This window comes from Achroia grisella, unplaced genomic scaffold (genome assembly GCF_030625045.1).
Source record: "Achroia grisella isolate CSIRO2021 unplaced genomic scaffold, CSIRO_AGI_Agris_v1 utg869, whole genome shotgun sequence".
NCBI lineage: Eukaryota > Metazoa > Arthropoda > Insecta > Lepidoptera > Pyralidae > Achroia > Achroia grisella.
This window is the reverse complement of record NW_026713049.1, coordinates 1,395,704-1,684,061: the sequence shown is the minus strand read 5'-3', so window position 1 is coordinate 1,684,061 and position 288,358 is coordinate 1,395,704. Positions and strand designations below refer to the sequence as shown.

The 288,358-nt window shown below is 32.2% G+C and overlaps 12 protein-coding genes across 12 annotated transcripts; 8 read left to right on the top strand and 4 right to left on the bottom strand.

The window, feature by feature from the left end:
- The first annotated feature begins 6,410 nt into the window (after window positions 1–6,410).
- Window positions 6,411–77,573, top strand: LOC131852955 (putative phosphatidate phosphatase). Its single transcript, XM_059203711.1, has 6 exons — window positions 6,411–6,625; window positions 34,273–34,424; window positions 50,402–50,599; window positions 75,967–76,143; window positions 76,699–76,875; window positions 77,261–77,573. Exons 1-6 carry the CDS (start codon window positions 6,526–6,528, stop codon window positions 77,375–77,377), a joined length of 921 nt encoding a protein of 306 aa, XP_059059694.1. The 5' UTR covers window positions 6,411–6,525; the 3' UTR covers window positions 77,378–77,573.
- Window positions 77,574–82,526: 4,953 nt separating this feature from the next.
- LOC131852864 (putative phosphatidate phosphatase) lies at window positions 82,527–114,030 on the top strand. The gene is made up of 6 exons (XM_059203601.1): window positions 82,527–82,760; window positions 86,288–86,439; window positions 87,034–87,231; window positions 112,173–112,334; window positions 112,826–113,002; window positions 113,779–114,030. The coding sequence occupies exons 1-6, from the start codon at window positions 82,700–82,702 to the stop codon at window positions 113,887–113,889; spliced, it is 861 nt and encodes a 286-aa protein (XP_059059584.1). The 5' UTR covers window positions 82,527–82,699; the 3' UTR covers window positions 113,890–114,030.
- An 11,217-nt stretch (window positions 114,031–125,247) lies between these two features.
- On the top strand, window positions 125,248–132,986 carry LOC131852922 (putative phosphatidate phosphatase). The gene is made up of 6 exons (XM_059203672.1): window positions 125,248–125,384; window positions 126,976–127,127; window positions 128,298–128,489; window positions 129,942–130,109; window positions 130,626–130,802; window positions 132,403–132,986. The coding sequence occupies exons 1-6, from the start codon at window positions 125,315–125,317 to the stop codon at window positions 132,499–132,501; spliced, it is 858 nt and encodes a 285-aa protein (XP_059059655.1). The 5' UTR covers window positions 125,248–125,314; the 3' UTR covers window positions 132,502–132,986.
- A 5,803-nt stretch (window positions 132,987–138,789) lies between these two features.
- Window positions 138,790–204,948, top strand: LOC131852840 (hillarin). The gene is made up of 15 exons (XM_059203572.1): window positions 138,790–139,105; window positions 152,772–153,038; window positions 158,496–158,685; window positions 170,761–170,951; window positions 197,362–197,478; window positions 197,930–198,129; window positions 198,980–199,202; window positions 199,770–199,996; window positions 200,328–200,546; window positions 201,009–201,217; window positions 201,890–202,020; window positions 202,475–202,618; window positions 203,157–203,270; window positions 203,931–204,108; window positions 204,557–204,948. The coding sequence occupies exons 2-15, from the start codon at window positions 152,889–152,891 to the stop codon at window positions 204,691–204,693; spliced, it is 2,430 nt and encodes an 809-aa protein (XP_059059555.1). The 5' UTR covers window positions 138,790–139,105; window positions 152,772–152,888; the 3' UTR covers window positions 204,694–204,948.
- Window positions 192,730–194,990, bottom strand: LOC131852841 (probable methylcrotonoyl-CoA carboxylase beta chain, mitochondrial). Its single transcript, XM_059203574.1, has one exon. The coding sequence runs from the start codon at window positions 194,941–194,943 to the stop codon at window positions 193,270–193,272; it is 1,674 nt and encodes a 557-aa protein (XP_059059557.1). The 5' UTR covers window positions 194,944–194,990; the 3' UTR covers window positions 192,730–193,269.
- A 3,467-nt stretch (window positions 204,949–208,415) lies between the features above and the next one.
- On the bottom strand, window positions 208,416–214,892 carry LOC131852918 (dystrophin-related protein 2-like). The gene is made up of 11 exons (XM_059203666.1): window positions 214,746–214,892; window positions 214,523–214,659; window positions 213,789–213,990; window positions 212,941–213,172; window positions 212,133–212,294; window positions 211,521–211,652; window positions 211,016–211,266; window positions 210,377–210,506; window positions 209,735–210,044; window positions 208,971–209,177; window positions 208,416–208,699 (listed from the first exon to the last, which is right to left on the bottom strand). The coding sequence occupies exons 1-11, from the start codon at window positions 214,802–214,804 to the stop codon at window positions 208,578–208,580; spliced, it is 1,944 nt and encodes a 647-aa protein (XP_059059649.1). The 5' UTR covers window positions 214,805–214,892; the 3' UTR covers window positions 208,416–208,577.
- A 614-nt stretch (window positions 214,893–215,506) lies between these two features.
- LOC131852912 (inactive selenide, water dikinase-like protein) lies at window positions 215,507–217,313 on the top strand. Its single transcript, XM_059203661.1, has one exon. The coding sequence runs from the start codon at window positions 215,695–215,697 to the stop codon at window positions 216,901–216,903; it is 1,209 nt and encodes a 402-aa protein (XP_059059644.1). The 5' UTR covers window positions 215,507–215,694; the 3' UTR covers window positions 216,904–217,313.
- A 1,858-nt stretch (window positions 217,314–219,171) lies between these two features.
- Window positions 219,172–221,537, bottom strand: LOC131852903 (DET1- and DDB1-associated protein 1). The gene is made up of 4 exons (XM_059203650.1): window positions 221,375–221,537; window positions 221,134–221,272; window positions 220,805–220,866; window positions 219,172–220,287 (listed from the first exon to the last, which is right to left on the bottom strand). The coding sequence occupies exons 1-4, from the start codon at window positions 221,375–221,377 to the stop codon at window positions 220,186–220,188; spliced, it is 306 nt and encodes a 101-aa protein (XP_059059633.1). The 5' UTR covers window positions 221,378–221,537; the 3' UTR covers window positions 219,172–220,185.
- A 6,674-nt stretch (window positions 221,538–228,211) lies between these two features.
- On the top strand, window positions 228,212–240,330 carry LOC131852898 (uncharacterized). The gene is made up of 13 exons (XM_059203644.1): window positions 228,212–228,345; window positions 228,949–229,275; window positions 229,789–229,942; window positions 230,685–230,845; window positions 231,363–231,483; window positions 232,710–232,831; window positions 233,551–233,665; window positions 234,619–234,801; window positions 235,534–235,783; window positions 237,551–237,763; window positions 238,359–238,498; window positions 239,164–239,397; window positions 239,827–240,330. Exons 1-13 carry the CDS (start codon window positions 228,305–228,307, stop codon window positions 240,214–240,216), a joined length of 2,451 nt encoding a protein of 816 aa, XP_059059627.1. The 5' UTR covers window positions 228,212–228,304; the 3' UTR covers window positions 240,217–240,330.
- A 1,441-nt stretch (window positions 240,331–241,771) lies between these two features.
- Window positions 241,772–268,623, top strand: LOC131852884 (uncharacterized). The gene is made up of 4 exons (XM_059203624.1): window positions 241,772–241,875; window positions 264,054–264,151; window positions 264,525–265,242; window positions 265,612–268,623. The coding sequence occupies exons 1-4, from the start codon at window positions 241,845–241,847 to the stop codon at window positions 268,170–268,172; spliced, it is 3,408 nt and encodes a 1,135-aa protein (XP_059059607.1). The 5' UTR covers window positions 241,772–241,844; the 3' UTR covers window positions 268,173–268,623.
- Window positions 268,624–269,250: 627 nt separating this feature from the next.
- On the bottom strand, window positions 269,251–276,411 carry LOC131852885 (activating signal cointegrator 1). Its single transcript, XM_059203625.1, has 12 exons — window positions 276,048–276,411; window positions 275,633–275,757; window positions 275,165–275,347; window positions 274,340–274,458; window positions 273,784–273,932; window positions 272,953–273,116; window positions 271,742–271,917; window positions 271,277–271,440; window positions 271,062–271,183; window positions 270,633–270,729; window positions 270,120–270,217; window positions 269,251–269,404 (listed from the first exon to the last, which is right to left on the bottom strand). Exons 1-12 carry the CDS (start codon window positions 276,113–276,115, stop codon window positions 269,316–269,318), a joined length of 1,554 nt encoding a protein of 517 aa, XP_059059608.1. The 5' UTR covers window positions 276,116–276,411; the 3' UTR covers window positions 269,251–269,315.
- A 411-nt stretch (window positions 276,412–276,822) lies between these two features.
- LOC131852886 (NADH dehydrogenase [ubiquinone] iron-sulfur protein 5) lies at window positions 276,823–278,062 on the top strand. The gene is made up of 3 exons (XM_059203626.1): window positions 276,823–276,938; window positions 277,155–277,374; window positions 277,898–278,062. Exons 2-3 carry the CDS (start codon window positions 277,162–277,164, stop codon window positions 277,985–277,987), a joined length of 303 nt encoding a protein of 100 aa, XP_059059609.1. The 5' UTR covers window positions 276,823–276,938; window positions 277,155–277,161; the 3' UTR covers window positions 277,988–278,062.
- Window positions 278,063–288,358: the final 10,296 nt, after the last annotated feature.

Sequence of the window (288,358 nt, the reverse complement as noted above, 5' to 3'; positions counted from 1 at the left end):
TCAACAGAACGCGCAAAGGAAACTGTTTACTGAGATATATATGCGAGCCTTTAATCCCCAGCTAAAGTACTTGTGACTATTGAAAAAATCTCATAAAGCGAATTCTAGCACTCCATTCAGGTAGAGACGTCTTGGAATAAAATTCGCGTAAAAAATATTCCTTGATATGCCTTGACAATGCAAGCGGGACTCTAGAAACCCTCGTATATGTTTCCTAGCAAAACATTTACCCCTCGGGCGTTGAGGGAAAAGCTACACGCGGAAGAGAGACAAAACATGACCGCGATAGAGAGAGGAGACGAGATTCACCAATGGGGGCGACGCTTCGTTTGGGCGGGGTTCCCCCAAAGCTAACATGTCAGGGCGTGGCATTAGATCCTATTATTGTCTGGCAAGGCAAATAATATTTTGCACAATGTACACATTGGGTAAAGGGGGGCTGTGGGGGTTGCTAATTTATTCCCAACTTCGGTTACGGGTTGTTTTTCAGCTTTGCGAGCTTGTTATTTAAATTGGAAGGGAGTTATTTGTATGTAGCCGTCTGTAGGCATTGTTCGTTGTAATGAAGGAATTCGTGGTGGTTGTTTGTTGTACGAAATTTTCAGGCGATTGTTCCGAATGGATTTGTTATTGTGTATGTTTGTACGTAGATACCTATCTATATGAGAGTTGAATTTTACTTTTTCAATTCGCCGCTGTTCAATATCAATTGTAATTCTTGGTACATATGATGGAGATATTCAGTGGATTACACATATACAATAGTACCTAAATATAATTTATTCTCGTTCCGATCAGTTGCACGTTACATATAAATTGTTACTTAGCAACATGATTACTTATTTTAAATGTAATGGATTACACTTTTTCTTCTAAAATCAATGAGCCTAATACCTAACATATGGCAGTAATATCAGAGAATCACTAGTGACTTACTTTTGACACTGTATAAATATTATAGCATGAACTCCTAATTATTATTCTGTGCTTTCACTGATAGGTACTAATCGTTTGCATCCTATACTTTATTCGACATGATATAGCACCCCCTCACCGCTGTGAATTATGTAAATAAGTAAGTACCTAATTAGGTAGGTATAAGTAGTACTTACTTTAATGTTCCAATTTCTAAATTAGTAATTAAATGTAATAGGTTCATTCATAGTTTAAGAACTACGCTCTTGTCGTTGGCTCTTGCCAATTTACTTGATACATCATGCTCTTTAAATGTTGATACGACACGACTCAAATTTTGTCTTTAATTTGCTTGATGTCTGTGTCTTGGTCTTCACTTCATCCTCTTTCTTTGGCCTTTTTTCTTTTACCTTGAGGCAGATATTGAATACAATATAAAATAGATGAGGAAAGGACACTTGATACCTACGGTACGATGATTTTATGGGAATTATTATTGAGGGAAAAATAAAATAAAGAGGAGGGAGGAGGAGGGAGGTGAAGTATTTCCTCGTTTCTTACTTTATCTTTCCAGCTAATTCTTTCCATCTTTCTCCAACACCATATTACAAATGTAATAGGTACGTACGTTTAATAAAATAAATACTTAACTTACTAAAATTATATAATTATTTTAACAGATCTAAGTTCAAAATTGAAATATTAAAATATGTATAATTAAAATTTTAAAATTTAGCTTTTTACCATGCAAAATAAAATTGTGGAATTATTTTCCAGTAATAGTATTTTCGGACCAATATGATTTTGAAACCTTCAAGAAAAGAGCTTATTCTTTCTTAAAAGGCCGGGCAACGAATGTAGTTAGGTATAGGTACTAGGTACTTACAATTCCTAAGGTGTTGCGTTTGCTGTTGGGCGGCGGTAATTCCGATGGTCGCGGGTTCGATTCTCGCACGGCACAAACTTTTGTATTTATGAGTATGTTTGTTTGTATCGGTCTGGGTGTTTTCTATGGTATAATATGTATGTATTTACGAAAAAATATATCTATGTATTATTAACAGTCATTTAGAACCCATAATACAAGCTGTAGCTAGCTTAACTTGGGTCTAGATGGCGCTGTGTGAATTGTCCTGAGATTATTATTATAATTAATGTAAAAAAAATGCAGGCCTGTATGCAGGCTGAATATATTAAACATAGTATTCAATATTATAAGACCTTCTTGTAACACTGTACTCAAATAACTGGGAAAAAAATAATAATAACGCACCCTTACTCCTAATGGGGTTAGTAATGTATAATGACTCTTTTGCTAGCAAATTTACCACGTCATGTTGACCTCCCTATGATTTCCTCAGGAGCTCATCCTGATAAATTCCTGGTGATTTTATCACGATGGGCTGACTGACATAACCTCATGTACATCTTATCAACCTCCACCGGTGCCCACGATAAATCGTCAGCGCAAGCAGTGCACGATTCTATTGTCATCCAATAAAAAAAAATGGCAAATTACAAGTTTAGGGTACTATCGGCATGCGTGACATGAAGACGCCTATGGTGCTGTACTTACCTATAGGTATAGGCTACCGTTTCCACTTATCATTCCTGCCATATTATGCAAAAAGCATAGATTCCAATGATTTTCAGTTACCTTTTCTTTTATATTCAGTTTTCTTTTATTATATAGCTTTCATACTAAAACCTAAAGCAAAACTTTGTAAAAATTATGTTATCTGTGGTAAAACTTTTTAGGAAAATTGAGCGAATGGAGGAGTATGAAATATCGTGCACTGAGGTATAGTGCATATATAGAGAAGGAGTGCAAAAGGCAACAAGGGAGAATCGATCCCCGGCTCCTCCAGGGGAATTTACGACGATCCGGCTATATGTAAGTAGTGCTTGTTCTATATCTTTCCACAAAGACTGGCGTGTGTGATCGTTACATAAGCGAGTCTCCCAAAGATTGAGAAAAAGAAAGAGATGAGACGAGATAACAATCTTGTCTCATCTCTTCTCTTCAAAGGGTCACCCAATTGATACAATAGTATAATTATTTAAAATTGTGCATAAAAAATACATTAAATCAGTAAAAAAAAACATAACACACACCATGTACCTACTTGACATACACAAGCATATATATAGGTAGATACTCTTTTGTTTATTGTTAAAGTCTGTGGTTAAATTGAGAATAGATTAATATGGTTTGTCTTTATTATTACTTGTCTATAGGCTTACTGAATGTTAAATTAATTAGGGTCTAATTTCGACCACTGGGCTACCTATATAAAATGTGGGTAGTTTACAGATATGTACTCATGTATACTATGCTATACCTTCTACCTACAATAGGTAGGTATACAATCCATGGCTAAGTAAATGTTTGAATTCGCAAGATAAGCATACGGGGGCGGGTAAACTTACTAAGCTCGTCTTTGTCATATCGATAAGATTGACGTAGGACATATCTTAGCTTATATAAATAAATAGCTGAGCCCGCGACTTCGTCTGCGTGTTATAGTGACCTTGACCAAAAAATGAAAATATATTAAATCTTACCCAAAGAAATAATTTAATCGTTTTAGCTTCAAAAATGACTATTTTCCCTAAAAACTTTCATCCCCTATATTAATTTAGCCCCTTAAGGGTAAAATTTTTAAAAACTTTGAGTGTCATGTATATTTATATTTAAACAATAGCCTAAAACATAAATTACAAACATCCAGCTTTAAAAATGACGATATTTCCATACAATCTTATCATCTCCCCTTTCAATCCCTTGGAACCCTTATTTTGCATTAAAAAGTAGCCTACATCCTTTCTTAAGGTCTAGAGTATCTGTGTACGAAACATTTAAATTGGTCCACTAGCTTTGGCGTGAAAGCGAGACAGACAGACAGAGATACTTCGCATTTATAATATTAGTAAGGAGTAAGGATTGTATAATTGGTTGTGTTACGTGATTTTTTTATGAAATCGTAAGTGCCAAACAAACTGCATTGTCATACCAGAAAACTAAGATAGCATGCTTAGTTATCCTATAATTTCATAGCCTAAGCTAATATACTGGTATATAACTGATGTAATATACCATGTCAGGTTTACCTCCACACGTTTCCCCCTGGAAACAGACTCATAACAAAAATGATCAAGAAACTTGCTTGTTGCCCTTTTAAAAAAATGTGTAGCATTACATTTTTTGCATTAACCTTTTACACTATCTGTGTGATCATAGAATGTGATGTGTAATAGAAAGTAATGGCCTCATTATTAGCTTTATACCCTATCAGGTCGACCTCCACGGGGATCCCCTTGAAAACCACAGCGATAAGTTTAATTCGTAGCCATGGAGTAATTGAAGTCATCGTCATAATCTTCAAAATATCATCATCTTTGACACTGTCAATACTATTACATATAGGATTAGATATAATACTATACGATAAAGAAAAGCACAAATCACAGATAACATAATATTACATAAGTATCATAAGGAACATTTCTACCCTAAAAATAGTCATAATTAACTAACTAAATTCTTTCTCCGCTAGTCCATTCTTAAGCGGAGTCTTAATGCCAACATCAAACTAAGCAAGAGTTAAATAGGCAATAGGAAACCGTAATAAAATATAAAAGTTTATTTTGTTTATGAATGAAATTAAATAATGCTAATTATTTATTTTAGCGACATCTATTACGATTTGATTGTAAATTTATGCTTGCGAGATATTTGGTACGACGCCCTCTATACGCAAGAGCGCGGAATTATTAAAATAAATAATTGAAACTTACACCGCTAGATGGCAGTAAACAAAATGTTAAAATGTTTAAAATTATTCGGACAGATGGCGCTGTTGACAATTTTATGATCAATATTATTAATACGAGGATACAGAAAATAAGTTTTATATTTCGAGCTTTTTTAAATTCAATTTTTTTTTTAATATAATATTTTTTATAAAAAAATATTTGACATGTATAAAAATATTCTAGGTAAGATCTTACAAATCGTTTTCGAATAGTCTTTTAGTTCCTTATGAATAGATTTTTAAGATTTTTTTAACATAATTTTAATACTAATAGCTACTTTCGACTATATAAGATCCTAAATATTTTATACACTTAAAAATTTGCAGTTTCATCAGTTATTTACAATACACACTAAATAAACAATCGGTATTTCATCACACATCAGGTAAAAGAAATTAATTATTACCTACATCATAAGCCGAAAGGTAAATTCACCACAGGTGTCAATTCAAAAGCTACCGAGTACAATCAAAGTGACGACATTCTTTATATAAAAAATACATTAAAAAATAAACCATGGTAATCCAACAGAAATGAAAAATGGTTCTTTTGTTGTTTAACGACATAATTTAAACGCAGCCGACTACTGATTTCGACCGGTTCGGATTGAATAATGTGTCCCTATATATGACAGGAATAAAATTGTGAATTTGTATGTATGCAAATTAAATATCACAGAAAAAGTTAACCGGCAACCAATTACTAATTGAGGTATGTAATAAGTTTTAGTCTATTTCGTAAACTATGGCGCGGCATGATAAATTGCAATAAATGTCAAATTTTGACAATCAGTATCATTAGTTTCAATAAGCCCACTGTAGTCCACTGCTGGACTCGACGTAGGCTTATCTATATACCTACATAATATTTGACACTACTGACAGCAACTTATGCATGTGTGTCGCGCTGTCAGAGAAAAATGTAACCAGATATAGAAATATCGTGCCAGCTCGGTATTAACATGTGTTAGAAATACTACGTAAAATTTTTTATCATTTTTTCTCAACTGAGATCATTTTCCAAATTTACCACAAATTAGAGTTATAATATTATAATAATAAGTGTTTTCAATATTCCTATATAAGATATTTTTATATATAAGAATTATTATTCAAATTTAATAGTTATTAATACCAGAGTAAAATAATAAATAAAAAATAATACTGGTTTTAAAATAAAATTAATGATATATATATATATAATATATTATAGTTTAATATTAGTCAGGCTAAACAATATAATAACAAATTGAATGATATATTATTATATATATATATTTTGTATTTAATTTATCATCAACAAAAGAACACTACGAGAAGTTATAATTGTAAACTTCGAATTATTTTTGAATTTTTTTATACCATATTATGTATATGATAATGATTTGACTTAGAAATTATACATATGTTTTTAAAATTAAATGAAAATACTGACACTATAATTTTTAATTTTATTATTATTATTATGTTTATCGTTTCATATATTATACGTTTTGATATTATATTGCTAACATGATGAAACTAAATTACAGTTTTCTAATCTATTTCATTTATCACTATATATTTTGATTGTATTTAACGATAGTTGAAGTTACAAAACTGGATCAATGTAGCCCGAAAACTTAACGCTGTGTTGGCGACACTGTTCGCTTCTCTAGCTACTAACAGTCTGCGCGCGCATGTTCGTCTTTATTCACGTGTTATGTCAATTCTTAACAGTATTTTACGATTTTGACGTTATTTCGTAACATCGAGCATCTGCTCAAGTGTATTTATATTTTAAATTCTTTCTATAATGGAAAGAAATAATCACCATCACAATATAACAACAATGGACCGTAACTCCAAGTTTATTTTGCGAAAAATCAGTATGGATTTCTTCATTCTTTTTTGCGGTGAGTTATAAATTTTGTTGTTGGCTAAAATTTTATGGTTGTTGCAAATAATTCCTATTTTATTTATACTACCTAATATTTAAGGTTAACAAATATCGTTGTGTGTTATTTTTATCATAGTTAAAACTTGTTGAACATTTAATTCGTCTGATAACCAGAATGACAAATTATCGAAAAAACAACAACTGAATATTTATGGATGTCTACCCACTGACCTAAATGCCTATCTGAAATATAACATACTTTTCTAGTGTATTTTTAGATAAAATTTCCAGATATATAATTTTTCGTCTCATTTAAGGGGACTATATGAGTCTGAACATTGTGTATTAATAATTTACCTATAATTTAGGTTTTATTAAAAATAATGATGTCTAAAAGTTGTAATAAAAACATTATTAATATTATTACATTTAAAATTTTTTAGTTTAATATTATGACAGGAATAGGTAGTTATATTAATTTATGTCTCTTATATTTAAATTATTAAAAAAAAACTAATATTATGATTATTTAAAATAAACAACTTAGGATTATCTTAATAATTACTATGCATATTTATATAGTTAACAGACAGAAATAAATATATAAAAATTGGCTAATAGTGTGGATGTATAAAGAGTATTAATATCTCATAATACTAAAAACTAACTAATTAATTTACTTTTGTACATATTAGTTACTATTTATTTAGTATTCAATTGTTACAGACTGTATCAGATTTTTTTTATATGAAAGATACAAGTGTCATTCTGATAATTTATCTTCATCATCAGGCAGGAGTTGGCCTTCAGCCGTTTCATAAGTCCTTCTGCGGGTTTGGAGTGCCATCTGTGCTCACCCTCTATAGTTTGGTGAAACTACTACTACTACTAGTAATCTATAAGAAAACTTATCTTCAAGTCCAAATTAATTAGAACCATTAAGCCATTATTGTCATGAAAAGTGGTAACAATGTATGGTGTTATACAATGAGTATTCAAATAAACACATTCTGAACAAATTATTCTAGTTATAAAGAAACCTTTCTAATTGTGGTATTTTAGTCATCACCCATTTTTTTTATTGTTAGGGAAAATGTACAAAGTACACAATAAAAAAAAAGGTAACAATGAGAACATTTTATTTTTTTATTAATTATTTTATTATTAAGTAAGTATTTTATTTTATTATTAAGTAACACAAACTTAATTGAACAAGATTTTTTCTTTTGTTCTATCTACTTATATGTCATTTCTATAAAACTTAATTTAAAAAAATCTATATACTATATAAAATAATATAGTTTGTAACTATTATTTTGCTTTTCAATTTTATAGAAGTTACATAAAATATATGGTGAGTCGGAAATGTAAATAAAAGTAATTAAATATTAAATAAAATAATATTAAGCATATCTGTTAATTTGCTTTTCTATTTTATGTATAATTTAATACAAAACCATAACTCAAGTTTAATAAGTAAAACAGTGTTAACTATTTTATATAACAATTATGGGAAACATTTTTCCTCAATGGTATATATATGTACTACACAGTATTTGTATATAAATATTGGAGTATAGATAGATGTGATAGATACGAGTAGTTTAGATACTCATAACCATACATATCTTATCACATATACAATATGTATGGTTATGATTATGACTATATATCTATTAGGCTTGTGTTTTATATTATTACATGTATTATGTACCAATAGTTTTAATTAGAAAATGTGGATGTGGATGGTTATAAGGACAGAGGAAGACCGAAGAGGAGATGGATGGATTGTAAAAAAATATGGTATATCAAGAAAGGAAATAGGTAACAAGATGACTGTGAACAGGGATGAATGGAAGAGAAAAACATATTACCTTAATAGGATATGAACAGCAGATGACAAAAACATTTTACAATAAAAACTAAAAATTTTAAAATGCAGAATAGCTTATAATATCAGTTAAGTAGTTGATTCAGAGGGAATGTTTTTTAATAATGTGTTAATTTATGTTAAGAATAGGGTAATTAAATAAATGTAATAAAATGATCTAAGTATATTTCCCTTCATAGACATAAAAGCATTCTTGATAATAATAAGATTTTAATGTTACTACATGTTGAAGTTAATTTAAAAAAAATGAAATTATTCTGTAGTGAAATGTATGCAAATCTATATATCTATCAGTGTAGATGAAGTATCTATGTTTCTTCATGGCATGAACCTTACGGGAGAGGTGTATTGAATCTAGTGTCATTGTCAATGATAATTGCCATACATTGTATGTTGGAATTAATTATAATTATTTATCATCAATATGTCACTATGAATATTCATCAATATGATTGTTTACTATATATTGAACACCTAACAGTCATATTTATCATAAAGTATTTATTTTATTATAACATTCTATACCTACTTAATATTTACATAAGAAAATACTATCGCAGAAAAATTTTGGATACTCTTTTATGAAGGAAGACTTTGTGAAAAGTAGTCTGTGTAGCTCTATATAAATATATGAGATATTTTAGTCGCCAAGCTACTTAACTGCAGCATTTACCATCAGATGGTCCCTATGCTTGATTTGATTACCATCATAGTTAAAAACTTGCTTTATAAGCTGTGTTTCTTTTTGTAAAGTAATTAGGCTGTAAAATTACAGGGCAAGAGGTATAACATCTCAATTCTCCAGAATGGCAAAACGTGATGAAGTGATGCCGGTATGCAGTATATGTATATAAACGATGGTCACCACTTACCATCATGTGATGTCCCTCCGATCCATCCCCCGTACAATTTAAACGGGGATCGAAATTACGACCGCCTGAGCCGAGTTTCGAACCTCTAGCTGTGCTCTCAGACTAAAGTCGTATCCGTCAGCCGGGAATTGCTCCATAAGTCCTTCCGCGGGTTCGGAGTGCCATCTGCACTCGTCCCCTATCGTCCGGTGAAGCTATAAGGGCCAGCTGCGGCCAAACAGCATTAGAGTAGTCTGAGAAAAAACCATCAGGGGTCGTCAACTTACACACCATTCCAATTACATACCAAATACTGTCCACTTACAACGAAAAATGAGACTATTAAATTATTTGCAATTGTAGTCGCTATAAAAAATGGTGTTTAAAATGTTTGCAAGTAGGTATATTATCTGTAATTAACACTTGCGTGTTGATGTTGCGGCTCCCATGCGCAGTCACAGTGGGTGCATTGATGCACTCGCATGCATTCAGCAATGACCCTGTCCGGTTCACATCCAGAATACTTGGAAATGCTCAATTTGTTATTGTATTGTCAATATTTACTAACGTTGCAAAAGTTATGTTGTATGTTTGTTACCGCTTAAATATTACAGCTCGATCAACCATTGTGATTGAAATGTAGGTACCTAAATCAGTATTTGAGATCGTCAAGGATGTATATATGCTATACATTATCTTATTATGGGTGTGCGTACACTTGTTATAAATAATCGAAATTTGTAATTTACCTTTCACAAACGAACTGCCTTCAATAATTACAGATTCACTATGATATCAACATGAAACTTAAAAATTATAAATAAAATCGTTGTATTTCATTCACTATTAGTGAAGATGTCTCAATGGTGTTCTCTGACTCAATTATATTCACAGAAAATATCTACAAATTGAATTCTCCTTCTTTTGTCAATGAGTTGAGCATATTCAAAATTTACAAAGATACTGCGTAACGGAACACTGAAAAGAAATACATATAATGTTCTACACATCCTTCTTTTTTTAAATCAGATGAAAATCAGATTCGAAACGATGGTACATATCGCGTAAAGCCAGTCGGAAATAATCCCAGCTCCCAACATTGAACATTTTTATCTTGAGAACGCACATAGGCGTACATTCACACCGTATCGTAACAGGAATTATCCCATACATATCAACGGATGTGAGCCGATCGCTCGCGCCCGCCGCAGGACCGGCAGGTAATTGAGCTCGTGTCAAAACATCCGACAACCTGTCCGATTAAGCGTATCCGTTAAGCAGCCCTTTATGCGTCGGTGTGACAGGACGGCGCAGCATGAAATATAAAATTAAATATGTAACGTAAGCCGCCGTGGAATCTGTAATCTTCGTTTCTTTTAGAGCAACCGAAGTGATTGGGATTGGTGTCAAAGTTATTTTCTGTTACCAACGAGTACTGTTAAGTATAAGTAACTTATTATCAAATCTTTATTTCTGGTCGCGGCTTTGTACGGATGCATTATAAATATATGTAGGTTGCAAAGCAAGCCTCTGGCGGCAGAACTACGTGAGATATACGTAGTATGTGCTACGTACAGTTTTATCTGCGTTGGTAGCAGTACCTGTCTCCATGCTTACTACTTGCACTTATTAACAAGAGAACAAAATGTTATGTTTTATTAACACCCTTGTTATATATACTTGCATACATATATATATATAAAAACAAATATTGCAAAACGTTGCACGTTAGCTCCATTCAACAGAAGCTCTTTGAATCACTGTTTAACCAAATTATCAGTGAGTAGCACTTAACTCTTAAGTATTGGTATTTAAGTGCCATAAGCTTTGCTAGTGGACACTTTGGCTTATCTTTATGGCATAAACATGGTACAACAATTAACACAGAATGTTTCAAAGATGATCAAAGATTTGCAAAATAACAGATAGGACGTAGAATATTATTTAATACCGACACCTATATTTTTAACAACGACTAAGATATGATATCTCTTGTAAGATGTAAGATTGAACAGACTTTGGAATGTTTTATCTTTGGAACCCATACATTGCTGGTCCATTGGAATATAATATGATTTAGAACGTAGACAGGTTTTAGGTACTAGACTTTGTACAAAGTTGTTTGCGTTGGTGCTTCTGTCGTGTTTCAATTAACAAGCAGATTGTTTTGTAAGATGTGTTTTGGTTCTGTGGCGAGACTAAGTCCTTATTTTATTTCTTTTAAAATTTGGGTCTTTTGTACAAACTAAACGTACAGCCCAGTCTCGTACAATGGGACTATAATTACGACCTAAAATAATTACTACATTACCTCCCCAGTGAGCAAATTGCACTATCTGAATATTAGATTTAGTCCTCAAAATGGACACTGCATTAATATACCACAATGCAATATATTTTGTAATATTTGTAATGCTTTTGTTGTCTAAACGAGTGATAATTACCACTTTCTACCTTACTGTTTCTATACTTGTAAATGAAAGACAGAATAAATGTCGGAATGATGTCAATATTTATTATATTGACATCATTCCGACAACTGGAAATTCCAATAATGCCATATCGTCAATTTTAACAAATGTAATGGAAAGCATCTCTAAATAATAACTTTTCATTTTAATTGGAATTATGTTAATTTTATATCCATTTTTAATAAGCCACATTAAAAATTACGATATTACAAGTAATGTATTGCATTTTAATAACTTAAATTATATTTCCCATTTTGTCAATTATTTTTATATTCCTGTTAATTTACATAATGGATTATTTCTCTCTAATCTCTTTTATAAATATAACGAAGCCGCCGATTAGTAAGCCAGCGTTCTGTTGGTCATTACAATCTTTGATGAACATTTTTTATTAAATTAACGATTATACATTGTCACATAGTAGCAGTCCGTGTCATTCAGTCGTAATTCACATAGCACTATCTGATCCCAGACTAAGCAGAGGTTGTGTACTAGACAACTATTACAAATACTTAACTTTATTTTGTTTTCGTAAATACGTAAACACATAATTTATAAATATAAAAACACTGAGCCCATACAAATAATAATTCTCAATAATACATTTCGTGTGAGGAAACAAACCCGCGACCATCGGAAGTCGTGCGGTATATTAAAGCGCTAGGCGACCGAGGCCCTAATATATGTATACTAGGCATATTAGGGTAGGCTACATTAATCTCTTCATTATTTTATACTTCTAGTATTTATTAGAATAAATCAATTAGTACAAACATACCTATTCGGTGTTAAAAAAAAAATCACAGTGATCTGAAAGTAGTTCGAGCTAAGAAAAACTGTCAAGAAACTTTTCTCTTTTTAAATGCCATTGTAATAGGTAATATGTAGAACATATTAACTATTAAAGATCAGCGCGGTTGATTACAGAGAGGTAAATAGATACATATAAGTACCTACATTAAACTTTAATGAAAAATTTTTTATTCATAATTGCAATTTGTTTCTAGCATTTTATTATACATTTCTTATCTGTATGTTATAAGTTTTTACATATCTATCTGTTAATAATATCACAAGAAAGCAATAATAGGGAAACATAATATTTGCCCTCTATACACAGTTTCATCTCGTAATCTTTGACGATACAGAATCCTAACATCGTTGGCGGTGGCGGCATCTGTTTTATATTTTAACCAATATTTACATTGCTACTATCAGTTGTTATATCTGCATGTGATATCGCACTGTTTGTGAATATGTCCCCCCGTTACGCTATATCTTGATTATTAATCGTACTCGTATATTGTAGTGGAGCAATATGGACATATAAATGAAGACGAAGATGAAACGACAATTATTGTCGTATTAGTTATACATTTACTTCACAATAAGGAAAATCAATGTTAACAAAAATATGTTAAAACTATTTATCATAATATTACGAGAGGTGAAACTTTGTACCTACTCCATTTTAAGAAAATTAATCAGACGGAATAGTATAAAACTTAGCAACTAAGGTTCTGTAACTTTTGACAATGAAGATTTTTTTTCATAATAATGCATAATAATTACAGTAAATTAGTAATAAAAATATTATACAGTATCATAGCTTTGATACACGTATGGCCAATAAGATTTGGCAGAAATGTTTGTATGCCCAAATGTTCCTTTCCATTAACCGTCACATGCCGCTTCATGTTTAATATTTTTATACCTGCAGTCTTTAAAAAGAATTTAAAAAACGTGGAAGTTTAAAGTTTTAATTAATAATTATGTAGAAGTATGAATATATCTGTAAAAAAAAGTTAAAATGCTGTAAAAAGTTTTGTATCTATCTAATGATGATAAATTGGTGAAGTTCACATATGCATAACTTTGTTGTGGTACACATGTCTCAGAGAGTCATTTAGGCAGAATAATGTTCCTTCTGCGAGCTTTCTTTTTATAATGTTTGACATTTCATGAGTCGGCTTCTTTGAATTCACACGTGGTAAACCAATGTTTGTATCTGCACTATCTGCATCTTATATATTATCAGGTTCTATATCAGCCATACTGGATGTCGCGTCTGATAGACGGACATATAGACCGTATATATTAAATACCTCAGATTATCTTTAAATATAAAAACATCGTTTATATGTAGCGAAGCCTTTATTAATTTATAATAATAGAATGGTGCACCCGCTTGCACTAACATACGCTAGACAGGATTCTCTGAAGGGTGACAGGATGAGGATGAAGTCAGGCCAGTCAGCATTAATTACCAGAAGAAAAAAGTAATATATAATTTACGAGTGATGTAGACTACATGCCGTGTTTTTATATTAAAAAAAATAACCCTACAATAACTGTATACGTGCGATCCCTGGCCGAGTTATTAGTACACCATTTATACTGGAGCCCTGAAAATTTGAAGTTGTGTTTGTTTAAAGTTTATTGGCGTGAAGTGAAACGGGAACGTTGATAATGTTGCTCTTATAACGCTCATAACCTAGTACGCTCGTAAATATAAACCGGTAATTGTTCCAGAAATAGTACAATTGTTTGGCGTAACTATATTGTATCTAGGTGCAATAATTTCTAATTAGTTTCAAGCAAGCATTAACTAAATGTTTTATTGTAAGAAGAAATTTACAACGTCAGGGAGTTGCTTTAATGGAAATTATCTAAAAAAAGTAGTTTTGATCAAATTCCCTAAATTAGGTAGAGATTGAAACAGTTGTTATTGTAAAAGTCTGTACTGTATGTGAAAGTCTGTCTGTCCATCTAGCTGTCTTCATTGATGTTTTTAATGAAATTTTAATGAATACTTTTTCATTTATACTTACTTAAAATAAAATCATGATTTGCAAGAAAATGTATTAAATGTAGTTGCTATGTAACAGAATCTAGGTTATATTTATAGGTATATACATATATACATATTTCAATTTGTAATAGTAAGGGATAGATAAATGCATTGAGAAATTTATAGAAAGCGAACCAAATTACTGGTTGTCATAAGTTACTATCAGTTAAAAGTAAGAGTATTTAGTTCCGGTATTTTAGTTTTAATAGAGTGTAGAATTATGAAATATTCGACAATCCAGAAATTGCCTCATTGTAATTGCGACATAATAATGTAAATAAATCTTATTTTAATGTTATAAACGGGAAAGTTTGTGAGTATGGATGGATGTTTGTTACTTTTTCACGCAAAAACTACTGAACGGATTTTGATGAAACTTTACATTAATATAGCTTATACATCTGAATAACATATAGGCTATAAATTTCATTTATTCAAATAAACTTAATTTAAGCACTTTTGAATAGTCATAACAATTTGTTTTTTATATACCACTCGTTCGGAAAAACACAATAAGAACGAGCAAGAAACTTGTGTGTTGCTCTTTTAAATAATCCTTGTAAGTTTACATTTACAAGTCGAAACGTGTGAATACAAACTACCAACAAGCACTAATTTTTGGGTCAAATATAAATATGCAATAAGATTAAATCAGTCGTAGTGATAAGAGCAGACCAGTCCCTACAAGCAGCACTCGTTTCACGAGTATGACGGATGAGCCAGCCATCACTGCGCTCGACCATATTTTAGGGAGCCCAATGACCCGGCCCACCACGCCGCCACATGTCTGACATTTTAGTGAGCATGACTACTCATTCCACTCGACCACGTCACAGCTACAAAAATTACTATATGGTAAAAATAATGATGCATGCGGCAATCAATACAAAAGCCGCTACGCTATCATATATCAAGAAAGCAGTATGAAAATTAAAATTATAACGTTGTCCGCAAATAAACTTATTCTTGCTATATATTGCTATCATCTATAAATTCATCTATTTTATCTATTCATCTATTTTTGAATAGCCGAAACCCCTCAATAATGTAAAAAATAATGATGCATAATAAATAGAAACAAAAAAAATTACGACTAATGACACATAATATATTCGAATTTGTACACATACCAGAGGCAGGATGGGTTCGTTAGGCATAGCACAGGCTCCGGTGATTTCAATTGAGAGCAATCAGCCGCTTGCAGGGAAACTGCACAAAATTGACTTATGACCACTTTCTATGTGTGCCGGCGCTGTCTTAATTGGTGTAATTGTTTAGTTAGCAGTTTATTGACCGATGTTCATGTACGATCGAAGGATTAGTCAGTAGAAAACTTTATAAAATAAACTAGCTGATGGTATACCTTATGGCGAGCACGATTCCTCGCATGTTAAAAACATTTCTATTAATAAGCATGATTATTTGTATCGGTCTAAGCGTTTTCTATGTACTATATGTATGTATTGACAAAAATGTATCTATATTTTTATAACAGTTGTCTAGTACCCGTAACACAACTTAGCTGGCGCTGCGTGAATTGCGATAGGTTACTATTATGCGACAAAGAATAATCAGTAAATAAGTTAGATATTATATATATATGGGTATATATGCACGAACAGCACCACGAATATCTTTCGTATCCTGAAAATTCACTGCCATATCTCACCCTTCAACCGAAACACAGCATACAAAACAAAGCGGCTAAAATAAATGAGTTGGCACAGTCACAGTCGTTGAATGACTTTATACAATCTACCTAGTAAAAATTAAAATAGAAAATAAATATATAAATTCTGCAGTTCTACCTCATTTTATATTACACGGAGCAAAGCATGTAAAGTACATTACCAACTGGCTTGCCCATAACAAGCTTGTGTTAATCCACCAAAACCATACTTATAGGCTTGGAGCGTATTAACAGTATACTTTTCACTGGCGTTCACTGTAAATTGGTCTTAATATGATGCTATTGGGTGCACGGCACGGAGGAAGCTCAGGTATTACGGCATCCGTACTGTGGTGTAATTGACGGAAGGGTATACTTAAGCCAGTCCTCATTTTATTAGCTGCAGAAGTTAGCGAAATTACCACAGATAGAAAAAATATGTAGATGCCGCAATTGGACTTATTTTGCCTGTTCGATTTGAATTGACTGCTCGATTTCAAATCGAATCAAAATCATTTATTCATGCAGGACATTTTAGGCGCTTTTGAATGTCAATTTTATTGTATTAATATTTTTTAGCTACCGTCCTGTTCAGTATAGGATTGAATTGAGAAGAACTTGCAAGAAACTCAACTGAATTATTTTTTTCTTTATTTTATTTATAAAAGTTTATTTATTTTATTTTCTTAAAATATTTTCATATTTGCCAAAAATGTTGTTATAAATTAAACACTTTCAATCCGACCGTGTAAAGAATGACGTTACTTGTTAAACAATATGTTTTCGGGTGAAAGATTTTGTAATTAAGTATATGTTTTTATATGTAGCTTGTTAATCCATTAACAATAAAATTGATGAATTTAGCATTCATCAATTTTACTGTAATATCCTACAAAAAGATAACCGAATTAACACAAAATGTTTTGCAATTTAAATTCGTCAACGCATAGATTACAAAGTTTTTCAGCATTTATTTAATAACGATTTCTACAGACTTTATTTACAAAATGATATTAATCAAGTATAGAATACACAAAATAAAAATATCTAATTGCTTAAATGACTCGAGGGTGTTGATCAAAACTCATAAATCAACTTCAAACCTTATCTCCCAGTAATGAAATAAAATCCAATACAGCCCGTCCTTCGGGAAGGGGAATAATTAATGCCTTCAAAGATTTATACTTTCTTAATGCTACACCTACGCTATTTGAACTTGTTTTATACAATGCAGGTACATTTAATCACACCGAAATAACGAAGTCTATTTACGACCTTATCGTAAGGAAACACAACTTATTTTTAGAGACATTGTGGTCGGCATACCGCCTTATTAGATGTGGTTTTCAATCTGCAAAATAAATGAATGAACATGAAATACGTTTGCGATTATTCATTCTTGTCGAGAGTGTACGATTTAATTTTAGATAGATATATGCGATATTAATGAAATATAGATCTTTTTCCAATTATGTTACAGTTTATAATTACTCACTTCATTTGCAGATGTGATAATAGTGATAGTCATTTGTTTTATATAGACGTCGATACAACAGTACATATATTGATTACTTAGTTTACTTTAATTTCAATTTTTTGTACACTGTACCAAGATTTTGTAATGTTACTGTTAATTATAGAAACTTTAATATATATATAAATACTTCAATTACTTTTATTCACTGTTTGTTATCACAGTATTCCATTGTGTTCTGGCTGCGGCGTGACAATTAGGAATGTAAGTGGTCTAGTATAAGTTTAATTTCATATTAAAATTGAATATAATTTTTATTATTATACTAACAAAATTAAAAGAACATCCAATAAGATATTGTTTCCTTATATTAATGGGTCATTAGGAAAATTAATACTACCATAAAATGTATTTATTATATATAAATATATTCATTAGTCATATTTAAACTTTCGCGTTCATAATTTAAATATAATTATAATATTATTAATAATATTAATTACCTATCACTTTTGTTTATGAAATAAACATTTAAAACGATCCCATATATCCTAATATACCTATTATAAAAAAAAAAAATTAATAAATACGATGTTATTATTATACAACTTACTGTTACCCGCTATTTCGTATGCATAAACTTTCATCCCTTATTTCACCCCCATCCAGATTATTTCTGACATACTAGATAAACTATGTCCATCTTGTAATATTCTTGTTTAGGTATGAAAATATAACAGATAGACAAACAAAAAAACAGCTATATTTACGCTATTATAATCTTATAATGGATTGTTAAGAAATGACTTCAAATGTATTCATTTTGAACAATGGATGATAGGACGAAAGATATGAATCAAGTGGTATTATCGTAATTATTAATGTTGGAGCCGGGGCAGACACGCCTCCGCCGCCTCCGCGAGATTCAAATGAAAATAAAGTAATTCAATACAATCTGGATGAACAAAATGAAACTAATGTATATATATATACATGTAATTGAATAACGGAGATGGTGCAGTTAGATATAGTGATTCAAATGAAATTTATAATGCATTTAAACGTAATTGTGATAGTGGGCTTTGCATTCCTAAAGATAGAATGAACAAATATTGAAGCAGGAACGTTTATATGTTCTAACCAAATGGTGTCATTTCAAAAATTTGGAACGTTGACAAAGCATCTGGATGGTTAAAGATCAAGCGGGTACAGCATACTTATATTTTTTATTCTATTATCATACATTAAAAGAGTACTAAATGTTTAATAATAATATCTCTTTATTGCGCATACATAAACATAGGACAGTAAGTACAAAAGTATATTTATCTAGTTTATCTCAGTGTGCCAAATAAATCTCATTAATCAAAGTTATATTATGTCAAGAAAATAATCTATGTAGTTGCATATCTGATTAAACAACTCAAGTCTTCGGCAACTGTATTTGGATTTACAATGTATGAGTATCTATCGTTAGCATTACGTTGAATGATTCATTAATTCGCTTGATTGACCAATGTCAATGTCGTGGGAGCATTCAACGTGCTACTTTGTATTCAAGATGTATGACAATAAGTACGGCAAATCAAATTTGAAAACAAAATTCAGAATGAATTTGTACTATGTACTAACTTGAAAACAGAATGTCGAAACGAATAATGAGAAATTAATACGAAGGAAGAATATAAGTATATTCGCAGTTTAGCCTTACCAATTTACACCCGGAACCAAAACAAAGCCTCATTACGGCCAAATGGCAACCAAAATCCAAAACAAACTATTGCAACAGTTTCGTTGCTGCCGTCGCCGACATACAATGTTTGCAGTTTATTACTCAAAACAAAGACGGTGCTTTATGTTTTACTGCTGACTACTAATATTGAGTAGATTTTTTCTGTGAGGTACACAGATTAGACCCTACCTTTTCTCTTGCTTGGTATAGTCTAGAGTTTCCATAAAACAATAGCGACGAGTATTTTCGGAATCTTTCTCCCGCAATCATTCTGGAATTGTAATTTTCATTACAATAATTGTAGCCCTCTTTTTTGGTTTTCAATTTCTCGCGTACTTTCACTAAGATTTTCAGTACGAACAAAATACACTCTATTTTAATAGCTTCTTTTAACAACTGGCCGTAAGAGGAATATAAAGTCAGGGGAAGATTTACGATGGTTTTTATTATGGTGTGAATGGAAATGTTGAATTTGGTCCCGTATATGTTCCGCTATGGTACTTTATGGCATTGGCTCTATAGGACCGTTGCTTTCAGTTCATAAATGTCATTTCATTGTAATTGATAGTTTTTTTATTGTTGTTTAGTTTGTTACATAATTTTGTTTATATTTACAAATACATTCTCGGCTATTTTGAATTTTTTATTAAGATCCTATGAAATATAGTTCATTATATAGAATTAGTCGTCGTCGTTGTGTCTGAATATTGTAACATAGTTTTGGCTTAGTATAAGTGGTAACAGAGGAGTAAATACATCAATAAATTACGAGTTTTAGCTGTCAAGGTCGTTAAATACTTTATAGGCAATTAACTATCGTAAAAAATTTACATCAAATAAGATATAGGCTACAACTATACCAAATGGACTAATTGATAATATGAGATTAAGTTAAGGTTACGTTCGTAATTATGTGTAGTTTACGATAGCTACAATATAAATCAAATAAATAGAATTTTAGATTCAAGCTACTACGAGTATGTTAGTCTTATGAATGAAGCCGTATCTCAAGATATGTTTCGATAAAGATACAAGTCTTGTTCAATTCAATTCAATTCAATGTGTATGATAATACTGTCGTACTACTACATCGAATATAACCTTTATATATAATTTGTTACGTCATGTGAATTTAAAATATTTTCCTTACAAATATGTTCAATAAATTTATGTATGATAAATATAAAATCGAAATATATACTAAATGGTTTTGTAAATTGCATATTATATTTACGACATATTAATAAATATATTTGCAATAAATATTTAGTTATTTTATTTAGTGTTATATTAGTGTCTATTAATTATATTTTTATGAATGATGGCAACCTAATGTAGAAATATAAAAAAATAAGGGGCTGGAGGGAGGAACAAAATATAAATAAAGTAGCGTATTAGTGTTAGGATTTACACAAAACAATAAAATTTACTGAGGAATATGACATCCATTAAAACATATAATTATAGGAATCTTAAAACAAGAACAGCTATCCAATCACTAAGAACCAACCAACACAGAACATCCATTATTTGAAGTAGATTAAAATATAACTCCACTGTCGGCTTTAGTAGCGGATGTACGCTATAAAATTGTGTCGTACAGGCTGCGCAGTGGAGTAACCAACTTTTTTATAAACAAACTTAAATTAAAACTAGAATGCGGAAAAATAGTTAATGTATATTATTTTAATGTAAAATTAAACTCAAGTTTATCAGGTTATGTATAATAACAGCTCATTGTTGTGGTTATGCCAACAGAATCGTCAGTTCTATCGTTAATTGATCAGTGGTCATTACCAAACAATACAAACTATTTTGAAGAATCTGTAAATGTCACCCACCTGCAAAAAATAGAAATAATAAAAAACACATCGCTAAATATGGTACTAGTTCTTAAGTTACGTTTAGAATATTATCGTTGTACATCTTTTAGTTATACTCCTTTTTTTTAATGCATTACGCATTAAAAAAAAAGGACCCAAAATTATTTACATTCCGTTTCACGGGGGTTGTTACCGCCGGAGTTGATGCCGGGGCAAAGAAGCTCGCACCAAGGCTCAGCTTGCACCCTCTCAGGGGAGTGGCGATGATGATGATGAAGTTGATGTTACTTACTATCTACCTGCATTATAACATCAGAAAACTTTTCTGTTACTTGTTACTTCTTTTATTTGTAAATCTATATGAAAATCTCTAAATTCTGTATTATTAGCAAATGAGAAGCCGACTACAGTAACGATGTTAACTAACTCAATTCAACTTGATTCGTTAACAAGTGTCGTCATATACAGACCCCCATTATTCTTTGTAAACCACGTGTTAAAAATTGCGAACCGAAAATAACAGATATGCCATCTCTATCCAAATATCAGAAGCAATTTTGTCGCTCTTGTTATACGAGCCTAAGGAACTCACTATTTATATATAACTTATTATGTATATGTACACACATGCAAACATGAACATTGGAAACAATAGTTTTGGAGGCATGTAAATGTAAATTGTTTAATACTTGCCAAGAACTAAACGCTGGACGTAAATAAATCATACAAGAAACCGACCGGGATTTAAAAGCTAAAAGCAATTCACATTTGTAGGAAACTGTAAGTTGCATGTACCATTGTATTGTTATTGTAATTTATGTAAAAGCTTGTAGCTAAAGCTACCTAAGCTATTGAAAAATACCGTTGCTTATCAGATAATTCTATGTATATAGGACAATAACTTTTTGGAAAGCTTTTTCCGCTTATATAGAGATATTCGACGCAAACATCTTGCTCTTAATATAAACTTAAAACCTGATATATTTCTACTGCTTGTGAATCCGTTTATTTGGGGTAAGAAAAAAATTGTTAATTCTTTTAATCCTTATTCAATACTCTCATAATAAACTTTTAAATAAATTTTTAAATCCTCGCTAAATTTAGCGAGGATTTCAATATGCTCATTTATGTTTACTTAGGACAGAAACTTTACGTACGAAGTAGATATGTTATATTTATTTATTTATACTTAGTTATATTTATTTAAATTCATTCCATATCTCGTAGTTGTTTCTTTTCTTGCATTCTGTTCAAATTCTGAAACAAAATTTATTTATATGTTTGCCAAGGCACTTATTGATTTTAATGTCTACCATTACAATATCTTCAATTCCCATGTAACTCAAAGACTTTAAATTATCATCGTATCGATCATAACCATTTATTTATACCATTCTATTGCCACACAAATATCATTTATGATTGGACTGTTCCCTCCAATATTGTTATTGGACAATTATAACCCCAAAACAAATGCCACACCATCTCGAGTCCCCGAGGTCAATGTGCGATCGACTCCATTAAAATGTCCAGCACAGCACGCTCCCTGAACCAACTTATTACATGTCATCATGAGAATATGTATTGGCTGCATTTATCAGTGGAACTTATTGAGGACATCAATTTATTATAATCATTTGATATGTTTCGAAGATATGTGCTGCAACCATGCAGCGAAGATCGTACTGTTTGTTGGATATGAATAAAATATACTTAAACAACTAAAACATCGTTACCGTAGAATAAAAATTGTAACTACATAGGTATTTTATAATATTTGCCTACTCACATAGTAGTAGACGTGGTACAGTGATCTGTCACAAAAACAAGCTATAAAAAAAACTGGTACAATTTTTCTTTTAGTGCCAAAAAGAATACTGTTACGGTTTATTGATTACATTAGTTTTTGCACAATTTTAAACACTAGGATCATTGGCGTTAGGTACAATATATTTTGTGACTACAGCACACAGCTTGTTTGCCATTTTAAATTACAAATAGGAAGGTGTATTTATTTCTTAACGTAACGTTCATACGGGAAACAGTATTAGGTAAACATTGACATTTGATCTTAAGGTGTTGTTGTGAGGTACAATATGTATAGCATTGAAAATTTTAACAGTAAAAGTATTTTGTATCTTATATATATTTGTATATCTATATATTACAATACAAACTATTGTGTGTACGTTGCTGTTATGTAAGAGTATGACGTTATTGCGGTCATGAACTTCATCTAAATTCTTCACCGCTTGAAGTCATTTGTTATTTTTAAAGCACGTGTTAAAAATAACAAATGATTAGTGTTTATTTCAATTGTTGCTGTTTTAAGAGACTTTATTTCAATTTCTCTAGCGGTTTTGCACATCGCCTTACTTCCGATGATTGCGGGTTCGATTTCTGGATACAAAAAATAAATTAGTATTCATTAGGATTATTTGTATCCGTGTAGGATTCATTCCGAACTGACAATAAATTGTTATTTATTGTAATTGGAATAGCAAACAATCTTATTATTACGTTATCAACACGTGATACCATTGATGTTTTACCATGTCGGAGGACTAAGAATTAACTAAACATGCATCATCTCCCCATCCTGTAATTTCACTGCCTTAGCTCGGTTTAAAGGTGAAACCGAACAACTAGTACAGCTTTTAAAGCAGGCTGCTTGACGACTGAAATAGGTCTGCAGTAAAATAGTGTCTGTAATAGACCTACACGAATAAAAACATTTTGATTTCCTTTGATTTATAATGAAAGGTCAAATTTTAACATCAAAGTATCAAATTACAAATGTCTATTGCTATAAAGATACACAACAGCTGAATGGAACTTGGAAACAGCGCGTCCATTGATGCAGTTATCGTTAATTTTATTTTAACTGAACCCTATACAACATGTAACCTTATTAAATATACTCGCACATTACTCTCTGTAACCGGAGGATTCGATTGTACAATCTTGGTTGCGGTTGAAACAGAAATATGATAAGCTATTGTTTCAGTTTTAATATGTTATGCGATAATTTGAAGTATATGTAACACGAATTACAAAATATATTGACGGCCGTTGTACAGATCATTTGTTGCTTTACCTGAGGATTAAGTTATATCTCTCGGTACCCTGTAATTTCATTGCAATATTTTACCTACTAACCTGAACATTTCAAAGTACCTACGCTGCCAGAGGTAGAATTAGGTGAGGTAGAGAAAAACGCAGCCAGATGACTTTGAGGCATTCCATAAATCACCTCATAGATTAAATGGGGAAGAGGGTTGTCAAAGTAAACGTTTTACCCGCTATGTAGGTATAAAATTTCTTACCGTATATAAATAAACAAATGTAGATATAAACAATACTGTGTACATCTATATGTTTATATATAACAAACAATAGATGAATGAGAAGTATTCGAAAATTATTGATATTTCCTTTAATCTATATATACACTATACTATACTATACATATATATCTATATCTCGCAAGGCCACCGCGTGGGTGGAGCGTCATATTTGGCACACCTAAAACCATAAAATGCAGGACGGACAAAATTGCGTACTTTTATATTTTTCCTGGTCATATCTAATTTAGCTATTATCCTCATTTATCAAAATTGAATTTTAAGATACAGTTATAACTATTATTCTTTGCTAATTTTGCCTTGTGATTTACAAATCATATAATAAGTATTTATTGTTCCACTTTAAAGATAGGTACAGTTCTTAATAATTCTTTATATTAATATCTATATTGTGTTTATGAAAATAATATGCTCATAAAGTTATTACGGCATTGCGAAGATGTTGCAGTTTTTTTATACAACGTAGGTGGCAAACAAGCATATGGCCCATTTTATGGTAAACTGTTACCGTAGCCTATGGACGCCTGAAACACCAAGGGTGTTTTGTCTGCGCTGCGGTGCCTTAAAAGGGTTCTTAACCCTCAATATAGGATATATAGAAATATTTTTCTATATATCCTATATACCCCATGCTATAGTCTCTCGAGAAAACTTCGATGTGATATCATAATTCAGTGCTATTTACTTGATGGTGGGTCTGACACGGTATGGCAGAAACTTGTACGCTGTATTGGTATTTTGTTCTTCATGTTTTATTTGATATGTGGCTACTGATATTTGAACAAGTGACTTGATGTTCTCGTGTGAACAAGTGTGTACAATTCGATGCATGGACTACGCATACGCTCATACATATTATGGTCGTATTAACATAATTCATAAGCTGTCATTCTTTAGATTTCACCTTGTATTAATTTCTCATCTGTGTCTGTCTATACATGTAAAAATCGTGAAACTGTATCAGGCAACTTGTATATTAAATAAACTATTATAATTACAGTTGATAAAGGGACCTACACTACAGGGAAAATAGAATTATTATATTAAATAACTACTTTTACGAGCAAAAGTGTGTACAACTACATAACTTAATTTTACATAACTTATACATGTCTAAAAAATTATAACCAAAATAGTTTCTATGTCGGCCAAAATTAAAAGGCAATCTAATTTTGGGTCTTTAAAACTATGACGTATTATTTTTTGTATTTAGTTTTGGTCGGATACTCATCAGGTGGAGCATTATTTCATTATTGTCTATTAAAAAACACTCATCATAGTAGGTACTATGATGCTATAGCAATTACCCATAGATTTCGCTATTCCCATTCGCATAACTCACGTTTAAATTTCACTGTTATTATTTGCTATCAAATGGACATTAATACTAGTATTTTGTCCTAATCGTCATCGCCATCAGTTTATTCGTTTCGCTTGACTTACGAGAGATGTCAACTCCATTTCCAAGAAGTTATCATTCAATCGTGCACTACTCAGATGTAATTTACGTTTCTGGGTTATCATTAGATGATATGGCACTATGATATGATATGTATCATGTCTTAAATTGGTCGTAACTACTGTTTTCTGCGGGAAAAACCCTGACGCAGATAATTTAGCTTTGTGTTGATTTTATTCGATTGTGTAACGTTTACAATCAAAATTGTGTGCTAATGCTACTGTTTTAAGGTCCTTGGGAGACATTTGCATGCTTGTCATTGAAGTCTGTTTGCCTGGTATCGCACGAGGGTTGCATGCAAATAACTTGTAATGTAAATGCCGAAAAAATATGAATGATAAATATGAATGACAAAACTACCACTTACCACTCGTACGAGAACTTGCAACTAGAAATTCTCCTACTGGAAACCGTTCTTTACTGGGATAAAATTCCAGTATTTATTATGGATTGTAAAATTGTCAAACAAAATATTGCACACAATATATTATACTGGGAAATCATATATTGGGTAGAAGAATTTTTCTATGCTTTGAATAATCACGAACATCCTTAGAACAAGTTCCCCAACCGGCTGTAGTTTTTACATTAGTTGCTGCTTTTGGTACATCGTTGCAAGATCATTGACCTATGATTGGCAATATCTAGTACGATGACCTAATAATGTCTTTAACCGTTTTTACTATAAAATCGCAGCAAATTTTTTGTCAGCCTGCACAAAGCTTCTTTTTGATGTACATACATATATTTTTTAATAACTTTTATTTTTTTTATTCTTCTACTGAATCAGAACGTTATCAGTTTGAATTTGTTTGGTATATTTTTATAATCTAACTCGAATCTATATAAAATCCATATATTTCGACTATTTTTTTATGTAATCGACAGCGTCTATTCCAATATATAATTTTGTCAAAATTTGCTTTTAGTTGTAAATTAGTAATTTATGCCTACTCGGTAAAAGATTCCGCGCTTCAGTGTGTTTTATATTCATATCGCTTTGATGATTTAACATCTTTGCTGCTAAACCACTTTAATAGACTTGTGGTCTATAAACATATTTAATATTACCAATATTTATAGTAGTCATTGATCTACCTTGAAACGAACCGCTGAATGTAGTGTAAACAAGTGAAATGTATGAGTATATGCTGATACTTGAAGTCTGTACTTACTTTAATAATAAAAACAAAGAAATTACTGAAATATATGTTATAGATGTTTTTTTATGTAAACGATAAACATTGCCTATATACATAAAAACTTAGTTATACTACAATACAAATGTTAAGATGGAATCACATTCAGCGTTACCAGTATGTTTTTAACTTTTAAATTATATATAACTAGCTACTCGCCCCGGCTTCGCCCGGGTGTACATGTATTATACATATAAACCTTCCTCTTGAATCACTCTATCTATTTTAAAAAACCGCTTCAAAATCCGTTGTGTAGTTTTGAAGATTTAAGCATACATAGGGACGGACAGACAGCGACAGCGACTTTGTTTTATACTTTGTAACGATACAAACATAATTGTAAACTCTTTTGATACTGATGTAATGCTGAATAAATGCTGAAAAAAATGTCTTTATTATTATTATTATTATAAAAAAATAACACATACAACATGTTATCATGTTCCGCCTCCATTACCCATGCGTTGCCATTCTAGAACTAAGATATCTTGTTGTCTTGCCCTATAATTTCACTGCTCTATCTACTCTTTATTCAAAACAAATCTTAGAGATCTATTATAGCTGCAGCTGAAATAGGTGAGACAAAGACAAACACTTAGACGACTTATTACTAAGCCTAGCTCAGTCAAGATCTAATAAATTTCATGAAATTATATTTTAAACTCTCCACTTTACGATTTTGAATTTGATTCCTCTCAAGCTAGAGTCGACATAGAGTACTTATTAGTATTAGTCGGATCGTAAATGGTTTTTTTTTTAAGAACAAAAAATACTTATTAATGTGTTTATTAAGCGCGACGTAGGCGTCATTTAACCGTGTTGAATCATCTTAAAAGAGATGTGACTCTGGAAATGTGATAGGGGAACGGAGGTCAATGTTAAATGGTCGTATTACCCAGACATATTTGTTGGCCGTAGCACTGTTGGACTGCGGTCAGTCAAGGATTCATTAGATCATATTCAGGTCAATGGTCCAAACGAAACGAAAATAACACTAAAACACATTATGTGTTTTAGTATTATTTTCGTTATCATCTATTAAAAAATAGTTTTTGTTAAGGATAATAATGAAGGGTCGGCTACGCTAACGGTATATGCTGGCGGGGTTCCGGTAGAGTGAAAAAATGAACAGTATTACGTTAGACTATCGTGACAATTTCATTAGAAATTAATCATGATGCTTTTCAAGAGAGGACACGTAGAGATCGTTCTGACCTGTTATATTACTAGTATTGGGTACTAATTACTAATCCTATCGCCCTTAAAATACAATGGCATTAATAATACATTAGGGATTCGTTTATACTCCGTCAAGTTTTAGTTTCTTAGTATTTTAGAATTTGTTCGTTATGTATAAAAATAACACCGCTTTATTTATTTATTTATTTATTTGTTTATGTGTTTATTTATTATAAATAAAAATAAAGCGGTGGTTAGGGCAGAGCCGCACTATTCTGTCTCACTTGCATTCTACAATACGTGGTGGGCGATTGTAATGTATTTTGAAGTACGTCGTCCTAGAAGGCTCTACATGCCATGTCGGTTTTCGGCCTATTTTTTGGGTCTTTAGTATATTTGAGTTGAGGTCCAAGGTATATTCTTATTTATTTATCAGGGCTACTAGACCCATATTATATATACCTTATAGACTAACATACATATGAATTAATATTATGTAACTAATATATTGATATGTTAAAATTGTCCGTGCGGTCACGGCACTGACGACGACAATCTGCAATGGTAGCGCTGTTATACCACACCCCTCGACCAGTAGTCATCTTTCATGCATGTGGGATCCGGACCACAAACGCCTTGAAACTCACGTTGTGACTCGACTCCAACTGCGTCACCCTCAATGTCAGGTTACTCTTGATTCGTATATAATCGACAACGTTAGCTCCTCTTCGCTCCTTAGTGGCGTAAATATAGGCGACGGTTACCACTTACCACCAGGTAGGCCGTTAGCTTGTTTGACAGTCCAAATACATAAAAGTACTAAGTCACCTTACGTCGCATACCACACATGATCCCAGATTACAGTATCTACGCATTATGCAACTGACAGTTCAGTGACCTAATTTGTAGAGGCAAGTTGAACCGCCACTATTCAGCTGAGATGAATCATAGTTTACAACCACACATTCTCACCGTTGAATGAACTTGACGTTGTTTGAACAACTCCGCTTGATCACATTATCATATTGACACTAGTTGTTAACCGCGATTTTGTCTGATTATTTCGTCTCCTTCTAGTTTTATATGTGATAATAGAATCACTATATCCATCTTTGTCTTCACATCTATTATTAAGAAACGATAATTAGTGTCGTATGGTCGATAAAGGAAACCTGGAATTTCTCGTAATATGTAGATAAAACAATTAATATTACAATTAAAAAAATACTACTAACTAGTGCCAGGATGGGAAGCCGAAAGGAACAATAGAAAGAAGTGATAATTTAGAATAGAATTTGGTATTTGAAATATGAAGATTATAATATAGAACATAAACTAAATAAGTGGCCTGTATTCCACAATTAGCAATTTATTTCTGATAAAGTGATAAGTTACCTTTGTTGTTATCAGTCATTATTTCCAGTCTCTGTTGCTACTTAACAGACAGAGATACCCACTTTCAAATTTATAACACTAGCTGTGTTACACACAAATTAGTCTATTTTTTTAAATACAGGATAGCTTCTGTTTGACCTCATGATATAATCAATATTGACGTCGATTTTTATTAATATACATTAAGTCATTTAGTTGTGAAAATGTAACAAACAGATACTCATGTTTTCACATTTATAATATTAATATTATATATAGTGATATTATAATTAATTAAATTTCCTCATAACTACGTGATAAGTTTTGAAGTACGCATGATCTATAAATATCTTGTAAATTGTCTCATTTTTAACTTTTGCACGATTGGTCAACAATGATTTTATGGAATGAGTTCAATGTGTTTTTTTTTCTACTATTGTAACACTGATAGCCGTAGCTGGCCTTTACAACTTCACCGGAAGAGAATAAGGAAGAGTTCAGACAGTATCCCAAATCTGCGGTGGGACTTTTGGAGCAATTGATGACGATCTGACGGATTCACTTTAATCTGAGAGCACCGTTAGGAGTTTGATCCTCGATTACAACGACCTTAGTTCAGGCCGTTGTAATTTCGATCCCCATTTGAATAGGACAGTGGATAGTTGCTACTTAAGTAATACTTTTGACGCGTTTTAATTAAAGAAAAAGTACAAATATTTTTTTATATTTCTTTCACGAGTATAGTGAATCGAATAGATAGCATGATACAACTACTTCGTTCAATAAATCGTAACCACAGTCGACATAAAATACATATTGAGTATTTACATTAATACAAATGTTGAAGGAATCTAATCACGTTATTTGGATATAAAATTTAATCGCGTTTTGTTATCTAATTTGTAACAGCTGTTACGTCACTTAATAAACAGTTTGTACAGGTGTTTGTTACTGAAGTTGGCGCTATGGCGTTTAACCTTGATTTGCTTTCTGATGTCAAACAATGTCTAATGTTAAGGTGCCATCAATAATGACGTCACAAGAATTTCGCGATGTGACAGTTGGTCACATTTATGACACGCCCTCCCATCATTCTACTGTGGCGTCACATATATTGAAATTTTAACTGTTTTTGTTGATAGTTCAAATACTGTGTTTTCATACTTAGATACATTAGACACAAATGTATAATACAATGTTACACTTTGTCAACATGATTTTTTTTTTAACTGTTGGCTTTCATTTTTCTGTACATTAACATAATATTTATCGTTTGACACTTTGAAATTTTTAATTACCTTAAAATATTGTTTTACTTTATCCGTTACAATGGTATAAGAAACTGGTACCCCACCTGAAAATGATCACATTATTATCTAGATTAATTATATATTGGAAGTACCTTAAGAATAAAGAAAGTTTAAGAATCAATATCTAAAAAATGCAAAATTACGCAATACTCGTAATGTTCTGATGACGGCCTATAAAAACATTACGAAAAATACTCTTATCTTGTGATGTAGATTTATATCGCCGGTTATAGCAATCGCCGATGATGAGTCAGTGTATAAGGGCTTTCCTCTTTATAATATGGATGAAGAAGGTAAACACAGGTGTTGCGGAAATGCGGAAGTAGTTAGCCGTCATCATCCATATCAATATGATAGAGTCACCATGTATTACTAATCTATTATCACACGATCTGTATCATTATTATTCCCAACGATGTTTGGATAAGAGAATTCTTCGAAAATACTCGTGTGCCCAATACAATAGCCAACGTTTTCCTTGTTGTTCTTATGTGCGGAAGAAATATTTGAAATTATTTGAAATAGTTCTATAAAATTTAATTGGATTGGATTTTTCTCGCATTTCTCCCACTCACGAACAGTCCACCATACCTATCTCCAGTTGTTACGTATAACATTTAAGAGTTTAATCCCCGAATATTAAGACACTGCTGTAGGGTTGTCAAGTGTTTTTTCACGACCTAGTGTCCCTAAGTCGTGAAAAAACACTTGACAACCCTAAGTAATCAAGAATTTTAAAATGAGGAATTTCTCTATTACGCTCGAAGGCAAGAAATTTCATAGCATTATATAATGCATTTTATTTAAATTTAAATACTTCTCAAGTTCTTCCGTTTTTTGTCACATTAGTTCCCGTAAATCATTAATAAAAACTAAGAAAAATTCTAGTAAACCTCCTTAATAGTAGATACTACAGAATATTTAACTGTATATATTTTGTGCATGAAGCCGTAAGTCTAATAGTCACAGTTCATAATTGTACTATTACTGTAACACTGGTTATTACCCAATCCACTCAACTGTAACGTCCGTAACACGATAATGGTTTGGGTTATAAAACATGTTTGTTATTTTTACCAAGATCAATAGCAAAAGACTCTCCCTAAAATATACAATGAAGTAGCTGCTCTAGAAATGCTAAAGTGTTGTTCGATATATTATAAACATTATTGATATAGTTAAACGGGTCAATTTTATGGTAATTAAGGTATTTACATGGTGTACAGAAGTACAGCAAAGTCAATATCACTCGAACAACAGCTCGAGACCAGGGCTGATACCTATTTGTTCGAAATGTCCAGAGAGGTAAAAATACCTTTATTTACCGTAAAATTATTCGTGTTAAGACCCAATGTTGTATAAATAAAGCGCGGTAAAAGCAAATGTTTTAAAATAACACATAATAATTTTTAATGAATATGGCACTACATATTAATTCATTAATAATGTCGTGATGATACAGCATTGTGCACGGGCTTAAAGTGTTGTTAGAGTACAGTTCTTAATTACATGACATTTTTTAATAGATGATAATGGAATGGTGCATTCTCCTGCGCTAACGGTGTACGCTGCTGTAAACCAGTGGAGAATGATAGGTTAGGATAATGTCAGGTCAGTTACACCCTTTGTGAGTAACACACTAGGAATTAAGCATGGTTTTTCATAGTTTAGTAGAATACGTTGCTATTCAGGGGGGAAATAGTCCCCGTAATTGACATGAAATAGCGCTTATGATAAAATAATATGTAGTCATTACGTAGTATAAAACAAAGTCGCAGTCGTCTGTCCGTCCCTATGTATGCTTAAATCTTTAAAACCACACAACGGATTTTGAAGCGGTTTTTTAAGTAGATAGAGTGATTCTAGAGGAAGGTTTATATATATAATACATGTACACCCGGGCGAAGCCGAGGCGAGTAGCTAGTTAACAATATAGTATTAAGATTACATTCATACTTTCACTTGCATTTATACAACGCTTATAGCGTACTCCCATTTTGGTAACATTGCTCGTTACAGCTCCGCTCCTATTGGTCGTAGCGTGATGTTATAAATAGCCTATAATCTTCCTAGATAAATGGGCTAATCAGCACTTTTTTTTTATTTGAACCTATATTTCCTGAGATTATCACATTTAACAAAATTCTTCAACTTATTAGCATTACCAGCAATTTTATATCTGCGTCGCTCCCTTCTGTACCTGCTGTTTTTTGTCAGTCTCAAACATTGTTTGGACACGGAACAATCCGTGAAACAATAGTTAATTTCGTTTCTTTTCTTTACTCAGTTCTAATTTAAATTCCTATTTGACGAGGCACATTTGATTTTAATCGGTGGCCCTTTTTTAATGAACCTCTAATTATAGATTTGATATATTGACTCGTGTATAGATTACGTAAACGATCCATTTTTTTTATAAAATAACCCTTTTTTATTTTTTCACTGTATATTTTATTCATTTGACACTTGAGACGAGATCTTCTGATTATCATCAAGAACCTTAAACTGTCACACCAAAACATTTGAGTGAATAAATAAAGATGCCTTTTTTCTTCTTGATTCTTAATATTACAAGCAAGTTAATTTGTATGACATTTTATGTCTGACGTGAAATCTGTATCTACATATTATCAGTGTGATGAGGCGAAAGCTGTCTATTTGTGTATAAAGTTATTCTAATGCTGGCCGCAACTACTCTTTACAGCCTAATCTACCGATAGAGGGCGAGTGCAGATGGCGCTCCATACCCGCGGAACGACTTATGGATCGACTAAAGGCCGAATCTTGGACCTATATAACGGATTTGACTTCAGTCTGAGGGCACCGCTAGGGTTTCGAAGCTCAGTTCAGGCCGTCTTAATTTCGAACCCGTTCGAATTGGACGGGGAACGATAGGGTAAATAATAGCGGGCGTCTACAAATGTACACGCAAACAAAGTCGCGGCCACAATAGTCTAAAAAGTGTTTTAAATTAGAAAACAAAGTGTTCAAATATTCTTTATTTCCTTGTTACAGTCGGATTCCTAATCCTTGTGTTCTACTTGTGGGGTTCGCCATACGAGCGGGGGTTTTTCTGCGACGATGAGTCATTGAAGCACCCCTACAGGGACTCAACTGTGACCAACATAATGCTATACATCGTGGGGCTTGGACTACCTATGATTGCTGTAAGTAATTATTAACTTAACTACTCACGTTATATGAACATATGCTTGATACAGTCGGGTGGAGTGACTAAGTCATGTTCTTTTATTTTTATTTTATTACATACTACCTGTCCCGGCAAACGTTGTATTGCCTTAAAATAAAAATAAAAATTTAGGGGTGGACTACCCCTAACATTTAGGGGGATGAAAAATAGATGTTGGCCGATTCTCAGACCTACTCAATACGCTCACAAAATTTCATGAGAATCGGAGGAGTATGGGAACGAAAACTGTGACACGAGAATTTTATATATAAGATTAGACAAACCAGCATCTGGTTCCATCTCTCATAATTATCAACCGGAAGATCAACGTAGTTTTTTTTAAATGTCTTCTGCTAACCATAGTCGCCTATTTCAATCGCCAAACTGCTTGCCATGTTACAGTTATAGGGTGAAAATAGGCAGTGAAATTACAGGATAAGCGCTATGTGTTAGTCATGTTTCTTTCTCTGAAACAGCAATGCTGGTAGCACGTGTATTACAAGATAACGTGATAACCAGTGTTGTTCATGTATATAAGTAACGGTTACAACTTATCATCAGGTAGGTTAGTTTGCACTTACAAGTTCTTGCCACCGAGTAGTAGAACTGACTCTGGCAATGAGGCACAATGCGACATCTAGTTTACTTTATATTAATTCTAGTCTATAATATCATTTATAACAATATCTTCTATTGTATACTATAGGAACTATTATATTCTACAATTATCGTAATCAGTGCCCAAACCCAGATTTTCAATGGGAGTACTAGACGTGTTTATCAAATAAATTAGAATGTAAACATGCTCTCTTTATGTTGTGTTATTGAACGATACTGATAATAAAGCTAACCAAAGTTTCATGTCAGTGACCGAGATCATATTATCAAGTGTGAAGTATTACGTGAAAATTCCAAGTGTTAAATCGGAAACAAATATTGGTGGAGTGGACATCGATTAGTATGTTTGCTGTCCCATAAGTGTCCCGACCCGACCGTGCCACATGTGTTTGCTTTTGTCTACGAACTATAATGTTAGTTTCAAACAGAACGTCATTTCAACTCAAAAGTGTAAAAAGAGTAGTAGTGTATCTTAGTTGTTTTTACTCTGACTTATGGACAAAAAAAACTACGTATCAAATAATGTTTCTAATTGATTCTCCGGTGAAGGAAACCCCGTTAAGAAAACATACAAAAAAATATTCAATAGAGGCCGATAGGCTCGGGCGACAAGCCGTGACGCTCTCTGTGCAGTATACAACGAACTGGAAATTGTCCCTTATCGTGATGGGAATCTCAGGTAAGAGATCCGACATTGCCCATTAAAACAACTCAAACCTTTACGTTCTATTAGTTAGCACCATCAATTTAAATTGACGAAGGATATCTTTAAATCGACAGATGTTCCTCTCTCCCATGAAAGAAACCTTATTGATTCAATTGAATAAATTATCACAAAACCGATAATATATGTACTATTTTAGAGTTATTACTATCCATTTCGTTACTACTATTAATACACAGGTATTGAATCAATGTAGGAAGGTCTGACGTCAAAGAAAACTATTTAAGTACAATAAAATCTGAAGTTGTTGAACTTGATGTACAGGTCTTAATATTTATGCATCGATTAGATAATTGAGCTATTAACTAGCTTCAAAAGGAGGTTAGCAATGAAATTATACCTACATATAATGCACTCGACTTTTCCTTTTCAAACAGAATTACTTAGTAACAACAGATCGAATTAATAATATTACGAACACAGGTCAATTACAACCAATCAATTAAAATCGCGTTCAGGAGAGACTAATAATGTATTGATGTATTCTCGTTTCAATTGTTCAATAAGTTACAACAGTTCAGTAACTACTTATTAGTTTAATTACACCCTTTAGATTTTATATAATTTTTGTTGGAAAGAAAGGTTCAGAAAAAGGATCGCAATTGATCTAATTGATTACAAGCCTATGCCATGAAAATGCGGTTAAAAAGAAAACCCAACATCACTCCTAAAAATTGGGTCAAACCGAGAATAAAATCTTTTTAGAACTGGCAAAGATATCGCGTAACATACAAACAAAAATGCTGTTAAATTAAACTGGATGTCGGGTGAAAAACAACCACGAATAGGTTTGTTTTTGACCGAAAAGTTTCATAACAAACTTGAATATAAATATAATAATATGACTATTCATCCCAGATGGGGTGGTTGATAGTAGATAGGGCAGTCGTAATGCCAGAGGTAACGACCACTAACGTTCTGAATATACAACAACACTTACTTTTCGATAGGTATATTTGAATCCAAAGTTGGCCGTGGCCGAGCTTACCGTTCGCTTTTGGATTATTTTATTTTATTATCGATGTTTTATAAAGTCTCTCAAACTCAGTCAGAAATACAACTAGACACAAAATTTCTTTTTGTATCGACCAGATTTAGGCTTACGAAGTCCAAGTCAAGATTGTGTAATAATAGACAGTATCAAACTTCCAATCTGATTTTAATCATTTTAATTACCTAGTATCAATTTACAGCTGCCGTCAGATGTATAGCGGATACTACCGAACTTACTGTGATCGTTTTCGGATCATTAGATTATCAGAATCGATATTTATTTATATTATTTCTCATGAACATTAAAGCAATTCAATAATGTTAAATTAATATACATATTTGACTGAATCCCGCAGCGCTACTCGCATGGAATATAGCCTATAGTTCATATTACTCGCTGATAATTAAGTATTAATGTAATACGAGTTTTTAATATTAAATAATATTTTTTTAAGTTATTCCATCTATAAATATTGTAAACTAAAACCCACAGTCTATTCGGAATAATCTGAAAAAAATAACTGATTTTCACACTGTTTTGTGCCATCAAAAGAGTGATTTCAGTAAAAGGTTTAGGTGTATAATTCGTAAAAGTTTTATGCAAATTGGATAAAATATCCGTGTGAAACCGAGGCGGGTCTGTTACAATTTTTTTTCTACTCTATAACATACATTTGTTTATATCAACTTTTCAGTTCAAGGGCATCTTAACCTACTTATATAATACTAAATGTCGGCAAATATTTTGCATTTTAATATTCATATTATCCAATTTAATATTCATTACTATACTTTGCGGTAAAGTTGAATACTACGATTACTAGTTTATCTTCAACCTCATTATCATATCATACCAGTTATGCAAAGCTGGTTGATATATGTTTTATTTATCTATCTGTTAATGCTGCTCTTATCATAATTATTTACTACTGGTACTGATCAACAAAGATTTAATCTTTGTTGATCATAAAACTTTCAATATATCTTATACAAAATTAGGTATTTCTTCAACTGAAATCAAAAGAACAAGAAAATATATGTTTAGTTAAATCTTGACCAATTGTACACGAAAATAAAACCAATGAATAAAAAATAAATTATCAAATTAAATTCATAATTGGCAAAGATATCCCATAAAAGACACGAATAGAAATAAATACATGCGAATTAGGTATCAATTTCTTAAGGTAGATTACAAATAGTCTCCAACTCCAGTAGAGATATCATATTTGTGATATATAAATTTAAATTTTAAAATTAATTGTAATATACGTAACTTGAAACGCAGAAATGATGCACGGATGATATTTTCTAAGAAACAAACGCTCTGTGTAGTTACAATAGGTAGTTCTCGAGCTTAAAGAGACTAAGAAACAGTCACAAAAATAAAAACACACTATACTTAATTATAATAGTAATATTCAATATAATAATCATTTCTTTGTATATTACATTTTATTCCACTTATGTACCTGAATAATTTTGATCATCATCCAGTTAGCTAGTTACTTTAGTAGAGAACTAACAAGAAGCTTAACTGGAACATTTCATATTTTCCATTGTACAGTTTTAATATAATTATTGTTGAATTTGTACTTAATTATACTTGATATGTTGCCAATGATTCTATTGACAGTGACACAAAGTCACGCTTTCATGAGAACGATTTCCTATAGAAACGTAATGTACATATAAGATTATCGTACTCATGTCAAGCCCGAAGCGTATCTAACGAGAACTAGTAAACCAACAATTAGACATAATGATTAATACGTATTTATAGTGATAAGAGTAGAAAGTGTACGAGTAACTGGAGCTGTATGACCTTAATTGTCTCGTCATGGTCTTCTTCCTTAGCTATTCTTACCTTTTTCATTTCTTCCTTTACATTTATTGCTCGAAATAACTTTCTTGGACAAGCTATGACAAGTCTGTTATTTAGAATGATTTTTGCCTTAGCTTCGCCTTCTTCTGTTGTATGAGGTCGTTCTTTATTCTATTCATTGAATGCCATTTAATTCATTGATAAACATTTTCCTCTTTAGTGTAATTTCGGTGTCTTTTACTGCTTGTTGTATTGGATTATTGTTATTAATTATATTATTATAGCTACGTTCCTTTTATATATTTTCTAATGACTATTTTCTGTAAAAATAACAACTCGCGTTTACGACTATTATCAAAGATGGACTAGTATAATACCTCATACACACTTCATTAACTGCCGACGTCGTGGTGAACATAACACTTGACATTTAACTGGATATTTTTGAATACATCGTGGTATGAGGTGAACATTTGTTGTGACAAACGTTACATAGGTATTACGGAACATTTGTTAAAAATATAAGTTTATACTTAAGTTTAGTATAAACTTATATTAAATTTTCAAAGTCGACCATATTCGAACGTACATAATCTAATTAAATGGTAGTAGGTAAATACTAGATCTCGATGTGTCAATAAAAATAAATAAATATTTCTTACAATACGAAGATGAACAAAAGTTATTCTATGAAAGTAAGTATATTTATAATTAGATTCAAAATTTAAAGTAGTTTTTAATGTCTGGTATTGACATTATTCAAATACTAATATGAAATAAATTTGAGCAAAATAGATGAAATAAATGAAATAATAAGCAAAATAAAAAATATTAATAAAATAACATTTGCAAAGTCACCTAATGTAACATTTTACAATAACCTTGACCGACACGGTTGTGCCTTCCGCTGGCATTTTGCCTGACATTATTTTTGTATTTTATCGCTTTACTTTTCTTTGAACAAACAATTTAGCATAAGTATACACAAATTGAATGTTTTGACTACTGATGCTGTCAGCAGTGATTACAAATTTTATAATTAGCACTTATCAGCAATAAGAGCTACTTAGTTACGTACCAATATTTCATGATTTTGTTATATTAAGTTAGCATTGATATACATATCTAGTTAGTATTTATAGAGGTAATTATACTTATACTTGGTATATTAATTAAAAACAAAATCAAAATTTTTTATACGCCTAAATAAATGCAAGCATTAAAATAATGTTAGACATTAATATTGTACATGATCAATTAACCCATATATCATTTTGTTCTAGTTTTTATTTATTTTGTGCAATATTATTTCGTTGAAAATGTGCTAAGATTTTTACTAGATATACTTCCTACTGTGCTTCTAACTATAAAAATAATAACCTACGACATTTCAAACAGCGCCATCTACTCAAATTAAACAGAGCGTGTTTTTTGTAAATACATTTATGTTATACATAGAAAACACCTAGACCAATCATATACATGAATTCAAATGTTTGGCACGGACATAATACCATCATTTGATATACATGGTACCCTTCCTCTGGAGAATTAAGATCATGCCTTAGTACCCTCTGATTTCATATATTGCATTCTTCAACCAAAATACATGTTGAATCAAAGCAAGCTGGTTGGCAGCAGAAATAGATGAGATAGAGGTACCCACGTTGATTTCGTACTAATTTTACCTCAGTACAATTCGCTTGCGTGTCATCCGAACATCACTACAGAATTTCCCATTTTTAATTATAATCTTATTTATAATTAATATAAGTGTGAACATATACATTTAAATACTATTTTATCGTGTCACATGAGTCGAAACAATAAACAACTAAATCATCAGTCACAATTGATACATTGCTCCGATAGTGCTATATATAAACATTTTACCTTTAAATATGGTGACCCTGGATCGTAAACAATTCGGAAATACCGCCACGGTATTCTAAATATAGTATCGTCAACATGCGGGCGTACTATCTTCTATTTATGTAAGTGATGGCTTGAATAATTCAATATGCCTGTCTAATAGTGAAATGTTGCGCAAAATATAATCAAGACCATATAGTACTGCGTTATTTATTGACAAATTACATCACGCTATATGGTCCCAGACTAAGCAGAGTTTGTGCTATGGGTAGACGACTACTGAAGGAAAATTTTAAATATATTATTTAAATACATATATAATATACGTACATATAAAACACTCAGACCAAACGAATGAATACGAACTACTGAACATAAATGTTAGTTCCATGTCAAGGATCGAACTCGTGACTATCGGTAATAAAACGGTATGTTACCGCTAGACCACCGAGGCAGTTCAATTGGATCAGATTTGGGAATCGGTACTCGCTTTCCTCGAGACACCAACTTCCCTGTTTATTTTTTAAAGTCATATAGCTAATACAGTATCTGTAGCTATTAATACTATAGGGAAAGAATATTAATGTAAAAAATTTGACATCCATAAGCGGGTAGGATGTCCTACTTATTTTAATAAATGATTTGGTTTAATTTGAATACTTAATGGCATAAAAACTGTCTTCAATAGAGGAGAGGGAATCGTAAAGATAACTATTGCTAGAAATGTATCCTGTTAAATCAACATGCATGTATGCTCTATGGAAACTATGGTACTTAATTCAAATTGTATTTGCCACAATGGGCTAACTAATCTGTCTTGATCCTTTTCCATTCATCCTTTCTTCCCTGACATTGTTCACTGATACTGTATTTTTTTTTGTAAATACATTTATTTCACTCTTCTATCATCATTAAAGTAAATTGTAATCTATTAATTATCAAGACCAAAGAATAAGGAGATGGATTGCTATATGTCAGACCAATTTTATCCACTCTCGTAGCTCTTCTGATACAAAGTATGTTGTCTATCTAATCACTCTACATAGTGTCTGTGTTTATCTGCATACGCTAGATCTCACTCTTGTTAAATGAAGCTTTTCCAATGGAATTTCACTGCAATTAAAATGGCATGCTTTATTGGAGACATGGAAAATAACATAAATTGGAATACCCGTCACAACAATGGTGCGAATCCCGTTAATACTAACATACATTTAAACCTTGTTTACTATCTACTTTAAACGCTTATTGTTTCTACTCTCGTACAAGACAATGGATTGTAACTAGGTGTTGAGTAGGTCATAAATATAAGGGCATACTTGTCTCGCTTGGTGGTGTATAGGTATATGACCTACATGTAAAATTAAATAAAATCACATTTCATTTATACTATATATACTATTCATTTATTTAGACATAAATATATGAATAAAATCACAACATAATCATTTAATAATAATATATTGAATTCCCCATATTTCATTAAGACATATATGCCTTATGTACTTATTCTTCTGTCGTAACAATGATTATATCCTTACTATCAAAGAGTTTTTCCAAAACTAAGCTCAGTCTCACTTAGCTAGTCAACCGCCAAGCAATTTTGTAATCTGTTTTGGACATGTTAGTGAAATTACTAGATATGGAGGCATAACATGTCCGTTTAGTTGCGTTCATATACACATATAGTCGGTGGCTACCGTTTACTATCATCTGGTTGGTCGTTGTTTGTCTTTCAAATTATATAAAAAAGTGTCATGTGTCTTGCATACCCAATATCATATATCCTTCAGGGGTAGCTACGTTTATGTACTTATTAGTAAGACAATATAGTAGTAATTAATGCAAGTTTTAGTATTGTGCAGAGATAGAATCCGTGCCCATGCAAGTATGTGGCAGTGTATTAACTACACCACCGAGATCGTCAAGATCGTAATTTAATACAACAGGTTAAAAAGTAGTCCGTATGATATCATGGTCTTACATCACCTTTCCAGATTGATAAACAAAGTTCCTTGAACTGTAATGAAAATAAGCCAATAAAATCCGAAACTTTGTAGATAAGTTGATATGATAAGAGATGGTTACGAAATGAATCTCCAGGTGCCACTGAAATGTTACACGCAGTACGTGTACATACACATGTACATACATATCTAACACGACCCTAAAATCAAGGGCGATATCGGAGCCGTGGTGGAGAGTCGAAGAGTGACGGAGAATGGCAGAATCCGAAAACTTTATAAAGTATAAGAGTTTTGAAACAAAATCTGACTAACTAATGTCAGTTAAGCTCTACTAAACCTAATTTATTAAAAAAATAAAAACGTATACTTTGGTAACATAATATTATAGATACCTATCATCATCATTGCATTTTCATCTCATTATTTGGGATCGGCGCAGTATATCATCTTCTTCCACTCATACACATTCGCTGTCATAACTAAGATTACTCTCGTATATATTTACTTTAGTAATATATGAAAGTATATTTTAGTAATTTTGTTGGACATTTACTTCAATCCATGTAATTATCTATAGCTTGGATGTATTGATATCTAAAATCATTCAATATATGTGTGTACTTTTTTTATATAAACATGCAATATACTCGTAATATACAAATAAGAGTTGCAATCAAGTTTCTTGTCCAGCTAATGGTAAAAAGCCACCGCAGCGTACGAATTTGCAACATATGATTTAAAAAATCATTCAATATATGAATTATTTTCGGTAATTCGCGAAATTTCTCAGATATTACGTTATATTTGATATTTTTTTATAGACAAAATAACAGTTGCAATGAAGGTCCTTCTCCAGCTGATGGTAGAAGCTACCGCAGCGTACGATGTTTGCAATATTAGATATAAAAAATCATTCAATATAATTATGTATGTATTTTTTTCTGTTATTCTCTACTCTTCTCTTATATTACGTTATTTTTTATATTTTTTATCCAGCTGATGATAAAAAGCCAACGCAGCGCGCGATGTTTGCAATATTTTATATCAAATCGTTCAATTTATGTATGTATTGTTTTCGACAATTCTCTAAATTTCTTTATATTACATTATTTTTGTTTTTTATAAACATTCTAATTTCTGTAGGAATCAAGTTTCTTGTCCAGCTGATGGTGACGGTAAAAACCCACCGCATCGCACGATGTTTACAATATTAGTAGCGTCATTCACGTGTTTTTGACCCCTTGCGTGGTCACGGTCAGTTATGCATATTATTGCTTGTCTGAATCTAAAACGTTCTAAATTAGCAACGTGCGGCTGTAGACTGGAATGTATAATTTGTTTTCAGTTACATGTTTCGTAATCTATTGGATAAATGCATCGTTATTTCTATATATAGTGGGCTATATATTGCTCTATATATTGCTGCTTGGTTAGCTAATATTGCTAATTAATATCGTACAAGTGTAGTTATGTGTTTTATATAATTTTATGAATGTATGTTATTATTTATTAGTTAACATACTTATACTAAATTTGCTCAACTCAACTAAACTAATGGTATAAATTACAGTGTATCGTGTTAATATTTTAAATGTTGAAGGTAACTTATTAACGTACCTACTTGATATGTAAAGAAAACTCTACCATTTTTCTATATAACTGCCAATGGCAAAAATATAAATCTGACGGTTCGGACGGTAAGTAGCAATCATCGACAATGTCACCCTGGAATAAAGTTTATTTATTTATAGATTGGCTTAAAAGTGGTATCTACAATATTGTAAGTTGCCTTTAAAATTGTCCCACACATTAATCTTCACTGGCATGCACCAGCTAGCGTTGTCAATTATATATAGTAGTGCATCTATAACTTATGTTATAGATGCACTACTATATATAATTGGATTTATATCCACACTTAGTCCAATCTTTAAATAAGGCTTCGAATTAAAATCAGCCTTGTAATAGCAAAGATAACCGAATTATAGGTACATGAAGACTAATATTGTTCATCAAAGTGTAGTAGTTACATGAATGGGGGCGGATAAATCTTAAAATATACCGTTACATGCAAAAACTAAGGAATTTATCACATAAATGTAATGGTTCAGAGTTTGCTGTATTAGTAACAAAATCGACTCTTTTTCTTATTATTAGCATAAATTTGTTAGTTAACTCGAAGTATAATTAGCCATAGCTATCTTATTGCTAATCATCGTCATTGGAACAAGTAGATAAACAGATGCAATTAGCACGTCGTTAAGGTGCCTATATTGCACCGGGTAGTCTGTAATTAATTTTAGCGCTGTGCACTTCGCGTGCTAGGTATCGCTTAATAAAGCGTGAAAATATGTAAGTACGTGTTTTATATTAAATATGTAATTCTTTGATAGAATATATAGAGCACTATGCATGCCTTGCATATAGATATAAGTTTTCATTTCATATTTGCTATATGGATGATAATGGAATGGTGCACCTGCCTGCGCTAACGGTTTACGCTGACGGAGTACCAGTGGAGGATGATAATATGAGACCTCATGTTAAATTCGCAACCGAAACACGTCTTACTGCTTGGCGACTGAATTAGGTGATACTGAGATTCACACTTATACATATATACACCTGCTGTATATCGTATACTTATGAAGTAATATATGCAGTCTCTTAATAAAAAATTCGTTTTCAAATTCAATCATGCGACGATGCGCTAAAAAGCAATTGTGGTGTAGTTAATGGTTTAATACCATGCAGAATCGTGTACTCGCTGCTAGTAATGTGCATGACATTGTACTCGCATTTGCATGATATGCTTATCGCTATATGAAAGTTTCATTTCCATCAGTATTATAGACAAATACTTATTTTCACTAGTAATTGGATTCACAATCACTAGTCTTAGGTTTTTTTCTTTTTCCCACAGACGGATCGATCGTGCTCTTATTTATTTGTTATCTATCATTGTATTGTGCTTCTTTTAAGATTTCGAATCTTTGTTTTTTTCGTTTTTTGTTGTTATAGTCTCAGGTTAAGTATTTAAGTTAAAGTTAAATATACAAGTCTACAATTTTACAATATAACTACTTTTTGATTTGAAAACGAAGGCGGTGTGTTATCATTCTAGGGTTGTACTTCTACATTCTAAACATATATTTATTATATATTGTAAATATATGTATATAATATAGTATACATTACACTCAACGAATATAAATACTTTACACTTTTTACGAAAATTCCACGGTTTGAAATTTGTTACAGATAAAATTTTATAGGAAAAGAATTGCAAAAAGCTAATATTTTTATTACAAATACATTATATTAGATAATAAATAACACACTATCTTTTGTTTGACACACACATACATAATAATACCTCATGATAAATCACACAGCACCGTTAAGTAACTTACGAATCAACTAAGTAGGTATATAGAGGGGCCCAAGAACTATCTCAATTAAGTCAGATATAAAACGGAAAAAATGCACAAAGGTTCATTCGTTTAGGAGTTACGACGACATAGACACACACACAAATTTATAACACCCCTCTTTTTGCATCAGGGTTATTAACCTCGTATAAGTCAATTTATTCGCAACAATAATTGTGTTACTAATAATTATCCAATTTCATACCGATTGACATCGAACAATAAAGGTAAGAACGTGATTGCTCGTCCTGTCATTCGAATCAGTGGACCGATCAAATAGATGTATCGATATATAATCGATGCGCATCGTATTAGTGGACATACATCGTAATGAGCGCGCAACAAGAGATCGAATTCTGTCTGATTGTAATATATTCTTCGAACTGGAAGCGGATATAGTATAGAATCTATAGTAAATATATACTTTATGAGTTTGAGCATGTATGGAGGGATGGATGTTTGTTACTCTTTCACGCAAAAACTACTGAACGGATTTTTAATAAAAATTTACAGTAGTATAATTTATAGATTATATTAGACATAGACTATAAATTCTAGACTAGTGAAATCGCGGGTACAGCCAGTAATATTATAAAGAGAGTATTTGCGGGTTTGAATGTTCGGGATGATATCCAGTACTACGTAAATAAAATTAAAAAATAATTATTGCTAAATTCTTTTATTGATGGATATTTTATGTAGCCCATTAATCAATTAAGGCTGTAGGCTATATACCATTATGATTAACAGGAACGGAGCTGCAATGTGAAATAGCGCGGGTCTGATACTATAGAATAAAGAAATTTTAAGTAATCCTAAATACAAAAATACATATAATAAATGTTAGGTAAAAAAAATCTCGATAACATCTACTTTCAGACAAAAAAAATCGCATCATAATGAGACCATTTGTTTAGGAGCTGTGATGCCACGGACAAACACACACTTTCTATTTGCGTGACGGTAAAGAAAGGGTAAAATATCTTAATTTCGATCAAAATACAAACATTACTTATGTATGTATTTAAACAAACATCTTTAGCCTGCGACTTTGCACTCTTATAACTTTTTTATTTGTAAACCGATTTAATAAAAAAATAAAGCTACCATACACACATCAATTATTCATAAAAGCACCCAAGTCGCTTAACCTATTTCTAAAATTTTCACGCATAAATGCATAGACATACAGAAAATTTAAACAATATTGTTTTAGTCCTATTACATTGATAAAGACAATAATGTATCGATTGAAATAATATATATTTATTAATGCAATTTAGGATTTCTAAAACTGAGAACCTCTTACGATCACTTATTCTCTAAATAGAAAACATGAAATAAGTTTATTAGATAGATAAATCACATGTAAGTCACTACCTGATATTAGGCTTGGCGTATTTTTTATAGTTAGTTCAATGATAGAGCACGCTGTATGACCACGTGGTTGTGCAGCACGAATGGTCCTGCTCAAACTGGTAAATACTACATCTCCTTACTCCTTAGAATCACGCGTTAAGTGCTATCGCATTTCGCAAAGTGAACTAGGTACCGCACGCTTATCTTCCTCTCTCCAATCCCTTTCTTAATTCTTTCCCCTTCCCAGCCATCCTTAAAAGGCCGACAACTCAATGGCAATTACCCTAGAGATCTGGGTGCTTATGTGCGGCGATATCACTACAATCAGGTGTGTCGCAAGTTCCATTGCTCCCTGTGCTACAAAAAAAGACTAACCCTATACGTTATGATCGGCAGGATAATTTCTAAACGTATGTTACGACATGTACGGTCTCATGCTATAAAATGCCGTATAGATTTCTTTATTTACCCGGAACTGCGCATCCGTAGTTTTATCCACTATCAACTTTGCTACCCATCAGTTAGGAAAGTGGATCAACAAGTTAAAAAGTTCATAAGGTTAATAAAAATTATCCTTAAAACCATAAAGTAATGATTATGGCTCATTGATACGCTATATACGGTCAGGAACGACTAGTAGTGTCATATTTATAACAAATGTTTCTACTTATTAAAGTCAAACTTTAAACTACCAATAAACAATATATCTGTATAATGTTTCATATTATTTAACAACTTAAAAAAGGAAAAGTAATTAAATTTTTCTTTTTCAGTCCGTATAATTCGCATTCAGATGCGTTATAAATCTCTCAATACAGAAACTTTGCCATAGAAATTACTAGATGGAGCTGCGGTCGAATTAAAACGCGCTATGTTTTCAACTTGACCAAATGTATTATTCTCCAGGCGCTTGAAAATCCTCAAGCCCTAAGGGCTTATCCCACTTCTGATGTTATTTTTGTAACGCCGGTATTATTTTTTTTATGTACCGGTGTGATATAAAATTAAATTGTGTATGCTAGTTGTGAATAATATATATATATGGTGCATCCACGTTAAATGATATATGGTATCGGAAATTCGGAACATGATTGAAGGATAATGACCATGGTCCATGATGACTCATGGATGGACTACAGGATGAATGCACCAGAAATTCATCATGTTTTCTAAGGGACATTATTAACTATGACCTACCAATCAGAGGATTTTATCGAGTCCACCTTTATGCTCGGGAAAGTGGATATTGTGCAGACAACTTTTTACAAAGTCTACTTCTGCTTTAGTATTATATCATTGTGTATTGTTGATACTATTTTAGATTAACATGTCGTTTTTACAATGGCCATAATTCAGAAACTTCACTCGATACAGTTTCGAATGGGTTCTTTTTTAAGCTCCGACACAAAAAGAGATGTTATAAGTTTCACGTTTTTGTACGTCTGTGCGCGGTAGCGTATCTGCTAAACGAATTGACAAATTACGATACGGTGTTTTTATAGGCAAAACAACACATATCCTGAAAATTATCCTCTGGTTAAATACAACCTCATTGATTTGTCAAGATGGTCACTTCTATAGTAATAAATAAAGCTCATAGTAGTCGTAAATAGGGTTCAAGTCATTGGGTTAGGGGTTATTAAGAGGAGGGGATGTTGTCGACAAAAAGTGACACTGTCGGTGTGTATGTTTTTAATTAATTATATTACTTAATAGACGTCCACGGTGGTTTAAGGGTTTGGTACGCTTACTTTCCGATGGTCACGGTATCGATACCCGCTCTATTCAAATATTCATATTCCTAAGTATATTTGTATGTACTATTAGCAGTGGTGTTTGTTGCGTTGGTATTCTGGTATTATGCATATATTTTTCAAATAACATACTTCAATTGTTTATTACAGCAATAGATCTGGTAAACTGTTTAATTTGTAGTAAGTAATATTAGTGACTGCTAATAGCGATCAGTGGAAGAAAGGGACATACTACGCCGACGCCATAATGGAATAATGGCTATGATGAATATTTGTAACGATCATTATATCTTCATAGATCTCTCACAGGATAGGCAGAGTTATTAAAATGCAGTTCTCCTGTCCTCAAAGCCTATAACTTACAGATATATAAGACTAGCCTCGTTCAGATACATACCTGAATGAGACGTCATCCATACACGCCGGTTTCCGGGATTTGAAATGGAGGAGAATGGATTATTTATAGAATTTATAATTTGATAAAACGCATTCACTTATTTGTTCATGCTAAACTTTTTTTCATGAACATTATTTTAATAAGCATTATCGAAAAGTGCATCTCTCTTAAATCGTATGAAGATGAGTAAGACAGACGTAGGTCGCTGACATTGCCACTCGAGATATTCAGGCCGCGTATGACTCGACCCTGCGCCATATCTGCAAGGACATGAATTGCAACATTATAGTGTAATTATTGCACATATAACCTCACGGCCGCTGGTTCACTAACCGAATTCGCGGATTGTCGTTCGAAATTACAAAAAATAAAACTATATAAAAACTGACTGTTTGTTCGCGATTTCATATGCTTGACTTCCTCATGATATTATCTGTCTGTATGCCAGTGTCATTGTTTCCCGGTTAGTGTTTTAGTTGTGTGAAAATATAACGTGAAAATGTAACAAAGAACAAACAAGAACAATTAGGCTATGATATTCAATTTTTACTTCTAGTAATATACAGCCAATAGTGGCTGTTATGAAATATGAAATATGGCTTTTATGAAATAAGTTTTATGAAAGAGTTCGTAAACAAGACGAGTATTTGTACATTAATAGGCACAAATATCAGTCAAATCGTTTTGGATGCAGTTTTCACTGCTGTATCTACTGTACCAAACTTCCCGTAACTTTTAAGTTAACCTGATGTTATCCCGAATACCCTGTCTCTGAAATTTTAGATTTTCGTACACAGGAACATTTAACTTAATAAAATTAGCGAATCACTTATGTACTCAATTCAAACCTCTACTAGATAAAAAATTAAATGAGAAGTGAAATAAATGATTTTCCTACCATTATTTATCAATTGGAAAATATTTTTCCAAATATGGAACCGCAACTACCGTTTAATTGTAAAATCAGTTGCGAGCGAAAGGTCAGCTGATCTGACTAGTGAATTCTTTCTCCAGATGACCCTCACAGAATGGATCAGACTACGCGACTACCGGGGCGGAAGATCAAGGACGGTCCTGGGAAGAGATGTTGCGGCTTGGATTTGGGAAGCGTACAAAGTGATTGGGGTGTTCCTCTTCGGGTGTGCGTGTCAACAGCTCACTACAGACGTCGCCAAGTACACTGTTGGGAGGCTGCGACCGCATTTCTTTGATGTAAGTTATTTTAGATTTATTTACTATAGTTTAGTAGATAATAAAGTGTCTTGCCTGCGAGGACAATATACGCTGGCAGAACTCAAGTAGGATGGGATAATATGACGACAAAGGAAATTGGGTAAGTTAGCTCATTACAACAAATTTACGAGGAAATAAATACGACGGTGCCCACAAGGGGCCAGATGTGGTGCATTACTAGTTGGACTATTTTTTTATGTAACTGGAATGCTAGTTAAGTTGACAGCCTACCTGATGATAAGTGACGACTGTCACGTAGGTACATAAATGGCATCACGTTGACACTTAGTCAGGAATAATGCGCCGTTATACTCTGCAGTTTCGCCACCGTCTCTTATCCTTCAGTTTCCTAATACTGCTTACAATGCCAGTTGCTTGGCAGCTAAAATAGATGCCCGCTCAGATGACTTTGTATAAAGTTTAAATCGACAAAACTATAAACTAGTTACTACCCAGTATAAGCCAATAAAGTTTATATCAACAAAGCAAAACATTTAGTCATCACTATATTTGATAATAGCGTTCACTAAATGCGTATATACAGTAGCATTTTGTTACAGCATTGCAGGTTATTATATTTAATAATAATATACCATTATCTCGACACAAATATTATGCAGTGAATATAATGTCTTTGAACACATTTATTTAGAACAATTTTTTTGTTAACATAATTTATAGTGAGAGGCAGAGGTTTGTTTGTACAAGGGACTAGTGATCGTATAGATGTAATCTCGGCTGGAAACCATTGTCGTCAATTTTTAGAGATTTCGCCACGATAGACTAACTACTAGCCTGACTTCGTACTCTTCCTATCACACCCACACTCCGCGCAAGCTGGTTTACTATTTAAGTAAATGGTGCCAATTTTTCCCTTGCAAATGGAATATTGTAAAGTACCATGGGCGTCATATGACGACGTTTTGTTTGTCGCTTTGTTCTATTTGTAAATAATATTTGCTATTACATTTATGAAAAAATTGGCAGAGCCGTCGTAGGTGATAAAAACGCTGTAGACCTACAATTAAACTAGTAGATCACACTTTCTTATGATCAAAGAACATTATACAACATCTCCCAGCCAGCTAGCCATATTCCTTGAAACCACTGAATTACAGTTCCATTAAATTGCTTAATTAAGCTATATTATTTCATTTCATTCTCTATATAATTCATTCGACCTTAGTTATATCTAATTAGGCCCACTTGAGTCTATTTTAGTCTCTGTACAGTATTACGTTTTTCAAGATCATCTTGCTCCATTTCATTCGCATATGGCGATAATTTACTTGTAATGTTGACTTTTATTGTGATGTGTACAAGTTTCATTGATTTCTATTTTGAGTTCGTGATGGACGTTTTGTATCAGACTGGCTTTTAGCCGCGCATTCTTCCATATGATCTGATGAATTACAAGTAGCCTACTACGTTCTCGTTTTTTAGTATAAAAAAAACTGACTACGAAATCGTATCCAATTTATACGGATACAAAACATTAAAATATTATTATATAATAACATTGTTTGCAAAATAAAAAGTCATAACCGGTTCAAATTTGGCGATGATGTCAAACGAGATCCCGAAAACATAGTTGTTTTGACAAGATTTCTCGTATATTTTAAACTGATTTATAAAATTTTCAATTTTATTTTAGTTACATATGTCATTTATACTTATAAAAAATAACAGATCACATCCGAAAGCGTGCAAGCGAATCTCCATTCTATATTTACTTGAGTTGGTTGTATACGACGTTTTACAGTCTGGGTGGCACCTCGTTGCCTGTATCTGAAAATATACGAAACATGAACTGTGCCGTCCGTTCTGTTACTAATCTCAATTAAATCCATTAGGGGGTGTCTTGTTATTCTATGTTGCCAATGGCAGTCATTAAGACTAACTTAGTGTTTCCATGTGGTAGGTACATACTATATAATTAGATTACTTTCCTTTTCCTCTTACCTGCATACTAGTTACGGAGCAACATCCTAGACTATGACCCACCTACTCTTCTGTCCTTTGTGCCCATCATGCTGCACAAAGCAAGACCTAAAAATGCGACCGAAAGCTAAAGTCGTTACAACTTTATGGGGAAAATAAATTTAGTTACCATTGCACCGTAAGAAGAATACTAGTTGCATTTCGCGGTTAAGCCACCTTGAAATACAGACTACGTTAATCGTGCTAATAGATGAAAAAAGAAGTTTTTGTATAAATTTATTTATTACAAACAAACATAAAAAAAGTATTCTTTCCACTTTCTGTATAAATGGCGAATTCATTGTGTTAAAACTGTTACCATACCATGTCAATCATCATTTTCATATGGCCTTTTATATATTATCAATCACAGGATCTATTACTTAATACTTGCTGTATGTTGTAACCAATGTAGTTCTGTATTAATAACCATGAATAATTTCTCCCAAAGGGTACGCCTCAATATCAAGCCCGTAAGTTCACATTAAGTAGCTGCCAGCATAAATAATGTAGTCACGCTTCGCGTACAAGCTGTCTTATAATTTTGAATCATTATATCAACGGTAGCCACAACATGTGCATCGTTGTGAGCGTCGTCTTCTTCATTAACTATTTAGTTGACAGTTACTTATGCACTTTTTTCTTCATTAATTGAAGTCAAAACTGTTCTGTTGCATTTGAAGGTTACTTTTGTACTTTTTTCTTTATTAATTCAAGCCAAGTTTGCATCGGCTTCTGTACGAACAGTGTTATTTTTACTTTTAAGTTGCATTCGATTCGTGTGTTTACCATTCATGATGTATCACTTCTTAGTAATCAAATGTGATTTTTAATTTGTATTAATCTTTCTGAACACTACATTTTATAGTCTATAATCATATATTCTTTTTATTTTTAGAGTAATATTATGTATAAAATTTAGTCAACTCATTGTTGGATATTTCGTAAATAACGAATATAGTTTATGGACTTATTAACTTTAAATGATTCCGACAGCATCATCAATTTAGACAGTCATTGTCCACTACCAGAATAGAACTTATTTATATCTCGACAGCGCAATCGAATTTGACGCTGCCACTTCTATTTTAGATAAAACTAAAAATATCTTCTTTATAACCACTATCAATCGCCCTGAATTCTTATATTAATAATGCATTGGTCGCTGATGACATTTTGGATACAATAATAAAAACAACTATTAATTACGCACAGATGACAAATAACAAAACAAGTATGTTAAAAAAGTCAATTACAAAAGGCGGTCTTATCGCTATAAGCAATCTCTTAAAGACAACTTGTTACAGAGTATTTACATACAAAGAAAAAGCAGTGGGCGCAAATGGGCATCAATAAGGATAAATACGATTAACTAAATTCTATAGACTATATTAATATTAAAAGGATTTCTATATCAATTCCTTTGATGTATGATGCGAGACGTTTGACTGTTCGCGGAAAAAACATCAGTACTTTTACTTTTACTGTTCTTCGTTTTTACTTTGATTTTCTTTTATTTCTCTTTTGACACTTGTTGTTTACATCTTCAATACTGCTGTCAGTTCTCTGACATTTTATAAAGTGAAGAGTCATTAGGAGAGTTTAATAGCCGTATTTCTTGTATTTATGTTTTGTTTGTCATCGTTATACATGAGAGAAAATGTTCAATTATAAGAATTTTTGGCTTGCTTCATTTTTTTAATCACATATATATTTTTGTAAAATTAATTTGTCATGACAACGCAAATTATAAAAATATATACGAGTATAAGCATTCCTGTTCCCGAATCCCGAGCAGGATGCTCTCGGCGTTTTTTGTGACTTGTCGAAGGCTTTTGATTGCGTAGATCATGAAACACTTTTGTACAAGCTCAAATATTATGGTATTAGAGATAATGACCTAAGTCTAATGAAAACTTATCTAGAGGATAGGGTGCAAACTGTAGATATTGATGGTGTAAAGTCTAAGGGAACTAATATAAAAATGGGCGTTCCTCAAGGTTCAATATTAGGCCCATTTCTCTTTTTAATTTATATAAATGACCTTCCCTACATGGTAGAGAAAGTTGCAGATATAGTGTTATTTGCGGATGATACTTCGTTAGTGTTTAAAATTGGTCGCCAATGTAATCAATTAGACGATGTAAATTATGCTATCTCTGCTATACTAAATTGGTTCACATGTAATAATCTATTATTGAACTCCAACAAAACTAAGTGCATTAAATTCACGCTGCCTAATGTAAAACAAGTAAATACGCAGCTATTGCTTAATGATGAAATAGTAAATTTTGTTAATGATACAGTTTTTTTAGGAATAACAGTGGACTCGAAGTTACAATGGGGGCCCCATATTTCAAAATTAGCCAGTAGACTTAGTTCTGCTGCTTATGCAATTAGAAGGATAAGGCAATTAACAGACGTGGCGACGGCAAAACTTGTGTATTTTAGTTATTTCCATAGCATTATGTCATATGGCATACTGCTATGGGGTAAAGCTGCCGATATAAATACTATATTTATTTTACAAAAGAGAGCCATACGTTCTATTTATGGTATGGGTTCTAGAGAGTCATTACGTCAATGCTTTAAACAATCAAATATCCTCACCGTTGCCTCACAGTACATTTATGAAAATATTATGTATACAAGGAAAAACTTAGATAGTTTCAAGAAACTTAAAGACTGTACAAGTAGAAACTTACGCAATAAAAATAAGCTAATTTTACCTAAATGCCGTCTACACAAAGTTAGTAATTCATTTTATGGTAATTGCGTAAGATTCTATAATAAACTGCCAGAGTCTACGCTAAATCTTACAGAGAGGCAATTCAAATCTTATATTAAACAAATGTTATGTAAAAAAGCCTATTATAAGATAGATGAATTTATAGATGATAGCAATATATAGCAAGAATAAGTTTATTTGCGGACAACGTTATAATTTTAATTTTCATACTGCTTTCTTGATATATGATAGCGTAGCGGCTTTTGTATTGATTGCCGCATGCATCCTTATGTAAAGTGCGAATACTGTAACTACCATATAGTAATTTTTGTAGCTGTGACGTGGTCGTGTGGAATGAGTAGTCATGCTCACTAAAATGTCCAGACATGTGGCGGCGTGGTGGGCCGGGTCAATGGGCTCCCTAAAATATGGTCGAGCGCAGTGATGGCTGGCTCATCCGTCATACTCGTGAACGAGTGCTGCTTGTAGGGACTGGTCTGCTCTTATCACTACGACTGATTTAATCTTATTGCATGATTATATTTGACCCAAAAAATTAGTGCTTGTTGGTAGTTTGTATTCACACGTTTCGACTTGTAAATGTAAACTTACAAGGATTATTTAAAAGAGCAACACACAAGTTTCTTGCTCGTTCTTCTTGTGATGAGACAGCTTTCCGAACGAGTGGTAGATAAAAAACAAATTGTTATGACTATTCAAAAGTGCTTAAATTAAGTTTATTTGAATAAATGATTTTCTATTCTATTCTATTCTATATACATCTTTTTTTTACTATGATGGTCACAAACAAGCTTCGGCCCTTCTGATGGTAAATGGTTACCGTAGCCTGAGTCACCAGGGGTGTCACGTGCGCGTTGCCGACGCTTTAATAACTCTTTTAAAATATCTCCAGTATTTCACAGACTTACTATACCGTCTCTGTATACTTTTAAGGTATATTAATTTGAATTCCAAAGTATTATTCTAATACCTATTGTAAAATGGCCATGTGGTGATAACGTAGTATTTGTTTAAAGATATTTTATTTCAAGTAACAAAAAATATCGGCTTAATATTATTTTTATATCATGTCACGTACCACCTTTTGTTTGCACATTACATCATGCGTAAACGGGTAGCTGTATTGTGTACGCACCGCACGAAGGGTTGATTTTGAAGTGTCTCTCATGCACATTTAATAATAATTATTGTATGTTGTTGTATTAACATAGCCGTGGTATCAGTATCTTCTAATTTGAATTCTATTTCGAACAGCAGTGAATATACTTTTCATTCCATAGTAAGTACCAAACCACGGTCATGTGCCCTTTCATTCGGTATATCTTTTGTGTAATGTTTTGGATTTATTGTTATCATAACACTTCCATATATAGGTTGTTCACTCATCCGTGTTTTCACTCTGTGGAATATAGAGCATTTTCTGTATACCATTCTGAACTTTATTGAAATGCAATTAAATTCATTCGTTTTAAAGCTGTGTGACAAGCCATTTAGTAGCATCGTGTCACGTCGCCTTTATTTATTTTTTATTTAACAAGAATGATTTGCGAAAATATATTAACGCTTACTGTTGTTATAAATACTTAGTCGAGCTAACTTGGACTGATTATCAATATAATACTCTGTGTTCTTTGTAATTAGAAGCTTTTTTCTTTGCTCTAGATAATGTGGAAATGGTCTTTTGAAATCGTAGTAGAGTGACATCATGAAGCTGCTATCAATACTCGCATCAAGTTTTTTACTAAACGAATGCATTGTCATTCCACTTACATACCCAGACCATTACAATTCAACCCGAGGGACTAGTCTAAATTCAGTTACGTACTTGAGATATTAAAATTAAGCCTGTAATGAATATTGTTAAGAAATGACAAATATCTGTCATATTTAACAAACATTGTGTCCGGTACTTTGAAGTTACGTTGGAATAATAAAGTAATGTTTGACCAATTACAAGTGTCAACATAAAATTGTTATGACAAGTCCATTCTTTTTTTAAATAAGAAAATCTTATCTTAACTTTATGACTTAAGAATGTATATTGCCACAATGATTCGAAACTTAAAAGGTTTTGTCTTTTTTTTTGTATCCAGCAATTCGGACTGCCATTAAGCTATTATTAAAGAAATTTTTAAATATGGAATAACTGTAATAAACCCTGGTTCGCATATTAAAATGTTTTATTTGAATATGGAATACCTAGATACATTTTTTACGCCTAAATTTATTCCATGTGAAGCATATAAGAGTATTTTTGGAACGTCGTTTATTACAAAAGTATTTTGGATTTAAAAACACGTAGAACAAATTGTTGGACATGGCAAGATTTACGGTCTTACTTACTTTTACGAGCAGAACTTTAATTTTGGGCGTTCATGTTATTTCTAATAGGAGTCATCATCTGTAATACTGAACGGTAACCACACGCCATAAAATTATAAACAAACTTTAAGAAAAAATAAACTAAATCGTGTAAGTTGCCACTAAAAATTTATAGTGTTTCTAAATGGTTTCCATTCCGTCTTAAATGGTAAATAATCGAGTAGAATGTACTGTTTCTAATTTGTATGTTGTCTACTTATAGCTTAATTAGTTTTACACGTCGTCGTCTGCTTGACAGGATAAATTGTTATTATCCATGTAGAGCGGGCTTTTAACAATCTTTTTTATTTATACGTATTACAAGTTCTAGTGCAGTTAGGTTTGAAGGAACTATAATCAGTGACAAGATATCAATACGCACTATGTTCTACTAAAAACATTGAGAATTAATGTAATTAATTTTTATGTTGTTGGAATGGCAGAAAAGACGGCACATGATGGTAAGTGGTAACCGGCTTATGGATGATAATGGAATGGTACACCCGCCTGCGCTAATACTTTAAACTGGCGGAGCACCAATGGAGGATGATAACATGATCATGAAGTCAAGTTAGTTAGCCCATTTATCACGACGGTTTCCAGGGGAAACCACGTGGAGGTCAAACTGACATGCTACTTTGCTACCAGTGGAGTTATTAGTCCACATTACTAACAATTGCCTTCCTTCTAGCGGCAACAGTCGTCTATATACATGAACGTACACCTAATACATCACGTCATCATTTAGGGTCTGAAAGACACACGTGACACCAGTGTTGTTTCAGGCGTCCATAGGTTATAGTAACCATTTACCATCAGATGGGCCGTATGCTTGTTTGCCACCATCGTATTATAAAAAAAAATTAACTCCCGCGATACCAGTAATGCGTCGCCATTCCTCTAAAATGTAATCTATATAAGTCAAGTTTATAATATTGTAATTTCATTTCATTCAAAAGAGTATTCTGAGCTAAGAGATTTTAATATACATAAAGACAATGAAAGCTTATCAAAACATTACAGAATTAGCGAAGATATTGCATAATATTTCTGTGTACGATAAAAATTTAAATCTAATTAAGAAGTTTATTTGTGATTACAAATACTAATTGTCTTGTTATAGAAACAACTATAGGTAATTTGTACTGCTAACTCGATATTTTTATCAAGTCAAATGTCACACGTCGCCTGATATTATTATTTTGAATATTTCTGTAGATAATGTATAATCATTATATACTAGGCATGTAGCGTTGCTTTAAACTGTAAGGGTCATCCATAAATTGAGCCAAATAAAGGGACAGAGATCGACAAAGTGTGACATAGTGTGACAAAGAAGTTTCCTAAATTTGTCATTCATTTAAAAATCTAATATAATATCTATGCATTAATTAACATACAAACTGACAGACTAAAATATGGAAATAGTTCTGTACCAAATTGCTCCACTCTTTAAACAGAGTACATGTTTATACACACATGGACTCTGTTTAAAGAGTGTTAATTTAGTATATGTAAATTTATTGTATATGCATGTACAATTATAAATAAATAAATACATTTATTTGATTGGTTGAACTATTAATGAAAACAGTTCTAAATTCAGAGTATTCGCCTTCACACTAGGTAGAGAGGAGTCTTACAAATCTCTTGTCACAGAGAACAACTGTGACAAGGAAGGAATCACGATATTCATGTGACGTGCTTTATGGATACCTCCTAAGTGATTAAAATTTATTGCCCAAATAATATGGTAAAGATGGTGACACACAGTTAAAAGCAACATACGGACAGGCGGACAGCTCCACTTTTATATTAATTAGAGATATTTATTACGTGACAGAAGACACGGATGGAACACAGTTGGTCAATGTTATCTTTTTTTTTTAATTAGTGTATGAGAGATAATCGTTGTATTTTAACCGCACGGATAGTCGCAGTATTCAAACATTTGTATTCATGAGTATTTTATATATGTACATTTTTTTCTATATATATTAGGTAGGTATGTAAAATGTATATAAATATTATTATAACTTGTTTAATCCACTTCATTTTGGACTGAAAAGTATAAGTTTTATAGGTCTATTGTATTAGAAATGCAAAATTAATTTTGTAAAAAATTGTGACGATGGTTTTTTTTAGATAAACTGATTGATATAAACTTGATACTGATTTCAAAATTTTGACACTTATCTCTTTATAAGTTATTGTGACTTTTAATAAGTCATTGCTCATTAAAAATCATAATAAAATATATTATAGATACGAAGTTCACCAGTTTATCTAATAATCAATATATTTACAAGATTAAATATATCTGAACCCGGCACGTCGTACCCTAACTATTTTGTTTGTTAAAACTATAAATGAAACACAAAATTTTAATTAAAGTTTATCACAGTACACTATTGAAGACCGCACCAAAATCGACTAAACCATTTCTGAGTTAACATCACAAATATTTGCATTTGTGATGTTAGCTTAGAAATGGTTTAGTCGATTTTGGTGCAAAATATAGTCAAAATTGTTTTTTGGACAATTATTGTTGTTTTGGATTTGATTAAATATAGTTTAGTAAATGGTAGTTTTTCTGATTTATTTCTCAGTTATTTTTTTTCTTATGATAATTTAATGGTGCACCCGCCTGCGCTGACGTTTTACACTGGCAGGGCACCAGTGGAGAATGATAAGATGACCATGAGGTCTAGTCAGTTAGCTCATCGTGGTAAATTTACCGTGAATTTATCACTATGGTTACCAGAGGGAACCGCCTGGTATGATACATTGCAAGCAATGGCATTATTAATCCACATTACTTACAACCCCTTTCCCCCTTATGCATAGATAGTTCACCTACAGCGACGATATTATCTTTGTACCAAAATGTTGTATGGCCCAAGTAATTGACTATCTCGTGATCAACACACAGGGTCGTTGATCTGTCGGATTTATAGCATCGTCGCATTAGCGGTGCGTTCAAACGACCAATTAGTGCTATCTATACAGTGACGATTGGAACGCCATGTGAACGCAGCACTGTTGTAGACCATAAGCAGAAGCGATTAATCGCAGTCAGATAATTGCATTTGTTAGTAAGTTGCAAGTTATTTAGACTTCAAAAGTAACTATTGACGTCTAAATAACTTACAACTTACTACATATAGAATTTCAATGATATATTCAGTATTTATATACTTATTGTAAACAAAACATTCCTTATTTAAAGAATATTTGATTCACATAATGAAGAAAACACTGTAATAACAGAAGCAGAGTGGAACAGAGGTGAGGACCAGGCTAATGTACACCTCAAATTTGTATCTCTATTAATGAAACTATTTATATGCAAGACGACACAATGCAGTCACTCTAGCCGTGACGCAACACCAGTACATTAAAGCCTATTTACTATTAAAATTATAAATCTAAAATTAGAAAAGATATTTACATGTTTGATGTTATCGTTTGTACAGTAACTCTAACTTGTCCAATTCCAAATTGGTGTAGGATAGTAGGTTCGTAACGTAAAATTCATTCATTGATATTTTCATTTAATATTTATAATTACGGTTTTAGAAATCAATATTATAACTAGATAGCTTTCTTGTTTCAACACGATTTTGGTAAAGCATTTTGTCGTCGAAACAAACAAAACAACACAGTGAAAGTCGCTTGCTCTTGTAACTTATAACGAACACTTCGTTAATTGGATTTGTTTTGTAACATGACTTTGTAATTGAATCAAATCGAAAACTAATGTAAGATACGTCACGCGGAGTTATTCCTGATTTATAAATCTGTAGTCCACTAGTGATGGTTTTATTACACGATCCCTATCTCTAAATTGCTTTTGATATTATTCATTCCTCATAATAATTGATAAAGAGAGTTCCTTGTCGCCCATTAATATTCTAAGAAAAATCACTCAATAGCTACTATTACTATACTATACTAACTATTGACCTCTGTTAAATCTATACATATAAATAAAATTGATTGTCTGTTTGTAATATTGAAATAACCGTTTTTTACTACATGCATATGAATATAAATACGTACGTATTTGGTGTATGTACCGTACGTAAATACGGGACATACACCAAAATAACATTTTTTACAATTTTTGTCTGTCTGTTTGTTAATCTCTGAAATGGCTGGACTGGTTTTGACGGGACATTTTTTGGCAGGTAGCTGATGTAATAAGGAGTTAAGTTACTCCTTTTTTTTGTTGGCTACTTTTATTTTAGAAAAAATCTTTTATTTTAAAAAATAATGTTAAATTCGCTAACGAAGTTAACGAAGTCGCGGAAACAGCTAGTATTATAATAAATTTCTAACCTACCATCTTGAAGTATTCATTGAATTAGAATTTGTAACATCACAAGAAAATTTCATATTTATACAGTAATTGGAATACATGGGAAAAAGTAAAATAAAAATTCATTTTACTAAGCATTTTGTTATATTAATTTTGTTTCAAACTTCGTCTATATGGTTACATATATGTATTTTATAGAATTTTGTTGGGAGAAATTATTTTGTTATATCAATTTCTTCACGAAACGTATTATACTCACCATTAACGTTACTTTATCGTTTAAATAGTAATAGGTATCTATAGAATGTATGCATTGTATAATGATTGATCAGTCCAGAAGTCTATCCCCAAACTATTTAATGTATTTCGCACAATACATTGCTGACAGCCGCTTCCTGACCATATCGTAATGCGTGACAACATTTTCATTATCATCCAAAATAATTTATTACTTTCTGCTATTCCCGTTCTATTTCAACACAATCAATTACACGCCAATAACATCTGAATAGTGTACACCCCTCTCTTTCACGCGGTGGCCCCAAAATAACGTCCCGTTTAATTAAAAGTTATGACCCATCGATATTGCCCTCACAAACAAATACAAAAGATGCTCTATGGGTAATAATTCCTTGATTTGTTGTGTGGCACTGGCTTACCTACCAGTTACCAGGATAAGGAGATACGTGAATGTATTTTAATCCTTCAGTGTTACGAATATTGTTGGGATCAATCGTTTCTGGTGAGTGTGTAACAATGGTCCTATCCACATGAATGAATACCGAGTCTATGTGTGTCTCTCTCTTTTGTAAAGAAGTGTCACGGTAGGTTAGGGATTAGCAGGCTCAAGGTGAAATTGTTCAGCGTTGTTTTTTTACCATATATCAATGTAAGATTGTCATTCTGTTTGTTGTATTGTTAAAAGCTTATCTATATCATTTGAGATTACTTTTTTGTGCACAATACCTATTTGAGATAGGCAAAGTGAAGAGAAACGGAATGTTTGCCCATGTGATGATGACGTACAATAAAATACAAGTAAAGAATAGACAAATGTAGTCAGATTAGTAGGCGAATACGTATACGTACCAAGAATTAACCACAATGATTTTTCCAGCTCTTCACAACACCCTTCACCATCGCCAATATATGTAAAGTAATATTGTACATATTGAATGATATGATATATAAGATTGTCTTGAAAATAATAATGTATTCAGTAGTTTAATATGCATATTTAATGGATTTTTATTATTTTAAGGAAATCAAGGGACTTTTATTAGAATTAAACTTTATTACGAGTACTATCGGCGTGGGTTATGGTCCTCATTTATTTCAACCGCGATTTTGCAAAGTTAGTTCAGTGAGAAAAGTTACGATGGCACGACATTTTAGTCCTCAATAATGACAACGTATTTTATGATTGCCGCCTATGGATCTCGTCTGTTCTCATCTCTGGGCTGGAGCACCACAATATTAGTTATTTCCATTTGACCGTATTCTGAAACGAGCAGCTATAATTATTGGTAATCAACGTCTTTGTGACAGACTTGACCCATTGGCTTTGCGGAGAAACATTGCATGTCTGTGTATTTTCTGCCGCATATATCACGCAGTTTGGTTTGAGGAGTTATTCTGAACTCTAAGTACTGAATTTCACCATCGCACTACCCACCAGAAACTAGAATCCTGATCATCCGGATGAGTAGCGGTTCTTCACCGCATATTTTCAAAAAACTATTAAGAAACCATGCACGACCACATTGTGGAATCACCTTCCAGCTATGGTATTTCCGAAACGATGCGATATTGAAACCTTCAAGAAAAGAGCTTATTCCTTCTTAAAAGACCCGCCACGTACTTGCTATTCCCCTTTTGTTGCAAATACTCATGAGCGGCGATTACCATAAGTGAGACGCTGGCTCGTTTATCCCTATGCTATAAAAATGGTGCCATTCACATTATATTTTGATAGGCCACTTACCATCAGACGGGGGCCATCAGCTTGTTTGCCATTTCAGCTAAAAAGAGTCAACATTTCGACTCTGTTCCGAGAACCATAAGCACTCAACTCGACTAAAGGTTATAACAGGATATTCGATCTCACTTAAAGAGTTGGTAATTCGACACCCAATTCAAATTAAAACAAAGCCCTTCCTCTGCAGCTGAGCCATCTTGAGTTATTGTACTTATTGTATAAGCAATGAAAGACAATTGAACTTTATTGAACGCTGACCGGAATATGTTAAATAATTTTAATTGTGTAGTGTGAGTTTTTCAATTGGATCATAATCCGATAATTTAGTGATTAACAAATATATAACATACAACTGTAGGATTATATACAACGTGCGTAAGCGATAACCATTCAACATATATGCTGTAACAAACCTAAGGTTAATACCTTGGTTATTTTTTTAGTTAGAATGCTGATTTTGAATGGTATCATATACATTTACGGTTTTATTAATCTCGGTTAGTCATATAAATAATAGTATAAAATAATAATAACACTGGACACTTCTCATAACAGCATATAGTCCTGGTGCTAAATAACAGAGTGATAGAAATAATTAATTCTTTTGCAATCATACTCCATCGTGCAAGGAATCGAACCCGCGACCATCGGTGTGCAAAACCACTAGACCACCGAGATCGTCAAATATGTTTTAGAACATTTGCTATATTTGTGCTATGTTTACAATCGACCGGTCACACCTACACACACTAATGGCGTATATTAACAACCAGGGTTGCCAACATTAAAACACTTAGTCTCGTACGAGAAAATAAAAATCATATATAATCTTGTACCTTACCACTCAATTATATGCTCAATTATTAATTAAATGCTCTTGTTCTATAGATGGGTGCAATAAAATTTATTTTATAATAAACTAGTTACCCGCCATGCTTCGCATTTAACATTCTCTTGAATTAGTTTAAAAGGATTAATGAACAGACAGCGAAAGCGACTTCATTTCATAAAGATATGTTGCTATTTATGACCCAAACATGTTATTCTTATTACTTTTATGGGTTCAAATAAATTCTTTATTTTCTCTCGTACAAACTTGTACAAAGTTGCAAATGTCCTGGTACGGATGGCCAAAAATCTCATATTTGTACGAGGATCCTCCTACGGTTGGCATCCCTGTTCACGGCTGTCGTTTATGCATTAGTTGACACTGCGTTACTAATTGGGCGTTACGAGGGAAGGCGTTAGGACATCACGCTGTTTACTTTAATTGTTTGCAGTAAAGGATTGAAGAAAGCTAACGGGAGTTAACTTTGTCTATTACCTATTGTAATGGTTAACATAACCGTGAAACAATACCCGGGTCTTAATTATTTAACGTGTTTGTTTTCTAACAATTCTTAATTCGAACCGATTAAATTTGTTTTGTATATTCAGTTGGTTGAAAGGTAAGGCAGTGAAATTATAGGATAAGAGGCATCTGCTTCTTCCTTATTTCATTCATTTGGGATCGGCATAATATATTTTTCTTTATAATCATTACTAGTGATCCAGTCAAGATTGTCGGAAATAATCAGTAAAAAATATCAATTGAATAAATGTTCTACAAATAGCTAATGTTTCTAAATAATCTGTATTATATTCTAAGTTTATGAGGTCAGTCTTCTATTCATCCATGTTCATAGTCTAGTATCTTATTATGTATTCTCTTTCTTGCCTTATCATCTTTCACACAGTCCATCCATATCTTTTTCAAGCTTCCTCTACATTTTTAAACATCCTTATTAATTTGTAATAATTTCTTTAAAATATTCCGTACATTCCTACGCATTACATATCCAAACCATGACAGACAATTAATAACGGTGGATGGTAACCGTCACTTATATACAGAAACAGAATTCTGGACTTCTCATCATATAACGTCCGTATACCACTCAATCGTTGCAGAATAGCAATTGCAGGACAAACAAAGCTGGTTTGGTACTATAACATAAAATTTATGTGTATCCTTGGTGATATACATATTTCTAAAAATATGTCAACCTAAGTATATGGCATCATTTATAGCCCTAAAAAGGTTGTCAAACAATACAGCCAAGCAAATATTGTCTGTCCGATGTTTGTACGTATTCACAGCCATTTCAGGTGCTTACAATGAACAAACATGCTGACAGTTCTACCACCAGTATCGAAATTTGGAGCTAATACACATAACGTGGTTTATAATATATTGAAAGTAGTAAAGCACTACAAGAGGTATTCAATGCTAAAGAATTTCGGGAGACATTTTATTGTAAATATTTTTATAAAATATTATTATTAAATATTTTTTATGTTTATTGTGTATTTAATAAAATACACAATAAACATAAAAATTACTCCGGTGGATCATGTACTAGTTTTTAGTGTCCTCTTAGTTGTAGTGTCCTCGGACGTTCTGAATGTCTTTAAGCAGCGTTCATGGTTTAAATTTTTAAAATTCTGTTTTTTAAATTATATTTTAAGTACTTTAATTTCATTTCACCTATTTTCACCACGTATTAATTTAACTATATTACTGTGTCCTGCCTAAAACTGATCCTGTATTCTTATCTTCAAATCATGGTTGTTTAAATTTGGGATTACTCTATATACAAATGGATACAAATCTGCATTGCACGGCGACGTAACCGCGGCTGTTGGAAGATGAAGCTGTGCGAAACCGCTACACCATCGATATAGTGATCACATTGAAGCTATTCACGACAATGTCGCAAAGTAAGGTAAAATCCCTTTTACTTTGCAACACGAAACCTATTAAGATAGTCCTCAGAACAGGTAAGACCTATTCTGAGGCTTGTTACATACTACATAACTAATATACTATATATGTATATGTGATTGAATACGACTCATTGTTGAATGGAACGTGTTCGTTCGGACAAACAATGACACGTGGTATTCCGAACCAAAACACCGAGATTGTACAGCCAAAATATTATTTTGTTTCTTATTACGGACCTTTTTGGGGCGATCGTGATGCAATGCTACCTACGCCGCGTGATGACTACATAGGATTGTTCAACATTATTATTATTTTGGTACTGAATTCTGACTTCGGAGTGATTTATTTTTACCTATCACATATTTACCGAGATAGAACTTTGTTTTTTTATTGGATGATAATGGAATGATGCACCCGCCTGCGCTAACGGTTTACGCTGGAGGGGCAACAATGGAGGATGATAAGATGAGCATGAAGTCAGGTTCGTTAGACCATCGTGATAAATTCATTAAGAATTTAGCGGGATGGTTTCCAGGGGAACCGCGTGGAGGTCAACCTGACATGCTAGCAATGAGATCATCAATCCACATCACTAACAATCCCCTTTTCCCCAATAGAACTTTGTTAGAAATCGACTAATTGCGTATTACCTCATTTTCATCTATTTCAGCAGCCAACAAGAAGCTTGCTCTATGAGATGTGTTTCAGTTAAATGAGATCATCAATCCACATCACTGATAGAAGAAATCGGCTAATTGGGTATTACCTCATTTTCATCTATTTCAGAAAAGAAGCTTTACAAAATAAAGATTGATAAAAGGCAGTGAAATTACAAAATAAGAGGCATAATATTTTAGACCTGTGGAGTGGCAACCAGTGGTGTCACGACATCAGCTAACACCGTGATATCCGTAGTGCTATACATATTTAGGGGACGGTTACCGCTTACCATTGGAGGGCCACCAGGTTATTTGCCATTTCAATTGAAAAAAATACTCTGAGGGGGAAAATTATACCAAATGTTTCTTTTCACGTAACTTTGGTCTAAATATATTATAAAAAGTAATTAATTAATGTGATTAACCATTTGGTTATTAACATTATATCAATTAGGTTATATATTTTTGGGCGTCTAATTATATTAAAATTTGATTTAAAAGGAAGATTTCATTCAATTAGTATATTTACATTCGCTATAATTTAACTACAATAGACTATTACAAGACTTTTTAGAGCAGTGACGCAAATATATATAACGATCACGTGTTCCTTATGAATGAATGAAAAAAAATATGGCTAATTAGCTATTAAATCACGTTTTATGATATGGACGTGACTATTTGTCTATTGTTTTTCTAAAGGTTTACCAAGCGGTCTTTTTGATCTTACCAAAATATGGGTAGGTATATATATAATATAGCGAATATAGGCAAGGCCGGTAGGTCGTCAGCTTAGGGGCTATACATGAAGTTTACTTTTATAGTTGGCAATATTTTTAAGATTTTTGTTAATGTTTCCAATTTTGTGTTCTAATACATATTATTATTCGATTTTCAAATGTGACACCACGATGTTTTAATTTAGCGGTGGTCTCTTATTTTGCCATTTCAGTAAAGTATATATATCGAGTATTCATTACGTTTTAATATCTAAAGGTATTCGTGATTTCTTTAGTATGGCCGGGATATTAAGTATCTGATAAGGCGTGTAAATAAGCACTACATGCGGGAACTTTACCAGACCTACAGGGTGTCCGTTCATAAACTTGTATATAGTCTCTGACTGCGCGGCAAAAAACAACCAAAAGTAAGGTATCCACTGACCTGCAATCCAATTCAGAGCAATGAAAGGACAATGCACACATCGGGTCCAGGTAGAAGATGAGATGGCGGGAAAACGGAGACAGATTGTCTCCGTTTTGCGGAATATAACGACAGTTACTCGCGAAATAGTTTGTATTAACAGTAAACACAAACGATAGAGTAATCTTCCTGAACTGTTCGTAACCCATGTAGGTATAGTTAAAATTATTTAATCTAGAAAAGCGGAGCACAAAAATATCGGTCCTAATCATATTTTAATAATAAAAACAAACGGCGGGCGTATATACTCTTTTTATGTCCCCTTTATTAGTGTCCAGTTATATTTTTCAGAGCTACAGTGCGTGTTTTGACCAGAATATTCTGCCAATACGTGATCGATAGGTCATATGTACATTTACATGAAGTCTATCAGTCAAGTAAACTTCAAATATGTAGAAATTAAATTAAAATCTGTACGGACTATCTTATAGCCACTTTGCTATGTGTACCAACAAACACAAAGTGTGTAAAAACAAACTCAATTTCATATTTATAATAATTTAGTTATTATATAAATAAAGATTCCTTCTATAACGATTTATACCCAATGTTGATATTGGAAAATAGATTTGTATCCCAATATTGTCTGGCAACAGCCTGTATACTGCTGTTTAAATAAATCTACATAATTGCATGATGCATACGAATTACAATAATAGTACGCGAGTTACAATGGAGCTGTTAATTTTATTTTTAAAACCTTACCACGACGTTGTTTGTAAGAACTACGATTTCTCTGGAAAACAGTAGACAATTATTTCTATGTTTATTAATTCAGCTCAGTATTCAAAATTATACTATAGTTTTCTACTGTGACGTATATAAGTACATGTTACATAGAAATCTAAAGTGAGCAAGTGAAAGCTGTTAAAGTTTTTTATTTCCATAAATAGAGATACGCCAACTTGCTACGATATGACTGGAAACATTTTCCTTAATCGATATATTCTCTAGGTAGAGTTATGTTGAATTGATGAAAATGAAATGGTGCACCTGTCCGAGCTGACGGTATACACTGGCGGAGTACCAGTGGAGGATGATAAGATGAACATGAGTCAGGTCAGTCAGCCCATCGTGAGATAGTCACCAGGAATTTACCACCTTATCATTGAGAGGTATGAAAAATAGATGTTGACCGAATCTTAAACCTACACGATATGCACACAAAATTTTATAAAAATCGTTAAAGCTGTTTAGGAGGAGTTTGTACATTACACAAGAATTTTATATATTAGATACTGGTATTACTTTCCTTTGGCCTTTTTTCTTTTATAAATTGGCAACACCATAATGTAACATTTTCATTAAACATTTCTACGTGTAAATATATGGCGGGGCCTACATTGTATAATTTCTTTCTCACGAAGTATATGTATCTCACCTATTATTTACGACGGCCGTAAGCGTATTATGTCAAAACTTTACTATTTGTATGCAATATTCCGCACCTTGTTGATCCTGTAATTGCATTTATGTCAGACGTAGGAACTCGTTCCTGAGTCCAATACATTATAAGTACAAGACATTGTCAGTATGTGTAGGTACACTAAAATACAAAAGCTGTAATAAATATTAATTTTCTTTTTCAATATCTTTTTTAATATTTTTTTATCTATTTATTGTTATAATAAAATTATACTTTTTTTTATTTAATTTAAACATGATTACAACTAAATGTTATCTTCTGGTTATAATGTTTTTGTGTGTATATTGTAATATATCTACATTAATTTAACATGTATGTGATGATTCCTTTTCTAATTGTTAGGGTTTTTCTTCATAAATAGTAGGTTTATATAACAAAGTCAGAAATTGTTATATATGCTACCTATTTCACCAGATCTTGTTACCAAAAACCTACATTATACTTTATACCTTGTTAATTTGTAATATGACATCCAATAAACATAGTTTTTAGTGTCGATATTAAATAATTTTAATCTCATGACTTACATTTATTTTATTTATAATTAATGTTTAGTATTTTCGAATAGTTTGTGTTTGAACAATCATATCATTCTTTTTATATGATACAAGAATATTGTTTTTAAAATAAAGTCAGCCAATTTTATGCCTATACTTCTTTGCACAATAAGCATTCCAAATACTTGCATATAGCGATAGAATCAGATAAAATAATATTAACTAGTAATGACTTATTTTTTAATATCTTATATTTAGTTTAATTTAAAGAATAAATTTTATGCTTTTTAGTTATATAAATTGATGTTGTATTTTTTTTCAAAGATATTAAATCAATTCTCTCAGGATACTCGTATATCTATCGCGAATTTCAATTCGATGTAATGATAGCGTATTGCAATATATCATGAAAACGCACGAACATTTGGCTTACGGCGTCGATTTGCTATGGAGTCACTCGTTTTATACGATTTACGATAACGATTTTGCTATCAATTGTAAGTTAATATAAATCTCAGTTACATATGTGTTGCCACGTTGTTATTGCACAATATATTCGTGGGATAATTTCACTGTATTTTAAGTTATCATTTGATAACAATATTATCATTATTAAATTTATTACAATATATTGTTAAATAATACTTAATATTGGTAGTCGAATTTACACTACTGTATATGACAAAGATGATATTTCCATAATTACATTTTTTACTAGTAATATTGTTATTATTAACACATTTGTACATTTAAACAATTATTATTTGACAGTCAAGTGCACTTCTGTTTTGTCCAAAGAACTAAGGTATCATGCCTCCTAACATCGTAATCACTGTTATACCTCAACAAACGTATAAATGAGACTAGTACAAACAATACATACATATGACTTCGTGCAAAGTTCATCTCGCTAAAATGCATTGCTGTGCATTCAGCATCCATTAAGTAAGTATTTTTGTAATGATAATCTCAAAAATAAGAAATCCACGTAACCAAGGATAATGCATTTAATTGTCGTGATTCATTTACCTTCGGTGTTAAACCTTTTCAATCTACAAACGATTATCCGACAGAAAATACACAATTGAATCGATGAAATAAAAAGGCAATTCGAGTTCATGACCGCATTTTTTTACTTTTCTTCGATTCTCGCTCGTACAGCCGTGAACAAAGCTTATTTAAATGTACGCATGGCATAGAATGTAAACTAAGTCGTTTCACATAATTACACTGGCGGTTGACCACCGTGCTGGTCACGACGTGGTAAATGGTGTTATTGTTCTAAAAACATTACAAGAATCAGTTTAGTTACAGCGTCGAATATTAATTGAATAGTGTTTCAACTGTATTCTATGTATTCACATTCAGAATTCATATGAAATCAACAAAAATATTTACACGCGCTAAAAGGAAACCTATACTATAAGGCTGTAGAGTTCTTTTAAGTAAGTAATCTGTAGTAGGTACTACACGTCTCATGTGTAAATTTACCCTTTTGTATTTGATATCCCAATAAGGTTGTAGGTTATTAATCATCGGGCTTCGATCATTAGTAGTCGACTAAAAAAAAAATGTTAAACGAAAACCAAGAAATAATCCTGTGGAACGATATGATGTGATGTGGCGGGACAAGAACTGAAGGCGGTGACCATTTATTTTAAATTAGAAAGTATTATATATGAATGTGGATGGTTATTATAGCAGAGGAAGGCTGAAAAAGAGATGGATGGACTGCTTGTAAGATGACTTGGCATGATTGGAAGAAAAAACATTACGCCGAGTCCAAATGGAAGGTATAAGGAAGAAGCACGTGGTGATGAGTGAAACCACGGAGCACATGTAATGCGGTATGCCAATACAGATTTTTAAAATTAAAAATATCTATAAGATCCGACAAAGTGTTTTCATTACACAGGAAGAGAAGATTAAAGGCGGTCACTCCAATGGTTAACAACTGGATTAGGCGTCGACATTATGCGGACTTTGATAAATGTTTCTTCACGGCTCGTCTTAAAAGCCCGATATTATTATAGTAGTAAAATGCATGTTGGGAGTGCATTCCATCAATTTCGAGACGGTGGTGTTAGCCGGGGGGCGTTTATTAAATCGAGTCTATATTTAAATTAGTTATTACACCCTCATAAATCGTTAACTGCTGACAATTTTCTGGAGACCGATCGCTCAGGAATAATGATGTAAATGTCAGCGTTTACTGCCGTGGAGAAAGGGAAAGTACATAATTGACTAGCACAGACATACTCACTGTTCGTGATATACTGCAATTGGAACTACGATATTCTTGTTCCATAATCTAGACTAACAAGAAGGCAAATAACAAGTTTATGTATCATATCTCATCGCGTAGCATATATATCATAGACGTAGTTATAATATTATAGTAGATATAATTTAAACTATTAGTTATTTTTAAAATGTAGGACAAATGAAAACTACAATAGATATTAAAATTAAACAAATTATGCTATTCATTACGCTCAGCTATTATTTTGCTCGTTTCAATTCACTTTCGTATTAAAAGCTAATTTTGTTTGTACAATTGTATTGAAAAATGTGACGATAAAAACGAGTCTGGATACAAAAAAGTAATAACGAATCATTGTCACTTATCTGACTAATATTATTCCTGGTATATATCTTACAATCAATGCCTGGTCCTTAGGTTTACAATTAAAGTAGGACGGAGACTAAAAATCAAATGCTACTTCGTATATCAATCCACGGAATAGTTGAACTAGTATTAATTATATTCCGTTATGTTAGTAACACTATTTGTTTTCTTTTCTTTTACTAACGATTACCGTCGTCTAATTAACACTATATATTATACGTATATGAAAACCTATATTTTATTGTTATGTACCTATAATATAAAGTGTTCATTATAAAGTTATAATGTGTTAGTGTAAATAGTGCTAATTTTGCGTGTATGTGGGAGGATTGACCTAGATAAAAAATACTTTCACGTTGGCATTTTATGTATTTTATATTATCTTGCGTAAAATATAAACTATTCAAAAAGTTCTGGCAATACAGACTATATAATTAAACCCCACGGCCATTCTGCTGTTACAATATTCTCCTCGTTTCCATAATCACTAAATTACTTGTGCTTTAGTATGCAAAACTCGAAAAATAAATACTTCACCAGATCATGAGTGCATGTCGTTAAGACCAATTTCGCCAGTTTATTATTAATTATAGGGTTGTCACTACCCAATAAAAACATTATGATTTTATTGGTTGGTGGCTTTGTATGGGTATAAACTACGTGAATTGTATAAACATATCAAATTTTCTTTTTATGAATTTTTCAATTAAATTAATATTTTTTTATATATTGATTTTGTTAACCTTTTGTTAGTCGTCATTTTTACATTCTTCTAACATTTCTAATACATACCTTGTCCTATAATTACCAACACAATAAAAAGAGAAGATCGAACCAAATAGTTGTAGCGTTTCTGTAGTGATGAGTTAAGTTGTAGTCACAATGATGGATTTCTAATAGTTTCTACAAATAAAAGAAAAATTTTGATATATGTATGTATGCCATTTATCAATATGGTTACTAGTATTTAAAATTATATTAAATCTATTACAGTCACATCAGTATCCTATTATATTACTTAGTACATTATATTACTGTACGCATATTATAAGTTACCTACATATCCTAATAGCCGGTTCGTGACAACCCTATTCAATGGGAAACCGGTTGCATTGAGTGAACGGGTCAATTTGATCGAATGATTGATGCGAAAACTTGAAGCGAAAAAATATTACACGCACCCTGTTATTATTGTATCGAGATAGTAAACAAAATTTTATGTCTCAAATAATTATATGCTCAATATCATGTTTTCTATACTAAATATTAGTATAGAAAACATGATATTAAGCATATAATTATTAAATAAAGAGTGAGATCGGATTTTGTTACGGCAAAAGTGTACTCCAGGGACATAGCAACGTTTTGAGATTGTTTTCATACATTTCTCTAATTATTAGTGACATTGGCTATATATGTACATGTTATGTTAATATACCATATACATACAAAGCTCAGAAAGTTATAAACACTCGGGCGAATCCAAGGTGAGAACCTTGTATTAGTATTTTATTATTTTTTGCGTTTTACTCTTAGTTTGTATCCATGCAAAATCTTATGATGATACATGATTCTTATCTAAACTGGCTTCCGAAATTGATTGAGAGTCATAAAAATAACGTTATCAGTGTGAATAAAATAAATAGTCGAACGGTTTTGTTATATTTGTTTTTATTTAATACTTATCGTCATTTTATATCAAAACACAAATTACAAATTGTAGGTATTTTATAGCATTATGATAAGGGTTTTATAACACTGGCACATATATTAGTAACATGTGGTGTGTTCTAAAAACCTAATTTATTGAAAATAACTGATAATAATATAAACGCTGATTCTGTTTTCAGAGAATGCATTAATTCTGTTGCATGTTGCATATAATCAGACACATGGTTATACTTGAATGTTCTTAAAAGCAACTGTTAATATTAAATGACATGTAATTATTTAGCGTAGCATGTCGACACACTTTACGTTACAGTTGAATAACGAGATGTGAAAGATTTTAAAAAGATATGAGAAAGATTTAAGAGTATGGCACCGAATAAAAATCGCGTTCATTGTATTGCACCTGTCCAATTAAATACGAGTAGCGAGAGAAATGATTTGGATCGCACTGAGCTCTCCTACTGAATATATGTAAATCAAAGGTCGTCGTTTTAGTCTTCCTGTTACACTATATTCTTTTTCAAAATCGTAATGTCATTGATATGGTTGTCGCTAATAGTATAGTTAATGTCAAGATTTTTTTTTCGCAAGGTTCAGATGTTATAATTTTTGCAATACATGCTTATAATTTTCAATATATAATATTATTATATTTATCTGATATATGTATTCATATCACATAGAATGTAATTATATTTATGTTAATTTAGTATTTACTCGTGTGTTTGTTTATAATACTTTATTATAATATAATAAAAAATATTTTTTATGATACGTAATGTCAGTAATCGTCAGACAAATTACGAGCAGTCTGTCAGTTTCACGTTACCGGATAATAGGCTCCTCTTACCATATTGGAAAAATGAATAAAGAATTGAATCTTCTGCCAAATAAGGATTGGATAGCGGTACCTGAAAATGGAATTGATTTTTATGTTACTTTATTGAAATTAAGGTCTTTATTGATACACAATGAAATGAAATTGACAAATCTGATTCTGGTCAATGACACAATCCCAGCATATTTTCAGGGATAACTAGACATTTTAAAATAGAACATATTTACAGATAAGTAAGGCATTAATTTAATAATAATTAATTTACAGGTGTGTAAACCAAGCATCGATTGCACCCTACCAGAGAATAAGTGGCGCTATATCCAGAACTTTACGTGCCTCAACGCCCTCAACCCCGAGCACGGCGGCAAGCTCTTGAAAGAAATGCGTCTGTCGTTCCCCAGTGGACACTCTTCATTTTCTGCGTACACCATGCTTTATTTCTCTGTAAGTTACTATTGCAAATATATATGTTTTTTAATATAAACATATCTATTTTTTTCTGATAGACTTTGGAAGTCCTTGTCTCTACTAGAAGAATATAATCTACATTTTATAGTCGAAGCTGACAATAACCTTTTCGTTATTAAATTAGTAATATTTCTTCTTTAATTATAATTTGAACCACCTGATTGGAAAGGGGTAACCGTCATCTATATACATGAGCAATAACATAGGCATCACACAAAACATTGTAACAACTGTGGTACTTCATGTATTGCTATTGCTCAGGACTAGTTTTATTACCTGAGTTGTTACGCATCCCTGTAACCGTAACCGGCTTGTTGGGTTTAGAATAAAATAACTTTATATTTATAAAACATTTTTTTTACTCTCAAAATTGTAAATAAGATATATTTTGTAACGTGAGCATCTCCTGGAAGAGGGTTTCTGATAACGAGACAGTAGACAGTATCTGTATGTCCTAAAATGTTATATTGTTTACCGAATACCGTTTTAAGATACTGTAAGAAAATACTTGTAAGTCTTAAACGTTTTCAGATGTATCTCCAGAAGCGCATGACGTGGCGCGGCTCGAAACTTATCCGGCCCGGCCTCCAATTCGTTCTGATGATGCTGGCGTGGTATACAATTATGACAAGGGTGTCCGACTACAAACACCATTGGAGTGATGTCTTCGCCGGAGCCCTCATTGGCCTTGTTTTTGCCGTTGTTGTGGTTAGTAATCTCTTGATAAATAAAGTGCTGAATGGTTTTAGTGGTAATTTTATAATAGGCTAGCTATCCACTTTGAGTTTATAGAAGTGTAATTAATGAAATTTTATTTATAATTATATAATTACTTGTAAAGTAAATAAAAGATAAAATAGCTATTTAATACTAACAGATTTTTTTAAGTGATTACGTAATTTATTATTCTCCTTAGTTGAAACAAAAATCAATTCTAAAAGTATTGTCGATATCTGACTAAGATATCGACAATACTATAAGTTAAGTTATGTAACATTGTGATACCGTCACAGTAGAAATTTATAAACAAAACCAAACATGAAATCGATCGAAGGCAATATTATTAGGTAAAAGTAACTTACTATATTTACAGTTCTCATTCGTGTCTGACTTACGGAAGGCGCCTCACACCAGACAGAACCTGAACCATTTGGATTCAGAAATGCACACCACCAACGGCACCCGGCACCCCAACAGGGTGCAAGTCTGACAACCAACACCCCCCAGCTCGCAGTCGGTCAGTGACGACGAGCCATGACCCGATATCCCCCATATATCATGGATCTCACATGAATATATAATCAAGTAAGAATCGAATTGATCTTACGAACTGACATTGTAGTGGAGTGCGTGAAACCGAATCAAATTGATTAATATGGGTTCTCTTATTGGATATTTTCTATAATCGGATATTTTAACTACTTGTCAAGTAGCTGTTAAAAGACTAAACATAGTTATTTCGTAATTTATTGATAATTGTTTTTTTTTGTGTCTTATTAAAATATTATAGCTGTTTATGTATTAAGTGTAGTAATTTACATATCTAGGTCTGAATTTGTCTGTTTGCATTTACTTTGTATGAAAGGTGTTGAAGAATTTATATACAGCTCAAGTTGTCTGTTATATCTATAATGAGGAACATTAGTTAATTTCAATTTTCATAACTTAATATATTATTCCAATGTCTATTACATCACGCATATATTTTTACAAAGTTTAACTATAATCTCATAGAGTTGAAAAAATATGAAGTATAAAATGTCCACTTACTGATTTATTTTTAATAAAAGAACCATTTCTCTATATGGTAAATACCTGGAAATTCTTACTATTTTATTGAAGCAGTGAATACGACATTATTAGATTTATAACGTAAATAATCACAATTAAAAGTCAACTTTTAATATAAAAGTTGATATCTCAAAAAAATAATACAATTTGTATTAAGCTATTGATTTCATATTTGTACAAGTAACTACGGTTTTATGGTAAAAATTATATTGCTATTTTAGCATTCAGGAAATAAGTATATATAATAATTAAATTACATATTTTAATAACTAACGTAAATATGAACATAGTACAATTTTGATCTAGTTTAAATGATATTATATATCTATTATCACTTATTAATGAAAAACCATCCCCGTTACCTTTCCTTTATGTTGATTAGCCCTTAGTTTCTTAGGCCGTCTGTACACGTGTAATTTTTCAGTTGGAAAATTACAATGTTTTACTTACAATAGTAACTACGGTTGCAAAATTGGTTGTAAATTAATTACGTCAGTCTAACTTCGAGATGTAAAGCAACCTTTGGGATACTAAATAAATGATAATATAAATTAACTATTTTTTTAAAAATAGTATAAGTCAATTAATGTATTAGAAGCTAACAAATATTCTTATAAAGTACATAAACGGCAATATTCTTGCATTAATAAAGAATACAACAAGGCATAATCCAAAATGATATCATAAATTATAAAATATTTACCTTTAATGCATTTAGTTTTAATATAGAATGTCGTTTAGAATGCTCGTTAGTTCCTTTTGGATCTGAATATTTTTAATGTTCCATTTGTTTGTATGTATATAGTTTTAATTTCACATAGTTGTATTTGTGTACATTGAGCCTTTTCATATTCAAGTGTAATTTCTAAGTTAAATTATTCGAATGTTAGCTTTTAACATCAAAGGCTATATATACTATATTTTATTGGTTATTTGTAAAGCCCATTAGTGTGGGTTAAACATAGTTTATATAATAGCTGCTTTTACCCACCATTTGCAAAGTCGAGCCGCTTCTATTATATGTTCTACGGTAGAAGAATTGGACACCGCAATTACTCTTTCTAAATGCTTTTTTTTTGTGATGGGCATGGAGTACAAAATTTCTGATTTTATTTTGACTTTAGACACAGTATATGCATAGCTTCTATGTGAAAATAATTTTATCGATTAATCGGCATTCGATTGTTCTTGAAATTAATTGAGCAATACACCAAAATAACACTGAAACAAATAGTTGGAATAATTATTTATAATAATTTTGTCTCTTAAAAGCGCATCGCAATCGAACGGCACTTCTAACCGCTTTCACACACAAATTATTATCAACCATAAGATATTTATTTGCACACGGGAAGATATCTGCTTCTTCCTTATCCCATTTATTTGTAATCGGCGTAACATGTTTTTCTCTTCCATTCATCCGTGTTCACAGTCATCTTGTTATTCCCTTTCTTACATATCATCTTTCATACGGTCTATCTATCTCTTTTTCGGCCTACCTCTGCCCTCATAACCGTACACATTCATATGTAACATCTTTCTTAAAATATTGTCTTCATTTCTAAGCATTAGTTGCAGATGGGAAGATATTATTATATTATTCTCTTAAATATATATGCTACAATTAGTGTTCGAAGGCGTGTCTTCTCGAGAAAACTATCTCGCAACAAAGATTCTTTACTATTTGGACAGTTATATATATCATTAGGAGGCGGCATATCTTTGCATAATTAGAATCGTTTACTAATTACACATAAGTTGTATTTCATATACCCTTATAGCATAATAGTTAGTCTTGCTTTGCAAGTTCAAAGTTCAAATCCCAGTGTGTACCAATGAATTTTTAATTTAGGTGTATTTATATGCTGGGATATGTGCAAAATATGGATGTCTATAAAATTCATACATTTCTTTAGTGTTAAATGAAATGTATGGGATTTATAAACGCCTCTAGCTGACCCATCGGGTATAAGTGATTGTGCTGATTTATATAAGTTTTTTATATATGCATGTAGAGTATGAAATACTGGCAGCCAAATTGCTTCAAATGAGGTCCTGGCTTCAAGTTTTGCTAGATCCACTTAAAAACTAACAGATGAGTTAAAAGTTTCATTTTATAAGAGACTAAATAATTATTTATTTTGTATATTCCAAATTTTGTCGAATTAAAGATTTGTAATGCATCCGAAGCCGGGACGGTTCGCTAGTTAAATTATAAATTGTTCTATAGATGCAAGTAAATAGTAATTTTGGTATGAATGTAGTACCTAAATCAGCTTAGCAGACTGCAAGCCTGTGAAGCGTGTATTTTAATTCTGTGATAAAATATTGTAAATACAAATTGTAGTTTTATATAGAGAGTAACTTATATCTGTTAATACTAAGATGAATTGTCTAGATGAATACATACATATTATACATAGAAAACATAGGTGCTAGTTAAGTGTAAGATATATCTGTGTATTCAAATATTTTAACATTTTTATATTATTTCTAGGCAGTCAGAAAGCTAATTTGGGTTTTAAGCTAATTAATAGTATTTAAACAGTAAAATATTTGTCAAGAAACTTATTGAAGTTGAAATACAATGAAATTTCTGAATAATTCATGGAATTTTCAAATGTGATTTTGATTAAGAATTATTTTCATATTTCGACTAGATTTTACTTAGATTTAGAAATACCTAATATAACTATATTTGTGCTTGGTATACACTGCATATGCTATTCTTGTAAAGATATTCTTAGAGATATCAAATAGTAAATTATCCAGTACAGAATTAATAGTAAAGGGTATACCGAGTCAGTAGGTAGTCATATTCATTGGCACTAAACTATTTTCATGGAAGAATACCTGTGGAAATATGAAAATATTTATGTTAATCACATGACCGCACAATTGTAGGGCGGTTTTTTTTATTTCCACTTATGGCTAATGGCCAGACGAATAGCCAGAACCAGAAAAAATAAAAATAAATCTTATTTCTTGAATTTGATTGGTTTTATAAATACTATAATATATTTTACTATTTACATTGTATATACCTATAGGTGTATATAAGTATATTTATGTATTTTCCGATCTAGATAGTCTAGTTCGTTATTGGGAATAGAAGATTTATCTTTTTCTTTAGTCGTACCGATCTTGTTAAATGTGTAGGTACGAGTAAAATTACAATAAGAGAAAAGAAATTCATATACGACGGTTGTTAAAATTGGAACGAAAATGAGGTTTATTTATTATATTTATGTAAATAAGTTTGTTATTTTAAATGCGGCAAACATTGTCACTTTAGGTACATAATAAAATTTTTACTTCCTTATTAGCTGTTAGAAATTTTGGAAGCTTTAGTTGTAAATTTATATTTTAATGTATTTTAGGAAACGTGCATTTAAATTAGTTAATGTTATTTCATGATGAGATGTTTGTACAAATTTATTTGAAAGTATATAACACCCAGTAATAAGTGAAATTATAGTAAAAATATTATTTTTTAATAAATGATCATGCAATGGTACATCCGCTTCCGTTAACGGTATACGCTGGCGGCGCATCAGTGAAGGATGATGTACATGAAGTTAGGTCGATGGTTTCCAGGGAAAAGGACCACGTGGAGGTCGACCTAACAAAGTAAATTGTTAGCAATGGGGTCAATATTGCACATAACTAACAATCTTCCACCCAGTAAAGTGTTAATTTTACCTATTTTAATTAAGAAAATATAAATTAGTTCGTTAATTAATTTAATTAGATGCACGTAGTCAAAAGTTAAAGGCTTGAAGTGCACTGTCCCTTGAATTGCGCTGTATGGCATCTATATTTATTTACTTATTTATAAAGTGGTTAAAAATGCATAATAAAGATTGTTCATAATGATTTCATTTTATTTTACCCCTTTATCACTTTAACATATGTACGAGATATTTTATCTGTGGCCATTGTAAATGACTTGGTATGGACACAGGGCTTCATTGATGATAATGGTATAATATGTGATGCACCCTCCTTCTACAATGGTATATGCTAGCGGGGAAGCAGTAGAGGGTGATAGCATGTAGACGAAGTCATATCAGTCTACTTAAATAAGTATATTTACCAGAAACTAAATACGATAGTTCCAAGTGAAACTGCTTGGAGGTTGACCTGACATATTGCTGGGAATGGAGCCACGAGTGTCCATTATTAACAATCTCTCCACCCTCCCTTAAATACAATGCTGTAAATCCTAAGGATATTCAATAATATAATATATTTACTAAATCTATACTAATATTATAAGAGAAATGTAATTTTGTTGAATTAAATAAATTTTGCATTTATGAAATTGTTTCACAGTTTGCAAAAAGTTACATTATGCTTATAAATTACGAAAAATAATGTCTGGCACAATTCGTCTTAATGGTTTCTGTACGTTACAATAGATGGCGCTGTTTGTAATTTATCAGATATGTCATGAATAAAACTACGTTTGCTAAATATTAAAGAACCAAATGTTTAGCATTAATGTGCGTTTAACCGAATTGTTTTATTTCTAATTTGTTAAAATGTTAATGTTTAAATATGTACTTAATTAGCAGTGAAACTGACATTTTTTTTTCTCAAATACCTACAATTTCGATGTGCTTCTAGCTAATCTACCAATTGATTACAAACTTTATCAGTGGTCGTTTATTTATCATTGTTAAGTCCGTGGTTATGCCGGTGTAGTTTTCGCGGTATGAAATCATAATTTCAAGCGAGCATGATGGCGTTAGACAGACTGATATGGAATATTGTGATCGATTTCCTTACCTTAGGATGTGGTAAGTTATGTTTTTAGTTCTATTTAGAATACTGCGTTGACTATGTAACTTATATTCAAAAATTTTTGCATTTTATCTACATATTATGTGTATGTCCTTACCAATCTGTCAAAATTTATTGTAGACGACACAAATCCCTTTGTTTATGTAATGTTATGATGAATTTTGATGAAATGATGATAAAGGAACCGTAGTAGGTTCCTTTATCATCATTTCATCAAAATTAAAACACACCTGAGTAGAATGGCAAGCAAGCTAACGGAACGGCCCACCTGATTGTAAGTGATAACTGTCGCCTATATAAATATGTGTATGAACATGTAAATATATGAACAGCGCTACAGACCTCACGTCATCATGTGACGACTGTGATACCCCTTATATGCAGCCAGAGATACACTATTTAATTTCATTTATGTGCTTCAAACGAAACTGTTTAGATACCAAACAAGTTGTTACCAAACAACTGTTTAGATACCAACAAGAATCTAAACAGTTTCGTTGATTGCTCAAATATGAGAGAGATACCCACGCTATAATTTTTTGTCTGTCTCGTTAAAGTCAAATCATCTTAAGTACTAATATTATAAATGCGGGAGTTTGTGAGTGTAGATCGATGGATGGATGTTTGTTACCCTTTCAGGCAAAATGTACTGAATGGATTTCATTAAAACTTTACAATAATATAGTTTATATATAAGAATAACATATAGGCTATTAATTACACGCGGGTGAAACCGCGGGCACATTTAGTCCGTAATAAAAATTAAAAAATGTTGATTTTTATAGGTTATTGATATTATAATAGAGTAAGTAAGTTTCAACGTCACGCTGATTGAGTTTTCCTTATTGGTCAAGGTTGTAGCTATACGGTGGTTTGGCATTCAATCAATTTCTGTAACAGTTTTTTATAATGATAAAATGAATCACTCGACTACATTAACGGTAAACGCTGGCTAAGTGTCATTTGATGAGGAAGATGAAGTTAAGTCAGTCCTCGTCCACCATGGCGAATAGTTTGGTTGGTGGTGGTTTCTAGAGGGAACCGCGTCGATCGCTTGATCCACCAAACAGGTTGCATTATAAGCTGTTTTCGGTTTAAAGGTTTAAAATATGACAGTGACATTACAGGGTTGGTACCTACTGACGTAGGTATAACACCTTACTTCTTGGCAAAATTGCAAAACAAGATGTTCACCGTCTGTATTACTTGATGACGTACCATGTACAGTGATGTTCATAAAAATGCGAGGGTTGCCACTTTCAATCAGGTTAGCTGGACCTTTTTGCCATTTTATTATAGGTGCTACTAGGTACATAATGAAATGTATTTCTTAAAAGTTTACATAACTTCTGTATAGAGTCGTGTGTCCAGGGAACTTCCCTAAAAGTACAACTCGACAATCAGAATAGTAAATATACATTATCTTCGGAAATACCCTTTAGATATTATAGACACGTAATCTATAGCATATATGCAGCACCTAATCTATCAATACTACACGCTTAAGTATTTCCATATAATGCTTTTCTTTCTACAATATTCAGTCTGCGGACGCTTCAAGTACTGTTAAAAAAAGTAACATTACACAATCTTTTATTTTTATTGTCATCGAATTTTCGAAATTCAATAGGTCCCAAAGATATTAGAGTAAATTAAATTCCCATTTAGTATCATATGCTTTTCTACTGTAATAATTCTGCCATTTAGGCAGAATTATTAATATTGGCAACAAACTTTTTAATATATCTTATCAAATTACAATAAATAACTTACACGTCATTTCCTGATTGGCCTCAAATCGATTGTATGGAATAGAATGATTCATTATAATAGCTTCATTAAAATACCCTTATCTCGTGGTACAGTCCGCGTGAGTCGTCATTGAAGGAACTCCTATAATGTCACTATCATATCTCATTCTTCACAGTGGCGTAGCTACCTAGGGGTTAGGTGGGGCAGTGCCCCGGGGCTCTCAAGCTCAGACGGCCCTCGAACCCTTACCTGCAAATCTTGATAAAAATTTCTCTCATTTTCAAAATAAATATGACAGGTTGCAACCCGACTTTAATCATGGCAACTCAGCTGAAAGAAATTCAAAAGTTATGCCTTCGGAATTCCCCTAAATTCTTTCTGTGGGTTGGCAGTGTTGTCAATTTGCGGATAGCGATATGTGCGTTTTAATAAAACTGTAATGTAGTAATCTAACTACGTCACTGTTTCTTCATACAGATGCCCAACTTACAAAGCAAGTTGACGTATACATCTTTTCTCATAACAGTTTTTTATAATGAGAACAGTGGGACGGGGATTATTAGGAACTATCTGTCCCGCGACTTCGTCCGCGTGGAACGAACTTTATATTTCTAAAACAAAAGAATTTTTCTAAAATAAAAATAGTCATTTGTCGCTTATCATCCTTCACTGGTGCCCCGCCAGCGTAAACCGATAGCGCAGGCTGGCGTACCATTCCATTATCATCCGTAAAAAAAATATGTCACGAGGCGCTAACAGATCTAATCTCATTTTCATCAGCAGTAGTTGTACAGCTGGTGGTCGCAGCATACAGATAGCGCATGAGGGGGAGTACCAATCCATTCGCATAATAAATAAAGAAAAATCTAAACAGTTTTTACAGATAAACTATAATGACTGAAAGAGTGATATTCTCTCAATTTGATTATTCTATATGTCAACAAATACATTTCATACAACTTACACTTAATCAATTAAGATATTAACATAAATAATTGTAAATAATGATTGGTATGATTCATCAATCATTATATATATTATTTACAGTTATATAGAATGTTCTCTTTTCATTTAATTACGACGCAACTAAATATCAATAATTAATTACAAACGATAATTATTTGTAATTAATTAGAGGTGTTGGATAGGAGTCCGGTATAAAATTTACAGCTTTTAGTTTGCTTTTTAATAAACATATGGTTGCTTTTTACTAGAAATCTTTGTTAAAGGGGATGGAATTGAGAGTAATGATAACTATAAGATGAACAGGTGTTCTTTATTTAAACCATAGATTCATGTTAAAGGGGATGGAATTGAGAGTAATGATAACTATAAGATGAACAGGTGTTCTTTATTTAAACCATAGATTCATGTTAAAGGGGATGGAATTGAGAGTAATGATAACTATATGATGAACAGGTGCTCGTTATTTAAACCATAGATTCATCATTGGTTTTTTTAATTGATGAATAGGAAAGCCTCTTTCTACGGTAACGGTATACGAAGGCGTCGGGTCTCCAGTGGAGGATTATAAGAAAGACAAGAAACTCTGTTGTTATTTTTTTAAGAGCAAATTTTCTTATTAATCTTATGTGTCTGTAATAGTCCTCGATCTACAATAAATTAGTCGGCAACGCGCACGTGACACCGCTAGTGTTTCAGGCGTCCATAAGCTACGGTAACCGTTTACCATCAGATGGGCCGTATACTTGTTTGCCACCTACGTGGTATAAAAAAAACTACCTACTATATATGACTTCATGCGTCACAGTTGCCTTACCACTGTTGCTGTTGACTGTGTTGGGAGAACCGCACGAGCGAGGGTACTTCCAGAACGATGAGTCCATCCGTCTACCGCTAAAACCTGAAACGGTGTCTGAAGGGGCACTGGCCGGCGGTGGTTTCGCTATTGTCATTGTTTCCGTAAGTATTTGCCATTTGTTATATTCCAGTTTGCCAGATCTTTTTTCAACCTGTCAAAAGCAGAATGCTCTGAATTCAACAGATTTTTTTGTGAACGTTGTATGATATTCATTATAACATATAACTAAAATAACGTGTCGGTGATCTAGCGGTTAAGCATATCGCCTTACTATTATCATGTCGCGGATTCGATTCCGCCGACTATTGACAATCTAACTATTGACAATCACAACTACATAATAAAATACAATCAATGACGTTATATGTTCAACATTCATATATCGTAGGATTTATATTGCTTTGTTTAATTCCGTTACCATTAGCATGTGTGAGACCACAAATATTTATTGCATAAACCTGACCATCGCTACTGGAAGGGTTACGACATTTTTTATTGGTAATTAAATTCTGAATATTATTGAGTCTATATCTATATTTTGACCCGTGTTTCTCTTAACAGGGTATCATCAGGCATTGCATAGAGTTCGGATATAGCTTGAATCCCTAGTGCTGACTGTTCGGCGACCGAAATACGTCTTGAACTACGCAAAATAATACCCAATTCGATAAAATATGAACTTCCATATGTTTCAGATAATAGGAATTGAAATGTTCCGAGATAGACGGGGAAAAGGAATTGGGGAGAAGTATATGTCAGGCGCACTGGTGCCGGGCTGGGTATGGGAAAGCTATAGAGCCATTGGAGTGTACACATTCGGGGCTGCCTGCCAGCAACTATCTGCGAACATGGCCAAATATATACTGGGGAGATTGAGACCACATTTTTATGATGTAAGTTCATTATTTAAATACATATACATTCTTTATTGCACATATAATCCGTAAATAATATGATAAATAAATAAATAGCTTGTGTTGTCTAGTACCCACACTAGACAACTGATATAAATGATTAGATTTTTTTTTAAATACATACATGATATACGTAGGAAACACCCACAATATAGAGACATGTGAGCAAATATGGACTTATCCCGAGAAGAGATTTCTACCAGTCAATCTAAAACAGCATAGGCGGTTGAGTGCGTAATAATTGGTACAAAAAGGAGTGTCAAAGTTACTAAATAAAATACGAATTACAATTAGCACAGTCTAACACATAAGTACTATAAACATAAATAGTTACATAATACATACAAGTTAATAAAGATACATATCATATAATACATAAACATTCCATCATAATAACGTAATAAATAATGATAAAGGTAATTATTCAGTAGGTAATATAATTTCAATCGTTTCTTGAAGGAACCAATAGACGGACTCTGCTGAATATATAAAGGGAGTCCTTTTTTTATTTATTTATTTACAGAAATATGTATAATGGTTCGTGTATAATGGCCCATAAATTATATATATATATATATAAATATCCCCTTGGGCACTTTGTGGCTCAGACGTGCCGTATAGGTAGTTTTTTGTTGATCCATTTTCACTTGTTGATCCGGAGGCCTTTTGTTGATCTAATGCCAGCTGACCATATATAAATGTTGATCCGTTTTGAGCCACAACTGTCACGACGAGTAATAATAATAATTAAGCGATTTATACACGATTTTATACAAATCCACCTTTTTGGCATACGAGCAGTTCTTGATCCAATTCAAACGGGCCAATCAGGGTGCAGCATTTGCCAAGGGCTTCCTCATTGGCACGTTTGGGCTACTACATTATGGCTACAGTAACTTAATAATGTCTAGCTAGTATTTCAAAAATAATAGTCTACCTAATCTAAATATTTATAGAAATCAGTCTGGAGTAACGTGACTCCAGATCAAATCTCAATACTTGTTATTTTTTGGACGGGAAACTTCTTACAACAACAACGTTCACAACGTTCTCTTTATTCGCTCTACTGAGCGAATAAAGAGAAGACGCAACGGCGGATCCAGGGGGGAGCGTCATGGAGGTCATGGGAGTCATGGGGGCGTCATGACTCTCCCCCCCCCCCCCCCCCCCTTAGCCCAGGACTTAGGTAGACCACTAATTGAACTAAAAAATAATGAAATTTTTGAAGCAAATTTTTTTGCACGATCGGAGTGTTGGTGCAGTAGTATTAATTATAATTAAACATTGTTACTTAAAACATAACAGTTAAAGTACTATAACACTAAAAGCAAAATAGGTATTTTCAAAATACTTTTTCAAAATAAATTACCCTTTGAGTTTTTGTCCAAACCTCAGATATTTTATTTATTTTAGGTATATCAATCATTACATAGTATAGCATAGTATAGTCTGTCTGTCTGTCTGTTTGTTCCGGCTAATCTCTGAAATAGCTGGACCGATTTTGACGGGACTTTTATTGGCAAGTAGCTGATGTAATAAGGAGTAACTTACGCTACTGTTATTTTAGAAAAATAAAATAAAATTTTCACGCGGACGAAGTCGCTGGGGCCAGCAAGTCTATAGATATACCGAGATTTAATATTTAAGTTGCTATTATGTCGTTGACAAAATTTTACTGTAATGTTACTATTACGTTATCCTACACAATTTGTATTATTTTGGATGAATAAATAAATAAATAAATAATAATCTATACATATAAATAAAATTGGAGTGTCTGTTTGTAATATTGAAATAACCGTTTTTTACTACATGCATATGAATATATATAAGGTACATATACCAAAATAACTATTTTTATAATTTTAGTCTGTCTGTCTGTCTGTCTGTTTGTTCCGGCTAATCTCTGAAATGGCTGGACCGATTTTGACGGTACTTTTTTTTGGCAGGTAGCTGATTTATAAGGAGTAACTTAGGATACTTTTATTTTAGAAAAATAAAGTTAAATTCCACGCGGACGAAGTCGCGGGAACAGCTTGTTTTTAATAAAAACGGTTTATTTGATAGAAAAAACATCTTTTTTGTGGTACTTGAGAATGTTGAAGCCTGTTGTTTGTAATATTGAAATAACCGTTTTTTACTACTTGCATATGAATATAAATACGGTACATACACCAAAATAACATATTTTACAATTTTTGTCCGTCTGTCTGTTTGTTCCGGCTAATCTCTGAAATGGCTGGACTGATTTTGACGGGACTTTTTTTGGCAGGTATCTGATGTAATAAGGAGTAACTTAGGCTACTTTTATTTTAGAAAAATAAAGTTAAAAACCACGTGGACGAAGTCGCGGGAACAGCTAGTGTATAATATATTAGAGATACCTACGTGTTTTTTTATTGATGACTAGCTGTACACGCGATTTCGTCCGTGTTGAATTTAACTTTATTTTTCTAAAATATAAGAAGTTAAATTCCACGCGGACGAAGTCGCGTGTACAGCTAGTTGTCGGTAGTCTAGCGATTTAGCTAGCACACTGCTTTGATTCCTGCTTGGTGGTCGAGGGTTCGATTCCTCGCACGCTGCAAACATTTGTATTCATGAGTATGATTGTTTGTAACGGTCTGGGTGTTTTCTATGTATAGATAATATATATGTATTTACGAAAAAAAATCTTTGTATTTATATCAGTACCCATAACATAATCTTCAGCTAGCTTAACTTGTGTCTAGATGAAGCTGTGTGAATTGTCCTGAGATTACTATTATTACTATAATAAATCTTTTCAAATCAGCCGATGTTTATTTTTGCCATAATACGTGCTGTTACCATGTGATAACATTACGTACGTACTTATTACTGTTTTAAATGTGATGCGTTCATTATTTATATTTCCTTTGAATTAAAGACAAATGTATATATATATATATATATATATATACACTTGCTCACTTAGTTGATCCAGCCACGATCCGTAGATATTGCTGATTCCACTATCTCTCTCTTTCTACCACTATAACGGTAGCGTGGCGGAACGGCAACATGTTGCCGTTCCGCGTTCTACCACTATCTTTGTATTCTAATATGCGATGTTGCCGTTCCGACCGAGACCATGCATTGTTGCCAAACGTATTCGTCGATAGTAGTAGATACCTATACTCGATATATATTTTTTCAACAATTTACTGCAATAGTGAATCCGTATCGGCAAAATTTTTTAAATGCACAAAGATTTTTTGGCTCTGAATATATTTAAAAATCATTTACTTGTGTGTTGATGAATTTATATACTAGTACATGAAGTACCTAATACTTGTTTTGATTTGAATAGGTAGCGATATTATGAATTTATTATACGTAATCTAAAGATTTTGACGAAATAAAAGTAATTAGTTATCTGTTAACCTTGACTTCATGCTGGCACCAGTATTATCAGATGATGAACATACTCTTCGAAAACTTACAGCAGAAATATCGTGTTTGGACTCATTAGATAGGTCTCGATGAATAGAGTTTAAAAAACTTAAAATAAATGGTAAATTAGAAATAATGTATAAATACTCCTTACGTAAAATTCAACCACTTTAAACTTAATAATAATAATAATTAGGAAAAGAGAAAAGCTATACACGCACTGAAAGTAATTGATGCCTTCCACACAATATTTTCAGTATTAAACAACTCTGTTTGTTCAGTAAAAGTGTAAATACACTGGTAACCTTTAATCATATTTTATATGCAAACATTACATATACAAACCCTAAAGTTTTATTTCAGAATAGCCAGTAGTTTTCAAGAAATAAGTCTTTGAAATTGTACGTGTAACTTATATATATACTAGTTTTTTCACCATAACAAACAACACCAATATGGCCTAGTTAGTAGTTTACCTGTGTACCAATTAATAATAATAGTAATCTCAGGACAATTCACACAGCTTCATCTAGACCCAAGTTAAGCTAGCTGAAGATTATGTTATGGGTACTAGACAACTGATATAAATACAAAGATTTTTTTCGTAAATACATATATATTATCTATACATAGAAAACACCCAGACCGTTACAAACAATTTAATAATAAGTTAATAGTTTAAGAAGTACGTACGTAATATTATCACATGGTAACAGCACGTATTATGGCAAAAATAAACATCGGCTGATTTGAAAAGATTTATTATAGTAATAATAGTAATCTCAGGACAATTCACACAGTTTCATCTAGACCCAAGTTAAGCTAGCTGAAGATTATGTTATGGGTACTAGACAACTGATATAAATACAAAGATTTTTTTTCGTAAATACATATATATTATCTATACATAGAAAACACCCAGACCGTTACAAACAATCATACTCATGAATACAAATGTTTGCAGCGTGCGAGGAATCGAACCCTCGACCACCAAGCAGGAATCAAAGCAGTGTGCTAGCTAAATCGCTAGACTACCGACAACTAGCTGTACACGCGACTTCGTCCGCGTGGAATTTAACTTCTTATATTTTAGAAAAATAAAGTTAAATTCAACACGGACGAAATCGCGTGTACAGCTAGTCATCAATAAAAAAACACGTAGGTATCTCTAATATATTATACACTAGCTGTTCCCGCGACTTCGTCCACGTGGTTTTTAACTTTATTTTTCTAAAATAAAAGTAGCCTAAGTTACTCCTTATTACATCAGATACCTGCCAAAAAAAGTCCCGTCAAAATCAGTTCAGCCATTTCAGAGATTAGCCGGAACAAACAGACAGACGGACAAAAATTGTAAAATATGTTATTTTGGTGTATGTACCGTATTTATATTCATATGCAAGTAGTAAAAAACGGTTATTTCAATATTACAAACAACAGGCTTCAACATTCTCAAGTACCACAAAAAAGATGTTTTTTCTATCAAATAAACCGTTTTTATTAAAAACAAGCTGTTCCCGCGACTTCGTCCGCGTGGAATTTAACTTTATTTTTCTAAAATAAAAGTAACCTAAGTTACTCCTTATAAATCAGCTACCTGCCAAAAAAAGTACCGTCAAAATCGGTCCAGCCATTTCAGAGATTAGCCGGAACAAACAGACCGACAGACAGACAGACAAAAATTATTTATTTATTCATCCAAAATAATACAAATTGTGTAGGATAACGTAATAGTAACATTACAGTAAAATTTTGTCAACAACATAATAGCAACTTAAATATTAAATCTCGGTATATCTATAGACTAGCTGGCCCCAGCGACTTCGTCCGCGTGAAATTTTATTTTATTTTTCTAAAATAACAGTAGCGTAAGTTACTCCTTATTACATCAGCTACTTGCCAAAAAAAGTCCCGTCAAAATCGCTCCAGCTATTTCAGAGATTAGCCGGAACAAACAGACAGACAGACAAAACTTGTAAAATATGTTATTTTGGTGTATGTACCGTATTTATATTCATATGCAAGTAGTAAAAAACGGTTATTTCAATATTACAAACAGACACTCCAATTTTATTTACATGTATAGATGTATAGATTAAAAAAAAAGTAACAGTCATAAGGCTAGTCGTATGCCTAATATATATAATAATGTAATAAATTCATTTAAACAGAAATTGCGGGAACATTATTTAAATTTGTAACTTTTTTATTGTCCTTCTCCTTTTCTCACATCTTTCTGTTATATCCATATAGTTCTCTCTATATTTTCTGTTTTTCTTACTTTCAATTTGAGACTGTACTTATAATTTGATTATCGGATCATTATGTATGTATTTATTTATACATTTATGGGTTATATTTACATATATATTTATGTATGTATATTGTTATTTTTTTATAGAAATGTATATTTTGCTTATCTTTATTATCTTTATAAATCTTTTTTTGGCATTTCTTATTTATATTAGTGCACCGCCAATAATCTTTCGCTGCACCACTCATGGTTGCCTGGTAAATAACGCGGCAAAATATTAAGTCCGCCACATGTACAAATTTTTTTGTGCATTAAAGTTAAAGAAATAAAAAAAATACAATACTGTTTAATGAAAATGCGTATTGTCTAGTGCTTTGAGATGTATCAAAATAAGGTCAACAAAAAAGTCCGTGATGGTATATGTCTATCTCTTAAGGATAACCAACAATAACCATTTTTTATCTTTTACATTTTACGGGAATTTTTTTATCGTATGTTTCCCTTAAAATCATGTAAACTATGTTATTATGTCATAATCTAAAGAAATAATAATATTTTATAGTGAAATATCCACTATAAAATACCAAAAAGTAGCAATGTAATTCGTTACGCGCGAATCAGGTGTTATAAGGTCAAAGGTCGGTGCACCCCGCGTATTTGATAAATAGTGCTTCTCTGGATGTCTTTAAGAGAAAATGGCAGTATGTACGTGTATATGTCACACACAAGTCCTTAAGTGTTAAGTTTTTCAAATGTACAATAAAGAATAAATATTTTTAAGTACAGTACTTACGTACATTAATATAATACCTACTTTTTACTTGTATCTATTGTTATCAAAATTAAATTATAAGTTCTTAACTTGACCACGACTATATGACCCTCTCTTGGCGCCAAAACGAGTGAAAAAATGAACAGCATACGACGACGACGCAGTACCTATAGAGTGGAGCAACTGCTTATTCAGTTTTATTCAACTATTTAGTCCCTCCACCGTTACAATGAATGGAGGCGGATATTACAATGTACGTAGCATTGGGAATATAAAATATCTATATTAGGTATAATAAATTCATAATTGATAGGCCGTTACGGTATCAGAGCCAGTCTTCTTTCTTTGTTTATGTACTGTTAGATGCGACAGCGACTTTGTTTTTATATTACTATGTAATGATTGATATACCTAAAATAAATAAAATATCTGAGGTTTGGACAAAAATTCAAAAGGTACTTTATTTTGAAAAAGTATTTTGAAAATACCTATTTTGCATTTAGTATTTGAAATACAAAACACAAAACTATTTTTGTTTTTAGAGTGACATTTCTATGAATTCACTGTCGATAGCGAGCGGTGCGATGGAAAAAGATAACCGTTTATAAAAATATAATAAATAGCCCTGGACAATTAACACAGACTGATACTGAACTGATATAAATAGATATTTTTATTTTGTAAATACATATATAATATACATAGAAAACACCCAGACTGATGAAAACAATCGATGACCGATGAGTACAATTGTTTGCACCGTGCGAGAAATCGAACCCGCGACCATCGGATGTAAAGCGGTGTGACCACCGAGGCAGTCGAAATATATAAATAATCTTATGAATTTAATTTATTCTAATTTGTTTGTGTGCGCGGGGTGAGGTGTACGGTGCTCCCCCCTGCCTCCACCGTTGCTGGAGCTTGCATGTATGGAGCATTGCGAATATAAAATATCTAGATTAGTAAATTCATAATTGATAGACCGTTACGGTATCTATATATATTCGGATTAAAATAAGTATCGCAGTAAGGACCAGTATATAAAGTGATCAACACAATTAATTGATTTTTGAAATATATATACAGAGCCAAAAAGTCTTTGTGTATTCAAAAAATATCTAATTTGTTTGTGTCCGCGGAGTGCGGTGTACGTGCAGGGGGGACCCTGCCTCCACCGTTGCTGGAGCTTGCATGTATGGAGCATTGCGAATATAAAATATCTAGTAATATTAGTAAATTAATAAATTCATAATTGATAGACCGTTACGGTATCTATATATATTCGGATGAAAATAAGTATCGCAGTAAGGACGAGTATATAAAGTGATCAACATAATTAATTGATTTTTGGAATATATTCAGAGCCAAAAAGTCTTTGTGTATACCAAAAATTTAGCCGTTCGGAGCCATTCAGTCACGAATTATTAGTAAAAAAAGTGTCGAGTATATCGTACTATCGACGAATATATATGGCCACATCGCAAAATAGAATGCGACGTTGCCATACCGCCTGAGATATACGCGATAGGACTCAAGTTATTCAGTGTAAAAGGTGGAATCGGCAAGTGTTTAGGTTGTGGCGTGATCAACAAAGTGCCCAAAGAGGTGTTTATACACTATCAATTATGAATTTATTAATTTACTAATGTAGATATTTTATATTCGCAATGCTCCATACATAGTAACTCCACCGATGCAGGGGGGAGCACCGTACACCGCACCCCGCGCACACAAACAAATTAGATATTTTTTGAATACACAAAGACTTTTTGGCTCTGTATATATATTTCAAAAATCAATTAATTGTGTTGATCACTTTATATACTGGTCCTTACTGCGATACTTATTTTAATCCGAATATATATAGATACCGTAACGGTCTATCAATTATGAATTTATTAATTTACTAATCTAGATATTTTATATTCGCAATGTTCCATACATGCAAGCTCCAGCAACGGTGGAGGCAGGGGGGAAGCAGGGGGGACCGTACACCGCACCCCACGCACACAAACAAATTAGAATAAATTAAATTCATAAGATTATTCATATATTTCGACTGCCTCGGTGGTCACACCGCTTTACATCCGATGGTCGCGGGTTCGATTTCTCGCACGGTGCAAACGTTTGTACTCATCGGTCATCGATTGTTTTCATCGGTCTGGGTGTTTTATATGTATATTATATATGTATTTACAAAATAAAAATATCTATTTATATCAGTTCAGTATCAGTCTGTGTTAATTGTCCAGCGCTATTTATTATATTTTTATAAACGGTTATCTTTTTCCATCGCACCGCTCGCTATCGACAGTGAATTCATAGAAATGTCACTCTAAAAACAAAAATAGTTTTGTGTTTTGTATTTCAAATACTAAATGCAAAATAGGTATTTTCAAAATACTTTTTCAAAATAAAGTACCTTTTGAATTTTTGTCTAAACCTCAGATATTTTATTTATTTTAGGTATATCAATCATTACATAGTGTAGTATAAAACAAAGTCGATGTCGCATCTAACAGTACATAAATAAAGAAAGAAGACTTTTTGGCTCTGATACCGTAACGGCCTATCAATTATGAATTTATTATACCTAATCTAGATATTTTATATTCGCAATGCTACATACATTGTAATATCCGCCTCCATTCATTGTAACGGTGGAGGGACTAAATAGTTGAATAAAACTGAATAAGCACTTGCTCCACTCTATAGGTACTGCGTCGTCGTCGTATGCTGTTCATTTTTTCACTCGTTTTGGCGCCAAGAGAGGGTCACATAGTCGTGGTCAAGTTAAGAACTTATAATTTAATTTTGATAACAATAGATACAAGTAAAAAGTAGGTATTATATTAATGTACGTAAGTACTGAACTTAAAAATATTTATTCTTTAGTGTACATTTGAAAAACTTAACACTTAAGGACTTGTACATATACACGTACATACTGCCATTTTCTCTTAAAGACATCCAGAGAAGCACTGTTTATCAAATACGCGGGGTGCACCGACCTTTGACCTTATAACAACTGATTCGCGCGTAACGAATTACATTGCTACTTTTTGGTATTTTATAGTGGATATGTCACTATAAAATATTATTATTTCTTTAGATTATGACATAATAACATAGTTTACATGATTTTAAGGGAAACATACGATAAAAAAAATTCCCGTAAAATGTAAAAGATAAAAAATGGTTATTGTTGGTTATCCTTAAGAGATAGACATATACCATCATGGACTTTTTTGTTGACCTTATTTTGATACATCTCTAAGCACTAGACAATACGCATTTTCATTAAACAGTATTGTATTTTTTTTATTTCTTTAACTTTAATGCACAAACAAATTTGTACATGTGGCGGACTTAATATTTTGCCGCGTTATTTACCAGGCAACCATGAGTGGTGCAGCGAAAGATTATTGGCGGTGCACTAATATAAATAAGAAATGTCAAAAAAAGATATATAAATACAAAGCAAAATATACATTTCTATAAAAAAATAACAATATACATACATAAATATATAACCCATAAATGTATAAATAAATACATAATGATCCGATAATCAAATTATAAGTACAGTCTCAAATTGAAAGTAAGAAAAACAGAAAATATAGAGAGAACTATAGGGATATAACAGAAAGATGTGAAAAAAGGAGAAGGACAGTAAAAAAGTTACAAATTTAAATAATGTTCCCGCAATTTCTGTTTAAATGAATTTATTACATTATTATATATATTAGGCATACGACTAGCCTTGTGACTATTACCTTTTTTTAATCTATACATCTATACATGTAAATAAAATTGGAGTGTCTGTTTGTAATATTGAAATAACCGTTTTTTACTACTTGCATATGAATATAAATACGGTACATACACCAAAATAACATATTTTACAAGTTTTGTCTGTCTGTCTGTCTGTTTGTTCCGGCTAATCTCTGAAATAGCTGGACCGATTTTGACGGGACTTTTTTTGGCAAGTAGCTGATGTAATAAGGAGTAACTTACGCTACTGTTATTTTAGAAAAATAAAATAAAATTTCACGCGGACGAAGTCGCTGGGGCCAGCTAGTCTATAGATATACCGAGATTTAATATTTAAGTTGCTATTATGTTGGTGACAAAATTTTACTGTAATGTTACTATTACGTTATCCTACACAATTTGTATTATTTTGGATGAATAAATAAATAAATAATAATCTATACATCTATACATTTAATAAAAATTGGAGTGTCTGTTTGTAATATTGAAATAACCGTTTTTTACTACATGCATATGAATATATATAAGGTACATATACCAAAATAACAATTTTTATAATTTTTGTCTGTCTGTCTGTCGGTCTGTTTGTTCCGGCTAATCTCTGAAATGGCTGGACCGATTTTGACGGTACTTTTTTTGGCAGGTAGCTGATTTATAAGGAGTAACTTAGGCTACTTTTATTTTAGAAAAATAAAGTTAAATTCCACGCGGACGAAGTCGCTGTTCCCAGCTTGTTTTTAATAAAAACGGTTTATTTGATAGAAAAAACATCTTTTTTGTGGTACTTGAGAATGTTGAAGCATGTTGTTTGTAATATTGAAATAACCGTTTTTTACTACTTGCATATGAATATAAATACGGTACATATACTAAAATTTATTTTTATACAATTTTTGTCTGTCTGTCTGTCTGTTTGTTCCGGCTAATCTCTGAAATAGCTGGACCGATTTTAATGGGATCTTTTTTGACAGGTAGCTGATGTAATAAGGAGTAACTTAGGCTACTTTTATTTTAGAAAAATAAAGTTAACAACCACGCGGACGAAGTCGCGGGAATAGCTGGTGTATAATATATTAGAGATACCTACGTGTTTTTTTTTTATTGATGACTAGCTGTACACGGGATTTCGTCCGTGTGTAATTTAACTTTATTTTACTAAAATATAAGAAGTTACATTCTACGCGAACGAAGTCGCGTGTACAGCTAGTTGTCGGTAGTCTAGCGATTTAGCTAGTACACCGCTTTGATTCCTGCTTGGTGGTCGAGGGTTCGATTCCTCGCACGCTGCAAACATTTGTATTCATGAGTATGATTGTTTGTAACGGTCTGGGTGTTTTCTATGTATAGATAATATATATTAATTTACGAAAAAAATCTTTGTATTTGTATCAGTTGTCTGGTACCCATAACACAATGTTCAGCTAGCTTAACTTGGGTCTAGATGAAGCTGTGTGAATTGTCCTGAGATTACTATTATTACTATAATAAATCTTTTCAAATCAGCCGATGTTTATTTTTGCCATAATACGTGCTGTTACCATGTGATAATATTACGTAGTTACTGTTTTAAATGTGATGTGTTCATTATTTATATTTCCTTTGAATTAAAGACAAGTGTATATATATATATATATATACGCGCACTTAGTTGTACACTTTGTTGATCCAGCCACGACCCGTAGATACATTTGCTGGTTCCACTGTCTATCTCTTTCTACCACTATAACGGTATCGTGGCGGAACGGCAACATGTTGCCGTTCCGCGTTCCCGCGTGTTCCCTAGATAAAGTATTCGTCGATAGTACCTGTACTCGATATATATTTTTTCAACAATTTCCTGCAATAGTGACTCCGTATCAGCAAATTTTTTTAAATGCACAAAAACTTTTTGGCTCTGAATATATTTAAAAAATCATTTACTTGTGTGTTGATGAATTTATATACTAGTACATGAAGTACCTAAAATACTTGTTTTGATTCGAATAGGTAGCGATATTATGAATTTATTGTACGTAATCTAAAGATTTTGACGAAATAAGAGTAATTAGTTATCTATCTATCTGTTAACCTTGACTTCATACTGGCACCAGTATTATCAGATGATGAACATACTCTTCGAAAACTTACAGGCGAAATATCGTGTTTGGACTCATTAGATTGGTCTCGATGAATAGAGTTTAAAAAACTTAAAATAAATGGTAAATTAGAAATAACGTATAAAAACACTCTACGCAAAATTCAACCACTTTAAAACTTAATAATAATAATTAGGAAAAGATCAAAGCTATAAGTGCACTGAAAGTAATTGATGGCTTCCACACAATATTTTCAGTACTAAACAACTCTGTTTGTTCAGTAAAAGTGTAAATACACTGGTAACCTTTAATCATATTTTATATGCAAACATTACATATACAAACCCTAAAGTTTTATTTCAGAATAGCCAGTAGTTTTCAAGAAATAAGTCTTTGAAATTGTACGTGTAACTTATATATATACTAGTTTTTTCACCATAACAAACAACACCAATATGGCCTAGTTAGTAGTTTACCTGTGTACCAATTAATAATAATAGTAATCTCAGGACAATTCACACAGCTTCATCTAGACCCAAGTTAAGCTAGCTGAAGATTATGTTATGGGTACTAGACAACTGATATAAATACAAAGATTTTTTTCGTAAATACATATATATTATCTATACATAGAAAACACCCAGACCGTTACAAACAATTTAATAATAAGTTAATAGTTTAAGAAGTACGTACGTAATATTATCACATGGTAACAGCACGTATTATGGCAAAAATAAACATCGGCTGATTTGAAAAGATTTATTATAGTAATAATAGTAATCTCAGGACAATTCACACAGTTTCATCTAGACCCAAGTTAAGCTAGCTGAAGATTATGTTATGGGTACTAGACAACTGATATAAATACAAAGATTTTTTTTCGTAAATACATATATATTATCTATACATAGAAAACACCCAGACCGTTACAAACAATCATACTCATGAATACAAATGTTTGCAGCGTGCGAGGAATCGAACCCTCGACCACCAAGCAGGAATCAAAGCAGTGTGCTAGCTAAATCGCTAGACTACCGACAACTAGCTGTACACGCGACTTCGTCCGCGTGGAATTTAACTTCTTATATTTTAGAAAAATAAAGTTAAATTCAACACGGACGAAATCGCGTGTACAGCTAGTCATCAATAAAAAAACACGTAGGTATCTCTAATATATTATACACTAGCTGTTCCCGCGACTTCGTCCACGTGGTTTTTAACTTTATTTTTCTAAAATAAAAGTAGCCTAAGTTACTCCTTATTACATCAGATACCTGCCAAAAAAAAGTCCCGTCAAAATCAGTTCAGCCATTTCAGAGATTAGCCGGAACAAACAGACAGACGGACAAAAATTGTAAAATATGTTATTTTGGTGTATGTACCGTATTTATATTCATATGCAAGTAGTAAAAAACGGTTATTTCAATATTACAAACAACAGGCTTCAACATTCTCAAGTACCACAAAAAAGATGTTTTTTCTATCAAATAAACCGTTTTTATTAAAAACAAGCTGTTCCCGCGACTTCGTCCGCGTGGAATTTAACTTTATTTTTCTAAAATAAAAGTAACCTAAGTTACTCCTTATAAATCAGCTACCTGCCAAAAAAAGTACCGTCAAAATCGGTCCAGCCATTTCAGAGATTAGCCGGAACAAACAGACCGACAGACAGACAGACAAAAATTATTTATTTATTCATCCAAAATAATACAAATTGTGTAGGATAACGTAATAGTAACATTACAGTAAAATTTTGTCAACAACATAATAGCAACTTAAATATTAAATCTCGGTATATCTATAGACTAGCTGGCCCCAGCGACTTCGTCCGCGTGAAATTTTATTTTATTTTTCTAAAATAACAGTAGCGTAAGTTACTCCTTATTACATCAGCTACTTGCCAAAAAAAGTCCCGTCAAAATCGCTCCAGCTATTTCAGAGATTAGCCGGAACAAACAGACAGACAGACAAAACTTGTAAAATATGTTATTTTGGTGTATGTACCGTATTTATATTCATATGCAAGTAGTAAAAAACGCTTATTTCAATATTACAAACAGACACTCCAATTTTATTTACATGTATAGATGTATAGATTAAAAAAAAAGTAACAGTCATAAGGCTAGTCGTATGCCTAATATATATAATAATGTAATAAATTCATTTAAACAGAAATTGCGGGAACATTATTTAAATTTGTAACTTTTTTATTGTCCTTCTCCTTTTCTCACATCTTTCTGTTATATCCATATAGTTCTCTCTATATTTTCTGTTTTTCTTACTTTCAATTTGAGACTGTACTTATAATTTGATTATCGGATCATTATGTATGTATTTATTTATACATTTATGGGTTATATTTACATATATATTTATGTATGTATATTGTTATTTTTTTATAGAAATGTATATTTTGCTTATCTTTATTATCTTTATAAATCTTTTTTTGACATTTCTTATTTATATTAGTGCACCGCCAATAATCTTTCGCTGCACCACTCATGGTTGCCTGGTAAATAACGCGGCAAAATATTAAGTCCGCCACATGTACAAATTTTTTTGTGCATTAAAGTTAAAGAAATAAAAAAAATACAATACTGTTTAATGAAAATGCGTATTGTCTAGTGCTTTGAGATGTATCAAAATAAGGTCAACAAAAAAGTCCGTGATGGTATATGTCTATCTCTTAAGGATAACCAACAATAACCATTTTTTATCTTTTACATTTTACGGGAATTTTTTTTATCGTATGTTTCCCTTAAAATCATGTAAACTATGTTATTATGTCATAATCTAAAGAAATAATAATATTTTATAGTGAAATATCCACTATAAAATACCAAAAAGTAGCAATGTAATTCGTTACGCGCGAATCAGGTGTTATAAGGTCAAAGGTCGGTGCACCCCGCGTATTTGATAAATAGTGCTTCTCTGGATGTCTTTAAGAGAAAATGGCAGTATGTACGTGTATATGTCACACACAAGTCCTTAAGTGTTAAGTTTTTCAAATGTACAATAAAGAATAAATATTTTTAAGTACAGTACTTACGTACATTAATATAATACCTACTTTTTACTTGTATCTATTGTTATCAAAATTAAATTATAAGTTCTTAACTTGACCACGACTATATGACCCTCTCTTGGCGCCAAAACGAGTGAAAAAATGAACAGCATACGACGACGACGCAGTACCTATAGAGTGGAGCAACTGCTTATTCAGTTTTATTCAACTATTTAGTCCCTCCACCGTTACAATGAATGGAGGCGGATATTACAATGTACGTAGCATTGGGAATATAAAATATCTATATTAGGTATAATAAATTCATAATTGATAGGCCGTTACGGTATCAGAGCCAGTCTTCTTTCTTTGTTTATGTACTGTTAGATGCGACAGCGACTTTGTTTTTATATTACTATGTAATGATTGATATACCTAAAATAAATAAAATATCTGAGGTTTGGACAAAAATTCAAAAGGTACTTTATTTTGAAAAAGTATTTTGAAAATACCTATTTTGCATTTAGTATTTGAAATACAAAACACAAAACTATTTTTGTTTTTAGAGTGACATTTCTATGAATTCACTGTCGATAGCGAGCGGTGCGATGGAAAAAGATAACCGTTTATAAAAATATAATAAATAGCCCTGGACAATTAACACAGACTGATACTGAACTGATATAAATAGATATTTTTATTTTGTAAATACATATATAATATACATAGAAAACACCCAGACTGATGAAAACAATCGATGACCGATGAGTACAATTGTTTGCACCGTGCGAGAAATCGAACCCGCGACCATCGGATGTAAAGCGGTGTGACCACCGAGGCAGTCGAAATATATAAATAATCTTATGAATTTAATTTATTCTAATTTGTTTGTGTGCGCGGGGTGAGGTGTACGGTGCTCCCCCCTGCCTCCACCGTTGCTGGAGCTTGCATGTATGGAGCATTGCGAATATAAAATATCTAGATTAGTAAATTCATAATTGATAGACCGTTACGGTATCTATATATATTCGGATTAAAATAAGTATCGCAGTAAGGACCAGTATATAAAGTGATCAACACAATTAATTGATTTTTGAAATATATATACAGAGCCAAAAAGTCTTTGTGTATTCAAAAAATATCTAATTTGTTTGTGTCCGCGGAGTGCGGTGTACGTGCAGGGGGGACCCTGCCTCCACCGTTGCTGGAGCTTGCATGTATGGAGCATTGCGAATATAAAATATCTAGTAATATTAGTAAATTAATAAATTCATAATTGATAGACCGTTACGGTATCTATATATATTCGGATGAAAATAAGTATCGCAGTAAGGACGAGTATATAAAGTGATCAACATAATTAATTGATTTTTGGAATATATTCAGAGCCAAAAAGTCTTTGTGTATACCAAAAATTTAGCCGTTCGGAGCCATTCAGTCACGAATTATTAGTAAAAAAAGTGTCGAGTATATCGTACTATCGACGAATATATATGGCCACATCGCAAAATAGAATGCGACGTTGCCATACCGCCTGAGATATACGCGATAGGACTCAAGTTTTACTTATTCAGTGTAAAAGGTGGAATCGGCAAGTGTTTAGGTTGTGGCGTGATCAACAAAGTGCCCAAAGAGGTGTTTATACACTATCAATTATGAATTTATTAATTTACTAATGTAGATATTTTATATTCGCAATGCTCCATACATAGTAACTCCACCGTTGCAGGGGGGAGCACCGTACACCGCACCCCGCGCACACAAACAAATTAGATATTTTTTGAATACACAAAGACTTTTTGGCTCTGTATATATATTTCAAAAATCAATTAATTGTGTTGATCACTTTATATACTGGTCCTTACTGCGATACTTATTTTAATCCGAATATATATAGATACCGTAACGGTCTATCAATTATGAATTTATTAATTTACTAATCTAGATATTTTATATTCGCAATGTTCCATACATGCAAGCTCCAGCAACGGTGGAGGCAGGGGGGAGGCAGGGGGGACCGTACACCGCACCCCACGCACACAAACAAATTAGAATAAATTAAATTCATAAGATTATTCATATATTTCGACTGCCTCGGTGGTCACACCGCTTTACATCCGATGGTCGCGGGTTCGATTTCTCGCACGGTGCAAACGTTTGTACTCATCGGTCATCGATTGTTTTCATCGGTCTGGGTGTTTTATATGTATATTATATATGTATTTACAAAATAAAAATATCTATTTATATCAGTTCAGTATCAGTCTGTGTTAATTGTCCAGCGCTATTTATTATATTTTTATAAACGGTTATCTTTTTCCATCGCACCGCTCGCTATCGACAGTGAATTCATAGAAATGTCACTCTAAAAACAAAAATAGTTTTGTGTTTTGTATTTCAAATACTAAATGCAAAATAGGTATTTTCAAAATACTTTTTCAAAATAAAGTACCTTTTGAATTTTTGTCTAAACCTCAGATATTTTATTTATTTTAGGTATATCAATCATTACATAGTGTAGTATAAAACAAAGTCGATGTCGCATCTAACAGTACATAAATAAAGAAAGAAGACTTTTTGGCTCTGATACCGTAACGGCCTATCAATTATGAATTTATTATACCTAATCTAGATATTTTATATTCGCAATGCTACATACATTGTAATATCCGCCTCCATTCATTGTAACGGTGGAGGGACTAAATAGTTGAATAAAACTGAATAAGCACTTGCTCCACTCTATAGGTACTGCGTCGTCGTCGTATGCTGTTCATTTTTTCACTCGTTTTGGCGCCAAGAGAGGGTCACATAGTCGTGGTCAAGTTAAGAACTTATAATTTAATTTTGATAACAATAGATACAAGTAAAAAGTAGGTATTATATTAATGTACGTAAGTACTGAACTTAAAAATATTTATTCTTTAGTGTACATTTGAAAAACTTAACACTTAAGGACTTGTACATATACACGTACATACTGCCATTTTCTCTTAAAGACATCCAGAGAAGCACTGTTTATCAAATACGCGGGGTGCACCGACCTTTGACCTTATAACAACTGATTCGCGCGTAACGAATTACATTGCTACTTTTTGGTATTTTATAGTGGATATGTCACTATAAAATATTATTATTTCTTTAGATTATGACATAATAACATAGTTTACATGATTTTAAGGGAAACATACGATAAAAAAAATTCCCGTAAAATGTAAAAGATAAAAAATGGTTATTGTTGGTTATCCTTAAGAGATAGACATATACCATCATGGACTTTTTTGTTGACCTTATTTTGATACATCTCTAAGCACTAGACAATACGCATTTTCATTAAACAGTATTGTATTTTTTTTATTTCTTTAACTTTAATGCACAAACAAATTTGTACATGTGGCGGACTTAATATTTTGCCGCGTTATTTACCAGGCAACCATGAGTGGTGCAGCGAAAGATTATTGGCGGTGCACTAATATAAATAAGAAATGTCAAAAAAAGATATATAAATACAAAGCAAAATATACATTTCTATAAAAAAATAACAATATACATACATAAATATATAACCCATAAATGTATAAATAAATACATAATGATCCGATAATCAAATTATAAGTACAGTCTCAAATTGAAAGTAAGAAAAACAGAAAATATAGAGAGAACTATAGGGATATAACAGAAAGATGTGAAAAAAGGAGAAGGACAGTAAAAAAGTTACAAATTTAAATAATGTTCCCGCAATTTCTGTTTAAATGAATTTATTACATTATTATATATATTAGGCATACGACTAGCCTTGTGACTATTACCTTTTTTTAATCTATACATCTATACATGTAAATAAAATTGGAGTGTCTGTTTGTAATATTGAAATAACCGTTTTTTACTACTTGCATATGAATATAAATACGGTACATACACCAAAATAACATATTTTACAAGTTTTGTCTGTCTGTCTGTCTGTTTGTTCCGGCTAATCTCTGAAATAGCTGGACCGATTTTGACGGGACTTTTTTTGGCAAGTAGCTGATGTAATAAGGAGTAACTTACGCTACTGTTATTTTAGAAAAATAAAATAAAATTTCACGCGGACGAAGTCGCTGGGGCCAGCTAGTCTATAGATATACCGAGATTTAATATTTAAGTTGCTATTATGTTGGTGACAAAATTTTACTGTAATGTTACTATTACGTTATCCTACACAATTTGTATTATTTTGGATGAATAAATAAATAAATAATAATCTATACATCTATACATTTAATAAAAATTGGAGTGTCTGTTTGTAATATTGAAATAACCGTTTTTTACTACATGCATATGAATATATATAAGGTACATATACCAAAATAACAATTTTTATAATTTTTGTCTGTCTGTCTGTCGGTCTGTTTGTTCCGGCTAATCTCTGAAATGGCTGGACCGATTTTGACGGTACTTTTTTTGGCAGGTAGCTGATTTATAAGGAGTAACTTAGGCTACTTTTATTTTAGAAAAATAAAGTTAAATTCCACGCGGACGAAGTCGCTGTTCCCAGCTTGTTTTTAATAAAAACGGTTTATTTGATAGAAAAAACATCTTTTTTTTGTGGTACTTGAGAATGTTGAAGCATGTTGTTTGTAATATTGAAATAACCGTTTTTTACTACTTGCATATGAATATAAATACGGTACATATACTAAAATTTATTTTTATACAATTTTTGTCTGTCTGTCTGTCTGTTTGTTCCGGCTAATCTCTGAAATAGCTGGACCGATTTTAATGGGATCTTTTTTGACAGGTAGCTGATGTAATAAGGAGTAACTTAGGCTACTTTTATTTTAGAAAAATAAAGTTAACAACCACGCGGACGAAGTCGCGGGAATAGCTGGTGTATAATATATTAGAGATACCTACGTGTTTTTTTTTTATTGATGACTAGCTGTACACGGGATTTCGTCCGTGTGTAATTTAACTTTATTTTACTAAAATATAAGAAGTTACATTCTACGCGAACGAAGTCGCGTGTACAGCTAGTTGTCGGTAGTCTAGCGATTTAGCTAGTACACCGCTTTGATTCCTGCTTGGTGGTCGAGGGTTCGATTCCTCGCACGCTGCAAACATTTGTATTCATGAGTATGATTGTTTGTAACGGTCTGGGTGTTTTCTATGTATAGATAATATATATTAATTTACGAAAAAAATCTTTGTATTTGTATCAGTTGTCTGGTACCCATAACACAATGTTCAGCTAGCTTAACTTGGGTCTAGATGAAGCTGTGTGAATTGTCCTGAGATTACTATTATTACTATAATAAATCTTTTCAAATCAGCCGATGTTTATTTTTGCCATAATACGTGCTGTTACCATGTGATAATATTACGTAGTTACTGTTTTAAATGTGATGTGTTCATTATTTATATTTCCTTTGAATTAAAGACAAGTGTATATATATATATATATATACGCGCACTTAGTTGTACACTTTGTTGATCCAGCCACGACCCGTAGATACATTTGCTGGTTCCACTGTCTATCTCTTTCTACCACTATAACGGTATCGTGGCGGAACGGCAACATGTTGCCGTTCCGCGTTCCCGCGTGTTCCCTAGATAAAGTATTCGTCGATAGTACCTGTACTCGATATATATTTTTTCAACAATTTCCTGCAATAGTGACTCCGTATCAGCAAATTTTTTTAAATGCACAAAAACTTTTTGGCTCTGAATATATTTAAAAAATCATTTACTTGTGTGTTGATGAATTTATATACTAGTACATGAAGTACCTAAAATACTTGTTTTGATTCGAATAGGTAGCGATATTATGAATTTATTGTACGTAATCTAAAGATTTTGACGAAATAAGAGTAATTAGTTATCTATCTATCTGTTAACCTTGACTTCATACTGGCACCAGTATTATCAGATGATGAACATACTCTTCGAAAACTTACAGGCGAAATATCGTGTTTGGACTCATTAGATTGGTCTCGATGAATAGAGTTTAAAAAACTTAAAATAAATGGTAAATTAGAAATAACGTATAAAAACACTCTACGCAAAATTCAACCACTTTAAAACTTAATAATAATAATTAGGAAAAGATCAAAGCTATAAGTGCACTGAAAGTAATTGATGGCTTCCACACAATATTTTCAGTACTAAACAACTCTGTTTGTTCAGTAAAAGTGTAAATACACTGGTAACCTTTAATCATATTTTATATGCAAACATTACATATACAAACCCTAAAGTTTTATTTCAAGTAAATAACTAGTTTATTAGCATACAACGTTATAATTTAATTTTCTCATTGCTTTCTTGATTTAATTGATTGATTTTAGAAACATGAAAGCGTAGCGGTTTTTGTATTGATTGCCGCATGCATTCTTATGTAAAATGTGAATACTATAACTATCAGATGGCAATTGTAAGTAGCTTTGACGTAGTCTAGTGTTTTGAGTAGTCATGCTCACTAAAATGTCCAGACTTGTGGCGGCGTGGTGGGCCGGGTCATTGGGCTCCCTAAAATATGGTCGAGCGCAGTGATGGCTGGCTCATCCGTCATACTCGTGAACGGGTGCTGCTTGTAGGGACTGGTCTGCTCTAATCACTATGACTGATTTTCTCTTATTAATTGTTTAACCAGTTGGTTATATATTCAATATTTTTTCTATTTGAGTATTTAATTGAATTAGTGCTAATTGTTGGTTTGTATTCACACACTTAAACTTAAAAATGTAAAGTAATAATAAAATTATTTAAAAGAGCAACACGCAAGTTTCTTGCTCGTTCTTCTTGTGATGAGACAGCTTTCCGAACGAGCGGTAGATTAAAAAATGTAATGACTATTCAAAAGTGCTTCAATGTAAGTTTATTTGAATAAATGATTTTCTATTTCTATTTCAGAATGGCCAGTAGTTTTCAAGAAATAAGTCTTTGAAATTGTACGTGTAACTTATATATATACTAGTTTTTTCACCACAGCAAACAACACCAATATGGCCTAGTTAGTAGTGTACCTGTTTACCAATTTACCACATAGATACTCCGAGTTCGAATCCTACACTTTTTTTTCATTATTTATTTTTTTGTTTTTTTTTTTATTTTATATTTTAATAATTAATTTATGATTATATACGATTATGAATTTATAATAAAAACGTAGTTAAGTATTAAATTAATTTTACTAGTTAGGAGTGTACCTGTGTACCAACTTACCACACAGACACCCCGGGTTCGATTCCCACCATTGACTATTGTTATTTACTCCTTTTTGTTTTTTTTTAATTTAATATTTTAATAATTAAATTAATTTATACGAGAAAAACGTAGTTAAGTATTAAATTAATTTTACTAGTTAGGAGTGTACCTGTGTACCAACTTACCACACAGACATCCCGGGTTCGATTCCCACCATTGACTATTGTTATTTACTTCTTTTTGTTTTTTTTTTAATTTATTATTTGAATAATTAAATTAATTTATACGAGAAAAACGTAGTTAAGTATTAAATTAATTTTACTAGTTAGGAGTGTACCTGTGTACCAACTTACCACACAGACACCCCGGGTTCGATTCCCACCATTGACTTTTTTTTTTTTTTTTTTTTTAAAGTAATATTTAAAATTAACTATTTTAATAATTAAATGAATTTAATCGATAAAAACGTTGTTTAATATTAAATAAATTTTAAGTGACATTAACTATTATAGCATGCACAAAAAATATTTTGTAATAATAAAGAAAATACATTTGAAATATTGTTGTGTTCATTATTTATAAGATCTTACTATAATTGTTAGCTGCTTTACAATTTAGAAAGTATAATAGTTAATGTAAATTAAAATTAATTTAATACTTGACAACTTTTTGTTCGATTAAATTCATTTAATTATTAAAATAGTTAATTTAAAATATAACATAAAGTCAAAACAAAAAAAATTCTATGGCGGGAATCGAACCTTGAGCGTCCGTTTGGTAAGTTGATTTGAAATTCAAAGGCTTATTTCTTCGAAATTACTGGTCATTTTGTAATAATACTTAGGGTTCGCATACCCTTATCGGATAATACTAATACACGGAGTTTCGTCACAATAAAATATCTAGGTTAGGTATAATAAATTCATAATTAATAGACCGTTACGGTATCTGTATATATTCGGATCAAAACAAGTACTATGAAATAACAAAGAGTATATAAATTGATTAACACAAGTAATTGATTTTTGAAATATATTCAGAGCCAAAAAGTCTTCTTTCTTTATTTATGTACTTGTTAGATGCGACAGCGACTTTTTTTTATACTATACTATACTATGTAATGATTGATATACCTAAAATAAATAAAATATCTGAGGTTTGGACAAAAACTCAAAGGGTAATTTATTTTGAAAATACCTATTTTGCTTTTAGTGTTATAGTACTTTAACTGTTATGTTTTAAGTAACAATGTTTAATTATAATTAATACTACTGCACCAACATTCCGATCGTGCAAAAAAATTTGCTGTTTCATTATTTTTTAGTTCAATTAGTGGTCTACCTAAGTCCTGGGCTAAGGGGGGGAAAGTCATGACGCCCCCATGACTCCCATGACCTCCATGACGCTCCCCCCTGGATCCGCCGTTGCGTCTTCTCTTTATTCGCTCAGTAACGTTGTTACAAAAGAAAAGATTCCCGTCCAAAAAATAACAAGTATTGAGGTTTGATCTGGAGTCACGTTACTCCAGACTGATTTCTATAAATATTTAGATTAGATAGACTATTATTCTTGAAATACTAGCTAGACATTATTAAGTTACTGTAGCCATAATGTAGTAGCCCAAACGTGCCAATGAGGAAGCCCTTGGCAAATGCTGCACCCTGATTGGCCCGTTTGAATTGGATCAAGAAGTGGTCGTATGCCAAAAAGGTGGATTTGTATAAAATCGTGTATAAATCGCTTAATTATTATTATTACTCGTCTTGACAGTTGTGGCTCAAAACGGATCAACATTTATATATGGTCATCTGGCATTAGATCAACAAAAGGCCTCCGGATCAACAAGTGAAAAAGGATCAACAAAAAACTACCTATACGGCACGTCTGAGCCACAAAGTGCCCAAGGGGATATTTATATATATATATATATATATATATATATATATATATATATATATATATATATGGGCCATTATACACGAGGTATACCTTAAGGTATACCTTACAGACAATTTCTGTGTTTACGCACTGTTAGCGGCAGGCTTCTACGATAGCGTCGATACACTCCCTTGGTTAGTAGTCATTCTTCATCATGGTGGAAAGCATATTCGTGACCATGTTTACCAGGAGCGCGCACACCATATGAGAATTTTACAAAGCTATTTGATGATCTTGATTGATGACCAGTATTTTAGTGATAATAAAATCGTCTGCGGTATAAAAAAACAATCCCATTTTTTATCATCCGGTAGAGATAGAAATTGATAAAAATATATTTTTTAATCAATGTATTTTTTATGGTTAATAAACTTAAGTAATACTTATAAGCTACATTTTTACCACATAGCTCAGTAAATATGCGTCCAATTGTCAACAGTCGAGAAAGAGATTTTATAAAATTTACCAATTCTTAGGACTTATTTTTATATGTACGTATATTTACAGGTATGCCGACCCTTGGCAAATTCGACCTCACCTCTGAACGAATTAGGGTACATTATCGACTACACATGCCAGACTAATGACAGTCGCCTCATCAAGAACGCTCGACTGTCCTTCCCTAGCGCGCACTCTAGTTATGCCATTTACTCTGCTTTATACCTTATAGTAAGTACACATAAAATACTTATATCTACTTACTAGTAACCCGTCCCGACTTCACACGCAATACAACCATTTGGATTTTTCTGTTTTTCTATACTATAATATTCATCTGTCTGGTTTTGCTTGCTAATCTTTGAAACGGCTGGACGGATTATGAGTCTCAGATAGCTAAAAAATATTCACGCGAACAAAGTCGCGAGTTAGAGCTACTTATATAATGGTAACCCAGGACATCTCACACAGCGCCATCTTGTCTCAAGCTAAGCAGAGTTGTGCAATGCAATACTAGTCAACTGATACAAATACTTAAATACATATTTTTGTAAGTACATACATAATATACATAAAAAGTACCCAGATCTATACAAACAATTTTATGAATACAAATGTTTACAGCATGCGTGGAATCGAACCATGGTCGGGCCATGGGAAAAAACTGTGTTCTAGACCGTTGAACCACACCAATTGCAACGATATTTGGTCTACTATTTCAGTTCTACATTCAAACAAAAGCGAAATGGCGCGGGTCGAAGCTGCTCCGACATGGCATACAGTTCGCTGCGCTTATGGGTGCTTGGTATGTCGGCATCTCGCGGGTGGTGGACCACTACCATCACTGGAGCGATGTGGCTGCGGGATTCGTAAATGGCACCGTATTTGCTGTCCTTACGGTATTAAAAATCTTATTCATCATTACACTATACGGAATTTTTTGTCAGACACAATCGGACCTGCGAGCACAATTAGACACTGAACTAGTAGTTTAGCACCTTGAATTACGCCTAATTGACATTTCTGCTCCCCGGTGAAGGAAACACCGATATCAAAACAAAGATTAACAGGGCTGTAAAACTGATTAAATCTGGAAACAAAAATTATGCCGTATGCCAGCGGTAGGCTCGCTACCTGTCATGTTTTCAATTCATTTCAATTCATACATTCATAAATGAATGAATGAATTTTAAATAAATTAAGAGCCGTGCTCTTAAATTATTTAAAATTCATTCATGCGTGTAATGGTAGACAGGTAAAATATTAGCATGATTTTATATATTTTTTAAACAAAATAAAAAAATGATCCTAAAAATAAAGTTTTAATGAAAAATAGTTTACATCCTTTTTTCAGTACTACACAGAGTAACACACAAAATTTCATAGTAATTGGTTAAGCCGTTTAGTAGCAGTTTTGTTACAAACACTGACACGAGAATGTTATATATTACATTACATATTTTATATTTTTTATACATTATTTTACAAGTTGAAACATCATTAAACGAAAACTATTAATATTTTCTAATAACTAAAATCTTTTACACACCTAGTTTAACAATTATATTGTTGTACTACTTTCTTTCAAATGAAGAAATCAATAATCGTAATAGAAGTACATACAATAGCTGAAAGAGTACTTTTAGTACAATTTCGTAATTTCTTTTCATTTCAGTTCGTATACATTTTGAGGCCGAAGAAATATGGACTTCCATCGTCCTGGCAAGGGAGACCACAAGAAGGAAATGTGCAAAACGAACTGTCCCAACCTGCTTTGGCCCGATGACAAAACAGCGTGTTATAATGACTTTGGGAGTCTAGGAATCCTTACATAAAACCATATTCACTGTTCACCATTCTTCACTTATATTATGTATTGGAAAGTATGTCTGTTAAATCAAATTTGACGACCTCGGTGGTCTAGCGCTCTAGCTCACCGCTTTACGTCCGATGGTCGCGGGTTCGATTCCTCGCACGGCACAAACATTTGTATTCATGAGTATGATTGTTTGTGCCGGTCTGGGTGTTTTCTATGTATAATATGTATGTATTTACGAAAACAAAAAAAATATCTATAACTTGTATCAGTTATCTAGTACCCGTAACACAAGCTTTAGATAGCTTAACTTGGGACTAGATGGCGCTGTGTGAATTGTCCAGATATTATTATTATAAATCAAATCAAAAATCATTTATTTATGTAGGACATTTTACCCTCTTATGAAAGTTAAATTTTTTGTAATTATAATTTTCCCTAACGTCCTTCCGTTCAGTATACAAATTCAATTGAGAAGAACTGGCAAGAAACTCAACTGATTTTTAAAGCCAGTTTATTTACATTATGTACTGTTGTAGGTGTATATGTCTAATATTAAGTGAAAAATCCGTGCATAAACTACAACTGTCATGCACTTCACTCTGTAAATAAATAAATTTTATCTAAAGAAATTCGAGAGAGCTCAAAAAGCCTTCTAAACATTATAGCAAATATGTCGGATTGTCCGCTCCAGAGGGACTGGACATCATTGCACTGCTGCGGACCCAGTGCTTCTGGACATGACCATAGATATACGAATTAGAATAATAAGGATAGACATTGTAATTTGTAAGTAGTTTACTAACATAATACGGATGGATATCCGAATTAAATGATTTCATAAATAAATCAAATAAAGATATGATAGTACAATGTATTACGAAGACAATATACGTCGTGTATTATCGTAGGAAATCATCTGGAATCGGTAGAAATAGGGGATGTAAGTTTGTGCAGCTAGTCATATATTTATTTATCAGAAGTATAAACCTTTACAAAATTTCTACCATTTCAAGAAGCAAAACTTAGAAACGATACGGCGATACCATCTCCCATTCTGTTTTGGTGATTCTTTTATTTGTTTATTTCATTTATTGAGCTAGTACCCATATATAAGGTGACCTCGGTGCTGTAGTGGTGTAGAACACAACCTTATTATTGATGGTCCCGGGATCGATTCCTCGCACAGTCCTCACCAAGGAACATAATACTCTAAAGAGGTCCTCACATTAACTTATTTTCTGTCCATGCAATTTTTATAACGGTGAAAAACATGTTTTTAAAATAAATATAGAGTATAAGAAGCACGTAAAGTAATTTGTTTGTATATATGAATAATGTTTGGAAACTACGATGTGTAAAAAAACTAAAGAAAGCGGTATTATTAGGCATTTCTTAGTTATATATAGTGTGTTCATTTCATTCATTCATAATTTAAGAGCTACGCTCTTGTCGGTGGAGCTCTTGCCACTTTACGCGATCTTCCATCACGCTCTTTAATATAGTGTGTATGTTAATATAATTACAACGTTACATTTTTTTTATTTTATAAAATCATGTGACGCCTGGTAGGAAATGCTTATCGCCTTAAGGCCGCCTTTTGTAATAATATCTTCTGAGACTACTTTAAGCAATTACACACAATTGTATTTCAGAACTTTTTAACTAAATGCCATTTTATTGAATATAACGTAAAATCTTTTATAGTTATAACATAATTTATGTGTAATTGTGGACCTGTTTACATTATTTTGACTGATATCGTAAAATGCAGATCTAGAGGAATGAAAGTAGACGAGATAAGAAATGCATGTAAGGATTAATTTCTCGCCCCATTTCTGGGAATCTAATGTCATGCATTTAGTAATTTATTAAGATGATAATATACAATAATGTTTGACTAAACTAAAATAGACCCATTTTCTTATATTTATATTGTTAACCCGGTCTAAACGAATAATCTTATAAATAAATGTAAATAATAATAAATAAATTAAGGTATTTACCTCTCGGTTATATTTATTTACCACAAAGTTATTCGTGTTAACCCATTTAACAATATAAATAATGTATATTATTTGTATTTTTATTCTAATTTTTTGAAAAACTGTAATACCAAGAAACACTCAGGGAATGTTGGATTTGTTATTGATTTCCTCATACAATAAACTAGATTATGTTGTAGAATAAATGTATTATAGTTTATATATTATTAGATAATTAATAGTTGATAAGTAATAAATAAATAATTTGTCATTTTTTCTATTTATTTGTTAATTTCTAAACACGAGTAATATTTATCATGGTTGTTAATGAGTGGAATGGTCATATATATGATGTGGTAACATTACATCGAGGTCGATTTTAAACAAAGTCATCTGCTTATAGAATACTCCCTCTCTATCTCATTTCACGCGGGTTCGATTCCTCGCACGGTGCAAACATTCGTATTCATGATTATGATTGTTTGTATTAGTTTGGGTGTTCTCTATGTATATTATGTATGTATTTACAAAAAAATGTATTTAAATATTTATATCAGTTATATAGTACCCATAAAATAATAATAAGAACTAGTGACTTCATTGCTGGCCATGCATCATATCAGGTCGACCTCCACGTGGCCTGTTAGCCCATCATGACAAATTCATCAAGAATTTGCCACGATATATCTTTTAGTTAGGTTACAGCTTGGAATGCAACTTTTTAAACTATGTATAATTAGGGTAAAGGAGATTGTTAATAATGTAGAGTAATAATACCATTGCTAGCAATTGGCTATTTGACAGTTATAGAAATAAAATATGAAAACTATATTTTATGGTAAAGCTACCATAAAATATGTATACAATTTATTTTCAAACAGATTTATTTTCCATGCAAAAAACATTATTAATATTTTACTTTTGGAAATTAAATCTGAGTTTTTTTTTATCTGTGGTTGACATGGAATCGTCGTCATGTCGTCATGACGTCAAAATTCAATAAACAAAATGTTGTTAAGTAATCTCATATCTTTTGTTATATAGTTTGCTGAGAAAAATCGCTCAAATATTTCAATTTGTATTGTTTATAGTTTTACGAAATGGAGTTACGCAATATTAAAACGGATAATGCAAATTTGCCCAGAATATATTCGTTTATGATCGTAAATCTCTTTGCATAATACTAATATATGTGGGAAGCCGGGGCGGATGTCGCTGTCTGTCCGTCCCTATGTATGCTTAAATGTTTAAAACTACTGTAATCCTAATTTTTTGTATTAATGAATGTGATTGTTTGTGTGTATTTGGGTGATTTCTATGTATAATATATATGTATTTATGTTGGAAGTATAATGCTGGCCATCGTAGAATTAGGTGTTTGTACATTTTTATAGAATATGTCACTTTAAAAATATCTCTGTAATGTTTGTAATGTCAACATATAAATTTTATCATTTTAATATATTTTAATATTTAATCTGCTCTGCAGAATTTAGTATTTAATGTTTATTTTACCAATAGAACCAATTATACAAACCATATCAAGTCGACCGTGGAAACCATTGTTATAAATTCATGATGAATTTACCATCAGTTATGACCTGCCCTTATGCCCATGTTATCCTCCACTGGTGCCCCGCCAGCGTAAACCGTTAGCGCAAGCAGGTACACCATTCCATTATCATCCATAAGAATTGTCTATTATTGCCTTTACAATGAAAAATTATAAGCTAAAAATAGGGTGAAATTGTTCCAATTATTATTTCAATAGCCGTGCCCGCATTACATTTCAATAAAAAAGATAGCCTGTATGTTATTCTGATACATAAGTTGTATTACTGTAAAGTTTTATCACAGATAACATAATATTACATAGTTTTATCAAAATCCGTTCAGTATTTTTTGCGTGAAAGTGTAACAAACATCCATACTCACAATACTTCGTTTTTTTTTATATTAAATATATATAATATTAAAAAATATAATATACATATATATATATATATATATATATATATATATATATTATTAAGATTAACATGCATTGGAAAAAGTATATCATCCATAGTTTATACTATTTCTCCAATTCTATTTATATTATTATTACAACATTATAACAATTGTACCGTAATCATTTGTTGTTAGCGTAATTTCCATGTAGATAACCTGTTGACATTGAGGCGAGTGTTTCCACTTGTTAATTTATTCCCCATCATTATCGTAGTTCTATTTACGTCCGTTCCATTAATAGGAAGTATCAATAAGAATACACAATGTATTCTATATATATGATGTTTTGGCAATTTACAACATATAACACTAAACACTAGAGAACCGCCCCGGCTTCACACGAACTCAAATATTGTTGCATAAAATCTCTATTTTTTATAATTTATACAAACAAATGTAATGCAGTAAATACTACTTTATTATATATTTACATCTGTTTATGTACATAGTACATATAAAAGGTAAATCACACGTTATAGGTGCAAAAATACAGATTACCAGACTTTTTCAGTTGTTTCACAGTTCTATTATCTCTATCAGTGGAATTCAATCTAAAAATTGAATCGAAACAAGGTGGAACATACATAATACTAATATATGTGGGAAGCCGGGGCGGATAGCTAGTAGTCATCATTACATAGTTTAAAACTAAGTCGCTGTCGCTGTCTGTCCGTCCCTATGTATGCTTAAATGTTTAAAACTACGCAACGGATTTTGAAGCGGTTTTTTTTAATAGATAGAGTGATTCACGAGGAAGTCGTACTAGCACACCGCTTTACTTCCAAGAGCCGCGGGTTTGATTCCAGGAACGCACAAACATTTGTATTAATGAATGTGATTGTTTGTGTGTATTTGGGTGATTTCTATGTATAATATATATGTATTTACAATAAAAATTGGTCTCTAAGCATATCTATCAGTTATCATATCATTATTACCTAAAACACGAGCTTTACTTAGATAGGAACTTGATGACGCTGTGTGAATTGTATAAAGTAATTATTATTATTCTAAAAGTACAGAATTATTTAGACCACTATATATAAATACGTTCATAATACAAATATTATGAACGTATTTATAGAAAAAAATATATCCACACGTCATATTTGTATCCGTTGTTACTAGACGGTAGTAATTTATGGAACAGATTAGTGAATAAAAAATTAAAGTATGCTTGGGTCAGTGTTTTAATAAACACAAAACGTACTCCTCAATTTGGAAACAAACAATAACTTAGGAAAATTACTAAATATAGGTAGGTACTTATGCCTTTATGCCTGTAAAAGAATAATTGTACAATTTAGGAAAATCATGACTTGTGAAAATCACTTTATGAAAAAAATAATTGTCAGAATCAAAATAGCGCTATTATAATCGTGAAGTGCCAAAAAACATAAATAATACTTGGACGGCCTTCGTCGTCTTATTCTATTATAAGCATAGCTAGGCCTTTTACTCCTAATATTTTTTTTTTCTTTAATTGGATTGGCAAACGGCCCACCTGATGGTAAAGGGCAACTGTAGCACTACGAATATGACGTTTTCATTTGATGCCTGTGATCCCAGCCTTTTATCTTTTAACTAGCTGTTCCCGCGACTTCGTCCACGTGGAATTTAACTTTATCTTTCTAAAATAAAAGTAGCCTAAGTTGTTCGTCATTACATCAGCTACCTACCAAAAAAAGCCCCGTCAAAATCGGTCCAGCCATTTAAGAGATTAGCCGAAACAGACAGACAAAAAATGTTATTTTGGTGTATGTACCGTATTTATATTCATATGCATGTAGTAAAAAACTGTTATTTCAATATTACAAACAGACACTCTAATATTATTTATATACCTATATATTTTATACTACTTAATTTGCTCCTTGCAATCGAAACAGCTTACAAAGCTGATAGACGCCTGAAATAGGTGACACGGAGATCTTCACGCAGATATTTTACAGTTCTTTTCTTTTTTCTGTTCGTACTTTGTCCACACACACACACAGTATACTAGACAGATGAGTAAATTCTAGAAAAGTTTATATATTTTATCTTACTCATACTATAAACGTGAAACTTTGTGAATATGTATGCATAGATGGATGTTTGTTACTCTTTCATGCAAGAACTACTGAACGGATTTTTATGAAACTTTACAGGAACATATATACATCAGAAAAATACCATAAACAATATTATATAATTACTTTATAATAATAATATAGGTTATAAATTTCATGCGGCTGAAACCTTAGGCATAGCTAGTATAAAATATAATGTCTCGAAGTATAATATTAATTATATTGTAATAAATACATATGTACTATGCACTTTGATATTGCACATGCAGACAATAATGTAATGGAATGTTTACTTTATATCTCGAGCAAACTACATAGAAATTTCATTAAGATGCTTAACATGTTATAATTATCAATAAGTTCAAAAGTCATTTCATAGTGAGTATACTATTTAGAATATTGTTATCTACACAAATATACTAGAATAGAAATATTCTTTATTGAAATAAACTTAAATCTAAACATTTTTGGATAATCTCATTTAGTCTACTATTATTACTTATTAGGAAAGCAGATCCAACCCAAAAAGAATGAGCAAGATAATTACTAGTTACTCTTTTAAACAAATTTTGTAGAATTTTATATTTTTAAGTCAAAATATAGTACAAAACATTAGCACCAGGTCAATAGAGTCAAAATTCTAAACTACTGCGTCGATTTGAGAAGTTCTTTCTCCGTTTAAAAGGTACATACTAAGGTAACATTCAGAATAACATATATTATCTTAATATATACAAGCCTGACAAAGTTATGATCAACCAGGAGAAACCGTGGAGTGCCGCTAGAAAAAAATAAATACTAAAAGGCAGACAATGAATTATAATTTGTATAGAATAATAATAATATTTTTAAACTTAAAAATGTAAAGTAATAATAAAATTATTTAAAAGAGCAACACGCAAGTTTCTTGCTCGTTCTTCTTGTGATGAGACAGCTTTCCGAACGAGCGGTAGATTAAAAAAAATGTAATGACTATTCAAAAGTGCTTCAATGTAAGTTTATTTGAATAAATGATTTTCTATTCTATTCTATTCTATTCTATTCTATTCTATTTATGGTACCTAGAACAAACTTGACTTGCGGAAAACTACTGTAGAGGATCTTTTCTACAGAGGTTTTAGCGCTTACAAACAAACTGGCTCTTCAGCTTTATATAGTTGTATAGATTAAATTTTACTAACAGAAATACTTTTCCTATGATATTATTCTATGATTATAATATAGATATAGATAAAATCACTAATGTGAATCGTGTACATATAGACAGGGCCGAATTTCGGGGTTCCTAGACAATAAATTCTATTTAAAAATAGTGTTGACATGTGGTAGCTCTATGTGGTAGCTTTATTATTTATAGGTATATTTGCATCAAAAAAGAACTAACATTACAGTGTACAAAATTTTTATTTAAATTTTCATTCTATAAATTTTTTCGATTAAGGGCCGCAGACTATTCAAACAAAAATATTAAAGATTATTATATTCTAGCTTTTGACCGCGGCTTAGCTCGCGTTATTTTATCCCCTTAGAGGTGGAATTTATCAAAATTCTTTCTTAGAGAATACCTACGTCATAGCAGCTTTATGCATGCAAAGTCTCAGCCCGATCGGTTTTAAATTGACAAAGTTTCATATAAATTTTCATCCCCTATTTTATACTCTTCAGGGTAGAATTAATCAAAATCCTTTCTTAGCGGATGCCTACGTCATAACATCTACCTGCATGGCAAATTTCAGCCCGATCCATTCAGTGGTTTGGTCTGTGCTTTGATAGATCACTATATAATTATATATATCATAGATTATTTATATTTTACATCTTATAAAATATTACGCATGCAGATGCGATATTTATATTTTTGTTTAAAAAATAACAGCACTATACCAACGAGGATGCACATTTTCTAATAAACCTTCAATTATAGAAATAACATTAATATTTTTTTAATCAAGTGCAGGGGCTCGAAGCCGTTGCCTACTATGTCTTATTGTTAATCCGGCCCTGCTGACAGGTATTATGTGCTCATTATGACTTCAAACTTTTAACTAATCATTGGTGTGTGTAGAACTTGTGGAAGCCGTGTGATCTTGTTATCAACGACATGTTATTGAACTATTCATTGTATTATTCGATAGGCACTTTTTCCGTCTTATACACGCTACGAACAATACTAAAATAAAGCAGATATGAACGAACAACAGATACGAACTGACGGTAGATTGATATATCGTAAGAGTCTGCAATAGACCTACATGAATAAAGATAATTTGAATTTGAATTGTAAGGATACCGTGTTTGTATTAAATATATTAACGTTATTATTAAGTTAGTTTGAACTTTGAAGGGTCTTAAACATGAACATGAATAATATAATTACAATCAATAAATTATTTTGTCATACCAACATAAAATATGATGTTAAATTACAATTTAATCCAGTATTATCAAGTAAACAGGTATAAAAAATAATAAATAAGATTTAGAATCAAAGATATCATGACAATAATATTAGTAGTTATAATATATTAACTAATTACTTCTTCATAGTTACATATATAGGTAATATATTAACACAGCCATATTAGAAATTTATGATGTTGTTTTTACTAATATAAAAATACAACTGAAATAAAGCGAGTAGGTATTACCAATAGGATATCGTGAATACCCTTCCACGCAGTATTTTACATTGTTTTATTCTAAATACGTAGATAATGTTTAATAAGTTATATCTGCATGATAAAAAGTAAACTAAGTACTTACTTATTTTAAAACACCGGAATGGAAAAATAATTAAAATGTAGTTGCGATATTTATAAATAAAGATCTAAAAGGAATAATTACTGAAATTATAATAGGCAGGTAGGTACAGGTGGATATCCATGTAGATATTAACCAATTTCTTTTAGAATCTCTAACTTTATAACCTAAAAGATAAAACTTTGTTTAGTTACTTCATTTTAAAGCTTCTGGATGTGCAGGGGGCACGTAGGTCATTTTTAACTTGACTGCCATACCTCAACTGCTAATCGAAAGACATCTTATAAAGCAAGGTACTTGGCAGTTAAATAGGCGAGACAGACATACCTACACAGACGACTTTGATCAAAGTAAAATTGTAAACATCTCAATTTCTAGACAGTTATATAAAATGTTTGTGTATAAAATGCACAGATAATACGCAATTACTACAGTTTACTGTTTGCACGATGTAGTACTTTGTTCTCAGTACGTATCTATGTCTGTGGCCCCACCCACCCCACGCGCCAATCACTTCGTACCCGAATGACGACATGGTATCATCACTTATCGTCATTACTATCATCTGTCCGTACATAATCAGCGTTATATTTATGCGTCCGCGGAAATGGGTCGTGAAAAAAACAACGATAAACGTTTAATCAAATAAGTTTAACATAGCATTGCCTTCCGACTTCAAACATCTTCATTCTTATAGTAATAATATTACAATTTATAAATAATATGTTCTATAATATATATTTTTTGCAGATAATAAAATTCATATCTATTTACAAATGCTAATTAAAATATCTTTATTCATGTAGGTCACAGACTCTTATGATATGTCAAATTTACCGTCAGTGCGGAGTGATTTCGAGATGAGAATAACTGACAAAAAACTCAGGTTATTACAAACATATCTTCATGCTTTTGTAATCTTAAAAAGGTAACAAAAGCTATTTGATAACTCTGCAAGCCTAAACAGTTTGAACAGATCTTAATAAAATTTTATCTGAAGAAAGAATCTATCATGGGAGCAGACATAGGTTAAGTTTAATCTAGAAAAAATACAGAAAAAAATTGCGGTTAAGAACTACTAAAAACATGTTGTATATAAATAACATTTGCATACATAACTTACAAACTTAAGTTATAAATTTTCCATTAATTACTTACCTACGTATACCTATATATGAGCTTATTTATGTATATATGTATTTTATTACAATTCTATGCTGTTCTAAAATATACTTGCTCTACTACTGTCTATTATTTATTTTATTCTGGAAAATAAAATGTGAATATAATACTTTTAACAGTATGATTTTCTGTTTACTATACATATATTGATATTACATTTGGGGTCAAATTAGATTGTTACAACAGCTCTCACGTCACGTAGCTACGTTATTTATATATCTCTACAATCATTAATAACATGTTTATATTTTTTTCATAACACAAGTTATAGTACAAACAATTTTAGTATCCATATGAAATTATTTAATACTATCTGACCTGCGCAACTTTGTCTGGTTCAGACTTACTTGACACTTATCATTATATTTTGCCCAATGTACATAATATATTAATGAATTATAGCCTATGTGTTATTCTTATGTATAAGCTATATTACTGTAAAATTTCATCAAAATCCGATTAGTAAGTTTTGCGTGAAAGAGTAACAAACATCCATCCATAACAACAAATATTTACATTTATAATATTAGTAAGATTTTATAATGTATTTACATATATATAACGTATTTAAATATATATAATAACATTTACATATGATAATTTGTAATCATATGTTTCAATACTAGGTGCAATTAATAATGCTTACAATATTTAATAATGTACGTACATGTCTATATTGGTATACCTACATATATGTTAATATGTAATCATACATTTTAAATCCTCACAATTTATAATACAAGATTGTATGCAAGAGATAACTTATAGTGATAAGACCGCTTTTTAGATTATTCGCTTTTCAACATTTTTTTTAATTTGTATTTTATATAATGTGTAATTTTGGATACCAAATGGTGATTAGAGTTAAATTCAATTTATTATAATATGTATATATATAATACATCCATACCCATGTATCCTTAAATGCAAATAAAATTATTGAATTGAATTCCCTGTACGTAATAAATCTCATGTTACTAATACTAACACGAAGGTTTGGAGTATGGACGAATTTTGATGAAATTTTACTGTAATATACACAAACAGGCTTAAAATTTCATACGGGTGAAACCGTGGGTACAGCTAGTAATTATAATAATTATTGAAAGTTAACTGGGCTCCCAGCCATTTAAACATTACCATACATACATAGAGAAAGATGGTTAAAAATCACAAATAGTAATATTAAATTCAATGTGAATACAATATAAACACAATAGAGATTGTGATGCAACTGCACAATATCAAATAAAACATATCCGTTGTCAGTAGAACTGATAAATCGATAGCTACATATATAGCACTGTCCGCCGGTCTGCTGGCTCAGACATTAGTGCTCATAGCTACTGTGAAAGTCGATACATACTGTCATACAACTCATACACAATGTCTAGGAGAGACGCCTCTGTTCATCTACTTAGGAAGATTGTGTTGGATTTGCTTTTATTGTCTGGATGTAAGTTTTTTCTTTATTAATTTTCTACTCTTTATTAAATAAAAAATATATTTTGTTTATTCAATAAGTGTTAAGATATTTTTATGTTTATTTCCTAATATTGGGTATGTAAACCGTAAACCGATGTAGATGATTAATTTTATATCGAAATTTAATGACGAATAACTTTGTCATATTTCGCTAAACTTAAAGTAGATTTATATGCCGATTTGTTTACTATAAAAACCATAAAATTGGGAAATTTATAGATAATGTTATAGCCTATATATTAAACACCGTATCCATAGTTTTTCATGTTAGTAATCCGTTTCATCCCTTCTATTTTGATATAAATTAATTTTCATTAAAAAGACGTTGACGAAGTTTAATATTAGGAATAATAAAAAGATTTTGTTATATCCTTCTAACTGTAGGTATTTCTGTAACTGCTGTAATATCTTGAAATTTATGTTTTTTCTATTTGGTAGTTTATATTTGCGTAAATTTAGAAGCACGTAGTTTCAGAATATGTTTGTAAACAATTTTCTTACCTCTTTTTCTTCTTTCTTCTTCTGGACTCTGAATGTAGCGATTGAGTAAAAAAATGCTGCTTAAAATGCTTATAAATATAATATTTATAATTATATATATCCTAATATTTCACCAAATTTTTAATACAAAATCACATATAATTCGTATAAAAAGTATAATTAAGTTAAATTCATATATAGCTGTTTGGTGATATGTGAACAAATCAAAGGATGCGTTCTCGATGTCATCAAAGTTTAATTATATTGAATCTGAGCTGTGTATGTATATTTATATTTTATTTATTTACAAATATAATGTGTTAAAAAAAATATGTTTAACAAGAACGAAAGTAAGTCATTTAATTGTCCTGTTAATGCCAATTATCTAAATTTTTATTTCAAAAAGGACCATCCCTTTGAATCTCACAAATGTTTATAACAAAGGCGTAAATTAGTGAAACGTGGCATGGCCTCAATATTAGTAGTATGTAAATTAAAGAAAACAAGCTTCATTTTGTAACAAGTTACAGCTTTTCAAATAAAATAGAATAAATTACTTCATCTGTACAACCGTTTACTATTGATGAAAAGATGATTGTGAAATAACCGATACAGTTTAGCTAACTAGTGTATACATTATGTTGTAACTCTATTTACTCTAAGTCCCTTGTGAGGTAGGCAGACACAATTATATTCCAAAGAACCAAAACCAAGCAAAAAGCAAGAAACAAACATTATTCCAAACTAATCCACATGATATTACAATTAGATAAGCATCAATAATTTGTTTAGTAAAACTGCAAAAGAATTCTAAAATGATATTAAAATATAAGTTCAATTTTTATATCTTTGTGAAATAAAATGTTTTCATTTTATTCATCTCCAAAATATTCGTCCATTTATAAATTACAATTTTATTTAGATCTGCTATATTCATGTATATGTAACATTTGTCATCTAATTAATACATGTGATTTAGATTCGATCACGTGTCAAGTTAACTGTTTGTCGTACAATCACCGCAATTTTCAATAATCATCAGTAATTAAGTAGCAGATGCTCATTAATATGAATGGTTTCAGTGGTTGGATGCATTGTTATAACGAACTTTCTATGGCATCCGTTCGCTCGCGGATTCTTCTGTGGCGATGAAAGTCTTATGTTTCCATACAAGAAAGACACTGTATCCAGCAGCATGCTGAGATTAGTCGGCCTTGGATTGCCTATGTTAACAGTAAGTAACTTGAATAAATCATCTTATATCTTACTAATATTGTGAACGCGAAAGTTTGTGAGTAGGGATGGATGTTTGTTACTCTTTCACACAAAAACTACTGAACGAATTTTGATAAAATTGCACAATACAACAACTTATACCTCAGAAAAACATATAAGCTATAATATAAAAAGATATTATGTAAATAGGGCAAAATATAATGATAAATATTTAATAAGGGTGATGCAAAGACGAAGTTGCACGGGTGAACTAGTTATCAGTACATATACATATAAATTTAAAAAGTTTGTCGTGCTAAAATATGAAACAATAGCGGAATTTAAAAAAATACATTTAGAATAGAATGGAGCATTTCTTGAGGAATACTATAGATTATTAACTATCACGCTATGGCCCTTAGGAATTGAGAAAAAGGAAAACAGACTCTAATGACTCTAAGCGAAAAAAAAGTAACGATGGTGGGATGGTATTAACGGTGAGAGAGTGGTATGATGCGATGAAATGTGTCGATGTCCGAGGAATGTCGTCATTTTTTTAAATGAAACTCCGGGCGAACCGAATTACAGGAACCACACTACACCTTTTTAGTCAAAATGCCATAAATTAGAAAAACAAAATATTTATTTGCACTCGAAACAACTTTTTAAGTGGCGATAGATTTTATCATAAGAGTATAATAAATCTATATTTATAAAGATATTCTGATATATATTATTGAGAGGCCTACTAAAGGCATAAGGGTAATCCAAAATGTCCATATTATAATAAATATGTATCTGGCAATGATTATATTTTTTATATATTTAATAAATCCCATCCTTTTGCGATAGCGAAAATATAATGAAAATCCTGTTAGTGGCGACGAATGTTTATTAATTTTTATTTATACGATTTTACTGCACCAGATACAGAAAATAATAAAACTAATAAATATACATCAATTGATACAAAAGGCGGTCTAAAAGATTATAAACTTTGGGTAGTAGTAAACATAAAAAAATAGTACTAGCATAAAATAACTATTACAATAGTCATATTATAATATTTATTCTATAGGAATTGGATTCTGAATAAATTCTTCCCTTAGTAAATAATAATTATTAAATAAATTATTATATTACACTACAAATTCAGCTTATGCATTCTAAATATTAATTATATTTTTAGATGATGATCTGCGAGTTTGTTCTACTAAGGAAGGAACAGGATGATGTGGTATGTTTCGGAATTCGCATCCCCGCCTGGATCAGAGGAATATATTGCGCGCTAGCATCGTTTGGATTGGGTGTTTGTTTCGTCGAACTGACCGCCAATATTGCTAAGAATACTATTGGAAGACCACGTCCTCATTTCTTTGATGTAAGTTCATAGCCTATAAAGTCTCTATAGAGAGACGAACTTCTTAGCATTCCATGGATTCATCGTGAACGTACCGGGTCCATCGTGTAGTAGAGAGGGAAATTTCCAGCAGTTCACGGGATTTCTGAGGCAGGTTTAGTTTTAAGGGGGCCCTTTGCCAACGTACGTCAATGCTTACTTTCACTGCTCTAATATTTCAGTAGTATCTATATGTTAACGTAATTCTACTCCAAAGAGAGTAAAAGTAATCTTCGTATGGATCCTAGTCTCAACTGTTACAGCCGTCGTGAACTTGCTTTGTGGTCGAATAACGCAAGCAAGCAAACCAAATGTAGGTAAAAAATGGCAGTAGTTTCGCATACACTTGATTCCAATATACTTTCAAGTGTTATTACAGAAATAGAAAAAACCTTTCTATTTATTTTTATTTCTATGGCTAATATTTCCTTTTCAATACTCGAACAATACCGGACATAAATAATGGAAATCCTCTGCTCTATGCGTCATACACACCTAATACTCAACATAATATTAATCATATCAATTACTTACATAGCAACAAAGATAACGTACAAGGATGTATATTATATATTTTTTGTTTTTTAATAATTTACTGTTGTCACTTAAAAACAATCTTCCGTAAACGATTTAGGAATAAACTACAGTTATCCACTAGATAAGATAAAATTTACTTATCAAAACAGTTTTTAATAATAAGAATGTCTTAAAAGTGACCCAACAAAGGCTGCTGATATACAGTCGGTTGGTAGTCAGGTTGCTCTACGTTTACGATTCTGTGACTCCAATTAGTGCACTTGGTTGCTACGCCGCCCATCTCTAAAGGGTCGTGTACTTATGCCAGGTCAGGAAATAAGGCCGTTGGTATACAATCGATCAGTTCCCAAAAGCGTCTACAATTTTGATAGACTACGATTGGCGTATTATATTATGCAGTAGGATTGCATTTTTGTGGATTTGTTTGTATTTAATGGACTAACTAAAAAAAACGAATACATAACCAAAAGATGCGGAGATGCGAAAGAGGATGGGCACATGATGACGCATAGTTCATATATATAATAAACTAAAACAAACAATTTACACAGCCCCTTCTAGTCCCATACTAAGCTGAAGTGTTATGAGTATTACACAACGGATGTATATATACTCGTATATATTTTTGTTTGTAACTTTATACTTGATAGATAGATAAAATATACATAGAAAATACTCAGACCGTTACAAACAATCATACTCATGAATATAAATATTTGTATCGTGTAAAGAATCGAACCCGGGACCATTAAAAAAATGTTGGTGGGCTATATATCGCTAGACTATCAAGACGGTACATTGATTTTAGCTTCATTTTTAGCGAGTAACATGGTGTATTCCACTCAGTCAGCTCCGCGGGTTTAAATACAGCTATTACTTAACATTCGAATTCATCAGGTATGTCAACCGTCGATAGACTGCAACTCAGCAGAATGGCGGAACCGGTACATCCAGTCTCATGAGTACCACTGCACTGGTAACAAGACAGAGCTGTTCAAGGACATGAGGATGTCATTCCTGAGTGGTCACTCCTCGTGGGCCGCTTACACTATGGTGTACTTAGCGGTAAGCAACTGATATATACTAGCTGACCGGCGCAACTTCGTCTGCTGTGTGGTGCAGTGCTTGACATTTATCATTATTCTTCGTCCAATTTACATAATATCTTTTTAAATTATAGCCTATGTGTTATTATAATGTATAAGCTATTGCTGTAAAGTTTCATCAAAATCCGTTTAATAGTTTTTGCGTGAAAAAACAAAATCCATCCAACCATACTTACAAACTTTTCCGTTTATAATAATAGTAAAATAAATAAGTTTCTTTAAAAATTCTTTAAAAAAGTTATGAAATAATTTTAATTATAATATCTAATAATAACCAAGGATAATTCACACAGCGCCAGCTAGTCCCAAGCCAAGCAGAGGTCGTACTATGGATACTAGACAGCTGATATTAATACATTAATTTTGTAAATAAATTCAGATAACTTGAAAACTTCCTCTATTTTCAAGATTGCTGAAACCCTCCTATTAACATTACTAGGAAATTTAGGAAATTTACGAATATCGTATTTCACAGCTATATTTAGAAAACCGCATGGTCTGGAGTGGAACTCGGGTGTTGCGTCATACTCTTCAGTTCTCCGCCATCATGCTGAGCTGGTTCACCGCTCTGTCCAGGGTCTCTGATTACAAGCACCACTGGAGCGACGTACTGGCTGGCTACTTCATGGGTCTATCTGCTGCCATCATAATGGTAATTAAGAAAATTGCTAGCTAACTCAGCAAACTTGACGGCCTCGGTGGTCTGTCAGGCAGGAGTTGGCCTTCAGCCACACCCCTTCTGCGGATTTAGATTGCCATCTGCATTTACCCCCAATCATACATTAAAGCTGAAAAGGCCAGCTGTGGCCAACAGCATTGTAATGCAACATTATTCCATTGGTTAAGCAGTTAAGCACATCGCCTTACCTCCGATGGTCGCGGGTTCGATTCTTCACACGGTATAAACATTTGTGTTCATGAGTATGAATGTAGGTATTTTTTACGTGTGTGTAGCGACGAGGTTGATTGATTCTTACCCATTAAAATAGTACACTGTGTACGTATCTACGAGCATACAGTATCTAGTTTACAGTTTTTTAATGAATGATATTGGAATGGTGCATTCGCCTGTTGGTTACGCTAGCGGGGCACCAGGGGAGGACGACAGGATGAGCTGAAACTGAGGTCAGGTCAGTTAGACTATCGTAACAAATTCACCAGAAATTTATCAGGATGGTTTACAGAGAGAACCTCTTGGAGATCAATCTGACATAGCACATAGCTAGCAATGGGGTAATCGGTCCACATCACTAACAATCTTCTTTCCCCCCAGTTCACCGATATTTGCACACGTGTTTTTGATAAATATAGAAATTTTGTCATGGTCACTCACACTATCAAATGAGTCAGAACGTGTCGCTGAACTCGTGTTTATCTCAGAAATAAACATACAAACGATTGATATAATATACAGACGTTAATTAGTTGTCATAAAACCACGCGTCTGCAATGCAGTATCTGTGTGATCGTATTGTACCTTGATATCTTTTACACTTTGCAGACAAGCAGTAGATAAAAGATACTATGTATGATTAATAATAATGTATACAATTGTGGAATAAATTAATTTAAACTAATTTTAATTGCGAAACCATACCTAATATATTATTACACAATAATATATTGTCTTTATGTAACTGAATTGGCAGCTATAGTTTATTTTAATAATAATATTTAATTGTAACATTTGTTCCTTTGATGGTAAGTCACAACTATGTGACAATCTTACCTGTGGTCACAACAGTCGTTTATCGAGAGCAACAGAATTACTGAATAGTAATAAACCTGGTGTAACATACACCATAATATATATAGGTAACCTAACATAGTGTATTAAGGGTACTAGACAACTGATATAACTACTTAATTGTTTTTTAAATACATAATATACATATAAAACATCCAAACCAATGTAAACACTCATACTCTTGAATACAAGTGTTTGTATAGTGTGTGAAATTTAACCCTCAACCATTAGAAATTAAAACAGTACATAAACGATATTCAACAGTCTCTTACTGGTACGAGTGACTTTTTTAACTTACGACTAAAGTGGCAATCAATGGTATCATATAGCCCAATTGTCGCTAAACTGTTACGGTAGCCTATGAACGCCTAAAACACCAGGGTAGTCACGTGCGCGTTGCTGACCCTTAAGAAACTTAATATACCCTTCTTGTAAAACCCTATAAATGTATGACTAAGTTTCTCACTAATATTCATATTAATTACTTTACTTCTGTCTTTTTCAGTGGAGTTGGGGAACCGATCTAATCCAGAAAAAGAAGCATCATAAATCACTACCGCAACATGACATTACGCTAAATATACAAAATAACGACATTCTATAATACCAAATGACAGTATTATAATAGTTATGCTATTATAATACTTACCTATTTCATGTACCTAAGTTACTTTAAATTCATAGTTATAAGTATTTTAATTGTGTTAGGTGTTATTACAATAAAAAATAAGTTAATTATATTCTCAATACAAGTGTAGTAAGTAATACTGTGAGTTCTTAGTTACGAAAGTAAACTATTTAAAACTTAGTTATAAAATAAATTACTATGAAAATAGTTATTAACTTACTTGTTATGAAAACTAAAGTACTGCTTGTTAAATTAAAGATGTAAATAAACTAATAAAATTTTAAAGATAAATAAAGAGAAAATAAATGACCTGAAACTTAGTTAAAAAACAAGTTCATAAAACTCACTAACTTGTTATGAAAACTAAAATACTATCATGTTAAATAGTGTCTTTACGTTAACAAACTAATAAAAAATGAAATATAAGTAATAAAGAGATAGTTTATTATCATTTTTATTTGTAAGAACTCACAAGATGGCGAAAACTCAGCACTATTTTCATTGTATTATTAAAAAAAAAAAACTAGTCGATGACAACATGTTGTATCAATATGTTTAAGTTAGATTTAAGATATTAATACATTTATTAGATGAAATATTGTTTTCTTATAATCACAACGCCTGAAATTAAACTTTAAGCAAAGTTACTTTCAAAACGCTTTGTTATTATGAAAAAAATTATTTAAATTAAATAAGAATAAAGTCCTTAATATCTTCAACAGTAAAGTTATATAAACATAAAATATTTTTTTCATTAACGTTTCGTTTTATATATTAGCAGATTACCCAATATCTTTATAATTACATAGTATAAAATAGATGATAGATCCGTCCCTATGTATGTTTAATTCTTTAAAACTACGCAACGAATTATGATTCGATTTTCTTAAAAGATAGAATAATTCTAGAGGAACTTTTATATGTACATCTACCCCCGGGCGAAGCCGGGGCGAGTAGCTAGTATTGTATAAAATGAACTCGATTCCGCTTTCTGTTCCCTTAGATCTTTTAAACTACGCAATGGATTTTGATGTAATTTTTAGCAATAGATAGAATGATTCAAGAAGAAGGTTTATGTGTACAATACAAGTACACCCGTGTGAAGCCGGGGCCGACAGCTAGTACATATTACACATTCAAATCACACAAATTCAAATCACAGTTTATTTTCATGCTCAGGCATTATACGTGGAGTAATAGTCTAGTACTCTATAAAATTAAAAATTTACTGTATGTTAATATTTGTTATATTTATAATACGTAGAGATAATTTCTACCAAGTCGCTTCTTCTATTCTGTTATTTCTGGTTACCACATACATTTATATCAATATTATCATTTCTACCACATGCCACATATCTTTCATCCGTCCCCTTTACAACCAAACATTCAGATCGCAGTTAGGTATAAACCTAGTTATAAAACTATTTAATATTTTTTTTATCTAGTAAGCAGTCCTAAAAACTGGTAGTAGGTCCTTACAAATGTCAAAAATATTCTACTCTAAAGCATATATAACTTCTACATTTTATTAAAATAAACAAATATAAATTCAGCTCATTTCAAACGCCTTACGAGTAAATAAGAGCAAAGTATTGTACCCGCATTTTATATTTGTCTGTATTTTTATTTAATTTTAAGTTATATATAGTCCGAAACTAAGTACAACTTACATTATGTATACATATATATACACTATAAATGCCCAGACTTATAAAAACAATCCTATTCAAGAATACAAATATTTGTTATGTGCAAGGAATCGAACACGCAATCATCGGCAGACGGCCATATGCTAAACCGCTGCACTACGAACACCGACAAGAAATATCAAAGCGGCGTTTAACAATTATGCCAGGAAACCTACTTACTAATACAAACAGACAAATACTCTTAATAATAACTAAATCTAAGAGACTAAACATAATAGTGCTGACTAAGTAGAAATCATGACTGTTTTTTTTATATGAAAAAACATGTCCATTCATCACAACAGAGCGGAAATATCTGATGGCATTACATCACAAAATAAAATCAATACTCAAACATTACAGCACCACATTTTACATTAGGTTATTTAAACATCCGGCCTCCTTTTATATTATATGGAGGGACTCATATATAACTTTACATACATATTATCCTGAGTTATTGCAATTATTTTAAGGAATTTGCCTTAGGGTAGTTTAATTTTTGCTTGTATGGCAACACTGTCGATTTTAGATAGGTATATTTGATTCTTGTAGGTGGCAATAAAATAATGGTATAGTGTTAAAGTGGTGACGTTATTCTTCTCTTCACATCGTGAGATTTAGAGTCCAGTATTAATTCCTAGCCCTATATTGTTTGTGAGTCTGTTACCTTTCTCTTACCTCACGACTATATGGTTATTTAACCTAAATTACCTTAAATTAGAGATATTTATCTCTAATTTAAATATAGAATATAGCGTGAAGATAAATTAGATCACGTGGACGACCGTAGACAAAGCTTTATCACACTAATATTAAAAGGCAAAAGTTTATGAGTATGGATGGCTAGATGGTTGGCTTTTATGAAACAATAAAGCTATTCATTAGACTATGATATAGGCTATAATGTAAAAAGATGTTATGTAAATTGACCGAATTATAATGATAAATGTCAAGTATGTGTAATACAATCAAAGTTACGCGGATCCTGATCCGCGGAAGTCTCAAATAAGGCAGACAAAGTCGTAGGAAATAGCTAGCTACTTATAGATACTGAAATCAAAGTTTATTTCTATATTATAGTCGTAGTCTACAACTTATAGTCAGTAAATTCCAGATCACGTTTTCTGTTTGTTGGTATTAATCTCAATTAAAAGTACGTTGAATTTTTCGCTATAGGATTATCTAGACAAATATTTATCCATTAGCATTAGTACTGACTATTATTATGATGTTTATGTGAGACTTAAAAGTAATAAATAATAAGAAATAAGTCGATTTATATAATAAAACAACCAGTCTACAATTTCACTGTTTGTAGTATAAAAGACATCAACGAGTCAACAACGAAGGACACTGATTTTTGAATACATTTATTCAATTTCACGGCCACGGAGGTCTAGCGGTTTAGCTTTACTTCCAATAATAGCAGGTTCGATTCATTCGATCTCGCATGATGCAAATATTTTATTCATGAGTATGATTGTTTGTATAGTTCGGGATGTTTTCACCAGGTGTTTCAGATTTTTTTATTAAAATCTAAGTATTAGTATCACAAGCTCTGCTTAGCAATACAATAATTTCCTTACTTAATAATTTTATAAATTTAAAGAAACTCTGCCTGTCTGTCCACCTGTATCACATTCATGTCAAAACTACTAAACCGATTGAAATGAAATTTGGTACACAGATTGTCTAGACCGTGAGAAAGGACATAGGCTACTTTTAAATGCGAAAAATGGGTTGTAAAGTGCTAAAAAGGGAGATGAAAGGTTGTAATTGTTAAAACTATCGTGATTAAATATAAATAAGACATACAAAGTTTTTAAAAATTTTACTCTTAAGGGGGTAAAATAAAATAGGGCATGAATTAAATAGGGTATTTTGGAAATTTGTAATTTTTGAAGCTAGAACGATGAAACTTTTTTCCTTATCTTTTTTGGATTAGATTATTAAATATTTTTTATTTATTTGGTCAAATTCCACGCGAATGAAGTCGCGGGCACAGTTAGTATTACCACAGTTAAGATAATATTACATATATAAAAATTATTCTTGGCAACATAAACCATGATCTCATGGCTTATCTTCTCTTTTATAGGATTTAGCAAACAACGGATTTATTTATACACCTGCTGACGTAATACCTAAATTCAGAATGTCACAGCTAGCGTGTGGTCAACGAACCTTAAAAACGGATTTCATCACAAAAATTCTCATGAAATCTATTTGTGGCGTGATAGAGTAATGCTCGTTTGAATATTGGGATGATGATGAAATGATCATTCGCCTACGTCAAGCCACCGTCGGCCTACTAAAATCGTTTAAAAAAGAATGTACCAGTTAAGTTTCTTGTCAGATTTCGATTGAAATAACTTGATTAATCCATACTTAATATTATAATTACGAAAGTTTCTGTCCGTCTATTTGTTATCTTTTGACGATGGATCTTAATAATAGAAGTGAATTTAGATAACTTACGCTACCTTTTATCAAAAAAGAGCAGACGAAGTCGCGGCTACTGACTGATATATATATTAGTTACATATTATTACGACACCCAAGAGATGCTGTTATTGGACTATTATATTATATATTTGAAAATGGTTTACTTATACATTTTCACGGATGAACGGATATAGAAATTTCACACAAAGATCCGAGTGTTGTGAACTCCTTGACAGATTTGATTTAAAAATAATAAGATTTAAAAAAATATACATCATATTCTTTTTACGTATTCTTTTTTATCTATTCTATTATACAATATCTCTGTCGTATCAGTCCCATTAAATTACCTAACTACGTATTTTTCTCACAAAACCCTCGGTTAAAATACGAAAAAAAAATACGAATACCTCTCACTCATCAGATACATCAGATACCTCCACGTCAGACAGATTGTATAATATCCATCCTGAATATGCTACTTACATATCAAGAAATTATTAGGAAGAATGTCAAATCAGTTTGTATACGAGTAAACAGCAGACGAAATCACGGGACGAGTAGTAAATAATAGTACATAGTAAAAACAAAAATAATTTAATAATTATTGTTTTTATTATTGCAGAGCCGACTCGATTTTGCACAATTACATTGCAAATCTCTGAATTTCTTTGCTTTTCTGTACTATATTATACACATAAAGTTTTCTATTGAATTACTTTATAAAGTACTGAAACCTACATTAAAATCCATTACATAATTTAATAGATGTAAGCCTACAGACAGCGGTGGCGACTTTAATTTAAACTATGCTTTAATAAAAACCAGTGCTGTACTAAGCATCGTATATACAAATATATATCGTAATACACATTATATAGATGAGATATATACCATACGAAAAGATTAGACCCTAAGAAAGGTAACCATAAGAAGTTTATGCTCTCTTTCGTATTTACATTAATTAATCTCTATAGTAGAGCTAGTCGAATTTCAATTCAAGTCAGAACTGTTTCAATTCTTCCTCTCCATTCTAACATACAAACTTCCACTATCATACAAACCATACAAGTAAACGATTACAAGGTGAAATGAAAGGTCACATATCCGTAAAAAGCCCAACAAGATAAAACTCATGGTTATAATGGGAAATTTGACTTTAATTCTAAAGTTATAAAGTTGATTGTGTCCAGGCGCTGTTGTGAGAAGATGTAATAATGGTAATACTTTCTCCAGTGGACGATTGCGTCTCGAGCGGACGATGTGCGGACTGGCCGCGCTACCTCGACCACCACCGAACTGGCAAAGATTATGAAACCAACGCCAGTTGTGCAAGTAGGTAGAATGTTTATATATTTATTAGATCAAATACCAAGACATTTACAATATTTTTTCACAAGTTATATTAATCAGATTAAAGAAAATGTTAGCGTTGTGTTGTATCAACATTTAAAGACAATGATCGTAGTAAGTATGTGAGCTCACACTTTATTAAGTTCAGTTGAACAATTGTCTTATGAGACTTCCATACAATTGGCATATTGATTGCTACTCTTCTTATTTAGTGCAGTCACCCGCGCTAACGCGCGGAAAGATTGACTGAATAGTATATCTCTTAAATTACTAATAAACGAATGAACCGGAATGCAGTTTATAAATCGAAATCATTCATAAACACTGTCTAGTCTAGTCTGGTGGTATAGATTGTCTTAACTATTTTTGATGGAGGTTGCTTGGTAAGAAGGACAATGATGATTCTAATACAAAAACCTTGGTGAGGAAATTAAAACTTCATTCGCCTTTTAAATTTCACTATGTACTTATAAATTTTTTGTCTTAAACGTATTTTAAGACTAAAATTTTGCACCTCGTCGTTTTCTCAATCGTATCAGAAGTCAACCAGGTAATTTTATAAGATTCGAATTTGTAATGACTGTAGAATGTATGAAAACGAACGATATAATAGTAAGGTTGATTTTACAAACCCTTTTTTCAGCATATGTCTCAGTGAAGCTGTATGAATGTATGTATAAAATGTTACCAATCTAGGTATTTACCGTTTTAAATTCTTTGTTAAAGTTGACGCGAGGCCGACCGTAAACAATCAGTCCTCGGCTGGCCCCCGCTCGCGTCGCGCGCCATAACACGCCCGTTATATGCGACGCCGTCACCTGACAGGTGTTCTGTGCTAAACATTCAAATTTCGAATGACATTCAAATATGAAAATGAAGGAACCATTCATGTACGATTTTTAAATTTTCAAAAGTGTACTAATGTACCGTTACGGGATTCCATTTCTTTTCCGTTAGCGCGTGTGGCAGTTGTATTGTGTACTGTGGGATCCGATGGAACGTTGATGTAAATGTTTAATACAGTTCACCATAGATTATATTACACGTAAAACACATATTTGGCTGTATGGCACACTTGAAACCAAATTGTAAGTTCAGTTGTTTCTATAGACACTTTCTTTTTTATCTTATATATATATATATATAGCTGTATGTCAATGTTGTCTTGGGCTGTTACATTTTAAGGTAACAGATAATGTTAAGCGTATTGGCCAATAACTCTATGTGCTAAGTACCAAGCGAGTAAGGACTGTTAACTCCAATAAAACGTTATCTATGTAGATACCTACGACCCGCATTTTCGTGACTAAAGAAAAATAAATTTGTAATTAAATATGCAAATGTGGCAATCAAGAAACGGCAATAAAATTGTTAATTATGAAACCTTTTACGTTAGGATTGCCATGCTTCTATCATCATCTATACTAATAATTTAAAGTACAAAAATGTCTGCCTGTCTGTCTATCTGTAGTTTTGTTTGTTTATTACCTTTTCACTAAACGGCTGACCGGATCTTAATGAAATTTGACGTTAAAGTAGATGGTATGTACGGGGATAAACATAACCAATTTTTTATTAGAAAAAGGAAGACGAGGTCGCGAGTGACTATTAGTTATAAATAAAGGCGAAAAACAAAACATTTGTTACAATACATAGGTTGTGTTACCAAAGTTTGTTAACCAATATATGGCGAGGTCGCAGGTTCGATTACCTCTGAACTGTTGCGAAGCACTTCTGTCATGAACACAGTTAAGTGAGAGTTAAAAAACCAATATCATTGCTAACTGTCGCTGTTAAATAACTATAACACCATAGTGAGTTACAGATGAGTGTGTTAAAGATTTACAATTGCCATAAAATCCTCAAATATATGGTTTATTTTTTTTATCAAGTAAAATTCAGCAATATATATACAGAATTTACAATTGTTTCTTAAGAGTATAAGGTTATTGTTGATTTATATCTTATTAGTGATCTCAACTCATCTGCTTTTATGAGATAAAAAGCTGTCTGTCTGTCTTGTTACCATCTATCTTTGTATCAAATTTCATTAAAATTCTTTCAGTCATTTAATTGTAAAATGGTAACATACGGACAGACAGATAGATATACTTCGCATTAATATTAGTATTGATTTCGCATTCATTTGAGTACTTAATAATTTAGCAAAAATAACTTTCTATCTATAAATATTAAACCAGAATTTAATAAAGTAAAATAGATATCCTAAAATATTATCATTTACTAAATACCTAGGACGAGTAACAAAAACATATTTGACTAAGCAAATATAAGTAAGTATTACTTATGGTTTTAATTCAATATTTATTTGTTTCTAGTACTCAATTTCGGTATAAAAATATAAAGTCCTATATAACAGCACAATGCAAACTTTTCTTATTTATATATAACTAACTACTCGCCCCAGCCACGCACGGGTGTATGTATTATATATATAAACCTACCTCTTGAATCACTCTATCTATTTAAAAAAAACTGCTTCAAAATCCGTTGCTTGTTTTTAAAGATTTAAGCATACACAGGGCCGGACAGACAGCGACAGGGACTTTATTTTATTCTATGTAATTATATATACATATCATAATATATATATATATATACAAAAGCTTGCAATGTGCTGGGTTCGAACACGAGACCATTGGAAAGTAAGTCAGTGTGTTAAACCGCTAGATAATCGACTATTTCAAATGTAGATCCATATAAAATACATATAACGATGTATTTATCAATTAAAGTAATAATTATAATATGTTATATCCCATAGGGTCAGTATAATTATAATAAGTATTCTTTATATTAAATATAAAGTAATATATGTACAAAACTGTAAATTAATCTCATTGTAGGTTAGACAACTTTTATGTTAAATCGATTATTTATCATATAAAATCCATTTTGAAATACATAATCTCATCAAAATCGTCAATTTCCGACTCTCTGGAATTGATTTATACACGTTCAAAAGTTACTCAATTTATATTATTGGATATATAAAAGTTAAATAAGTAACAAAATGTATAGAAAGCATAAAAATACATTAATAATACAATACCTGTAGGCTACCGTTGTGTTCTGAGAGCAATTTCTGCTGCGAACATTTTGCGAATATCCACCATATCACGTAGATGCAAAAAAAGACTAGAAATTGGTTAATCGAATAGCAGGCACGATTTATATTACAGAAGTTGTTTTTGCAAAGTTTATATTCAGTGTTAGTAAATTTGCGGTGGTGTTGCTAAGTTAGTGAGATCGCCATCGACAGGGAATTCATTCCCACACGCTGGAACCTAAGTGGTCTCGAACAGCGCGATTTCAAGGAGCCTCCTCCCGCGTACACTTAGTTTGTGGAATGCACTTCCTGATGAGGTTGAAATAAGGTTTTCTCACGAGACTACAGCATGGGGTTTTTCAAGAAGGGTGTATTAAGGTTTCTTAAGGGTCGGCAACGCGCACTTGACACCCCTGGGGTTTCAGGCGTCTATAGGCTACGGTAACCATTTACCATCAGATGGGCCGTATGCCTATTTGCCACCATAGTAGTATAAAAAAAAAATCTTACCTATTGTAAACTTAGACAAAACTTCATGTCGTATACATTAGTTTTTCGTAGCAAGTTCAAACTATTCAAGTTCAAACGCTTCAAACTAAGATAAACTTAGTTTAGTTTGAAGCTACATGAGTTTGACACACGCTTTTTATCAAACTCAAACTTCTGCAACTTCAAACTCATATAGTGTATAATTACAAACCACGAAAAAATAGTTTATATCATAATCTAAGAGTCACGCACTTGTCGGTGGAAATCTTGCCACTTCCCACGATTGTCCATCATCCTTTTAAACCTCTTTAAATGTTGATATGACACGACGACAATTTTGTCTTTAATTTACTTGGTATATATGCCTTGGTCTTCCTCTCTCCCTCATTCCTTGTATTTTTCCTTCAATAATATGTATAGTGAATAGAATAAATTTTATGAGAATTAGAGATGCTATGTCAGTCTTCAGCCGTTCCATTACATCCTATAGTGAATTTAGAGCGCCCTCTTCATTAATTCCCATTTTTGTCAGCTGTAAAGGCAAGCAGCGGCAAACAGAATGTGAGAAGAACGAAACAATGTGTGAGAAATAATTATCCACTTCGCTCTCAACGATACAGAATTTATTTTTAGTTATGAACGGTTATAAGCATAACATAATTTTAATAAAAATGATAAAAACCGCAATAGGAAATATGATAAATACATCCTACACGATAAATGTCATGGCTAAATAACTCTGAATAAAATGGATATTATAATATCAGCGAATCATAACTAAATCGATTTGATAAATTATGCCGTTTATAAAGAGGTAAAATTTGTGAGTTTTAATGTACGGTATAATCTCCGGTACCAATGATCCGATTTTGGAAATTCTTTTAGTGTTAGATAACCTATTTATCATGAAAGACTATAGGCTAAAATAGCATACTATAACCACAGATAACATAATATTACATACTATAACTATTAGGAGCGGAGCTATAATGAAATATGTTTCAAAAACGGGGATCATCTGAAATAGACAAAGTTGCGCGGGTCATTATTATGTCGGTGCAAAAAACATTAATACTACTAAAAAACTCATCTACAAGTTATATATTAATAATATAAAGGCGAGAGATTTGTTTTTTTGTATTTGTAATGTATAACTCAAAAACAACTTGACATATTTTAAAAGTTCTTATACTGTTTGAAATGTACATTATTCTGGACTGGAAAAGGTATAAACAAAGATGTAAGCATCCGGACAAAACAGGGGCGGGTCACTAGTTCACAATAAATGAGTAATTATACAATTTTTATTAAGTATACTATACTGTACTTAATAATATAACTTGCTTTTTAATAACATCAGATACTACGTATTCTTTATGCTATCTATACTAAATATATTATCCATACGTTTATACTAATATTATATATGCGAAAGATTGTTTGTCTGTCTGTTTATAACCTTTTCACGGCTAAACTGCTGAACTTATCTTAATGAAATTTTACTAAAAAATAAATTGCATCATGAGTACGAACATAGGTATTCATCTAAAGAAAGGTAAACAGTATCGCGCGTAATAACTAGTTACTCAATCATTTTTTATTATTTCATAACCAGACTCTATTTACTATGACTTGTAATAGCAAAATGTATTTAAGAAATGCACAGATTGTTATAGAATAAAAGGGTTTTGATTTAAATAGTTGTAGATCTTCATACAAGGTCATATGGGCTAACAGCATACCGAAACTTGTAGGTTTGCTCTCACCAGTAGGTACGATATGAGACAAGTACGGATTGTGCAACTGATAGGCATTCATTGACACATCTACTTCTATGAACCGGTTGGAGTTACGTAAAAATAACTATAAAATTTGAACGAAATACATATAAGATGGCCTCTGTAGTCTAACGGCATACCGCCTTACTTTCTATGATCGCCCGTTTGATTCCTCACACAATACAAACATTTGTATTCATAAATATTATTGTTTGTATTGATCTGGGTGTTTTCTATGTATATTGTTTGTATTTACAATTAAAATGTTAGTAGTTATTTCTATTAGTGTTATTTGTTTAGTACCCATAACACAAGCTCTACTTACCTTGAGACTAGATGGTGCTGTGTAATTTGTGCCAAAACATACACAGCCCTCACAAGTACACACAACTTTGTACTTCTTAAGAAATGTAACGTTTTTATATATAATGAAGTCCAAATAATAAACACTATATAGATATTTGGTTTAGAATGACATCTAGATAAAATTAATAACATATTTTTTAGTTGAAATAAATCATCATACATTTGTTTTTTGAACTAGGTCTAGTTCAAAAAACTCAAAAATCTTATTAGCCAAAAATTTTATATTTAAATTTCTTTAGAAGTTATTCCTAATACTATACTTTGTATACATCTAAATATATATAACTCAAAGGTGACTGACATAGTGATCTATCAACGCACAGCCTAAAGCACTTGACGGATCGGGCTGAAATTTGACATGCAGGTAGATGTTATAAGGAAGAATTTTGATTAATTCTACCCCCAATGGGATAAAATAGGGGATGAAAATTTGCATGAAACTTTGTCAATTTTGAACCTATCGACCTGAGACCTAGCGTGCATAAAGCTACTCTGACGTAGGCATCCTCTAAGAAAGGATTTTGATAAATTCCACACCTAAGGGGATAAATTAACGCGAGCGAAGCCGCGGGCAAAAGATAGTGTACATACAACTTTTTATAATTTGACAATTTCCCAATATAAATAAAAACAAGATAAGAATTGAACGCAAATTTTATATCCAAAAGACGGTTCTCCAAGGTTTATTCATAAAAATAAATTACTTCAAGACATAATAATGTAATTAGAATTAATGCAAATGTAATTGTAACAAATTTCATAATAATAAAATAAGTTTCGCCTCGCGCGCTGCAGCCTTGCGCGACTGTACTAATTTGATACTAATTAGAGCTGAAATGTAGATGTCCTTTATTATTGAGTGATACATTACATTCACAAGCACTAAAATTATGACTACTTCCTTCCATAATCCATAAAAAAATATAATTTCTTTGTATGAAAAGCCGACGCCAATCATTTATAAAAACCAACCATAAAATATATTTTAAAAAAAATCTTCATATCGACATATAAATGAGGGAATTATGAAGTTACGAACATAAAAAAGGCATTGACAATTGTCGATATTGTAAGTGTAACACTTAACATGCACGTGCCCACATTTTGCTGAGCATTGTTCTTGTTCCTGTGGTTTTTCATTAAAACCCGTTCACTTATTACAAAATTAGTAAACAAACAGACAGGTAGACAGGACACACTTTGACTATAATATTAGTATGAATTAGTGTGAATAAATAAGACTACAAATTAGCGTAGCAAGGCGCATAACTTAACTGAGAACTGAAAATCTGTGCATGAAATTCATGGTAATAGTATGTAATATTATCTTAGCTGTTGTAATAGCATTTTTTTATTTTTCCTTCATTCTGATGAATAACTCATCTGGAGTAAGTCAGAAAAATATATTGACATATAACTGTTTTCTGCTGCCGGCTAGATTTGAACTCACGACTCTTTGGATGTAATCCGGTAGTAAACCATTAGACCTTGACGCTCTTATTATCAAGTCTAGTTGAATGAAATGCACTGTACTATTTAGTTAATCATAGTTCACCTGTCGTCCCACAGAATTCCGCATCTGATTACAGTACATTGATTGAGCAATAAGTAAAAGTAGTCCGTAGATCCAGTAGCTCCCACGCCGGTCCCACGCTCGTATTACGCACCCATTGACCAATGACCAAAACGGTCACCTACAACCAATACGGTTACATTGAAATAGCCATATTGGATCTGATTTATATTTATCGATTGCTAATAAACCGCCTAGTGATAGCACTAAATTAAAAAGATGACGAAACACCGTATATAGAGAAGAATACCTACTACATACAAGAGTTAACAATAAAACAAAATTTATGCCCATGACTTCTCCTTTGATTATTGCTTTAACAATATAAAAAAAAGTAGTATATTAATAATTACTTGCTTCTCAACTTCTTAGAAAGAGTACAATTTTATATAATAATAAAAAATCTAAACACTTCACCTAAGTACATCCAGGTAATTTTCTATCTAATATTAGTAAAAAATATTCATAGTAAAACAACTTTAATGAAAGCTGCATACTGCAAGCCGACTGCAAATTTAAAAATAATCTTAATTCAATTTTTAATAGTTACTCCAATAACAAATATAGATAATTTCGCTTTCGCGATTTTTATTCTTCCATTTATCCACTACTATGTTGGTCGCATACTAATTTTATTTTATTTAGTCATCCATTTTATGGACCAAACTGTTATATTTCTTTCCTAGCGGAAGAAACAATAACAATTATTATGAACTCTCAACCGCATCCATGTCATAAAACGCCAATTTTGTTCATCTTCAATTATCACCCAAATTATTCAATTGTTTTAATATAGACTTAACAAGTTTTATTGACAATATATACGCGACTATTTTGGTGAGATTAACAAATTTATAGAAGACAATTTTGGTGTACAAAAGTCGTTTGGTGTCAGATATGGCTACCAAATTGTTACGTATGATGTCATTCAATATGATCATTTTTAATAGACTATAATCGTTGGAAATAGAAGTAATCTTTATTGAAATAAACTCAATACAAGCACTTTTGAATAGTCATATTTTGTATTTTACCACTCATTCGCAATGCAGATTCATCACACAATAAGAATAAGCAAGAAACTTGTGTGTTGCTTTTTTGAATAAATGTTTTTTTGTAATAATTATTACACAATAACAAGTAAGAGGCAGACATAGAAAACGCTACGCACTCATTTTTAGTACAATGAAATAACATTGTCTTTTCTATGATTTTTATTTTTCTACAAAAATGTGTCTCTCCTCTATTATGTAGAGGAATATTATAGAGCAAAGAAAAATAACCAATATTTCAGTTTCAAAGATACTAACTCTATCCATGTAGGCATAACTATGTTCAGTCAGTTCAAAGTAATTCAAAAACCTTTATTGTTTATTGTTTTTACTTATTTCTTCAAAAACAATTATCATTGTATGCATTTCAATTATTACAATTAAATATACAGTCTACAAATTTTTTTATTTTTTTAGTTTTAAAAATGTATCTAATTTTCTCGATATTTTACGGGAGAGGAATGTAACGAAAACCGTCGTAAATGCCTAGTCTTCTAATATAAGTAGCCAGTTGATTATATTGCTGACATTTAATCTAATGATGTTCAGTAGTCGATTGACTGGTGTGCATTCACTACATCGCTTTCTACATTCTACTTTTGATAAATGACATTATTTTACTTTAATGTAAATGTGAAAGTGATCCTGTATGTGCTGCGTTGTCATTGCTAATGTAGCAACGGCATCTATGAATTTGACGACCTCTGTGGCCTAGGGGTTTAGCACATCGTCTTACTTCCGATGTTCGCGAGTTCCATTCCTTGCACGGTACAAACATTAGTATTCATGAGTATGATAGTTTGTATCGGTCTAGTTGTTTTCTATATTACGTATGTATTGACAAAAAAACTGTCTATGTATTTATATGAGTTGCTAGTACCCATAATACAAACTCTGCTAAGGTTGGAACTATATGGCGCTTTGTTGTACTGAGATATTATATGTGAATATGCATCGAACTGTGTTTTGAACAATTTTTTGACATGATGGCGAGCGGTGCGATAACGTATGCGTAACGCGCACGTGACACCGTGTTTCAGGAGTCCATACGCTAAGGTAACCGTTTACCATTAGATGGGCCGTATGTTTATATGCCACCTACGTAGTATAAAAACTAAAAACTACATTAGTATTCATATTGTGGAATCACAACATATTCTGAAATACTAATGGTAATCCAAATTAGAGTCAACAAATAATATCTTCCACTTCAAATCAAATTAAGGATATGTATTCAAACAAAACTTTTTATGCAAGCATAATTTTTTATTACTACTATATGTACCTATATAACCGCATACTGTGAACAAATAGTTTTTTTAAACTTTGAATGTAGGTAGGTACAGTCGCGGTGTTGATAACACCTTGCTTTACACCCCTGGTTTCTTCATCTAGAACCCCAATTAAATACTATACAAAACAATCCCCACCTTTATTTATATATTTAATAATATAACTGAATATAGAAGTAACATAGAATTGTATTACCTAGCTTTTAAGTATAAATCCCACTTTTACTGTCATTCATTTAGTAATTATTATTTAACAAAGTTAGTCAAATCTAGTACACTTTTGTTCAGACAGGCAGTTAACAAAAACGGTACAAATGTAGTCGTGTACCATGACGAGTGACGAGTGCGGAGTGGGTAACGCAGCAGTACCTAGTGTATACCGTAAAGTAACACACCCGTCAGTAATTATATGCGAGTGAATTAATAGAGCGATGACTCGTACTGTACAATTACATTAACGTATTACTCCGTGTGGTGACGCAGTAAGAAAACAACGTGACGTCCATGAAATCCCGGTTATGAAAAGGAGCGACGCGGGATGCTACTGGGGTGTTATTTAATGGATGATAATGGAGTGGTGTTTTCGCCTGCGGTAAAGGTTTACACTGGTGGAGCATCATTGGAGGAGCATAAGATAAGATCAGGTCAGTTAGCCCATCGCAGCAAATTCAATAAGAATTTACCAGAATGGTGTCCAGGGGGAACCGCGTGTCTAGTTCATGAAGTGTTGAAGCTAGATAATTTGTCCACTGTGCTGTACTGTACTCTGTAAATAGGAACGTTCGACTATATTAAAAAGTGCCTCGAATTCCAGAAACTAAAATTACTCTGCAATTTCAATGCTTACTCTTCAACTAAAACATACTCGTAGTTTTCAAAGAAAGTTAAAAGAAAAAGCTGAAGACAGCTAAAATATGTGTGAGAGATACCGATACAGACCTTGAACAAAGTCTATATCGGCAAACTCTTCGGCTATTATTTTCATTTATATGTAACTTGTAATTTTCTACCGCAGGTCTCAGTCATCCTGTATTCTATTTCAAATTAATCTGGAAAAACAAGTAAATAGGTATAAGCGGAATAACATCATCTAGTATTCCGAGCAATAAGATATGCATAATATCTCGGGCTATCATTACTTCGGCACGTTCCAATGTTTGCCTCTATTTTGTGTGGTGTTTGTCATAAGCGATTATGTTTATAATCAAATTTTCAGCTTACACTAGACTCACCACAAATAAAACAAACTTATGTTTATAACCTCAAAGTTAAACTAAAATTTAGATTTAGATGTTATAACGACTAAAGAGTCAATTTAGTAGATGAAGCTGAAGTAGGTATCTGATGTTGACAGGAACACACACACTACAGAAGCTCGCTATTATCATTTTAGAATATATACCTCTATTACAACTCATTTCTGCAACGAATTTTCTTGCAAATTGGCTTTCAATACTAACTTGCAGTGTAATTTATCTTATCTTTATATTCAGCATTTGAAGTCAGATTTCCTGTCGCACTATAATCAATTGAGACGTTTGTTATAGTAATACGTATCAATTATTATATTTATTTATGTATAAATTGTAAATGATTAGTCTCAGGCGTGTTTATGTCTATAATGCTTTTCATATCTACATCTAATCGACTCAGATTATCACTTTTCGCAATATAAAAATGTAGGCTTTTTGTCAAAAAAAGTATATAAAAATTCTTTCATCGATTACTTCATGTAATTGTATAGGAGAGAGAGAGAGAGAAAAGAGATTTAGTTAGTTAATTCCTGAATCACTACACTGACTGCCTAACTAAATAGCAAAGACATTATTATTAATTCTCATATAAAATCTTATAATTTTACAGTTACAATTGCTAACCATACAACTTAACTAGCTCGCTTCTCAAACTCTTAAATAGTTCATAGAAAATCGCAAATCAACCAATTTGAAACCGTTACAATTGATAATTACTAATAACATTGTTGGATAATTAGGGTTCTGGGCGAAGGCGGAACGTTCTAATAGTTATAAAACCGCGTCCGCTAAGCTTATAACTTGGCCCCTCGTCACGCCTCCAGCAATACTCGAGCATCATGCATCGGTGTGTTAATAAAGCACACATAAATATGAGCAATTGAGAACTAGGTATTGTATTTCAAAATTAACAACCGTTTTCAGACCGCAACCAACTGCAATTTATCGAGCGCTGTGATGTAAATTAACTAATAAAATTGTTGAAATAACTTCTATGCGTGATGTCGGTCATTTGCTTGTGGCTAATGAAATTTTATCTCCTTCTTAATTAATGCCGTTCTCAGTAGTGAAAAGAATTTTTCGTTTATTACAGCAGTGATTTTCTCTGGTGTTGTTCCGGTAATTCTTTAAATTTAAAAAGCTGACACTAAACTGAATAACAAAACTTAAAGAAAAACATATGTTATTATTTTTTATAGCAATATATGCCAGTGCATAAATTTTGACCATAATGTAATACATTTCAATTGAAGTTAAAATTCACTTAACTGTGATTAAAATCGTTATTATATCTATAAGAGGACGTAATCACATCCCAAGGTAGTCTCTACCTACAAAGTCATTTACATGGGTACCTACAAGTAACTGTTTGTTACTGTTTCATGCAAAAACTATAGAATTGAATTTAATGAAATTAATTACAATGTTTTTTTAAATAATATTAGTATAAAGTAGCTGTGCCCGCGGTTTTACCCACATAAAATTTATAGTCTATGAAATATCGTAATTAATTTAAAAAATACTAACCCCCGATACATACTCTACGGTAGCTGTCTCAAAAATTAAATAAATACATATTAAGATACATTAATGATTATGAACATGTATGTATACGTACTAATAATTAATGCCTCTTTTATTGCCAGTTATAAAATGTATTAGAATTTATATATCACGATACGCGGAATGTAAATACGGAAGCGAAACTTGTATGTCACGAATCTAAACTAGTTTCTATCGTAGACAATAAATCTAATCACTGTGTCATTTATTAGACCTATGTATGTATACAAATGATTATAATGTATACATATGCACAAGTCACCTATTGTATACTTCCATGACAGGTCTAGTGTGTGTTACATTTACTTGCACGGAGATATGACGTCATATCGTTAAAAAGTAAGGAGGTTATTACATTATAAAATATATGGGATCAAGGTTAGCTTATTCTATGAAGATATTAGCGTCTTTCTGATACTTAGCCCATGTGACTATGATGTAATTGATATATAGATATATATATAGAGAGATAAGAAGTAGCCTTTGTCCATCTGAATCCCTGGTGCTATCTATATGCAAAATTTCATGATTATTAGTTAAGTAGTAAAAGCGGAACAAACAAACTGTCTTTGTTTATAATATTAGTTCGGATTTATAGCATAGATTTATGACAATTATAATTTTATAATAGTAAAATAGTTAACCTGCTCGTAATGTTGATATGATTTATACCACAAAGTCAAAGTAATAAATTTGACGATACTATATAACGCACTATCTCATCTTTTATTAGTAACGAATTATGGCACACACAGTGGTTTATATTATACTACTACCCGTCCCGGCTTCGCACAGGTATACATGTATTATACATACAATCCATGCTCTTGAATCATCCATGCTCTATCTATTACTAAAAACTGCATTCAAATCCGTTGCGTAATTGAAAATATCAAAGTGAACTTTATTTTACACTATGTAAAGAATATATTATTTTTAAATTGAACTTCGTTAAATTGTATATTAATTATAATTAATTACATATTAATATATGTGAAACAAAAACTTAATCCAGACGGAGAACAATTATGAGTTAATTTTACTCACTTAAAAGTCATATAAAGAAGGAATGCTAATACCTTACTAATATTATAAACCTGAATGTTTGTGAGTATGAATGGATGTTTGTTAATCATTCACGCAAAAACTACTGAACGCATTTTGATGAAACGTCACAGTAATATAGCTTATATATCAGAATAACATATAAGCTATAATTTAAAAACATATTATGTAAATTGGGCCAAATATAACGATAAATGTCAAGTAAGTGTAATGCAGACGAAGCTGCATGGGATAGCTAGTTTATTATAGTACTTAAATATATGTTCTTACTTTTTATTTTTATTTTATTGTAGTTGATAAAGGTACCTTATCAATATTCAAATTTAAAATTATAATGTATCACGTGCATAGGTTTTGAATATACAGTAGAATTCCAAACACTAGTGAAAATAGTATAAAAAAAAAAGGAATAAATTAATTTGTGGTGCCACAGATAACAAAATATTAAATAGTGGTGCTAACCAACTGGTACTGTTCAATAAAGTCATACAAAAGTCCACCCACAAAACGTTCACGCATGCGTAAGTATACTATTTGCATATTCCCTAGACGTTGAAGTGGTCACTTTGTCCGTCGAGTAAGGAAATTTATTGATCCAGGCAACCCCTTGGACATTATGTAGTACGTACTATAAACCTTCAGCGCGGAAAAGAATATTGACCACCAAAAAATTTCAACTCATTGAATTCAGTTTATTCATATATAAAGTTTTCTCATATAAAACTAATAATAGTATGGATATAAATCCATATAAAAAGATCTCAATATTTTTCAACTTTTTATATAATATCATAATTATCTACAATGGAAACATTATATTACGCTTTGGCAACTCGCCTAATGTGAACTTATTAAATACAATAAAATATTTAAGTATCAGTTGTCATAGATTGTAGATTGTCGAGCCTAGATGGCGTTGTGCGAATAATCTATATTATTAATACAACACCTACTGCTTGTCCTTTTCTTTATATTTTTTCTTATTTTTCTATTTACTTTTAATTAAATAAAAATTTCTACAGCTACTGTCATAAAGAAACTAAAACAGTTAGGATAATATTAGCTAAAACCAACGTAGGTTTTAGCTTCCGTACAAAAACCAACTATTACTTGGTTGTAGTTTTTATGAATAAAGCAGTTAAATTCAACAAATTAAATTAAAAGCAGAACGGAATTAATTATAAAAGTAAATTAAAATTACGTCAGACGAATTGCAAAAACAGCGTCGGTGATGAAATTATATTTTGTTACAGATACGGACAGCGGAGTGTCGTGACCGAGTGTCGAACTGAACTGTGACGTGTCGTGAACTGTGACGTGACGTGACCGAGTGTGGTGTTAGTGAATTATGACGTGACAAAACTACAGCCATGTACCGGCCGAATTTCTACGAAAGCACCTGCTTTCGGTGTAACGAGATTGTGTACCAAGTGGACAGAGTGGGACCGCTGAAGGATTTCACGTTCTTCCACAGTGGTTGCTTCAAATGTGCCGTGTGTGGGACGAAGTTGACTTTAAAGGTGAGTTTTTATGGATAATAATGGAATGGTGCGCCTGTGCTAACGATTTACGCTGGCAGGGTACTAGTGGAGACTGATAAGATGAGTATTAGGTTAGTTAGCCTCTCGCAATAAATTCACCATGAATTTATCACGATGGTTTTCAGGAGGAACCACGTGGAGGTCAATCTGACATGATACATTGGTGTTATTAATTACTAATAATTAATAACACCAATTACTAATAATACCCTCGCTTGCTTATTTTTGTATGTTTGTACATTTAAATATATATATCTGTACATAATAGTGTATGTAATGGTTTTTTTTTCTGTGAAAAGAACAATAAAGAATTTTTATTTCGTTTACTATACAGTTAAGAAAAACTTAAACTTCTGTATCACTACACTGATTTGTGAAATTCTTTCATTGTTTGAAACATACATTGTGACAGAGTAATATATCCAAGCTTGAGCATATATTATGTTAATATGAACAAAACTGTACACGAGTTTTGTGGGCGGGCGGGTTTTCCGCTTACTTCTATACCACGCATCGGATATTGATGGTGTTGTCTCTGTTTTTTACAGAATTTCATCCGGAATTTATTTACATAGATAATATACGTGGGTTACTAGTGTGATAAAATAAAAAAAGAGATGAAATAACGTTGCTCGTTTCGTTAGAGTTAATTACGTACATATTTTACTGTCATCATTGACTTATTGAAATAATAGACGAATCAAGCAGTCTGGGACGTAATCAGGTCAGTACGCAATTATGTCTCAAACGTTGACCTATTTTTTAATATCTTGTTAAGATGGACTCACATAAATTAATTTAGTGTGGAAGTGTATATTGTTTTCAATAATTACTGTTATTTTTACAAATACCTATTATTCGAAATAGAAATAATCTTATTCGAATAAACTTAATAATAGCACTAGCCATATTTTTTTGATACTACAACTCATTCGGAACGCAGACTCGTCACAAGACGTATTGCTATGTTTACATTCAGCCGCTTCCCCTGCCACTCGCGCTGCCGAAAATGTTGCCGGGCGACAACTGAGCGAGAGGGCTGAATGTAAAAGCACGCTGCCACTCGCGCTGCCAGTCCTTTGGCTCGCGCACGATAAACCGACAATGGAGGGAGCGCCGGGCAGCGCGAGTGGCAGCGCCAATGGCATGAGAAGTGTACCCACTGTTTACACTCTCGCGCTGCTAACTTCCCTACCCACTCGGGCTGAGTGTAAATTGGGCAATATATGACAAAGAATCTTGCGTGGTGCTCTTTTAAACAAATATTGTTCAGCATTAATTTTTAAGATTTTATGTGAATACAAACAAACAAACACATACTGCTAATTAGCCAAATTTCTGTGGATACAGTAGGTAATAAGTATTTTTTTATTGTATTTGTTCTGAAGTAGATATATATACGAATACATATACAAAGTCGTCTCGAGTGGAGTCATCGCTCACACCTATTTCTGCCGACAAGCACTTTGCTTTGTAAACTGTGTTTCTGTTGAAGTGTTATATAGCAGTGAAATTACAAGATACGAAATAATATGACATGTTAGTCCTCCGGAATGAGGGAGACCACGGACGTTACACAATGACCCTGTGTCAGCAATACAGGCAGTTTGCCATCCAGTTATATAAAAATATCTTTATAAAATTTATAATAAAATAAGAATTCATTGAAAATCATGATTAGTTATTAAAATAAAAAGCTTGCTTTATAAATGTTACAAGTTTTACGATAATATACAAGGTCGTTGAAAATGCCGACTATCGAAGGTCGTGAGGATACGTACCAAGGCCGCCAGGGTCCCAACATAGGCAGTGATACCAGTTTGGTTATTTCCCTATAAATTTGGAGGATTATGTGGCTATGTGAGGAAGAAATGTAGGTATGGGGTGGTTTGAGGAGGGAAGAAATTAAGATGGCGGGTTGTAGGGGAATTTGACGTCCATATAGACCTAAAAATAGGAACACAAATATTCTGGCTAACAAGAAATGTGAAATAGATGGCCTAAAAACAATTATCAATTTCATAAACTGTAAAATAATTTCAGATGGAAACTAAAAAAAACATCAGTTTAGCGAACCGCAACTATAAAAAAAAGAACGAGCGATCAATAATAACAAAGGTCACCATGAACACAGAATATTAACTTCTTCTTTATTACGGAGAATTTTCTGCAAAACAAACATTTTGTGAACAAAATTTTGGAAAATTCCAGATCAACTGGCAACACTTGTCTTATCTGCAATTGCCACTATATTAAATCTTGGTTCCATATTATGATATTTAAACTTCTTATCTATAGAGCATTGTTACTAAATCTTTCTGTTATAAAGCTGTCATTATAATTTATGAAATCATAAGGAAGATTAAACCTGCGTACACGTAAGATTGACTTTTGATTAACTCGGTATTTTAATGGATCAGATTACATAAAGATATAAAATGTATTTTTATGTGTACTATACAAAAATTCAAAATGTTGACTTAAATGTTTGTAGATATTCATTATTAAGGAATTGTTTTAATGATATATAAGATAAATTCACGTCATTATAAACTATGTATTAATTAACATTTAAAGCCCATAAATAATGTAATACTTGTTATTCACGATTCATGATTACTTTAGACACCATCATATATGAGCCTGGATTCCTAAGAAATCTCCGATATAGTTCAGGATACAGTTTCGTACAAATTTTGTTTTATAATAAATGCTATTGTTATATATTTATGTTAAAATTTGTGGGGGTAATAAAGGAATATTCATGTTCATATTTAATGTTCCTAGTAAGTGTATTTTATTAGTTGTTTATATTGTAGTTACAATTTTCCTTTTTATTCTATTAGAAGTGGAGAAATAATGAACATTTTACAACTAATAAAATATTTATTTATTTATTAAAACTTAATGCACAAATATAAAAATAAAGGTGCATATGGCGGACTTTATACTATATTTTTAATCAACACTATGTAGCCGCCAAAGAACCTACCTGTATTTCTGCTGTCAGATTATACGAAAGAAAGAATCGACAGATTAGCCGAGGTACGAACCTGTACAGGCTATACACATATACGAGGTACGAACCTGTACAGGCTATATACAGATTAAAGTTGTATTCGTCAGGGGTACCTTCTGCGGGTTTGGAATGCCCTCTGCACTCGCCCTTTTTTCGTCCGGAGAAGCTGCAATGGCCCATCACGGCCAACATTAAACAACAATAGTTAAAAAAGTCGACATAAAATAAACAACAGATGACCTACTAATGTTTAACAGTTACATATTATGTCTTTTACAGTAAAAGCCATTAAATTTAATGAATAATTTAATTAAAAAGTGTTCACATGAGTCATATCTCTACATCTGATCCGTGACTAGGTGATTCACTTTTATTTATATTTGAACTGTATAATGAAGTCTGTTTCTCTGTTTATTCAGTGGCTTTTGCCTATATATTTATTTATAATATTCCATTGGTTTAACATGAGTCATACTATACTCAAAATTGACACAATCTATAAAATATACTACTTTACTTATAAAAAACTAAAACCTGCAAGAAAGCAATTTTTACTGTAGGATGGTTTTTTATATTACTTCTTTTCTGTGTCTGTTTATTTAATGGTTTTTGTTTTGTTTGTTTTAATATTCAATTTGTTTAATATGAGTCATTCTATATTAAAAATTAACACACTCTTTTCTAGATTTTTTTATGATCAATTTAGATCATAAAAAAATCTAGAATAAAACTCTGCAAGAAATAAATTTCTACTGTTAGAATGGTTGTTTTATAATAAAAAATACATAAAATATACCGTCACGCCTGTTACCTAAAATGGAGTGGTTAGAGACATTGCCAGTTGTCGACGTCGTGGTGGCTACTGCGTGATCATGGCGGCTGTAGTATCGGGAACTGAATAAGAATAAAACGTGGTAATATCCCGTAATTTTTTATTAATTATACGGTAATACTGTAATTACAATAGAATTAATAAATTCCATATATTCTATACTTACAACACCCATTAATTTAAATTAAATTAAAAAATAACTTATGCACATCACATTGTCGAGAATTAACTGGGCATATCAGTGACATTATTAAGTTAAGCCTATTCAGTGATTACCATCGTAACTTGGTCTCTCATGACATTATCATTCTGACTACAAATATTGAATAACTAATGGCTCAGATTATAATGGAACATAATTAAATAACAATGAATTACATTCAAATCAATCCATTGTACATAATGTTACCGAGTAAAGGGGAACCAATTATTGTCGGTAATGAAATAGAGAGAGAAAGACTGTTTTAAACTTTTTCACGGTTATTTACAATTGTATACATTATATAAACGATATATATTATTAAATACTATTGGTCGCCCAGTGATCAAAATTGGACCATAATAAAATAGAATTATAGTAGGTATTCTATAATTTTGGCGACTTGTACACGTTACAAATATTTATGTAGATAATATAAAAAATAACGAGCGGCGCAAGACCGATCGTCGTGGAGATCTTTGGGGGAGGCCTTTGTTCAGCAGTGGACAGAACAGTCTTCCAGGCTGAAATGATGATGATGATGATAATATAAAAAGAAAGAAAATACTGCTGACCAGTATATTAACTAACGATTCTCTAAACGAGACGAAATAAAATTGTACAAAAACAGAACTGTAAAAAACACTTAAGTATGGAATAATTTTGATTGGTCAGTTACAAGATTTTAAATCGGTCGAGACATAATTTGGGTCCTAAATATGATCATCATATAACATAATAGGCTGGATACATTATTGTGATTGATACAGAGTAAATGTATTTGTACATTTGATACAATTATGTTATTATTTACCTATTATTATGACTAAGATGCCAAGGTCTTCTATGCTCGTACAAATACAGGCTTATAAAACGTATTTATTATACCGCAACTATAATTTTGGGTTATTAGGTATTATTATTGAAGATAATTACAATTCTGTGATGCAATGATAGTATGTATAGATATATGTGGTTATTATATTATTAAACATATGGGATCTTTGTTAGATCAATTTGTTAATTTATGATTTTTTTTTTTAATTTTAACTGTATTCGACCAATACTAGATTTTACCGTCATTTTAATCCGAAACCAACTTGTCAATCCGAAATCAATAGTCATATTAATATTATTACTTGAATGTTTGTGGGTATGGATGGATAGATAGATGGATGCATGTTTGTTACTCTTTCACGCAAAAACTACTGAATGGATTTTAATAAAACTTTACAGTAATATAGTTTACACATCAAAATAACATATAGGCTATAAATTTCATGCGGATAAAATCGCGGGCAGCGCTAGTAATATTATGAATTTAATTATGTTGATTGATATGAAATGTTATTGCATGTTGCTTATATGACAACATATATTTTCCAGACATACTACAACAATCAACACTGGACAGAGGATAAGGAGGTGTATTGCTCAAGCCATGTGCCCAAGATCGGCCCGGGTCATCTGGACAACTCGTCCGTTGGTATCCGGAGTGCGCTGAACGTCCCTAAAAGTAACAACTATGTCAACGAACAAATCAGGGGACTTGCTCGGAATAGTCACGATAATGAGTGTAAGTTGATATAATAATATTGTTTATTTTATGCTATCTATTGTCTAGATCAGGGGTGTCCAAACTTTGAAGCTGAATGAAATTGAAGTATTATAACTATATGTTTCAGGGGTCGACCCTGAAACATATCGGAGATCTGAATCAAAATCATGAAAAAGATCAACAAAATATAAAAATATACAAAACTGATTTTCAGCCTAATAGTACATTAATAAATATTATATATTAATGAAATAGTTATAATATTATATAATATATAAAATAAATTTATATATATATGTATTTATATATTTTTCTTTGAACTAATATAATTTTCAGAGAAACACATTTTAAAACTTTTTTGATCAAATATCAAATACGTAATTGTACGGTGACAGACATGAGTGACAATCAAATACATAATGAAAAATTTAACTGTAGAAATTAGTCCTCTGTTAACTGGATTCAATAATGTTATCTTATTCCAAGTATTAACTTTAGGAATGGTTTAAACCACGACCATTTAGACCACGTTTCGTCCGAGTTTTAACAGATTTTTTTGTAATAAGACCGCTTAAGTGTACTGTCATCTTAGGTCGCGTCGCGGGCCGGATTGAAGACGAAATCATTAATAACTATGTTACGAAAATCTTAACGTACATAATATAAGAGCCTACCGGATCGTATAATGTGTCCAGTCATTGGTGACGAAGGCCGCCAAATTTTTTAGTTGATTGTCGTACAATGCAAGCAAAGTGGGAGAGTAATCGAGTGGAACGTCACCTAGATATTTATATCCGATCGGTATTAGGTTTCAGTAATGTAAATGATGATGTGGAATATTCTGGAGTATCCATCTCATGATGACAGATGTAAAAGGACCACTTTTTCTTTTTTATGATATTATTAAAAAACAAAAAGTGGTCCATTGGGATGGTAAACAAGCTGAGAGCATAAAAGCGTCACGGCTATTACGTCAAAATGTACCCCTTATGCGTTACCATTCCAAGGGACTAAGATATTATGTCTCTGTACCCAGTAATTTCATTGCTATATACGAAATTCAATAGAAAACTTCCTCTGGTAAAGGTAAATAGGTAGAGGGGCGACCTTGTGATGATAATAAGTTCAATAAATCCAAACAACTTTGAACAGGTTTTGACAGTTTGCAGGATAGGTCTATATTCAGCTATAAATAATTAATGACTAAGAGCAATATCTATTTAGTATTCTGATTATAATACATATTAAAGCAACTACAAACATTTGGACATATTGGCGAACGTAAACCGAAAAACTCATGACAAATTATTGAACTATATAATCCAACTTGGTGCCCCTGCCCAAACGTCAAATTTATGATTACAAATATTTCTTACAAACTTCAATAAGATTATATTGATATAAAATCTTTTTACAGTTTTTCTAAAATTTAGAATTTCTATATTTAGAATGCCGTGAGTTCTCGAACGATTGGTTTTTGTTTTTGATGTTTATATTTTTGCAACACAAAATTAGTGTTGGTATAAATATTAAAGAACGATTTAATTTCAACTAGGTTGTCGTTACTATGTATACTCATTTTGACGAATTTATCTTTGAATATTATTTGTACATATCCGTCAGCCTTAACCAACATCAAACCTACAAGAATCCAGTCGGATTTCCGAAGAAGGCGCAGAAAGTTGGAATTCGACACACTTCGGCCGCATTCGGGCTAACGAAAGGGATATGTTGTAAGAGTGACAGAGAAGGGAGAACTTGTTGCAAAATAACCGGCAACATTCCACCGGCTAAAGCCCAGTGACCTAAAGCTCGGTGGGTTGGACCTGCGATTTGTAGTTTGGAATGTTTTGGTTACCATAGTAACTAGTAAGTTATCTGTGGTTTTGGCACGGCACTTAGGTACCAACCTTATGTGCCTCTATGGAATACTCCTCTATTTCGTTTGGCGCATAGTACCAGTGTACTTATAGTTAGTATTTTTTGTAATGTAATTGGAATAGCAAATATGGCTACGTCCCAAATAATGGTGAACGGTAATCGTCTTTATATACATGACTACTATCGCCGCTACAATACCACGAAAATAACCTTATCATGTGATATCCGTGATACCATTCATGCGTTTCCTTACTAGAGGACTGAGATGTCATAGCTCTTATCCTGTAAAATTTCTGCTTAATCTGCACTAGAAAAATGAAAAACAACTTACAAAACTAGCTGCTTGGCTGTTGAAACTTATCATCAGGTGGGCCGTTAGCTTGTTTGTTCATTTTAAATATCCAACTATATCAATTTTTCACAAAAAGTTAATATCTACCAAGTTCAGACAAAATTAATTATATATTTTATTATTAATCTCTCACGGAAAATAGTGTTAGAAATTTGATTTAGGTATATATATATATATATATATATATTTGTGTCTGTGGCATCGTAACTTCGAAACTATTTTTTTAGCTACAATGTAGTAAAGTTAGTTTTTATTTAGGGTTTACTTGAAATTATAATTTTATAATTATACTAATTAAGAGAGTTGTTTTAGCTTTATATATGTTGTAATATCAATGTGTTGCCTCACAGTGGATATCTAATATATTCCTACATACTCGAATATTTTACATTAGATTACTCTAGGAGCAGTAGTTGCGTGATCACTTCTTGCTATTTCATTACATTTTAATAGCAGAAAAACTCACTAATGAAATGTTTCTAATTTCAAATGTGTAGCTATTTGCAATAACTGAAGTATTTTTGCTGTATAAATGTATTTGTTGCTTACATATATCTTTAGAAACATTGTATTTGATATCTAGTTTTAAACTCTATTAATTATCAGGGCTGTTTTATATTGTTTTTAGAAAAAAATTTTTGTTCTACAATATTTAGTATATTATTTAATATGTAAAAATCCATTTTGTTGCATTATTTATTCATGTTTTATGCGTTTTTACATCGTACTTGTCATTATTATAAAATTTTATTGACTTATTGCTGTCGTACTGGAAAAAGTAATTAAAATAATATTTTTACATTTCTTGTATACCTGTTGCACCTGTGCACTTGCAATACAGTTAGAATTTTATGTGATTTCTAGTGTAGAAATATTAGTGGTAGCAAAAGTAGTATTAGTAATTTATTATTTTAGCAATATTCACCTCTGTTGCGGAAAGAACAGCGACCATTTGCTCTATTTTTTAGTCTTAACTTAACCAAAATTTTCAAACTACACATTGCCTTTGCTTCATAAAATAATTATAAATTTCTAGCTTAGACCCGGCAAACAGTGTTTTGCCATATAAATTATTTCTGTAACCCAGGGACACCCTTATCATCTAGGGACAAAAAAATAGGTTACCACCTATTCTCAACTTAAATCAAACCAAATATATAACAAAAATTTACTACCTAATCTATAATCTACTACCAACTCTAAAAATGCTTCAAAGTAAGCTTGGCGGCTGAAACTTATCGTCAGCTTGATCAATCCAGCTATATCAATTTCTTTACAAAAATAGGCTACGACCTATTCTCAACAAAAATTTCATTTTTATTTGAAAATCAAACCCTCCGAATGCAAAAACTGCGACGAGATTGTTTAAGTACTAGATTTACTTTTCGAATTAAAATATATATGTGTGCCTACAACTATTTTCTGTTATTTAAATGTCGTAACACAGCTGTTGATATAAAAACAGTATTGGTTGGTTTCGCCTACTTTGGGCAGGTTTACACACGGGTGTGTAACTTATGGGTACGTTGGTCATCGACACCATTCCATTGAATAATTACTCACAGGGAATTATCGACTGTAATCTTTACATCATTGAGTATATTTTCTATTGCATTGCTCTTAACTAGAGTTATTTACAGGTGTGTTTATCAAAAATTTAAGGTTATTCTAAGTAATCATTATGATTCTTCTTAACAAGGGATTTATGTGTTAAAATGTATTAATAAAATTTATTTAGAATTTTTACAACTTATTTAACATAAAACAAATATATGTATTCAAGATATGTAGGTGTCATAGGTATGCTTACTAATATTACCTATAAATGCAAAGGTGTGTTTGTCTATAAGTCATTTTATTAAACTTTAAAGACTAACCTGAACGGATCTTAGTGAAACTTGAAGATTTAAAACTACCTTATGAATTATTTTGATGACACATTGGATGGTGAAAATCGAGCACTTTTGCCAGAAACAGTCATTAGCGACTGTCTCGCCTATTTCTGTAACCAAGCAGCTTTCTTTGCAAACTCTACTCCGGTTTTGAAAGGTGTGATTTGGCAGTCAAATTACAAGGTATGAAATCAAAGCATCGTTCCTAAGGAGTGACCGCACAAGATCTAAAAAGAGAATCACAAGGACAGCAGGTTTCTTCAATTGAGAAGAACAGTATCGGTTTCATTTATATAGCTAAAACTGTTCTATATACCTACCTAAATATACACTACTAAGTTTGGCGCCATATACCAACCATTGACCAAAAGTCTAATATTAAATGCTTTTTTTAGCTTCATTGTCTTTTATGTTTGGAATTATATATATGGGCTGGATCTGGATTATATTTATATATATTTAAATAAAATATCAAAGCAAACGTTTATCTAATTTAATTTTATATGAGACAAGACAGTTGACATATTTTAGTTGCGCGCGCAGCTTCGCATGCGCGCTGCCTATACAATATATTTATGTACGTATACAGCCATATTACTCCCTTCCAGAGACCGTTCCTACGGGCGATAATAATCTGGAAATTTTACTATACGTCCTAATCTTGTTTTAGTTTTTATTTTTTCAGGTGCAGGCGTATCGTCGGAGCATTCAGGTGGAGTGCGGCTGCTGTCATCTAATATGTACGCTGGCTTTAAGCGATCGACGGATACAGTGACAGGTTTGCCTTTTACTATTATTTTGTATACTTTTTCAGATCTCTCTAGTACAGCATATGGACCGGTGTATGCAGGTTGCAAGGAAGCTCGTACTGCATCATCTCTTAGGAAGACATGACTAGCAGTTGGTAAGTCCTTAAAAATAAATATGGATGGTTTTACGTGGCGTGAAGCAGGTGAAGGTTTCAAATTATTTGCAAACGAGCGCAATCGAGCGCTGTACTCAGTGACGTCTGTTGTTACAGCTGTGCTGGGGTCAATAAATTCTCCCGGTAAGCGCAGCGGTTCTCCATAGACCATTTCTGCAGTACTCGCTTGAAGATCTTCCTTATACGCACTTCGAATTCCAAGTAGTACCAAAGGTAGGGCTTCCATCCAGTTTTCAGTTGCATGACATGTAATAGCATTTTTTAACTGTCTATGGAATCTCTCTATAATTCCATTGCATGCAGGATGATATGCAGTAGTCTTCTTATGATGAAATCCTGATATTTTGGATAGATGTTGAAATAGAGAAGATTCAAACTGTTTACCACGGTCTGTTACTATATCTATGGGTGATCCAAATCTTGATATCCAACCAGTGAGCAAAGCTTTTGCGACTGTTTCAGCTGTAGCATCGGGTATTGGTATCACCTCAGGCCATCGACTGAAGCGATCTATAGCAGTGAGGCAATAGCGGTTTCCATTACAAATTGGAAGTGGTCCGATGAGATCTATATGTACGTGCATAAATCGTGCTCGTGGCAGTTGGAATGAACCCAAAGGGGATGATACATGCCTAGTTATCTTAGATCGTTGACAAGCTAAACATGTACGTGTCCACTCTCTGCAGTCTTTTTTAATACCAGGCCATACGTAGCGTTCTGCTACTAACTTGACCGTTGCATTAGCACCAGGATGGCTTAATGCATGTAGGCTATTAAAAACTTGTTTCCGCAGTGGCTTTGTGACAAAGGGCCTTGAAATTGGAGTGCTTACGTCACAATATAATTCGGCGTGAGTTCCAGGTATCTTTACCTTCTCCAAATGTAATGATGTTTTATGGTCCAGCATTTCTCTTAATTCTGGATCGGATGCTTGTGATTCAGATAGTTGAGAGAAATCTATAGAAAGTTCTAGTTCTTCTACTCTGCTCAATGTGTCAGCGACTATGTTATTTTTACCTGAGATGTGTCTTAAGTCAGTTGTAAACTGCGATATAAAATCGAGATGACGAAACTGTCTCGGTGAACATTTGTCTTTGCGTTGATGAAAAGCGAAACATAATGGTTTATGGTCTGTGAAAATTGTGAAATCTCTAACTTCAACCATGTGTCTAAAATATTTCAATGCTTCGTAAATCGCGAGAAGTTCTCGATCATATGGAGAATATTTTTGTTGTGCTGCGGTTAACTTACGTGAAAAGAAAGCAAGCGGTTGCCAGTCACCGTCTTTATATTGCTGTAATGCAGCACCAATTGCTTTATCTGATGCATCTGTGACAAGACCTAATTTACATTGGCAATCGGGATGAGCGAGAAGTGTAGCACGACAGAGACTTTCTTTACAATCCTCAAATGCTTGAAGTGTGTCACCACATAAGTTGACAGGGTGAGATCCTTTTACAGAACCAATCATTAGAGAATGAAGGGGTGCTTGAGTTTCTGCAGCTCCGGGAATAAACCGTCTGTAGAAATTAAGCATTCCTAAAAATCTTCGAAGTTCTCGAACTGTCTTCGGAGGTGGAAATGATTTGATAGCTTCAGCTTTCTCCTCAAGAGGTTTAATTCCATCGGCTGATATGCTGTATCCAAGGAATTTGACTTCAGATTGACCAAAGTTGCATTTTGCAATATTAATAATGATACCGTAATCCTTCAGTCTATGGAATAGTATACGCAGATGCTCTTCATGGAGGTCTTCATTCTTCGAAAACACTAGAAAATCGTCAATGTATGGATAGACAAAATCTAGCCCTCGTGTAATTTCATCCACAAAACGCTGAAAAGTTTGACCTGCATTTCGTAATCCGAAGGTCATGGCAGGAAATTCATATAATCCGAATGGTGTTGTGATGGCAGTCTTATGAATATCGTCTGTATTAACAGGAATCTGATGGAAGGCTTTAACAAGATCAATTGTTGAGAATACTGTACAACCTGATATACTGTGTGTGAAATCATGGACATGTCTGACAGGATATCTATCAGGTATGGTGCGAGCATTCAGCATTCGATAATCTCCACAAGGTCGCCATCCATTATCTTTCTTTGGTGTGAGATGTAGTGGCGAAGCCCAGGAGCTTTCTGAAGGTCGTGTAATACCTAATTTCAGCATATTCTCAAATTCTGTTTTTGCTATTTTTAGTTTGTCTGGTGCGAGGCGGCGTGGTGTGCAGGATATAGGTGGTCCTGGTGTGGTCCTGATAAAATGAACAGTACTGTGCTTAACTTCAGCTTGTCTTCCAGATGGATGTGTGATTTCGGGAAAATCTTTCAGGATTTGGTCGTACCGTGAGTCACCGATTGGTATCTTGATAGAAGAAATGGCAGTTGATGAGTGAGCAGGAGAACAAACGATAGAAAGTGTCGTTGTATTGTCCAGCAAACGTTGGTTACGTATGTCTACAAGAAGGCCATAGAACTTCAAGAAATCAGCTCCTATAATTGCTTTAGTGACATCACCAACGATGAAACGCCATGGGAAATCGCGACGTAAACCAATATCCAAATCTAGATGAGTATATCCGAATGTGTTAATTGTTGTACCGTTTGCAGCAGATAATTCAAAATCTGATTTAGGACGACGCTCATGTAGTGCTCGCCGTGGGAAGACACAAACGTCGCTACCTGTATCGACAAGAAATTGCATCTTCGACCGACGATCTACAACAAACAGGCGACCAGACGTATTGGGACAGTCGTACGTCGCCATTACAGACCGCCCTCTGCATTTCCCGCATGATATTTACATGGTTTCACACAACGCTTAGCTTTTGATCCAAACTTTGCGTGGTACCAACAGTTCGGGAATTTTCTATAGTTGGACTCTGATCGCGTTTTCGAGTGGCTGCGACTTTGTTGACGAGACGGGGAACGAGACTGACGATCTAGAAGCATCTTCATCTGTCTTCGAAGCTCAGCTATCTCGTTAGCCATGGTGTCTAGCGATGATCCTGGAACTGAAGCGGCTGATACCTGCGGTGTAGCTGGGGCGATATCCTGGATGCGGTCTGCCAGATCTGAAAGTATCTCCAGTGACGCTGTGGGTTGAGCGGCTATCACCGTTTGTACGCTGTGTGGTAGTCTGCTTGTCCAGATAGTCTTGATGAAGTCTTCTGGAACGTTGGGTCCTGCGAGACTTTGTAAATGTCTCAAAAATTGAGATGGGCGGCGGTCTCCTAATTCCTCATGCATGAGAAGTTGTTTTACTTGTTTTTCACGTGAGGCGCTTAGACGTTTGATAAGCTCTGTTTTTAATTTATCATATTTTTCAGTGGAAGGTGGGGAGATAATAATATCTTTGACTTCTTTCGAAAATTGATGATCCAGTTGTCCAATAACGTAATTAAATTTTATTATATCTGATGTAATATTTGAAACTGCGAATTGTCCCTCAACTTGTGCGAACCATATTTCTGGCTCTTCCGGCCAGAAAGTAGTAACGCGTATTCCGACTCTAAATAGTTCAGATGGTTCGGTAGCTATTGTATTTTCCAAAGACATGATGTTCATATATATCAGTAAAATTGTGTTTTATATGTAATTTTGTTCTTTAAAAATATGTATTTTATATCCTTACGGTTCTGTCCAAGAGCGGGGTCACCAGTTATGGGCTTGATCTGGATTATATTTATATATATTTAAATAAAATATCAAAGCAAACGTTTATCTAATTTAATTTTATATGAGACAAGACAGTTGACATATTTTAGTTGCGCGCGCAGCTTCGCATGCGCGCTGCCTATACAATATATTTATGTACGTATACAGCCATATATATATAAACTCGTTGGAGGGCGTCGGTATTCTCAACACTGTGTTATATTTCTATGAACATCATCGTTCTTCAGTAATTATGTACACATAATTCTGTTTAAAAAAAAACAAAAAATATAAAATACTATAGTACGTTTGTCATTCCATTCAATTAAAAAGAAATATCAGCTAATCGGTTTTATGATTGAGATTATTTTCGGTCCATTCGACTGTCAATATTTCGTTGTTTATTTACGCAACAATCAAAGAATAACCAGTTATTTGTGAAGTAGATACCAGTTAGGTAATTCTGAATGCACGTTGTTTACCTTGACTAAATAAATTCATATAATATGTTAATTGAGTAATAATTAATCGCAAACGATCTGGGAATTTAACATTGGGCCGCCCGGTGTAGTGTTTATAAAACATTTGCAAATAAACGGATATTAGTCAATCTTAACTACACTAACAATCTGTTTTTCTTTTGCTTATCCCACACTCGGAATAATATTGGAAAAAGTGACTAAAAAGTATTTTGATTAACTAACAAATTAATTAATATGCACCGAAAAATAGAGTCGAGTAAACTAATTGTAGTTGTAACTAAAATTTGGCTAGTCTGGCCGAATTTTATTATCATTTTTGTGAATGTAACCAATATTTTGTTGATTATTACTAAAGTTTTGTGATTTTTAGTGTAACTCGCTAATTTAGTTGTTCATTATTTGCAATATATGTCAATTACGGTTGGTTTTGTCTTCCATTTTAATTGCTGAAATTAAAGCCATTATGTTGACTATTACAATTATCTTTTATTGACTTCTGCGTCCCTACATCTACTAGCTGAACGGTTTTACAAATTGCTATTTAAGCATAGAGTTCCAAATGACAAATTAACGTTTTCAGTATAACAACTTATTTTTTTTTTCGGACTACTCTAATTCTGTTGGCCGCAGCTGGCCTTTACAGCTTCACCGGACGTTAGGGGGCGAGTGCAGATGGCACTCCAAACCCGCGGAAGGACTTATGGAGCGGCTGAAGGCTAACTCCTGCCTGACGGATACGAGTATAACAACTTTTATTAGCACGCTTTTAACTCGGTAGCTTAATATTCATAGTTTTGTCGTGCAAACGTAACAAACAACAAAATTGTGAAGATAAGCAATACAGTGCCGATAACTGCCTAAGCATGCTAATTGCGCTGATACATTAATTCCACGTACACATTAACTTACCGTTGCAAATAAGCATACAAGTAAACAATCTGTACATGTACAGTTCTTCCTACTTATGACAATTCATAGTCGATGTCTATGGATAACTTCTGATTGTTATTATTTTTACTGACATGCAAAAAATTTTATATGCGTATGTTAATTAGTTTATTTGACATAAATAGGTGTCACGGCTTTTACAGTTACACCGCACGAAAATGTAGGCATGTACAGAGGGTATTCTAAACTCGCGGAAGGACTTATGATGCGGCTGAAGGTCAACTTCAGCGACGATTATAGTCTGAGGGCACAACTAGAGAACCCTCGTTTCAGGCCGTCGTTCGTCGTAATTGCGTTAATAATTGAAAACACTTTCATATACATTATTTACTACCTTATGATATTTTTTAAACACTTAAACAAAATGCTTTGTTTTGCTATTATAAATTTATTTTTTCTATATAAGAAATAATTATTACTTTTCGCTTAGGAATTTTATTAAAGGTAAACCATCTTGTTATTTGTCACTTTGATAATTTATGAGTAGTAAAAGACGCAAGCATTTGGAGTAGGTAATATCTCTATTACGGACTCTCCCATTAAAACAACTTCATTTTTTTTCGGACTACTCTAATGCTGTTGGCAGCAGCTGGTCTTTCAGCTTCACCAGACTATAGGGGGCGAGTACAGATGGCACTCCAAACCCGCGGAAGGATTTATGGAGCGGCTGAAGGCCAACTCCCACCTGACGGAGACGACTTTAGTCTGAGGGCATCGCTAGGGGTTTGTACCTCGGCTCAGGCCGTCGTAATTTCAATTCCAGTTTGAATTGAACGGGGGATCGATAGGAGGGGTTTAGAAATAAAATGCTGGGGTATTTTATAAAGTACTTACAAGAATAAGTACTTTATAAAATACCCTCATAGATGTTCATATTCATAATTAAACATCATAGTGATCACTTGATAGAAACGAGATAAACACGCTCCGATGCTCGTACAAATAGTCTCTAATCACTCGATTATTATTCTATTGTCCGCTCGCTGCAAAGAAATATGCAAGTCAGACCGTTGATATACTTGCGTGTTGCGTGTGCCATTGGAATGCGAGTGATCTCAATCGAATTATCGAGAATTCGTAATCAAAATCGAATAATTCAAGTTTCGATTTTCACTAAAAACTCATTTGTAAACACTACTCTGTTACAGATATATTATTGATAATTCAAAACATTGAAAACATTCGACAAAATAATCTTGTAACATTGACCTCACATTCTGTTTAGTAGAACGATTGTCTTCTGCGCTTTCTGTTGCAATTGGCGTATACCTATAGTCGCTACGCCCTGCCGTTTTTGGAAAGCACCAATCGAAATGGGTTAATACAGGACAATCGTCCGTCTTAACAGAATAATGTGTTACCGAATTAAGATTATAAGGCTCCTATAAGCCCTGCCACTTTGGGTGTTACAGGTGACCATAGGCCTCTAATTACTTAGCGCCAGATCAACCTTCATTGTTCCATCTATTACAACGTCTGCGTGGACCTCTGACTCACATATTTCAGAAGCTTGCTTTATTAACTTTTATTCTGTTCAAAGTTTGGATATTGCAGTGAAATTACAGAGTATGACATAGTCATTAGTCCTCCCAAATGGGCTCCCATATCTACATGCGCAATGGCCCACATGAGAGGCTATTTAATTATTATTTAAAAGTTTCCATGTATAATTTGTGTTGGTATTTCCTACCATTAGCTCTAAAAAAATTTAATTCTGAAAAGTGGACAAAAAAAGCCTCAAATACAAATCATAATTATTGTTATTATTATAAATGCGGTCAATAGATTCCAATTTACATTACATGGGCTCTTACAGGCAACGATGGACGGTATATGCTTCAGAACAGATTGCTATAAAAAAATTAATGTGTTATGAAACACCGCTATTATGTAGGTTACAGCCTTTGTATCTACCCTATATAGGCCTTCTTACTAAAAACAAGCGTCATGTTGCAGTATCACCAACTCGGACGACAAACGGCGGCAGCGTGCACGCGTCGCCCGCGCGTGAATTGTCGCGCGACACTCCCGATTACCAATACGGGCGATTCGACGCGAGCGCACTGCACATTGCACATGCTCTCAAGCAAACAGAACTACAGAAAGCTTACCATAGACCGAGGGAAAAGCCCATAGACTGCTACTTGGTAAGTTGAGTCATATTTGATTATTTAGCTGACACATAATCGTCCTAATTTATAATGACTAACATGTTACATTGAAAATCTACTCTGAAGTGGTAACATTACCTAGTATTAATATTTTTACTTTAATGAATTAGTGCTAGTTATCAGTTTGTATAATATTTCAACTTAAAAACGAATCTGAAGAACTTGGACGTGACAAAAATGTGCCACCACTTAGCTATGTCTCTAATTAAAGATATAACTATATATCATTTTTTTAAATCTTCAATTCGCACACCTACCACAATCAATACAAAAAAGAGATAAATCTAAAACTGTATTAGAAATAAAGGAATTGTAAATTTAGTTAAACTCTGAGGATACCGCGTAGTATCATAATTAGGAGTTAGAGGTGATGGTACTAAGAAATTAGTGGATAACTATTCTTATTATACCGATTTGAATTTGCACTATTTTAATTTCCCGTCTTGTTTCGTGATGTGTATTTCGATTAAAAAGGAGGATTAATCCAAAAGTACTTATATCTTTTGCTACATTTTCAATACCTACTCAAATTATAGCAATTTTATCAGCGAATAAGTATTCATACGTTCTTTGTTCTTTGTAATCTGCAAACAAGTTAAACCATTACGCAGAAATATCAGTAGCGTTGACAACACGTTGAATTGGGGAATACAATTAACCTTGGAACAAATAGAAGGCAAAAGGAAGAACGGAAACAAACAAAACAGAACATTGATATTGATAGAACATTTGCAATGTCTAGAAACTGGACATTAAAATATAAATACTCGACATCTTATCCCAATCGCCAATTATTAAAAGTATAAACACATATTATTGAATTATATTTGTTTCTATATTATAAGGTTAGGATGTTTGTTACTCTTTCACGCAAAGACTAATGGACGGATTGGAATAAGATATTGTACATTTAATACAGAGACAAGTCATATTCCAGATTAATGTACAGGATTTTTATCAGAATAAAAGTGAACGACGCATCTGGTATTCGATATTTGTCATTTTAACACTTTACCACCGAATACGTATATCCTTTGTTCTTTGTAATCTGCAAAGACGTTAAACCATTACGCAGAAATATCACGAGTAGACGATGACAGCACGCCGAATGGGGGAATACAAGTAACCTTGGAACAAACATAAGGCGGCCATGCGGAGGACAATACATGTCAAATGTTACACGAAAACGCAATACGAATGATAGAATTGTAACATTCGTGGCATATTAATCATCTCATGATGCATGATTAATGATACGATTACCTACTTAAAGATGAGATCTCCGAGCAATCTGGATTGTTTTTCGAATTCTATTGCTATTGGCCATTTTCTAATTCTTACTAACGCTCGCGTATATAATATTAATTGGATCTTTAAAAACTCTTAATAATAATCATAAATATCAAACAATGATCTGATTACAGTTTTATTAGATACTTTACCAATGAATGAGTTGATGGCTTCTAATATCATAATCGGAAAATCTAACATTCCTGCCTCTTGGACTAGAACTGTTCGCGTGTACTCGAGAACACCGAGTCGATACTATGCCACAAGGCAATAGGGGACAGCGATATTTGTTTACTTTCTAACCTACTTCAATAACTATAATACGGCCTCGATGGTCAAACAGTTCATTAGGTTTTGTACTATTTAGAGATAATATGTTATAATATATATATTGTTTGAATAAAAGTGGTATTTTATTTAAATTATATATAATAGAAAGAAATTGCTTAATGTACAACCTAACTATGTTATGAGTTGTTTTTGAAATGAAAATATTTATATTTTATATTATTATGGAATTAGTTTATGAAAATATTTCAAAAATCGTACGAAATATGTATAACGAAAATTTTAGGTGAAAAATTTTCGTTATTGTTATTTAAAATATTGAAAAAATTAACAAGTTTCACATAAAGTTTAATTATCATTATATTTCATTACATAGTTTACTGTAAAGGAAAGATCTGTTGTATTGTTTTTATTTTCTTTAGTACCTACATCTGTGTATAGCTGAAATTAGCAGCTACTTTATAATATTGTAAAAATATCAACAATCAATCAACGCTATGCTAATGATTTGTAACACACGCGAAAAATAACTCCGACTCGGGAACCGTCATTAAGTGAGAAATCTAGCGTGACTCGTCGATTACAGGATGATCCGCGGATACTATGGCATTCTTCTACACGCTGTATAATAGCCGTGTTAATTTTATCTACTTCCGCATAACTCTTTTCTTTTTTCACTGGCTCATTTGTGGTATTCTCCAAATGAGATTCAAGTTTATAAATGTCGGATAGAATATATGCAAATTAGATCTGGATATAAAATAAAAATGTTGATTTTCCAGATCTTGCTATTTCTGCACTATATACTTACTTACGCATTAATTTAAATTACAAATTTTGCAAATTCGACTTGGATGGAAAATCTAAATGTTGTTTTCCAGAATTTGCTATTCAACCACTGTATACTTACCTACTTAGTGCTTTATCGTAAAAATATTAAGCCTGTGCCTACGACTTCGTTCGCGTGGAGTACTGACCTTGGATATTATTTTTAATTATTTAGTCTACTTATAAAAAGTCAATGAAAAAAATTTCGCTCTAGCTTCAAAAACGACGAAATTCCATACAAACTTTCAACCCCTATTTTTTTTTTCAAGGGTTAAGATAATTTTTTTACCAACTTTGAAAGTCATATTTATTTATATTAAATCAACAGCGTAAAAATGAGTTTAAAGTTTCTGGCTTTAAAAATGACATAACTTCCATACACCTTTCATCGTCCCTTACAACCCTTTTTTCGCATTATAAAGTACACTATTTCCTTTGTAGACCCTGATAATAGACTATCTGTATACCAAATTTAATTTAAATTGGTTCTGGGTAATGGCGTGAAATCGCGACAGACAGACAGAGTTACTTACGCATTTGTAATATTAGTATGGATTATTAAGCAAGCCATTATTCATATTCATATTTGAGTGGTCCTTAAATATAAATACACTCGTATAAGTAGGTACATTTCTTCTGAATGATATTTATAACATCTGCTACCACTTATTAAATAAATTATTGACTTCTTAACATCCTTACGGTACCGGTTTTATAAAATACCTATTAGCATAGATGAAATAACTTTACTTAATTATATTAGCAAACTGATTATATATTACATTATTTAAATGTATCTATAATAAGGTAATCTGCCCGTTTTATGGTGGTCTGACCAATCATATCGGTTACGGCGTGTTTAGAATTTTTATATTAAATTTCTTGGTATTAAAAACTATCGTGAAAATCAATAAGGTTTTACCGAGTCACTTTGATTTATTAATGGGATAAACCCATGGATGTTAGATGTGATGTGTATGTTGAGTGAATAAAAATCATACCCCGTTTAATTTATTTATTATGTATTGATTTAAATTCTTATATGAAATAACTGTATTAAGATTAAATATTATTATGTTTTTGATTCTCTTCTTAAATAACGCTGTAAGATTTATAAATATATTTTGTTAAGAATATTATTATTACCTTCGAGACTCCATTAGATCGAACCATCATCTCTCTGCGTTAAATTTACTACGCCAAATATTTTTTCACTCATATTTCCATGAATTTTAAATTACCAAAGCCTAAAACGAGAGTCGTATCGGTCAGGTAATAATTGACCTTTTACCGTTCCATATGTCCTATTTTCTCATTCGAATATCCTATTTTCTGTTGGTCAAACTGTAAAGAACAGCTAAGCCCAATTATTTAAAAAATGATCTATTTTTTTGTTCTGACAATAAAATATAATAGGTTTTCACCAGACTGCAAAAGATTAAATTTCATTTCTTTGATTGGACAAAATAATTTTAGTATGTTGTACGATATCTTTCTCATATCTGAACTAATTCTTTATATCTAGGCATGATTCTTTTAACGATCAGTATCTCATATTCAAATCAATCATTAATTCATAGTATTTATTTTATCATGTATTCGTAGGATATTTTAGCCGCTTATGAACGTCAAATTATTTTGTGTTAAAAATTTTTAATTCAAAATTAGTAATATCTTTTAAATAAATATACAAGCGGTGAATGTGTAAGAAGTCACGCATTCGTCAATAATCAACCGTTTAGTATTATGTACCTATTACGTAATATTCCCTACCGATTAGTCATTTCACATTTATACGAGAAATATAAATGCCCACCCTACAGCGCCTTAAATAGTCCGCTATGTAGGTGTCGTAATGGACAGACTCGAGTCGGACCAAAACTAACAGAACGACTTTTACCTACCGCAAGAAAATATACACGTAAGCCCCAAAAAAGGGCATCGAAGCAGACACGATGGCAATTTCTATGAGATCTATTTCCATAACTTCGTAGCAACTGAACTTATATGGATAATTTCTAAAATTCTAGTATACCTTTTTATATACTGTGATAGTGACAATCAACTATTCGGCCCATCTCATAGTAAATGGTTACTGTACCTATGGACGCCTGAAACAGCAGGCATGCGCTTTACCTACCCTTAAGAAAGATTAATATACTAGAAACTCCCCTAATGTGGTCTCTAGAGAAAACCTCGGCAAGTCGTGTACTACACAATTTAGTGTTCACGGATTCTCTTAGATTTTTATTCATTTTGGTAAATTATTATAACTGTACTGTATAAATATTTGTAATTATTTATTTCTGTAACTGTCGTTATATAGAAATAAGGCTAAAATAAGAAATCAATTTAAATAATACTGAAATAACATACAAATAAAGAGATAACCATTCTAATATCTGAAGAAAAGGGACTATGAATTCGTCATTCAACAAATGATGAATTTATTTTAATAGACAAATCCATCCACAGTCAAATAGGATAGAGTTAGACTTATCATAATTGTGAATCAAATGAAGGTTAACAGAGCAAAATTAATATGAGATATATACCTCAATGTATTTTGCTAAATTGTAATTTTGCTTTATAAATTTTATATTAAAAATGTAACTGTTGCTAATTGTAAATAGACAACATATAAAATTATTTGATTATCAGAATATTAATTATCAGAAACCAAAACAGATTATTAGATTTTTTGTCTATGCATTTGTCGATGTCGATCTGAGTGCTATATTTAGTCAAATATATTTTTACGTAATTGCAACGGTAAATGATAACGACATTAAATATACCTGATGGAAAGTGGTAACAATCGCCTATATACACGAACAGCACTACGGAAACCACGTTGCCTTCTGGTCCTATGATACTACTCATGCGTTGCTATACTGGAGGTGCAAAATATCATGCCTCTCATCCTGTAATTTCAATACCTTATCGCAACCCTCACCCCTCAACCGATACAATTTATAAAGTGTGCTGTTTGACGACTGAAATAAATAGACAGTGGTACCCCAAGCAGATGACTTTTTACAAAGTCTACTTTGTCCTTTATACTATTACTAGAGCAACAAAACGCTTAACACCATTAAAAATGAACGAAAAACTCTAAGTATGATCCTATGCCAAACCTTAGTATGGTAAGAGTAGATGAATATCTTCTCTTATAGGCATATAACTATCCTACATATATTAGTAGGTTATTATGAATGGATAGAGCACCTCTATATTAGTACAATATATGAATACATAAATCAGAAAAAATATAATACAAAATAAGCCTCTTAAGGTCTCACTGCCTTTCATCGAATTTGCTACGCCCGTCAGTATGTATAGTGCTCTTAATAATATTATGTGAACCTAATAAGGGTTGACATAATATTAATAACATTATAGAATGCAAGTGAATTAATAAATAAATAAAACAAACAAATATTTAGGAGTAACTATATCGTCTCCGATTTTTTAAACTACCTACATATTTATTATGAGAATGCTTCCATGAATAATGCATTAATATTAAAATTCTATCTCAAATTGTTGTTGTATTATGTAAAAGAGTCTCGGTCACCTTTATTCATGAGCTCTTAAATTAATCTGTACAGACTATCTCATTTAGTCAAGAAAACACAAATATTAAATAACGCTATTTTATATGAATATATTTTATTAGTTACCCTATAACATGTTTGGATTCCATAATGGATATAATGACCCAATTACTAGCTATGTAGCGTCGAATGGTCGACTATCATATAATCCCCCTGGAAACCATCGTGGTTACATCGTGTTCATCCTCTTAGCTGTAACCCACAGCGGTATCCAGAGTTCCAATAAAAAGTATCGTATGTAAAACATATACATCTAGGATATAGTTCATTTGTCTACCAAATTTCATAATCAGTTTAGTTAGTTTATCTCCCATTAATATATGAGATTAATATGATTCACGATTAAAAATATAAACTCGTGCTGCGAATAACAGTGTCGCCACAATCCACCACTGCCCTATAAGGGTATAATTGGGACGCAACTTATTTGTCGCTATTATTATCTTATGAGAAACTTTCCCTATTCCGTATTCTAACTGTCATTGTTTGTATTGTGTCGTAATTTCGGACCAAAAGGTTCTCTTCCACAACAATGGTTATTATCTACTATTTATCATCATTTTCAGCCATCTACCATGTGTCCATTCAGTCTGTTTATGATTTCACCGCTCCATCTAGGTCGTTTTATATTACAAAATTATTTTCAAACTACGTAATTGAGAACTCCTTACTTGATACTTCATGATTGACTGGAAATTCCACTTTGGGAAAGTCTATCGATTCTGTCGAATTAAAGTCGCTTGATTATAAAAAAAGTTAAGTTTCTTTGATATTGTATTTATATATTGTATTACTCATTTCCATAACCATGTCGATCATTCTTAGATATTTCCAGACTAAAATGTCTATTCTATATCAAATCTTTTCTTCTACAATGAACATCCCAGAATTGCGCCTTGAGAAACTCCTTTAGATACAAAGCCAGAATTTGAATAACGACTCTTCCTGTCACTCCTCGATTTCTCCATTATTTACTGTTTGTTCCTCACATAACTATGAAACCAACGGTAATAAATCTGACTGCATCGTGATATTATTACCTTATATGAACGATCTCGCAAAAGTAACGCGTACTGAATAATACATTCATGACCCAGTATGTGTACGAATGTACGATGAATGTGTACAAAAGGAGGCCAGGCTTGAGCTTGGCTCCTGTCTCAGTGAAAACCGGACATATCCTCGACATCCGAACTTTCATACCTAAGTCTAGGAAAATATATTCAAAACACGCATTTAGGTTGACTTAATATATTATTACACGCATAAAAGATTTAATAAATAAAATAATTATATTTTGCTAGCACCCTACTCTGTCTTCACATAATCGTTTTAGATAAATAGATAGAATATGCTATATTTACATCATACAATGATAGAAGTAAGCAAGAAGCATACGTCCAGCAGTGGACTACTTTATAGAAGTTAAATACAATTAATTAGTGAACTAAACATATGTGTAAAAATACAACAACATTGTGTTAGGTATTTCTAATTTTGTTCAAAATTATGTATGCCGATGTCATTTGCTGACAATACTATAATTTTCTGTACGTAAAACAATTTTTATAAACAAAAAAAAAATACGCAAATAAAAAATAAATATGATCAAATAAAAAAATAAATATAAAAAAAGCAATGTCTCATTAAGTTCTGCTAATTTAGTTTTCTTCTCTATTTTTATTTTTTTATTATATTTTTACTGCATGGCAACGAACATATTTGTAGACAGCCAGTTACAACGCGATGTCGATGGTTGCGGGTCCGATTCCTCATTCGGTACAATTATTTGTATTCATGAGTACGATTGTTTGTATTGATCTGGATATTTTCTATGTATAGTAGGTATATTTACAAAAAAATCTAAGTATTTATATCAGTTGTCTAGTACCCATAATACAATCCCTGCTTACCGTGGGCCTGGCACTGAGTTAATAGTCCAGGAAAAAAAATCATAAATAATTAAAGTAACTTGAGTAAGTACACCGTTGACAACCCTAAGCGATGGCTCATAGATTTCAAGCATATGAATGGAAGGCTGTAGGACGTCGGCCTTGCGCCCACTCATACAGGGATGAAATATGACATCGCCGCCGAGTTTAGATACTAAACGAGATACTATATAGGGCTTTATGGATTACAGATTGGAGTCTGAAGTTTTATGTTTGCTACTTTATATTTAATACTCAGTACTTGTTTATTCGATATTAAATATCGATAAGTTATATTCGTTAACTATCGAAGACTCGCATGTTTGTCTTATAAGGCATAATTCAAAAATGAATCATCAAAGTTCAATCTTTAAATTTGAATAAATTTTAAAAATATTCCAATATCAAACAGTATTCAGTAACATCTTCTACTCCTTTTTGTTATTGTTTTTTTGGGTCATTTAGTTTATTTTATGTGTTTAGTTATTTCTCTTAGTTTCTAATTAATTATATAATATTTTTCCTGATGCTTTAAATATTAATTTGTGTCTCTGTGTAAATTATAAAAACAAAGTTTTATAATGAAAAGTTATAAACTATTTTTGGCATTTAGATTTTTTTTTACTTTTTAATTCTAATATTAATATCAATTTCTACGGAATTGGAAACTTGGACATGTTCCGTACAGTTTCAATTATGGCAGACGGAAAATACAGAAAGTTAATAAACTACCGCCGCTAAATATGTTACCGTTTATAGCTGAAATAAAGCACAAACATTTATTTTAATGTGATGAAGAAACCACAAGTCGACCGCCTTTCCTCGGTTTATGAGTGCACAATGTCGGAACATAGTTATCTATACCTACTCACCTATCTACGTGTATTTCTTGTATACTTTTTGGTTGACCTCAGTATATTTTTTTTCATTGAAGAATCTAAATATCAAATGATTCACCTGCCTGTACTAACAATAGGTAGGTTAACCACGAACTGAAATCGATTAGTCCATCGTGGCGAATTCCCTTAAAATTAAAATAATATTTACTAGGGCAGAAAGTCTTTCTTCCACTCCCTATACAGAAGTACTTTTTTAATACGAAGTCTGTATCGTATTTTGAATCTTCTATATTCAAGCCTAAAACTCAAAAAAGTAGACAATATTCTACAAGTAGACTGCTCATACACAATATTAGATAGATACATATAAACCCACCCGACTTTCCTTTTTTAAAACAATTTATTCGAACGCCTGTCTTAGTCACAATAGGAATCCAAATTATCGTCCACATAGAATATTTCCACTTTCTTTATACATAAATACAATAAATACATAGGTACTGTTCTCCATCTATACATATATATGATATATATAAATATATAGAACATACCGCCTACCTGTCCAGTAAATACTATATTTGTAACGTACAAAATCCTATGAAACAAATGATGAATCTAATAAAAAAACTATAATTTTTAATACCACAATAACTTAATTACATGGAAGCTGGTAATCAGATTGAAAAGAAAAACAAGAGCGATTGAGCGAAACCATTTCCCAATCGACCTCTCTCTTTCACTCTTACGACAGTGGCGGTAGAATAAGCAAGATAGTGGCTAATAATGGGATTGTTACGGAAGGTAAGGCAGGAAGGCAGTCGACAATGGAAAAGTTGTATAACAACGTGATTTGATCGCTGTGGGCTTCACTTAACTGATTTATCTAATGAGACACTGACATAACTAGGCTAGGTTCCAACAGCATTATTTCTCAGAAGTCAAGTAGATACGAGTACTATTCTTATATCAAACTTTATTATCGTCAAATACTATATTTAAAACTATTTTTTATTGTTATAAAATAAGAGGATTGAGTATATTTTTTTGTTTTTCTGCGTTGTGGCTTGGTAAATTTTACTTTGCACCTAAAAAGGTCACAATTTCGATCAAAGCGAAATTATGGGCATGTCAAATATGTCCAGTGTTTTATTTTCATCTTGAATTTTGAGTCATTAAAGAATCCCCATCGGGGATTTACAGTCATTAAGGTACATTGTTAGTAGCTAGCTTGTCAGATATCAATTTCACTGTAACAACTATAAAAAATATGTGTAAAGATGTGCAATTTTTTATGAAAAAATTTCATACAAGCCAACTTGTGAAGTTTTTTTAAAGTTTCCTGGACATAAATTTTATCACTACAAATCTCAAATGCTCTTACCATCTATATGCGGATGATCTCCAGGTATACTCTCAAGCTATAGCTTCTGAGCTTGGTGAGGCCATCGATCATCTCAATATTGATCCTGATCATATTCTTAAATGGTCCGAAAAGTTTGGTGTATCTGTTAATCCTTCCAAGTGTCAAGCAATAATCCTTGGAAGCAAACAACAACTTTGCAAAATTGACTATGGCACTTTGCCTCCAGTTCTCTTTAATAATCAAACTATTTCCTATACTGCTCATGTTAAAAATCTCGGTTTATTGATGGACAGTACTCTTAGCTGGAACAATCACGTTAATGAGATCAGTCGAAAAATTACAATGGCACTGCGTAATTTATATAGGCTTAAAAATTTCCTCCCTATAAGTACAAAAATTCTCCTTATCCAATCCTTAGTCCTTCCCACCCTTTGTCGACCTTTTAAACAAATTGGATCGTCTTCTCAACAACTCTATCCGCTTCATTTTTAATCTCCGCAAGTTCGATCATATTTCTTCTTATCGTTCACAGCTTAAATGGCTACCTATCCGTTACCGTAGAAATGTACGTATTCTATGTACTCTGTACTCCATTTTATACGATCCAAATTCTCCTGATTATATTAAGAGTAAATTTCACTTCCATGGGGACAACACCAATCACGGTATTCGCTCAACTAGAAAATTTTTACTTCATATCCCGGCTCATTTATCCGGTTTCGTCCACTATTCTTTCGCCGTTCAGGCTATCAAACTTTGGAATGACTTACTTGATCTTCATATCAAAACCGCTACGAATAAAATTTCTTTTAAACATAAACTACGGGAACATTATCTCAATTTGTAACTTTTTACTATCTCTTCTAACTATTTTTCCATTCTACTCTCTATGGTTCTGTGACTGTCAGACTATTGAGTATCTAGTATATATTTATTATATATATATATATGTGTGTATATAATTATTTGTATATATTTATGTAATTTATGATTGTATTCCTTAGATATATATTGTATTTATCATTCTGTTTATATTTTGTTGCTTTTTATTTATCATTTATTATATTTGCACCGCCAACATTTACTCTCTGCACCACCAATGGTCGACTGGTAGAAAATGCCGCATGGTGTTAAGTCCGCCAAATGTACTTTACTATATTTTGTATATTGTGTGCATTGAAGTTAAATAAATCCCATCAAAAACATAAATGTGAAATGATAGCCGAGTTTAATATTATGATATATGCCTTGATTGTTGACTTCTACGACAAAAGAGATGAGATCTAAATGGGTGCCAAGTTCAATGGTGGTTCCTGAAATGTATTTATAACAATATAAAATATCATTTCTTCTTATAACTTAGGATAATATACTGTAGCCTAAGTTCTAACTTGGCTAGTTTTCATATACGAAATATACTGTAGCCTTCGCAAGTTGATCTATAGTTGATCAGTGATAAAAATGACGATTTTTGGACATTAATATCTAAATAACCGTTTGAGATATGTTTATGAAATTTGGAACACATACTTATCTCGCAAGTCTCAATATATGAACCAAATTTGACAGGTTTGTGTGAAAGAGTTTTTGAGTTATGAGGGGGTCAAAAGTGGCTCCAAATGGTTCGTGTAAATATACACCCGGTGCTGCTTGCCAGTTTACTTGAAACTCGGCTTGACACGCTACCGCGTGTCTATAAATAAATAAAAATAAATAAATAAGATAATAAGAATTTTTATACATAATTAAAACAGTTGGATAACAAAATTTTCCGAATATATTCAACTAAAAAAAACTATTAAAGTTTTAAAATGACAAACTTATACATAAAAAATGAGCAGTTGAATTTGAATCCTCTAGGTTTTAACTCGGCTGAAAGAGCATATCAAAATAACGGATTTAATAAAAATTAATGCGCATCAAAGCACTTCACACAGCCGTCCATTTTAATCTGATTCCTGCGGCTCGTTCGCACCGTCCAAACAATACTTCTAAGTATTTAACCCGAAATGTTCATATTGTTAAATAACATTACGGTATTTTCATTAGTTCCCCACTGTCGTGGGAAGAAGTACATGTAAAGGTCACCGGGTCAAGTTGAATCTGGTTTTTGTGACCGTTAAAAACGGAAATCGTCGAATATAACATGTGATTTCATTATTTTTTTAATCGTTATATCTACCATATTGGTCTAGACATGTAAATTATTCAAAGTTATTATTTCAATATTATGTTGATTGAAGCATAGATTTAAAACAAGAAAGAAGATACTGACAATTAATTTACACGCTGTCCTCTAAAAACTCTTTTCTGGTAGAATTTCATTAAATTATATTTTGTGGTCATAGGACTTTGTACGCTCAAAATATTTGCTGGACAGGTAGGAGGTATAAATATAGCTGATTAAATGCCAAAGAGCCACATGACGCAAACGGTAAATTTTACAGGGGAACTCATCAAAATTTTCACTGTGATATTTTTACTTTTTCTTTTAAACATATGTATGTCAAGTCGATTTTCGAATTGCTACCCTGTGGGGTGTGGGCCCCACATTGGGAAACTCGTTTAGAGACACTGACTGATCAAAATATTAATTTATTGATAAATGCAATAAATATCTTCTAAAGACAGTAACTGATCGAATTTATTTATTGACTGCACTGCACCAACAATAGACGAGTCAAAGGCTGCATTTAAACAATAAATCGTTGTGTATATATCAACGAAGAGTTTGCAATACTGCAATGTGAATGCACTTGCAATCGTGAGAATAACGGTGCTGGAAATGGAAGACTTGCGCTAGGAACTATTCATTTGCACATTAAGTCATAAATCATACATTATATTTGTAGTCCGGACCAGGGTTGCCAACTTTTTTGGTCTAATGGGACAAACGATCATGAACCTTAAAATACGGAATTTTCTTTTTTTACCCTGTACAAATTTTAATATATATATGTATGTTTAGGTATCTAAACGTTTAGTATATTTTAGTTCCAACGCTCGCGTGTTCGAAACTCATACACTAAAAACTCATATTTAGTATATTTAATTGTATTTTGTTGGGTATTTTTCATATCGTGTCTGTATTTACTTTAAGTATGTCTGGTATAGATAGCATAAGCTCCGATTACTTTGGCTCCGATTACAGTTGACTTTGGAGGTTGTCCATGTATATTTATTTACTTCTCTCACTTTTATGATTGTTAATCCATCCTTTTAATTTAGCAAGTAAAAAATGGTAATTTTAATAAAATCTTTTATCTCCTAAATATCGACTAGTACATAGAGTATATATTTGGACGTCCAGTGATATACGAAATAGTTGCTAACACTAGTGCGGTCGGAAGTTAATATTATGCAGTGTGCCTCCAACGCGACCGCTCGATTCAATATTATGCAAACTCAAAGCTGCAGGCATTGAAAATTAACATACAGGTTCTGGAATGTTTAGATTCATATTGGATTATTTGCATTACACTTTGTTGCATTTAACAATTCATAGAGGCTTAACTTTACTCTAGTTCAATTCTCATAACCAGATGTACTGATAACAGAGTTCCAATGTTTAACTTTAGTACAAGTCTGCTTTCCTGTGTCAACTTTGGAAGACTGAAGAAAAGATTGACGTCTAGCTTAGCCCGCATTTTTGCAGAGTGCTCTACAGTGAAATTATTGGTTGATTGTGAATTAATGAAATTATATATTGGGCTAAATTATATGGGGACTATGGAGTCACTCTTTATAGTTATGTAAAACTATTTAGATAACTAATTGTAACCGCGGTTTCAACCGTATGAAAATTATAGCCTATGTGCTATTCTGATGTATAAGCTATATTATTGTAAAGTTTTATCGAAATCCGTTCAGTAGTTTTTGCGTGAAAGAATAACAAACATCCATGTATCTATCCATCCACACTTACAAACTTTCGCGTTTATAATATAAGTAAGATAGTACAACTATTATATTGTATCATGATTTGAATGAAACATTGTAGCTTAGAATGTATGAGTATGTTGATATTTGACTTGGAAAAAGACCATTATAAAATAAAAAAAGAATATCTTAACATCTGCTAAAATTGATCAATTAAATTAGTTGAGTTACTCTAGAAATAACAAACTTTCCTAATAAATATTTTTTTGGCTACATTCACAAAAAGCTAAATAAATAGCCAAACTACTTCCTACTAGTGCAACTACTTTGTCCGCCTTTTTTTAATAAATACTAATTTACATTTGGATAATTAGCACCAGGACCAGAATCACTCAAGGTAGAACATAATAGAAAAGATTCAAAATGCCTTTGCTTAGAAGCAAGCCGTTTGCTTGCTAACCAGATATAGTAAAACATCAGAAAAAAAGTTATTTTTGTGTATATATCTGTGCGCATTTCTAAATAAGTATGAAAATTAAAATAAATAGGTATTGTACCAATTTTGATTATTATTTTTAAAATTTACCTATTAGTATAGTATAAGTCTAGCTGAACCATCTAAAGTAAAGCGATGAGCTAAACCACTAAACCACTAAGGCCGTCAAATGCCTACGAAGTTGTGAATTATTTGTGTTTTTATCAGGTATTCAAAGTTTAAACCAATATTTCCACAATACCGTCCCATGGCGGTTTTTGACCGCACATCAATGAATACGCAGAAAACTCGACGTAATGTTGTAATGACCTACTAAATTTTCTTTCATGGGAAGTGAGCCATGCGAGCTAGGGAACATCAGTAGGTTCTTATGGTAACCATACAATTATGATAGGATACTTTATATCTACTTGTTACACGCGAGTTTGTCTGCCTCTTTTAATAAAAGATAGCATATATTCGTCTTCGTGTCACAATCTATATTCATGTTTAATTTCATTAGATCTGTTCAGTAGTTTAGCCGTGACAAGGTATCAAGTCTTTCGAATTTAAAATATTAGTATGAATAGGTGTCTACGTGATGTCAACCTACTCCTTTAGTAACTTGACGTGAAGATAAATAGATAGAGAGAGAGTCTGGATTTTTTCTATATAGATAATATATCTATATAGAAAAACATCCAGACTAAACAAGCAGACACTTTTACTCAAGACATACTGAGATTGAATGCGTGACTATTAAAAGGACTATGATAAGCGCTATATTACCTAAAATGAAGTTAGATAAACTATTATATAAACATGGAAAAACTTCGTATATTTTCCTGGCCAGATTTTTTTTAAATTTCAAAGACAAAGAAACACTAAAACTTATAATTGCAAAATAATATTAACCTAAATTTTAAATGTTGAAAATCAATTTTTTAAATAATCCTAAAACATTATTATTAACTGAGAAAAATCTGCCGATACTCAGCAATTGCTTGCTACTCGTATATCCAACGCTCTTGCTCGTTAATCAAATGAACGAGAGAGACGGCTGCATGTATGCATTGTCTTTGTCCTATTATATTCAACCCCTACGGGTTTACTCTACCCCTCTTGCTCAAATTATGCAATTAAACTACACACTTCGAAAATGTTGTAAAACATTAGTTGGGGGAGAGAAATAGAATCCTTATAACAAGGGATTACAGTTGTTTTGCACTGGAATATTATTGGAGATAGATAGAATAGAGAACCAGAAAATGTCTCGAAATGGGAATTGTTACGTCTCGGGTGCTGGTAACCAAAAGTGTACACTATGGTCTAACTACTTAGTTTGCATTTCATATGATGCTGACATTTTGCCGCAGTTTGAGTCTCTGGTGCCTTGCAAATTGGGATTAATGCACTGAAGCTAAGGATTGAATTTGTTTGTAGGTTATGATGCTGTCATCTCCTGCTGTGTCGTGGTGCCCTGGTAGTTTTTGCCCTTTTACACGTGACGTCAGTTTCATTTTCGTACAGGCGCTCGTCTCGTTTCATATGGGATGTATTCCTGCCGTACATTTTTTTTTAAATCTTGTGTGTAAACGACTTATTAGTTTTAGTTATTTGTAGATATTTTTTTTTACTTTAGGTTTAGTTCTTGTTTGCGACCGCAAATATCCTTTAAATATTTCTAAATAATAAAATTACCTACTCATTTTGAAAATGGAATATCGTACATAGAACTGCTATATTGTTTTTTTTTTGTATAAAAAATATACACATTCTTTTCACGTTTCCTTGGCCTCACCACCAAAGACAATTTATCAAATATTATAATTACAACAAGCAATATACCTCCACCGAACAGTTTTTCGTAAAATTGTATATAAGAACGAATTATATTCTCTATAAATACACTTATCTAATAAAATTTAATGCCTTAAGATATCGCAAGAAATTCCAAAGATACTGTAAGTATATTGATAGAAACCCAAAACAATACTTTTTAGAATGTTTTAGGGTTCTGTTACGTTGTAAAAGTACAGTAAGTGAATTTATATATGTGTAGATTGTATTGTAATTTTAAAGGCTAAAAAATCTACAATAAAATTCTATTGTAGATTTTTTTGTATGTATGTAGTATGAATTTCCATGAAAACCACAGTATATTTCTCAAGGTTAGATAATGTATTCATTGAAAGATCACAAATAGCTACCACATTGTAAATCGTACTAACCCACACACTCTCCGCAAATGTGCATATAAATACCATAAAAGATACCTTGTGTTATGTAAGATATATTCTTATTGAATATTCATATATATATATATCAATACGTGTGGGTGAATTCTGCTTTTTCAGAAATTATTACCATCATAGAGAACGCATAGTTGAATGTCTTCCTGAATTCGATAATCTTTATATACAAGTTCCTTGTTTCTTGCCAGTTCTTCTCAGCTAAAATAGCTAGCTAACTGGATGGATAATCCAAAATGTCTTATACAACTTTACTTATCTTTACGCTTATTAGATACGAAAAATTAAGTTGTTTTTTATGTATGTAATTGAATATTTGTTATACAATTATGCTTACATTGTTAATGATTGGCAAAAAATAATAAAATTTAATGCACAGATAGATAGATGCACATATAAATATTCTAAAGTATAATGTAGATTTCGTCATAACAAGCGAGCAAAGCCGCGAAATTTAGTTATACTTAAAATGTCGAAACTCTTTTAAGAAATATCCAATACTCTATTGGACATTTTATAATCTACCAACTCGCCGCATCCTATGTCAATAATAGATAAGCTTTTAAGAGCGTTTTTCGTATATGTAGTTGGTTGTATTTACCTAAAGATTTATCACAATCGGAAAATACAAGTTGTGGAATCCAAAAGACGCGTCCAATGTATTCTGTTAGCTACATTCTTTACTATTAAGCTGATTATAAACTTGTTTTATGGATTTTTAATGACAAATTGCTTAAAGTACGTTTTTGACAGAATTTTATTCAATGATTTAGTATCTCAATCCATATAGATGTAGGTAATATATTTAATTATCATTATCATCTAGCTCTATCTTATATTATTAGAATCGACATTTCTAAGTTTTATTTTTATTTATTAAACTTACACTCGGGGACTGCCTAGTGTTTCCCTCTCTGCCACACCACGGTACCCGCACGGTGAATCCTTGGAATGCTAAGAAGTTAGTCTCACAGGTAATCTATTTTCAAAAGTGCTTCAATGTAAGTTTATTTGAATAAATGATTTTCTATTCTATTCTATTCTATTCTATTCTATTCTGTGAAGAATATTGTGCTGTAGTCTTCTAATAAATTCTTTGCAACAAGCCGCTATTATTTTCGATCAATAGTCGAGACCGATGCGGGTATATTTTCCCGCCTCTAACAACCTACACCATAGATACATAATTTAGACTTGAAATATAACAATGTTACAATGACTGTAGGCCCTCAAGCACGTACAACGATCGCAATCAGCTTTTTAATTATTTTTTTTAATCACGAAAGCATTGATGCTGCGGCCTACCACACCGTTCATTGACTCGCATCGGGAGAAAGTTGTTAATTAAGACCTCTGGTGATTGGCGCTCGATTGTGTAATGGAACGCAATAGAGCGACCATTTGGCTGTATAGGGAAATACCTTTGCCATAGTTGCGGATGTAAAGGAATAAATGGACTCGTATAAACTATGAATTTGAATGGAACTTAAATGGAACGATAAGTGCACTGAATGGACTGCGCGTAATGACATCTGACGTAATTGTCGGATATCTAATGCTATCCAAATAGACTGTATACATATATGTAGGTACGTCAGATATATTTATGTAAAAATATATACTTGGTACAAAAAATAAATTATTAAAGAAATAAAGAATTTATTCAAACCAAAAACAAAAATGATATAATGTTACATTGATATAATATTAAAACATCCAGCTGTATCTGGGCACAGATTGCCCTCACAAGAGGTGATCAGGTAGATAAGTGAATATTTTAAATATTCTTTTCTTGCCATATTACATTATTACTTACCTCATAGAATACAAGACATTATTAACAATAGGAATTTTAAAATATTTAAAGCATCTAAAATATCGTAATACGGCTGGAAACTGTACAATATCTTAAATAATGAAAATAAATAACTCACCAATCTTTCTTATACGGCGTAAATTTTGTCACAAAGAAAAAACAAAAACGTAAAAGTTGAAAATTTTGTATACAAAATTATGTGTCAAAAATAAATAAATTTATAAAAAGAGGTCTGTCGCCAACATATCATAGCAATTTCTGTGATCAATGATCAGCTGTATGTATATTGATGTACTAAAAAGTTATAGTTGAATAACTGAAGTATTTATAATTAAATATTCATTTGTATGTAATTTAATACACATTAATTTTAATACAGTAAGTAGCCAGTATTGTTTGTATATTAACTTAACATATTTAGGTACCTTCTGCGTACCGCTACTTACCGTAAGACATTCGGAATTTTCAACCATAAATAATAGACCGTACGTTGAGACTAATTGATAAATGGCGCCAATTGTATACATTTTTAAAAAGACAAATATCAATTTACGGCCTAAGAACCGTATTATTATTCTCCATCTACGACTTTGTATTAATATATGACCTCTAGATTTATTTACAAAATAATATGTTACACTGTAATATAATACCTAACTACTCTGTACTGTGAAATTAATTCCGAACGAGAAGCAGTATTGATTAATATTTTTCTTAGAAATCCGAAGTATTTAAAATAAGAACTTTAGGTTTCATTTTCTTCATATTTAAGTATCTACTTTTTACTACTTTTTTTAGAGTAAACCGAACTAAAAACGTAAACTAGAACTCTTAACGTAAGAATTTACCACGGATAAATTCTTTCGTTAAGAGTCTATGATATACATATATTTATTCCAAAAAATCCTATTATCATAATATCATATCACAGTTAATGCATTATAAAAATTAGTTACGATTAATCTTTTTACGGTAATTCATGTAAAATGTTAAGGTAATAAATAAGGCGTACTTTTTTCAAAAATGTTCTGTAATTATAAAATTTATTTAACTATTTAGATGTTCTTGTAATAATTAAATTCATTGAATAAATATATAAGAAATATTATAAAACATGTTTAAGTCAGTAATTTCGACACAAAAAACGTTTAGACAAACTGGTTATATTGTCTTAAATATATTTATTATCAAAAACGTCGCTTTCAGTCACTCACAAAAATTGGCATTTTTAAGAGCCTTGACTTGCATATTTTGATCTCGTCTAATAGTGTATACTTTCAAATTACGATAACATGCGCTACCTATATTAAACAAGTTTCTAATATAGAAAATAATCTATTACTTTAATATATGTACTTTACTTTAAGTAGTCTAACTTAAATACATTCATTTAAAATATTTTAAATAGAAAGAAATTCTAGCTTTTCTCTTATGCTTTTTTTCTAAGTACATACTTAGGTACTTATATAAAACACTCGATGATTACTTTTGCAATTCATAGTATTTAATCGCTTGAAAATTTTATAACAAAATTATGTTAAATAATCTAACACATTTTGTCTAAAAAACAGGCTTATTTATTATTTAATGACTTGTTTTATATCACAATGATTATAAAAAAGTTAAATGTATATCTCTGGTTCCGATCTAACTCATCACATTCGCGTTAACCATGATTATTATCGGAAACAGGCCATCGTCCAGCAATAAACAGATATCGGCAATTAACTCCGCTAATAGAATCTGTTGTCTGCTACCATATTTTCTTGTAAAGAATTCAAAGTAGAAAAACAACGCGCACGCGGCCAGCGTAGCGACTGGAAAGCGTAAAACTTAAATGCAGAATGATAACGAACGGTACTTCACATATACTAGTCGTCTAATGAAACATTATTCCACATAATCCGGGGAAATTATGAATATAAACTTGCAACACCGAAAAAATGGCGCGCATTCATTGAAAAAGTTAAAATTAAAACAACATTCCACAGGCTTGTATTTAGATTGCAGTTAGCGTCATATATCATTATAAAAAATTGTAAAAACCTATTTACAATTATTTTTTTCTTAATTTTCAATGCGAAAGTATTTTATTATCGGTTTACCAATTCTTATCAAAATTCAAGATTCTAAAAAAGTTTTAATTCTTTATTCTCAAAAAAGCCTTTTTTTTCAGAAATTATTTACCTGATCGTAAACCCCCACTTTAACCGCTCTATTGTATGGTTCTCGTAGAATATAGAGCTTTTTCTCCGGCGGCAGACGGCCTGGGTGGTGTATGGGTTTAGCACACCGCCTTACTTCCGATGATCGCGGGTTCGACTCCTAAAATATATCTACATATTTTTATCAATTGTCTAGTACCCATAACACAAGCTCTGCTATACTTGGGACTAGATTGCGCTGTGTGAATTGTCCCGAGATATAATGTTATATATATTATGTCCCGAGGGCCTAGTTCGTACATTTATAAAAATGTTAGTTACTAACGTTCTGATTGTGACCTTGTCACCCAATCTAATCGCAACTAAAAGTGAGTGGCGCTATCTATTGTTAAACTTGAACTCAGCCTAAAACGATGGGGTCAACGTATTAATTTGCATGATGATCACAACGCCGGCATTTACTAATGCAATGTGTTATTAAGTTATTAGAGTAATCAGAATATTAGGTAGGTATATGTAGGTTTTATTTTTTAAATTATTCATAATTTTGCTATATAATATCAATCATAAATACCTACTGGTAAAAATTATTAGTGAGATCCTGTTATTCTTAGACTACAATAATACATATAATAAAATAAAAAGTAGGGTTTACAAGTACAATGTACTTATTTAGGTACAAACAAAATTGAAAAATAAATATATTCACTATAAAAACTATTTATTAAAACTTAAAAATAACAGAAAAATACGATCACAACGTAACAATAAGAATTAAACATCCGCTTCAAGTAGATAACAGTCTTTGAAGTAACTAATAAGGTAACAAATTCAATATTTTTACAGATAAGTAAACTAAAAACATTGTAAGAGTAACAAATTTTGTGAGATTGCCGAGTAAAGTCTGTATTATCTGTCAAACTTCACCAAAAATAAGTATTTAATAATTATTAAAAACTATTGTAACTCAAACCTTACTGTAATTTCTTCATTTCGATGTAGGTATACAAAAATCACATCAACTTCCAATTGTGATATATGTACTTATTTAGTATCATATAACATGGAGTAAATGCTATCAACTGAACTAAGATATATAACATATACATACATAAGATATGTGTATATATCTTATATATCTATATATATGTCAGTTACACATAAAACCGTCCAAAATCGTTTGACAGGTAATTCCAATGCCAAGTATTTTTAAAAAAAAATTTAAAATTGAATTTTAACTATTGTTTATTCTTCCAAATAAATAGAATATAAACTAATTTATACATCTACATATATTATGCATTATAAACTCTTAAAATTTTTAATATATGCGTCATGGTTCATTAATGTGTATTTCATGATTGTAGGCAGCATTTTTATTTCGATATATCAACACTTAATGTCGTCACGCTATAACTCTAATTGCCATTAACAACAGCAAACAACAGTCCCATCTGCTCACGATAAGATATGACGATAATATAACTCTTGTATGTATTTATCACAAATGTAAACATATATACGAAATTGTTCATTATTGTTTCAATTAAATCACATTCTAAAGACACCGAATTTACTGTCCCTAAATGGAGCATTCAAGGCAGCTGATAAACTAAGACCTATGACTCTTCTGGTATCTCTTGGAGCTATAATTCCATCATCCCAAATTCTTGCTGTACTATAGTACGGTATACCTTCTTTCTCAAATTGAGTTTCTATAGGAGTTCTCACTTTCTTCTCGTTTTCATCAGTCCATGCCTTACCCTCTCTAATCGCTTTCTCTTTAGCAATTAAAGATAACACAGTAGCGGCTTGAGGACCACCCATTACTGATATTCTAGCATTTGGCCACATGTACATAAAGTTCGGAGAAAAAGATCGTCCACACATACCATAGTTTCCAGCACCGAAACTACCACCTACCACAACAGTTATTTTAGGTCCTTTGAAACAACTAACTGCTGTTACCATTTTAGCACCATTTTTTGCAATACCACCAGCCTCTGCGTCTTTTCCCACCATGAAACCGGTGATATTTTGAAGGAATAATAAAGGTATTTTACGAGCTGCACAGAGTTGAATGAAATGAGATCCCTTTAACGCCGCTTCAGATTCTAATACACCATTATTTCCTATTATTCCTATGGGATGGCCATAAAGAGATGCAAAGCCACATATTAAAGTCTCGCCGTATAATTGTTTGAATTCATGGAATCTACTACCATCAACTACTCTAGCAATAACTTCACGAATGTCAAAAGGTCTCTGTATATTTGCCCCTACTATACCGTGTAAATCGTCAATATTGTGTACTGGTTCTTCTACTTTTGCAGCATAAATTCTAGCTTTCTGTTCGTTATTCCAATTTAAATTAGCTACAATGTTCCTAGCTAAATGTAACGCATGTTCGTCATCTATAGCACAATGATCTGTAACACCAGACTGTCGACAATGTAAGTCTGCCCCTCCCAAATCTTCCGCAGATACTGATTCCCCAGTAGCTGCTTTCACTAGTGGTGGTCCAGCCAAAAAAATAGTTCCTTGGTTCTTAATGATAATACTCTCATCAGACATACTAGGGACATAAGCTCCGCCTGCTGTGCATGATCCCATCACGACTGATATTTGTGGAATTCCTTCGGATGACATATTGGCTTGATTATAAAATGACCTTCCAAAGTGATCTCTGTCGGGAAATACGTCTGCTTGATCTGGCAAGTGAGCACCACCGGAATCAACAAGATAAATGCAAGGAAGCCGACATTCTTGTGCAATGGACTGCGCTCGCAAATGTTTCTTTACAGTCACAGGAAAATAAGTTCCTCCTTTGACAGTCGCATCATTCGCAATGATCATGCAGTCGTGGCCGTGAACTTTACCAATAGCAGTAACAATGCCGGCACACGGCACTTGGCCTTTGTACATGTCAGTCGCAGCCAATGTGCTCAGCTCCAAAACGTCGCTCCCCTCATCCACTAACCGGTTAATCCTCTCTCTTACCAGCAATTTTCCTCGCGCTATGTGCCTCTTAACTGATTCTTCTGGACCTCCTTTGAGGACTTCACTGGTTTTCAAGCGAAGTTCATCAACGAGCTCATCCATTTTGAGTCTATTCTCTTGGTAATAAGGGTCACTTCTGTTCGGCTCAGTGCCGATGACAGTAGCGTGGCTGTTGTGTCGGCATTGGACGCATAATCTCCGCGTTCCCCTAAGTACTTTGAGCATTTTCGTAATAATATGAATCACACACAAAAACACGACCGGTCGGCGACTCGCGGTCGCAGTACTGACGATAACATACCGTTATCTACACAAATAAGCGACACAACAATAAATTGTACACTCGATTCCTCGTCGATAAACACGCATTATTTAATTTTGTAAATTGTTACAAACAATGACAATTGTAAATGCACATTTTACGTTACGGGCTGTAAAGCAAGAAAGAAACATATTCATTTATCACATCATATAATAGTTTTGTATAATAATAAAATAAATATATATTAATATACAAAACGCATATTTGTTTTTATTCAAGAATCGTAGCTAATTATTTTGTAAATCCCATCTGTTTAATATGGATAACTATATATATTTCATTATTGTATGTAGTGCTTCAATTAACACCTAAACAAGACATGACCCAGTTCTCTCATTTCATGTTCAGGTAGATATTACCAACATCTACAGAACCAACGTGCCCACAATATAATTTCCTGTCATAAAAAATATTGCACATAATTGCTAAACTATACCATTAAAATGTTAGGCACGTAATTTAAAAATACTTTCATTAGTTTTACAATATAATTGAGACAGCTTTAATCATAGCTACAATATTTGTAAATTTAGCTAAAGGAATCCGAAATATACACATATATATATATAGATTTCTGAAAAACAAGCTGTTACTGATGTACTGACTGATGTATGTATGACATTTAAATGACATTGTATTTTCTACTAAGATATAGTTTAATAATGAACTTTGAGAGACAACAACACAAGCTTTTATATGTTCTGCAGCTGTGTCTATGATCAGACCCGGCTAAGTAGTTAATCAGTAAAGGAAATTACAACATGCAAACCATAACAACTTACTATAGAAAACAAAACATTGAATTCACGAGTTTGCAATATTTTATACTAGAGTTCCTATGGTCACATCCGGATTTCAAAAATTGAAAGTACCTGAATGTTTACTTGCGATTCGTGAAATCAGATAAAAATCAATCGAGTGACATTATTACGGTATAGCTGCCATATTCAGTTCCTATTGAGTTATTTTTGTTTATGCAAGCCAATGTAATGTACCACTATATGCCAAAAAAATAAACCCATTATTAGCTTTAATATTGCTACATATATTATTGTAACTAGAAATGACATCATTGGTTACCAATAAAATAAAACAAAAAAGCATCTGGGATAATATTACGATCGCTCTGTGCTACAATTTTGTATATAAAATTAATTACCTATATAATATAACTTGAAAACTTAACTAAAAAACTTTACTCTTTAAATTTCAGTTGCAAGATAAGTACGAATTTTTAACTCGCTCGGTGAGTATCGAATCTAGTCTAAAACACAGTGATAAATAAGATTTGACGACACCATCATGACTATTGAAATCAAAACTTCTAAGCTTCATTAGAGAAATAAGAGACGTCAATTGTCCGATTGAAGCCTATTGAAATATTAGTGTACTCAGAATAGGCGGGCAGCGACCGGTCGCTCAGTTACAGCTTACAGCTACAGGTGAATGACACAATTCAATCATTTCACTTTCATCCGACGCGAGGTGGCGACACTTTCTTACATATGACGTGGAACAGGTGTAACTACTAATGAAGTATTAAAGATAATCACCAGCAATATTGTATTGACGGTCAGGGCGGTCCAATGATTAGTTCATCTTCCAATGGTTGAGAGATCGATCCCTGCAGAATACTCATATTAGTATTTATGCCTGTATTTTTTTATGGATAATGATAGAATGAAGCACCACCTGCGCTAACGGTTTAAGCTGGCAGGCGGTGGATCAGCCATAGGAGGAGATAAACATTAAGTCAGGTCAGTTAGCACATCATGATAAATGGCAATTTATCACGATGGTTTCCAAGGGGAATCGCGTGGAGATCAAGCTGACATGGTACATTGCTAGCAATGGGGTTAAGTCTACATCACTAACAATTCCCTTCCCCCTATGAGCATGTCTTAGTCTGGGTGATTTTTTTAAAGATTTTTACAAAACAATATCAACTGTCTAGTAGGTCCTTATAGTCAAGTTCTGCTTAGTCTGGGAATAATAGCAATTGACATGACCCCATTTCCATGGGTTATTTGAAGCCAACGTCAGTGACCGAACCTATGTATTTCAATTACAAGAGAGTCTTAATGAAGAGAGAAATATAAATCGATACCAAAGATCTATACGACGTGGTAGTAACCCACTACGCTATTTCTCTCCATTATTATTATTACATCAATTTATTACCCACTATATTAATAAATATTATATTAATGTATTCATCATGTGGCCTTGCGCAAACTGCGTCAAGTTTTTATAATGCACAGCTTTAGATATAACCACAGCCTAGCGCAAACATCGACTAATGAATATTTATTTGTTGGCAGGATCGCGATGAGCAAACGAAATTGGAGATGAAACACCGGCAAGAGGAAGATGATTTGTATAGAAAATTCTCTAAGCATCGCGAAGAAGAGAACAGACGAATACGGGAAGAAATACAGGTATCAAAGTTTAGTGAAATTATTAGAATTATGGCATTATTTAATTACATACCTGTATTAAGTCATTCTACCGTTGATAAACATTATAATTAATTAATAATATACATACTCTGATGATACGTACATTTGGCATATGAAAAATTAAAGGTAAGATACCAGCGCTTTTAATATAAAGGCGCTGGTATCTTACCTTTAATTTTTCCTTATACTTTACTACTTATAAAGCATAAGAAAGATGTTTAAGGAGTACGCCTAATTCACAAACGTGTAATGTTTCTCTAAATACTTCATAACGTTAAAATTGTTAATTTGTTTCAATATTAAATAACTTCAAAATATTAGAACAATTTCCAATTTTTCGCCATTAGTCACAGCATTTATTTATTTAATTGAAATATTAGAAAATAGTTATTGATTATTTATGAAATAATTAATTATTGCATATCGATAGGATGAATGGGAACGCGAGTTGGAGAGGCTTACAAACAGATTTCAACAAGAGATGCAAGTCAAAAAGCGACGGCCAGACGCCGAGATTGGCGCGCTAACACTGCGGCATCAGCAAGAACGGGCTGATCTCGAAAAGAACATGACGCTAAGAAGAGACAAGAAGAAGGAAAGCCTCACTAGAAAGATGTTAGAGCACGAAAGGTAAAGCTTATGAAAGGAACCAATTTGTACTTAACTTTAACCAAAGACAATAACATAGCGTTTCTGTAGTGTTGTTTGAAATTTTAAATTTAATAAGCAGGTATAACAAAAACAAGTACGTAAATCATAAATGATTTTATATTGCTACCATTAAGAATATGGTAGATTATTATTGCTTTTTAATATGTAGGTATAGTAAGGAAAACTAATTTTTGAGTAGGTATATTTTTTTTCTGAAAGTCATACATATATGAATTCTTATTCTTAATACATACATTGAAACAATGGAAAAATAAGGAAGAAAATTTCATTGTTAGTTGTACCTGCTGTTTTATTTCTACCTCCAAGTAGCTTGCTGTGTTCTGGTTTAAACACCTCAGAAGTGGCAATGCATTATTTACAGGTGTTACATAGCATCAAATGGGCAAAATGTTTGTTTGCCACCATCGTGGTATAAAAAAAACATTTTGCGATTGAAATACTGTTCATGATCCATAATGCGGCACTTTCTATAAGGTGTACAGTTAGTTTGCAATTCCGGTTATATAAAAAAATACTTCCGGTTTCCGGTTTCCGGAAAATATGCTGTATAGTGATATTCGGTGGAAAGTAGTAAAAAAAATTACAACATCTACTCATCACCTTCGTTAGGTCGCTGGTTCAGGGCTTCCGAAATATACTTTGTCATTGCTGATTATCTAACTACTTTTGTGTAATTATTATTATGTAATTTAAAAAAAAACTATTTATGTCAGTTTTCTAGTTCCTATAACACAAGCTCTACTTAGCTTGGGGCTAGATGGCGCTGTATGAAGTCCTGAGATATTATTGTAATTACTAATACTTACAGGGCAGCAACAGCCGCACTAGTCGAAAAGCAAAGTCATGAGATGATGGAGCTCATTCAGGAGCGACGCTCCGAGTACATGGCGGCATCCTCACTATACTTGGACGGTGAGGAAGCGCCCCCGTACCCTGCCAGAGCTCCGGCACCGCTGCCGCCACTCGTCTCCAAGTTCCATATATACACAGACCCTGCGGAGTTTGCGGATGTTGACAAAATAGCTATTTCGGTAAGACTAAAAGAAACACGTTATGTAGTATTAATATAAATTAAGTATCAATTATACCATTAATAAAAATATCACACATATAGATATATCTTTTTATAATAATAATAACTACTTACAAACATACATAATATAAACATACTTTATGAGTAAAGTTCCTAATCATATATTCCCTACTGTATTCCATTCGCGATACAACTTTGGCTCTACTTTCTTGAGTACTTTAAAAAAGTAAATAAACAATGGCATCAGTAATTCGTGACAGAAATGACTACGATTAAAATGTATCGAGTGTTCTAGTGCACTATAATGCAAATTAAATTTCTTAAATATAGGTACATTCATAAAATTCATTCACAAAATTTAATTCTATGTAAACTTTTCTCTTTGGATTGGAAATAAAAATATTACCCGGAATATTACAGAATCCTTAACCGTTACTCCTCTCGAAATCGTAGATGAGCCTATTCAATTAAAAATTTTACTTATCTTTGGCAAAAACAAGAATTTAAAAAAGATCTAGACAAGATACATAAGTCAGGTAAAATTAATATATCTTTTTTATTTTAGGTGGCGCAAGAAGACCAAAAAACGTTCACAGATCTAGTCCGGCAACTGGTAGGCAGATGTGCCACAGACGTAGAGAAGGCTAGAACCATATTCCGTTGGATCACAGTCAAAAACCTCAATAACATACAGTTCGATGACAATTTAAGAGGCGACTCGCCTCTCGGTCTACTCAGAGGCATCAAACACGGCACCGAGAGTTACCATGTATTGTTTAAGAGACTGTGCAGGTTAGTCGATAATTTTTTTATACTAGTGATCGCCCAGTGGTCGAAATCCAACCGTAATTAATTTAACATTCAGTAAGACTACATGCAAATAATATTGAAGACAAACAATTTTAATCTATTCTCAATTTGACCACAGACTAACAATAAACAAAAGAGTATATTTTATTTATTTACTTTATGTACAAACTTTCGTATTTACAATAGCAAACACAGCAATCAAAGTTGTGCGTGTTAGCTAGAATAAAATAAACTTGAGCTTCTACCACTAAGATGAAGCAAACATACCTATAAAAATTTCTATAAGTTTCTATTTGATTGCGTACTTCTGCAGCTATGCAGGCTTACACTGCGTCGTCATCAAAGGATACAGCAAGTCAGCCGGTTATCAGCCAGGAGTTCGCTTCGAAGACAACCGTTTCCGCAACTCCTGGAACGCTGTCTACGTAGCTGGAGCATGGCGATTTGTGCAGTGCAACTGGGGAGCCAGGCATTTGGTTAACGCTAAAGATGCGCCCAAGCCCGGTAATAGAGGGAAGAGTGATAGTTTGAGGTTAGTCTATGTTTAGTTTACGTAATTTGTTTAATTTCTTTTACGTCTTCATGTATTTTTTCTGTACTATACTCATACATGAGTATGTTATGTGTTTATAATTGGTGAATAAATAATTTATCGGATCTGTCTATCTATCTATCTAAACATCCCCTCTAGGGGGAAATACTTACTTAGATACTTTCTCCTTCTTTATGAGTTACGCCTAGTTTGAGTCGACGAAAAAAGGAGAGTGTTAATAATAACAAAGAATAAATACGAGTAATTTCATTGCTAGCAATTGGGTGGCCCATTGCTTGACTCAAATAAAGACAACCAATATATGTAATATAAATACATATCAGGTTAACCTCCTATCTAAGAGTCATATTTAATACTTAGTGAATTCACAACAATGGACTAACTGACTTTAATTAATCACCGACAATCCAGTACTAATTTAAAAAATCACAATTATTCCAGATACGAGTACGACGACCATTACTTCCTGACAGATCCCCGTGAGTTCATCTACGAGTTCTTCCCTCTTCAACCGGACTGGCAGCTACTGAAGACGCCCATCACGCTGCATGATTTCGAAGAGTTGCCCTTTGTACGCTCATTGTTCTTCAGATATGGGTTATACTTCAGTGATCCCAACACTAAAGCCGTTATGTACACTGACTCGACTGGTGAGTGATTTATTCTATAAAACTTTTCTTAAGGTAAATTTATATCCACCTGATGATATTATTACTTCAAATGGCTGAACATTATTAAAAAGTATATCACATATTTGTACTCTTAATTTCAGAAGATAGTGGTTACACTACTAGAATAAATAACGTGTTAACGTTATTTATTCTAAGACCTATATTCCTATACTTTACAAATAATTTTAATTTGAAAATTTGCTAGGCCAATTAGGTGTAAAAAGGTAACACTTTTGCCTTTATAATATATGTGAATACAAACTACAAATACTTGTCTTTATAACTGTTACAGTTAACGGTTGCCACTTTCCATAGATTAGATAGGTGCCACTAGTTTGTAACTTCAATCACATAAAAACTATTCTAAAACATACATAGACAAGGGAGTTTTCCCAACTGCCTAGATGTGATCACGTAATGGCATACTTAATTCTTCCCTCAAACACTCACGTTGTTAAATACCGCCTAGTTACCGGCCCAAAGTTCCTAAACTCTACAGTATGAGGTTTTCAAAAAGGTTTCTGATGCGTTGGCAACGCGCTCTTGACCCCTAGTGTTTTAGGCGCCCATATGTTCCGATAACAACCTACCAGCACATGGATGCCTTTGCCACCATTGTATAAAAAATATATAAGTATTATGGTAATATAGGTGCGGCGACTATGCGCATAGCCATGCCGGCACATATGCAGAGCTCCCTGATCTTCCACTACAACCTGAAATTCTACGACACAGAGGGCGACGGTTTTGATGGAGTCAGTCTCAAAAGATTCGTCATGCAGGTAAGCAGGCCAAACCTAGCTAGGAATTAATTAATTAAGTTAGCTAATGAATTAATAATCATTAACAGTGATTAAAATAACTATAATAAAGGGTGCTGCTTGTGGGGACTGGTCTGTACGGATAACGGACACTAATTAAATTATTTCCTTTTGACAAAATTGCATATGCTGGTGGCCACTATATTTCAAATTTGAATTTAAAAATGAATCTGTATATATGTATGCATGTACAAGCTCAGAGCTGAGTATCTTGTCAGTTCTTCTTAGTCCGAAAGCACTCCAAGTGACGGTAGATTTGACATATCATAAAAGTCTGTAATAGACTTACATAAATAAAGATATTTTGATTTTGAATAAAAAAAATATACGAGAAGTTGCTGAAAAATTACGACTTGCATAAGAGGCCGAAAGGTCCTATATGTGGATTTTATTTGATAATGAATTTAAATTACAGTCCGTGGTGGGCAACGTAGTGTCGTTCCGTGTTCACGCGCCGTGCAGCGGAGCGTTCCTGTTGGATATCTTCGCAAACGCGGTAACACCTCGCGAATACCTAACTGGGGAACCCATGAAGTTCAAGAGCGTCTGCAAATTTAAGGTACAGTTACACCTGAAGTATGTCCGGCAGTAGACTATGATTCGAATATATAGAAATGACAAATGATGGTAGTAATTTTGTGGAAATTAAAGTATGTCACTGTAATCACAAATGGCTTAAAGGAAAGTGCTATACATCACCTATATAAATAAGCACCACGGACATCACATTATCATGTAATTTCACTGTAAATATATAAAAATTAAATATCTTAATATATAAAAAAATTCCGTTACGTTGTTTGTCTGCGATGGAATCCTAAACTACTTAACTGATTTTCATGAAATTTAAAATATATACTCGGCAGATTTGAGAATAGTTTTCTATCTCCCTAAGTGAGGGTGGCCCACACCAAAATATATTTCTTTATTTTTTTTATTTGTATGAATATCAAATGATTTTTATTTTATTTATTTATGGTTCTATAATAACATGGAAGAATGTAATAAACACACAATTTACAAAAGCAAGCTGCTTCGCAGATGACTTGTACAAAGTCCATGTCAGTTAACGTAATATTTAAATATTTATTGTTCAGATTTGCTGCGCCGAGCTGCAGACCGTGATGGTACCTTTACCGGACTGTGCGAGCGGCGAGTGGGGCCCCACCAAGGCCACTAGACTTTTTGGTCTTGTACCCATAACGCACCAGGTAATCAAAATTGTAAATATGTTATACAACAGAAAAATGGAAGTTTCTTTCTCTTTCTCCTCAGTCTTCTTCTTCGCGGAAAGTCATTGAATAAACAATTCTCTATTCTATTTAATAATATACTAGCTACTCGCCCCGGCTTCGCAAGGGTGTACATGCATTATATGTGTAAACATTCCTCTTGAATTCTATCTACACTCTATCTATTAAAAAAACCGCCTCAAAATCCGTTGCGTAGTTTTAAAGATTTAAGCATACATAGGGACGGACAGACAGCGACAGCGACTTTGTTTTATACTATGTAATGATAAATTATTTCCATGTCTAAGCATGTGTCTTTAAGCCTTATTCTACAGAATTGACGCGTTCAAGTCTGTAGAATAAAGCATAGGGAACTTAAGTTATAATGTTTGTGAAGACTAAATTACTGGAAATATAAATTTCCTACAATGTGACTACATGCAAATGACATTGTTTTTTTCGCTATAAGCAATAACAATAGAAGTTTGATGGCCGATTTCTACTCTACAACAACATTGATGTTTATCGAATGATTGCGGATTCGAACCTAAACACAATTTGTTTAAAAAATGTGGCTCTGCTTAATTTGAAACTAGATTGGAATGGTGTAGTATAATCATTATTAACTTATATTAATAGGAAGCGTTAGTGTTCGCCGGCCGCGAACTGGAGATCCAGTTCCGCATGTCTCGACCGCTGGCCGACTTTATGGCGACGCTGCACAAGAACGGCGTTGATGAGAAGAGGCTTTCCAAGTACGTGCAGCAAAACGTGTCTGATGACATCGTCACCTTTTACATCACTTTCCCAGAAGAAGGTAAGCAGTGTTTGTTTATTATATACTAGCTAAGCCACCTACTTCGTACCCACATAACTTTTTTGTTTGTAAATCGATTGGATCAAAACAAAATTTACTAAATTTTTAGTATTTTAATGTATGTTAGACTTTGTTATCCGCATTTGGACCGTCAATATATTAGTAAAAATAGCACTTTATTTGGTAAAGATGTTTCTAAAATTAACGCGAACAGACGCACATAAAAATTCTAATAACTATTGAGTTGATAAAGTCCCCCAATAATAGATTTTCTCATAAATCTTCCATATACAAACAGCGATAAGCTACATTTTTATTATGTGTATAGACTGGTTTAGATTTCTATGTATATATTTACAAAAATTGAATTTAAGTATTTCTATCAGTTGTCTAGCACCCCTAACACAAGCTCTACTTAGCTAGATTATAATGATGTATATTGTTTCAGGTCAATACGGCCTAGACATATACACTCGTGAGCGCGGCGGGCCTACAGCTATCCACCAAAACGGGTCCACCGAAAAAGAGAAGCACCTTCTCACCCACTGCTGCAAGTACCTCATCAACAGCAGCAAAAGGAACTGACATCAATATATAGTATAATAACCGAGAAGATATTATATATTCACGCTTAATAAATTAATTGACACTTGAAATTATTAAAAAAAATTGGAACGTATTCCAAAAAAAAATCTTTTATTTTTTTAAGGATTCACACGTCTTTTTATATTTCTCTTTTTTGGTAGTGTCAGTTATTATTAAGCGTGTGTATTATTGTCAGTAAAGTTCTAAGTGTAGAAGTATAATATAATGTTTAATTACAGATATTACAGAAGAGCAAAATATATAACATAAAAAATCAATATTTGGAAATTATGAAAAAATTAAATGAACATTACCACCATGTTGTGTCCGATTGGTTGAAAGTGCAACATATGTCTTCAACATTAAATATCGATATCTTAAAATTTAAAAAATTTAGAACTAGACTGACATTATGTAGTACTCTGTGCTATTACATAAACATCACAATGTTATTGTAAAATAACTTGTGATAAAGGATGATTTTAGTCTGCAATTAATACTTATAACTTTTCGTCTCACCGTTTAAAATAATACATCAATAGATTACAAATATCTGCGAAGAAGGCATTTATCCGACTCGAACACTATTCATTTGTGAGAAGTCCTGTAATTGGTCGGAGCGCTAATGTCATATTGACAGCTAACAGTTGAAAGGACAAAAACTTATACGCACTGCGAATTTTCCCGCGCAATTGTTCGGCTTCTAAGAAAATGTACGGATTTTAAAAATATAGCGGGAAATTAATCTACTTAGATAAATAGATTTTTTATATAGGTATACATAAATTTGCAGAATAATGCGAAAAAATACACAATTCATATAAATCTTAATTCAGTATTAATATCTTCTATTGGATGTCTTAGTACCTATATGGCCACATAGACTTTGAAATATAATTGTATGTTGGGATAGATTATAAAATGATTCTCTGTGCCTGCCCTTACACAACTATAGTAGTAATCATCCCTCTTTGATTTAGGCTAAGTTATCATTTGGTATTACCAAACTGAAAACATAGCTTTTGATATAGAGCTTGTAACGAGTAACCAGTGTTTGTATGAACTGTACCTATACAACCTAATCTACCATACATTTTGCTGTCACACACAAATTAATAAAATTCAAAAACAATTATTTTTAATTAATTCGCTTATACGTAACATTAAGTAATTTTTAAACGTGTTTCTAAAACATACAGAAATATACCCAAATGTAGATAATTATTATAATTATAGAATAAATAAAATCCGTCCACTTATTATTAAATAAACATTTTATTGTAGATTTTATACTAATTTTTTATACAAGTCTATGTCATTTGTAAATGATAATTATATTCGGATACTGAAAGATCAATTTTATATATTTTTTTATATATCTAAGTATAATAATAAGTACAGGTTGTGCAAAAGCAATCTAATTGCTTTATTTTCTTTTGTTACATTGTATTATAAACAATAAATTATTTAGGTTTTTGAGATTCTAGTGGCAGTTTACAAGACAAAATACTTAACTATTTAATTTTTAAACCCGGACTCTAAATAATACATTGAATTAAAAGTTAAAGCTATTACATAAAAAAAGTTATATTTTTTTAATCAATGCGCACGTGACACTCCTGGGTTTCAGTCTGTTGGCTGCGGTAACCGTTTACCTTCAAATATAGTATAGTATAAAATATATTTTCAACACACTTGCTCGTAAAGTGGATAAAATTTCAAGCAGTTTCGATATTTAAAGTAGTTCATAAAAAACGCGTGCGTTATAAACGCAAATAGTGAAATTATAGTTCATAACCGCACTATTTGCTATTTTTTTTCAATTGTCGAAGTGACCGTCGCGCGGTGCCAGTTAATAGGCAGCGCGCTGATTTTATAAAAGGGAAAGCAATAGTGTGCATCACAGTTTTATGGTGGAGTTTATTTAAAAACATGTGTGTTGAAGACCTCTTACAATATACGTGCGTATTTAACACAAACGGCTCTATTACGCCTCGTGTTATAACCATTACAACGCACTTATATCGTAATAAACTAAAATATCTAAATAGGGTCCGGGCCTATCACGTACAGTGTTCATAGTGTTTACAATCTACGAGTAGTTCAACACTTACGCTTAACTCATAAATCTAGATAAATTGCTATATTTTATTAAAACTTTTTTTTTGTTACACACAATGAAATATAGCAATTTATTATACAGCGTACCGAGAACGAAGTTTGGCTAATGTCTAATTTATAATGTATTTTTATACTTAATAAACACGGCAATATATGTAAATTTTATAAGAATATATGGCATGTTATTTTTCAATAATAACTTTTATTTATACTTATACAGTTCTGATACGGTGAGATTCTTCGAATTTATAAATGATTTGAACATTTTTATCACAAGAGAAAAGATAATTATGCATATACTATTGCAAGCATTGAAGAATACCAAAATGCCATGGCTAAAATCCATGTACCATTAGACAGTATCCAATTTATTTTCGTACTATTCTAATGCTGTTATCCGCAGAAGGTCATAAACCTTCACCGAACGATAGGCGGCGAGTGCAGATGGCACTCCAAACCTGCGGAAGGACTTATGGATGAAGGACCAACTCCATCCTGACGGATGCGACTTTAGTCTGAGGAGACCGTTAGGTATTTGAACCTCGGCTCAAACGTCATAATTTCGATCCCCGTTTGAATTGGACGGGGGATAGATCGGAGGTGATCATGTACTTGACATTTGTATAAAAAAAAATCAGAGCTAATTTATGCCCGTGGAGCAAACAAGTCAAATAGACTTTAATCTCAGATATTCCTTATCATTAAATTATATATTCTATATTCAATTGATCCATTGAGCACCAGTTTCAAATGGACGGCATGTTTAGAACTAACTCTAATTAGAATTTTGCTCATTCTACAAAAACAGACTTTATTACGTTATTTTTAAAGTTCATCTTACAATCCTATATATAGTCAGATCTTTATACGTGTAATTGTATACTTGTATTACTGATCTTTCACTTGTCTCAAAAAGACTAATAATAAAGTAAGAAAATGTGTATTGGTTTCTTTTGTGACATAAGTTTTATTGAGACTAGCTGAAAGTCGTGGCTTTGTTCGCGTAAATCACAAAATAAAAATATTAAGAATACAATATATACTTGACTATAATATGCTGTATATCACATCTCGGAAAAAGGTCAAAAGGTCGTTTAGTTACTGATTGATTAGATATTGTTTGAAAACAGTTGACCGAAATTGGTACTAAATAGTTTAATTTAGCAGAAATTAGAAATATATTACGTTATCTTTTCTAATAAATTCATAATAACTCTAAATTTAAATAGTAATACAATATATATATATTCCATTATTGTCAGATCTAAATCACAAACTTTTATTTTTAAAGCTTTACTATATTTTCAATTTAAAATTATTCCATTGTCATAATTGGGTACTTTCTCTTAATTATTAATATAAGTCATAAAAAATAAAAGTACATAAAAATATTTATAACAATTCCAAAAATTGGGTACTTTCTCTTAGTTACTAATATAAGTAATAAAATAGAAAAATACATACAAATATTTATAAAATTAAATCTACTATTACTACTTTCTTCCCAATTCATTAAAACAAATAAGAAATTATCACCAATTTCATCTTCTACATAAAAAAACACTATGATGATATATAATATACAAACTATAGTTCTATTATATACTAGAAACCAGTTCATTATTATATAACTTGGAGTTTGTACAAATTGGAAATATAAACATTATAATCTGTACTCCACAATATACCTTTTCTTTATTATAATGGCAGTATACCACAGACTGTCTATATACTAATATACTCTGTGACACAAACTTACACATTCATACTAGTCCCTTGGTTGCGTTGAGCGTGGCCCTCTGTTCCACTCCCCGTATTAGAGTACCCAGAAGACCTTCCATCTCGTTGGCCGTCTCGCGCAATTGCGTATTATCAAAACATGAATCTAAAACAAAAGGCAGTTACAGCTTTATAAACATAGTAATACTATTTAGGTGATTGACTTTAATTTCAAATTATCAGCTTTTCACTAAATGCATTTGAAAGTATATGCAGTAAATGCATCAAAAAACAATTTTATAAATTTTTGTCTGTCTGTGTTTGCTTCTTTGATGGTCACTCACTAACTGTGTGTACTGACATTCAAGTCGAGAGACAAACGGTAGGCCAAAAAATTGCTATAAAGGTTCCTCACCCCTGTACTAATTAATACTAACCGTCTACAGCGAAGTTATTGGTGAGTATTTGCTGCAAGCGGTCCAGAACCGTGTCTAGGTCTGCGTTGAGTTCCTTCATCTTGTCGTTACTGGACGCCATGCTGCGTATGTCCGCCGCGTACTTCTGTTCCGTAGCGGACAGCGACTGGTTTGTATCCACTGGCTTCACAGATTGCTGGCTGCGTTTGTCTGTGGCGGGTTCAGTTTCTGTAATACATTAGAATAATAATAAGCCGGGACAACAACGCCATCTAGTTCCGAACTAAGCAGAGCTTGTGTTATGGGTACTAGACAACTGATATAAATACTTAGATATTTCTTTTGTACATACATAATAGACATAGGAAACTCCCAGACCAATACATAGAATCATACTCATATACAAATATTTGAACCATGCGAGGAATCCAACCCGCGACCATCGCAATATGCAAACTGCTTATATTGGTTGTAGTACTCCTAACGCAAGCTCTAGTTAGTTAAGGGTTAGTTGTTTTTAATTGTCAGCTCGTGACCACGGCTAGTGCAATCTAGTTAAAACGTCGAAAGATAAAGATCTCAATTTACCATAAAATTATATATATATATATTATAAATAATATCTTGTGTAATTATTATAAGATTCAGTTGCTTTATAAAATAAATAATTCTTGGACTTGGAATAAAAAAATATGACTATTCAAAAGTGCTTGTATTGAGTTTATCTGAAAGATTATTTCTATTTCTTGTAAGTTCTCAAATCATCAATCTTAATTTATACATACCATTATACCAATTGCTAATATCATTCATAGACACAGTGGATATACTATCTGATGTGGCATGAACGACTACTGGCTTTAGAGCATCTCCGGACATCGTCATCAAATTGTTACTATCCGCTTGTTTGGAGACCACAGAGAAGTTTCCGGAGTCCATGCTCAGGACCCGGGGCTGGTTCTTCAAGTCCACCAGTTTCGACTGCTTCTCTTCTACTGGTATTGGACTGAATAGATCAAAAGCTTGAGGACGCTCGATTTTATCTGGTTTTTTAGCTTCTGGTGGGATGTTTTCTATGTTTGATGATAGATTTTCCTAAAAATAAGTTTAATATCAAAATTTATTCATGTATATTAAGAGAAGTCAAAGCTTATAACCTCATCTAATACAACATAGTTACCATCTGATTAACTATATTAACAATTACCAAAATGTAAACGTTTAAAATTAACTAGTAGTAATACTTACCTTACTACTACTAGTTACTTTCAAACTTTTAATCAATTGATTTCTGAAATTAATTATATTATTAATTAAATTTGGAGAAAATAGTTAAAACAACTGTCTGGATAAATTTGGATACACTATTTATGTGTGTGTATGGTTAATATATCTATTTACAATGTCATATTATGTTAAACTCAAACCTTTAATATCTTCAGCCTGTTAATTTGCATGGATATTTGATGCCAGTGTGCTTCCACTTTATCTTTTAGACTGCTGTCCGGTGTGTCCTTTGACATTGATTGTAATTGTGAGGAAAGGTCTTCTAGCGCCCTAAAATGTGATACAATTAGTTACTGTATCTTCATATTGTAAAACAGAGGCAGGGGGACCTATAGACCTATAGAAAGTTATGTCAACTTGTTTTAAATATATGTGATCAGTGTTGGGACATGAATTTATTGACAATGAAAATTAGTATAGAATGAATGAAGTCGTAATTATATTGACTAATATTAACACAACAAAGTTTTAGTTCTCAGCTTGAGAATTAGCAACTTTCCCACAGTAAGGTATCTATCATCTAATATTTTCATTCATGTAGGCCTATTACAGACTATTGTGATACGTATTATATTGATAAGGCAGTAAAATTACAGGGTACAGAGGCATATGACTTCTCAGTCATCCAGAATAGCAAAGTATCACTCATAATTTTGTCATTTGATAATGTAATGGCCATGGTGCTGTTCAAGTTTATAAGCGACCGTTACCACTTACCATCAGATGGACGATCAACTAGTTTACCATTTAAATTACATGGAAAAAAAATTGCGACTCACTTGTTCTGAGTTTCCAGCTGAGTTATAATATCCTGCAACATACAAGTGGGATTGTTTGCACCATTCCCTGATGCCTTGCCAACAGTGGACGTAAATATAGTAGGTTTACCGTCACGCTTTATTCGTACCGTACTATCAGCTTTATCCAGCTTTTTAGGATTCTTCTTTGAAATCTTTTTTTTCCTAGTCCTTGTGCAAAAGAAGAATCGCTTCATGCCTTTAATAAAACTAAGACACTCTGGTGGTTTTGTCTGAAAGTAAAACGTAATATTAAATAAGGGAATTTTACAACATATGACGGCATAAGAACTTTGTACTCCACCTAATTTCGCTCTCCATTCCGTAACTTAATTCCTCCATTCAGTATCTGGCGTATTTGAGACTATATGAAAATGTAAGAAGTAAGAAATGCAGCTTGCTTTGAAAACAAAAATAGTAGCCTATCATTCATTCTAATACATGTCTTGGTATGTAAGGAAATTAATACAATTAATAAAATACTTACCTCTCCATCAACTATTTCATGCACCAAATGAGTTTTCTTATGTCCACTTACAGTGGACAAGTCCTTATCGTACAAGTAACACTTCTCGCAGAAATACACTTCATTGCACTTGTAGCATTTAAATTTAAGCACCTGAAAGTGTGATTAAAAACCCGGTAAATGAAGATCAAAATAAGATCATCATTTGCGTTATACATACGTTTTACTTAACAGATATACTTCATTTAAATATATATTATATAATTAGTCTATAATGTGAAATACGTCTTCAATTTGTTTAATAGTGTTCTAATACTGCAGAATTTAGCAAAGCATTTTAAGCAACTGTATCGGGCAGTATAAACAGCAGTCAATTTGGAGTTTGATATTCTTTTTCTATAATTATAATATAATTTGTTAAATTAAATTTTATAGGGATTGTATTTAAAAAAAATTATAGCCTTTATTATAAATCTAGTTAACTTTCTAATTTGAAAAAAGTTAAACGGTTACAGTGTGACTAGTGCTTATATATAAATTATTTAAAAAAAAATTATAGGCAATTATTACAAAACATTCTAATTTTAAAAAGTTCAAAGAAAAGGATGTGACTTTATTTCTAAATTATCACACCTGTATAAGTGGTTGCAAGCACGCAGCGCACGCAGCGGTAACATTAGCGCTGTTTCTGCTGCAGACAACCCGTTGTACGGCCGGTAGCCATCGCGCGCTTGTACAATTCGCTACGCCCCATTCAGCCACTGTGCGTGTACTCACGCCAAGCATACCGGCGCTCTGAAATAATATTTAGTATTATCCACTTATTTTTGTTTTTTATATTTTTATATATTATTTTATAAATTTTAAATTATACATCACCTGATTACCTTACACATAAAAAGAATAAATAACTGTAGCATTGACTACAGACGATTTTATGTTTAAAATGAAAAGAATAAAGCCAGTTTAAAATATATTGTATAAATTTAACAATTTCTATGGAATAAATAGTTAGATGTGCATTAATGAAGAAACAAATCAATAAAATTTAAGTCAATCAGACTGTTTTAGAGTTTCAGAGAGACTAATGGATAGCAATTCATAATAACAGATATTAACTCCGCTGGCAAACATTTTTTTAAATTAATATAGCTATAAAAAAATAGGAATTACTTAATGGTAGAAAGGTGAAAATTTAGAGTTGTATTTTTTAATCATAAAAAAAATATGTCAAGAAATAGATTTTTTTTAATTACACCCTAATTATTTAGGTGTATAAAAACTAGATAACAACTCTTAGAACTAACAAGTATACGTATAAAATCATTTAAATGAAATTTGAAAGATTTTTTTTTATATATATAAGGTTCAGTACTTTAGGATTTCATAGAATACAAACTGACTTAAGTTTTACATTTTATATTAAGATATAAATTAATACCTTGTCAAAGCAAGCATCAACATCAGCCTGCACCTGGTCACAAGGTACGCCAAGATACTCTGGCAACGCTGTCATATGAGCCAGGAGTGCTGCCAGCCGTCGTGGCGACACACATCCATTGTGATCGGCGCAACAATTAGCAAGCGCCGCCCATTTCTCTGTAGCTGACTCTGTACTGAGTATAATCAGTAGTGTCTTTGCTGATAGCACTCTAACTGGCTCCTTTCTATCTCTATAATACATTTGTATTTTATTTAAAAACACAATTGTATTGTTTACTAAGGTAGACTATGTAATAAGTAAGCATGGGGGGGAATGGAATTGTTAGTAATGTGGACTGATGGCCCCATTGCTAGCAATGTACCATGTCAGGCTGACCACCAGGTGGTTCCACCTGGAAACCATTGTGATAAATTCCAGGTGAATTTGCTACTAAGGACTACCTAACCAGACTTTATGCTCATCTTATCATCCTCCACTGGTGCCCGGACAGAATAAACTGTTAGCATTAGGCAGGACCACCATACACACTACAACTGGCTTAGTGACCTATTTCAGTTGAAGAATGAAATTTGAAATTACTGGATATTGAGATATATTACAGTAAGATCCTGCTTAGGCTATCTTTCTTTCTTTTCTTCAGAATCACTACTATCAATATTTTTGTTTTCTACTTGCACAGTTAATTCCTTAAGCTCATTATTAGAAAGACTAGCTGCTGGCCCTTAAACTATTTCCTCAACATCTTTCCATTATGACAGATAACAGTGTTATGCAGAGTCTTGCTGTACATAAGGAATGCAGGATATACAGCTAATATATAATATTTATCACTTTTTTTAACTTACCTATCGTAAACATTAAGCAACAAATTGATCAACAAGTCAACAACTAAGTCCACATCGCCACTGAAGAGGCCCTCCTTCTCCGCTGCAAAATATATGTCTGCTAAAACTGCTTCCAACTCAGCTGTGTCCAAAGACAGGCTGCTTTCCGAAAGGCTGAGTTGATGTCGTGCAAATACTCCAGAGCTTATGCGCAGTGGAGGTACTAGAGGAAAATAACAATACAGAAAAATGGGAAAATAAAAATATAGAAGAGACAACTCCCAACACAACAATAATGAAGCAATACTTGTATATGAATGTAAATAAATTTACTAAATAAAGTTCCACATAAAGATTTAATAAAAAAATTTTAACAAACATAAATTCTATAATTTTGTATAATGTTGATACTACAAGATCAGTCCTACATTATTATTCTGGTATTCTCACAACAAAATTCATTATGGTATTGATGTCAATATGTATACCTTAACTAATATATGTATACACAGTATATTACATTTATTAGCCTTACAGTAGAGTAAGTAAACAGAAACAACAAAATAGACTCCATAGTTGTTTTTCTTGAAATATATTTATATAGGAGTTTAGTAGAGTGACATAGATGGATTTGATTATCATATTACAAAAAGCCCAATTCTTACATATCAATAACATCAACATTATCAGAAAAAGTTTCTACAATTTCAATGACATTTTTAAAGTTTTACTTTTGAAGTTTGAGAATGCCTTACCTAATAAATGCTTTTGCAAAGAAAATATTTTAAATGCAATTTTGTATGCACTGTACTTAATATCGTCATATTCTTTAAGAGCCTCCATTATTTTCTGGAATTCGGGATGATCATACTGCTGACTTCCACTGGTCTCGCTGCAATATAGAAGTACGACTCTAAATTATTTTCATAAGTTTTACAATACGAAAAGTAGGTTAAAGCTTCGTGAAAGTGTACTTACTCAACGTAACACGGGTAACCTCCCTCATTTTCAATCTTTTTCCATGTAATGTTGGACATTTTGTTTTGATTTTCAAATCATTTGAAATGAAAATGATTATTTATTATTTTCAACTTTTAAATATTAAAAAAAACTACCAATCCGTCCTTGGATCTGTAAAGCACAGATATACGATCACCACAGACCGACTATAGATTTTTTAACACAGCATACATTATTTTAGTAATATTCTAGTGGAATTATTGAAAATGTATTACAACAAACACACTAAAGATGGTTATTTTTAAAATCACGAAGTATATTTAAAACAAAAGAAATATTTCTACAATTTCTACAAAGTTGATTTATAAACTTAAAATAAAAAAAAGTACAAAATGCAGCAATACTTCTATGGAATTAGGGGGGAGCGCGGGAACAACGACTACACGATGATATTAAGACTTAAACACGAATGAAAACATAATAAATAAACATACAAAAGAATTGGCCTTTGGCCTCATCACTTGTTCAAATATGAAGAAGCTTAAATGTAGACTAGGCTGTACGGTCTAAGGATCTTTGCCTGTTCCATCACTGAAAAGGAGATGGACGAATATGGAAAAAAAAAAAAAAACTTCTATGGAATTATTTTTGTCTGAAATATTTTGACAGCACATCTGGAAATATATTTCTTTTTGCTTGAAATGGAACGCTTAAGAAATTCATAAACATGTTTTCATCGCCTGGCAAGAAAATATTAAAAATATTAACCAATCACTGTCCTGTCTATGATGCCACAACGACATTTGATCCAATGACAGCATCTTGAGCCTGTTTAATGTTTACTACCATTTTCTCTTTGTAAAGGAGACGCCATTTTGCAAGCGTCATTTGGCGGCGTGTCGGGTTTCGGCATTTTAAACCGAAATACCTAGAACCAAATATTATTATTGTTTTGTTTTTGTGTAATATGTCGTATCAGTCCAGTGTAGCGCAGGATACATTAGCTGCGGCACAATTGGAAATGGCCGGTAACCCCAATGCATTGGCCCTGCGTCGGCCATTTGATCCAGTGGCGCACGACTTGGAAGCCAGTTTTCGTTTAACGCGATTTGCGGATTTAAAAGGCAGAAGCTGTAAAGTACCTCAAGATGTTTTGGGGAAATTGGTGGAATCTCTGCAGCAAGACTACTCACAACAGGAGCAGGATCAATTTATGCATGTGGCGATACCACGCATCGGCATTGGTTTGGATTGCTCGGTGACGCCACTACGACACGGGGGACTTTGTTTGGTGCAAACGACTGACTTTTTCTATCCGCTAGTGGATGATCCCTACATGATGGGAAAAATTGCGTGTGCTAACGTTCTCAGCGATCTGTACGCCATGGGTGTGACTGAATGTGACAATATGTTAATGCTTTTGGGAGTCTCAACCAAGATGACTGAAAAGGAACGTGATGTAGTTATTCCCCTTATCATGCGAGGATTCAAGGATTCTGCGCTAGAAGCCGGTACGTCTGTTACTGGTGGCCAAACAGTCATCAACCCCTGGTGTACTATTGGGGGGGTTGCTACCACAATTTGTCAACCAAATGAGTACATTGTACCAGACAATGCTGTGATGGGCGATGTGCTGGTGCTAACAAAACCCCTAGGCACCCAGGTAGCTGTTAATGCCCATCAATGGCTTGACCAGCCTGAGCGTTGGAATAGAATTAAATTGGTGGTATCTGAAGAGGATGTCCGTAAAGCTTACCACCGCGCTATGGACTCAATGAGCAGACTGAATCGTATTGCAGCTCGTCTTATGCATAAATATAATGCTCATGGGTCTACAGATGTTACTGGATTTGGCTTGCTTGGCCATGCACAAAACTTAGCATCACATCAAAAGAATGAAGTATCATTTGTGATACACAACTTGCCAGTGATAGCCAAGATGGCAGCTGTGGCGAAAGCTTGTGGCAACATGTTCCAGTTGCTTCAAGGTCACGCCCCCGAGACGTCAGGTGGCCTTCTCATCTGTTTGCCACGTGAACAGGCCGCAGCATACTGTAAAGACATTGAGAAGCAGGAGGGTTACCAGGCCTGGATTATTGGTATTGTAGAAAAAGGCAACCGTACTGCCCGTATCATTGACAAGCCCCGAGTTATTGAAGTGCCAGCTAAAGATTAAATAATTTGAACATCATCGATGATTGAGACATTTTGAAGTTGAAATTTTTTACAATTTAAGTTTGACTTCTCACTAGCTTCACTAATAGTGAAGTTTTATTTTAAACAATTTATTATCTATAATTTAAGGGTTCTCTGTTTTCTTATATGTATGAAGTTCTTTCTTTCTAGCTAAATGCTATTTTTTTTGTATCATAATGAACAGCCAGTATGTTCTGGTGATAGATATAAGAAAGCTTTTAGAGAACTTGATCTAGTGACTTCGGTGTTTATATGTATAAGGCGATATTATGAATAAGAGAATGATTCCATTAGGTATGACATAACCTAGCATTTGTTTGCAGCTTTATAACATTTCCTGCAAATTGTGAGAATAAAAATAATTATTAGAATAAAGTTATTTTTCAGTCATATTGTAGTTTTATTTGAATTTCCAAATATATCCCCAATTCCCCACACACTTAGATCATCTTAATAACAGATAAGGTACACTTATTAGAAGAAACTCCTCTCTTTCTCTCTTTATATTATTAGTATAAATAATAATATCAATAACCCTGTAAAATTCGCACTGCGCCATTTAGTCCCTCGCTAAATAGAGCATGGGTACTAAACGACTGATAGATATGCTTAAATATTTTTTTAAATACGTAATACATGTAGAATGTATAAAACACCTAACCTAATATAACCACAAATATTTGTAGCGTTCGGGGAATCAAACCAGCGACTATCGGATTAAATGGCTGTACTAAAGCGTTAATGAGACCATCAAATAGATAAAGAGGGATATAATAGGCTGATTTTATATAATTGAGATGAACAACTACAATTCTTATATGATAAAAAAATGTATGCAGTATACATGTGATGATGCAGCTATTGTAGACATCTGTTAAAATTATCTATTTTTTATTTTGTGATATAAGCATTATTACTGATTCTGAAAGGATGAAGTTATTTGACTGGCATTTTTTATGTAGGTATATTATGTCCCTAACCTTTTTTAAAGTGTAATTTTTTTCAGAATCTCAGCAGATATAGGGTGGATTTACACCCACAAAAAAGTACTCTGTCTCGAGGCGACTTGGCAAACCCAAGCCATAGAATCGTGTTAATTTTCTACCAGAACTGACGACGATGCCCAAACCAGTAGTAGTAGTAGTAACCAGTAGATGTACGAGCATTTTCTCCGATTAGAATAGTATCCTATTAAATTCTGTAGTCCCAAGTGGCATGAACACACGCGCAGCACGTTGTCGTTAGGAGTGAAACCTCTTTCGGATGGGGATTGTTAGTAATGTGGACTAACCAACAATGTACTATGTCAAGTTGACCTCCACGCGATATCCTCTGGAAACCATGGTAAATTGCTATTAGTCATGATAGGCTAACTGACCCAGACCATTCAAACATGACATGAATGATAAATTGTATTGTTAGCCATCGTGGTAAATTACCATTAGCTAAGATGGGCTAACTGACCTGACTTCATGCCCATGAATGATACATCATTTTGTTGTACTAAGATTTTTAAATTTTATCGTCTAAGGTAGTCTTTAGAGTAAAAGCTTATGTATGTATATACAATATAATATTTATTCATGTTCTGAAATTAATTAAAAGCTTATATAAAATATAGTGGATAAAAGAAAAGCTACCAAAGTACTGACTAAATGGATGAGTAATAAATCTAAAAAGACATGCATAACTATACCTATGTATGTATAAATCATAATAATATATTATTGCTTTGTAGTATATCTCGTAAACTTTCCATATTTCAAATCTATCAATACTGTAGCACTACTTGTAGACTACCTTTTATTTCGAAAAATATATGCACATATTTATTTATATATTTTTTTTATAAATATAATCTATTATGCTGGCATACAATGACGAATGCGCGAGTCAAAGTGCAAAATTATCTAAATTTAAAAATGTAGATAGACACGTGTATATTGCAGTGTAACAACAATAGTGTAATATAACTGGGATTCATATTTTTAAAAAGCTATATGTAGTTACTATACCATATACTCAACCAACAAGATGTAACCAACAACACAATCTACTCTATTACTAAATTAATTAAAAGACGCTTCTCATAAATCTATTTAAGAGGATTCTATTTTTAACTCTCGTAAATCTATTTGGAGGAATGTTTGCCTTACTATTCTTAACTTTTCTTAACAACTTTTCAAAATGGCGTCACAGTGCTCTAAATTACAGAACACTCAGTCTTAACATTTTATTTAATAATAAATAGTAATAAATAATAAAAGGTAATAAAATATAAACCAAATATATAAAACATAAAGTGACCAATTTTATTCTGAAGTATTTTCTTTTTACTACACTAGTGCTATTGTATTAAAAAATGAAGATATTATCTTCCTGAAATTATTTTTTTATTACGCAGCATAATGTTCAGGATCTCATGAGAAGCGTCCTCATAAATAATGTCATGTCAAGTATTCCACCAAATGAGACAATCCTTCAGGATAAGCCTGTTGAGTGGCGATTGTGTAAGCACTTAAATTACTGAACACATTCTTAATTTATGGGTAAAAAATATGTATTATAATATCTTTATACCATCAGGTGCTTTTGTGACAGATTCATAATTGTAAAATTATACCTCCGTTTTTATATGTACATTAATAGGTGTGATGGTAAGGTCATAACAATCTGAAATCCAGTAATGGTATTTATGAAACTCCATTTTCTCAAAGGAATAGTTCGCTATATATGACAGCCTCATCAGTCAATGCACAACTGTTTGAAGTAACATTATTTCAAATTTTCATATAAGGCTCCATGTAAAGGAAACCAATATAAAATAATGTATGAAAAAAATCATTTACTTTTCAAAATTAATTTTCACATTTGAATTTCAACCTATATTCCTTGGAGAAAAGTATGTATATAATCAGTGGATTCTGATTTGAATACCCTATCCCTTACATCCTAAATCATACACTTATTAAACACTTAAAAATAACTTGGAATGGATAAAAATAATATTTTATTTAACACACTGTAATGTAACATACAGTTACCGATTACATTATTCTTGGATCAAGAGATTTATAAAATATTTAACAGATCAAGCCTTAAAAAATGGCACTTCCCAAAAGACGTGGAACCAGTGTGTCTCGAGAATTAATGTCCAATTTGAACTAAAAATGTTGAATGCAATCATTAATACAAAAACACCATACACATAATGGAGTCTATAACTGAAGCACAAACTAACTGATGATGCTTGACAGTGATTTCAGTTTAATGGGGAGTTGAGACAGGGCCTCTTGCGTGGTCGGTTGTCATCACCATTTTGTTCAATATGCGTTTGGTCACGTTTCTTTGGTGAATTATTGTTCTGTAATATGAATTATTATCCCCATTAATATAAAAACATGTCAGTCAGTAGTCTCTATGTTCAATGCCTATAATTAACTTAATCCAATCACAATATACCTAAATACACACAAAGTATATATGTATATATATATTTGTGTGTATTTAGGTATATATATAATATATAATCTAAATCTATAGGCCATTCTTAAGTGAGGAAAAATAGATTTGGAACATATTAAAAGAAACAACCATCAACTTTAATCTAATTAGATTGAGACAATGTTAAAAGTGAATATGTTTATTTCTACTCTTCTTTTTGCACTGTTTTTTTTTTTATAAATAGAATTTTAAAGAAAGTTCAATTTCATCGTTTGAAATATAAGAAAAATGTTATTGGTACATGAAGTTTCAAATTTTATTTTAAAATTAAAAATACAATTTTGCTAAAATTATTACAAAGTTTTTATTAACACAAAATAACTTGTTGTAACAATATGCAATATATTTTATTAAAATAAAGAAGTAAATAAAATTACCTTTTTCTCCCATTGTTGATGAAGATATCTTAACAATATATTTGTTTTCTCTGTTACAATAACTGGAACAAATAATTACAATTTACTTTTATTAACATAAACAACTGCGAGGTTATAATAATTATAATATTTATTAACGTGAAATCAACATTAACTGGACTTATGAAACATAAATAAAAGTTCCAGATTATTCTAATGAAGTGGTTATATAGAACATAATGTACTTTATATATGATACAGATATTATTGTAACTGATCAAGCAAAAGGTAGTTTAAGCCTGTTGCTTGATCAATTAAAATTAAAAGTGACATAAAAACATATACTCAACTTTGTTCAGAAGGTATGTCCTTAGTAGGTAGATATATCGAAGGCCGTTTAGAACAATTTCTTATGCCGTGATCCGTGTTAAACAATGTAAAATTATGTTCGTCATACGACGGTAAATCTTTCAGAAACTCTATCACCGACTGTGGAATGAAAATAAAAATATTGAAACGTTTCCAAAGACCAAGCATGGTGCGTCAAACTCAAAATTTCAATAAAAAACTAACTGTACTATTTATACTTGCCATTGTAGTTGTATAGTGATATGATTAGGATACGTGTTCAAGCTTTTAATTATCTTAAATAAATATTAAAGACAAAATAATCCAAAAATAAAATTTCTTGGATAGAATATAAGTACAACCAGCGAATACGAATTAGATTGACTGACTGATAAAAAAACACTTTTGCATTGACTGACACTGACTGACTGCAGAATTAATGTTACCAATAATTAAATTAAATACTGAGTATTATCATAGCAATAAAAAAAAAATAGAAGTTAGGAAGTACCCTCCCTCAAATTGTTTTGATTGTGGAACTGATGAAACTTTATTGTCTGTCCCCGATAATCTGTGCTGTTTTATGTATTATCGATTAAATGGCAATTAGTTCAAGAATTTCAACTGAAATATTATACAATAGTATTTAACATTACCTTATCTATGATAATTGTAACCTCTATAGCTTTGTACCTTTGTCTCAAACATTGTAGATAAAATATAGCTGATGTAGGGAAATTTAAATACCGAATAAATTTCTAAAGTTTAAAAAGTATACGTTAGTTACCTACTAACCTAGATATTTCTCCATTCTATTATTTATTTCCCAATTAAAAGGCAAAAATTATTTGTTCAGTGACTCCAATAAAATTATTTATTTGTGATTTAAATATGTATGGGATACTGAACTCAAACTTTAATCGAACTTATAATCCAAGTGGAAAACATAAAGCCATATCGGACATAAAGAGACTACTGTCGTCTCGTGATACTGTGGCGCAAAGTAAAGCTTGTGGCTATCTCAATGAAGTAATAAGCCGATACAACAAGAATTCAATTGAGCGAAATCGTATGGTGGAGTATCTTTTAGAAAATGATATTACGGTTTTTCTATGTGAAGCTACATCTAATTTGGATTTTTCGCTTTTTCGGTATGTATTTCAATTATATATTTTTTTGTTCCGCAGTCTAATCGATTCGCTAAATTGTGAGAAATACGTTCCTTGTTATGCGGTTAATTTCTGACTAGCTAACTGGTATATCAATGCACAGCCTAAACGACTGGTTTAGTCATTTTAAAATTTTGGATATACGTTCGGTTTATGATGTAGACATTCATTAATAATAGATTTCTGAAATGCTATATTTGAGGGCAAAGTTGCGATAATTTTTATTTTTAATGGATAAATAATAGTGCAACTTGCACGAGGCATCAGTAGATTATAATATCTTATGATATATAGCATGAAGTCTGGTCAGTAAACCCATTGTGTGAACAGTAGGTACCATGATGGTGTCCAGAGGAATTGAGTGGGTCCACATGACATGGTACCTTATTAGCAATGGGGCCACTATACCTCATTTCTAACTATCCCTTGTGTTGTAGTTTTATTTTATATATATATAGGTAAAAGGAAAATACAGGAAAAGACTTGGAATACGGAGATATATATTAAGAACGATTGTCAAGACATTGAAGTATAAACAAGAATGTACAATAAAAAGAACTATACAAATGAAACAACAATAATAGATCAATATAATAATAAAGATTCTGAAGTCAATTCCAAATCTCAAAATGCAGTTTCTAATGCTCTTAACAATAATATTACACAAAACACTGAAATCACTCGAACACCTATTGCTCGCACTAGGTATCAGCCATCAGATGCAGCACCATATATAATTCATGTCCAGAGGGAATTCTCAGATGATAACAGCAACACAACATTGCATCCCGTCACATTTGGTCGCTTTCTGAAACGTAAAGAAATTAATGGTATTGTGAATGGTAGTCTTAAACGAATTGGTCGTAATAGAATTAGTTTGTCTTTCTCAAATTTCACAGCAGCAAATTCATTCTTATGCAATCAAAGTTTAACAACTGAAAAATACAAAGCTTTTATTCCTACTTTTAACATTACACGTATGGGTATAATAAGGGGTGTCCCCACTGATTGGTCTGATGAAGACATTTTACAAAATATAAGTGTCCCAATAGGTTGCGGTACAAGACTTAAATTGAGACGGCTTAAAAGGAAAGTTACTATCGATAATACAAATACATTTGAAAATATAGGCACTGTTGTTCTTACTTTTGATGGACAAGTACTGCCAACCCGAGTTTATATGCATTACCTGTAACCCTTTATATATATCCCACAGTACAATGTTACAACTGTTGTAGGTATGGCCATGTTAAAAGCCAATGTAGGGCCACTCCAAGGTGTTTTAAATGTGGACAGGGACATTCAGGGAGAATTGCAATATTGATGAAAATGACTATTGGTGCTGCTTGTGCAAGGGTTCTCACCAAGCAAATAGTAAAAAATGTTTAGAATTTGACCGGCAAAAAGCAATTAAAGAGACTATGAGTAAGAGTTGTATTTCATATATGGAAGCCGTCAAATTACATCCACCAGTTAATAAAATGTCTTATGCAGATGCTTTACTTACAGCTCCTTCCTCCCCATCTAATATAAATAATGACAAATCTCCAAACTATACTACATTAAATACAGTTCCTGTAAATAACCAAAATAGGTCATATAAAAAGACAGTGTTTCTGAAACCAAAAGCCCTACCAAAATTCTCAAGAGGATATGATCAATATGCACACAATGAGATCATAAAATGAATCCCACACTCCCTCCATCTCAACCCATTTTTAATAATAATAATCATGATAAAAATATTCAGATTTCAGCAATTATAAAAACATTATTAGACCTTTTACAACAATCGAATTCAAATATATCACCGTCCAACGTAGCTTTACTTATTGATACTATATATAAGATCACAGATAATGGATCAAGCTCAGGCCATACAGTGGAACTGCCGGAGCCTCATCAATAAAAAATCATGATGTTATACACATCATTAATAAATATGATCCCTTCATAATTTGTTTACAAGAAACTTGGTTAAAACCGGATCTATTTTTAAGATCCCAGGTTATTCCTGTTTAAGTGATGACAGACCTGATGGATATGGAGGAGTTGCCATACTCAAAAGGAATTCTTTCATCCTATAATATTCTTCCTTTGCCTTCACACATGATGATATCTCTGTTATTGCTATTATAGTGAATAGTATTTGTTATGTGTCTATATATATTCTCCCCCTCCCAAGTAATGCCATTTTCAATGAAGTCAATAATTTATATATCCTACCAAAACCATTTATATATTAGGAGATTTTAACTCTCACCATCAGACTTGGGGTTCCTCTTCATCCAATAGTTATGGTGACCAATTATAAGTTAATTGACTCATAACTTATGTATTTTAAATACTGGTATGCCAACACGTATCACAAGACCCACTGAAGGTCTCAGCTCACCAGACTTATCTATATGTTCACCTGATCTCGCTTCATCTCTTGTTTGGTGTCCGCTAAACTATAGTTATAATAGTGATCATTATCCATTATTAATTACTTTTCCTTTTTCAAAACCCTTGCAGCAGATGAAACAGCCCCTCGTCTGAAATATAAATTAAGTAATGCCAACTGGTACAACTACAAACAGAAAGTACATGAAAAATTATCAACTTTACCCAAAATATCCCATGACAATGTGTCAGATGTTCTCTGTCATTAGCTAAATTATTAATTGAGGCAGCTGATTCAACATTTCCAACCAAAAATAGTGGTCCTAGTACAATACCCTCTCCACCTTGGTGGGATGAAGTGTGTACTATTGCAGTAAAACAAAGGAAAATAGCTGAAAGACAGTACTGTGTCTGTATGTCTGAAGATAACTATAAAAATTATCAAGAAATATCTTATAATACTAAAAACTTATTAAAACAAAAAAAGATTGAAGGTTGGAGTAAATTTTGTACCTCATTATGTCCTAATGTCAATCCATCTATTATCTGGCAAAATATAAAAGATTTAGATCGGCCTATATGTATCTCAACAACACAAGATTTCTCCCACTCTTGCAGAACAAATATTAGATAGATTAGCCCCACCTTTCGTTCCAGAACAGCTCCATGTAAATCCTTTAACTATTAATACAGAAATAGTTAATAATAATGATTCTACATTTGATCTCAATTCATCCTTCACTGTCAATGAATTAAAAGGTGTACTTTCTGTTATTAAAGACTCGGCGCCTGGTGAAGACGGCATTCCATACTCTTTTATAGTACATTTAGACGAAGAAGCTCTTAATTATTATCTCTCTTTAATCAACACAGCTATGACATCAGGTAATATTCCCAGTTCTTGGAGAACACAAACTTTAATCTTGTTATTAAAGCCAGATAAACCAAGTTCCGAACCTTCATCATATCGTCCCATAGCTCTATCTACTGTATTGGCGAAAATATCGGAACATTTAATAAAAAATCGGCTCGAATGGTTTTTGGAACACAATGGATTATTCTCAGATAGTCAACTAGGATTTAGGAAAGGTAAGAGCACTTTTGACAGTTTGGGGATTTTTGTCACAGATATTAGATTAGCGTTTTCTAGAAATGACTTTTAATAGCTGGTTTTCTAGACATAACCGCAGCTTATGATAATGTTAATATCCTGATACTGAAACATAAATTAGAGATGTTGAATGTACCTATTTATTTAATGAATTTTATTATAAATATGTTAACAGAAAGATTTATTAAATATCCTTTAGATAATAATGATTGTATATATAGGACGGTATGGAAAGGTCTACCTCAGGGTTCCGTAATGAGTCCAATTTTATTTAATATATATACTATTGATTTAAAGTATCCATAAATAAATGTGTAAAAGTTCTGCAATATGCGGACGATTTGCTTTTCTATGTTGCCGGCCGATTAATTAACGAGATTAGCGATTCCCTTTCTGCAGCATTAAAATTTCTTAAAAAATGGCTAGATAATAATGGTCTAGATCTATCCCCATCTAAAAGCACTGTAGTTGTATACTCTAGAAAAAGGATTCCATTAGTAGTTAATGTTTTATATGATGATTCCCCCATCAGTTAAAATCAGAGATTAAAGTTTTTAGGACTTGTATTGACTCAAAACTCACAGGTTTATCACATTGTGAATCCGTTGTAGTGAGATGTGAACGCAACCTAAATATTTTAAGGTGTCTTAGTGGTGTATGGTGGGGCGCCCATCCTTCTATTATGAAACTCCTATATAATGCCTTAATTAGAAGCATTATAGACTATGGAACTTTTTTATTAAATCCAGCAAACGTTTTTGCAGCTTTTAAAAAATTGGATTGTATTCAATATAAGGCAATACGACTTATCACTGGATCAATGAAATCCAGCCCAATAAATTCGTTACAAATAGAGAAATTGTGAACCACCGCTAAAACTGCGAAGACAATATCCTGAGTGATACATTTTTTTCCGTAGCCTAGCATTAAAAAATCTCTTAATTTCTAGAGTCAAAATTGGCTGAGGTGATAGCCTCTTCGAAGTATTGGACTCATAAAAAACCTTGTTTAGTGAAAAGTTTCCAAAAATTTAAAGACATTACATCTCCAACATATCAGACTCAATATCTTCCCCTGTACCAACATAGTTACATCGCTAATACTTAATCCCCAAATATTATATAATATAGGTATAAATAAAGATGAAATTAACGCCAATGACAAATTTAACTACATTATGGATAACAATGGAAAGATTGGCACTACATTTTTACGGACGCCTCGAAACATTCTAACGGCGAATGTGTAGGTGTTGGAGTCTACCATTCACAATACAAAATTCATCAAAAAATTACGCTTCCGCCAGAGACATCCGTCTATACTGGAGAATGCTACGGACTTTTAAGGCGATTGAATATGTACATATAATGCTAAACTATGTAAAACAATAATATTCTCCGATTCACTTAGTAGTTTGCAGGCTTTATCACATTTTCCCTTTAAATCCCACAAACAATCTCCGATAATTTTTAAAATTCGTGATCTACTTTCTCAATGCTTATCATTACAATTAAATGTTCACTTCGCTTGGATACCAAGCCATCTTGGTATATCTGGTAATAAAAAAGCTGATCAACTGGCTAATGATGCTGTTCGCGATGGCGATTTATTCCCATATGTCAATTACTGTAATGACCTAGCTTTGTTGTCAAAAATATACTTGTATGAGGATTGGAATCGGCTTTGGACAATTGAAACTCACAAGGGGAAGAATTACAGACTAGTACAAGAAACTATTCCTTATAAACCTTGGTTTAGTAAATTTAAATTTAATAAAAAAACCACATCAATTATTTGCAGACTTCGATTGGGACATGTATGTACACCAGCAAATCTATACAAATTTAATATTGTTTCTGAATATACATGTGCTTGTGGAGCGTACGGAGATGTTAATCATGTGTTAATTCTCCTGCCCTCTATATGATCGCTCTGAATTTATTTCCCAACTCCTTCTGATCCGTGTCCCACTTCCTACATCTATTAATTGTTTGTTACATAATAGCGATACCAATGTATATAAAATATTAGCCACATTTATTTTATATAATAATATAAAATTGTAAATATATACATATATATATATAATATATATACATTGTAAACATCATAAACCTTGACCAATCCTTTATCCTACAAAATTCCGTTCTATTCCCTATATTTCTGTGTATATTTCCCTAACTTTGTTATTGGCTAAATGCGAAGGCAAAGCCAAAGATGGAGGAGGATATATTAAGAACGAAAAAAAAAAAAAAAAAAAAAAGAACTATAAATTTAGAATAAAAAAGCCAATATATAACACCTTCCCCATCTACCTCCCAAATAAGGAGTAGTAATTACTAGAATTCGACGTTTATTAATATTTAATTTGTCATCAGTTCAGTTTTGTCGTGTTTGCGCTTATTATGGCGGGAACGTCGGTTCTTTGCGGACGAGCATGCAGCTCATGTCTGCACAGCAGTATTGAGAGCTTTAGCACACTATTCTGGCAGTTGCTCCAATGTTGCCATGAACGAATGCCTCCATTTTCTGTGTGATTTACTAAATGGGTAAGTCAGAGTTTTTATATAAGTACCAATATTTAATTAGTTATAAAAAAAGTCTTACATATCGGATGAAAAATCTGTTGCCTTCTTGCCTTTATCTAATATTACAGATAAGAATTAATTACTAATACATATACAAAGCATACGAGTTTGTTTTGTTTGGTTTAATGCGTTAATCTCAGGAACTACTAGGTAGTTAGAAAAGAAAAATATGTTAGTGTTGAATAGCTCATTTATCGACGAAGAGTACATAACACTCCGTTCGTCATCATCATCTCAGCACGCAAGAATGGAAGAACCTCTGAACAAAGGTTTCCCCCAAAGATCATATTGCCATAATCGCCACGCTTAGCATGCGGGTTGGCGATCGCAGTGTGGTGGTAATTACTCAGTAGAACGCTGCTATCCGTCCTCTAGTTTAGGAATCCCTTATTCGTCGTTTATGACAACCACGGGAAAGGATGGGGTGGTGCTATTCTGCTGCTGCGACACCATGCGCACAAAACGCATAACACCAGGTTACAATTATATAATAAAACATGTTACATAAAAAAGAAGTTGCGCTTTTGTCATCAGCACTATTCAAATCTGTTTCTGCCTTTACAGAATTAAAGCGCACGAAACCACATCACCTTTATCCCACCAAAGCGCTTACAGCACTGAACAACTTTTAGCTTGCTTTAATAGTTTAGCATCCCAAGTAAATAATAACTCAAACGCTATTCTGTCCAGCGTTTTGGTTTTACATTCTCTAATATCATATCAACCAGAACATCTTGAAATCCGAAGTGGTATAGCCACTTCATTAGTAGAAGTCTTGGGAAAGTGGCTGTCTTTACTAATAGGAGAGCTCAATCATTCAGCGCTAGTGGGAAGTAATGATTCTGGAATGTTCTATGTTGTCACATGCCAACTTGGATTAGACATTTTAAGGTATTTAACTGAATCTATGACCACACAAAACATTGATTGTACACAATGTCTAAGAATTTTTCTTTTGTTATCTCTATTTTTCACAAGCAGTAAAACAAAATTCTATGTATGCTGTTAAATGACCTATTATGCTATATTATGTGTATTTTTATATATTAAAGTTCATTATATTCCATAATGCTGCTGAATAAATTTCAATATATTTCAAATAACCATAGAGTTTTGTGTGCTTCGCCTGAGTAAATGTCATTATCCAGTGCTTCTACCATTAGACTGCTGTGCGTGTATGGTATGTTCTAAGGCGAGGTAGACTAGGGTTATAATAAAATATTTAAAAATAATCGTTGCATAATGCACAATTTATTGTTGGTATACAGCATTAACTTTTATTAACATAAAGTTGCTAGACTCAGAATTATTATTATCGATATCTAATTATCAGTCAGACTGGGCTCTGACAATTACAATACCTACATACTTATTAAGTATATAATTACTTATATTTTCCTACAGACTACTAAAATATTTACTCGGTACCAGAAATAAAACTGATTTCGTACAGACGATCTTAATTGATGAACAAGAGGAAAATATTCTGAAACAATGCGCTTGCCACATTAAGAGTTCCGTTCGTAACATAATGTTAGAACTTGTTACGTTTACAAAGGTAAATTAAAAAATAGAAATACTCTTTATTTTAATAAACTCAATACAAGCATTTTAGAATAGTCATATTTTTTTACTCTACCATTTCGGAACGGAGACTCATCACAAGAAGAATGAGCAAGAAACTTGTGCGTTGCTCTTTTGAATTAGTGTTAATTTAAATCAATAATTACACAATAACAGGTAAGAGGCATGCGATAATCAATATAGGAACTAAGAATACATTTTTAACAGACCGCAGTAGACTTTGTTAAAAGTGTCAGCGTTTACGTGGGTAATTCTATCTCATACATTTCAGCCACCAGCAGCTTGACTATGTATGTGTTTTGGTTGCGTGAATAGTATCACATCACGTGATAACGTGATATCCGTAGTGCTCAGGCGACCACATGATCGTTTGTATTTTTTATAGCACAGTGGTGAAATGAGCTTGCGGCTTACTGATGGTAAGTGATTGAGCTTGAGCATCTACAACACCAGTGGAAATGCAAGTACGTTGCCGTCATTTGAAGAATCTTTAAGAAGGAATGAGTTCCTTTCTTAAAGATTTCTTTATCGTATCGGTTTGGAAATACCATTGCTGTGAGGTGAATTAGAGGTGAAGAATTCCTCAGAACACTCCTCATGATAATTGCGGTAGAAAACCACAAAACCAAATCTGTCACAAAGATGCATGATTATGTTCAAAAGTCATAAGCTATATGATAAAATTTTACTTATTTTCATATAAAGTATTTTCACAGGAATATGAAAAACACTTAACCACCGATGAATATAGTGTATTTTTAGAGTTTCTGCTCAATTTCTTCTATGATAATACAAAAAGCGACGACATATCAGATTTTTGTGATATTCTTTTCGCTAAAGGATATTTGATTTTGTTACCTCAAGTCCAAATTATAAGGTAGGTTATAAAAGAGCATATAGTTTTATTATATTATTTAGCAAACAATTAAGAAGACTGTACAAAATAGCTTAACGAGTCTATCTTTTTCGTTAACTGCTTGCCTTATAAGCTGTTTTATAGGTTATTGGGTGTAACGGTGTAGTAAAATACCGCCTTTGTCAGTCTCAAAATGGCTAGCAATAAGAAATACTAATTATAATAACTCCAAAGATTACCTCTAGTAAGCAAAACTTAATATCCCTTTTAACAAAAATTTCGCACACTTTTAGCACAGAGGAGTTCAAATGTTTTTAATTATGCATAGAAAGTATATTAAATCAATAAAAAAAACCATTATACACACTACGATGTATTTGACACACGGATATACTTCTTTATTTATTATTAAAATTTGTGGTCAAATTGAGAATAGATTAGTATTGTCTTTAATATAATATTATATTATAGAAAATGTTAAATAAATTATGGTCGAATTTCGACCGTTGGGCTACCACTAGTAATTAAACTATTGCAGAAAGGATACAACGGTTCGGAAACTAAGTACACTTCTATTAGGAGAAATGTTGAAGGTGTTATCTGATAAATATTTAAACATGGACGCCGGAAATGATGACACTTGCTCATCAGTAATACATGTAAGTCGGTACTAATTTATTAAATATAGGTGTACCTAATACTTTTTCAAGGAGGTTGAAACCATATTAAAAAATACACAAATATTACAAATTATTTCGTGTACATGTTCAATTTATGTGGGATTTGTATTGTGTCATGTGTTTAATAAGCACACTGGACGTATGTCGTCGAACATAAAGTATCTTTCATCTATTGAATCATGTTACTTAATCGTCCAAAAGTTAGACTGAAAAAGTCGTTTGCGTGGGTACGTCTGTTTCATTAAGCCGCGAAGTAGCTTGTTTTGAAAGCTATATTTCGGAAGACGAGAGAGACGAGATAAGGTAGAGAAATCATAGGATACGAGACATACCATTAGTGCTCCGGAATGGCAACCCACAAGGAGCACAACAGGTACATGATTTTGCGACTTAGGCGACGGTTATCACATAGCTTGTATTCCATAGCATCTTTACTAATCTCGAATAAGTTTTGTTAACTAAGTTGTTGGGTAAGTTACATAGCGTAAAAACTTCAAATCTTTGAAATCAGACTTTATAACTAAAACATTCGAGTTAATTTCAATTTTTTTTTATATTTTAAGTTAATCCAGCATTATAGTAGGTGAGCAAATATCCTAGAACAATATCAGAACTATTGAGATATTTTTATTGTAGAATAAAAACAGCTTTATAATTAGATCACAATCTTGTTAGCAGTGAATAAGTATTTTATTGTCATATTGTATAGTTCCACGATATTATATAAGGCATCTGCAGTTACGTATACCTAGACACTGTTTTTATACCAACAAGAGATACGTACATAGCCTGAGAAAGGTATAAACAATCTATATATAAATCTATATAATAAAATGTGAATCATTGTTTGTATATGGCAGATAAATAAAAATTACAGAATAAGAGACATGGGATCTTAGTCTCCTGTAATGGCAACACAAGGGTGATATCACGGGTGTCAAATGATTATATGATGACGTGATACCTATAGTCATGTATATAGGCGACGGTTTTTTAAAGGTTGACAAGGTTGTTTTGCCTGCACTAACGGTATACGCTAATGGGGCACCAGCGAAAGATGCTAGCTTTTGTAATGGTTGATCGGATGCACCATCAACCATACTAACGATACACTCTGGTGGAGCACCAGTGAAAGATAGAAGACAAATAGGTTAAGTAAGAATCGTTGATATAAGAGAAAAATTATTTTCTCTTTTTTATTACAGACAGGCTTATTAGAACTACAATACGGAATAGAAAAGCCTCAAGATATCGGCTCGCAGTTACAAAAATCGCAACCTTACAGTCTTCTTATTTACATTTATTTCTATTGTCAATCATCAGAGAAGTACGTCATTATATTAATTCATTCGTTTTTTCTTATCTTAATCTTTCACTAATATAACATTTTTGATTAATTAATTAAATTAGTAGTCGTTCTACTGAAAATCAGCGCTGCTTTCACACGCTGGGGTATTAGCTGAGTGGAGGCCCTTTCGGCTCATAGCGCGATATTAACTTTTATGGTCTTCTTTATTTTTCACTCTGTATTATGCCGTCCTAAGTAAATTATTATTATTATTAAATTAGTGATAGATTGAGTAATTAATTATTTGTTACTTGTCCAAAACAATTGTGTCCAGTAGTTACAGTGTTGGAGTTGATTTATTCTGCTGTGATTTTTATGGTACACTATACTTGAAAATTAGTGATTCATCTGACTCTACATATAAGACTATATAATATAATTTACAAATGTTATCTCTCTCATAAAATCTTGACATACCTAAAATAAACTATGGTAAAGGAACGTATATTCTCCCAATATCTTAGTTAGAATTCAATACAATTAAGTATAAAAATTTTTGAACAGATATTTTTGTTGTGATTCCGTATTCGAAATTGAAATTGAAAAAAAAAACGCTAAGAAAATGTCTTTATAAACTTTTCAAATAAAAGTTACATACTACTAAAACTTAAAAACTACTACTATTAAATTTATGTACAGTTTATGCAGGAATGTGATGAGGACTTATGATTGTCTTACAAAATATCTAACTTTTGCAGCCCCGAAGAGGCGACTGCTCCTCTACTTCCGTTCTTGGTGGAACACATCCTCAGGCTACCACGGACGTTTTCACCACCTGCTTATATTATAAAGGCGCTGTGGCTTGTTTTCGCCGTAATGTTTTCTTTTATTATTTTTAAAATCACTATCCTATTTACTGGAGCTTACTGTAACATTGGAAATAAATATACTTAAAAAACATCTAATAAAAAGAAATAAACATTACGAACTAATAAACGAATTAATGGAAAATGGCTATGTGGTTAATTTATATGTGGTCCAAGTACTAGCGTAATCTCTCGTCAAACTTCTGAAAGATCTTAGCCTGTCTTGAACGGCAATGGGTTCTATATTAGAAAGTGTATCTAAAGTGGCAGAGTTCCTACCAGATTTGACTAGACAGGGAGAGAAACACGAGCAGTGAAGGTGAGCATTGACGTACGTCAGCAAAGAGGCCCCTTAAACCTACACCCAAGTTACAACTCCCGGAAACTGCCCGGAGTTTCCCTCTCTGCCACACGATGGACCCGTCACCCGCACGGTGAATCCATGGAATCAGGAGTTTGATTATTTTTTTGACATAAAAAAATACAAACAGCTCAAAAGCTGTCGTAATGAGCAGCAGAAAAGCCGTTAGTTGATTTCACAGCGTAGCAAATGGTTTCCAAAATAATGTATGTACAAGGGACGACCATTAATCCAAACTAGTCGAATAAATTTGAACATTGTTAAGGTTCTATGGTCAAAGACTATATGTATTCAATACGTGTGTAGGCACAAATACATGGTAGTATGTGTAATGTTTTTTTATTGATTTAATGTAATAGTTATACATAAAGTTTACAAAATATTAGTATTCCGCACTCCTTCTCAACATAAACTATACGTGTGCGAAAAGTTTAAAGGTTTTTACGAAATTTTCCTAAAAATGGGTACAAAGTTTTTGCTTCACGTATTAATATAATGATAATAATAATAACTCTGAACAATCAGTATACAAATACAAATTAAAATACACATAGGATTAATATTGATAAACTGAAACTCGGAACTACTAATGTTCTTAGATGTCATCAATATCCAACGGATCTCTGGACACGCTAGACCAGAGGGTGTACTTGGAGAAGGCTACCAATCGTCTGGTTGCAATGTTACAACCAGAACCCTCAGTATACTATACTCACAACCCAGCGATATTATTATGGACATTCACATCACAACGGATCCCGATTTATGTTCGATTACACGTTGTAAGTACAAACACAATATACATAGAAAACACCCAGACCGATAGAAACAATCATACTCATGAATACAAATGTTTGCACCGTGCGAGGAATCGACCGCTAAGACCGCTAGACTGCCGAGGCCCAATTACTTTGGGATTAGATGGGTTGTCTATGATTTTATATTGACTTAACTATTTGTTAATATCAAATATAATTCATAATTTATTTCTACTATAAGTCTTATGTATGTATTTACGAAATATAAGAATATAATACAACATAACAATATTATTAATCTAAATGTAAAAACCTTAAAATATATAAAATAATAACTAAAATAAAAGGAGTCCCTTTAGGCAAAGTTCCAGCTGCCAGTGGCAGCTGGACCGAGGACCGCATGGAACAAGGGTCTCAACACCGTATTGTTAATAATAAGAATATTCTGTAGTTAATGAGTAATATTTTATATGGGTAATTGGGTACATTAGTATGTTCATTTATATATATGAATATTTATTTATTCATATTTGTAAAATTTTATAATCATCATCATCATCATCACAAATATGCAATATTGGTGACTAATAATAAATTTGACAATGCATAATACCAAGTATTAAAAATACAATAGTAGTAAGTAAGTATTAAAAAAACAAGTTTAATTATATTTACATTCCACCAATGAGTATATCAAGATTTTAATTAAATTTCATTTGAAGTCGCGGATAATTTTAAATTTATTTATATACTTAGTTATCACAATGGCTGCAAATTGAAGATTCATTACCAATTGAACTGACAAATGAACCGACAGTTTGGGAGATACTTCTTAACATACTCACACAATGCAAGAACAAAACTATACTTGGAAACTGTATTGAGACATTGAGATTGTGTTTAGAAGATGGCGATGACGAGGCTCGACAAAAATTCGCATCGCTGGTGTGGTCAATGTTGCCAGATGTGTTATCACGGAAGCTTATAGATTACAACAATGATATGGGTAAATACAATCTATAATAATAATAATCTCAGAACAATTCACACAGCGCCATCTAGACACAAGTTAAGCTAGCTAAAACTTGTGTTATTGGTACTAGACAATTGATACAAATACATAGATGTTTTTTTTTTTGTACATAGGAAACACCCAGACCGATACAAACAATCATACTTATGAATACAAATATTGGTGTCATGCGTGGAATCGAACCCGCGACCATCGGAAGTAAGGCGGTGTGCTAAACGGCTAGACCAACGAGGTCGTCAAAAATAAAGAAGTAGTCTGTCATTTTGGATGTTCTAGGTAATCTCCGATATTATTGAACCTATTTTGAAAAGTCTTTTAGTGTTGGATAGCTCATTTTGTAGTAGAGAAAAATCTTAAAATTCATAGCGCTGACAATATCATCTGTATTCACTAAAAAATAGTGCGTAGCGGTATCTATGTCGATCATCGCATGTCTCTTACTTGGCAAAAGAGCAACACACATCTCAACATATACTCATTCTTATTGTGATGAGTCTGCGTTCCGCATGAATGGTAGAATAAAAAAATACTTGTATTCAAAAGTGCTTGTATTGAGTTAAGATTATTTCTATTTCTATTTAATGAGGAAGGCCATAGGTTATAGAACATCATGCTACGACCAATAACCGAGTTTCAATGAAAAAGGTTGCAAAAACGGAACTATGTGATGGAGACGAAATTCGGTTGGTCAATCTAGAAAATCATTGATAATCTTGATTATTACTACACAGCCACGACTACTTTTTTATATTGCACAATTTACAAAGTAGGCAGAGACAATGGAACACCAAAAACGCACCTATTCCTTAATACCACTTATACTTTCTCTACATTCATCATCGTCATCATCCAGTTTATTTGCCCCTTCTGCAGTAGATTCTTCATCTAATCCATTATTTATCATTTAATTAAATTAAATTTAAAGCAATTGGAATAATTATATTTTTATTACTAAGTATCAAATAAAATTAGAATATATATTCTCATAATATAGTCGATTAACTTTACGCAAATTAATTTCTCTCGTTTTTATTGTTTTATTTTGTAAATTATATAATTTCCAATGGAGATCTTGATGACATACTGGTTAAATACACAAATATACAAAAATAAATAAAGTAATGTGGATTGTCGACCCCACTACTGACAATGTGCCACATCAGGTTAAACTCTACGCGGTTCTCCTTGGAAAACATTCTGATAAATTCCTGGTGAATTTGCCACAAGGGCTTATATGACCTGACTTCATGCTTATCCTATCATCCTCCACTAGTTCACGCCAGCGTAAACCGTTAGTGCATTATCATCCAATAAAAAAAATACACTAGAAAGGTGCCTTAGTGTATTTTTTTTATGGATCCAATGGCTTGATTCCTACACGTATAAAAGATTTGTATTCATGAACATATTGTCCTAAGTCTTACGAATTTAATTTATTAATTAATTTAATGAAATTAACTCAAGTAATTATGTAATTTCATTAGTAACCGTAACATGTATTAATATTCTCTTACGAATATATTGGGTATCAAGCGAGTCACGTGACATCTATAGTGTTTTTTAATGGATGATAATGGAAAGGTGCAATCGCCTGCACTAACAGTTTACGCTGGCGTGGCTTCAGTGGAGAATACTAATAACCTGAGGTCAGGTCAGTTAGCCTATCGTGGCAAATTCACTAAGAATTTATCACGATGGTTTCCAGGGATCAACCTGACACGGTATCTTATTGTGTTACAGATTTGAATATATGTAATTTATTAGACTTAGCGAGTACACTAATACCTTTTGAGGTAGATCAAATGTTGTGCCTCAAAATAGCTGTGCTGCTAACTACTATATTCTCAAAAGTTGATTCCGCTGAAATAGAATGTAGACACCAGTTCGAGTATGTGTGCTTGAAACTCTGCCTATATTTATTGGGATTGTCCAGCAATCAAAACGACAATAGAGGTAAATCTGTAATAATAATAAAACAGCTTACGTGTCCTAAATCTACCACCGAATACATATATCATAATGCAACAGCAGCAATATTAAATACTTGCCGTATCATGTGTAAGTTTTTACAGCAAGATACAGAAAATTTAACAAAAGGCATTTAGAATTACTCAAGTCAATGTGACCTAAATTAATATATAGAATAATTTCGAGAAATAAAAAAGGGAAGAAATAAAAATATTATTATTCTACTCTAAGACAATTCACACAGCGCCATCTAGTTCCAAGCTAAGCAGAGCTTGTATTATGGGTACTAAATAACTGATACTTGTATACATTTCTTTGTGAATAGCTACGTAATATGCATAGAAAAAACCTAAGCAAAGAGTCATAGTTATGAATACAAATGTTTGTATCGCGCGAGAAATCGAACCCGCGACCATCGGAACTAAAAGGTGTGCTAAACCGCTATCCAACGAGACCGTCATATAAATAAATAAAATACAGCATCAAAGCAAGTTGCTTGGCGACTAAAATTAATGAGATAGAGGAGTGAAACAAAATCTTACATTTTATGAATATATACTGTGGTAGTTATTTCATACAGTGCTCCTGACGTACATAAATCGAACTGGCTACCTACCTGCGGTGCTGGCCGCCACCGGTAGTACTGATGACAGAGTAGCCTGTGCCGCTCTCCAGTTACTATCATATCTAGTATACTACTACACCAAGAATAATTATAAGGTAAAATATATTAAATTAAAAAAAAACAAAATTAGTTACATAAGTCACATGCGAGCACATCAACGGCATAACCAGAGTTGAACATAGTCGCCGTGGCCGAAATCGGCCGGGCTTACATCACCATCACCTATTTTACTTGTTTCCTCTATTCGCCACCACTAGTGGCATATTAGGTACTCTACATAGATATTTTATTTACTATTTGAACTATCCATAAAAAAATCATCACATGTCCCCACAATTTGTACGAATCTATGAAAGATAGTATACGCAGATGTAGGTGTACACATAAAAAAATAATTAAAAAAATTGTGAACCTGTCAATCTGGTTGTTCTGGCTAATCTTTGAAACGGCTGGCTCGATTTTGATGAGACTTTTATTCGCAAATAGTTAATGTTCTAAAGAGTAGAGGCTACTTATTTTAGAAATCTTATTTACATTACAGATTAAAATATTTTTTTTTATTATGTTTTACGGCTCTGGATACAAGTCTTTCTGATCATACTCTTAACAAGTACACTAACTCATAAGAAGTTATACAATTATCAGACTAATATACCTACATATAACTGGATACCAGTTGTTTTCAACGTATCCTTAACGAGTACAATAAAATCATAAGAAGCATTATAATTATCATCATATAATATTATAATTTTTCAAGCCGAAATCAGTCCTACAAGTTCAAACGGACCTGATAGTGAAGTCTCTCCGTCAAGACAGCTCCAACGAGCGAGGTGCATCGTTGTTACAATTGGTGTACATAATACTAAACTCTGATATGAGCACACCACTGGTTCTCACATACGAGTATAACGCAATCGTGCCAACGAAAACGCAGCAATGTACCGCACTCAGAGCACTGATGTTTAGAATACAACTGATGTTATGCTGTAGGGTGAGTGATAGAAATATGTTGTTTTCTTGCTCTAATTGCTGTTATCCTTTATCTTACTAATATTATAAACGCGAAAGTTTGTGAGTGTGGATTGATAGATGGATGTTTGTCATAAAATATTTACCACAAATGTATTTAAAAAAACGCATATTTTTTATCATTATATATATTGAATGAAATATGTATTCTGAAAACAGATTAGATCAATCTTATTATCTTATTAAAATTATAAACGTGAAAGTTTGTGAGCATGGTCCATCCATGTTACTCTTTCGCATATAAACTACTGAATGGATTTTAATGAAACTTTACTATAATATGACTGAAACATCACACAATAACACAAAGTATAATTTTCAAGCGGATGAATCCGCACACAAATGTCGATAATTTTTTTTTAATACCTAACTAAATAATTTAAACTATTAGGAATCTGAAACACAATCATCCGCCGGTTGGAAAACATTAAGTTCAATATTCAAACATGCAATCATAAACAAGAATGATCCAAATCTAGTCGCCATTCTCACTTCACAATCTTGGACACACATACTTATCCAGTTTCAACTAACACAGAACATAACAGACGAATTCCTAACATTCACGCAGAACTGGCTTACACTATTAAAAATTACAATAAAGAGAAGCAAAGAAGAGAACAAAAGACAGCTGTGTACGCAGAGTTTAGTAATAAAAACAATAATTTTAATGAAGAAAAAAATAACGGTGAACGATCAGATGAAAGAAAAGAAAGAAAGAATTTTAATGATTGTTGATGAAATTTTGGATGAAAGCGGAATACGATTTACACAAACATAAATAAAATAGATGAATTCATACGTATATCAAAATAGTTCAAAAAAGATGATTGAATAAATTAAGAAACTAATGAAAAAATAGATTAATAAAGAATGAAGTTCCAAGTACAAAAGAACAATTTGCAATAACATTAATTATTTATTTATTATATTTTGTTTAATCTCAATTTTTTACTAAATATAATTTGTCACCTTTTGCTAAAAATGTAGTATTAATCGTTTTATAATAACAAAGTTTTAATAATTATTCTACTATTCTTTGTACTATTACATTTATTTCATTATTAATTGGCTTTCCCTTTTATCGATTGCCCAAAATATTCCGGAACCACTTTCCATACACTTTCCAAAGGACGAGAGAAATTATATTGCATGGGCCTATCTATATGCGCGTGCGCATGCCTAGCATAGAAAATGTATGGAAAGCAAAACAATAGATATTAATTTATTGGTCAATGCACTATCCATCCTCTTTTATATGCGAAGTAAGACTGAAAAGGACATTTTATCTCTTTACTTACTTAATGGTAAGTAGTTTCTGAGATTAGTGTGCATAAACAGACAATAATTCTGAAAACAATTTTTCAGACCTTGATATATTATACAACGTGTACAAATTGTTCTTTTTAGAAATATTGGATGTGTTTCGTTCGATTCATCATACATTTTATATCATAGAAACTTTGTTCTGATAATACGTAAATCTGATATTATAAAAAGGTAAAGTTTGTGAGGAATGAAAGCAGAGCTACAATGAAAATGATGGAGATATTCAGTGGATTACAGATATATAGCAGTAAATATAATTTATTCTCGTTCCGATCAGTTGCACGTTACATATAAATTGTTACTTAGCAACATGATTACTTATTTTAAATGTGATGGATTAGACTTTTTCTTCTAAAATCAATGAGCCTAATAGAAAAATGTTGTATGTGTATAAACAGGGACATGTGACTCAAACGAGGTTGCGCGGGACAGCTAATTATAAATTTAAAAAAAATATCCAAACACATGTTTTTGTCTAATGCCTACATAAATACATTCTATATTGAATCAAAATATCTTTATTTATGTACATCTCTTATGATATATCAAATCTATTGTCAGTTCGGAGTGCTTCCAGGCTAAGAAGAACTGACAAGAATCAGCTCTTAATCTTTTCAAATCAGCTTGTACACTATTACAGAAGTACAGATTCATTTTTAAATTCAATTAAGGAGAATATCGTGATTACAAGTATATATGATTATTGCATTTGTATCAAAAGGAAAACATTTGAAATTAAGTTAATCTTTTTTTTATACTACGATGGTGGCAAATAAGCATACAACCGTTTTGATGGTAAACGGTTACCGTAGACTATGGACGCCTGAAACACCAGGACTGTCACGTACACGTACGGAACTTTATTAGATTTTTTTATTAAATTTCTTTTTACAATGCTAAGTGTTGGAAGGTTGGTAACCCTGATCCCTGGGTATTGGGTATAGAACCCCCCGCTATGCTAGAGCAGCCCGCTGCTCGGTGGGCGCCACTTTCCACCGCGACTCGGCCGCGTCGCCCGCGTACAAGTGAAACAGTGTTGTGACAGTGATGTTGTGTCGACTATAGCAGTGATTTATTGATATGCGGACTTATAAACGCGTTAACATGTACGGTGAGTGTATAATTGAGTTCTTAATTATTTTTATTTTATTAATAATGTAATGATGTTTTCGGATTTTCTTCTTAGTAAATAGAAATTGATATTAAATTGTGATATTTCGTTTTCGTTTTCAAAATTCAGGGATAATAATACATGAATAATAGTAAAATATGTAGGCGATAAAAGAAAATAAGGAGTGAACATGAAGTATCTGTATACTATAATAACTATAATAAATTAATTACACTACAATTAGTTTACAAATAATGTAAACTAAAAATAATCACTTCATCTTCACAAACTTCCATCCCTTATGGGGGGTTATCCTCGGGGGTGAACCCCCGTGGATTATTATTTCAAATAAAAGACAGCCTATATATAGACATAATATAGTTTATCTTCAAGTCTTTTCATTAAGATCCATACAGCTATGTTGACTGAATAATGAATTCGCATTGGTAAAATTAAATAATTAATAAGAAAAAATCTGCACAACGTTTTTAATTATTTTTTCATAAGAACCTTCTCCAACAACAAACTGATAACAACAAAGAATTAGCTATTTCCGTCCCACCACGCTTGATGCCGGTGTCAAAAGGAAATAGGGATTATTTTTTATATATTAAGTAATTAAAGCTAATAAAAAGGTACATAAAGTTGCATTCCAATATCATTGCATGTGAATTCGTTTCCAGAGTAGACAGGAACAAACATCTAATTAAAGAAATAGAATAAGAAACGTACCTATTAAACATAACTTTTTATAATGTACCTAAAATAATTCAAATATTTTAAAAAGTATAATCTACAATTATAATGAGGGTACAAAAATATGGAGTCATTGAATAATTAAAGCCTTATTAGCGGCTCCATTATAAAAAATAAATAGTAAATGCAAATGAATGCCACGGGCAGGTGATAAAATATGACAAACTCTCACTTCATATTAAGTCATAATATATTATACCATTAGCGGGTATAAGAATGAGTTTTATAAAGTCTTTTATTAACATTTTACACAAATATAATAAATTACAATTAATTTACTTCTTTTATATAACACTACAATAGTATTGTAGACTATGTTTTCAAATATGGAGAGAAAAGATGTAGATTTTGATGTATCGTGATATCATTCTCTGATTTATTATTTTAATTTTGTATTTTAAAACAATGTTTTAACTGACGTGCTATTACATAACTTTTTTAAGTAGTTGGTATCACTCGGATAACCTAATGAAAATCGGGAACATGAACAGCAACAAAACATGCATCATCACATCTTAATGTCTTCTCCGGTCGACCCCCGTTCAATTCAAACAGGGATCAAAATTATGACGATATGAATCAAGATTCGAACCCTTGGTGATGCGCTCGTCGTAGATGTATTCGTCTAGCAGGAGTTGGCCATCAGCCGCTACATAAACCCTTCGAATAATATGAAAACAAAAAAAGTCTTAATGTGAACTTCATGGTACTCCTCATACGTCGCCATTTTTCGTGTTATACATACATAATCGCAGATCACTTTGTACAAAGTCTACCATATGACTGTAGTTTATACTAATATTATCTAAGTATGTGTAAGTTCCAAATATTTTAATGAAATTTGACATGAAGATAGAATATATATCAATAAATAACCTGGAAAGGAAATACAATCAAAATACGGGATGAAAGTGTGTGCAGGCGAAGTTGCAGAAATTAACTAGTATATCTATAAGTAGTTATAGAAGGTAGTCAATAAAGAATAGCACAATCATAAAGATAGAGGCTATCTTTTGTTTGAATAAATCACTTGGAAAAAGTGTAATACGGAATGACAGTATTGTTAATTGAAGTCGCGGGTACCAGCTAGAGGATAGATACTATTTAGCTAAGGTAATTAGTAAAGAATAACACGGGAAGTGCATAATGCATGCGGCACCGTTAGGAACCAGTGGAGCCGCACCGCGGCGTCTGCGCCCGCGCACCGAGATCATTATCTAGAACTACCGGTCTAGATCCGACTATAAATCATTATTAACTGACCGTATTGACAGTTACATCTACATTTTATTGAATTAGCTGTATTCAGAGTATACAGCAATATAAATAAAGTCCTCGAATCATAAGTTCGACTCTGCGTTACATGCGTTTGACTTTACAACACGCGAATAGCTCTTCATCTTCCTCATCAGTCATTACCCTGAGTTTTGAGACTGGTTATAACTTTACCACTTTATATTATTAATGCTTTGGACTATATGAGTTTCTTTGGTCCCTAAATTGTAGATACTATACCGTATTCATCTTTCGAAAACTAAATATGCAATATTAAGTAACTGCATGTGCAATTATACTGAAAAATAATGAAAAACAACAAAGAAGAACTTTAAAATTCCGTATTCAAGTTACAAAAACCGACTTCAATCGCATTATTCAGGATATCTCATCTAGTATTTAGATCTAGTTTAAATTGGATTGGATGCGAAAAGCACTAGCTTACAAATAAAAAAACTAAGAACTAGTTTACAAAATTTAACGGATTTGATTAAATCTTATATGCAATAAAAACCAAAGTTTTACTTAAAGAAAAATAAGCAGTAATCGTGTAAAAAAACAAACATAAAATTAAAAAAAGATACAGTTTAATTTAGAATCTCCTTTTCTAAGTGTTGTTGTTGTTGGAAAAATTAAGTCCCTAAAAGCATCGACTTCTTCATTACCTTATGCGACAAATAAAGGTAAACGTCTATAACAGGTTTCCATAAGATATTACGGGCCTACATACTTACAAATATTCAGGTATAGGTACATTATCATAATTGGTATATGTACATAGGTCGTTCTTCAACGTTTCGATCTAAGTAAATGGGACCAAACACACAAGTCTGAACTGGACAAGAAGTAGTACACTAATAAGTAGGTATGTACTTACTTATTTCCTAACAAAATAGAAATTATAAACAAAACCGTTATGAAAATAATAAAGAATAGAGCATACTATATGAAGACTGGTAGACAAGGTAATTAGATATATAATAAAGAATTGTTTAGTTCAATAACTTAACTCAATCTAATTCTACTGGCATCTGTAAATCGAAGAAGATACTACTACTGAAAATTGCTGCTTACAGTAGAAGGTACGACAGCAATTTACTTAGTTTAGGAAGAGTCTAATATGTTTGATAATATAACTCGGTTGTGGTGGTATCGGAAGTAAGGTGGTGTAACACAGCTTTAATTCCGATAGTAGCAGGTTTGATTTCACACACCAGAAATCATTTGCATTCGTGAGTATGATTGCTTGTACGGGTATTTTCATTGCTTGCTTGAACTGTTTTTACTGCATTTCAAATAATAGTGTTAACAATAGTGTAACAGTACTTAAATGGGTGTTGTTACTATAGTAACACTGGTTGCGGTATGTATTTGAGTCTTTCTATCAATTATAAAATACTGGTAGTAAAAGCTCTACTTAAGTTGCGACTAGTTGATGCTGTGTGAATGGTAGGATTATTATTATTATTAGTTACAGTAAAATAAAATAGTTACTAGTAGGTACATTATCATAATAGACCGGGATATTGTTTGCGCAGAGTAGAAAGTAAAGCGTGATCGATTGTCCAGTTTCACTTTTATTGTTCTGTAAACTGTGCAAATTAGATCCAATCTTTACGCATTGCTACCAACTTCAAGACACTCAGAGATGTTGTGTGTTATAATTAAAACTAAATTAAACATAACTCACAGCACGATCTGTTATGGAACTGGAAACTAATTTCAATATAATGAAATAGGATGATTTGGTTCCACATCTTTTTATAATCTTGATCTATATCATACTCAAACGGGAATGGAAACAAATCACGACCGCCCGAGCCGAGGCTTGAATTCCTAGTGGTGCTCTCAGACTGAAATCATATCCGTCAGACAGGAGTTGGTCAGCTGCTCCCCAATTCCTGCCGCAGGTTTGGAGTGCCCTTTGCTCTCGCCCCCTTTTTCGTCCGGTAAGGTGTAAGGCATACTACTGCCTATACCCGTATTAAGTAAACTAACAGATATTGTTATTTACTCAACTTATTCTCGATTATGTTTCAAGAACAACGGTAAAAAATGGATTTGATTTAAATATATATTTATATTATACTAACCCATGTATTGTCACCTATATGTTGCCATTCTTTAGAACTCGTCCAATGTCTCCGTACCTTATAATTTCACTGAATATTTTATATAATATTGAAACCTTTAAGAAAAGAGCAAATACGCCCTTAAAAGGCTGGCTACTCTTGTGGTGCTCATGGACAGCAATAAAGACTTGCCTAAAAAGAGTGCTGTAAGATTGCCGCTCTGTCAAAAAAATACTTCTAACTCAAATACTGTATGCAAAATCAGCAGCTGTAACATAAGAAGGTAACTGTTACTGGCAGCTTGTCTACCATTCTTTTTATAGACTTTATATTTTTGATATCTATTGTTTAAATGTCAATTAACAAACTAATTGTTTTGTTACTTTCCTTCTCGCTGTGAGCCCTTTTGGGAAAAATACACATTTTTACTAGTATTTGTTTTTATTAAAGTAGTAGTTGTGTTCCCGCTCCAGTAACAGTAACTAATCCTAGAAGAACTAGATATTTTGTAGCTTACGTGTGCGGAATTATGTATTGATAATTGTTATGTGAATGTTTGTATGTAATTATAAAAACTATGATGTACATCATACTTATACACGTAAGTTATCGGTAACCTGAGGGTAATCTATGCAATCATGCAATTCTTGACATGAATACAAAATAGCGGAAAATTATATAATAAACTAGCTGTTACTAACGACTTTATCTGCTTTGTTAAGAAAAATGTTAAGTCGATGATCATCCTCGTAGTACAATTTAATTTATTTTCACATCATATTTCATTAGGAATTCATTAGTAGTATAGGGAGTACCTATGTATATATATATGAATAATATTTTTTTTAATTAGTAATAGAGACCTATAAGAAAATCATAACATTATCCATTATAAGGAAGAACGAATAATTCTTCATAAGCGAGGGATAGGTAAAATTTTATCAATATTTGTGTTATTTTAATACTCTTTTTATGTCACTTTTTACTAAGTCCTATTACATATATGTATAATTATATCTGTTTTTTTCTTAAATAACAGCGTACTCATCTCACTACAGTCAGTCATAACTGACATTCTTTAATCATACGAGTATATGTACACAAAAATAAAGTACAACTGTAATCTTAAAATTGGAAAGTACTACAAGAAAAAGATGCCGTTAAGTAAATATTAAATATAATGTACACGTTGATTGACTACTGACTTGGAAAAAGCGTATAAGCACTTTAGAGATGGATTATACTAATAATGTTACTCAAAATGACTCTACCTCTCATATCAGGTAGATATATTAACCTGCTAATAACCATGTTAAAACTATTATTATTATTATTTATTAAATGACATCTAATTTTAATCTATGGCATCACGCTTAAACGGCGCTTTTATGTAAGTACCTACTAATACTAATCAAAATTATTACAAATTATTTAAAAATTTTTTTTTTTTTTTTTTTTTTTTTTAAATTAAAATTTTCAGACGAAAATAGAAAAAAAAATGGTTCCTTTTATACAACATTCAAAAGTACCTACTTATTTTTTTTAAATTAACATGAAACAACTTAGTTTACAAAAGTAGGCGTTGATATCAAACTCTAAGTAAATAGCCATTTGTCTAACATTGATATTTGGATGGATGGTCAAGGCGCTTTCTATTGTGTAATATTAAGTAGTTTATTAGATAATTATTATGTACGGAACACTGTAAGCGTATTCAACTTGCGCTTACCGAATTTCTTTCTCTACGACTTCTACGGTAGATGAAAACATTACACGGTATGCGCGTGCGCATCGCACATCTAAACATAGTATGATGTTATCATATCAAATTACCGAAGCTCCTTTTTGGCCGGTAATTAACTTTCACTGGAATATGTTAGCAGGTATAGTACTGGGCTAAATTTGGAACTGTTTCATCACCCAGGAAGACATAATAAAAAGTTACTGTGAAGGATTAAGCGATTTACTACGTAAAGTTACGTTTCATTTTTCTCTATAGACGTTTGTAGATGTAAGTTAATCTTATTCGTTTATCCACAGATGTCCACAGCGTATTAGGGAGTCAATTATTGCTAACTGTCTCTTGTGAGTTGTGACTATATTGCCAATTTCTGATTAAATGCTGTCAAATCTGCTCACAGGGCACACAATTTTTGTATAAAAAGTGGAATGAACAATTTTTATGAAATACCCAAAACATGTTTTCATATTTTCAACCTGGTTAACAAATGATTACCATAGTTAATATTATACTCTGCGAAATAATAATAATAAAATATTATTCTATGTTGATTTGTGTCATATTTTGTTTATATATTTAAAATAATTTCACTGTCACAAAATACCAAAAAATTATCTACCATAGCTTCGAACCTCAGTCAGCCATAGTATTCTTAATAATATTCATTCTTTGAGAATTATAAATATTTCATTTTCGTAAAATCATTGCCTGTACTCATGTAATTCATACGGCGCTATTACTATAGAATGAAATTAAATTTCTATTTTAAAGACAGGTTTCGAAATACCATTTAACTTTGTAACTTTGCAAGAATCATCATGCACTTTCATCCGGGTCACTGATCATGATTTTCGAAAATGTAGTGTAATACACTACCATATAGAATTGTTATTTGCTAACGTCATGTCCAGTTGTGTAGGTATCATACACATTGTGAAGAACTAGTAACAAATATTTTTTTACATCCCAGTGTTTCTACTGTAAAAAATTAAAAGGTATAATATTTACTTATATGGTCGATTAAAAACAACATGGCATCGCATCACATAGAACAAATAATATCTATTTACAATAATATTGTCGACGAACGTACAGAACCCACATTATACGATTATCAGTTTCTTAGCCAACTGCGAAGTTAATATCTCCACCACTATAATATATTATGTTAATCTGTGAGATTTCCAAGTCAAAATATTTTTTAATTGGGCGTCAAAGAAAATTACAAAATGGCACTTCACTGCACGAGACATCACAACTTTTGACGCTGTGGAAAGATGCGATGACTTAGCATAATTGTCTAAATATCCAATTTTTTAAACTCCATCAAGTCATCTAAGACATAAATTTCTATGGCTGTGTACACAGAATATTAACACTACGTTTAATAGTTCTTAGTAAGTTCGGTGACTCGATAGGAACGAAATAAAAATTAAAATCTATGCAATCACCTTTAATAGTACTAAACAAGAAGAGATTGCGCTGCAAAAACAAATATATTTTTAAGTGAGAAGGCCTTTTCCTTGATAACAGATCCTTTAAAATGAACTAAAGCTATAAAAATATTGTATCTACAGTTTCACAGACGTTATTCGGCATACCACTCATACCGTGCCACTCCTGTAGATGTACCTAATGTAATGTCACTGCAATGTCTCACCACACCACTGAATTAGGTAAACAGTGTTACCCACCAGATTTTAAACTTTTAACATAGTATTAAAATAGTGTAAAATCAAAATATATAAAATTATAAATATATTGATAAAAAAGTGCGACCTTTGTTTATGGTGATGAAATAGAAGTATCATAAGTACTTCCAATTCATCACCCTAAACAAACGTCGTTTGAAAATTCTAGAATCATCTATTACTATAAGATTAAATCGAAAGTGCAGGTGTAAATAATACGAGACATTCTGACCACGTAGCCGAGGAAAGTGAGCTGGTGACGACACCGGCTATTGGGATGCACCGCCGCGAAGGTCATGAACAATGAATGGTAATGAATTGTTTCTTTAGGCGCGAGTTGAATGCACGAATAGATACTTACATATTGTAGTACTACAATACTTACATTTGTTATGTTCTGTAACTTCTGTCCCTAATGCTCTGGTAATATCTTTACATATAATAAATATGTAAATGATTGAAGTAGGTCGATGGAAAATTAATGAGAAAAATTATAATCGCGAGTTTATCAGCAAAAAATAGTGATATTCAAATTTTTGTCTATTTTTGCTTGTGCGCGCTATTTTCAGAAACGGCTGAATTATTTTCAGAAAAGTCTTCTCTATATATAAATTGATAAGCCTCACTAAAAATTCAATATTTGTATTACTCAATTCGGTTTTCAAATAAAAAACTTATGGGACGGGTACGAACAGACAGGGTACGAACTCAACTAATTTACTGTTATATATTATAAATGTCCTTTTTAATTTATCAGTCAATATCATTATTATTCTATCTGTACTTATTTGGTGATTATTCTCTATATGAAATTTGTCGGATAGATTAAGTTTTGATTTTCGATGCATTGTATTATGGTCACAGATGCCTGAAGATCCTGATTTATATTAAAGTTAAACAAGTAATAGTAATGTTTTGTATGCGCCAAATAAATATATTTTTCTTTATTTGTTTAAATATAGTGATTATTCTTATACCGTTCCTTAGTGATTTACATCACATAATCGCGTAAATGTGTGTGGGTTAAATGTATTTCTTCATATTAAAAACCTACAAAAAGAAATTATCATTTAATAAGCGGACGTATAAATATACCAGTCTTCCCCATCCAACCAATACGCACGATTACTTGGTACAAATATGTGATACAAGCACCTATAATCCCTACAATTACAATTTCGCAAGAGCACCAGAAATTACGTAAACATTCAAAGAACTGGTAACATCAATCAATTGCTCAATGTACTGTAATGCAAACTTTTCCCAACACAAAACAAGCAATGTTACTACAATAGAATCAGTTTCTTCCCACAACGTCAAACATCAAACAGACACGGTGACACTTTTTATATGCTTAAAGTATATAATGAAAGTTTTAGATCAATTAACACAATGCAGATTAATGATGTTAAACCAGCGTGTGAAATTGTTTGGTTCGTTGAACTAAATTGTGAACAAATTGTAAGGTCAATTTACGTAATTGACAAAGGCCTAAGAGTTTCCGCTTCTTGGAACTCTTTAGGGCTTTGTAGGTATCTGAAGAGATAACTGTTGAAGACTCGATTATCCACAAATGCAAATCTCCATTCATACCAGGTATAAATAAGTATTCTGGTATTATTTATAGGCGATATTGTCATGTCATTAAGTTGAAAGATGAAATGGAACAGAGTAAACTGCTTACTACTACTTGGACACTAAATTATAATTTACTTTGAAACTATTCATTCATAAGGGAAATATAAACAATTATTATGTACCTACATCATTATATTCACTCCATCATCTAGTTAGACTGACAAAGTACGTATTAAATCGGTATTTACAAAGTCATTTGCGTAGTCTGTATGTTTTTAAATTATTAGGTATCATAAACATTATAAACACAATATAAATTGGTAGATAGTAGTAGTAGTAGTAGTAGTAAAAAAAAGGTTAAAAGCCTGAATGTTTATATACGGTTTTATTGGTTAAAAGAAAAAGTCGTCTGCGTGGTTACCTCTGTATCAACTATATCTTCCATCAAGCAGCTTGCTTTAGAAACTTGAGAAATTTAGCTGTTTTTAGGGCGAAATATGACAGGTAAAATATGTATAATATGTTCAATATATGGAAAATCCGGTGCATTAACATGCCATCTTCATGTATTCACGATGGTCTTGCAAGTACCTAATCGTTTACTGATTGTTAGGCTTTAGTAAACCCTTTACTCAGCAAGAATTTATGTATTTATTGAAAGATGCATTCAAAATATTCTTCGGTAAATATGTAATATGAGATTTCATATTTATAAAATGTATTTTTTAATTCGGAATAAAAAACTTGTCTTTATAAGTTTATAGTAAGTTGATACCTATCAACTCTCAATTAATCGTAGTCAATCAGTTAAGCTTCACTTGATTAACCGTGTCTCAATCAAATGACTTTACTGGCTTTTTCAATTTATTTGCTTTATTTACTTTCCTTTGTAGTGAAAACAATATCATTAATTCAATCTGATATTTTATTATTTTTAATTTGTCTATGACATTTATAATGACAACTATAAGTTTCATCGGATATGCATATCGAATCGTGGATTTTTTTAATTATATCGACGTTTCACGCATTTAACTTCAAACAATTATAGAGCAAACATCAGTTTTTTTAGGAAACATTTTCAGTTTCAGAAATGTGTATGATACTTTTACAAATAACTAGTGGACATAGCAAACATCATCCTGCGCGGAAAATTTACCAATTGTATTTTCAAACCATTCAGGAAACCATTGAAAAATATACATCAAACTTTATCTAAATAAATCTAGCCGTTTAAGAAGATTTATATGACAAACACATACGCAATATGATTATATATATTGAGATATCTTTGTTTTGTATAAATTAATGTGGATATCGTTTTCTATATATAGAGTTAATAATAGTAAAAACAAAAAGGAGACGTATCGTCGTGTCACAAGTAGCGCGTGAAGCTCTCTACCATGGTTAAGTAAATTTACTACGTACATGCCTCTTCACTGAAAGTAACAAAACAGACAGACAGTGAAGGCTAATGTATTCCAAAACAATGACCGTGAACTTTTTCAATTTGACAATTGTACTGAATTCAACTTATTGAAACTAATTTCACCTACATATATAGTCGGCATGCATGTCTCGTGTTTAGGCACCTAACGTTCCTATGGGATTGATAAATCCTTTCGCTATTGATAATCCTTTGCCTTCATGATAAAAAAATCGTAAATTCATGAAGTTTCGTTTCATTAGTTCTTGTATTTTTCGACTTTACAACTGATGATTTGATTAGTCTATTATCTTTTCATTGATTAAATATCTTTTTACTAATACCAATACCATGTTGGCTTAAAGTTAATATAATATGATCTAAAATTACATTATCGAGATTTTGATACTAAGGTAACAAATTATTATTAAATTTATACCTTAATAACACGCCATAATATTGTCTAATTGTCTATGACACGTGCGGTATAAAGGCACAACAAATAATAAAATATTATGTAAAATAGATAATGCATATCAACTTGAACAAAAACAAGTTAATACTCAAGGCAATTTTACGGTGGCCAGTGTTAAAAAGTAAAAAAAAATGTTGTGGAACATTTTGCCGGAACAGATTGGCGCGAAATTGACGCAATCAGTTCCCATAAATATTAGTTATCTGTGGTATTTCCAATTTCTAAATGCACCAACAACTCACTGTTATGACGCGAAATTGAAAGTGAAATGGTGTGGTGTGTATGTAGAAGTGGTACTTACTTACAAAATTTGAGGTTTGGTTAAGATATGAGTACCAATGTCAGGTACATTTAATCTATAGATATCAGTGATTTTGTTTACTTTTTTTTACGATAAAAAATAGCTGATAGTTTGTCTTCTCAACTAAATTCGGAAAGATCTGTTCAGCTATTTAGTCGTGAAAGATAAGCAGACAACTTACGTATTAATAGATAATTTATGATTAGTTGTTATATTATTTTGTAGAGCATTCATGTCCTCATAGTCGCAATGAGCCGAAAATTTAGAATTATCATACATAATAATAATAATAAAAGATATACGGAATAGATGATATAATACATGTCAACCAATATTTAATATAAAAGGTATTTAAATTTTGAAAATATTAACTTGCAACTTAACTTACTATAATTAAATTAGATTATACCTACCTATATTAAATAGTCTGATATTAATAACAAAAGATACACGTTACTTTTGGTAAATATTATCTTCGTACGGCATGAAAACATTCTATATTGTAAATTTTAAGATTCAACACTTGTAGCCTATATATTAATGTTACAACATGCAAACTAAACTTAACTAAAAGTTGAGACTACGATAATTATAATCGTATCATGCGTAGATGCATTAATGAAATCAAATGAAATTTTATTTCACAAATTGTGCTACATTGTATGTGGTAGGTATATTTAATCATTTCAGACATGTAAAAGACAACATATTGTCGATTTTGAATTTAATTATAAAATAATGAATTTATTAAGAAGGCAAGGAATTACTGACGTGGAATTCGCGGAAGTTAAATCTGTTCTAAACTGATTCCTGCAGATATTAAGGTATAGGTAGAAATGAGGTCTCTTTGTGCAAAACTCAACTAAACCAAACTCGGCAAAACTTGACTATGGTTGCTTAAAGTATTGATACTCTTTTTTTTAAATTAAAAAAAAACATAATGTACTGAGGTCGGCATAAAGATATAGACAGGAACAATAGTATTATGTAAAAGTATATTATGCAAACAGTTGTAAATTAAAACTATAGCAATACATTTTAATAGGTCGTTCATGCAAGTTCAGAGGTTTAGAAGAATGATAGTTATTTTGTAATTACATACCTAATTATCATGAATACAAAAGTAGAATAGAAATATATCATTATATTAACACGTGAAGTAAAAACGTTAGATATACCCCTTTTACGAAATTTGCGCGGTCGGAGGAGAATATGAAATTTCGCACACGTAGGTACGTAGGTTATATAGAGGAGTGCAGAAAGGTAATATTTTTTATTAAATTACACATATAAAATTAAAACAATTTAAAAATATTACTAACAATGCCGTGTATGTATTTAACACATAGATGCATAGAAGTATAATCTATGACAATAGAACTTTAATAATGTTCAAACTTAGAATTTAAATTAATTATGTTCGAATTTCGACCATTGGGCGACCATTAGTAATTATAATTTCGCTTGCCAATTCCAATTAATCCTAACTACAATTCGATATTATAATTTGCATGTAAATGATAAAAGTATAAATCAATAATATGCCATATACAGATAAGAGCCAGTATACAAAAATTACTTTTGTTTTCGTAAGCGGAGAGTTTATTTTCAAACGGCGAATTTATATAGATGAATGTATGCATGCGATGTGCTCTGGAGCGAGATGAAGACGTAAAAATGTGGTTGCTCTATGTTTTCTCGGCGAATAGCTGGAGTGAAACGTGCCACGCTCCACGGCGCAGGCGCAGATCAGACACGAACGGGTTACGTGGACCCAAGGAGCATTGAACACAAAATCACTTTATGGATTTACATTCAATAATTCTCTATCTACACAATACATACCCAATTAATCTCCTATAATTGCTCTGGTGATTATACAGATTATACCTACTAATAAACTCACTTCTAGTGTTACTACAAATCGACGTAGCTTGGCCTCACATTGTTAGGTTTAGTCGGACGATCGTCCTCTTCCTATCGATTGAATAGCGCATTTGGTCCTACGCCCCGCCCTCTTTGAAAATGCAGGGGGTAGCATAGAACTGTCGTCCAACTGAACCTAATAATGTGCGCCCAGATTTAGTTGGGATATCCTTATCTCAAAGATTGTTTCTTGGTTCATCCTGTGAACCGACAAAGAGACTAGTAGTACGCCAATTGTCTGGCTGTACAATTTTTTTTTATTCATAGTCTCATAATTTTCGCTGCTGGCCACGCTTACTTCGAATAGGTAGAAACTAATTCGAGAAGCGTATTTATGTGTTAAAAAAATTGTAGAATCGTTGACTACAAATTTTTCGTAATTTCCAACTTACAATCTTTACATTTATAACTCAAGTAACTATTCTTTTATTTATGTCAACTTTGCTATTCGTCTACTACCACTGCACGCAAGTTTCTGGTTCGTTCTCCTCGTGGTGGAGTCTTTCGAAATGAGTGGTAGAGTAAATAAAATATAATTATTCTAAAGAGCTTATATTAAGTTTATTAGAATAAAAATTATTTATATTTCTATTCAATAAAAAAATATGACATTTGTTAGATGGCTACCAATGGGATAATTAGTCTAAATTATTAACAATCCCTCCCTTCCTCACATTTAATGGATTTTAAACTGCAATAAATCTTCAAAACATATATTGCCAGGATTTCGTTATTTTGAATGAATTATTCATACATGAATTTATTTAAATATTCTTTATTGCACTTTAGATTAAATAATAATTCTAATTAGAAACACTATGAGCACAGACGGACTTATCTTTAAAAGATATCGCTTATAGTCAACGTACTGCGTGCCATAAGAAGTAGATGTAAGTAGACAGTATGAATGGAACAATAAAATGATTGTCTATTAAATAAGATGAAATTGTTTCACTTACAAATGTCATTTTAACAAAACTGAACACTAATTTCACGTCCACTTTAAGGAAATAATATCAGCAGTCTCCATGTCTACATTTAGAAATAAAAATACACCACTATTTTATTTATTTACCGGGAAAAAAAGATTAGAAAAGTCGAGAACTCGAGATAAATCAAGTACCTATATAGAAATTAAATTGACGTTTGTTGTATTGCGTGGCGGCACAATAATACAAGATATTAAGGTTTTCTTCATGTATTTTTTTGTTTTACAGAAACTATTTTTGTTTACAAGTTTAAGATAGATTTTTTCTAAATAACCAGCCAAAACTGGTGCTGTCATTATAAATATAACTCTGAATGATATTAGGTAATACATAAGAAAGTGGTGTTTTGTAAGGGAGTAACCTGAAGTTTTTTTTTTTTCAAAATATAACATGTTTATTTAAAAAACTATGTACTATTGCTATTTATGCACTTTTGCCTTCTCATAGGTACTTCATTGATCCCTTTACTGAAAAAAACATTTGAACGGGAACAATTGGACATATCAATAAAATCTTTGTACTTTGGACTGCCTCATCGGATTTGAATTTTTTTCCCAATCAGTTATCCAAATTTAAAAAAAATGGTAATCTGTTGGAGCAAGATCCGGGGAATATATAAATTGAATCTCTTCTAATTTGGTAAATGTCAGTTGTGCAGTGTGTGGTCTATCGTTGTCCTGAAGCAGCAGTAGCCTACGGCGATTGACCATATGATTGTTTAGCAGCTAGCTTTTCCATTATGGTTTCTCAATTGCTGACAACACACATCTGCCGTAATCATCTGGCCAGATTTAAGAAAGCTGAAGTGAACAACACCGGAACTAGTCCACTAAACGCTCGCAAGTAACTTTTTTTTTGTCATTTTTCGCTTGGGGCAGGATTTGGTTGGTTTGCCAGGGTTCAGCCATTGCGATGAGCGTTACAAATACAAATACAAATATGCGATAAGCGTATATACCAATTATAATACATATATATATCATCACAGGTTCGATTTAAAATCCCTTTAGAATAATGCTGGTTGACTAATGTAACGCAGCAGTCTACGCGCGTTTGTCGATCGAAACGCGAATTGTCTACTCAATTCATGAGGGACCCACTTTTCAAGCTTTTTCACCCTCCCAATTTTCTACAAGTGGATTAATACAGTTTTGTCACTAACACCGCAACCTGCAACTAACTCGGACGTGGTTTGCGATGGATCTGCTATCATAATTACCAACCTTGGACTCCAGCCGCCCACGGGGATTGTTTTGCAGGTCGAAATTTCCAGAACGAAAACGTTGCAACCGAAAATGCATTGTGTTTTCTTTTGCGAGACCACCACCATACACATCATTAATCCTTCGAAAATTTCTGCAGCATTAGTAAGCTGAGTGACCCAAAGAAAAAACCAAGCACATGTATTACGGTTTTCGAAAAACAAATGCATGAGTGAATAGCCGTATAAATTTGAAATTGAAATTTCTAACCAAAGAGGAGATATTTAAGATCAAAGTGGCCAGTACGACAAAACGCTAATTTCATATTTAAGAACCTAATATATTTCAGTATTTAAAAAAAAAATGGCTTCTTCATAATATGTATAATGTTTTTAAATATACCTACTCAATAAAAGTTTTATAATTAATTTTATAGTTAAATTTTATAATTAATATTTAACAAAAAATGCAGTGGTTTTCGTCTCAAATGAAACCACTGAGTTTTTTGACGTTATTGGAACAAAAAATGAACCAAACGTACGTAAATGTAAATTTCTCGACAACCCGAGAAGACCCGAGAAATTAACCTCGAGAATTCTCGAGACCCGAGAAAAAAAGCTCGAGAAATCATGAACCCTAATCAGCAGTCTCCATGTCTACATTTAGAAATAAAAGTACACCACTATTTTATTTATTTATAAAAAGATTATTGTAAAAATTTTAGTAGCACAAGAGATATTAATGAAAGAGAATAATGGCAAACTAAATAGTGGACTTGTTTCACTTTGCGATTTCGTCTCTACCATTGTAAACGGGAGAATCCTTTCTCTCTAGACATTGAAAAGTTCTCCAAAAAAAAAAGGATAGTAGTCGATTAAGAATTTTACCATATGCATAGGGTTTTAAGGTTTTATTTATCTTATACTGATAATGTTGCTGTAATCACCTCATATTAGGAATGAAAATGAATGAATATATACTTACATCGTTATTCTAATCGTACATCATACATCTGTATTGCGATGGTAAGTAGAACCAATTTTCAAATTGGGCCTAAAGTTATTTTCACTTAGGTAGGTATCAAATGAAATTTTATAATTAGAAAGACGGTTGTCACATTCATATTTATAATGTTAGGCTATTAATAAATATCGATGTTGTGAATCATCTTGTTTTCACTAACACAAACTGAATTTATTAACAAAATATTATAAATATTTATATAAATCAAATATATACGCAATATTATGTATATATATCATGTAACTGATCGTTTCACATACATAATTATAAATTTTAACATACATGTCGTAATAGATTATAAAAAATCAATTTCGCGCTCATTTTTTATGTCTTTACGGATATGGGTAGTAAAAGACGAATAATAACATTTTTTTATTTATGTAATGCTATTTCGAACTACTAACCACAAACATTTTAACAATCAGGAAACAACTTGACCAGGGATTTCCGTAAGGAACCTCTTGTATTTATGGATACAACAAAAAATGCAATACATTTGTATAAATGTACACATTACAATACAATAATGAATATTAATCTATTTCATCTTAACGTTAGGGCTCTTACTAGGATTTACTTTTTCACAAATTCTTGCTTAATTTAAGTTCATACCTAAATTACTCAGAATAATATTTATAAAATTTCATATTATGTAAAATATGAAATTTTATGTACATATATATATACAAAATGACATAAATTTGACACAACTAAAAATAATTATTTCAAAATTAAACTGTATCTTGTGGATGCTTTTGTGATTTAAACTTTCACTTTGATTAAAAAAATACAAATATTTTTTTATTTATAAATATCTTCAGACAACAGAAACTGGTTATAATGCCAATATGTATACTTACACCTAAACACATAACATTATGGTCGTGTGATGAAGCCATAACTCACTTTCACTATAAATAATAAATCGTCAGCAGACGTAACAAAACATCTAAATGGCGTGTCGTATTACAAATTAATTTGTGACATCATACAATAAAAAACAATAAGTCACCTTACCAATGGAGATATCTTTCATAATACGTACTTAAGAAATTCGTAATGTTTGTTTGTTTGTTTTCGAGAATACAGTTTGCATGTTGTTTACCTTATAGCGGTTTAACATGCTGCTCATCTTTCAAGTCGCTGGTTCGATGCCCGCTCTATACAAATATTTGTATTACGAAGTTTGACTTTTATGGATAATTAATTCCCTAGAAAAAAAATTGAGAATATATAGAATTGATCATAAAAATCCCCAATTTTTTACATAATACTTATCTAAGAGACAACATCAGATCTTCACCTCTATTAACCATTATTAAGGGTAACTCAAAAACTAATAGTCAGATATTGATCAAATTTATAAGGCTACGTGAGATCCGATCCGATTCACGTAGAAAAAACCTGACTGAGGCAACACTATAAAAAGATTAGCAATTCAATAGTATGTACTATTGAATTGCTAATCTCTTCATGTTTGTGAAGTTGACAAAAAACCAAAGAAAGACGGAAAAGACGTGATATATACATACAACATATAACCCTAGACAATTCACACTGCACCATCCAATCCCAAGATAAGTAGAGCTTGTTTTATAAGTACTAGGCAACTGATTAAATATCCAAATACATTTTTTTTGTAAATACATACATAATCTGCATAGAAAACAACCATACAAATCATCATACTCATTAATACAAATTTTTGCACCGTGCAAGGAATCGAACCCGCGACCATCGGAAGTAAGCTGTGTGCTAAACCGCTAGATCAACGAGGCCACCATTTATGAAATACATACATACATTGCATGATCTGCTACTGCAGTATGCGGTTGGTAAGTGAAAGATAAACCCTCACGCGTGGTTGAAGATTGCAATAATTAGGTACTTACGATGACAAGACTTGGATATAATTAACCGAACAAAATACATATTAGAGGTAATGTGCAATTATATTTACAAAAGAGAGATTTTATTTCACAAATAGACAGGTATCATAAATTATACGACCAATTGTAAAAATTATGAGTTTCTTTCAAATGTTTGTTTGTGTGTAACACTTTATTAGACAGTAAAGGCTACAACGATCTTAAGAAATAAGTTGTAGAATGGTGGACATATCAAAAACGAGGAACCCTGACTTCCAGTCAACCTTTGAATGATGGAAAGGAATTATGGAGTGGTGAAAATTACTATTTTCACCATTCCATAATATAATAATAACAACAAAACCAACGCATTATATATGTTTTTTGAGTTCCTACCTAAAAAGATTAAAAAGCAATATTTTGTCTGTCATGATTTAGAAACTACAGATGCTAATGGATTGAGTATTGTTATATAAGCACTACTGGTTTAAGACAAGGAAGTTCTAATTAATATAATTGATATTACTAAGTAATATTAACTTATCTGTGATATTACTAACCCGAATATTACGTGAGTTTATCTAACACAAACGAAACATCTTTCCTTTTTAACTACAGAGGTATAGTTAGATGGTGTCATATATATATACTTTTAAATGAAAGTTTTAGGAACAGAGCCATCGCTCAGATCATGATTAATATCAAATATGCAGATTTGAGCCCATTTCTTTTTTTAATATTATAATATACTTTCGTACTAATTATTTGCTCAGTGGTTTAATGGAGCAAATAATAATAACTCAGAAAAATTCACAAAGATGTTGTAGTTCCAGGGTAAGAAGAGCTTGTAATATGGGTATTAGACGATTGATACAAATACTTAAATAGTAAATGATATTTAAATAGTACATAAAAAACACCCAGATCACTGTACTGATAAATACAAATATTTGTACTGTGCGAGAAATCGAACCCGCAATCAACGGAAATAAGGCGGTATGCTGCACCTTTAGACCACCAAGACCGTCAAATAAAAATCAAACTCGGTTTCTATTATACACAAAGGAATACAAGCAGTAACATTGCAAGAATAAAGTTGATGTGTTGGTAGTAGGTAAATGGACAATGGTAAACATCGTATACAATTTACATATCACCATAATGTTACACAAGTGGTAATGGTGACTCAACATTTCTGGGACCGTAACAAACAATGGTGACTTTGCTAACCATCAAACCACCACGTTAGAAACCAGTACGTGACTCTGGGCAGCAAAATGGAAACGGCGTTCTGTGGGCACGCAATCGGTAGAAAGTGATACCATACCATACCGTCCATCTGACGCATACGTGTATACACTATTACTTGGTGCTTTTCAATCAGTTTTCCAGATCGTTTTTAAAGTGGTAAAGCATATCGTTTATGTCTTTGACTTAAAAATTACCGTGGTTTAGAAAATCTATTCCATAGTGTACAGTATACAATTCATGGTGACACGTGAGGTTTTGAATAAAAATGAACTATTATATTTCTTGCAGGAAGTATAATAAAGTAATAATAACCCAAGGCAATTCAGACAGCGATATTTAATGCTAATTAAAACAGATCTTATGTTATGGATACTAGACAACTGATATAAATAATTAAATACATTTTTTGTAAATATTAGATCCCAATTATAAAATATAAACAATGATACTCATGAATTCAAATTATAAATGTTTATACTATTCGAGGAAACGAACCCGCAACCATCGGAGGTACCGAAACCACCGGACTGCAAAACAGCTAGACCACAACGGCCATCTAAATATGTGCGCATAAAACAATCAAGAGCAGTCATAACGTTAATAATAAATTTTAAATGCACATATGTACTTGTGTAATAATAGAAAACGAATGGAAACTCCAGGCGTCATAATAAAATAAAAGGAAATCTACATAATTATAGCAATGTACAATAATTTTGAAAATCTCCATGTTTAAAATATAGATATACAAATAATAATTATTATTTGCTCAAAAACACAGAAAGATAAAATTAAAGCCTTAGAAATTATATCGACGACGTCAACAACAATATTAGAGTTTTCTTTTGTGGTGTCAGGTAGTAAGGTGTAATTAGTTTCGATAATAAAGTTTCTTACCTTTTACTTCTTTAGTAAATGTTATTCGACATACTATTTCCGTTTGGACTCTAAATCATCATAAGTATAATACGCTCGCTCGGGAAAGTTCATTTTCCCGTACGTGCTAATTATCTACAATTACCGGTTATTATGTAAAATTACACACATGTATTCTTACATCGATACCACTAATATCACCTGAATAAGGCAGACTTGTTTCAAACAAAAAGGTATGAGATAATAGCTATTCTTGTTGTTAAACCGAGCATTAAAGTCCAATCAGCATACTGCAGTCTGTAGCCTGACTGCATCGTCAACCGGCCCAATGCAGTAGTTTCCGACAGTATATCTTATAACTTTAGATCAGCTATTTTATCAATAACATGCAATATTCAAGTATAATCTGTATATAGTATAAAATGAAGTTGCTTCCGCTGTCTGTTCGCTTAGATCTTTGAGTGATTCAGAGGGTAGGTTATTATATGTATAATTCAAAGTTTATGTGTTATTAATTAGTGTACGTATAAATATATCTATAAACAATAACAAGAACTTCACGTGATTAAGTGATGCAGGGGCATACCTCGTGAGTTGACACTTCAGAGGACTAAGATGTTATGACCTAAAATTACCCTGTAATTTCACTGCCATATCTCACTCTCCATCCGAAACTCAAATTACAAAACTAGAAACAGTTTTTTTTACCAAAACTGTTTCTGCCTGAAATGGATGAAACAGAAGTACGTTGACGACTTTGTATGAAGGCTTTCTCTGGTAATATTATAAACGGTCAAACGCTTGAGTTTTAGCAGTAATTAATTTATATAGGTATATAGAGATACAATGTTACATTCAACATTGGTCTCATTATTGATTTTAGAGATAACTGTGTTAGTTTGAAGTAGGTTTTAAAACCAATGTCGGAGAGTACTAAGTAGATAATAAAAGTATTGCCTTCTCACGAAAATGGGAGTAATGATACTTAATACTGTGAAATGGCTACTTGTGAAACTTTTTGTCCGTCTGTCCGGTAATAACATTAAAAGCATAGAAAGTGTGACATTATGTGATAGCGGTCGTCGTATGATAGACGTTATTAATTTTAAATTTGCCACAAAATGTGGTGCGCTCCATTGTTTAAAGAGAAAATGGTACAATGTACATTATGTACATTTTTGAAATTATAGATATATATGCATTAAAATTTTTAAAAATCTCTTTTCACGCCTTTGTATCTCTGCGAACTGGACAAAGCAAAATCTTACCGCCAATGCACGTGATATGACTCTGTGGTTACGCAAATGGAAAATATAATTTTTATTGTTATAAAATTAGAATTCATAGAATAGAAAGTCTTTGTTGAGATATGTTGTGTGGCAGGATCAGCCGTAATAATGTAACATTATTACAATATATGTATGCTTTTATTTTATTTTTGTGGTTAATAATGGAATGGTGGTACTTCCTGCGCTAACGGTTTACGCTGGCGGGGCTACAGTGGAGGATGATAAGATGAACGTGAGTTTAGGTCAGTTAACAGTAGCATGACATAGGTTAAAATTCACCAGGAATTTAACACTATGGTTTCCAAGGAAAATCGTGTGTAGATGAATCAGATATGGTACATTATTCAAATACATCATAAGGTGATTAGTTCATATCTTTTCCCCCTTGTATTATTCTATTGTAATCTACCTACTTAGTGTTTTCTTTTAATTCTTGCAGGTTCGCGCCTACGGTTGGTCGCAGTGGCCTTGCAGGTTCTTCTGGTGACGGCCAATGGTAAACATAACCACCATCGACGGTCAATGCCCACACAAGCGGTAAGAATGATTTTTGCCACACCATACTGGTACTTATGAACCTAAAACAGAGTAGGCACTAAATGATATTCACGTGAAATTTTAGTAATGATACTATATGAAGTTAACCTCTAAATGGTCCCACCTGGAAACCATCTTGGTTAATTGCTAGTGAATTCGCCACGATGGCCTAACAGATCTGATGTCAAGCTCCATTCTGATCCTATTGGTGCCCCGCCATTACTTACCATTACTATAGGCGAGTTCACCATATTCATCCATAAAAATATATTCTGTTCACTAATGTTCGAAAATACAAAAATTGTACTATATTTGAACTCTAATTATATTTTTACTATATAACACCGAGTATTGTTTTGTTTTTTAATTTCAGACATTACCAGTATCGAAAAGCGGATGGCGACCAGTATTAGGATCAGGTGGCCTACTATACGGATCATTCGGCGGTGCACCGCTCAGTGGTCCTCCATACAAGATACCTGTACCTGTCCTCGACTTGTATCCCTCTTCCGCACGTCCAATATCCACAAGAGACGCGACGAAACTGACTTCTATAGCTCAATCTTACCGTCCCACTACCCTCAGAACTGTTTCCTCCGCGCCCCCCGCCAATCAACCTATTAACTCATATCACAATCCATTCGTTCTACCCAACAACGGCCTCACATACAAATACGTCCAAAATTTCCCCGCAGATAACATTCTGATTAGAAACCCACAAAATCCTTTCGCTGCTAGACCGGTCTTTTCAAAATATCCCACAAAACATAACCAACCGTTCCACAACAGTATGCTGCAACAACTGACACACGTGCAGCCTGTTTATTTTGGACAATACCAGAACAAACCAGTGGATGTATTTGGAAAGCCAGTTGAAGGTTATGTGAGACCCACAGATCCAGCCAAACAATCTCATGGTGGCACCGAGATCTATAAAACAGAGGTCTACAAACTTCCTGATAGCGATACAGCATCTCAGTCGGTCAGCCAGCAAGTTAAAACAGCTCAACAGCAGTCATTTGCAGCAACTCCTAAGACGCCGTACTCTCATTACTCCTTTAAAGACTCTGTTTTTCCACCGAGCATTTTAGGTAAAATACTTTTTTTTGTTATTCTAATAATATAGCAATAAATGAGCTTTTTATTTCTCACCAATGTATATTGCATTGAAAATGAGTCTGCGGATGAGCGTGAAGGGTGGTCCTTGCCACCAAAGAAAATATGAATAAACTATATGAAAGGTGATATGGATAAAAGTAGATTAAAATCAGATATAACAGTTGAAAAGCGTATTGATCGGACTTAAAGAAATAAGATGAAGTAAAGGCAATGAGTTTGGTTTTAGTGGTTGTTGGAGTTACTCACACAATACATTGTCGTCGAAATTTTCTTTAAAAATATAAGAAGTAAATGCTTCTAAAGACTTGATTTATACTTCATTAATTTTTCTTATATTTCAGGTACTTTCGGCTCGTTCGGTGTTCAATCTGTCAAAGGAAGAGATCCTATTTACTCAACCGCTAAGACTACATATTTTCCTCAACCAACGAAGCAGACAATCTTTAATTCCTTCAGTTATACACCATCATTTAAAACCACCTCCGTATTCAGTTCCACTACACCGAAATTACAAACTACATTAAATCATATAAATTTTGGGTCACATTTTAATGATTACAAGAATCCGCCCACTCAACAAACAAAACCATCGACTCCAATAAAAATAGATCCCAATATTGGAAAAGGTAGCTTTAAACCAAGCCCACAAGATCCCTTCATCACCAAACAACATCCCGTTGATTACAAGCCTGTTATAACTACCTACAATCCAATATTATCGACGACTGTATCAAGTAATTACATCGACTATAACTTCCCATCACATCAAAATTCACCGATACAAACTAATCCGGAGCCCCAGATTTTCACTTATGAGAAAAAGAAACAGAAGATACATGACAGCGTCGCAGCTGGTGTAAATCAACCCTCAGACCAATATGCTTCATCCCCTAAAAAACAAACTACGAATTCTGTTATACACAAACCTACTTATGAAGTAACAGAAACTTTTGAATCTGAGGACATTATTACACACTCGTCGCCTCCGGCTTGGACGTATGATAATCCAAAGTCGACTGATCAATCAGTAACAAAAGCGATAAGTCACGACACATACTTTAAACAAACGACATCTGCTGTGCCAGATCTACCCGAGGAATATGCCATAGTAACAGAAGCTGAGAAGGGCTATGATAACTCTTTGAGCTACGATGGCCAAGTCGAATCTCAAAGTAGGCGGCCTCTGGGCGATGATTTCGAACCTATCGGCAAACACAAGCTTAAAGACTATTACTACAAAGTATCAACTTCATCGTATGATGATTATAGTACAACGAGACGGACGAAAAAACCGACAGAAGTATCTACACCAGAAGCGACAACAGATTTTAATGTAGTTAAAGAAAATATGAATGATAAACCAGCTGACGCTTTACCAACACTTCCTCCTAACAAACATTTCAAACGCCCAAATCAGCAAGAGCCGCAAGACAAAATACGAAAAAGGATTAAACATAGAAGACGCCGTCCACCTCTAGCTAATCTGCAGCATAAACAGGAAGTATCAAGCACTACTGCCTCACGTGTTATCCAGTCCACGACAGAATTCCCACAAACGACTGAAGGCGATGACATACATACAATTAGACCCAGAGTCAGACCACTGAAGTTAAAACCACAGCCTAATCTGACAACACCTAGTATCACGACTGACTTAACTACAAGTGCAGTACCAACACTGTCGCCTACAATTCCTACTATACTAAAGAAGAAACTCGTTCGTAGACCATTCATCACAACTACAGAAAGGTTTGAAACCACTACACAAGTATTTAAAGATTATGATAACAAAGATTCGTCTATAATGAAAATCGCAAGTCGTCCACAATTTCCTAAAACATCCTCATCTTATGACTATAATAATGGTGATATACCAGATTATTCGCACAAACAGGACGAGAAGGATACACCGACAAGCGATGTCGCTGTCAGCCTTAGTGATACTGCCCTGCACAGCACACCTGAAGCAGCAAACTCCTTCGCATTCCATAAAGACGTTAAACCAATAGAAGCTCTTGAAATAAAAGAAATTACAACAGAATCTACAAGAAGCAATACTGATATCTCGTATGAAATAACCACCAATCGTCCAGAAGCATCTGATAATTCAGGAAGAGTACAAAGGCCGAGACTTAAAAACAGATTCAATCGCCCGAAATTCAGTGTCAAAGATTACAGGAATCGGCTTAATTCTACCACAAGTACTACAGAAAAGGCTGTGGACTCAACAACTAAGGTAAGATTCCCACATCGAAGAATACCAAGCACTGACAATTACTTTAACAGTGATGTAGAAGTGACAACTGAGAGAAAGAAATTTATGCCCAAAGATCCACGTCATAAGATTCCGAACAACGATGAAACAGAAAAAGAAATACATTCGATCAGACAACCCACTAGACATAAACAATCAGCAGATACAACAGAGGCTGCATCACAGAAAATATCCTCTAGAATTCGTAGTGGAGTAAGACGACCGAAACCAACAGAAGAAACGACCGAAAGTGAAAGTTCTACTGTAGCTCACAAAAGGCCTCTAAGAAAGAAGATTAAAGACTCTGATACAGGTGAATCAGTGCAAGACGTAACAGTTACCGAGACTACTGTACATTACGATCAGAAGAACGATATAACATCAGAGAGGACGAGGTCAGAGAGTGCTATCATGAAGATCGCTGACAAAAAACACCAAGATCATCATTTAGAACATTTATTTGAACATTCCAAACGAGTTTCAGATCTAACTCTGGCCGCGAGCAAAGATTATAACACACCTGGCATGTTCAAGACGGTATCCTCAAATAGTAGGAGAATACCTAATTACTTTACGATAGCGACAGACGATCCCATACTACCGATAGAGGCTTTCTTTCCGCAGCTGAACCAAAAGAAGGAATCGTAATGTTCCTAAGTAGTTAAGTTATAAAACCAAATCTTTCGACTGCCAAAGCGATATAACTTCTGTAAGTTCTCTTATACTAACATTATTTAAGCACAAATATGAAGTAATATTTTTCATGTCTATTGATTAGAGAAATGAAAGCACAATTACCGGGCGTCTGAAGTCCTTATAAACAACATCTGAGTTGTGAATTATATAAACTCTATTTGGAAATCGGTTTAATCTAATTATACAAAAGCGACTGCATTTGATAAATTGTCACTATATTTAGGTAAGATTTGTATATTCCCTATGAAGCGGTGCTCATTATAGTATAAGTTATATTATTCTTTTGTGAAATAATAGGAGTAAAGGCAATCATAAATTTTTTGCTATCCGGAATTATTACAAATGCAAAAAGTTTTTAACGAAAAAATCATTAGGTCAGTTTGATTATAAAAGACACCAGATAATCAAAGAGTTTGATTATAATTCATTGCTCTTAGCAATGAATTATAAATAAAAAATATTTAAAGACGTATGTTGTGCAAAAATACTGCCTATTACTATGTTTATAAGTGTGTGTTCATAACGTAGTCTTGCAAATTGTATCTTTCATAAATTTTCCCTAATAATACATTAATATTCAATATTTCTGAATAAATATTAAAAAATGGTTTTGTGACGAATGTTGTTAATAATAGAACAAGTTACAATTATTATTTTGAAATTTCAATTTTCAAAACAAAAAGCTGACATTATAGGGATAAGATTGTTATTGTGTGATTAAGGTTTTTAATAAAATTACATTGTGAATAACAATTCGGAAATATAGAAAATTGGCTGTATTTGAAAATTTACTGAGAACATACATTTAATTTGTGAGATTTGGGTATGAACACTAATGAGATCAAATATATTAGCGGTGCACTAGGATCCGAACATAGGTTTCTACGTGTGTATGAGATTTATTTGTGTAAATGAGTGACTGTGTATATATGATTTAATGCTTACCGTGAGCCAGTCGAATGAATACTTTTAAAATATTTATATTTAGTTAATAATTGTGTAAATAAAGAATTTTCTTAACAATAATGGTTTTTATTCAACTTTCTCTCAAACATAAGATAATCTTTCGGTACAAAAATTAAATATATCGTTTATTTAACCAGCATTTGCTTCATCAGTTTGGGATTTAGACAACTTCTGAATACACTTGGTCGCAGCAAGGTGGATTGTCTTGTCCAACGAATCTGCGGATCAAAAATACAAGAAATCAATCTAAATTATGGTATTTAATATAATAAAAAGGAAAATATAAATTTGACATTTATATATAGATTTATTTATGTGAGAATACTAAACTTAAATCCAGTCAGCAATAGCATTAATGTAGCTGAATAAAAAAATGTAGAAAATGAAAATGCATTTTTCAAAACCTACAAGAAGTAAAGTTAAAATATTAAATTATTTTAATTTTTAAAACCTTCATATAAACTGTGAGCTAACGTTATGAATTTTGGCATGAAATTAATTGTTGAGAATTTATATTTGTACTTTCACTTTGTCTTTTGGTGGAAGTGGCTCAGTATTTTTTTATTTTCTATTTGGCTTTTCACTTTACCTAATCACACACTAAAGAAGTCGAAACCAAAACAAAATACAAAAACATAGTATCCTCCTTAAATTGCCGTATGTAATTTAAAAAATATTACTAAAACTTCTGTATAAAGGTAAATGAAAAACTCATTGAAAAACTGAATTGATCAAAAATCTTTTCACTAATAAAAATTAACATCGTTTACTTTCTATGTCATTAGTTATCAAATTATCTATGGTATTACATTGGTTTTAATCAAAGTATAATAATGTTCCTAATTATTTTATTTAGAAAGTAGATACCTACTGACCAGCCCCCAACTATAATCTGTTTATAAATAAATAATTGTTTTTATAAATTTCACTTACATATCTTATGCTGTCCCTTGACTGGAAAACGTAGCCTCAAACTGATGGGGTTTGAACAAATAAACACGTATGGACTCTCACTCTCTCCATTCGGATAACTAGAATTAATGTAATTTTTATTAACATTTTGTGCATCAATAACAAACAATAATATCTATTCACTACCTCACTATTATGACGGCCTCGGTGGTCGCTTTACTTCTGATGGTCGCGGGTTCGATTCCTATTCGAAACATTTGTATTTATGAGTATGATTGTCTGTATCGGTCTGGGTGTTTTCTATGTATATTAAGTATGTATTTACAAAAAAATCTTAGTACTATCAGTTGTACTGGTACCATACATAACACAACCTGCAGCTAGCTTCTAGACCAACGAGCCCGTCAAATAAAAGAACAGAATTCTATTCTATTCTATTTTTTAATGCATATTATATGGCGGACTTAATACCTTGCGGCGTTATCTACCAGTCAACCATGAGTGGTGCAGAGAAAGATTGTTATTAGTACTTACACTTTCTGATATTCCTCCTGCGGCAAACAATCGTCCACGCTAACGCAGCCCAGCAAGCAACCGGTTGGGTAGAACGTGGGGAATTTCAGCTGTGCATCTACAAAGGTAACAAAAGTGATCAAATGTGTGCAACAAAATCATTAATGATCTCACAATAAATGTTCAGAAATCAACTTTAATAGTAATTAATACAAAGTCAATTTTCCATAGATGCACATTCATTATATTAAGCACAATATAATACAAATATAATAATTTATTTAGATATGTTTGGGGTTCGCCATTGTAGCATTGGATTCAAACATACCCATCAAAATATGTGTATTCAAAAATGTTTCAAGTTAAGCTATATTAAAAAAAAATGAGTTCACATAGCCTCTGACTACGCCATTTGGGGTAACAGTCATGACAGTATGTTTATTTTATTACCTGGGTACAAAGACCTGTACTGGTCTTCTATCGCCTTGATGATATTCTGGTCTGGCGGTTTCACGGTGGACGCGATCCACAAACGACCGCGGTGGTTCGTGTACCACGTGCGACCCTCGTGCCTAAATGTATCATTGTTGTTATATTACTCTACTGATATATCATCTACTACACTATTATATTACTATACTTTTCAGTTTCTTACACAAACTTACATTTTGATGCCTTCAACGAGCAAAGAGGCCCAGGGCTGATGCATGGAGAGGCAGCGGCCGGTGTCGCTCATCTCCTGCATCTCACCGTCTTGTATACGCGACAACTGAAGACCTGAGCTCTTCAATGCTGAAGCGTAACCCTTGTTGTCTACTGACGGGTCGAACTGTTGGAAAATTATAGTTTTACTACTACCTCTATTCATATTAATATACAAAGTCTGTTGAGAGCCTGTTTGTGGCCGTTTCACGACTTAACGGCTGAATTGATCTGAGTGAAATTTAAGATGAAGGTATCAAGCCCAGATAAATAATCTGAAAGAGGTGTATAGGGAAGAAGATGAAATAGTGGGTAAATCTTGGAGCAAGTCGCCAGTCATTATACCATATTTTTTTTACCAAAAATGCTATTAAACTTATCCAAAAGTAATTCTTATTGTTAAATAAGTGATAGTAAAACTCAATAACCTGGAGTAGAGGTGCGTTAACACCGGGCGCCACGTCTCTGTCGCCGGTCAGACCCGGGCCGGCTGTGAACGCATTATGCTGCAACCACTCGGGTACACGACCATCGGAACCCATCTGCCTTATCTTGTCCTCGTCTACTTCGTAATCTATCGTATTGTCCTCGACCACTTGACGACCTGTATTACAAGTCAAATCAAATTAAATCAGAATATCTTTATTGATGTAGGTCTAATACAGACTCTTATGATATGATTTTGGTTTTTATAAGCATTAAATATTGTAATTCAGTTTATGTATATATTTGTGTATCCTAGATTTAATTTAATTTTTTTTTCTTATTTTAAATATAATAAATTTATATGTAGTAATAAGTTTATATGCAGTAAAAATCTATTTTTAATCTATTTTGTTAGTAACAACTTAATAACATCTTATGTTTTTTTTTTCTTATTTAATGTTGTATGGGAAAAATTATTTGGTGCAATTAAAAACCAGCGTAAATCATTATATATCCTGTGTTATAAATATCAGCAACTACTGAGGCAGTTCCTATTGTCCAATTTTCTATATTATTATATATTTCTCATTTTGCGTTATTGTAAATAGTACTATTTGTGTTATGTTGGCAATAAATCAATTATCTATGTATCTATCATATGTCAAATCTTTACACGTCAATTTGGGAGTGCTTTCAATCTGAGAAGAACTGACAAGAAACTAATCTCATATTCTTTTCAAATAAGGTGTGTACATGTTTACAATAATACAGATTCATTTTTATATTCAAATTTGGGATATATTGAAGTGACCACAAGCATATGCTATTGCAATTTTGTCACAAACAAATCTAATCAGTGTTTATAACCCACTTCCAGAACAGACAACAAGAAATCCATATATAAAGGAAAAAATCTCTTTAGTCCAAACGCCCTAGTCCGCCTGTTTTATAATAATAATTTATTGTCAGAGAACGTAGTCTATTTTGTTAGTAACAACTTAATAACATAACTACCTATGATTGCAATAAAAAAGTTTTTATTCCTAACATAGGTAAGGTTATATTATATTGTATGTTGTCGAAAAATTATTTGGTGCAATTAAGTGAAAATATGTACAGACCAACTCGCCAGTAATAGCAAGTCTTATAAATATCTATATATCCTATAAACATGTTACACTCAATATAAATAAATTAAAGTATAATTCTTCACCAGCAAAGTCGAAGGTCATCTTCTTCTGAAGTCTGGACGCGTGCTTCTTGTCGTGCAACTCCTGTTGGTACTTCTGCAGTTTCTCCTTCTCGTTGGAGTTCATCCACACGCTGTTCACGTTGAAATAGTCGCTGTCGTCGTCGGTCACCCGGGTGCGGCGCTCACTGTTCATGTATACATACTTTTTTATACCACAGAGTTGGTCAAGTAATCAAAAGGGTACCTTATGCATATGTGCTTAAAACTCAAAGTCAAAATAATTTATTCACATACGACCTTTCGGCCTGTTGTGCATGTGTTAGTATTTTATCACTATCCCTACTTTCTATATATGTTTATGTGTCAAGAAGACGTTGCTGAACTTTAAGAAACCGTAATAAATCCTTCTATAGTAACTACAGAAAACCGCGGTAAGTAGATCACATCAGCATGTATTCTGTCGTCTCTCGGATTATTATTTATATTTAAAATTACAGCAAAAAATATATATATAGGACAAAATTTAATAAATTCAATTTTTTACGTTTTTCTAAAATATCGATAACAAATACAAAGAGTATTGTTATTGTTATTGTTCTTTTTCTGCTTTTTAGGGCAATGAACCTTTAAAAAATAATGTAGGTATAACTGAAACAAACAGATATTTAACGATAAGGCTGCCCATTGCTACCTCTATCTTGCAAATAGTAATAACATTTCTTTATATATTTGTATATACTTTCAGTTATACTTTATGTAACTGTATTTACTGTGAAGGGAACAATAAAGTTTTTTCATTTCATTACTGTTTATTACATACATACATGTTTTATTAAAGTACATCTCTCTCACCTAGTTCTGTCATATTCCAGCAGTTTATTTCTGTGAGACAAGGCCTCCTCCCATCCTTTTGGTCTGCTCCTTTCCAGAAGTGATTCCATTAGCTTAGCACTAGCTTTCGTCTTAGCGTTAATCTCTTTCTGCTCTGCCGGTGTGCAAACCTATTGTTTTTTTTTAATATTTAAATTTCTTTATTTTATTACATTTACTTAGCATAAAACAAAGTCGCTTGTCGCTGTCTGTATATCTTTAAATTACGCAACGGATTTTAATGCAATTTTTAGCAATAGATAGTGATTCAAGAGGAAGTTTTATGTGTATAATACATGCATGTTATTAAATAAGTTTATACAGTTACATACCAACTAGTCAATTCATACTAATATTCATGGATGTAGCCAGCCATGTGCTCAGAGTGGGGCAGCAGTCTAAAATATTATTTAACTAGCAAACTATACCCATGGTCTTACCCCAATTATTTTTTTTCATATAAAATGATGCAGCCTGTTTCTGTATGAATTTTTTTATGTTGACTATCCATAATGTTCCACAAAAACTAACAACTTACAAGATTGCCACAGAAAAGGCATGGTCCGGAGCCCTCCTGTGTACAAATAACCCGGCCACATTGCAAGCAGTTATTAACTAGTTCATGTTTTGACGCTTGGCAGTCACATCGATGGCGACCTGCAAATATTATTTAAACAACTTTATTGAACAATCTACACATCTTGGAGCTTACCAGTAATTTAATAAAATATACAATGTAAATACTTTTTTTTACTTGGCTACTCTTAAATTGTTTCTTCTCTTGTTTAAGCAATCATATTTCCATGAAATTTGACTATAATTGACACTATTAAGATCACTGAGGCAACAGTAAAACATGAGTAAGGGTGGATGCCTTAGGGAAAAATAAAATAATGCACATATGTGCACCATCCTCTCCACATGAAAAACTATCTAGAATATGCTATTCAGGATAGGCATGATACTGACTAATATATAATAATAATAATAATCCTGGAGAACTCAGAGAATACAGTGCCAACTAATTCCAAGCTAAGCAGAGTTTGTGTAATGAGTATTATACAACTGATTGAAATACTGTTTTTTTCATATATATATGGTATGATGAACTATTTAAATATTTTTTTTAAATATACACTAATAAAATGAACAGACTAACAATCATACCTATGAACACAAATGCTTACACTGTGCAAGCATTGAACTTGCAACCATCTGAAGTAACATGATGTGGTAAACCAAAAGGACTATCAATATATAAATCCTAATAAATTAAATATTTTCTTAATTAGAGCCAATAATAATATAATACATGCTAACTGTAATATAATACAGCTCTATATAAATATCTCAATCTGCTCACCTTTTAACAACACAACCTGAGCATTTTTGCCCTCTTGAGAGTACAAATTAACAAACTTGGTTTTCTTCTTTGACTTGGACTCCTCTGAATTCTGTGCTGGCTGCACTTCCGGTGAAATCACCTCCTGTTGCTGCTGCTTACCTTTTGATGTTTTCTTTTTGTTTTGTTTTGGTATGGAACTTCCTGAAATTATACGAAAACATTATTTAAATATTTTGTTGACTGGGTTTGCTTGAATACTGTCATATGGTGATAAGTTTACTCATCGTTTAAAAAATTTATTTATTGAGAATGTTCTACTTTATTTCCAAATTACTTACATAAATGTGTCCAGTAACATGAGCTAGTTTCTATGTAAAATTTGTATTGCATGTATTGCACAATCATATGCAATAAAATACATAGCATTATTTCTTTTAAATGTTTACTGGCATTGACATTCTGAAGCCATTGTTTACACTTACTTACCTTTAGAAGAAAATATTTTTTTTGATAACTCTAAGAAGAAATTTCTATGTTGAGGATTATCAAAATCTAATAAAGTTTTCATGTAGTCATTTAAATCAACCTCATTTTCAATTGAGAGAATATGTCTGAAAATGAACAGATATATATGAATAAATGGGTATAAGATCATAGAATATATTTGATTTAGAATCTTATTTTCAATTATAAACGCGAAAGTTTGTGAGTATGGATTGAATGTTTGTTACTCTTTTACGCAAAAACTACTGAACAGATTTTGATTGAAACTTTACAGTAATAGAGCTTATACATCAGAATAACATATAGGCTAAAAATTTCACGCGGGTGAAACCACGGGCACAGGTAGTATAGTATAAAAATCATGAAAGTTCGTAAGATAAAGTCATATTCTACATACTGTATTAAATCTTCCGGTACTTGAAAATCTAATATATTAGACAAATTTTTGCTAATCCACTGTTCCATCACAATGTTTAAATATAATTATCAATACAGAATAAAATTATTTCAATATTAAAAATATCTATTTATCAAAATTCAAAATCTTGTGAAAAATTAAATTTATACACAATTTTATTGATGTCGAATTCAGTCGAATACAATATACCTATTATGCTCTACAGAGAACAAAAATATTTCGACATCGATATACAGTTCTCGATTATCTGGACACCAGTGGCATCAAAAGAGGATAAATAAAATGAGATACATATAAAATGAGAAACGAAATGCTTGGTGTATTCATATTTAGCAACACCTAAACTTCCTGAAACTATATTTCGGACTATTTCTTATTTGATATTTATCTGATTTCACATGGATGTTGAAATCGATATCAATATCGATTATTTTCAAATATAGGTATAGATCATTCCTATCAAGCAGCTGATTTTGACACGTAGATGAATTATTTTGAAGTGGCATTCTAACATAGAGTAATTTATGAAAGAGTAGTAGTATCGAAAGTGACCTTACAATACAATTTAGAAACCTCTTCTAAATTCTATTGTAAGGTCACTTTCGACATACTTCTATAGATTCCTATAATTTATAGGTAGTAGATGTATATTATAACCTAACGTATTATAATTTATAAGTCTAAATATACTCATTGTGATAGCGCCAAGTACTCTGTGTTAACTGACATTGACTGTTTACAAAGCCGAAATATTATTAATGTCACTGTCATACTGCCACTAAAAAGGATTTTACATATTCTATACAAAATATAAATTTCTTATTTTCAGATTTTTCCAAGTGTTTTCCAAGTTCAATTTATAATTTTAAGGTATTGTTATTTAACTACTCTTATGAATGTTTAATTAAATGAATACAATATGATTTCAATCAGTACAATACCAAAACAATCTCTTAGTTGTGTTTACGTAATTTGGTAACCTAATAACATTTTTAGATTTTTGTTGATATTATCTCCAACAGTATTCAGATTTATTTGCTTAATATTGTATGTAATATATATGAAAAATGTACTGTTCACTTTCAGTGTCAACATGTCCATTTCACCATTTCTCCGTTCGCCGTTTACTGATGTCACTGGAGGAATGATTTCTCATCAACTATTAGGTCGCTGTCAGCTTGAAGAAGCGCGCTACATGGAGTGTCTAGAAGCCTATGGCTTGGAGCGTGGGAAAGTCAAGTGCTCCCATTTGTTTGGTGACTTCCATGAATGCCAAACTTTGACAAAACAATTCAAAAGATTTATAGTAAGTCATCAGAAATGTTTAGTTCCTTCACTGTTTAGGCAGTCTCCATCAATAAATCCCTCCGTAATTTTATTTAATAAGCTATAAAAATAAAAATATATTTCATACACATATAGTAGTTTTGGAGATGCTGTAAGTTAATTAAATGTTTATTTTTATGTTTAAGACTTCATTGTATTTAATATGTAATAAATTTTAATTCGTAATATTGTCTAAATATAAGGGTTAGTACCTTTTTAATTTCAACAATAGGTAGAGGTATTTATCTTTTTAATATTTTTTTTTATAAACCAGAAATAATATATATATTTATTAAAGAAATAGTAATATGCTACACATTAATTATGTCTTGATATCAGATTTTTATCATTATTGCAAAATTTATAATAGATCCATTATGTACTGATTTTGTTATAAATTAACAACCAAGCCAAGCCCTATAGGCAAGAACCTCTTATTCTCAGTTATAGATTCATTATAATTTTGAATATATATGGTTTATTTAACCCATAATTTGTTTCAGGCTATGAGAAATGAAAGAGACAAGCAAATAGCAGAAGGAAAACTGAAGGGAGATAATAAATATTTAAGCCCTAGGGTGGACAGTTTTTAAAAATAATTCAGTTACAAATTTATTAATACACTTAGTTATTTAATATGTAAATAAAAACAATGATAAAATTAAAAATATATTTAATTTTACAAATATTCCTATCTATATTAATGTTTAACAATATCACTTCACTAGACACTTAATCATTATTCAGTCATGTTTTAAATAATAGATAAAATCTTTATTCATATCAAAATATTACAAACATACATAATTCGATAAACAAGTATATGTATGTAAGGAAATTGTACATAAGAAAATAATAATAAATAAGCAATACACTTTAACTTACACTAACTCATATTAGTTAAATAATGCAATGAATAACACAAGAAACTGATTTCAAACTAAATATAACACTTATTTATTATTATTTATTATTATAATCTAATAGGGCTGATTAGAAGCTGTGGTCTTGTTACATGCGTCTCTGGGCTCTGGGCAGTGCCTGAATATCAGTGGTATGCAGCAAACAATACACTGAAGTGCTGCCTTTTTGCATATGGGCTATGCACACACACTACGTTATTCATACCGTTTTTTTTGTATCTGTGTTGTATTGTATTTTATCTGTATATTTGTTGTGTATTGTATTTTGTTTGACTTGGCTAATGTAATTGTATATCTGTTTTTATTTTTGTATTTACTATTCAATTCTTGTGTGTGCCTTTTTCAAGTTCACTGAAGTTACCAAAACTGTCTTTAGTCAATATTCCACATTTGTCAGTAATTAAGATATAGCGATTTATTGCTGCTAAGGAAACCACCTGAGCTGCGGCGACTAGCGACTTTCGAGATTTACTCACCTGCACCAATTTCTTGTATGTACAAAATTAATAAAACACTAAATTTCATACTGACCATCTCACATGTGCGTAGTCGCAGTAGTAATTCTGTTATGTTACGTACATATTGCTATATTCGTTTGTCAGGCTAATTTATTCGTTCGAATTCTTTACTAATTGCAAATGTATTTGTGATATATTATCTGCACTATTTTGGCAGCGTAAACAACTTTGCTGTATGTATATACTTTAAGTTGCATTATTATAACGAATATACTCATGACGAAAAACCGCGCAAAGTATTAGACTACGAAATAATATTTTAAAACATTGCTATCACGTTTTTGATAGGCGTTTCATTAAATGTAAATTGACATTCTCGACGAAAAGCAACTAACACCTTCGGTATACTTATTATTCTTTGAACCAACATGTTCATCAAACACTACGGTTACTACAGCGACGATAATTGGCAATGCCACAGACTATCTCTTATCTGCTATAGTCATTATATTCAATTTCATTCTGCCAATTATTCAATGTACTATTTTCAAGGCAACAGATCTAATTATCTAATATTAGTAACTATTGTCTACCAGGCCTTAAGTAAAGAGATAGACAAATTGCGAGTGGAAAATTGCTTGGGGACAAGAAACATTTATCGCCGAGAGTCGACAATTATTAAGCTTTTCATTCAGCTTGCTAAACAACGAGTAAGCGAATATTGTACTGTTTAAAAATAACAGGACTCTGAACATTGCTGTATTATTATATAATTCCACATTAGTGTACCCATAATAGCGCAGATTCGTTCGCCAATTATATAAAATAAGGCATAAAATATTTAACAACATGCTTTATAGTGCATATTATTAATAAAATTACATTATAATTCTATATCTACTTATTTATTGAATAGAATAATCTTTTCTTTATTTTACATAGTACATATTTATCTTCACGACTTTACTCGCAGTTGAAATGTAGTCATTCAATTAGAATTTAAATTAAATAAATAGCAGTCTGGCGTCTCTCAGATTAATTTCTTACATTGTCGGTATTACTATCGTCGGTGAGTCAGTCAGAAATATTGACATTTTATTTACTGTGTTCATAAAAATACTGTGTTCCTAAATTTATAATCCTTTCCGTAAAGCCCAATCGGGAGCACCATTCCTTTGTCGTCCATTATATAAAAAACAATTTATATTATACTTTCGAGCACAAAAATGTTTTTTATATTATATACATGAGTGTATATTTATACCGCAGTATATTTAACGTGTAAAATACCTTTTTACTGCACTTTAAGAGAAAATTCTAACTTTTTACTGAACACCAAAAAAATTAATTTGGTAGGCACATTAAAAATAATGTCACAATAATTTAAGAAGATTAGGTACCTTTGATAATTCTTTTACTTTTCATGAATTTTTCAAGTCGTTAAAGTGGTACCGATGTTTACTTTCCTCATAAAATAGTCCGTTCTCGATCATTATAATATTTACCTAGTAATTAGTAATATACAAGGTTATAGAAGTTTTTTTTACCCGATGTGTATACTGTAAAAATTTGCCCATGTGGGCGGGCACATCAGTTTCCCCTATTTCAGTCACCAAACAGCTTGCTTTGTTTCCTGTATTTCCGTTGTAGGGTAAAAAAAGGCAGAAGGTAAGAAAGATCAGCAATACTCCGAAATGGCAATGCGTGAGCGATAATATTCACGTCACATGACATGAGGAGAGGCACGATAACGATATTTCAGTAGGTGGCACTTACCATCAGATGGACCGTAAGCTTATTTACCATTTTGGCATTCCAATTATATAAAAAAAGTATAGAAGTTATATATATACATAACACAAAAATAATAAACGTTTCGAGCTCTTCCACGAAAAATCGTGGGTGGGATAAATTATAAAATCTAGTTTGCATTTTGAAATGAGCTAATAATAGGTATGTATGCATTATACATTCGGTCTTCACGAAGGTTGTAAAGGTTACCTACACTAACTTCGGTGTTGAAAGGCAATGATCATTATCATCGAGACGTCATTAATCTACAAGTAATCGTTTTTAATTGCTCCTAAACATTAAAATTACAAGTTAGCTTGTCTTATACGGGTTTGCTAGAGAAATATTAATTATATAAGTTTTAATTCATTGTTTTTAAATTTATTTATACGTTTTCAGTATTTTTTGATAATTCTTTCTTATCAAAAGATAAGTCTATGCGGTTACACCCAACAGGTTTTCTTATATTTGTGTACAGTGTACGTAATACCATTATCTGTGGAAATACAGAAATTTATTATTAATAATTTAATCAGTTTAATCCTGTACCCAATATCTTAATGATAATATAAACCTAAATTTACTTCCTAGAAAAAAACTATTATTATATACCTATTGCGAAATATGTAGGTATAGGTACTATTTCACTGAAGTTATTCCATATTTAATAAAAATGAAAATCAAATATTAACTTCTTTTTAATTTATTTCTCTATTATTTTCAAAAACATCTCGCGTAACGATCGAAACTGATTCGAACAGACGGAAATCACTCCTATTAATCTGGTTATCGACTGTAAGGATACTGGAGTCTATTTGGCGCGTTCAATACCTCGTGTTTTTTCGTTTCACAGGAGTCACGGTCGGTCGGACGCGTTTTTGCAAAGAATTTTGGCGCCGAACTACATTATAATCAATCATTTTATTGTATTCATGATCAATAAAATATCGTAATGTAATTACGTACCTACCTTCTTACCTACGCAGTTCTATGTCGGGTCTTGTTTTTTTTTTAAGATAACTAAACCGTCCGTTGGTGTGTTTACATAGTTTTGAATTTTGTATTTATTTATGAGGGGCCTGAATAGGTGAAATGCGACAAAAATCTAGTATTAGGCAGATAGATAACGATTAGAATTTGTAGGAATTCTAGAAGTACTATTTTCGAGAAAAAAATACATTTGAACAATTATTACTGAAACGCATCTGATGATCTATACCTACATCTTTTCGTACTATGTACAAGAGCGCAACTGCAACCCAATGTTATTGATGTTATATTAAAAATAATATATTTATCTGGCAAGAAACTTAACAGGTATATTGTTTTATGTTATTATATTTTTTATGATCAGTTCCAATAGTGTGAATCTCATCCCTTAGGCAGACGGTTTGTAACATCAAAGAAAACGCCGTACCTATTGCTGTCACAGTACTGTGCAACTGCAAAAAATAACTAACCATGTACTTACTTCATTCTATGGTTTCCGTGGTGCCTTTAATGAATAGCACTCACCATCAGGTGGGCCGTCCACCTCATTGCCATTCAAATTAATTGTATAGAAAAGTAGGTAAGCAGTTTAATACGATTAGGTTCAATATTTTTAATTAACTGCACATAATGCTTGAGACGCCGAAAGAATAGAAGATTAGAACCAAGGAAGCAGTTCGTATACCAATATAAGGTCAATACAATATATCATTTTACTCCAGCTATATGCCTTGGAGAGTTATAATGGCGGGAGACAAAATGACACAGTTACAGAAGAATAGTCCCGCGACTGCTAAGATGCTAAGGGTTGGTTTATTTTAATAATTAAATAGCAATTGAGTATGATGGGATGATCATGAAGTCAGGGCAGTTAGCACATCTTGGCGAAATCATCACGCCTAACATCCATAGGGTTGGTTGATATTTTACTACGCAATATTAAAAAACATCCGTTTACAAAAGGTAATTAATGCGTGGGTAATTAATAATAATGGCGATGTCAACGCAGATCCTTATTCGCAAAATTATTTAATCGTCTAATTGCAAAACATTAATACGTACGTATCAACCTTGTTTAGAGCTTGCTATTGAAGTTCAATGGCCGTCAGTGATGAAATATGTTCGAAGGTTGTATCAGAGCACACCAAGGTAACGACACCGTGAGCTGCCTTCGTGATAGAAAAAAAAATATCAAACAATTTTTGTACCTTACGGAACTGACCAAGGTCCTCGACCCCACTGAGATTTCTGAACCATTTACATAAAAGACTAATGATCTTTTTTATCCAGGGTAGGTAGGTCGATCTTTAAAAGGATTATCTACAGGATTAGAGGACGACGACCTTTACGGTTGGCTCACGAACTCTAAAGAATTTAAAATGATTCCTACAAATTACAAAATTGTTTTATTGTATGTCATACAAATATTTAGGTAAGATAAAAATGTTTAAATTAAATCCGACAGTAGGTAGGTAGATACACGAGCCGGCTGGTATTAGTAATTATTGACCTTTGCTCTTTATATGCGCTTTTGAGTGTCATTTAAATGACTTTATTCAACACTAGACTAAAATACGAAGACCTTTTGCTTATCATTGTGAAATTAACATTTTTTTTATAATAAGAGAGGACAAATAGGGTAACTGCCAAAAATGCCACCTGTTATTAAGTTCGCGAGGCTGGCTCTCCTTCACGACCGGCGTGCGTCAAAGAGTCACAAGTTTTATTCCGTCGTCGCCTTGTTTGTTGCAAGAAAGCCCTCGGGCACGAGTTTATTACAGATCTATAACTAATTAGAAAAAAACTATATTATTTTTGTATAAATATTAATTTGTCTTTGCTATATTTTTAATTTAAACCCCATTAAAACGGTTGTATTGGGTACCAATTATATGTATCTATTAATTAAATAAATGTATCAAACAATTTTTTTAGCAATTATAGACTTTAAAAATGTCCGTTAAAAATGTCTAAACTCTATGGTTGTACTTTCTCTTTGGAGTTTTAATTAATTCAGCAAAAAATACAAAACAAATCGAATAGAAATTGAACTACAAGAAATATACAAAGTAACTACAATAACAACTATAATATTTGAATATCATATTTTCAATGTGTGCTCTATGTAGCAAAATTTTGAAGAATTCAGGAATACTATATATTTTTTTTACGTAATAAGTAAAGTATTCTATAAATTAATAGATATCAAAAATAGTTATAGTCAATAATAATAATGGCACCCTCGACTATTATCACACCTTTAACTATATATTACGTACTAAATTAAGTTAAAAATTATAATAAATATTTTCGGAATTGTCCTCGTAAGTTTAATTATAAAGTCATGTTCCAAAACATTTTTTATTTTGGAGTAAATACAGAATACTCTATTAAGAGTACGATAAATGTGCTTTTTTATGATTCTTGCAAAAAAAAACCTAAAATTCAAACAATATTGGATATTACATTTTTTGTATGTTCAGTCGTTTAAAATATCTATTCAGGGCTTTAAGTGAGCGAGTTCGACTCACACTTTGCCTTCTTCTAATTCTAACCATTTTTATCTTTAATCTTTATCTTTAGGAACATTTCTGTTGTCTTATTATAGACTACGATTTTTTTAGATTTGCTTTCTGAATAAAGAAAACAATATTGTCAAACCAGATGGGATGCATCGACCTTGAATGGACCTATCAGAAGATGACCTTTGCAGCTTTAATTTTTTTCTCGTTTACCATATTTGTAAATGCAGGACCGGCAAAAGAGATTACCAATTTTAAAGTGAAATTAAAGCAGCCACAGCGATATATGTAGATATCAGACGGAACAAACCCCCACTATACTAAGGATAAACATCAATTCATCATGCATGCGGCACGCCTTACCGATGCAATGTTATTTCGAATATTCGACACGGGCAACACTGGAGGGATGTTGATTGTTGCTTAAATTTTCTTTATATACGATAGAATAATATCGAAGTAAATATTTGTTTTTATATTTTTCGGGTTCTGTGTTAGAATTTTAATCAACGTATGAAGTGATTAAAACAATAATTAACTCAGAATAATTCACGCAACGCCATCTAGTGCCAAGCTAAGCATAGCTTGTGTTATGGGTAGACCATTAATACAAATATTTTTTTTGTTAATACATATATAATAGACATAGAAAATACCCAGTACAATACACACATACATACTCATGAAAACAAATACATATATGTACTGTTCGAGGAATCAAACCCGCGACCCTCGAAGGTAAGGTGGCATGCTAAACCGCTAGAGAAACGACTCTGTCTATATAGATTACCTACGTCTACATACGTGGAAGAGTATAAATGTACTGCTTTTCCTATTCCTATTTATTATTGTGGTCTATATACTTAACACATAGTTTTGGTTTATTTCTTTTTTCTTCTTATGTAAGCCCCAAGGATAAAAGCCTCCTCCATCCCCGCCAACCCTCGCTATCCATTGCAGTTTGCATCCAATCTTTCCCCACATTATATCATTACCTAGTTCTATTATGAAGTGATAATACACACCTGTTTTGTGTATCATCAAATCTTTCAACATTATAATTAATATTAGTGTAGATATAATAATCAATTCTGCTATTCAGCGCCTTGCTTTGAAAAGCTGTCTTCCAATGTGAACCGTGTTACTGAGTAAGTTAACATACTTAATACTCTACTCTTTAGAAATGGCTACGCGGTAAAGGAACCATGGGCTTCACAATCTATTCTATGATGTCATATAAATTAATATCGCTATTACAAAATAGGGGTCGATGGTAGAAGGGATGAGAATTTAATATATTTTTTATATGATTCTGTTTAAAAATTCATACAATTTTCTAACAGAATATAAAAAATAGATAATCTATTCTCAGACCTACCGAGTACACATTTAAAATTTCATCAGAATCGGTTCAGTAGGGTTATTCCATTATGGATAAATGTGACACGAAATTTTTATGTTGGTATAAACGATGGTTATCATTTTCCATCAGCCGAGCTCTCCGTTTCTTTGCCATTTCAATTGTATAATAAAATCTCTAGTAGGTCCGCTAATATTGCGTATTGTGTTGCTTTATTCTTGTAGCAGCAGCAACAGGAAGAGGGAGATCAAGAGATGAGACAGATTGTGTTGTATGTAGACAGACATAATTATATTGTAGAAGTATTTACAAAAAGAGATATAATACAAGAGACGAATACGAGTCGTACGGTCTAAGAGGCATACGGTCCCGAACCACAGCCTACTTATTTTTATTTCTTCGCGTCGGCGTCGGAACTAGGCAATGTTGCCGCGTGATGTTAGTTATATTAGCAATAATATTAGGACCAACAGGACAGCTTGTTTGCGTTTGACAGTAATATAAAAGATACATGATTATACCTGCGTCATAGAGCTATAAGTTACATCGTCGGAATGGAATTATTTGAAACGTCTCTTATAATGCTCGTGGACAAAATATCGATTAATCATGCATACTTCAGAGGAGTCCATTTGCGATACCCGTACTATATATAGGCATTAGGCAACTTTATCGGATATATAACAGACATTGTGATTTCTGAATTTCTTCATTCTCATACAATACACCTAAAAGCGAATGGCTGGAAGAAAATATGATTGCTGGCAATATTACTTTGTCAATGCATTTTATTATTTTTAAAACTATGTATAAAAACTTAATGAAAGAAAAAAGAAAACGTACTTATTTAGTGTTTTTTAGTTATTTACAATATAAGCCTTCTTCAGGGTAAGAACGGCGCCTTTGTTCTTCCGCCTTGTTATTAGAAAATGAATGAAATCGGAACAACTGCCACGAATGACAAAACATAGTAAGTTCATTACTTTCCCATAAATAGTTATAAATATTAATACAAAAATAAAAGATAATTTTGATGATGTTGTCTCAAAATGATAACTAGGGGCTGTTAGCTATTTATATTTAAAATAATATTTATGTTATAAGTACACAAGTTGTTCTTTTTACATAATTGCCTAATACCTTAACCAATATCTATTGGCACGACCTAAAATCAAATCCTGTATTTCATATATTAGAAAACTGTAACCCAAATAGATTCGATCGATAAAATCGAACCTGTGACCTCATTTATTGGAATCATGTCGCATCTGAATCACTTCGGTTCTCAATAGATGAAAACACCATTCGTCATATGACAAGGAAGTGAGACCAAAGTAATAAAAGCTGTATAAGTATAATGTTTTTAGAGAACACTCGACGCGCGAACAGCACGGTCATACATTATACATACATACATTATAATTTCAAAATCTAGTGTTTTTTTGTGAGCGCCGGCGCCGGTAAATTATGTACATGTCAATATAATCTTGTTCTGTTTTATAGTTGTTAAGTTTGCTCGCAATGCTGGCCACGTGCTGCCCAGTACCTATTAGCGATAGCGCAACGATAAGATTATATTAATACAGAAACAATCATATCTGGAATTCCTAAAAATTATTTGTATCGTTGAAAAAAATTAATAAAAAACTGGATAATAGGATCGTTTTGATGTAAACGACTCAATATTTATCTAACATTTTTACTTAAAACCACAAAAATAAGCCAAAGTTATTTGTAGGCATACTATTTGTTAGATAATCCTATGGTATGTTGTAACTTCCTCTAAACTCAACGTTAACATCACTAGTGTCTTATGTTTTTATCTGACTATTACAACAATAGATGGAACGAATGGGGCCGAACTCTACCTTAGATTAATTTATATTGGTGTATTCTCAATTTTCTGGTTGTGACTATGTCCTCTACTATACAGGATTGCCGGGAAAAGAAACTTATACATTCTCCATAATAAATATATATAATTACGTCATTAAGATAACAACCCAAAACAAACAAACCCTCTTTTACATTTGTAATTTTACTTATCACGATGCGCTCTTTCTTCACCTTTGTTATAAAATAATTGGATATTCCTTAATTCCTTTAACAAGCTTGTTATGCTCACGATAAAAGCATAGGATTGTCGACTTAAACAAATACTTAGTTCACTTAGTATAAAGTTTTTTTTTAATATCCTTTTCTGTTACAGAGTATCGTCCTATACTATTGTGAAAGTATTTATGCCCTTACAATTTTATTACAGAAATAACTGAAAGGTCGTTAATTATTTTGCACAATATACTATACATATTAATGATCACTTTGAATTTCGACTTATCGGGCTAAAACTCTCTTTTAAATTACAACAAATTAGACACGGAAAGTTAAGTTTCTTAAAAATTGGCTCTGCAAAACATTCTGATTAATACGCACTAAATTCACCACGATCGGCTTACAGACTTGACTTCATGGTTATTCTATCAGTCTCCATAGGTCCCACTGCATTGCCGACGAGTGCGCCATTGCATTGTTAGAATAATACTAATTTAATCATTCAGGAAGAAAAAAACGAATAAACAGACAAACGCACTTTCACGTTTATAATATATATATTCATATATAAGTATAGAAATGTGTAGTAAACAAACTCATTTACGTGTGCAATCACTAATGTTCGGTCTCGTAACGTGAAATAGTATCTATCTACCTAAACTAATAAACCGGCCATGTGTCCCATTAGAGAATTTATTGCCACACTCACATAAAAGTGAACAGGAATTCGGAAACCTTGAATAGCAAACATCTACTGACCTTTCCCAACTGTCTGACACTGCGATTCAATAACCTAATTTAATTTTTAATAATATTTAACATTCCCAAAGTCAAACTAGGGGTCGAAATGTTAATACTAGGTATATTT

Coding starts and splice junctions, on each gene's coding strand:
- LOC131852955 (XM_059203711.1), top strand. CDS start 6,526: ATGGAAAGAAATAATCACCATCACAATATAACAACAATGGACCGTAAC. Junction 50,600..75,966: donor TGCGACCGCATTTCTTTGAT/GTAAGTTATTTT, acceptor ATTAATTTACAG/GTGTGTAAACCAAGCATCGA. Junction 76,876..77,260: donor TTGTTTTTGCCGTTGTTGTG/GTTAGTAATCTC, acceptor CTATATTTACAG/TTCTCATTCGTGTCTGACTT.
- LOC131852864 (XM_059203601.1), top strand. CDS start 82,700: ATGATGGCGTTAGACAGACTGATATGGAATATTGTGATCGATTTCCTT. Junction 82,761..86,287: donor TTTCCTTACCTTAGGATGTG/GTAAGTTATGTT, acceptor CATGCGTCACAG/TTGCCTTACCACTGTTGCTG. Junction 113,003..113,778: donor CCGTATTTGCTGTCCTTACG/GTATTAAAAATC, acceptor TTTTCATTTCAG/TTCGTATACATTTTGAGGCC.
- LOC131852922 (XM_059203672.1), top strand. CDS start 125,315: ATGTCTAGGAGAGACGCCTCTGTTCATCTACTTAGGAAGATTGTGTTG. Junction 125,385..126,975: donor TTTGCTTTTATTGTCTGGAT/GTAAGTTTTTTC, acceptor GAATGGTTTCAG/TGGTTGGATGCATTGTTATA. Junction 130,110..130,625: donor ACACTATGGTGTACTTAGCG/GTAAGCAACTGA, acceptor CGTATTTCACAG/CTATATTTAGAAAACCGCAT.
- LOC131852840 (XM_059203572.1), top strand. CDS start 152,889: ATGTACCGGCCGAATTTCTACGAAAGCACCTGCTTTCGGTGTAACGAG. Junction 200,547..201,008: donor GGGAAGAGTGATAGTTTGAG/GTTAGTCTATGT, acceptor CAATTATTCCAG/ATACGAGTACGACGACCATT. Junction 202,619..203,156: donor AGAGCGTCTGCAAATTTAAG/GTACAGTTACAC, acceptor TTTATTGTTCAG/ATTTGCTGCGCCGAGCTGCA.
- LOC131852841 (XM_059203574.1), bottom strand. CDS start 194,943: ATGCTCAAAGTACTTAGGGGAACGCGGAGATTATGCGTCCAATGCCGA.
- LOC131852918 (XM_059203666.1), bottom strand. CDS start 214,804: ATGTCCAACATTACATGGAAAAAGATTGAAAATGAGGGAGGTTACCCG. Junction 212,295..212,940: donor TTGATGCTTGCTTTGACAAG/GTATTAATTTAT, acceptor ATATTATTTCAG/AGCGCCGGTATGCTTGGCGT. Junction 211,653..212,132: donor GCTTGCAACCACTTATACAG/GTGTGATAATTT, acceptor TCACACTTTCAG/GTGCTTAAATTTAAATGCTA.
- LOC131852912 (XM_059203661.1), top strand. CDS start 215,695: ATGTCGTATCAGTCCAGTGTAGCGCAGGATACATTAGCTGCGGCACAA.
- LOC131852903 (XM_059203650.1), bottom strand. Junction 220,867..221,133: donor GGACATACCTTCTGAACAAA/GTTGAGTATATG, acceptor TATTTGTTCCAG/TTATTGTAACAGAGAAAACA. Junction 220,288..220,804: donor ATCAACAATGGGAGAAAAAG/GTAATTTTATTT, acceptor TTCATATTACAG/AACAATAATTCACCAAAGAA.
- LOC131852898 (XM_059203644.1), top strand. CDS start 228,305: ATGAACGAATGCCTCCATTTTCTGTGTGATTTACTAAATGG. Junction 229,276..229,788: donor CTTGGATTAGACATTTTAAG/GTATTTAACTGA, acceptor ATTTTCCTACAG/ACTACTAAAATATTTACTCG. Junction 232,832..233,550: donor TATTGTCAATCATCAGAGAA/GTACGTCATTAT, acceptor TAACTTTTGCAG/CCCCGAAGAGGCGACTGCTC.
- LOC131852884 (XM_059203624.1), top strand. CDS start 241,845: ATGCGGACTTATAAACGCGTTAACATGTACG. Junction 241,876..264,053: donor TAAACGCGTTAACATGTACG/GTGAGTGTATAA, acceptor TAATTCTTGCAG/GTTCGCGCCTACGGTTGGTC. Junction 264,152..264,524: donor GGTCAATGCCCACACAAGCG/GTAAGAATGATT, acceptor TTTTAATTTCAG/ACATTACCAGTATCGAAAAG.
- LOC131852885 (XM_059203625.1), bottom strand. CDS start 276,115: ATGGAACAGTGGATTAGCAAAAATTTGTCTAATATATTAGATTTTCAA. Junction 270,730..271,061: donor GTACAGGTCTTTGTACCCAG/GTAATAAAATAA, acceptor TTACCTTTGTAG/ATGCACAGCTGAAATTCCCC. Junction 270,218..270,632: donor CAGGAGGAATATCAGAAAGT/GTAAGTACTAAT, acceptor CATTAATTCTAG/TTATCCGAATGGAGAGAGTG.
- LOC131852886 (XM_059203626.1), top strand. CDS start 277,162: ATGTCCATTTCACCATTTCTCCGTTCGCCGTTTACTGATGTCACTGGA. Junction 277,375..277,897: donor AACAATTCAAAAGATTTATA/GTAAGTCATCAG, acceptor AATTTGTTTCAG/GCTATGAGAAATGAAAGAGA.